Source organism: Eschrichtius robustus, chromosome 14, assembly GCF_028021215.1.
Source record: "Eschrichtius robustus isolate mEscRob2 chromosome 14, mEscRob2.pri, whole genome shotgun sequence".
In the NCBI taxonomy this organism is placed as follows: Eukaryota; Metazoa; Chordata; class Mammalia; order Artiodactyla; family Eschrichtiidae; genus Eschrichtius; species Eschrichtius robustus.
In genome coordinates, this window is record NC_090837.1 from 91,668,490 (window position 1) to 91,956,847 (window position 288,358).

The 288,358-nt window shown below is 35.7% G+C and overlaps 1 protein-coding gene across 1 annotated transcript; it reads left to right on the top strand.

The window, feature by feature from the left end:
• Positions 1-3,181: 3,181 nt before the first annotated feature.
• Positions 3,182-186,532, top strand: CCDC102B (coiled-coil domain containing 102B). The gene is made up of 6 exons (XM_068563554.1): positions 3,182-3,787; positions 5,346-5,566; positions 13,978-14,086; positions 54,833-55,042; positions 150,759-150,929; positions 186,425-186,532. Exons 1-6 carry the CDS (start codon positions 3,182-3,184, stop codon positions 186,530-186,532), a joined length of 1,425 nt encoding a protein of 474 aa, XP_068419655.1.
• The last annotated feature ends 101,826 nt before the right edge of the window (positions 186,533-288,358 follow it).

Sequence of the window (288,358 nt, forward strand, 5' to 3'; positions counted from 1 at the left end):
CTGTTGCTATCCCTATTTTTTAAGCACAGCATTTCTCTTTCAAAAGAGAGGAAAGAAACTGAAAAAAATTAAGTAGTACAATAGTCCAAGGTGACATACATAGTGACTTGTATAGCACTGAGAAGAATTGTCACCTTGCCTAAGAGACAGTCTGGGCTAGCCAATCTGTAGGCATTTTCCCACTTAATGGTCACAAGAACTCAGTGAGGTACATGATGATTCTGTTTTCCTTTACAAATAAGGACATGAGTCAAAGGCAATTTATGTGGTTTGTCTACTTTCAGCTACCTAGAAAGTGGCAGAGTCAGAACTTGGACCAATAGACTCTGGAGCCCAATGTCTCACACATTAAGCTCCTCTTTGGCAAGAAATAATACATTTAGTAATATAGTCTATACATTGTAGACCCATCAAATTTTATTAATATGGCTATATACTACATTCAAAAATACTTGCAGTAATCGTGGTAGCCTGGTTGTATGAACTTTTTAAAAACAGCTTTATTGAGGTGTAATTGGTTTAAAATACTGCATGTATTTAATATATACAATTTGATGAGCTTGGACATATGTGTGCACCCATGAAACCATCACCATGCTCAAGATAATAAACATGTCCATCACCTCCAAGAGTTTCCCTGTGCTCCCCACTCCTTTTTTTTGTGGTAAAAACAATCCAAAAATTAATATAAGAAACCAGAGTCAATAGCATTAAAATATTTTCCCATATATCAAAGGCTTTGTGCTACAACCACTGAAAAATACTTTCATCATCATCTGAAACAAAACGTGAAGATTAGGTACATATGTATAGAGAAAATTAATGCTTTAATAAATACACATGAGGATTAAATATCCCCATTTACACTTGCTTGAGAAACACTTTAGGACAGGAAATACTATTGAAATTCAAGGACTAAATAATTAAACCCAACTCAATTTTGTTTAGTCAGATGTGAAAAAATACATAGTTAATTGGTAGGCAAGATCTCAGTGTACCAGAGTCTAATTATAGAGTCTTCAAAACACTAGTGAAATAAAAGTTAGACATTTTAAAAGACATTACAATTTTAGGATACTGATTTATTTTGAAAAATGGCAAGGTTAAATTTAAGTTTAATATGCTGAAATAAATATTCTGTCTTCATTTTGGAATTTCTACCAAAAGAAATATATCATTAAATAGTGAAATATATATATATATAAATATAAAAATATATACATATACAGATATATACATATAATACTTGGTATGCTTCTAATTAAGAGTTCCTCTTGTTCTTTTTTTTTTAATATTGGTCTTGGTTTACTAATGGCCCAAGAAATTTGGTCAGTTATATTATCATTGCCCTCTGAGTTACAGTAAATGAAAGGAACAGTTGCTCCAAGTCAGCACTAATTCAAATATGATTGGACATATACTAATGCTAACAAAAATAATTACAACCACAAATCTATATTATTATAATAAGTATTATAATAAGGAGTGAATTGGTTTGACATCACTACAGAACACTTATTAAAATGTGTTTTTTTCTACAACTGCAAGTGATATGCATTTAATATTATATACTCTTGTTTTCGGTGAATAGAAGTGTATTTTGTAACTTAATTGGTATAATGAAACCCCTTCAGTTAATTAAATAGGTGGTTCATAAAAAGACAGTTTATGATCTGTAACTATATAAGAGGAAATAAAAAAAGGGAGTAGTTAATGTCATGAATACAAAATGTTATCTAAGCTTATTTACACCAGAAAATCTTCTTTGATAATAAAAATGGGTAATCTTATACAACAATAGAACTTTATTAATTTTAGATTAACCTGCATGATTTGAGCATTTATTTTAAAGAAAATGTTCCACTTGCTAAATCCTCAACGTGGTTATGTTGTTATATTGAATAAAGTAATGGGTGTACATACTGATAAGAAAGGTTTGCATTTACCAATTAATTTGTCTTTGCTATTTATATGGAAAGCTGTTTTTATTTCCTTTTTAAAGCTTTGAAATTACTGAGACTTTGCTCAGTGTTGTCTGTGAAGCCTCTTAATTTCTAGGAAACAGCTCACTACTTCTTTGGCAGTTCTCCCTAGAGTACCTTGTCCATACCCTAGGAAGCTAACATTGATTTGACACATAATACAATGCTAAAAAAATTTGATTAAATAAATGTATTTTTATAGGCATATTATGTATTTTAAATTTTATGTGCTTGTCTCATCTACTGGACTATAAAATCTTTAAGGACAAAGACCATGTCTTATTCATACTGTATTTTTTGAACTTACCATAATATTAACCATAGTAGGAAATTAATTCATGTATCAGTTAGATGTCATTTTGACTCCAAGTAACAGAAAACTCAACAATCATAGCTTAAATAAATATAGCTAATCATTCTCACATAGCAAGGAAACCAGAGGTATGGATTCTTTGTTTCATGCTGCAACTCCATTGTTACATCAAGCTCTTTTCATCCATCTGTTCCACCATTTTTAACATTACAGGGTGGCTGTTACACTTACCTTCTTCCAGAATCATGTCTTTGTTCAAGCAGGAAGAAAGCAGAGGAAAAAGGGTTTCTCATTTTGATGTTTTCACATTTTTCTAGATGGGAAACTTTTCTAGCAGACTTCCCCTCACATCTCATCAGCCAGAACCAGGTCATATGCTGCTTTAAGACCAGTGAATGGTAAATTAAATGGGGGTTGTCATGGAAGATTTAGACCACTCAAGATTTAGCCCCTGGGATTGGAATAGGGGCTTATCCTTCCAGAGATCAACAGCTTCTGCCTTCCACCTGAACAAATTGTGCTTTAGTTAGCAGGGGAAAAGGGGACCATTGAGCAGTTAATGGACAATGTGTGTTACAATAAATATTACGTGAAAAGAATTGGATTTGTTAAGATCACGTCCTGTGCTATCCCCAGTTGCATCTTTACATATTTATTTGTATTCGTTTGGCAAAATTAAGTGTGAGCGATTTCTGTTTCTTTGAGGATAATTACAAATGCATAAATTCCTCTCTATTTTTACAGTGGGAAGAAAAATATGCAATGTTGAGAAGATGCATTGTTTTTATCACTTTCTGTTTTAAATGTCGGTCTTGCTCTTATAATTGCAGAGGAAATTCAAATGCAATTATGTTCTCTGTCTTTTCTTAGGCCTGAAAAGATAAATATGAATTTAGATTCCATTCATCGGTTAATTGAAGAAACACAAATCTTCCAGATGCAGCAGTCATCAGTTAAACCGCCGTGTGACCTGGGGGCACCTGCCTCATCCCCCAGGGACACCTGTAACTCCTGTTTGCCCCTTCATGCGCTGCAATCTCATGCCGCTCACAACTCCCATGCTCATTCCTGCAGCATCAACGACTGGGGCATTTGTGAAGAACTTCGCCTGCGGGAACTGGAGGAGGTCAAGGCCAGAGCCGCTCAGATGGAGAAGACCATGCGATGGTGGTCAGACTGCACGGCCAACTGGAGAGAAAAGTGGAGTAAAGTTCGAGCTGAAAGGAACAGCGCCAGGGAGGAAGGAAGACAGCTCAGAATAAAATTAGAGATGACCATGAAGGAATTGAGCGCCTTGAAAAAGAAGCAAAGTTTGTCACATCAAAAAGAGGCCTTGGAAGCTAGAGTCACCCAGGACCGGAAGCTTCCTAGTTTCATAGAAGTGTCCTATGCACAGAGAGACCCCTTTCAAATTGGTTCCAAAACGTTTGAGTCCATCAGAGAGTGCTTGGGAAAGAGAGAATATCCTACCAAGGAGAACATAAATAGAAAGGTCAGAAAAAAATCCAGAGGAATCTAGAGGTTATGTGCATATTTGAATGCTGTATATAGTAATGGGGAGGGAAGAGAAAATAGCAAAACCAGTGGTGACTGTATTTGTTTGTTTAGGCTGCCAGAACTAAGTACCTCAGACTGAGTGGCTTTAGCGACAGAAGTTTATTTTCTCACCGTTCTAGAGGCTCGAAGTCTGAGATCCAGGTGTCAGCAGGGCTGGTTTCTGCTGAGGCCTTCCTCCTTGGCTTATAGATGGCGGTCTTCTCCCTGTGTCTTCACATCACCTTTTCTCTGTGTGTGTCTGTGTCCAAATTTCCTCTTCTTTTTTTTTTTTTTAATTTATTTTATTGAGGTATAGTTGATTTACAATGTTGTGTTAATTTCTACTGTACAGCAAAATGATTCAGTTATACATATAAATATATTGTTTTTCATATTGTTTTCTATTACAGGATATTGAATATAGTTCCCTGTGCTGTACAGTAGGACTTTGTTGTTTATCCATCCTATATATATGAGTTTACATCTCCTCTTCTTATAAGGATACCATCACTAGGCCCACCCTGATGACCCTCATTTTAACTTAATTACCTTTTAAAGACCCTGTCTCCAAATACAGTCACATTCTGAGGTACTGGGGGTTGGGGGGTGCAGACTTCAACATATGGGTTTTAGGGGAGACACGATTCAGTCCATATTACTGATATTACTAGTATTTTTAGCCAAAGAAGAACCCCAGCATTTTTTATGTTAAAAGAAGATATTTAGAGAGATTTCTCTCCATTTACCCTAATAAGCCACTCTTAATAAATTATCCATACAGTAGTTTAAAACATTTCCCAAGGTTTGGGACTCTGGCCTCACAATTAATTCCTGTAAAATGGGTACCATAGGGAAATACCTTTAGGGAATACTTCACACTACCCACTTCTGGAATTTCTTGGTATATTTGGAATCTTGAAATTTCTGAGAATTCTGCACATAACAGAAATTTGTAAACTTTAATCTAGCAGTTCATACACTTATCTATTGATGAACCACCCCCCATATATTTTTTTTTATCTGGTAAATATTATTAACAACTCATGGAACATACTTTGGGAAACTTTAGGAATTCATGTTATCTCTTTAAATAGTTTGTATTATTTACGCTTTATATTATTACCCCTTTCTATTTAATTCCATCTCTAAAAACATAAAATCAATTAATATCTTGTTTTTCTATAATTCCATCTAAAATGTTAAGCTTTTCATGATGTATGGAGTTTATGTTAGATATAACGTATTCCACTGTAAATGGAAAATTTTAAAAGACTGCAGGGAAACTTATTTTATTAGAATATGGTAGAACATTGAAAGGAAAAAAAAGCCTAAAAATATATAAGTTAAAGTTTGTCCATATAACACTATTAGAGAATGATAAATAAATGAAAATATGAATTTGATGCTGAATCATAACATTTTATTTCCTTTCAAAAATGTTTTCTTCATGATTTTTCTACATTGGATTTTAAAATTCAACAATAATAATTGTTTTGTATTTTTTTTTCTTTCAGGAAGAAGGTTTGATTATTGACCCATTAAAATTAAATGAAGAGGTGAAACTCAATCTAGATTGTCCTGATTTATTCAAGAATGGTGGTTCTGAAAACTGTACAGTGAGACCTGGATTAAGGCTGCAGGCAATAAATCTGCCTCTGGAGAATGGAGTTCCTGAAATTTCAGCTTTGCAGGTGCATTTGGATGAGTTCCAAAAAATCTTATGGAAAGAAAGAGAGTAAGTACTAATCATTGTCTTCCTTAACCAAGTCTGTTTTTCAAACTTCTTAAAATTGTTAAGTCTCTTAAACTAGCCATCTGCTAATATATTTTACCTATGATTAGTCATTAAGTACTAATATTTTAAAAATGAGTTTGAATTTTATATTCATTTTTTGAATTTTGAAAAGTAAATTATAACAGGTTCATTTTTATCATTTTTTTATCATAACCTTGTTCTCATCTTCTCTGGTAGATTCACCTTTATTATATTTGAATTATTAATGTTTATGATTAAAATAACCTGTGTATTATCTAACTTTTACAGCATTCATAGATTTCAGTGAGTCAATAAAAATGAATAGATATGTTAATATTCATAAGGGAAAACTCACAATTTGGTGAGGTACTGATTGCAGAAAAAGATGCTTTATTCATTGACCATTTATAGTGTAGAGGAAGGAGCACTAGACTTGATTAAATCACCTGGACATTCATCTTGGTTCTGACATACTCTAGCTATATGATATTGGGTTAGTCAAGGGTGTGCTATTGTCAACTTTGTAAAAATTTGGATAGTGATACCTGTGTTCCAACGATCTATTGTTTTATAACAACTTCGCAAATGATGATTATTATGGAGACAACAATCACCATGTATTCTGTTCATGAATCTTGAGCATGGATTTATATGGACAGCTTACCTCTTGCTACATGTGACCTCAGCTGGGATGGCTCAAAGGCCGAGGGTGGCTTTAGGCGCGGGGGGCGGTGTAGAATTATCTGAAGTCTCACTTACTCACATATCTGGCAGCTGACCTTTTTTCTCATCTGGGATCTCAGTTGGAACATCTGTATATAGCCTATCTGTGTGGCCACTTGGCTAACTCACAGCATAATGGCTTGGTTGAAAGTGAACATCTGACAAGCACAGAGATAAATAAATGGTATTTTAATGACCTGGCTTTAAAAGTCACATAGCATCACTTCTGCCCTCTTCACTGGATTCTTATGAGAATCAAACACAATGTCTGGGAAAGTGGCCACTAACATGAATTACTCAATATGGGTTTTTTTTGTTGTTGTTCCCTCATGATCACCCTAGAAACTAATAAGTGGAATATTTGATGTACTTTAAAATGTGTTCCCCAAATCTGAAAATAATTATTTTTCCATCTCTTTAGTTATGACTCTTAATGGGCAGAATAAAAAAAAAAAACTGGGAGTGATGTGTATTATCACTAAGTATGAATATAATTATATATTATATAATGGTTTTAATTTCCCTGGTTTACGTGGATTGAAACAGTGATAAGTATGCACACAAACCTCTCACCAGTACTATAAGCTCTTTATCTGCCAATCCTTTTCTGTCAGCCACAAGTCCCTCTGAAATTTATTCCTACCACTAATTCCCTTTTTCAGATTCTTTGCCTATACCTCACCCCATGCACAGATTGTGATAATACAAGTATCTGTGTAGAGAATAAATATTTATTATTCTACCATCAAGTGTAAATTCCTAATAGAGGCAATCAACATTAGTAGAAAAGAGAATAAAATTGAATGCCTGCACCCATATTAACAATTAATTTACTCTGGAACTACAGGTCTCAGTCAAGTTCTAACCTCTGGGCTTCATTTCTTGAAGGATTTAACTTTTTAGTGGTTATAGACTTCTCTCCAACCCACTCACAATGCTACTTCACCTACATAACATAATAGGAGCAATGTGAAAATGCTGTTTCCTGCATGTAAACTCCCAAAGGTACCAGTTTTAATGATACACATGTGTGTCTTTACACTCTCACTTGTACACATGTACATGTACATATATATCTAACTTCCTTGGAATAAATGAACAATCCCCATAGTAATAAGTAAATCCCCCAGTTCTCAGCAAATTCAGCATATAAACAAAAGACAGGCTGAAGAATAAGGGGGAAACGGGGCCTTTGATTCCATTTTGCTTTCTCACTCTCCTCTTTAAGAAGCAGTCCCATGAGTATGATATGTCCATGAATTAACACTAGCCTGCAATCCACGTGAGGCCATGGCAAAGCCTTTTTTTCTATCACAAGAGAATGTTTCCCAAGGATACAGTATATACTTTTACTATAAATCTGTCTAATCTTTTAAATTCTTCCTCCTGGAATCTCAGTGAGTGGGTGGCTGGAGTTGAGAAGATGTGAATGTAATTTTTTCTATGTTCCCAGCTAGTGGGAAACTTCTCTTGACTAGAGCACAGGAATCAACCTAGAGAACTCAGGGAATCATTTCCACCATTGACTGACTAGAACCCCCTCATCTAAAACACTAAAGTTTATCTATTATTTGTATTATTCGTACTGTTCAGTTTGATGAATAATTACCCAGTATCTGGAAGCTGCTCATGTACTGAGAATTTGTATATTTCTGATCTCTTAAATAAAACGACTTCCCAGGTAGAAAATTTGAGATGAGGGCGGGAAAACTGATCCTCGTACAGAGCTATGTGTACCTAAACATTTAGGAAGAGGAACTCTGGCAATATTACATCTTAAGTAAGAGAGATGATGAGGTAAAATATTTTGATGTGCTGTTTTAGCCTTTAGAATTAGTTCTAAAGTTAAACTGCAGATGGCACCTGCATCCCTTACAAAATGTTAGCTTTCTGTCAATTAATCTGAGCTTTAATCTCCCTTTCCATTTTATTTTCTTAATTTGTTTTCTATGTAAGAAGAGCAGTATGCTTCAATTATTTTTCTTTGCTTCATTAAATGTTATGTTTTTTTTCTCAATAAAATGAGATTTTAAATCTTGGTGAGATAGTACAGCAAACTGAAAATGCTCCAATGATTAGCATGAGAAAGAAATCTATATATATGGTTGTGAATATTCCTCAATTAAGACAATGAAAAAATTGCATGCAAGTCTGATTAATATTATTTAACGTAATATTGTTAAAGAATAGAAAGTCAGATCTACTTTACTTATTTATTCACTGTTACTAATGAGGTATACAGTAAGCTTATAACTGACAAATAAAATTTGTATATATTTAAGGTCTACAACATGATGTTTTGATGCATATACATACTTGGAAATGATTACCATAATCAAGCTAATTAATACACCCATCACTTCACATAGTTATTATTTTTGTGTGTGGTAAGAACACTTATGATCTACTCTCTTAGCAAATTTCAAGTATACAGTACCATGTTGTTCACTATAGTCACGACGCTGTACATTCATCTTTTTTTTTTTTTTTTTTGCTATTGAGTTGTATGAGTTCCTTTTATATATTTTGGATATTAACCCCAGTGTGGTGTGCAAATAATTCCTCCATTCCATAGGTTACCTTTTCATTTTGTTAATTGTTTCTTTTGCTGTGCAGAAGCTTTTTAGTTTGGTATAGTCCCACTTATTTATTTTTGCTTTTTTGGTACCTGTGCTTTTGATGTAGAATCAAAATAATCTTTGCCAATACTAATATTCAGGAGCTTTCCCCTTATGTTTTCTTCCAGGTGTTTTACATTTCAGGTCTTAAATTAAGGTCTTGAATCCATTTCAAGTTAATTTTTGTCTATTTTTGCAATTTCTTTTTTACCCTGAAGTATGTTTGTGTTTGGGCAGTCGTGTACCTAATGAGAGAGTCTATCTCTCTGTGTAGACTATAAAAGCACTAGTAATTCTCTACCTCAGTCTCCTTTGCAATTAGGGTGCAGACGGTTGACATAGGAACAGCTATTCAAATGTAGCCACCTAGTTGTTTTAGCATAAATTAATCCTCCAAGAAGATGACAGCACCAGCATCCACCCTGGTGAGGGGAGAAGGCAGTGGCAGTAGCTACATCTTGTTTTCAGAGGCAGCAGCAGCCTCAAGTCTCTGGTGACATCATCCCATGACTCGAGTTGAGGGGATGTTGAGGTCACGCTGTGATGTCTGTACCTAAATGGTGGCCCCAAGAAAGTGCTGATGGGAAGATTTCTACAGCTTTAACTTTGGTATTTCTGACTGCAGGTTCCCAATTTGCTTCACTGGTTCTCCCAGAGATTCTTTGTGCTATTAATGTCTCTTTCTATTTAAATTAGCTATTTTGAGTATATTTGTTTGTTGGACACATAATTGATATCAGGAGAGTGTACAGGCAACAGGCAGTGGGGTCTTCATTGGGCCAGTTCTGTGACATGAGATGGGTCTTGTTCCTGGCTGCATAGCCTTGTCCAAGCCTTGGTCTCTGGTCCTCCTGGGTGTCTCTGAGCTTAACAGTATTCTTTAAAGTCATCTCTTTTCTAATTAAATTAACTATATATGGCTTTGGCTATTTGCTGAAAATGCTGAAAGGTGATGAAAATGAAAGATATTGAAAGATGTTACTGCTGAAATATGTAGTTATAAATAGTGAAATCATGAAATGATAAATAGGTTGCTTATTAAAAGTATACTTGTAAAAAATTTTATTATTCATCATTTAATACTAACTCTAAATTTTAGACTAATGAAAAAATGGATATCTAGATGTTATTACAAATTAATTATTTTTGTCTGGCAAAAAAATTTGACACTAATAGACCTCTAAGAAAATACTGACTAGATATTTTACAGTGAAATTTCACACAGTTCAAAAATGATTAATATTTATTACCAGATAGTAATGTTTAGGAATTTTTATCTCTGAAAAAATTTTGATTAATCTTCCTGTCTAGATGTTTAAAATTTATGCCCATTTATTATGGGATCATTATGGGATGATTAACAAAGTATCAAAAGATTGCATAGAAATATAATCATATCTTTTTATAAAAATCATTTTGGTTCATATACTACTTTTTAGATCCTGCAAATATTATACATTTTAACAATCTGATTTTTAAAAGTTTGTATCATCATATTAAAATACTATATTTTTTTCTGAGCTTGGTCTTAGTAATTTTTTTTAAAGAATCTGTGCATAAAATATGCAATATCCTTTAGAGTAAATTAGTTGTTTTTTTTTTTGCCTTCTTGTAGTTCAAACAATATGGTGATAGTTTAAATTTCAATTATAAATGTAAGTACAATTAATCAATTTTGAAAATCTCTCTAAAATGTAGAATAAATTGATTAGGCCAGAAAATTAAGGATTTAAAGAGTGCCCTCTGCTGCATAAATTTAAGTGTGCACAGTCCTTATGTCCTAATGCTTGAAACAAATAGTCACTGTTTTTTTTTATAAAGCTATGCTGAAATATACCCAAGCATCACATTGCTATTAAATAAATTTTTATGAATTGTCTGTTCTCTCACTTCTCTAAATTGTACCATTTTACAGAATGAAATACATAATTTTCTTCCACTAAACTAATAAATATCAGTTATTTTATTTAAGATGTATACTTAAAGAGAGAAATAATGCTATATTTTAAATGTGACTAATCTGCCTTAAATAAAGAATACAAATGGTTAACTATTCATTTTAATATGCTTTTCAAAATTATTTTCATTTCATGAACTGGCCTTGAATACTTTGTCTAGATGTAATCTACATATAATTATATCTTTAGACTATATCTATATTTACATGTAACTAAAAGTTTAATATAATTTGCAGTGTTCTGTTTGAACTTCTTATAAAACCCCTGAGGGCATAGTTGCCACAGTAATTCTGATGACAATTTCGAGGATCAACATTTATTCTACAGTAATTATAAATCATTTTTATGTTAATATGAGCTTTTTTGCTAACATTATCATTTGATTTATTAGAGTGTAATGTTAAAAGCTGACACTGATTTCTCAACATGTATAATTTTGAATTTGTAAATTTAAAAATGTAGACTTTTCTCAAATTTTCAAGTATAATTTTTATATTAATCTGTTTATAAATGATTCTCAAAATTAATTTTGAGAAAATTTTCTCAATGTATGCTTCATTACACAAATGTATTTGATCAATATCCTTTAATAAAATTATTTTATTAATTTAAGATATTCCTTTCACTGATGAAAACATTGTCATGTTCTACTCGTGTAATTCTAATAAATTAAAATTATAAATATGGTGATTCTTAAGTATTTCAATGAAGTCACAAACAATACAATTTTATTATATTTTTCAACTTAAATTTACAGGTTAAAGTCAATACTCAATTTCTTTTAAATATTCAAACATACCTTATCATCCAAAACTTTAAAACCTGAATGCCAAATACATAACATATTTTAATATACAATGTCTTTTATGTATTTTTTCTATATTTAACACAAAATGTTACTATTTGGCAATTTGTTCCCAATTTCTATATTTAATCCTATTCTTAAAATCTCAAACACAGTCACTAAGAGCAAAAATTGTATCATGGTAAGCAACTGGGGTATCATCAGCTGGCTAAATTTACTTACCTATCAGAATTTTTGGCTGCGGTTGTTAATCTGGACCTGTGGACGTCCGTAGGAGTGTTCTGAAGAACCTATTGAGCCTTTTTCTTTGTTCATTGTAATATATGTACTGTGTTAATAAGGGATTCCAAATTATAGTCCTACAAATAGTGCTGGTGTCTTTTGCAACTTAAGTCTTTTGAGGTGAAGTTAAGCTGTAACAAATTCTTTTATTATCCTCTTTCAATTTTATGGCTTGATTCATGCAAATATTATTATGTAACTCTTTAATGGGCTGCTTATCCATTGATTGGATTAAACTAATATATTTATGGCCTAATTCTATTTTGAATTATTTTCATACTATTGCTACCTAGAAGATTCATATTTCTTATAAATATGGAAATGGCATTCAATTTTGATTCTGGATGCATCTTCTAGCTCTGTGAATATGTCCTAAGATCTTTCTAGCAGCATTATCACTGAAATAGATCCGTGTGTGTATTAGCTAATTATAAATACAGTAAGACTGTAACTAATAACTACAGAAACTTAGAGGCATGTAACAATCAGAATTTATTTGGCTGGAGTCTGTGAGCCACTGGAGGTTGGTTAATCTGGACAGGGCTCTGCAGGGAAAACTCAGTTGTGATTCACGGTTCTTATCTTCCCCTGGGAGCAGTGGGCCTGCACAGGTGTGTATTTCTCATAGTAATGGCCAAAATATAAGTGAGTAAGCCCAGTTACACAAACACTTTTTAAGTCTTTGGCCACATCGTGCCCAATAGCAACCCACTGGTAATGTCAGGCACATTTTCTATTTCCAAGGCACAGCAAGTGACAATTTCATCTTGTGTTTCACCACTAAATAACATGTATCACTATTTTTCTAGCTTCTTATGTTTTCTTTCCAGCCCCTGTCCACCATCTGACCCCTAAATTAGGTCTACATATTTTTCATTTTTGTTGTTGCAGCATCCCCTTTTAAGTGTCTTTTCCTGTATCAGCTATCTTTTGCTGCATAAAATAATAATAATAATTCAGTAGCTTAAGACAACAAAGTATTTTGCCTGGGTGGATGCAAGGTCAGCTGACCTCCACTGGACCAGCTGGGCTTGGCTCCTTGGTAAGGTTGAGCTCAGATCTGCTTCATATGTTTATTTGGGGACAGCAGTTCCCAGGGGAAACTCTTTTCACAGTGATGGCTGAGGGATAAAAGAAGCCTAACCACACAAATTGTTTTCAAATTTCTGTAATCTGTCACATCAGATAATATCCCATTGTCAAAGCCTAGAATCCAGGGACGGGGAAAGCAACTCTGTCCATGGAAGGAGAGGAAATAGAATGAGTATTTTTAACAATAATCTACCACATAGATGAGGAATGACCATTTGCAAAGGTCGATATATGCTAATTACCGCCAGAAATGAACAATTATTTTCAGTGACTCACTCTAATAGATGTGTGGGCATGGGAAAAAAATCAATGATGAAATATTAAAGGATTAAATATTTTCATCCAAGTTCTGTCACTTATTCTACAAATAGAGAAATTAATTTCAATTATTTTAAATAATTTAAATAAAGATCCCAGTGAAACTGCTTTATTAAAACAGAATTGCAGATATTTAAAAAGTATTTTTATATCTCCAATAAATGACTGATTTCTTAAATGGTTATGTGGGTTCCTTGGTATTCTCTGTCATATCAAAGAATTCTTCATTCATATACAGTCACGATATGAAGTTGGATAAAAACCATGTTAAAATTAGAAACATATATATATCCTCCCATATAAGGAAATGATATGAATAAGAAGCATTGAAAGAAATGAATGAATAATGCAGGAGACAGCAGACAGAAAGTCAATTATTTTAATACTGGCAAAGCCGAATTAAATGTGTTTAAACTACTGTAAACCAACTTTTATTCAATATTTTTAATTTTTAATAAGCTGAAAAAAGTTTTCTGTCATGACAATGATCATATACAAATATAAAAAATTAGGAAAACAGAAAATCTAAAATTGAATGCATTCCTAAAATTATTTTAAATTTTAAGTCTATTTTGCTTTTAATTCTCTATTTAGAATGCGCTTATCTTTGGAAAAAGAAATAGAACGGCTGGAGTCAGCTTTGTCTGTGTGGAAATGGAAGTATGAAGAACTGAAAGAATCAAAGACAAAAAGTCTGAAAGAGGTAGGGAGACGTATGATGGAAAGGAAGCAACTGACTGTTTTCTCTGTTCCAATGTGTAACCTGGTGGGCAGAAGACTGAGTAGGCAAGAGGAAAGGAGGTTAGAAGATTGAATTCCCTCTATAAAAGGAATATTTGAACTCACATATTAATAGTGGACTCAGTCAAACTCAAGCCATAAGAAATCTTGTTCTAAATAACACATTTTTAATGACTCAGTCAAACTCAAGCCATAAGAAATCTTGTTCTAAATAACACATTTTTAATGATCAACCACATGACACAATTAACTATCCATTCCAGGCACATGTGAGGGGACGGACAGCCTAAGATGCCATCATATCATAACATCTATAATAAACAACTTTATCTTACTCTTCTATAAAGCATTCTGAAAATATTAATTTATCTTAAGTATATTTAAGTTCTTTTCACATTGGCATTATAGTTACTCAGAATCAGACATTAGTCTTTATACATTTCCTTTGCATTTTTATCAATAAAATGCTGTCATGAACACTTTCCATGATTTATTAATATTCATTATTTAAGTAATATTAATTGTGTGTATTTTGTGTACTAAAGCACTATGCTAGGTAAGTATGTGGGATAGAATAATGAGCAAAGCAAATTAAAGAAAAATACTGAGCAAAAATAATGACAAGCTAAATGCTCTCCAATGAGTTAGCATTTAGTTCATCTGTGTGCTATATACATACATATATATATATACACACATACAAACTGTACATGTGTTGACAGCTGTCGTAAGAAGCTGCATATCGAAATCAGTTATGTAATCATGCCTTAATCTAAAGCACTCCTCCATCAGTTGTTTAAAAAGTGGGAAGCAGTATTCCTCTTTGTTTATGAAATTCCATACGAATGTTGTTTCAGCTTTGTTTCCAGCAAGTGATAAAGTGTAGAGTCATTGACTCAAGTTTGCCGAAATCCCATGAGGGAATATTCAAGAACCTTAGTTGCCAGCACTTGCCTTATTTATGGGCCACATGCAGGCATCCTGATGTCCATAGAGCATAGTAATCATCATGCAGAGGTTCAGAACTAGTCGACTATGTCAACCCTGTGGACCACTGAGATTTGAAAAGAGGGAGGGACTTCCCTGGCAGTCCAGTGGTTAAGACTCTATGCTTCCATTGCAGGAGGCATGGGTTGGATCCCTGGTTGAAGAACTAAGATTCTGCATGCCGCGTGGCACAGCCAAAATAAATAAATAAATAAAATAAAAATAAAAGAATATTTTCCAAAAAGGGGGTGGGGAACTTCCCTGGCAGTCCAGTGGTTAAGACTCCATGTTTACACTGCAGGGACATGGGTTTGATCCCTGGTCGGGGAACTAAGATCCTGCATGGCCCACAGCACAGGCCAAAAAAAAAGAAGCTGTCCCTCAGCTTTAGGAAACTGTTGAGTATTGCTCAAAGGTAACTGCTTCCCCTCTCCTTTCACCTTATATTCTCTCCATCCCACAGCTAGAATTGAAAAATTACCTCTACATTGAAAACATGCAAGAAACAAAGTCAGTAAATGAAAAGAGGGAGAGAGTTTCCTAATACCCTTAAACAAATATCTCCTGCCTAAAAATCATTTATTAACAAAAGATAATTTCAGTGAGAACCACAGAAGGTTAGTTTGGGAACATTTCTCAATGAGGGGTAATTTAAACAAAGCTAACAAGCTAGATAAAGTTTATTTCCGCTTTATAGATTCATGTTATATTGTCAGAGTGTTTTTGTTTCCAGCTTAAACTGTGGGCATGTATGTAGTGTATGCATGTACACACACATGCATTTGTGATGGATTCATCATATTTATATATTCGCAGGTACCTAACTGAACGTGGTCTCTGGGAGTGAGCACTGACAGTAAATTAATGTTCTACAGGAACAATATCTCATAACACAAAAACTGTGTTATGCTTAGAGTATAGGTGTGTTTGTCTTATAATATAACGAGTTTTAAATTTGATTGAGAAAACTAATATTTAAGATAGAACTGCTCTTCAATTTAATTAAAATCATGCATTTACAATCTCTTGCCACTAACGGGCAGTGCAGACTTGATAACATCAATTTAACATTTCCGAAGCAGCTGTTTTTGAAAAAAGTCATGGTTTTCAGTTGGTTTACAAAACGATATGTATATTTTAAAATGTTTAATGTTTTCTATTCAAAGATGATATTTTGGGGTATCAAATTGGAAAATGTCTACTTTAAATTTCTTAAGAAAGCTTTATAGATGAGAAAAAATAAAATCAACATAGCATTTTACAGTGTAAATTGGGTCTATATTTTGACGCCCATACAGAAGTATATATTAATACATATGTGACTCTTCTACTAGATAAGATGATAGGGCTTTTGGAACAAAGGAAACTTCAAAATTGTTACGGAAAATTTGTTTAAATATTTAAACTTTTGAATGCATGTTTCAGTTAGATGAACTACAACTTTGAACAATGAAGAAAAGTGACAATGAATGAAAGAGTTTTTATTGTAGATGATGGAAAGTTAATTTAACAGAGATTTTTAAAATATTGTTTGAATTATTTATATGGGATTATTTTTAAAAAAGATTTCTTTCCACTTCCTAAAGGGGGTTTATGATATTCATAGAGCCTTTGGAGGTCATGTGGCATACACATATATTTAAGTTATTTTTATAAAACATTATGGAATGTTTAAAAAATGTTTTAGACAATAAATAAAAATACTTAGTCATACTTAGTCACATGTAATTTTTATATATTCTTTGTTTAATTGTTTTATAATAGATTATAAGAGAACAATAATCTTACGGTACATTTAGAAAGGTCATTGTACAGTAATTAAAGTATAAAATATTTTACATTCCCATAAGTTGATTGACAATCAGAAAAAGTTATTATGATATATCCTCTGGACCTTCATATGAATTCTCCTTTCTTATTCCACTTCTCAACAATTCTGATAAATGACCTTTTCTTTCACTGTAGCTCTTCATCTATGAAAATTTTTGAATACCGTGTAATTCTTTTTTAGATGCATGAAACTTACAAACAAATACATGCCTGGCTAAAAACTGGCTGCTGGAAAATTTAGCAATTTTTAGAGCTGGAAACAGATGTGCTTAATAGACCAGAATTTTTAAAAATGTATTTGGAAGTCTGGCGTGCTTTAGAGGGAAATCTTTCTTAAATTACTGACATTTAGAGAAGAGTAAATATGAGAATTTAATTGTAAAATCGAATAGGTATTTAAAATGCAACCAAGACAATGAGTAGCAGAGATGGTTACATTCAAAATGCTGTTCCCATGCTGAATTTAATACTTAGTCAGCTTTTCCTCTGCACGTCTGTAAATATTGATTTGGAATTAGATTATGAATTCCAAGAGTGCTGTAATGACAATTTTTATGAAATCTCATAATCTAGAGAATCAAATATTCAGATAAGTAACATTGATTACAAATAAGTATGGTACCTTGCTTTAACAATAAATGACTGATTCTTTTCATAATGGAAGATTTTTTTTACCATATGTGGAGAAAACTGCTAGCATTTTAGAATTGGTCTCAAGCTAAAAAAATGAAATTGTAACTTTTTAATCTTTCTTTGAAAATTTTGTGTTTTTACCTGGTATCTTTTTAAGGATTTTATTTAGAAATCTTTTATCTTTTTGTGATAATAGCAACATTTCTAGTAGTTTATAATTTACAGTGTTCCTTTACAAATATTTTATAAATATTTTATAAATATTTGTATTGAGTACTTAGGGAGACACAGGCTTCATGGGGCCTCTTTATGGTACTAACAGCTGACACTGAAGCCTTATCTGAAACAACTCAAAACACCTTTCTCATTTGAGGGAAATAGAAGGTTAGAATTATGAGTTATCTGTAGCTAAAATTCTATACTGATACCTTCACTTTAAAAAAGGTTGTGTCATGTGGGAGCTACTCTGCCCACGTAAGAGAGGGTCTTTGAAGATACTTACTTGAAATAGGTATATGGTAGAGTATGAGTACAGTTGTTAGCTCGAAGCTAACTTCAAAGCTGTCTCATATTGCTATTTTTGTGGCTTAAAGAAAACACTCCCTAGAAATGACCCAGAACATTAATGTATCTTGTCAATTCTAACTCCACACTGTAGCTCCCACCCTTCCCTCACCCAGGCGGAGCCATGCTGTCTCCTACTCTGCCCTCTCCTCTAGGTCCCTTGCCCAGCACTGTGGACCTATTCACTTGTCCACCCAGCAAGCAGGGTGATAGTTCTCGAAACGTAAACTGGATCATAAAAACACTTCAGTGACTTCCCGCAATCCAGGTCCAGCTGGCTAAGCCACCTGATGTTGACAGTTTAGTGGGTGCCCGATAATAATACCCCTCTTTCCACCCCAACTGCTCTAAAAGGCAATGCCCCAAATTCCAGCAGACAGTACCCAGCAGTGAGCTATTTTTGACGCATATACATTCCCTACCTGTGTTTGGGGTCCAGCCTTCTCCTTCTGTCAGTGACTCCGCTGTGCCCTGAGCTCTCAGAGGTCATGTAGCTGGACACTCTGCATCAGACCAGAGATTAGACACAGGAGAGAATGGGGGTGGGGGTCACTTGAGGACGGTTTGTATGGACCCGGACAGGAGTGCTGTACCTTGTTTCACTTATTCACAGGCGAGTACTCATTGCCATATGTGTGTGTGTGTGTGTGTGTGTGTGTGTGTGTTTGTGTTTATGTTTATATTTTCTGTTTCAGGCTGTTTTTTTTTTTTCATCGAAACAGTCACACAACAACCCTTTCACCTCCCATCCACCATTCACATCTTGCCATTAACTTCAGTTTACATGTCACTTTATAAAAAGGAATGATATTATAATTTTTTTTAAAAAAGGAATGGTTTTATTCCCGAAAAAACTTCCTTTACTATTTTCCCTTAGAGAAATGTACAAGATTTTTAAAAGACCTTATCGACTGCAATTATTTTTTTGTTTACTTTCTGTTTGCCTTTCCCACTGAACTCTGAATTTCATGATAATATATGTCACGTCTGCTTTATTCATTTCCCTCTATGCAGTGCTGATCAAACATGGTTATGATTTGTGATGACCAAAGCTTTTTTATCTAGCTCTATATGCTTGTATTCCTGAATGGTGGCTATGGCTATAGTGTAAGGAGAGTAGTTGAGATCCTAATTTTGTCTTTTTTTGTTGTTGTTTTGCCAGTTATTTCTTTTTAATATTTTTTCATGGAAGGGCATTTGATTTTAAATAAAGCAGTGTGTACATGTCAAGTCTTTTATTACCTGGTGAGGTTACTGCTCTACATCCCTGAAGATTTTAGATTTTCCAGGGCGCCGGAGTGAACTTTTGCCCCTAATATCCTATCCATCATGAAAATCTGTTTAGCTTGTTCTTTGCCAGGTACAAATTAGCTTATCAGGACAAAGAGTGAGGCTGATAAAATACCATATTAGAATTCTATAAATGTATAAGAACAATGAAGCCTATGGGACACCACTTTGCTCATACAAGTGCCTTCAAGACCTTTTTAAACAAACGTAATTAAGAATAATGTAAGCACTAAATTACATAAGTCGGAATTAATTGAACTACTAGTGGATAATTCAGAGACATCACCAAGGTAACCCTCAGAACACCGAGATGACTTCCTTAACTCTAAGGCTATTGTAAGTATTACGAAAGAAAATTAGGCTCTTCAGAATCTACTTTACTTGTAGAAACATAAGATGATAAAGGAAAAGATAGGTTGAAATCAGATGTTTTAGCATCTGTTTAAGTTAACCAACACTATTTTAAAATTTAAAATACAGTACAAAGGAGTCAGCTGATATTTAATTAATCTATACAAATTAATAGTTTGAGAATGATGTTAAAAGTCAGTTGAAAAGAAGTAAAAGATAAGGCCCCTAAGGGAGTGACACAGTGACAATGGCCTCACATAGAGAGGAACATTCAGTCTGCAAAACATCTTTATTTTCTATTCCAGCTGACAGGACACTTTCCAGCGATGCATGCATGCCTTATAAATCCAAAGATTCTGGTTTTATCTTTTCCTATAAGAAATCCCTATGCAGGGACATTCAGTTAAGACCATTCTGGAGATAAGGATCTTCCTTTTAGTAAATAGCATGAGGATTTTTACCTGCAGGAGCAGTTTTCATGTTGAAAAGGAGATTGGATCAAGGCACCCTGCTCATCTTAGCCCTGCCGTGTACTGACACCAAAGGTGTTGATTGTATACACCTGAGTGAAAGAATCAGCTATAAAACAGGAATGTATAGCATGCCATTTAAAAATTCTCTATGATATAAAAGATCTGGAACAATAAAAATTGTTCATTCTTTTCACATACATTATGTATCATTTTGTAACTCTATAAACGTCCCTTTTTATTTTTTCAAATATATAGTTTAAAGACAAGGACACTGGAGTTAGGAGTGCATGATTGCGGGGGGTTTAGAGGGTGACATTTTTTTTTTGGTGGTGGGGTGTTCCAAGTGTTTCTAATGATTTTGTTTAGCTTTACTGAGGTATAAATGATATACAAAAAATTGAGCAGTGTATGCATTTTGATGAGTTTGGACATATGCATACATCTATGGTACCACCATCACACCGAGGCACTAAACATACACATCAACTCCAGCATTTTTCTTGTGTTCTTATGTGTCTGTGTGTGTGTGTGCTTGTTTGTGGTAAGAACACTTCACATGAGATCTATCCTCTTAATATTTTGGGTTGGCTAAAAAACTCGTTTTGTTTTTTTTTTTTCCATAAGCTGGCTCTAGTAGTGCTTAGTTGTCTTTAACTTCATTCGAAACAATTTTGTTAGATTGTACTGAGACAGCTGTCGTATCAGCGTTCATTTAAAAAAAAAAACTAATCAAAACTGGTGAATGTTTGTGTAGCCATTTTAATATTGAAGATGGAAGAAAACAGCAATATTTTCGGCATATTATGCTTTATTATTTCAAGAAAGGTAAAAACACAACTGATACGCAAAACTAGATTTGTGCAGTGTATGGAGAAGGTGCTGTGATTGAATGTGTCAAAAATGGTTTGTGAAGTTTCATACTGGAGATTTCTCACTGGATGATGCTCTGCGGTCCAGTAGACCAGTTGAAGTTGATGATGATCAAACCGAGACATTAATTGAGAACAGTCAACATTATACCATGCGGAGATAGCCAACATACTCAAAAGATCCAAGTCAAGTTTTGAAAATCATTTGCACCAGCTATTGGCGCAAATGGTTATTTTAATTGCTTTGATGTTTGGGTTCTACATAAGTTAAGTGAAAAAAACCTTCTTGACCGTATTTCCGCATGCAATCCTCTACCAAAATGTAATGAAAAAGTTCTGTTTTTAAAACAAATTGTGATGGGCGATGAAAAGTGGATACTGTACAACAATGTGGAACGGAAGAGATCGTGGGGCAAGTGAAATGAACCACCACCAACCACACCAAAGGCCGGTCTTCATCCAAAGAAGGTGATGTTGTGTATACGGTGGAATTGGAAGGGAGTCCTCTATTATGAGCTCCTTCTGGAAAATCAAATGATTAATTCCAACAAGTACTGCTGGCAGTTAGACCAACTGAAAGCAGCACTCGATGAAAAGCATCCAGAATTAGTCAACAGAAAATGCATAATCTTCCATCAGAATAATGCAAGACTGCGTGTTTCTTTGATGACCAGGCAAAAACTGTTACAGCTTGACTGGGAAGTTCTGATTCATCTGCCGTATTCACCACACATTGCACCTTTGGATTTCCGTTTATTTCGGTCTTTACAAAATTCTCTTAATATAAAACATTTCAATTCCCTGGAAGACTGTAAAAGGCACCTAGAACAGTTCTTTGCTCAAAATGATAAAAAGTTTTGGGAAGATGGAATTATGAAGTTGCCTGAAAAATGGCAGAAGGTAGTGGAAGAAAAGGGTGAATATGTTGTTCAATAAAGTTCTTGGTGAAAATGAAAAATATGTCTTTTATTTTTACTTAAAAACCAAAGGAACTTTTTGGCCGACCCAATACTTTAAAGGACACAATACCATATTGTTAACTAAAGTACTATGTTGTACAACAGATCTCTAAAACTTATTCATCTCGCACAACAGAAACTTTGTATTCATTTAAAAACAACTCCCCATTTTGCCCTCCCCCCGCCCCCAGCCCCTGGTAACCACCATTCTATTCTCTGCTTGTGTAAATTTGACTATTTTAGAAATACCTCATATAAGTGGCATCATGCCATATTTGTCTTTCTGTTACTGATTTATTTCACTTAGCATAATTTCCTCTAGGTTCATCCATGTTGTTGCAATTGGCAGGATTTCCTTACTTTTAAGGCTGAATGATATTCCATTGTACGTATATACCTCATTTTCTGTACTCATTCATCTGTCAATGGACATTTGGGTTGTTCCCATATCTTGGCTGTTGTGAAAAATGATGCAGTAAATGTGAGGATGCAGGTATCTCTTAGAGATCCTGATTTCAATTATTTTGGTTATATACCCAGAAGTGGGATTGCTGGATCACATGGTACTTATACTTTTAATTTTTGGAGGAACCTCTATACTGCTCTCCAAAGTGGAGATTTCCCATATACCTCCTGTCGCTACACATACAAGGCTTTCCAGTTGTCAACATCACTCAACAGAATGGTACATTTTTTACCAAGGATGAACCTACGCTGACACATCATAATCACCCAAAGTCCACCATTTACCTTAGGGTTCGCTCGGTGTGAATGTACCTTAGGGTACATTCTATGCGTTTAGACAAATGTATAATGATATATTTCCACCATTATGGTATCATACGTAGTGTTGTTTTTTTTAATTTATTTATTTATTTATTTATTTATTTATGGCTGTGTTGGGTCTTCATTTCTGTGTGAGGGCTTTCTCTAGTTGCGGCAAGTGGCGGCCACTCTTCATCGCGGTGTGCGGGCCTCTCACTATCGCGGCCTCTCTTGCTGTGGAGCACAGGCTCCAGACGTGCAGGCTCAGCAATTGTGGCTCACGGGCCTAGTTGCTACGCAGCATGTGGGATCTTCCCAGACCAGGGCTCGAACCCGTGTCCCCTGCATTGGCAGGCAGATTCTCAACCACTGCGCCACCAGGGAAGCCCCATATGTAGTGTTTTTACTGTCCCCAAAATCCTCTGTGTTCCACATATTCATCCTTCCTTGCCCCACCTCCTTCAACACCTGGCAACCACTGATATTTTCTTGTCTCCATAGATTTGCCTTTTCAGAATGTCATATAGTTGGAATCATACAGTATGTAACTTCTTAAGATTGACTTCTTTCACTTAGTGATATGCTTTCCTCCATGTCTTTTCACAACTTGATAGCTCCTTCCTTTTTAGTGCTAAGTAATATTCCATTGAATGGATGTACCACAGTTTATCCAGCTACCTGCTGAGGGACATCTTGGTTGCTTTCAAGTTTTAGCAGTTATGGATAAGGCTGCTGTGAACTTCTATGTGCAGGGCTTTATGTGGTTTTCAGTCTCTTTTCATTTAATTATTACCCCCTGGTGAAATGAGTTCCTGTCTTAGATTATTTTATGGGTCACTGACCACCTTCTAGACAGCAGCATTTGAATGAGGCATCCTAGGGATTGTGTCCAGGATCACATCTCAAGGTATGGCAAGTTATGTGGGAGGGACTGAGTGTAGCTGCTCTGATGAGAAAGGGCTATGGATGTGGTGTAGACTCAGGGCATCACTGTCTCCTCTTCAGGGCTGTGGTGCATCCTAATTAGTACCAGAAGTTTTAAAGAGAGTTAAGAAATCATAAAGACAGAAGGCTCCTTTAGCTAGTATTTTTATAGGTATCATATGGGAGAACTGAAAAGGCACAGGTGACACACAAGAACAAAGAGTATTCTTTGAAATGCACTTTAGAATGTTTATCACTTGAGGAAATTTTCCTTTGTAATATAGTTCTGAGGTTACGATCAAAGCCGGTCAAAGATATAATTCTATATTCACGTTAAATGTCTTCTGATATATACAAAATGAGTTGCTGATGAAATCTCATGAGAGTTCTCATATGGATAATCTGGATATTATGAAAAATGGTAAATAATCTTTTAATGCAATTGTACTGAATTAGCAGAATCCATTAGATTCAACTGAAAATAATTTTTAAAAATATATCTGTCCAGCTGTCTCTTGAAAGATTTTGATTTAATTGGTTAGGCGTACCAATTACATATCTGTATTTTTAGAAGCTCTTTATCCTGGTGTGCACCTTAAATTGATATCTGCTGCTCTAAAACATCACCTGGGGAGGGGAGCGGGGACTGTGGAAATCCCCACAACCAGTTGTGACCATTTTATGTTAAAGATCGACTTGACTTGGCCACCACCGAGTGCCCAGATATCTGGTCAAACATTATTCTGGGTGTGTCTGTGAGGGTGTTTTGGCATGAGATTAGCATTTGAATGAGTAGACTGAGTAAAGCACATTGCCCTTCCTAATGTGAGTGGGCCTCATCTAATCAACTGAAGGCCTGAATAAACAAAAAGTCCAACTCTCATGCAGGTAAGAGGAAATTCATTCTGCCCGACTGTCTCTGACCTGGGGCATCAGTTTTGCCCTGGTTTTGGACTTGAACTGAAACATCAGCTTTTTCCTGGATCTGGAACCTGTTGACTCAAGTGGGAGTTCTACCATGAGCGCTTCTGATTCTCAGGTCTTTTAACTTGGACTGGAGCTTTCACCACTGGCTCTCCTTGGTCTCCAGCTTGCCGACTGTAGATCTTGGGAATATGTGTGTGTGTGTATATATATATATATGTGTGTGTGTGTGTGTGTGTGTGTGTGTGTGTGTGTGTCTTAGTCTGTTTCTCTAAAGAACCTTAATACACCAACCTTACTGAAAAAGTCATAACTTGACCATATCTGCTCTCTGCAAGTCCTCGTTTATCTCGACTCAATGATTTTTCTCTCTTTTGCCAGTTGTAAAATTGGCATTGGAAGCACTACATGTACTCCTAGTTAGTAACATCAATTATAAAGTGAAATATATACTTTATATATTTTATGATTTCTTTGGCCTATTTTCCATTGTTCTGACTTTTTTTTCACTATTTAGATGGCTTTAGCTGATTCTAGACATTGCATTGTTTACACAAAAAAGCATAAAATCCCAAAGAAGAAAAGTGATTTTATCAACTATTTGGTTGTGGGAAAGATTTGTACAGGTCAGGCTCCAGTCTCCAATGATTTCAAAACGCCATATGTTAGGGGAAAGTAAGAATGTATTAACAAATTTCAAGTCACCAAATTAGTGAAAAATCATGTAAAATGGAATGTTTCCAAGAGTAACTTAATTACATTACCAACAGCATCATATGCATAAGTTCAAGTGCCATTTTAATATTGACAGAGAGAGTTTGTGTGAAATGTTCGAATTCATTTTGAATTACCTTCTCAATGTTTAATTATGAAATACACAGAGATGTGGGTGATGAGGCTTTTTGATTCTTCATAAAATAGGGGTGCCAATGAGACAAATTAAGAGGTTTTGAAAACTCGTATTGTGTTTCAGATAGTTTGATTAAGTATGCTTCTAACAGAAGCTCTTTGTGATTTTAAAATTAAATTAGAAGGCGTAATTTCTATAAATCTTTTGACTAAAATAATCTTTGCTTTTTGCATATTTTAATAGATTTATTGAGATATAATTCACATACCATACAATTGATTGTAAAACATATAATTTGGTGTTTTTTTAATATATTCACAGAGTTGTGCAACTGTCACCATAATCTACTTTAGAACATTTCATCAGTCCAGAAAGAAACCCTAGATCCATTAGCAGTGACTTCTTATTTCCCTCCAATCCCCACAGCTTTAGTTAATTACTAATCTAATTTAATACTGTAGATTTACCTATGCTGGGCATTTCATATAAATGGAAATTTATGACTGGCTTCTTTCAACTTACATAGGTTTTTGAATAGAGTTTCTATAATCTGCCTTCCTACCAATTCTTCCTGTTACAACTCAAGAACATAAACATGTTGATTTTTTTTTATGGCAACCTCATGTAGAAAAAAATATTAGGAGGCATAAGTTTCTGTTTCCCATAAGAAAATATATTAACATTTAGCTGTTTTATTCATGTCTGAAGCAAGAGGTAAACATTTTAAAATTATATTACTTTTCTTAAATGAAAACTTTGATTTTGACAGAAGTACAGGTCATCAAGAGCCCAAGACTAAGTAGGAAAACAAAGAAAACAAAGAAAAACATTTGACACATCTGATAAAGGACCATTATCCAAAGTATACAAAGAACACTTAAAGCTCAACAATAAGAAGATAAACAATTGGATTAAAGAATGGGCCAAAGACTTGAACAGACACTTCACCAAAGATGTGCAGATGGAGAATAAACACATCAAAAGATGCTCACACATCCTATGTCATCAGGAAAATGCAAACTAAAACAACAGTGAAATACCACTACATACCTATGAGAGTGTCCAAAATCCAGAACACTTGACACCAAATGCTGGCTAGGATGTGGAGCAACAGGAATTCTCATTCATTGCTGGTGAGAATGCAAAATGATACAGCCACTTTGGAAGACAGTGTGATGACTGTAGTTAATAATATTGTATTGAGTTACTACATAATATCTCAAGAGTTACTATGAGAGTAGAGCTTTAATGTTTTTGCCATAACAACAACAACAAAATGGTAATTATGTGAAGTGAAGGATGTGTTAACTAACCTTATTATTGTAAACATTTCACAATATGTAGGTGTATCACATCATCACATTGTACACCTTCAACTTACACAATGTTACATGTCAATTATGTCTCAGTAAACTGGAAAAACATACAAAAAATATTTTAAGGCACATTTGGTAGTTACAAATGGTGGAAAAAAAGAAGACTTTCTTCATTGCTGGCTTTGAGCAATTTGATTTTAATGTGTGTTGCTGTGATCTCTGTATATATCTTTGTTCTTGGGGGTGTGTTGAATTTCTTGGATCTGTGTGTTCATACTTTCTTATTAAATTTGGAAAATTTCTTGTCGTTATGTTTTTTAAATATTTGTCTTCATCCCTTCATCAGGGACGCCAATTGTAAGTACGTTAAGACTCTTGAAGTTGTCCCACTGTTTGCTAATTGACTCCCAGTGTAGTCCTACTGGGGTGAGCGAATGGTGAGTACTGGAAGGCTTGGGAGGGGAAGTTTGGTCAGTGACATATACCAAGCACCTTGGTTGTTCCTGAGTTTTCAAATGTTCTTCACTATGATTAGGTTATCACTGTTTGCTAACTGCCTTCCCATAGAGACCAGGCAATAGAGGTGCTGTCTCCTTCAATGTTTACATTTCAAAGAGATAGTTCCCAGGTCCTAGAGAAGGACCTCCCTGGGTTATAAAGCTGGCAAGAGGCTGGCAGATTTATGCCTCAAAGGGGCAGGGAAAGAATTTGCAATTACAAGTTGTTGTTGTTTTCAAAATAAACACTCTAAGACAATGAAAGCCAAGAACCTGTAGTCACAAATAAACCCCTCTAATTTTAGTCAGGCTGAGGGGAACATTAAGCCCTCTTGGTCACTTCTAATTCTATCATCTTTGTTCTTTCTGGACCAGTTTCAATTGATGAATTTTTCTCCTCATTATGGGTCATGCATTCCTATTTGTTTGCATGACATGCAATTTTTGACTGGACTTCTGTCATTAGCAATTTTATCTTGTTGGGTGGCACTGAATATTTTCATTTTTTAAAATTATTTTTGAGCTTTGTTCAGAGATGTAGTTTTATTACTTGGAGATAATTTAATCTTTTTTGTCTTGAAGCCTTTAAGCCTTGTTAGATAAGACCAGAGCAGCATTTAGTCTAAGGCTATATTTCCTACTGAGTGTGGAGGCAAAACCATTCTGAGTCCTTTTTGTAATGGAAATGTGAATTATGAGGTCTTCCATTTTGGCAACTGGGAATAGGAATTATTACTGGCCTTATGTGAGTCCTAGGCGGTGTTTCTTTTAATTCTCTTGGGAGTTAGTTTTCTTACAAGTATGTTCAGATCACCACCCTGGTGAGTACTCTGCAGACCTCCAGGGTTCCCCTCTGCTCTGTTCTCTCCTCTGTGGTACCTTTGCCTCAGCTACCCCTCATCCCATCACTCCCAGCTCCACCCAAACTCAGGGGGACCAACAGCTTCTTCCTTGCTTCCCCTCCCTACCCTGTGAACTGAAACTCCTTCCAGGTAATAAAATGGCTATTTTTAGGGCTCTTTTTGTTTTCTCAGGGATTGCCTGACAATCAATGTCTTTACAACAATTGTTTCTTCCATTTTTCTTGCTTTTTAGTGGTTTCAGGTTGGCAAATTTAGCGTCTTTGACTCCATCTTGTTTAGCAGTCAGTATCGTTTTGATTATGTATTAGAAGTATGTTTGTTTTTTTTATCTTGTTTCCCTTTAAATATTATTTTTTGAAAAAGCAGTCAATTTTTATACAGAATATGGGTTTATATATGTTATGTGAATGTTTTGATAAGTCATGATAACCTGTTTTAAAATAACACATATTTTTATTCAAGATATTTTTTACTGAATTAAAAGAACAAAGGTCATTGCCCTTTTTTATGTAACATTTTATGTCTTACATGGTTTCTAAGCTGTTAATCACCCTTCCTTTTACTAACTTATCAAGAGATAAATATTCACGTGAAGCTCAGACATTTTATTTGGATATATCTTTTTAAGTGTGTTTTAATATGTTGGTTTTTCTTTATATTTCTTTTTCCTTTTTTCCTTCTTATAATTTATTTAAAAAGCCAAGTCATTTGTCCTGTGAAGTTTTATTTTTGGATTTTAGAGATTGCATCCTAAGGTACGATTTGCTACGTTTCTCTGTTCTCTATATTTCTTATAAAATGGTAACTGGATCAATAGGTTTGATGTAATTCTCTTTCAGGATGTTCTCCTAGGTGGGGTATTCTTCCCTTAAGAAGCACATGGTATTTGGGTGTCCCTGAGGTGCTAGCAGACCGATGATCATTACCTAGAACCATTGATTAATTCAGGGCTGCAAAATTGTGATATTCTCTTATTTCTCCTTAAGCTATTAGTTGGAATATTTAAATGAAGAGAACTTCTCACATAATACTTTATGCATTTAGATATAGTCAGGATACATGAGAGATTATTTTCCCTTTCTTTACCAATATACAAAATAATAAATTAGTTCACTATCATTCCCCAGTGTTAATCAAACTAGTTTTTTTTTTTTTAAGAATCTTACAATCTATTTATTTATTTATTTTTGGTTGTGTTGGGTCTTCGTTTCTGTGCGAGGGCCTTCTCTAGTTGCGGCAAGTGGGGGCCACTCTTCATCGCGGTGCGTGGGCCTCTCACTATCACGACCTCTCTTGTTGCGGAGCACAGGCTCCAGACGCGCAGGCTCAGTAGTTGTGGCTCACGGGACTAGTTGCTCCGCGGCATGTGGGATCTTCCCAGACCAGGGCTCGAACCCGTGTCCCCTGCATTGGCAGGCAGACCCCCAACCACTGCGCCACCAGGGAAGCCCCATATCATAACTTTTTATGGTTGCATAAAAGTCATTGGGTGATTATACCATAATTTAATTAAAATATAATCTATTTTTAAAAGTCTGTTTAGTTTTATTGTTACATATATAATCAATATTGCAGTAAACATGCATGTCCACGTGTATCTTTAAACATTTAAAAATGGCTTAGGGTAAATTCCTAGAAATGGTATGGCTTTTTCAAGAGAATGTTTATTTTTTCAGTATTTTATACACACTGCCAGATTGTCCATTAGAAAAATTATATCAATTTACATTCTCACTCACCTGCAATGTATAAACATGCTCATTCTATAGCCAATAGTATATATTATTGTTTTTAAAATTTTCCTAGCTGATAGGCCAAAAAGATCATTGTAATTTGTATTTTATTGACCTAAACATACACTTCTAGTTGTTTGCTCATTTTTATTGGTATAAGGTTTATTATAATAGCTACCATTTACTGAGAACTTACTGTGTACATCACACATATATTGCCGAGCCATTGAAATATAAAATCTTATTTAATATTTTAACACTCTTATGATCTGTGTATTCTTAGCTACTTTTAATGGAAAGAATCTTAGAGAACTTACCTTGATCAAGGGTACAACAAACGTTGTGCTCAAGAGTACATCAAATGTTATCGAGATAAACTTTTACCTATGTTCTTATTTAGTTCCAATTTCTCAGAGGCACACACTCAGGTCATTTTGTTCAGCAGGTTAGGATCTTACCAAAGGCCACCAGCCCATGAGTTACATCCTGAAGCCACATGTTACCAGTAGTCAGTATCTGACATTGCTACCCCAGTCTGTCCTCATTCTGTGGGTTTACTGAAGCAACAACTCTGGAAATACAATAGATTTTAATTGTTGGAATTAAAAAATAGTATCTTCATATCAAACATCATGATTTTCTAACCATTGATGATCCCCATATGTCATGGGCACCTTTTTAAAACTGTTACTAACACCCACCAATTTGCTAATAGTATTGTTTGCACTTGAGGAGTGTGCTTTACTTATCTCTTAATCTGCCCAGTCTCTTTCAGAAACAGTTTGATGACGATCTTCCCATTTTGGAAATCTGATTGGTCAAAGAAATTCAAAATGCAGTCTTGATAAAAAGGCCCCAGAATATTTAAATAATTGACTCTTCTGGACATTGTGTAATGAGGTGAATTCTCTGAGCAGGAAGTCACTTGGTAAATGAATATATCTTAACATATGCATATATGCATATGCATAACGGATGCATTTGATCTTTTCTCCACATTTAAGATCAAGACCCCTTGAACTAGAAATGAGAGTTTATTTAGAATGGAAATGAACTGGCATTCTGAGTGAAGAAATTGTTACCTTTTTCTACAACCTGGCTGGTGCTTGAAAGCAAACTCATAATCAGGAAACACTCACATTACATTTTTTAGGCCAAACATTTTGGGATAAACATTTTCCAAGGGAAAATAATTAGTTTATCTTGTATTATTCCAAAAATATATCATTTACATTTCAGTTTCAAATTTTGGGGAATTTTGATTTCATATTTCTTTTCTGTGGTTTGTTCTTTTCTCTTCTCACCTATTCACACATGTATATCCTATTCCTATTCCACTTTGGAAAGATTAAGTAGACATACTTTTCCCTACTTAATTCAATAAATCAAATAAAAACTCTGAACATTATATGTAAAGCAAACATAAAAGACTCAAAGTTGAAGAGAAAAGGCATTCAGCTAGGTATCTTGGGACCTAAGAAATTACATGGAGGAGTTTCCTAGATTTTCTTTTCTCTGTATATATGCCAGAATTGGAGCTGAAGAAGCTAGCAGCCTGGAAATAACAACAGGCACAGATAAAAACAAAACCAAAAACAAAATGCAACCGAAGTCTGCTTGCTCTAGTTAAAGGACTAGGGAATGGTCAGCTTAGCAAGACAGGAAACCACTAGACAATAATTGTTCTAATCCACCAAATATTACAGAAAACAGTGGTGCCCCACTCAACTCCTGTTAGTAAAGCTGAATAGGGAACCTACACTTCCACCCTCACAAGACAGTAGAAAGTTGCCCAATCCTTCCTTCTGGAGTGTTGGCATAGAAGGCGGAGCTGGAACCAGGGTTTCATCCCTTCTGGGCAGCAGTGAGACCCCCAGAGCTTGTGGTGTCAGTGAAAACCAAGTAGGGGGCCCATACTTTCACCTCCACCCTCTCCCAGCTACGGAGGTCTAGTGGATAGCTGGAGCACCCATCCCCATCCAGCAGTAACTAGGAGCATCCCCAGTCGGGTACCAATGGAGGTTTGGTGGGGCCTGGACTTCTACCTTCACCTGGAAGTAATGAGTCCATGCTGCTGCTTTACCTTCCAGAATGGTGCATCAGAGGAACCTGTCTGACACAGAATGTTTAGATGAGAACCAGAGTCTCATAAGATAATACCCAAAATGTCCAGGACACAATTGACTATTACTCATCATATCAAGAACCAAAATATCTCAGAATGAATGAAAGAAGACAATCAACAAATGCCAACACTGCAAAGACAGAGATGTTTCCATTTCTTGGCGAGAATTTTGAAGTGGCCATCATAAAAATGCTTTAATCAGCAATCGTGACCATGCTTGAAACAAATGAAAAAAATAGAAATCCTCAGTAAAGAAATAGAAAGTCTCAGCAGAGAAATAGAAAATACAAAGAAGAAACAAATGGAAAAGTTAGAAGGGAAAAACACAATAACCAAAATTTTTAAAAATTATGAATGGAAGGGACAGAAGAAAGAATCAGTGAACTTGAAGACAGAGCAATAGAAATTACCCAGTCCGAATGACAAAAAGAAAATAGTCTGAAAGAAAACAAAGGCTTTGCTAACAGGGATTGAGGTAGGGGCCTGTGGGATGCTAAGAAAGATCAAACACTTATGTCACTGTAGGCCAGTTTGAGAGGAGAAATTATGAGGGGCCGAATATTACTCAAAGAAATAGAGTGAAAATTTTCCAAATTTAGGAGAAGGGTCAAACAAATCTATAGTCAAGATGCTTAGTAAACCCCAATCAGCATAACCTCAAATATATCCACATCCAGATACTTAGTCAAACTTATGGAGAACTAAGAAATAATCATCTTGACAGCCCCAAGAAGGAAATTACACCTGACCTACAGGGAAAAAAAAATCCAAATGACAGTGAAAATTTCGTCAGAAACCATGGAGACCAGAAAGAAGTGGCACACTTTTGTCCAAGTTCTGAAAGAACTGTCAACTCAAAATGCTATATCCAGTGAAAATACCTTTTAGGACATTCTCAGATGAAAGAAAACCAAGATAATTTGTCTCCAGTAGATAAGCACATGAAAACGTGTCAACACATTAGTCATCAAGGAAGTGCAACTTAAAACCACAGTGAGATAAAACTACACATTTATCAGAATGGCTAAAATAAAAATTAGTGACAACAGCAATGCTGGTGAGAATGCAGAGCTACTGGATCACCCAACTCGCTACAGGAGATGTGAATGATGACAATCACACTGGGCGACAGTTTGGTGTGTTCCCAAATAACAACTATCGTGACCAGGAAATTGTACTCCTGCACGTTTCTCTCAAAGAAATGAAAACTTACATCCACACAAAACTTATACGTGAATCTTTAAAGTAGTTTTGTTTATAAATGCCAAAACTTGGATACAACAATGATACCTTCAATGGGTAAATAATTAAAAGTCATTACAGCTATACCTTGGGATAAACTCCTCAGCAATAAAACGGAATGAGTTCTTGATCTATGCAGCAATCTGGGTGCATCTGCAGAGAAGCATGTTGAATGAAAAATATCAATCTCAAAAGACAGTATAGCCCATGATTCCATTTATATTACAGTATTGAAATGACAAAACTTTAGAAATGGAGAGATTAGTGGTTGCCGGGGATGAAGGCATAATGGGAGGGGAGTGTGTGTGTCTATTAGATGGCAACATAATGCATCCTTGTGATGGAAATGGTCTGTATTTTGACTATGTTATTGTTGACATCTAGTTATTATACTGTACTATAGAGTTACAAGATGTTATCATTAGGGAAAACCAGATAAAGTACACATGGGATTCATTTTGATCATTTCTTACAGCTGCTTAAGAATGTACAATTATCTCAAAATAAAAAATTCAATTAAAAAATCCCAGTCTCGGGCTTCCCTGGTGGCACAGTGGTTAAGAATCCGCCTGCCAATGCAGGGGACATGGGTTTGAGCCCTGGTCCCAGAAGATCCCACATGCCACGGAGTGGCTAAGCCCGTGAGCCACAATTGCTGAGCCTGCGCGTCTGGAGCCTGTGCTCCGCAACAAGAGAAGCCGCGATAGTGAGAGGCCCGTGCACCACAATGAAGAGTGGCCCCCGCTTGCCACAACTAGAGAAAGCCCTCGCACAGAAACGAAGACCCAACACAGCCATAAATAAAAAATAATAAATAAATTAAAAAATTAATAAAAAAAAATCCCAGTCTTCTCTCAATATGTATGACAAGTTCCACCCTTTCTACATACTCCTCTGAAAATATGTATCCCTCATTTTATTTCCATTTTTGGGATCTGAGAGACCTGGGTCCAAGTTCTTAACCTGGCACTGACTTGCTGTCTGACTTCCTACTAACTACATGGATTTTCTAAGTCTGTTTGATTATCTGCAAAATAGTATTTAAGTAACAACTCATCTAAAGGATTAATTCATCCATATATGTAAAGTACTAAAAATTGTACATTATGTGTATGTAGTAGGCATGCAAGAAATACGTTTTCTCCCTTGTCATTCAAATTTCATTTAGTACATCCTATATTGGAATGACAATCCAGATTTTTAGATATTAGTAACATTGTAGATAATTCTGTGATATCCCATAGAAAACTTCAGAATACTTCTATATGTGTGTGTTCTTCCTCTCCTCAACTGTAAGCTTTTTGGAGTTTAAGGGTACTGTCTTACAGCAACTGCACTGAGCACAGTTTCTGGTGCCAAATAGGTTTCCAATAAATGTTTGACAGGGGGAAATGCATCTTTTAATGTGAATAATCTAGCTCCAAAATTAGTCTGTAAATCTTCCAAAGGAGTAAAATACATTTTCCCATTCCTGAATCATCAAGTGTCTTGCATATATCTCTTCACTCATTGACAGTTAAGGCAAGTCTTTAATGATTATATGGACAAAGACCATGAAAGTCCTGAGCAGGGAAGAACCTAAAAGGTACAGTCTAGTCCTTCATTTCACAGATTCCCTTCCTCACGTTAGCGAATTACCCACAATGGGCTCTTCCAGCTCTAGATGTGTCCCCATCCCCATGCCGTTGACACTCATTGTCTTTGATACTTCATTAGGGTTAAAATCTTTCCACATAATATGAGAGAATGCTCTTTAAATGATTTCTTTTTCTTCCTAATCCTGACTGCAATATGATATAAATTGAAGGAACAAAGTATATTCATTTTTTCTCTCTTTCAGAATGTCTCTATTTATTTACTTTTAAAATGCTGCTTCCCAATTAAGGAAAAAAGACCCAGATGGGTAACATGTTAAATTTAACTTGTGATTATATAAGTAGTCCTCTTTATTTTGCTTATGGAAGATAAAACATAAACATTTTGTAACAAAATTTTTTCACACACAGAAATTGTATCATTGTTGAGGTTTAAGGGAACTTTCCTCCATGTGTGTACCAACTGGATTCTCTCTGCATAGGCAAAATGATAGTGAAGTGAAAAACAAAGCAAGGCAACAAAATAAGTAATTTGTATGCTCATTCATTCATTGTCAATCATTTATTCAACAAACACTTATCAACCATCTACAGAGTCCTTGGTACCGGAATTAAGCACGGAGGAGTTGATAGAATGATAGCCACAGTGGAAAACAAACAAACAAACCCAGCAGTTAAACACAGTGTGTTATGTACTTTGATGGGTAATGTATAGTGATCTATGTGAGTTCATAGAAAAGATATCGAGGATGAGATGTGAACGATGAACAGCATCTAACCCACGTAAAGGGGAAAGGTAGAAGTAAGGACTGTAAATGATAAAGGGAGTAGCAGGAGAGAAAGCTAAAGACCACAGTATTGCGCAGGAAATAAATGTAATAAAAAGAATGCTCTGACCTGTAAAAGATTTAGAGCATTTCTGTTGAGTAGGAGAATATATTGAGAAGTCTTTTTTAAATACTGGGATATTGACAGTAAAGCAAAAAATTCCTCCTTTCGCTCTTACGCAACTATAGAATTATGCTGACATGGGGGGAATATTTTGATCACTAGAAGAGTAACACAGTCTAGCGGGGAGCAATTCATTACCAGGTTTTTTATTTCGGGTAAGGTGGGGGAAAATACAGAGGGCAGAAAAATGTTCTGTTCTCTGTTTAAAAAGAGAAAATGTTTTCAACGTGTTTTCTTAAATTACAAATTCAATTTTTAGTTCTGCAAATATTTTATAGTACCTACTGTGCTAGGATCTAGTAATTCAGTGGTGTCCAAAGTAGAAATGGGCCTGTCCTCAGAGAACTGCCTTCAATGAGAGACACAGGAGTCATCAAAAATCCTACAGTTAATTGCATGTTTTCAGCTCTACGGGAGCTACATAACAGATGTGCATGATGGCGGGGGAGCTGACCTAGTTAGGAATTTTAGATTTAAAATTTTAAGTACCTGAGATTTATTTACTAACATAGTTAAATAGAATCTTCTTTATGAGAAGGCTGTTATATAACTAGAAATCCGGTGCCATAATAATTTAATTTTCTGAGATTGCCACAATAGGTGTTGATTTGAATTGATTTAAATCTCTTGTATCTCATACCTCTTATCGACTTTACATGTTCCAGCAAAGAGAGTTAGGTTACTGATAATACTGTGAATGTATCCGAAATGGTTATATAATTTTGAAAGAGGATACTGATGCTTGCAAGCAGGTTAGTTTAGAAGTCTGTTAGTGGTATGGATTTAAGCATTCTGGCACACTCTGAGTTCATATTGATGAAACTCAGGAAACAGAATCTATAAAAACATATTTGATATGAGTAAACCATTAGAGAGAATATTCTGGGAAAAGTGCAAATCAAACTGTCACACATGGATATGCATTCTGGTCATTTAGACAAATATAAGTCTAAATGGTCTAATTATCCAAGACGAAAACTGTCACTTGTCCTGGAGTTACGGAAAACTGATAAACACAAAATCAAATAATGGATGAAAGCTTGTGATCACTTTTGCAGGAAGTATTAAGTGCCGTGAGTAACAGGTTTTATTTTTTCAAAAAGGGTTTTAAATTATATGGAGTAGAATAAAGTATTTAAACATCTTTTCTCGGGTATCTCAACAGCAGTAGCTTTTCCCTGGTAACTAGGTCTTTGGAAAAGTTTTCTAGCTAAGTTAGATTGATGATTTAATTACAATCTGAGATTTAGTTTCTTTAACTGTAAATTTCTTACTAACTTCTGTTGGATAGAAAACAGTCTACCAAAGATTGGGATGTGGGCGGTAATAGAAGAAACTGTGTTAATCAAAACTCTTAAATGTTGGTTTGTCTCAGAATCAGCCCATGTCTTCAGAAATCCCTGCATGTTTTGGTGCCAACCTAAAACTAACCAACCTCAAGGCACCTAGTGTTTCCTCAGTGTCCTCAGGTGACCTAAGGTCTCCACTGTGATGCCCTCTATGTCTCGTCCTCTTTGGGTCACACACATGCATTTGGGACTTTTCCTGGTCCTTTGGCCCATAAGTTCTGTACAATTCTTTCAAGATCCTGTTTACTTCTTTCCATGGTGGCAACAAGTGAACTTAGCAAATTCATATTAATATGCTATTTACATTTTCGTGGCATCATATCAATTATTCCTCTCAATGTTTCAAATTCAAAACTGCTTTGCTAAAAGTGTTACTGTATAGTTGCACTGAATCAGGATTCAAATCTCCAGTAAAGAGAAATATTGTTTTATGCTAGAGGCATTAGATTTAGAACTTTCCTATTGCCATCCTTAAAGATGCTTCCCTTAGAAAACATGTTTCCATATGAACTTCTGGAAACGTGTGCTTTAAACTAAATGAGCAGTCACACTCTCTTCTTCCACCGAAATCCCAGGTTAATATGAACACGGCATAAAAGGTGAAGCAGAGGCCTGTCAGTTTAGATGGTGGAGATCTTAGCCTCATCCTGCAGTAGGGCTTGGTTCATGGTAGTTGCCCTCAACATGGCTGTTGGTTGAATGGATGAGGAGAAGGTAAGGTACATATCAAAAAGATGAGAGCCTTCTGTTTCAACCGTCTGTGAGGTTGAAAGAAAAAAAATCAAAATGGGAGGAAGGTATAACTGAGCATAACATACTCATTTGGAAAATGATTTGATGTGTTTTATATTTTACTACATTTGATGTGTTCAAAATACACTGGTTTCCTATGTGCCTATTAATACAGCTTGGTGGGTATAATATTTTTTTTAAAGATTTTTAAATTATTTATTTATTTTTGTCAGTGTCCGGTCTCAGTTGCAGCACGTGGGATCTTTCGTTGTGGCACTCAGGCTCTTCATTGTGGCGCATGGGCTTGTCTCTAGTTGTGGCACATGGGCTTCTCTCTAGTTGTGACATGTGGGTTTTCTCCTCTCTAGTTGTGGCACCCAGGCTTTAATTGCCCCGCAGCATGTGGGATCTAAGTTCCCTGACCAGGGATCAAACCTGTGTCCTCTGCATTGCAAGGTGGATTCTTTACCACTGGACCACCAGGGAAGTCCCGAGTATAACGTTTTTAAGGGCCAAAAATATCCAGAAACTAGTGACTAGTTCTGTTCCTCCAGGTCTCAAATCCGTTGTTAGTACTTCCCTCTGTAGGTGATGTGACTCCCCTTACAGGGAGTCCACCCTGATTGGTGTTCTCTCTTCTGCACAATTCCCATCTGACTCTGTGCCCACATGGTCTCCAGAGAATGCTCTGCTGCTCTTGGATATTTATTGTCCCTCTTGCATGTGAATCAAAGTTTCTATTACACTATCTATAAATTATATTTATGGAATAGATGATTTTATTTCTTTCCATTTTTGGGTTTTGGAGGCTGTGTTGAAAAAGAGAGATTTAGTCTGTGGTCGTGTTCTAAACTGTGATCCCCAAAGGATACTATTTTTTGACCACAGGTGGGCATCTATTATAGCATTGATTACAGAAGATAACTTTAAGAAACTCATTTATTTGGATATTGAAAAACAGACATCTAAGTAATATAGGTTAAAGAAAGAAATTTAATGAAATTTCAGACTGAAGGACAAAAACGCTGAAATCTTGAGGGATGCTGCAAAACGCAGGGATACTTATAACGTCAATGACTGTATTAGGAAACAGTTATGTCTGTGGTGGGATAGTGCTTCTCAGATCTCAATTACAGGGAATGCAATTAACCCAGGACCCCAGCTGCTGTACTCTGAAATCCAGGCAATGACACTGCACTTGCCATAGACTACTCCCAGCCAAAGACAGGCTTCCTTGTTTTGGGAGATGCAACCCTTCTCACTAGCGACTTTGACTCATAAAGCTCGTCTGTGGTCTCACCTACCTTTCCCTGGAAGGCACTGATGTCTGAGATGATTGGACCCAACCTTCCTTCTTTCCCTGTCTCTCTGTTACTCAGAGTCAATCCTGACCACAATCTGACTGTTCTCTGCCTTTCCTGACTCCCTTGCCCTTCATTATCTCTTATAGGCATTCCCCGTAATAAATTCATTTCATTTAAAATGCCAATTGTAAGAGTTGCTTCTTGAAGTACCCAGAATAACCCAATAACAAAGACAAAAAATTAGCAAGCTAAATTCTAGCAGAAAAAAAAGAAACAATGGATGTAGAAAGAGGGAAAGTCAATATTAGGAATTAATAAAATACAAATATATATATATATATATATATATAAAATAGAGTTAGCAAAGCTAGAAGTTGGTTCTTTGAAAAAAAATGAAATTCAGGCAGAATTAATTAAGAGCTATAATTAGAAAACACTAGTAATAAACAAGGGACACAGCTTTAGATAGAGCAGAGGATGCTAATAAAAATAAAATCTTACATGAGATGAATTATTGGCCAGAAAATATAACTTACCCAGTATGACTCTTGTAAAAATAGAACGTCTGAATTGATTTATAACATTAAATAAAGTAAATTAAAAATTAATGAATTAAAACTCTTTTTGTAATAAAACTCCAGCATCATAATGCTTTTTGGTTAAATTCTACCATTCAAAGTAGATCATTCCAGTTTTATAGAACATCTTCTAGAAAAGAGAAAAAAGAGGAAAAACTTCCCAATTCTTCCCACTGTGTTAGTTTAATCCTTATACTGTGTCTAAGCAAGGGTCATATCAGCAAGGAAGGTTATAATCAATTTCACACATAAGTATAATGGCAAAAATACTAACCAAATACGAGTAGTCTTAATCTTATGGTGAATAAAAAATTTGATTTGTCACAGGAATGCAAGGTACACTATAACATTAGATCACTTATTATATAAGTCAGCACATTGAACAGAGTACAAGAAAAAATCAATTATGTAGTTATCTACAAGTTCGCTTTCAGTTGCTACAACTCAATTCATGATTATAGGGAAAAACATTTTAGCGCACTAAGAATCAAAGTGAATTTTTAAACCTGATAGAGTAACAAAATTTTAGAGCAAATATTTTATTTAATGATGAACTATTAGAAGCATGGTATCACTTTTTATTGAACATTCTATATCAGATGCTAGGCAGTTCAACAAAAGAAGAAGTTACAAGAACTGGAAAGATACAAAACTGTAATGATCACAGATGGTGCAATTATCTATTTAGAAAACACCAAATAATCTAAAAAATATAATTCATAAGAGTTTAGAGATACCACTGGATATAAGACCAATTAATATGTATATACCAGCAAAAATTATATCTATAAATATATATGTATTATAAATAGAGTAGCATTTGTGTAACGATTGGTAGACCAAAGAAACAGCAGTGTAAGAGCCCAGACACAGAGCCACCCACATATGGACAGTTGATCTATCAACAGAGTTGTCATTGGAAGCCAGTGGTAAATAGAGTAGCCAGTAAAAAGCACTGACTTTAGATTAAAGATGAATGGAAGGAATTAACTTGCATTATAATATTCATCTTTTTAATGAACAATCTCAGTTTAATGCTTTAAAAGACTGTGTGATTCTGGCTTAATCAATAAGACAAACTAATTTTTTATTCTTTCACTATGTTTTTGAAAGAATTCATCAATATATCTCTTTTGTCAGATTTCCCTCCAAACATACTAAAAAAGCAACATTAAAACATAAAATTGTTACACTAAGTCATTTTTGATGTAAACTGGTGATTTAGGGGGTTCTCATTAATACTTTTGGCACTATTTCATTTTTATCATCATCCTCTAGATTTAATTCACTCTACCATCTCCTTTTCTACTATTTCCCCCCTGTAAATCATGTACTGTGTACTTTTTTCTTCTTTACAGCTCACTGATAATAATGAAAGTTAACTTTCTATTTTATCTGAACCATCAGAGTATAATTAGTCAATATAACTTCTAATTAAAATGGTTGTTAATCCTTTAGAAAAAATAAATACATGGATTAACATGAAGCATAATCTCAGTCGAGTGGAAAACCTTGCTTTAGGTGGTATCAGCAGTTTCATGTTATTTAGACACTGAGAGCTATCAGAATCTCTGAGAAGACCATCCCTGGGGCCAAGATAGTTTGTCTACTTTTAAAATTACTTTTAGGAGAGATTCTGGAAATAAAGAGGGTCTACCCTTTATGGTTTGCTTAATTTCCTGATGCAGATCTTATTAAGCATTTTACATTTACATAGTTTTTCCTAGTAGAAGAGCACACTTGAGGTTGTAGTTAGTGAGTGGCAAAATTAATTCCTATTATATATATCATATATAAACCTCTGGTTCCTATTATCTCTACAACAAGATCCACATTTTAAAACCTCTGTTGTGCTTCACTTCTCAAATTCTGTAAGTACTGCTTTTGTAAAGTTTCACGCCTTACTAAGTTTATAAGAAATCCACTGTAGCGTATAAAAGTTTGGCAGGAGAGTTGCAGGAAAGCATATTTTACTGTTCTTGTTTTATGTTAAAGCTTTTCTCTGACCGTTTTGGACACATTCATAAAACAGTTAAAATCATTTGGGATAATAGCAATGTGTTCATTCATATTTTTTATCTTAATAGTTGCTAGGCTATATATAGACAATTATTAACTTCTGCATGGAAATGAGGAAAATATTTGCTTACGAAATTTTGTAACACCACTAAGAATTTTTGAGACTACCTGGCTGTTGCAAAATCAAGGGTCCAAAATAACCATTTAGAGGTTTACTTGTGAAATTTATAAGTGTTCTCTACCAGGGCATCAGTAAAGCCTTTATGAATACATTTCTCTTGTCATTCTCTTGCTATAACATACACTGACTCATTTAGACATAGATGCACTGTCCTTTTTAAATTTGCATTGCTTTTGATTCATGTTCAATCTGAGATACAAGTTTTGGCCTCCTTTTTTATTAAAAAAAGTTAATTTGGACTTTATTAAAATTTACAACTTTTACTATGTGAAATATACTGCTAAGATAACTAAAATATAAGCCAAAAACTAGGAGGAAATATTTGCAAAACATATATCTGAGAAAAGATGAGTATCCAAAATATAAATAGTTTCTCTTTAAATTTTTTAAAATAAATTTGTTTATTTTATTTTATTTTTGGCTGCATTGGGTCTTCGTTGCTGTGCGCGGGCTTTCTCTAGTTGTGGCGAGCAGGGGCTATTCTTTGTTGCGGTGCGCGGGCTTCTCATTGCAGTGGCTTCTCTTGTTGCAGAGCATGGGCTCTAGGAGCATGGGCTTCAGTAGTTGAGGCACACAGGCTCAGTAGTTGTGGCTCATGGGCTCTAGAGCTCAAGCTCAGTAGTTGTGGCCCATGGGCTTAGTTGCTCCGCGGTATGTGGGATCTTCCCAGACCAGGGTTCAAACCTGTGTCCCCTGCATTGGCAGGCAAATTCTTAACCACTGCGCCACCAGGGAAGCCCTCTCTTTAAATTTTTTTTTAAACTTTATTTTTTAAAGAAGTTTTAGGTTTACCACAAAACTGAGGAGAAGATACAGAGATTTCCCATATGCCCTCCACCATAGACGCTCCCATTTTCAACATCCCCTACAGAGTGGTACATTTGTTACAAATGATGAACCTACATTGACACAACATTAATACCCAAAGTCCATAGTTTACATTAAGGTTCACTATTGGTGTTGTACATTATATGGATTTGGACAAATGTATAATGATATGTATCTATCACTATAGTATCATACAGAGTATTTTCACTGCCCTAAAAATCCTCTGTGCTCCACCTATATATTCTTCCCTACTCTCACCTTTCCCCTTTCCTCCCTGCAACTTCTGGCAACCTCTAATATTTTCAATGTCTCTCTAACTTTGCCTTTTCCAGGATGTTATATAGTTAGAATCATACAGAATATAGCCTTTTCAGATGGCTTATTTCACTTAGTAATATGCATTTAAGCTTCTTCCATATCTTTTCATGGCTTGATAGTTAATTTCCTTTTAGTGCTGAACAATATTCCATTGTGTGGACATACCACATTGTATCCATTCATCTACTGGAGGACATCTTGGTTGCTTCAAGTTTGGGCAATTATGAACAAAGCTGCCATAAACATCCGTGTGCAGGTTTTTATGTGGACATAAGTTTTCAACTCCTTTGGGTAAATAGCCAGGAGCACGATTACTAGATAGCATAGTAAGAATATGCTTAGTTTTGTAAGAAACCACTGAACTGTTTCAACATAGCTGTGCTATTTTGCCTTCCCACTAGCAATGACTCAGAGTTCCTGCTGTTCCACATCTTCACCAGCATTTGGTGTTGTCAATGTTCTGTATTTCAGCCATTCTAACAGCTGTGTAGTTGTATCTCATTGTTTTATTTATTTATTTATTTTTTAGTTTTTGCAGGAAATATTTAGTTTTTTAATTTTTAAAAATTTTTAATTTTTAATAGATTTTTATTGGAGTATAATTGCTTCACAATACTATGTTAGTTTCTGTTGCACAACAAAGCGAATCAGCCATATGCATACGCAGGTCCCCATATCCCCTTCCTCTTGAGCGTCCCTCAATCCTCCCTATCCCAGCCCTCTATGTCACTGCAAAGCACCGAGCCGATCTTCCTGTGCTATGCTGCTGCTTCCCACCAGCCAACTATTTTACATTTGGTAGTGGATGTATGTCGATGCTACTCTCACTTCGCCCCAGCTTTGCCCTCCCACCCATGTCCACAAGTCCATTCTCTATGGACTTTATTCCTCTTTATTCCTGCCCTGCAACTAGGTTCATCAGTACCTTTTTTTTTTTAGATTCCATATATACGCGTTAGCATACGGTATTTGTTTTTCTCTTTCTGACTTACTTCACTCTGTATGACAGACTCTAGGTCCATCCACCTCACTAAAAATAACTCAATTTTGTTTCTTTTTATGGCTGAGTAATATTCCATTGTATATAGGTGCCGCATCTTCCTTATCCATTCATCTGTTGATGGACATTTAGGTTGGTTCCATGTCCTGGCTATTGTAAATAGTGCTGCAATGAACATTGTGGTATGTGTCTCTTTTTAAATTATGCTTTTCTCAGGGTATATGCCCTGTAGTGGGAATGCTGGGTCATATGGTAGTGCTATTTTTATTTTTTTAAGGAACCTCCATACTGTTTTCTGTAATAGTTGTATCAATTCACGTTACCATCAACAGTGCAGGAGGGTTCCCTTTTCACCGCACCCTTCCCAGCATTTATTGTTTCTAGATTTTTTGATAATGGTCATTCTGACTGGTGTGAGGTGATACCTCATTGTAGTTTTGATTTCCATTTCTCTAATAATTAGTGATGTTGAGCATCTTTTCACGTGCCTCTTGGCTACCTGTATTTCTTCCATGGTGAAATGTCTATTTAGCCCTTCTGCCCATTTTTTAGCTTCATTGTTTGTTTTTTTGATATTGAGCTCCATGAGCTGTTTGTATATTTTGGAGATTAATCCTTTGTCTGTTGTTTCATTTGCAAATATTTTCTACCATTCTGAGTGTTGTCTTTTTGACTTGTTTCTGGTTTCCTTTGCTGTGCAAAAGCTTTTAAGTTTAATTAAGTCCCATTAAGTTTATTTTTGTTTTTATTTCTGTTACTCTAGGAGGTGGGTCAAAAAAGATCTTGCTGTGGTTTACGTCAAAGAGTGTTTTTCCTATGTTTTCCTCTAAGAGTTTTATAGTGTCTGGTCTTACATTTAAGTCTTTAATCCATTTGGAGTTTATTTTTGTGTATGGTGTTAGGGAGTGTTCTAATTTCATTCTTTTACATGTAGCTGTCCAGTTTTCCCAGCACCACTATCGAAGAGATTGTCTTTTCTCCACTGTCTATCCTTGTCTCCTTTGTCATAAATTAGGTTCCCATATGTGCGTGGGTTTACCTCTGGGCATTCTATTCTGTACCATTGATCTATACTTCTGTTTTTGTGCCAGTACCATACTGTCTTGATTACTGTAGCTTTGTAGTGTAGTGTGAAGTCAGGGAGCCTAATTCCTCCAGCTCCGTTTTTCTTTCTCAAGATTACTTTGGCTATTCGGGGTCTTTTTTGTTTCCATATGAATTGTAAAATTTTTTGTTCTAATTCAGTGAAAAATGCCATTGGTAGTTTGATAGGGAATGCATTAAATCTGTAGATTGCTTTGGGTAGTCTAGTCATTTTCACAATATTGATGCTTCCAATACAAGAACATGGTATATTTCTCCATCTGTTTATGTCATCTTTGATTTCTTTCATCAGTGTTGTATAGTTTTCTAAGTACAAGTCTTTCACCTCCTTAGGCAGGTTTATTCCTAGGTATTTTATTCTTTTTGTTGCAATGGTAAATGGGAGTGTTTCCTTAATTTCTCTTTCTGATTTTTCATTGTTGGTGTATAGGAATGCCAGAGATTTCTGTGCATTAATTTTGTATCCTGCAACCTTCCTAAATTCATTGATTAGTTCTAGTAGTTTTCTGGTAGCATCTTTAGGATTTTCTATGTATAGTATCATGTCATCAGCAAAGAGTGACAGTTTTACTTCTTCTTTTCCAATTTGTATTCCTTTTATTTCTTTTTCTTCTCTGATTGCTGTGACTAGGACTTCCAAAACTATGTTGAATAATAGTGGTGAGAGTGGACATCCTTGTCTTGTTCCTGATCTTAGAGGAAATGCTTTCAGTTTTTCACCATTGAGTATGATGCTTGCTGTGGGTTTGTCATATATGGCCTTTATTATGTTGAAGTAATTTCCCTCTATGCCCACTTTCTGGAGAGTTTTTATCATAAATGGGTGTTGAATTTTGTCAAAATCTTTTTCTGTGTCTATTGAGATGATCATATGGTTTTTATTCCTTAATTTGTTAATGTGGTGTATCCCACTGATTGATTTGCGTGTTGAAGAATCCTTGCGTCCCTAGGATAAATCCCACTTGATCATGGTGTATTATCCTTTTAATGTGCTGTTGGATTCTGTTTGCTAGTATTTTGTTCAGGATTTTTGCATCTATGTTCATCAGTGATACTGGTCTGTAATTTTCTATTCTTGTGATATCTTTTTCTGGTTTTGGTATCAGGGTGATTGTGGCTTCATAGAATGAATTTGGGAGTGTTTCTCCCTCTGCAATTTTTTGGAAGAGTTTGAAAAGGATAGGTGTTAGCTCTTGTCTAAATGTTTGATAGAATTCACCTGTGAAGCCATCTGGTCCTGGACTTCGGTTTGTTGGAAGATTTTAAATTACGGTTTCAATTTCATTACTTGTGGTAGGTCTGTTTATATTTTCTAATTCTTCCTGGTTCAGTCTCGGAAAATTGTACCTTTCCAAAAATTTGTCCATTTCTTCGTGGTTGTCCATTTTATTGGCATATATTTGTTTGTACTAGTCTCTTATAATCCTTTGTATTTCTGCAGTGTCAGTTGTGATTTCTCCTTTTTCATTTCTAATTCTATTGATTTGAGTTTTCTCCCTATTTTTTTTGATGAGTCTGGCTATGGGTTTATCAATTTTGTTTAACTTCTCAAAGAACCAGCTTTTAGTTTTATTGATCTTTGTTATTGTTTTCTTCATTTCTATTTCATTTATTTCTGCTCTGATCTTTATGATTTCTTTCCTTCTACTGACTTCGGGTTTTCTTTGTTCTTCTTTCTCTAGTTGTTTTAAGTGTAGGTTTAGATTGTTTATTTGAGATTTTTCTTGTTTCTTGAGGTGAGATTGAATTGCTCTAAAGTTCCCTCTTAGAACTGCTTTTGCTGTGTCCCATAGGTTTTGGGTCATCATGTTTTCGTTGTCATTTGTTTTTATGTATTTTTAAATTTCTTCTTTGATTTCTTCAGTGATCACTTGGTTATTTAGTAGTGTACTGTTTAACCTCCATATATTTGTGTTTTTTAGTTTTTTTCTGTAACTGGTTTCCAATCTCATAGCATTGTGGTCAGAAAAGATACTTGATATGATTTCAATTTTCTTAAATTTTCCGTGGCTTGATTTGTGACCCAAGATGTGATCTATACTGGAGAATGTTCTGTGTGCACTTGAGAAGAAAGGGTATTCTGCCACTTTTGGGTGGAATGTTCTATAAATATCAATTAGATCTATCTGGTCTATTGCGTCATTTAAAGCTTGTGTTTCCTTATTTATTTTCTGTTTGGATGATCTGTCCATTGGTGTAAGTGGGGTGTTAAAGTTTCCTACTATTAATGTGTTACTGTCGATTTCTCCTTTCATGGTTGTTAGAATTTGCCTTATGTATTGAGGTGCCCCTATGTTGGGTGCATTAACATTTATAATTGTTATGTCTTCTTCTTGGATTGATCCTTTGATCATTATGTAGTGTCCCTCCTTATCTCTTGTAACTGTCTTTATTTTATTGTAACAGTCTTTATTTTAAAATATATTTTATCTGATATGAGTATTGCTACTCATATCTCATACTCTTTTTATTTCCATTTACTTGGAATGTCTTTTTCCATCCCTTCACTTTCAGTCTGTATGTGTCCCTAGGTCTGAATTGGGTCTCTTGTAGACAGCATATATATGGGTCTTGTTTTTGTATCCATTCAGTCAGTCTGTGTCTTTTGGTTGGGGCATTTAATCCATTTACATTCAAGGTTATTATCGGTATGTGTGTTCCTATTACCATTTTCTTAATTGTTCTGGGTTTGTTTTTGTGCGTCTTTTTCTTCTCTTCTGTTTCCTGCTTAGATAAGGTTCTTTGGCATTTGTTTTAAAGCTGGTTTGGTGGTGCTGAATTCTCTTAGCTTTTGCTTGTCTGAAAAGCTTTTGACTTCTCCATCGAATCTGAATGAGATCCTTGCTGGGTAGAGTAATCTTGGTTGTAGGTTTTTCTCTTTCATCACTTTAAGTATATCCTGCCACTCCTTTCTGGCACCTAGAGTTTCTGCTGAAAAATCAGCTGATAACCTTATGGGGATTCATTTGTATGTTATTTTTTGTTTTTCCCTTGCTGCTTTTAATATTCTTTCTTTGACTTTAATTTTTCTTAGTTTGATTAATATGTGTCTTGGTGTATTTTTCCTAGGGTTTATCCTGTATGGGACTCTCTGTGCTTCCTGGACTTGGGAAACTATTTCCTTTCCCATGTTAGGGAAGTTTTCAACTATAATCCTTCAAATATTTTCTCAGACCATTTCTTTTCCTCTTCTTCTTCTGGGACCCCTATAATTCGAATGTTAGTGCATTTAGTGTTGTCCCAGAGGTCTCTGAGATTGTCTTCAGTTCTTTTCATTCTTTTTTCTTTATCCTGCTCCTCGGCAGTTATTTCCACCATTTTGTCTTCCAGCACACTTATTCGTTCTTCTGCCTCAGTTATTCTGTTATTGATTCCTTCTTGTGTATTTTTCATTTCAGTTATTGTGCTGCTCCTCTTTGTTTGTTCTTTAGTTCTTCTAGATCTTTGTTAAACATTTCTTGTATTTTCTCATTTGGTGCCTCCATTCTATTTCTGAGATTCTGGATCATCTTTACTCTCATTATTCTGCATTCTTTTTCAGTTAGATTGCCTATTTCCTCTTCATTTATTTGGTCTTGTAGGTTTTACCTTGCTTCTTCATCTGTGACATTTTTTTTGCCATCTCATTTTATTTTATTTTATTTTTTTATGAGTGGGATTGTGTTCCTGTCTTACTGGTTGTTTGGCTTGAGACTTCCAGCACTGAAGTTTGTTAGCTATTGGGTAGAGGTGGGTCTTGGTGCTGAGATGAGGAACTCCATGAGACCTCACTCCAGTGAATACTCCCTGGGGTCTGAGGTTCTCTGCTACTCCAGTGGTTCGGACTCAGAACTTCCACCACAGGAGCTTTGGCCCAACTCTGGGCTCATGAACCACGATCCCACAAGCCACGAGTGCAGCAAAATAAAAAAGAACAATAATAAAGTAAAAATAAAATTTGACTAGGAAACTAACAGATATGTTAAAAAGAATATAAAAATAAAAATATAGATGAATCAACAACTGGAAGGTACATCAGTACCACAATAGTAAAAAAGAGGAGGAGGGAAAAGAAAAAGAAATAAAAGGGGGAAAAGGCCTTGGCTGTGGAGGGCGGGGTCTAAGCAAGTAGAAGGTTTGGGCAGTGGGCAGAGCCAATGCTTAGGACCCCCAGGGCTGGAAAAGGCCCTGGGGTCTGTGGGGGTGAGGCTTAGGCTCAAGGTACAGAAGGGGCCCAGGCGTGCCTCCCACCCCTGCTCTCAGAGGGCAGCGGACCTCACCTGGGAGCCCAGCAGGCTTCCTGGGCTTGAATGGGTGGGGCAAACGCCCTCCTCTCCTCTCCTGCTCCTCCGGTCTGGGAGGGCCCCTCCCACCTGCCTCTACTGATCTCCCTGGCCTCCCTCCTATGCCTCCAGGACCAATGAGGCTGGGGGGTACAGGGGGGCCTTGGAGGGCAGAGACTTGCCTGGGAGCTCAGCAGGCTCCCATGACCAAGTGGGTGGGGCAATTGCCCTCCCTTCCTCTCCCGTTCCTCCCACAGGGCCCCTCCCATCTGCCTCTCCTAAACTCTCTGGGCTCAGGGATGCCAATCCTGTCTGGCCTCCACTTCTCCTCCCCCCTCAGTCCCCCTACGTCCTACCAGTTCACTTTGGGGTCCCTCCCGTCTCCTTGGGCATCAGAGTCCCCCACCAGCAGCCGGCAGGCACCCTAGTTGTGGGGAGACGCTAACTCTGCATCTTCCCACACCGCCATCTTGACTCCACCCCTCTCATTGTTTTAATTTGCATTTTCCTGATGACATATGATGTGGAACATCTTTTCATATGCTTATTTGATATCTGTATATCTTCTTTGGTGAGATGTCTGTTATCCATAAGTCTTGGGTCCATTTTTAGTTGGGTTGTTTGTTTTCTTATTGTTGAATTTATATAGTTATTGGTGTATTTTGGATAACAGTTCTTTATTAGATATATTTTGCAAATATTTTTTCTTTGTCTGTGGCTTGTTTTCTCTTTCTCTTGACACTGTCTTTCTAGAGTAGTTTTTAATTTTAATGAAGTCTAGCTTATCAATTATTTCGTTCATGGATCATGCCTTTGGTGATGTATCTAAAGAGTCATCACCAAATCGAAGGTCATCTAGATTTTCTCCTAGGCTATCTATCTTCTATGAGTTTTATAGTTTTGTACTTTACATTCAGGTCCGTGATCCATTTTGGGTTAATTTCTGTTCAGGTTTAGTGTCTGTATGTAGAGTAATTGTTTCTGCATGTGGATCCCTCTCCCTGTATTTAAGTTTGGCATACATTTAGTTTCAAATTAGTTCTGGGACTCCTTACTTTTAGAAATTCTCCAAGGATTTTAAATGAAATTAAAGCAACTAAAATACACATGACATTACCTATTACGAAAATTAGTCATTGCTCTGTTGACTTTTGGTAAAAGAGGGAGTGAGCTATCACTGAGCTATAGTTAACTGTGGACAGGAGGGAAGTAGACTGATTTAGGAAGACGTGTCCCCACTTCTTATTTGTGATTCTACGACACGGTTAGAGGAAGAGTGTTAAAAGATCCAGGGGAGGGGGAGGGGTGGCATCAGCCATATGCACACTGCATTTAGGTTTCAGTTTCCACACTTTTGAATGTGAGTCTACAGAATCACTTCTCCTGAGTTAATTTGCAACGAAGCAAGGATCAAAATCCCCAAAATGTATCAAAACAAAAGAAAAACATTAACAAAATCTTTGCTGCAGTGTAGTACAATGGATTCAGAGTGTGTTGGTTGCTACGGCAGGGGGATACGCATACATCAGTGGCTATCTGTTAGCGTGGTTTAGGTGGAGTGAACTCACGACTGGAATCACAGAGACACCTTAGGTGAACCATGGCTTGGACTCTTTGCCCACCTTGAGAAGTACTTCTAGTCTTAGAACTCCAGTTTCCTCCTGTATAGCACATACAAACTTACAGGATTATTGTAAGGATAAGAAATAACCTATATAGCTCTTTACCAGGAATATAGTAGGTCTTCAGTAAAAGGGTAATAATCTCCTACTAGGAGCTAGGAAATAATCTCCATTAAATCTCCAATAAATCTCCAGCTAGGAAATAACAAGCTTCCTGCTTTTTACCTCTTACTTCCAAAATCACAGTGCTTGTAATGAGGTTTTATAGCTGACTTGTCTGAAATGAAAATTCTGAATATTTGCAATCAATTACTGGAACATGCACATTGTTTTTAGGTGGCACTTCACTGGCCTGCAGAACGCCATATTGTGCATTCTGTTGGGGTTTTTCTCCGTTGAAAAGGTCCATTTACAAGATGTCATTTTGATAAAACATGATGAAAAATAATACAGTATTTCACCTGTCATTATTTGAATTGGCTGTTAGTATGTTTTGTTCTTTAGAAAACATATTTATGACAGGAAATATTTGTGTTGAGTTTGAAAGTTTAATAACTATTTTCCCTAAATAATTCCTGCCTCATAACGCTAAGCTGTAGGAAATATTGTTCATATTTTATAAATGAAAAATAGAGGCTCTCAGGATAAAAAGAATTGGGACTCAATTCTAGGTAATTTTACTGAAAATCCTCTTTTTACCTCGCTGTATTCACCTATCACAAAATGCAACGCAGCCATGACAGCATTAATAAGAGTTAAGAGTAAATGTACTGAGAAATTCTACTGGCATTAAGTAATAGTGAGTAAATAACTGGCTCTTCTAGGATGGTATCTTAATTTCACTTTGTGCCCAATTATTGTAATTGAAATACAGAGGAGCTTTTTCCTGGAGACTACCAGTATGTACTTTCTCCTTCCTTCAACAGGTCCTTATGAAGCACTGACATAGCACGTGTCAGGTGCCAGGGTGATGAGCAAAATGACACAGTTCTGGTTTCATAAAACTTACGTTCTAGTTATCGAGTTCACTGCAGTCTATTATTGATGTCCTTTCAGCAGTATCAAGCAATGACAATTCCTGAAGATCGAGCTTATACATGAATATGTTTAGAAATGACTGAATCGTTATACTGCACACCTTAAATGTGTACAGTGCTGTATGCCAATCATATCTCAGTAAAACTGGAAGGAAGGAAGGAAGCAAATACATAAACACATACATATATACATATATACCTATATAAATAAAATAAATGACCCAATATTTCATCCTTGGGAATAATCACAATATTACATTTTTTCACAAGAAACTCAAACGATTCTTAAATTCACCCTTGCTTTTAAGCATCAGGGACTACTTGTTTTCATACTTATTCTCCTGAACTCCTAATACTTCATGATTGGACTCTTGGATCTTATAATGTTCAAACCTATTTCCTACTTCCCTTTATTGAGATACTCTTAGCTTGATTCTGCCTCTCTGCCTTCTTAAACTTCAGGTTTCAGCTTAAATATTGTTTCTTCAAATAACCTCCTCTGATTACCTAATTTACTGCAGGTCTTTCCCATAACATCCAGGGGGTTTTCTCCTTTACAAGATGCTGCCCAATTTATACTTATATATATACTTGTATTTTGACAATAGTATATCCAGTGCCTGAAAGATACTCAATAAATATTTGTTAAACAGCTGAATAGTTGGATATTTATATATTTTTCTCAATGTTTAATATTCATAAAATTGGAGGTCATTAAATCAACAAATATTTTAGTGTTTACTCTGGTTAGAATATACTTCTACATTAAAAGTTTTTAGAAAATATTTTTCAATAAGTCCTGTATTACCTGAAATTCATTTAAGAGTAGTACCCACTATTAGTTAAAATTCATAGCATATTAGAGTTAGAATTAAAATGTTCTAGAATGTTTCTCTTGATCATTGGAAGCAAATCAATGGAATTCCATTTCAGTTTGATCAGTTATTAGAATTTCTTACAAAAAACCCTGAAAGTTTAAAATAGTACCTTATCTTTCTTTCATCATTTTAACTTGTATTTAATTGAATGGCTTTTAAGGTGGTAGATTTTCATATGATTCTTAGAAAAGAATAATCTTACAAGAAAGAATTTTGAAAAATGAAATCAAAAATAAAACTGCTAATAATATTTATGATCCAATTTTCACAAAACCTTTACTTTTTTTGATATGTGTTATATACCTAAATTTATCAGATAATTGGTATGTCATTAAAAATCTTCAAATAGTAAATAATCACACATCATTATGTAAGCTTTGTTGTTATTACTGTTAATATAATTCCTTTCTTCAATTATTTTTTTTTTTAATTTAGAGTTTACTCATTCAAACCATCTGTTACTTATTTAAAATCCTATTTGTACCTCTTATCTGTTATTAGCTATAAAACTGACTTCAGCAATTTCTTTTAAATGCCTACAATTTTACAAAGACTTGACATAGCATCATATTTGTCCTTGACCAAGAGTACATTTATTCTCCTAAAATTAATATTTCATCACTAAGTTGGTGACTTTTATTACAACTTTATTATTTTCATTCTGATAAATGATGTGATGTTAGTCAAAAAGTTTAAGCATTAATCTTAATAATTAAAGACATGTTATGTTCTAAATTGCATTTTGAAATACTGTTTTCACCTCATATCCCAAACAGGCATCCCAAATGTCAAATCACGTCATCTAAAATTTGATCCCTTAGTTTATTATATTTAATTGATAAACAAGGTCTAGTGCCAAGAATGTAATTTTAATTTCTTGTTTTTTAGAAGCTAGAGCCTCACTTAGATTTGGGAACAGAACATTTTCGACAATAATGGCACAATTATATGTGTATGAAAAAGCAGTTTTTAGACTTTTTTAATCAGAATTAAGTTCCAAAGCTATTATTGAAGTCTAACAGTTTCTTAATGTTGACGTCTCTTTTAGAATTTAAAATGTCATGAGAACTACTTTAAAATAGTATAATACTATTCAATACTTTGCCATCAAGCCATTTAAAACTAAGTGTAAAAAAAAGTAATTTTCAATCTTTATCCATAACAAATAGTTTTAAAATACCTCATATTTTAATCATGTTGCCAACCTCTATTCCCTGAAAATCAAATTGGTCATTCACTCGGGTGAGTTTGACTATATTGTATAGTACTTCAATCATGGCATTTATGATATTTTATTACATTCACTTGTGTTTCTTTGCAGTGCCTACAAGTTGAAAGCTATAGTAAATAACTGAATGAATGAGTAAATGAATACATGAACTATATCCATCCAACCAGAATTGCCCAAAAAATGATTTTGTGCCTTCTAAACTGATAAATGTTCATCAACTGAGTGGAGATTATTGACAAAATATTATCAGTTTTTCACTTAATGTGTTTATTTGACAATATGGTCTGTTTGGTTATAGAAATAGTGCCATAACCAAGAAGGCAGGTGTATTTATCTAGGGCATGATCTGGTCTTAGGATTTTTGTGTTGTCCTCAACTTTTCAGACAAATAGAGTTTTCTTTTTAAAAATTGTGTAAATGTACATATCCATGAACCTTTCTTAGTGGAGGCCTGTTTGCTGGGTGCCTGACCTTTTGGCAATTACAAATGCTGCATGTTGTTTCTCTGTGTTTTCTGTGTTTAGCTAGAGAGATTGCAGGCTGAAAATACATCCGAGTGGGACAAGAGGGAGATACTTGAAACAGAAAAACTAGGACTGGAGAGAGAAAATAGAAGGCTAAAGTTCCAGGTGAAAGACATGGAAGAGCTCCTGGATAGGAAAAATAGATTAATTGCAAACTCTCAAGGTCCTGATTTCAAGAAATCACAAATTGAACTACAGGAAAGAAACAAGGTATGGGTACTCTTTGGAAGCAAATGTTCTCACTTTCTGTATATTCCTGCCCTGATGTCTAGTGGATGCTGCTTTAACTTTCACATACCTCAAATCTGAATATTTTCTTTTGTACTATCTCATATCTGATAGTTTGATCTTTTCCCATTGTAATATAAAATATATATAAAATGTTGTTCATGATAGGAAAAGCGAGTGTGACAAATTTTGTATGAAGATGTTAGAATATGACAAATCTGAGAGTTTCAAGCTTTTCCAAAAGGAAGAAAAACATGAAGTAAAGGATGAACCTTTGTGTGTTTGGTTTCCTGTTATAGCTTTGTCTCAGTTTTCCACGCAACTGATCTTATTTTCAATGAGTATATTTCTCCATTAGTTTGGGCAACTATGTAATAAGCATTTGTCAGTAGCTATGGTAAGTATCTGTGTAAACATTTAAATGTAGCTGGTTCACTCCTATTTGATTTCTTTTTAGTTAGTCTCAGAAAAATTATTTTTGAGTCAATTAAACACATCGTGTTACAAATAGCCTTTATAGGCTATGACATAAATGTTGAAACCAGAATTAAATTCAAATTTTGACTTTGGGAAATTTAGGTTGTTTTGGAATTGTTTTGTCCTAAAGCCAACAGACATATTTACTGCTATGGATGGGATTTGTTTGATAAATGGTTTTTAGATTTTTAAAATATTCTCTTAGTGGCAGGTGTAATTTATGTGTTTTAGTGTCATTATGCTACAAAACATATACAGCTTGTTTCTATTTCTTCCGTGAAAGTATCTATAGTACCTTAATACACAATTCTATTTTTTTCACTCAATTCCTTTAACAGTGAGTTAAAAGTGAGTTTGAAAAGTTCATATTTTTGAGTTATGTAAGTAGTTCATACTCATATGAGCTCTAATAGCTAAATGGGCAGAAAAATTGAATTCCATATTATTTTTCCTTATTCTTTGTGATTTTAGGGATTTACTGCAAATGCAAGATTAAATTGGATTAGTGTTTCATGACTTGGCAATGCAAATATCTAAAGTTAACTGTTATAGTCAGTGATCATAATTTTCTATTATACGGATTCATAAACCATCCGTAATGGTGTATGGTTCTGACATGTACACAACTGATAAATCTGTAGAGAAATTTCTGCAGATTGCCAATTGTGAAAGCACAATTGTTTCAATTACGGAACAAGTTTTGGTCATCAAAATAACTGTTTCCCTTTGGTTCACTTGAACAGAACAAGCATTTATTTATATTATACTCTTTGTCAGTCACTGCTCTAGATGCTGGTGATGTAAAGATGAAGGAATCTTTTTTTTTCTTTTTCATTTATTTTTGGCTGCGTTGGGTCTTCTTTGCTGTGCGCAGGCTTTCTCTAGTTGCGGCGAGCGGGGGCTACTCTTCGTTGCGGTGCGCTGCGGTGGCTTCTCTTGTTGCAGAGCACGGGCGCTAGGCACATGGGCTTCAGTAGTTGTGGCACGCAGGCTCAGTAGTTGTGGCTTGTGGGCTCTAGAGTGCAGGCTCAGTAGTTGTGGTGCACAGGCTTAGTTGCTCCACAGAATGTGGGATCTTCCCGGACTAGGGTTCGAACTCGTGTCCCCTGCATTGGCAGGCAGATTCTTAACCACTGCACCACCAGGGAAGTCCCAAGATGAATGAACACTTACCCCTGCCTAGCATGGGCTTAGAGTCTATCTGGGGAGATATACACAATATATCTATGTGTAACAATATACACATAAATTGTTATCAATATTACATTGTGATGATTGCTAAGAGTAAAGTGGAATGGGAACTCAGATGAAGAAGTAATTCACTCTATTCCACTTTGATGCCTTTCTAGTTATATCAAACTGTTATAGCATAAAATGTGTCATTTAGGAAATATGAGGGCTGATTGGGGTCTGTTTGGAGCTAGTATGTATGCCAGTCGCTTGTCCTGTTAACAGGCCACCCTAAGTTTAGACCTGGGCTCTTCGGGACCAATGTAGTTCTTTGGCCTAGAACTGAACAGACCTTGGAAACTGGGAAGATTCTGGAAGGTCTGAACAACTCAGTGGGTGTGCTCATCAGTCAGAAGACTATTCCCTAAGTGTATATCATTTTGATGGCTGGGAGGAGGTGTTAGCAATTTTTTACAATCTTCGTTAAGAATTCAGACTCACCACTTAAACCAAAATAATTACTTGTCATGGAGCAGCTGCGGGTCAAAATCCTTGGTGCCACAGAGATCCCCATAGGTCAAAATATCAAGATTCAGATGTCCCCAAACGTCAAATGAATCAAAGCTGCATATGGAACATGCCAAAGGCCAGGGAATAGTATAGATGTCATTATAACACAAAGCTAAATTATGGTTTTAACATTTCAATAAAAACTAATCTATATGTATAAAATTATGTGCATAATCTATATGTATAAAATTATGTGCATAAAATTATGTGCATAAGTACCATAAAGGAGCAACATGTATATGTATGCATATAAGTACACTATAGAATTACCAGATATCTAAATGCATAAAAGTACTATATATGAGTGAGATGGGCAAATAGGTGCTGGCATATAAGAGATACAACTGTAAACATCACTCATCATCGGCCTCTCAAAGAGATGTAAGATATCTTACCACATTATATTTACATCTAATCACATTTAACAAATATTTGTGGCAGATACAAGTCTACTTGCTGCTCATAGAAATCTCCATATCAATAAATTTTGTTAATTTCTTGAGTTTTAACAATCTCATTATTCAATGAAATTTTTATAAATCCTACTTATTTGGGAGGGGAGGATTTTACAAAGTGTCTTTGGCTTTAGTATTATAGGGAATGCATTTTTAAAGAAAATGGCTTTCAATTTTAAATTGTACTATTAATTTAAAGACAAAGATTCTTTCTCACACGAGTGATTTCATCACATAAATCTCCATCTGGTAGTTGCTTTTATAGCTTATGTTTAAGGCTATGTGTGCATCAATTTTTTACAATTAATAAAAAACACTATACCTGAATTTTTAATGGCTAGATTGGAAAATTATTACTCTAGTAGTAGAAAATTATTTTTAAAGCATAAACCACTGCCACAGACTTTTCTAGAACAACTTCAGCATGTGTATCTTTTGGTTTGTCATTGCTTTGGGTAATAGTTGCACTGTTCCATGGCTTTAGTATAATCGACAGAACAACTGATATCTGATAATGGACCTTCGGCAGCAGTATTGAGTATACTCTTATCAGAATGAAGCTGCATTTTAAATGATGGCAAAGATGCTTGAGAATAGCTTTGGCAAACATAAAGGAATCAAAGTGTGTGGTTTAAAAGGAGAACAATGGAGCTACATTTGAAACTCTGACTCCACGGCCAATAGGTAAGTGTACTGGTGATGCCTGATATTAGTCTGTGTATCTCCATACAACATTAAAAAAAAATCCACTTATACTTATGAATATGCAGAAACACATATGTTGGGATCATTAATATTTCATATTTTTAAAAACATATTCCAGGCAGTCAGCAAATTTGAATTCAGTTACCCAAAATATTTGTTAAAAAATGTTCTTCATTTTCTTTTGCAAGATCAATGTCACTAAAAATTTGAAGTGTATTAAAAATTATGGTAATATCTAAAGTAGTGTGTTCATGTCACACTGTAATGTGGAAAGAAATTACTAATACTTTTTTTAGCTCCTACTTTTTGAGTTTCCATGTTATGAAGGATAATAAAATAAAATATTTTAAATTAGTAAAATAGCACTCCATATAACATAATCAGATTAACATATTATTCAATTAATAACCATTAAATATAATCATTTAAAAAATGCTAAACTCATAAATCTCATACAGGCATAAAATGAACACACGTGAAAGGTTTTATTTAATCCATTCATTCCTGAAGAAACCAGTAAGATGTTATAGCCAATTGAGAGAAGTATCTAAGTATCAGACAAGGGACAACCAGGAATGCTGAAATGAATTTGGTTAATAGATGCAAAACTGATTTTTTCCATGAGGGGTAAGGACATAAATTGCACTGCCACCAGGCAAAATTCATCTGCAGCTCTATGGATGAGAATAATATGCATTGCTGTGGGTTATCTAGAAATTACAGAGTTGTGTGTAAAATACCTTAAAGACACTGAAAGTTGCTGGTCCCTTTAGAGTGAGAAAACCCTACCTGGAGGACTGTGTTAGAAAGGACCATCTTCTCCAGGGCTTGGTGAAAAGAAAAAAATAAAAATAAACAGCTGTAAGTACTTTACTAATTCTAATCCCTTTCTGAGCTCTTAAGTGTCCCGTTTCTCCCTTTGTTCACTTCTTTGAACTTCAGGACAGAGAATAAGATAAGAAAAGATGAATGAGAGGAAAGGAAATGAAAAGTGGGGTTTGTGACCACCATAAAGTGATAAAACATAACAAAACAACCAAAGAGGAAACAGACACATATAACCTAATATTTATCAAAATATGTCATCATTTTGCTGTAATGGAGAAAAGTAGAACTGCAAATCCCAACGATTTTTTAAAAAATTATGATACCTATCCTGTAAAGGCTGATTTGCTTTCTTCAATGTATGACACAGATTTTTGTGCTTGTGAAGCCTTAATTCTGTTGATGTGCGGTATATGTATTTCCCATTGCAAACAATACTTTTTTGAGTGAAATGTTATTGGAAAAAGTGGTCAGTATTCGACCGAGCAAAGCCCCACGGACTAGTCGACATGGTCTCATGAAGCGCTTTGGAAGCTTGTTTTCTTAAATCATTCTGGTAACTGATTCCCTTCATTCAGGTCACATAATGGGTCATTCTCAGAAAGTTAATGTGACAGAATGGTAATTGATGTGTCTCAGGAAAATGATGAATTAATCTGAAAGTGGAAAGGCCATCAAAACATCAATTCCTAATGAATTTACTGACAGTGTCCATTCCTTCAACAGGAATGGCATTGTATTTATTTTGCTTGGCAACTTTGTCTTCAGAAATATTTTATTTCCGTTCAGTGGTGTAGCAGTCAAACCTATGGATCTGTTAATTTTTCCCCATTCATTGTTGTTCTTCCAAAGCCTGCTTCTACTCATAGAGTTATTGAACAATTTAAGAATAAACAATAATTTTATCTATTCTTTTACTGTTGTGAAATAGTAATAATTTAAATACAGAACATTATAATTTGATGTTATTAGATATTATCATTTTATGTCTTCCTTTAGCTGTTCTTAGCCAGCTTTTCTCTCTGAGATACATTAGAAATTTCAACTTTTAATATAGTTTTTAGTATAAACTTTTATTACTGTAGAGACTTTTAGATATATGGAAATTTTTAACCCTTTTGTATGTGAAGTATGTTATATTTTGTTTATAAAAAATGAAAATAATTTATTTTGAGGAATGGCATGTGTATCAAAACACTAGGCTACACACAAGACATTCTTCAAAATAAATTATTTCATGAAACTTAGAAACACACCCATGATTTTGTATACATTTTAACAAAGGTGAATGGGATTGTGTGGATTGGGCAGAACAATGTCCTTTTGCCCAAGAATTTCTGAAGTTAGCAGAGAGAAAAATGCTTAAGTACCATTTACTAATGTCATAAGGAAGGTATCTACTAAAAGTGCCCCACTGAACTGCAATAAATCGATATACTGCAAAATAGGGTGGCATTTAATTTAATATAATATGATTGCTTTCACCCCTTCTCAAATACACACACACGTGCAGGCACATACACATATGTGCATACACACACGTGATGAATTGATTTCTACAAGATTAATTCTAAAATAGGAGTATTAGTTTTCTTCCTGTTTTGTGATTCTCTACTGGAGCAAAGGTACACACATAAGATTTTGTATGTATGAAGCATTATTTCTAGGAATAAATTATTGCTGGGTGGAGTTTCACTTTCTCTTACTAAAACACCAAGTGTTGTCATGTCTTCTTAAATTAAAATTATGAATATTAAATCTCAGTCCACAGAGGTTGGCACATTCTCATAAATGTGTGGCGGATTAATAAATAAATGTATGTGTTTATACTTTGATTTTCATTATTTAAATTTTATTGTGTATTTTGATTTATCTTTAATTCTTGTAGTCTCCCTTTTATTCTATTACAGGGCAAATGTTAGAGGGCAACAAAGTCTGTAGGGTTAATGGAAACTTTTATCATCTTTTAAAACCTCCTTCTTGTGTATCAGATAAATTACATTTTGTCCCATAACCAGTTAAAATGAAGATGTAAATTTTGACACTTTAGGTCACTTATATTTTACAGAATTAGAACTTCATGAAATTTTATAAGTTGTGATATTCAGGTATGAAATTATATCTCATTTAGTATTTGATATGACTAGCATACTACTAATAATCCACTATTTTATTACAAAATGACTGGCAGTTCCCATAGCTGCTATCAGTTGATTTATATTAGCTTGATTTAAAGCAGTGATAAAAAAATAATATTTAGCTTCTTATTTAAAATGACAAAACACTATGGTTATAATATTTCTTTAAAATTAAAGCTAAAACTCAAATTAAAATAAAACTATAAGATTAATGGAAACTCAGATAACTTTAATAGGTCTGAAACATTCACTATTTTTTTTTCTTTATTTTTCTTTATCTTAAAGTGAAATCACATTACATGAAATTAACCATTTTAAAGTGAATAACTTAGTGGCATTTAATACATTGACAGTGTACAATCACCTCTAACTGATTCCAAACCATTTTCATCATCCCCAGAGGAAATCCTCTAAGCATTATACATTAACTCTTGCAAGTCCCCAGCAACCACAAATCTGCTTTCCATCTCCATGGATTTACCTATTCTGGCTATTTCATATGAATGGACTCATACATGTAACCTTTTGTGTCTGGCTTCTTTAACATAACATAAGGTTTTCGAGGTTCATGCCCTTTGCAGCAAGCATCTGTACTTTATTCCTTTGTTGGCTGTATAGTATTTGATTGTATGGATATACCACAATTTGTTCATCCATTCATGGGCTAATGGACACTTGGGTTGTTTCCATCTTTTGGTTCTTTTGAACAGACCTATTATGAACATGCATGTACATGTATTTATTTGGATACCAGTTTTCAATTCTTTTCAGTATATATCTAGGAGTAGAATTTCTGGGTCATATGGTAATTCTATATACAACTTTTGGAAAGACCAACAAAAAAATTTTTTTTTTTTATGACACAATGTAAGAGAATTCCTATCCTCAGCAACACTTGTTCTTTTTTGGTTTTGTTTTTGTCTTTTTAAAATTTTACCCACCCTAGTGGGTGTGAAGTGGTATATCATGTCGTGGTTTTGATTTGCATTTCCCTTGTGACTAACAGTGTTGAAAATCTTTCTGTGTGCTTCTTGGCTACTTGTGTATCTTCTTCAGAGAAATGTCTATTCAAGCCCTTAGCCCATTTTTAAATAGGGTTGTTTGCCTTTTTGTTGAGTTGTGAGAGTTCTTTGTATATTCTGAATACTAAACCCTTCTCAGATATATGATTTGCAAACATTTTCTACCACTCTTTAGGTTATCTTTTCGCTTGCTTGATAATGTCTTCCGATGCATGCAGTTTTTTTTTTTTGCATGCAGCTTTTAATTTTAATGAATTCCAATTTATTTTTTTTTCTCTTGTTGTTCATGCTTTTAAGGTGTCATTTCTAAGAATCCATTGCTAAATCCAAGGTTATGATGATTTACTCCTATGTTTTCTCCTAAGACTTTTATAATTTTACCTGTTACGTTTAGATCATTGATCCAATTTGAGTTAAATTTTGTATATGGTTGTAAGATAGGGGTCCAACTTCATTATTTTACATATGGATTTCCAGTTGCCCCAGCACCACTTGTTGAAGAGACTACTTTTTTCCCTATTGAATGGTCTTGGCACCTTTGTTGAAAATCAGTTGTTAATAGATGTATGGGTTTATTTTCTGGATTCTCAGTTCTATTCCATTGGTCTACATGTTTACTATTATGCCAGAGAATTCACCTACCTTTGTAGTAAGTTTCAAAATCAGAAAATGGGAGTCCTCCAACTTTGTTCTTCTTTTTCAATATCATTTTGGATATTCAGGGCCAATTGAAATTTCTTATCAATATGAGGATGAGCTTTCCCATTTCTGCAAAAAATGTCATAAGTATTTTGATATGGACTCTTTTGACTCTGTAGATGACTTCTGGGAATGTTGAGATCTGCTGAATATTTGTGTTTCTCCAAAATTCAGAGGTTAAAACCTAATCTCTAATGTGATGGTATTTGGAGGTGGGAGCCTTGGGAAGTGATTAGGTCTGAGGGCAGAGCCCTCATGAATGAAGTTAGTTCCTTTATAAAAGAGGCTCCAGAGAGCATGCCACATTTTTATTCAATGAAAGTGGTAACCGCTAAATGTGTGATTCACCTCATATATAACAGGAAAATAGGACCAGTGGTTAAAGAATGAAAGAAAAAAACTCTTATCCTGGGTCCATGCTCAATATTTGAGTAATTTTGGTGAAGTAATACTCTTTGTGCTTTAGTATTTTAATTTTTAAAAGAAGAGTTTGGAATAAATACCTGAGACTCTTCCGTCACCCAAATTCATGATCCTATTATGTTTTCCAAAATTTAGCTACTGGTTTAAATAAAGACACTCATTCAGGTTCATGAGGACAAGGTAATATTTCTTTGGAATTTGTTTATTTTCACTAAAATAGCTGTTGGCTCCTGATACAGCTTAGTGTACTCTTTCCACTTGCTGGATCTATTTCTTTTTAATTCACACAGTTAAATTTAATATGGTTGTTGACATAATTGAGAGATTTTTCATTTCATATTTCTCTGCTACTGGCCATCACTTTCTGTTTCCCTATCAATTTTATTATGCTCAATTTAATAGTATTTAAATCTCCACAGCATTTGGCAGCCTCTCTAATTCTCTCTAAATTCTAGGAAAATCGAGGAGAGGAAGCATCAATACATTAGTAACTAACAAGAATCATCTCTTTGCTTTTTAACCAATTTCTATTTAATTTTCTATTACGCAGTTTCTTTTTTTTTTCCTTTTGTGAGTGTGGTTCTGTTTTAGTGCAAAATGAATAGGAAATCAATCAAGAATAATAATTACATATAACATTCATATTTCACATTCTATTTTCTATTGCTCTGAAAGCATGTTACTTCACGTACATTTGGTAGAATTTACTTGGTGAAGAGAAGGAATTTAAAAAGAGATTAGATGTTCTGATCTCCTGGAGTAGTGCTTCTTAACATCGGATCCCGATCCTATCTGTCCCAGATAGGGTGCTGTCTGAAAATAGAAATTCTGAATTAGCAGGCATGTGACTTGGGAACTAGAAATGTATATATTTTAAAACAAATAGCTAGGTGACTTCTTTGTGCTCTAAGATTTGGAAAACCACCAGTTAACATCAACATTCTCAAAATATTTTATAATACCCTTTGTTATAACTGTAAATGGCTTCAGGTTGGTTCTGATTTGGCATTACTGAAGTCTGTGTGTGTGTGTGCGTGTGTGTGTGTATGTGTGTGTAACTTTAGGGAGGACGATGATTGGGGTAAATATCTTCTGTTAATGGTAATTTTTAATTATTTATTTTCAAGGGTGTTTTATACACTTTATAGTTAATTTAAATAAATATCACAAATGAAATTTATTTTCCAATCTGCTACACCAGTGCTTGAAAATCTGGTTCTCTTTGCACTGGAGGCATGTTGTTGGCTGTTTTAGTGGCATGTCCTTGACAGTGTGGAGAACAAGCAGTGAAATGTGAGAGGTCTGCCATGCCTGGGTGAGGCAGGTTTAGGGGAGCAGTAACGTATGGAGAAATAATTAGCTGGCTGAGTCTGTATTACAAGAATAATTTTACCTTTAGCCATTTGAACTTAATTATCTTACCTTAAGCCAGATAGAATTAATTCAGTTTCTCCCAAAGAAACTGTGTATTTGGCATGACGGGGGGTGGGGGGTGTAGCTGGAGTGTTTTTTACCCATATTAACAAGCATCTTATAATTACTACTATGTCCTTTGGCTCTATGTACAATACAGGAAAAAGAAAAAAAATTCAGATCTACACATTTTTAAAACCCAAATGTGTCCTTCTCTCCAGATAATTATCTGAGTTTTAATGTTTTCTAGTCTATATTTGAATGAGTCACTGCTTATTAGCCTAACCTGTGCCATATGAGAAATGTCCCTTTTATTCTTTCTTCTTGTTAGATTTGTCTTATCCACTTTTTGCTTATTAGCAGGTAATCCATTTTAAGAAAAAAAAATCAATTTCAGTCTGCTTTTAGTTTTAATAGCTGTATAAGAAGTATAAATGAAGAATTTTTTTTCAAAATGAGTTAAAAGGATTTTCAGGTTTTTTCCTGTGATGTAGGGAGCACGAGCTTTCAAATGTTGTAATCCATCTCACTACTTATTTCACGTGTTTGTAACATATAATTTACAAAGAATAAAAAAATAACATTAAGACATGATTTTATAAAAGGTTCAAATTATCTCATCTTATCTAGTGTAGGTATAAGAAATTTCATTTAAAGCCAGGTAGCACCTACTTTCATTAGTCTATTGATTTAATCAACAAACATTTACTGAATTCTGTATCACTCAGAGTTCGGTTGTAGGGATCAGAAAATAGATAAATAACAAAAGTATACAATGCAAGGAATCAGATGATTTCAAAGGATTGGGGGAGCAGACTCTGCTTTGGACGTACAGGAAAGACTCCTGGTAGGCCACCATGGAATGAGCCTCACTAGAGAATGGGTTCCCCCAGGAAGGTATCAGGAGGATACGGGGCTCGGATGTCCCTGTTTCATCCATACCTCCATGATCACTCCACCTTATCTACAAGCTGGGGGTAAGGAACTCACCCATAGCATTGGGCCTGCTAGCTCTGTAACTTCTTGTTGCCTCTCTTCTCACTAAAATCAGCTCCAAATCCAAGCCTCGCTTGAGAGCATCTCTTTTCCAGCATCTAAATCTTAATCTGAAACTCTAGCTACAAGAGACTCAGGAAAACACAAATGTTTAGCATTACAGAAGGGAGAACTAGAAAGAGTCTGGAAAAATGTTGATATAGTCAATCTATTGTATGTTTCAGACAGACACAGTGTAGATAGGGGATATAAGGGTGGCAAGACACACACTATTACGGCTGTCCTCCTGAAAAACTACAGTCAAATCAAGTCATCAGCATAGAGATCTACAATGGTGAATCTGTTAAATGCTGCCTCTGTTAAATGCTGCAAATTAGTAGATTCATGTTATTGCTTCTTCCTGGGAAATGATGATTCAGATTGAGATCAGAAAGATGGAAGGAAATAGTTACCTGGAAGAGTGATATAAGAGCATTGCACACCAAGTGAAGAAGGGCAAGAGCTCACTTGCTACTGGTGAAGCAAATTTGCTACTCATTTGCTACTATCTTTTGGGGGAAATCAAGCTCCTTGAAAACCACTAATTTTCTTTTCTTTTCTTTTCTTTTCTGAGATCATTTTAAGTGTCTCATGGCTTTGGGGAGAGATACTTGGAAGAAAGCTGAGGTTCTGAGACTCTGCAGTCTGTGTCCACTGTCTCCCAAGTCCCTGGGCTGGTGATAGAATTTCAAGGAATGCTGGTGAGTCTAGGGAGGAGACTTGCTCAGCCAGAGTTCGTGCCGTGGAAGTGGTAGGGCAAGCACAAAGAAAGGGTCATGGGATCTCGTAAATTAACCTCCTAACTACCCCCCTGGAAGGATCTGGCGGTTATACTTACTTAGTTGGTGCAGCTAAAGGAATTGTTACGTTATGATCTTTTCAAAGTTGCTTTATCCTTAGATCCTGTTGTTCTCTGTCCAAATGTATCAGCACTGAAATTAAAGTACCTTTGTATATTTTAGGGACTTCCTCCATGAATTCAGATTATTCTTGGTGTATGCTAATGACATAGTTTAGTTTCTTTAATTATCAAGCCTGTGTCAAATGGTTATTTTGGAAGTTTTCTGTTACCATCCTCTGCAAGATACTTGTTGATTACTTATTTACCTAAGAATGGCAATGTTTTGCTCTGAATCTTTATCTCTTTTTATTCCAAAAGCCTAAAGTACAATCAGTGTTTGCCTTACCATAGAAATACAGAGTTAGTTTTATTGGTATACAACCTGAAAATAAATCTCAAGTAGAAAATGGACAGGGTGATACTATGTCACTCCTGACATAAGCATATGCCCACTCCTTTCGTTTGCCATATGCATACTATAGAAACACATATTACATTTTCCCGTCTTTATACACACAGACATGCAGAGCTACATATACACAAGACATTGTCACATATACATATGACAATGTGGTAGGCCAAATAGTGATAAATCCAAGATGATAAAGACAGGTAAGAAGTTCCTAATTTTTTTTTTTTTTTAGAATAATGACATGATCACCTGAGATCAGAAGATATAAAATCTACACATAAATCTCTATTTTATCAAAGCAAAACTTAGAAAATTAAATACTTTTGGAGATTCAACACTCATTTTGCCTTCTAAATCCTCGTGGATGGTCGTCGTTTAGGGGCCCCTAACCTCTGTTCACCTGGCTTCTACTTAGCATGCATTGGTTTTCCTCTAGGTTCAACTCCATCCCCAAATTTCAGGCCCATCTTGTGGTTAGGGCTGACACCCCCTCTACCTCTAGGTTGGGTAAGTGATTCATCTTTAGCTAATTAAAATATTTAAGTTTTCTGGGCACACACACTAGTATGGGCAAGTAACCATATCAGAGACAATTTAGTGTAATGATGCTTAGACTTTTCAGAGACACATTTTCTTGTCTGTTAAAATTAAATCTGAGAAAATATAGCTTTAGAGCTGTAAAAGCCATCTTCCCATCACATGGAGCCACCTGGAAAAGCGAGAGCAGAAACCTGGAGAGGGACCTGACCAGGAGACACACTGAGCCTCTGCCTTCAACATGGCCTGGATTAAGATGCCCCTGGAATTATCAGTTGTTTGTGTCAAGGAATTTTCTTCTTCATTTAAGAAAATTTGAAATGAGTTCCCAATAAATTCCAATAAATCAAAATTTATTTTCTAATAAATTAAAAATTCATTGCAGTATTAATAGCAAATTCATTGCAGTATTAAATTCATTGCAGTATTAATAGCAAATAATACTGCAAATATATTCTTTATAATAAGCAGTTTTTAAAGGAAAATAGAGTTTAAGTAGGTTAAAAAAACCTCTTCTATTTCAAGAGAAAACAGGGAATTAGGATATGCAAGTGGTGTTTGGCTTCTAGCTATCAAGTATGTGTTATATATAAAAAGAAAAGGGAAAGGCATGATCACAATCACATACACAGGCGTGCTTAATAATACATGTGAAATATGGGTAGATTTCTTTTCATATCTGTGTTGGAGAAAAGTACTCCCTAATGTATTTTATATTTTTATATCTATTTGGAGAGGTGTATTCCATGATATAGATTATATTTTTATTACTTATAAATGGCATAACATTAAATAATTTCCCCAACTACTAGTTACCAACACAATATATTTAAAGTGACAATGAAACTAGGTTATTCAGTATCTATGTAAATATCTGGACAGTAGTAGAGGGATCGAAAAACTTATATTGACCACATTCTTATTAGCAGAAATCTAGGCTTCTCTATGGCAAAACCTGAGAGAGGTAAGTATAAATTTCTTACCTATGCTGAGCTGAAAAACATGGGCTTCCCCATAAACTCTACCAGGCATATTTCAGCAATTAAATTTTTTAAATTTGGACATTCAGAAGCAGCATTTCAGTGTCTGGAAAAACTATTCATCTTGTTAAGGTAGTGATCATACTGGAATATGGAGATTTAACGTACAGAACTGTGTTTCCCTGAAAGTCTTTTTATTCTTCTAGAGGTACACAATACGAAGTTGAACTCTGCTGCAAATTTAGTGCCAAAAAAAAATTTTCTCTTCCTATTTAAGTCCTGAATTCATTATGAAAATCCTCTTAGTATTTGTAGATGTGAGGGTGAGGTAGTTATACAGTTTCTCCAGTCAAAATTGTGTTGAGGTATTAGAGTTTATTCAGATGTGTGGTTCCAAGATTTGTAAGAGAGTAACTTCAGTGTTTTTTGTGGTGAATTTTGCATGTATTCTTGCATTCTTGTTTTATAACAAGGACTTAATTACCAAGATGCTATGCTATTTCAAAAATGTAGTTGAATTTTGGCAAGAATCTGAATGATGCTGTATCCTGAGGGACCATATTATTAAACATAAAAAAAAGCCAACAGGTCCTCTTGTAGGTACTGTGGGAAGAGAAGCAAACAGATAATAATAATAATGATAAAAATCCCTGCCCTCGTGAATGCTCCATTATAGCACGTAATACAGATAACAGCATACAATACATAATTCAGTGCATATTCTTTTTGAGGAAGAACCCCAACTTCATGAAGGGTAGCCAGAAGTAACAGGATTCCAAAGGAGATGACTGTATTCATTTTCTAGGGTTGTCATAACAAATCATCACAAACCTGGTTGCTTAAACATCAGAAATGTATTCTCTCATAGTTCTGGAGGATAGAAGTTCAAAGTGGAAGTTTTAGCCAAGTAAGACCCATGTCAGACTTCTGACCTCTAGAATTCTAAGGTAATATATTTGTGTTGTTTAAACCTCTAAGTGCATTATAATTTGTTACAGCAACAATAGGGAACTACACCGCGCTACTACACTGCACTTGGATTTGATGTTCTGACAGGGGCTGGGATACATACTTACATCTCTGTATAAAATACTTCTGCAAACTATACAAGGGGTACATGATGCTAACATAATATACAGAAAACAGCTTCCACGAATTGAGCACATAGTATGTACCATGCCTTGAGCTAGGTATGCTGCAAACATGGCATCGTATAAAATTTGCTGATAGGTATTTTTTTTTATCATTCCCCTTCTATAACTGAGAAACCTGACATCCTGTGAGGTTAAGTAACACAGCCAATAAATAGAGGAACCTGTATTCAAATGCAGGTTTCCGCTGAATGATGAAAAAAAAAATTATTTGAATCATGTTGCCTTCCTGTGAACTAGAAATTAAAGAGCTAGAAAGAACCTTGGTAACAGAATCGCATTAAGCTTGCTGCCTTTATATCACCTGGAAAATAATATCACACATGAGTAGCCACCAACACAGAGTACATGGCATCCTGGGACATGACTCGCCTGCATTTGGTGTGGGTGGAGTCATAATAATGAATATATGGATCCCAGGGGAGTGCTTTTAATTTACTATGACAAGGGCTCATCAGCAAAACTTGCTGTTTGTACAAAGCTACTTTCATGAAGTGCTTGTTTTGTCCCATGTTTACTGCTGTAGGTGGCATCAAAACCAACCAGGGAACTCTCCTGTGAGTGAAATGATTGAACTTCCTAGTTTACTAAAATTAGTCTTATAACTTCCGATACAGTCTCTGCCCCTCTCTCCCTCCTTCCCTCCAACACTTAGCAGATCTCTCTATTTCTACTGACGCATTCCTCACCTTTTCCTTAATACAGCAGATTTGGTTGGAAATATCAACAGTAGTACAACATCAAAACATGCTGGATCCACAGCATTTCAAATTGGAAAGAATATTTCCATGCGAAGGGAAGCAAGTAGATTCACTGACTCTTACCTGCCAGGGCCTCACTTTGGTCTCTGATATTTTTTTGGGGGGGGCGGGAATATTGTTGCTTTACAATGTTGTGTTAGTTTCTACTGTACAGCAAAGTGAATCAGCTACACGTATACATACATCCCCTCTTTTTTGGATTTCCTTCCCATTTAGGTCACCACAGAGTCCCACTGACATTATCTGTTAGCTCACGCTGGGCTTCATCGACCTGTGAACTCTGGTCAAGCCCTGAAGAAATGAATTCTTCTCTTGACCCCCCCCCATTAACCTAGCTGAGTTGTATCAACCTCTTACTTTCCGCCAGTAATTCTCAAGTTTTAGCGAGTTTCCAGAAACACCCAGACGACTTGTTAAAACACAGATTACTCGTCCCCATCCGCAGGTTTGCTGATTGGGAAGGTCCGTGGTAGGGCTTGAGTATTTGCATTTTTAACAAGCTCCCAGGTGAGGCTTATGGTGCTGGTCTGAAGACCGCACATTAGGAACCACTGCTACAGCTGAAGCACTCAGAGAGGAAGCATGGAAAAAGCAGGAAGAACAAATCCTCCCCCAAATGCCAGTTCTCTGATCCTGCTACAGATAAGCACTCTGTTAAATCCTCCCATCCTCCATGCATCCACAGCCTCTCCGAGAGAACAGTCTTGCAACCCATTGGTTCTCAGCCCTAGCTTCGTATTAAACTCACGTGGGGCAAGTTATTAAGAAGCACTCAGATACCACTCCCCAGATAGTCATGAAGTCAATCCGGCCTGTTGAGGTGATATCATTTTTTTTTTTAAAGCACCCCACCTCCACCAAGTGATTTTATGTGCAGCCAGGATGTAGACCCAAAAAGGGAGGCCTGAGTTTACAGGCAGGTGTCCAGCAACCAGTCCTCCCATTCCTTTATCCTGGATGCACTTTCATGGTCTCCTCCCATCACAATGGCCCAAAGATTCAAGGTTTCCCCAAGCTGAGGTTCTTTTCACTTATTTCTTTATTCTCTACCTAGAGATGCTTCTTTCCTAAAGGATGACACAATGAATGACTTCAAAAGGAGACTCTGCCCCTCTGCTCGGTGCAAAGCTCATCTGAGAAGGTGTAAGCACATATCAGGTCAAAAGTTTAGCCACAGCAGAAGAAAACCAATGCATCACCAAGGTAGTAATTAGTAAAAGCTTATTGTGCGTGCACCAAAGAGGCAGCTCACGAACCAGGAGCCCTCAAACCAAATATGGAAGGAGGCTCAGGGGTGTACTGAGATAAAGCAGCTTATATAGTGAGGGGGCAGTGACTGTTTATCCTTCACAGAAGTTGGTTAAAATATTAGAGTTTTCTTAAATGATAGGGATTGGTTAGTGGTTACCTCGTATCAATTTTGGGAAACAGTTTAAGGTTTGGCTTATGGTTTCCAGACACATAAGCAAGAAAGGATCCAGGTCATGCTAATCTGGCAAAATAAGCTGCATTAAACTTGTTTGTGTGACTAAATTGGTTTTGTCTGCTCAGGGAATTTTCGAGGCTGGCCTCCATTTGTTTTGGGTTTTCACAATCACCACACCACGCCCAGCGGACTACCCTCCAGTCATCTTGGAAGGGAGGTGAGGGAGGGAGTGGAGAAGAATCTAGGACGCGGGTCTGCGTTTTCGACCTCCCTTCAGCCCTCTCTGAGGTGAGCTCCTCCAGACGCTATTTCTCTTCGGGATTACTTTTCTCTCCTAGTCGCATCCTCTACCGGGGGATGGGGGTGTCATCAAACCAGACAATGAAATGCAGCTCCAAGTAGCCCATTTCCTCATTTCAGTTTCTCTTCGTGGTGTTCTTGACTACAAAGCCTCCTCCCTTACGTATGTGTGAGGAACGTCTCTCTATTCTTGTTTCATGAGTGTCTACAATGGGTCAGTGCTTTCCCAGGCTGTAACGTCAATTATTTCATCTTGTATTTATACTTATATGTGGTTACTAATGTTACCAAATTTCGGCCTCTGTACACCAGTGCTGGATTAAATCTCGACAGAATTTTGGGTGAAGTAGAAAGAAAGAGCTTTATTGCTTTGCCAGGCAAAGGGGGCCACAGCGGGCTCTTGCCCTCAGGACTGTGTGTCCCATCCTGGAGCGGGTAGTGAGGTGTCTTGTGTTCAAGGAGCGGGGCGCGGTCAGCTCGTGGACATGGTTCTGACTGGTCGGTCGTCAGGTCATGGGGAGTCAGCATTATCGGCCTTCTGGTTCCAACCGGTCTGGAGTCTCTGTGCTTGTGGGCAGCGTGCAGTTAACCTCTCCCACCTGGTGAGGGTTTCAGTATCTGCAAAACAGCTCAACGGATGTGGCTCAGATTATTATCTGTAGTCCTTGAGGAAGACCTAAAGGCCCTTGACTTTGTTTAATGGCTAAAGTATTATTTTGTCTTGCTTGATGGTTTTCCTTTCTTTCTGCATTTTCTCACTTCTCTCAGTTTATTCTTTGACTAAAATTTTTCTACAGACAAAAGGAAGGTGGAGGACATGGGTGAGGGGTCTATTCTGGGAAGGCCTCATAGGGTCCTGCTTGGTTACACTAATTCATATGAGCAGCACTGATTTTTAAAAAGTGGAAGGAAGATGTCACTCTGAGCCGGTGTTTATTTGGAAGATCTCACACCGGTCTATAAATATACCTACCGACGATCATCCCCCTACCGCAAAGCCCACTGCCAAACGGTTAAATTGGGGAGCACCATTACAGTGGACACGTGTGTGTTCTGATAATTCAGTTATTTTGGTAGCACGCTAGCTATACAAAAGCTATGAGACATATTTTAAAGACTGAATTAATAAAACACCGACGTCTTAACACATTGCTTTTTATAAACTGCTTAAAACAGAACTATTCTGATTGATATTACATTTATAAATTAAGAGTTTCTTCTGATGGGAATAATGAATTAGCCAAATATTGTTAAAATTGGATGAAAAATGAGGATGAAAAGAAAGAAAGCCAACGTGGACATATTATGGCTTTTGCTAACATTTCATGAGAAATGTAGTGCAGGAATATTTTATTAGACTTTCTTAAATATTTATAACACTAGTGGTAGTAATACAGATTATTTTTAAATATGTAAGGGCTAGAAAAGTTTCAAACTCTAACCTAGAAAGGTAACTAGGAGAAAATGTAAAATTTTTTTTCTGTTTAATCAATGTGGTCCCCAGATTTACAACTTTATATTAATCAGTGCTTCTGCCTATTAAAATGTCTATTATTTCTTTGCACCAGCAATAATGAATCAGATTATGAGATCAAATACGTATACTTATCTATAAAACATGCATTAGGGAAAAATAGATTTTAAACTCTTTATCTTTGACTTGCTCTTGGTATCTATCAATATAAATTAAAAAACAGTATAATTTTCAAGGAGACAGGAGCTAACGAGAATATAATTCTCCTTTAGAACAGCTACAATAGACATAATTGTTCAATTGATTTACAGTTAGTAAATGTCTGTTATTTTCACACACTAAAAGCCATAAATACCTGAGCTATTGTGAAAATATCTCCATAATGACAATGATTGCCCTCATTTCCATGAGTGACTTTTGTTATTATTAAACCTCCTTATGTAATGAATATCTTCGTGGCACTGCCTTCTTTCCATATCTACTTCAAGCTGTGTTTCACTTTTGAAATGCTTTTTCCTTCTGAGGTTTATTCAAGTTTGATTTGTGTTCATCATTCTTTATGGGGTATATTTATTATTAAAGTGCAGTATGGATACTTGTTTCTAAATTAAAAATTTCAAATTATTACCTGAAGCAAAATTTGGAAGATCAAGAATAAATAAATCCGGAAAACACTAAATTTTAAGTCATTCTTTAAGATTTTTACAGGTCAAACAATATTCACCTGCCAACGACTTATACGAAGTTCATACAATAAACAAGCCAAAGATTAGAGTTTGTTTGAAATTTCATGTGTTTCTACTACCTGGAAATATTTGAGTCTAAAATAAATGGAATCAGAATATGGAATGGGAAAGCAGTGCGGTGCACGAGAAAGTGTGGACATCAGAATCAGACATGCATTTGTTCCGGAATCGATCATTGGATAGATTTTTAAACCTCATCAAGTCTTAGATTCTTGATTAAAAATCCTCATAAAAATACTGTGAACATTAAATAAGATTATGTCTATTACACCCTGTTAATGCTTGACACATGAACGTTGTTTCATTCAGTTATGTAAGCATGTATTCATTTATTCAATAGCGTGAACACCTATAATGCAAGAGCACTCCGGCAGGCATGAAAGGCCCTGTGTTAATAAGAAACTTAGTTTCTGCTAATAGCGTTTAGATGTTAATGCTCAATGGTTTTTTTACCTCCCCTATTCCCTCTCCTCATGTAAGTGGTCTATTTTATCTAGTACATGATATATTGAATCGAAATTTTCCTAACTGAGAAGTGGCCTAATAGCTGTCAGAAATGACAAGAGGTTTGTAGTTCTAAATTTCTATAATTACACATGATATAACATCAATAGTAAATATAGTTAGTCCATCGGTTAGAGTTTTTTTTTTTTGAAAGTCAAATAATTCTAAATACTTCCCCTTCCTCTGGGGATACAATAGTGACGAAGACAGAAAATGCCCTAATGGTTTGTAAAGCCTGCTAGACAAACAGGGTCTTATATAATTGCAGATAATTTAAGGATTAGAAGTATGTCAGCAAGAACACGACATGCAATGGATTTTTCTTAGGGAATGGGAGAGGGGAACCAAGGCAGTCACCAGATCTCTCTCAGGTGTGTTTAGTTTGGAGCACAACAAACATCTCATTTGCAGACAGTAAGTGGGCAGTTAGGTAATGGTAACAAACTCAAACTTGGGACGCTGTTGAATTCTGATTTCTCCACCTGCTCACTGTGTGACCTGAGCACCTCTTTGATCTGAGACTGTTTTATCATTTATAAAGTGGTGATAATAATAAACATTTACCTTAAAGAGAATTTGTGAGGATTAAATGAGATACTTCAGAGAGCTTATCCTCATGGTCAGAGCAGAGTAAGGGCTCAAAACATTTCAGTTATGAAGTTACGATTGTATTATACGGGCTTAGACATCAGAGGTGTTGTCTGGATTATAAGTATGAATTTCAGAATTTTGGACTCACAGGTGACGATTGATTCTGTTGGGACGGTGAAAAGGTCAATAACTGTCGGTGGAGGAAGCAAAACTAAGACACTGGTATTGATCCCATAGAAATCATATATGATAAGTAGTTAGAGAAGGTGGAGTTGGCCAAGTAGGCTGCGAAGGAGCATCAGAAGAGGGAAGAGAAAAGTTGAAGGTGGTGTTGCTTGAAAAACACTGACTCCAGGAAAATGAAGCGGTCACCTCTGTCAAGTGCTGCTGAGAGCACACGGGGAATAAGTGACATCCTTTGCATTTAGGACGTGGGAGACCATGGTGATCTTGGTGAGAGCTTTTCAGAGATGTAATGGGGCAGAAGCCATTGGAACGGAATAGGAATAGACTGGAGTGAAAGGGGAAGAAATGGAAGAAGCTACTATAGACCACTATTTTAAGTTGTTTGATTGTGAAATTTTTGAAAAAGAGAAATAGAATAATAATTATATTGGGTAGTGGAGTAATTTTTCTTTTATTAGAGACATGAGCCTTTTTATTGCTGGTGAGTAGAGAGGTAGGGTTTGAAATTATGAGGCAGAAAGGAGATAACCAGTAATTTAAGTTTTCTGAACATAGATGGATGTACTGGCTGCAATGGGATGCTGTCACCTCTTCTATTTCGGTAAATCGGGAGGAAGACCAGACGTATGCTGATGCAGGGACCTTTTTCTGTCAAGAGCATGGACTGATGCCTTTTTGGGCAGGTGGAATAGAGGGGAATAACAGTTATTGTAGGGCAAGAAAGTAGTTGAAATGATGGCTCTTGGTACCTAAGCTTAATAATGTAAGTGGTGGAGAAATTACAGGGTGATGGGCTGGAGGTCGTGATGAAATGGCAGAATAGGTGTGTGCTCAGGTGGTGGTGATGAGAGCAATAAAGCAGATCAGCTAGAAGATTAGGGATTGGTGCTCAATGAGTTGTTTAGGATTTTAATCAAATGTATTGTAAATCATCACAGCTAAAGATTAGTATGTATAAAGTTATGTATTTTCCAAACCTATAAAAGGACATTGAAAAAGACATTGAAAACTCAATGTCAGTTTTATTGGATTGGAGCAGAAGTCTTAATTTGAGCAGAAAATATGGCCTACCAGAGGGCTTTTCTCTCTCAGAAATTCCACACAGCAGGTGTGTCAAAGCTAGTAAAGCCTTGATTTCACCCTTCAGTGTCTCATAAGACTAAAAACTTCAATTTTGACCAAATGGATGGAAAGGCTGTGTAAAGAGTTTTCTACCTGAAATGGAACCATTTAACCTTCTGCTAAGTTTTCCACTTTATAAAAGCATTGGTTTTCCATCAGCCTGCCTTTGCATTGGCTTCACTGAGGCAAGAATGTGGCTTTTATGGAAGCCCCTGCTGATGGAGTCTATGAAGCTTCAGTTCCTGCCTCAGCAAAGCAGAAACACCAGGAGACCTGAGTATTTTAAGCATTAAAAACAGTGCAAAATTTAAGTTGGTATTTCAACTTAAATTCTTCTTTCTGCCTTGTTTGAAAATTTCTGGGAGTTAATGGGTCAATTACATCGACTTAATTTGATTTTAAATTTCCAACCATGAACCATCTCAATAGCTTCTAAATATTTCAGAGAATGAGTTTCTGATAATTCGATAAAATTTTCTTGGGTCCTACCTTTCTTAGACCAAGTAGGGATGGAGTATACGGAGCAAAAAGTGAAGAAATTTTGTGTGTGTATAGTATAACTAGAATCACCAAATCTACCTGGTCTTTAATATTTTGTGACAAAATTGATTACTATAGTTGCACACAATTCTGAAAATCAAAAGAGTAATTGTGTTGCCTGCTATGCCAGCACTAGTTTTTTACTTGTTTGGTTTACGGTTTTCATTTAGCTCCTCTTTAATTTCTCTAACATCAGAAGTTTCCTAGGACTGAATTGTGATAACCGCACCAACCTCGCTGGAAAGATCTACAAGTAAACATAGGGCAATGCAAGCCATAAAGGACCCAGATATTTTGATTCATATTTACATGACAATTAAGTATGCAAGATGTAGATTCGTATTTTTACAGGCTATTTTTATTACAGGTGTTCTCAGGACACTAGTAAAGGCAAATCTCACTGACTGACTGCCCTAATAGTGACTGTTACCAATTTATCATATACTAAACTATCCCGAGGAAAATAATTCAGTGAGTGCCACTGTTTTAGAAGGGTGATGATGAGTGACATGCAGTCAGGTCTGCTGTGTGTCGCTGTGCTGACTGGATCCTGTGGAAGGTCACCTGGAACTGAGAGTGAAGGGGCTGAAACTAAGGATGTGCCACGTTCCTCAAGTCATGGGCTCTGGGCTTCTGCTCTGTGTCTGCTGAGGAATAACTTTTTTAATCTATTGGAAAGCAGCATGTCAGCTACCCACCCATAACTGTCAAATTGTATAAATGTAAGGGTCAAAATATTTTAGTAGTGACTAAGGAATTTCCTTTGAAAATTGTCAGAAATCGGCATTTTGATGGTTAACTTACTTTTCTATATCCCCAAAATGGCTCTTTGGTTACATTTAGGGATATTGTATTAGTAAAGCCTAGTTTAAAAGTGAATATTGATTAGGTACACTGTTAAGAAATCTATAGAAAACACAAATCACTATAGCAATTGTATGCACGCATACACACAGACTTTTTTCTCAAACGTGATGTATTTGAAAAGCCTATTTTATTTCACCTGCTAGAGAACCCTCCAATTATTCTGATTTTGCTTTACATCACATATCTCACTTAGAAGCATGATCAATCACTTTAGTTTTTTACATTCCAATAGTTAAGACATCTTACAATTTAAGGTAGGTTTTACAATTTGTTTTTGAGATTATCAGTTTTCTTAGTCATAATGCAAATTCTTGGTAGAGGTTTTTCTTACACTTATTCTAATCTGACACCACTTTTGTATACTTGGGAAATCAAAGGGTCACTTTTTATTCAATAAATTTAGTCCCTTAAGTGACACATGCTATTAAGCTGAATGTTTTTTTCACACTCATGAAGCCATAATGGATGAATTGGGAAATTTGCCACCCCTCTCTTCCAATTAAAAAAAATGACATAAATTATCATTAGTTGATAGAATTTCAGCTGAACCTTCAGTTGCCTATATATTTAAAAAATTAAAATGATTGGAGGAAAATGATAAGAGAAATTTAACTGTCAAAAGTAATAAGAATTAGAATATTTCATTACCTAATTAAATATATCAGAGGACAATTTGTATTCAGGAAGCATTCACTGTGCTTATATCATACAATTTAATTTAAATTTTTAAAATAATAAGTTAGCTTGTATTTATGTACTCTACATAAATGTTGCATTTATTTTATATTCCAGAACTAATGTAAATGTGAACTTAAAGGATTCTAAGTTTATTTCGTTTTGATAAGCTTCTATATTTTTGTGGAAACACAAAAGTGAACTATTTGGACTGTAGAATGTTTTTACTACTATGTTTACTATGTTTTTAAAGTGAGAAATATTGGGTTTGGGGATATTCTAAGAAATGATGATTAGTTTTCTATAGAGACAGCTCTGAGGACAGTGTGATTAAGGTTACTGGGTTGTAATTAGACCCTTCATTGCCCCACCCTCTACCCCAACCCACCCTCCCCTTACGTTTGTTTTGAAGGGAGTTCTGTGTTTGAAGGGATAAACTAGTAGCCTGATCACACTGTGGTCAGACTTTATCTTTTAAAGGGAAATATGATCTGTAAGTCTCTACTGTCTAGAGAAATTATTTTGTGTTTTGTGTATAGAGGCTTTACAGTTTGTTGTTTTTGGCCAACTGTTGGATTGTATAGCTAAACAGGCAAGGAATATTATTACATTTTATATAAATACATTTTAAAGACACTTGTACTAGCCTACTTAGGATAGCCTAAACTGCTATAACATATGGGCCTAAAAAGTATAATGCCTTGACATACTGGAATGTATTTCATGCTCATATAGCCATCTAACTTGGACCCTGACACCTTCCATTTTGTGGTTTCATGATCCCCTAAGGTATGCATTCTCAACATGGTGAAAATTGTTTTTTGGGTGGTTAGGGTGAAATATTTTAGATATTACAATAGTTTGTGCCCTTCTAAAGGGCCACAGTATGTTAACAGATATACAATATGTCCATAGTATTAAAATTTCATGAGGAGGGAGAATTAAGGAAAAAAGATGTCTAAAGAGCCTCCTTGGGGAAAGTAATAATGGGAAGAGGTGTTTGACAGTCTCCTAGGGCTTTGCTCTTGTTTGCTTGGGTTTTGTTTTGTTTTGTTTTGTTTTTTCCCGCCTGATAGAAGATAGTAGAGAGCAGAAGAGTATGTGTAGAAGGGCTTTATGACCAAGCATGCAAGTGGCCTGGAACACTCCCAACTGTAACCACTGGCTAAAATGGAGTGACTGTAGCTAACTGCAAGGGAAGCTAGGAAACATAGTCTAGCTGCGTGTCCAGGACAAGACAAAAACAGATTTTGGCGAGTAGCTAGTGGTCGTTAAATTCCAACTCATAGACACATTACCTATCACAGGGTGGATATTCAGTGAATGTTTCCTGAACTGTTTGCTGAGCTGACATACACATCTCTGTGTCAGCTTCTCTCAGATACCTCAGATCCCAGCTCTGTAGATCTTGTCGATGGGTTTTTGACCAACTATGGATAACTGAGTCCATTTTACCTTTTTGGGGTTCTTTCTTACTCAGTGTTGACACTATATAATCTATTAGTATTTCTGTGAGTTTAGTCCAGGTTTTTGCTGTGTCTCTTATTTCTGAATGATATTATTTTGATATTTAAATATGAATTTATCTTATATAAAGTGCCTCATTACTAATCTATAAACATCTTATTCTTTTTTAAAAATACTTTTTGAACAATTGTTTGTGTAGATATAGGATAAACCATTTTGAATGGAGAAGCAGCCCTTTTCTTTACAATAACCAGATGATAAAAATTTCTATACCACATTGTAGTTGTAGATTGCTTATATTGGAGAGGATTGTAGATAAAGACACCTAGATGCCTTAAACTGCAAACTGGAGCATACGATTACTTCCAGCGTATTCCTTGGGTTAATGTTTCTTTCTCCTTTATTCCATTTTATGTAACAATCTTCTGAAAAAAAAATTGAGACAAATTCTATCCATTTCAAAAAAAATGTTTAGTTCAGGATTAGATTTGAGGTAACGGGGTTTGGGGAGAAAAATAAATAACACTGTTATGAGAAGCAAGAAACCTTGGTTCTAGACCTGCCTTCACCATTAAACATACAGATCATTAAATCACTAGGTGTCTTAATTTCCTCAAGTAAATGGAGGGCCTTCCTCAGGTGAACTTTATAATCTCTTCTGCTTTATAGACAAGTGATACAGAAAGGCCCCTGTCTTTCTGAATCTCCTTTCTTCTCTTGGATGATAACACAAATAAATTTAATGCCCACTAGGCATCCTGAGAGCACACATTTAGTCTTATTTGTTCAGCTAGGTATTCATTTCAGTAGTTGCAGCTGAAAATGTAGTGCACATTCTTTTTTATTTTGTATTTCTGCCAGTGTATATGTTGAATGACTACAGTTTTCTCAGCTCTATGTTAAGAACTTAAAAAATATATTTTATTTACTCCTCACAAAATCTTATGAAGAGGTTGTTCTCTGAGCATCATAATTTTACAAAGAAAAGGGAGGAGGTGGCAGGAAGACCCGAAGCTTGTGAGGGGAGAGCGAGGTTTGGATCCAGAGCTGGCTGGAAGGCCACTCCACACAGAACTCTGAAGTGTTCCTCCATAACCTTTCCATAATCATTTAAAGGCAACTCTCATGTTTATTTTTGCTAATTTGTTCCCAATTTAAAGTTGAATTTTAAGGAGATAAATTCATTTTTACCCAGGGTTTTTGGAAACCAAATATTCTTAATTTTAAACATAATAATGTATACTATATACTTTTTATTTTTCTTAAGAAATTTCTAGAACTCTTAATATTTTAACTGGTAACATTTGACTTTCTTGGGAAAGTAGATAATTTTGAATGGGGTATGTAGCCAAATCCACAGGGCCTTAAGATTGGGGCAGTCATTCATGAATCTGAAGTGTCTCCTCATCCTATTTTTTTTTTTTTTTTTACATTTCCTTTTCAACAGATTAAAACTGTAATGAAATTAACCCAGGGCACTCAACATGCAGACTCTTAATATTCTATGATTAAGTGGCAATGTTGGATAATTCACTCCATTAGTGTACATAAACCCATGAGTAATCATGAATCATTTGAACATACGGGCATGCTAATTCTGATGTCTATTTTTGCCTACCACAAAATGTATTCAGTGATTATATTGATAACATTATCTGTGACATAATCTGATAAGTTTGGTTTCTGTTTTTTCCAGGTCAAAGTTCAAACACAAGTTTTTCAATATTCTATCTTTTAGATATTATGATCCTTCTGGAGAATAGAGAAATAAAGATTAGATGATACTAAGTAAGGGGATTTAGAAACATTGAAAAAAGTGAAATAAGAATTCTACAAAGAGGAATAATGTTTTCTTAAATACGTTTAATCGTGATTTATTAAATATCTGCTTGGCATATAAAATATGTAGATTTAGATATTAAGCCTTTATTATCATAAATATTTTCCCTTGAAATATATGTTTGTGAAATGCTTGAATTTTCAAATGTATTGCAAGTAAAGCAGAGAACAATACTTGTCATACTTGTTTCTTTCCTCTCTTTTCTGTCAATTTTTTTTTTAAACAGCCATAAGTATCCCACAGATGATTCTATCTTTCTGCACAGGCTGTTTCTTTGCATTAATGAATCACACTGCACACAGGGAAAGTCATCTTACGGGAGCTAACATTACAGTATTTCATGGTCCATTACAGGAAATGCTTACTAACTCTTTGTTTATATATAAATTTGCTCTGGAAAATCTCAAAAGAAGCTTGTGATATACAAGTTAATGAATTCTCTTTAGGAGTTGATCATTGCTCATTACATAAGAATTTTCTTTGCTTTTATAAACTTGGAGGAAAACTTATTCTTTCATTTAAGCATTTGAAAAGTATATGCACAGACCTTTATAATGACAAAAATATATATATGGGACTTAAAAAATAGAAGGCTGGAATCAAAGTACACAATTTAGTTTTATTACACTTATTATAAATTGGGAAATTTCTTTGGCATATAGTAGCTAATAAAGTATTAATACCTTTACAGAAAATAGAAAGCACACGTGACTGAATCAACAGGAGTAAACTAGAGGTCAGTATATTTCCCCAGGATGAACCTTATTTTTAAGGGATTAATGATTCATCCAGGTTGGATCAACTACTAAAAAAGTCAGCTCTCCTGACCAGAGAGCATTATAATCATATTAAATTTAACAAGTAAATTCTGAAACTTGGAGGAAACATCTTTTGCATCAAATTGTAGCACTAGTCACAGTGGCCTACACTTAGCATTGACTTTATGCATATTTATATATAATTTTTAATATAAAAAAATAAAAATATAGAGACATGGGTCTATTAACTAACCTCTATTTAGGAAAGCATATGACGTTTAAAGCCAGTGGTAGAGAGGTGAGCAAAACAAGGAAATTCATTTATAACCATGGTGAGCCAAAGAGTCAACTCAGACATTTTAAGTCATTGTTTTTAATTTTAAGTCAAATAATTTAAAATTCATTTGGCAGGTAAATCATGGCATAATATTTAGTAATTAATTAAATTAGAATTTATCTTATTAAAGATGTGAACCAAAGGTTAAATAGAGTACATAGTAAAAGCTAAATCTAAATTCATTCTTTCCAAACATATTTCTGTATAATAAAGTATGACAAATAATGTGTAAAATGTATCTGTTACCTCTAATGCAGTCAGTTCTGCTTCTACTGCTTGTTTCTTGCATGATTCCCAAGGTAGCAAAACTCCTTGGTACCCATAGTACTTGACAGTGAATGGGGACCTGTTGGATATTTCAGAAGTCACTCTTTTGAGTTAGTTTTAATTTATATAGATGCTCAGTATTGACATATTTACTTGTTGACTACTCAGTAGAAAGCATAAATATCGGGTTGGCCAAAATGTGCCTTTGGTTTTTAAGTAAAAATAAAAGACACATTTTTCTTTTCTTTTTTTAAACATCTTTATTGCAGTATAATTTCTTTACAATGGTGTGTTAGTTCCTGCTTTATAACAAACTGAATCAGCTATACATATACATATATCCCCATATCTCTTCCCTCTTGTGTCTCCCTCCCTCCCACCCTCCCTATCCCACCCCTCTAGGTGGTCACAAAGCACCGAGCTGGTCTCCCTGTGCTATGCGGCTGCTTCCAACTAGCTATCTATTTGACATTTGGTAGTGTATATATGTCCATGCCACTCCTTCACTTTGTCCCAGCTTACCCTTCCCCCTCCCCGTATCCTCAAGTCCATTCTCTAGTAGGTCTGCATCTTTATTCTCGTCTTGCGCCTAGGTTCTTCATGACCATTTTTTTGTTGTGTTTTAGATTCCATATATATGTGTTAGCATACTGTATTTGTTTTTCTCTTTCTGACTTACTTCACTCTGTATGACAGACTCTAGGTCCATCCACCTCACTACAAATGACTCAATTTCGTTTCTTTTTATAGCTGAGTAATATTCCATTGTATATATGTGCCACATCTTCTTTATCCATCCATCTGTTGATGGACACTTAGGTTGCTTCCATATCCTGGCTATGGTAAATAGAGCTGCAGTGAACATTCTGGTACATGCCTCTTTTTCAATTATGGTTTTCTCAGGGTATATGCCCAGTAGTGGGATTGCTGGGTCATATGGTAGTTCTATTTTTAGTTTTTTAAGGAACCTCCATACTGTTCTCCATAGTGGCTGTATCAATTTACATTCCCACCAACAGTGCAAGAGGGTTCCCTTTTCTCCACACCCTCTCCAGCATTTATTGTTTGTATATTTTTTGATGATGGCCCTTCTGACCGGTGTGAAGTGATACCTCATTGTAGTTTTGATTTGCATTTCTCTAATGATTAATGATGTTGAGCATTCTTTCATGTGTCTGTTGGCCATCTGTATATCGTCTTTGGAGAAATGTCTATTTAGGTCTTCTGCCCATTTTTGGATTGGGTTGTTTGTTTTTTGAAATTGAACTGCATGTGTTGCTTGTATGTTTTGGAGATTAATCCTTTGTCAGTTGCTTCATTTGCAAATATTTTCTCCCATTCTGAGTGTTGCTTTTTCGTCTTGTTTATGGTTTCCTTTGCTTTGCAAAAGCTTTTATTAGGTCCCATTTGTTTATTTGTGTTCTTATTTCCATTTCTCTAGGAGCTGGGTCAAAAAGGATCTTGCTGTGATTTATGTCGTAGAGTGTTCTGCCTATGTTTTCCTCTAAGAGTTTGATAGTGTCTGGCCTTACATTCAGGTCTTTAATCCATTTTGAGTTTATTTTTGTGTATGCTGTTGGGGAGTGTTCTAAATTCATTCTTTTACATGTAGCTGTCCAGTATTCCCAGCACCACTTATCGAAGAGGCTATCTTTTCTCCACTATATATTCTTGCCTCCTTTATCAAAGATAAGGTGACCATATGTGCGTGGGTTTATCTCTGGGCTTTCTATCCTGTTCCACTGATCTATATTCCTGTTTTTGTGCCGGTACCGTACTGTCTTGATTACTGTAGCTTTGTGGTATAGACTGAAGTCAGGGAGCCTGATTCCCCCAGCTCCGTTTTTCTTTCTTAAGATTGCTTTGGCTATTTGGGGTCTTTTGTGTTTCCATACAAATTGTGAAATTTTTTGTTCTAGTTCTGTGAAAAATGTACCTGGTAGTTTGATAGGGATTACACTGAATCTGTAGATTGCTTTGGGTACTAGAGTCATTTTCACAATGTTGATTCTTCCAATGCAAGAACATGGTATATCTCTCCATCTATTTGTATCATTTTTAATTTCTTTCATTAGTGTCTTATAATTTTCTGCATACAGGTCTTTTGTCTCCTTAGGTAGGTTTATTCCTAGGTATTTTATTCTTTTTATTGCAATGGTAAATGGGAGTGTTTCCTTAATTTCACTTTCAGATTTTTCATCATTACTGTATAGGAATGCAAGAGATGTCTGTGCATTAATTTTGTATCCTGCTACTTTACCAAATTCATTGATTAGCTCTACTAGTTTTCTGGTCGAGTCTTTAGGATTCTCTATGTATAGTATCATGTCATCTGCAAACAGTGACAGCTTTACTTCTTCCTTTCCAATTTGGATTCCTTTTATTTCTTTTTCTTCTCTGATTGCTGAGGCTAAAACTTCCAAAACTATGTTGAATTATAGTGGTGAGAGTTGGCAACCTTATCTTGTTCCTGATCTTAGTGGAAATGGTTTCAATTTTTCACTATTGAGGATGATGTGGGCTGTGGGTTTGTCATATGTGGCCTTTATTATGTTGAGGTAAATTCCCTCTATGCCTACTTTCTGGATATTTTTTTTATTATAAATGGGTGTTGAATTTTGTCGAAAGCTTTCTCTGCATCTGTTGAAATGATCATATGGTTTTTCTCCTTCAGTTTGTTAATATGGTGGATCACATTGATTGATTTGCATATATTGAAGAATCCTTGCATTCCTGGGATAAACCCCACTTGATCATGGTGTATGATCCTTTTAAGGTGCTGTTGGATTCTGTTTGCTAGTATGTTGTTGAGGATTTTTGCATCTATGTTCATCAGTGATATTGGCCTGTAGTTTTCTTTCTCTGTGACATCTCTGTCTGGTTTTGGTATCAGGGTGGTAGTGGCCTCGTAGAATGAGTTTGGGAGTGTTCCTCCCTCTGCTATATTTTGGAAGAGTTTGAGAAGGATAGGTGTTAGCTCTTCTCTAAATGTTTGATAGAATTCTCCTGTGAGGCCATCTGGTCCTGGGCTTTTGTTTGTTGGAAGATTTTAAATCACAGTTTCAATTTCATTACTGGTGATTGGTCTGCTCATATTTTCTATTTCTTCCTGGTTCAGTCTCTGAAGGTTATACCTTTCTAAGAATTTGTCCATTTTTCCAGGTTGTCCATCTTATTGGCATATACTTGCTTGCAGTAATCTCTCATGATCCTTTGTATTTCTGCAGTGTCAGTTGTTACTTCTCCTTTTTCATTTCTAATTCTATTGATTTGAGTCTTCTCCCTTTTTTCCTTGATGAGTCTGGTTAATGGTTTATCAATTTTGTTTATCTTCTCAAAGAACCAGCTTTTCATTTTATTAATCTTTGCTATAGTTTCCTTCATTTCTTTTTCATTTTTTTGTGATCTGATCTTTATGATTTCTTTCCTTCTGCTAACTTTGGGTTTTTTTTGTTCTTCTTTCTCTAATTGTTTTAGGTGTAACATTAGGTTGTTTATTTGAGATGTTTCTTGTTTCTTAATGTAGGATTCTATTGCTATAAACTTCCCTCTTAGAACTGCTTTTGCTGCATCCCATAGCTTTTGGGTTGTCATGTTTTCATTGTCATTGGTTTCTAGGTATTTTTTGATTCCCCCTTTGATTTCTTCAGTGATCTCTTGGTTATTAAGTAGTGTATTGTTTAGCCCTCATGTGTTTGTACATTTTACAGACTTGTTCCTGTAATTGATATCTAGTCTCATAGCGTTGTGGTCAGAAAAGATACTTGATACGATTTCAATTTTCTTAAATTTACCAAGGCTTGATTTGTGACCCAAGATATGATCTATCCTGGAGAATGTTCCATCAGCACTTGAGAAGAATGTGCATTCTGTTGTTTTTGGATGGAATGTCCTATAAATATCGATTAAGTCCATCTTGTTTAATGTATCATTTAAAGCTTGTGTTTCCTTATTTATTTTCATTTTGGATGATCTGTCCATTGGTGAAAGTGGGGTGTTAAAGTCCCATATTATGATTGTGTCACTGTCGTTTTCCCCTTTTATGGCTGTTAGTATTTGCCTTATGTATTGAGGTGCTCCTATGTTGGGTGCCTAAATATTTAGAATTGTTATATCTTCTTCTTGGATTGATCCCTTGATCATTATGTAGTGTCCTTCTTTGTCTCTTGTAATAGTCTTTATTTTAAAGTCTATTTTGTCTGATATGAGAATTGCTACTCCAGCTTTCTTTTGATTTCCATTTGCATGGAATATCTTTTTCCATCCCCTCACTTTCAGTCTGTATGTGTCCCTAGGTCTGAAGTGGGTCTCTTGTAGACAGCATATATATGGATCTTGTTTTTGTATCCATTCAGCCAGTGTATGTCTCTTGGTTGGAGCATTTAATCCATTTACCTTTAAGGTAATTATCGATATGTATGTTCCTATTACCATTTTCTTAATGGTTTTGGGTGTGTTACTGTAGGTCTTCTCCTTCTGTTGTGTTTCCTGCCTAGAGAAGTTCCTTTAGCATTTGTTGTAAAGCTGGTTTGGTGGTGCTGAATTCTCTTAGCTTTTGCTTGTCTGTAAAGGATTTAATTTCTCCATCAAATCTGAATGAGATCCTTGCTGGGTAGAGTAATCTTGGTTGTAGGTTTTTCCCTTTCATCACTTTAAATATGTCCTACCACTCCCTTCTGGCTTGCAGAGTTCCTGCTGAAAGATCAGCTGCTTACCTTACGGGGATTCCCTTGTATGTTATTTGTTGTTTTTCCCTTGCTGCTTTTAATATTTTTTCTTTGTATTTAATTTTTGATAGTTTGATTAATATGTGTCTTGGCGTGTTTCTCCTTGGATTTATCCTGTATGGGACTCTCTGTCCTTCCTGGACTTGATTAACTATTTCCTTTCCCATATTAGGGAAGTTTTCAACTATAATCTCTTCAAATATTTTCTCAGTCCCTTTCTTTTTCTCTTCTTCTTCTGGGACCCCTATAATTCGAATGCTGGTGCGTTTAATGTTGTCCCAGAGGTGTCTGAGACCGTCCTCAATTCTTTTCATTCTTTTTTGTTTATTCTGCTCTTCGGTTGTTATTTCCACTATTTTATCTTCCAGGTCACTTATCCCTTCTTTTGCCTCTATTATTATGCTATTGATTCCTTCTAGAGAATTTTAATTTCATTTATTGTATTGTTCATCATTGTCTGTTTGCTCTTTATTTCTTCTAGGTGCTTGTTAAACGTTTCTTGTATTTTCTCCATTCTCTTTCCAAGATTTTAAATCATCATCATTACTATCATTATTCTGAATTCTTTTTCAGGTAGACTGCCTATTTCCTCTTCATTTGTTAGGTCTGGTGCGTTTTTAGGTTGCTCCATCTGCTGTGTGTTTCTCTGTCTTCTCATTTTACTTAACTTACTGTGTCTGGGGTCTCCTTTGCACAGGCTGCAGGTTCATAATTCCCATTTTTTTTCCTCCTTCACAGCTCCTTCACCTTTCCTCCTTCACAGCTCCCTTCCAGAGGTGCATGTCCCACCCCTGTTCTTTTGTCTCTGTTTTTTCTTTTTTCTTTTGCCCTACCCAGGTACGTGGGGAGTTTCTTGCCTTCTGGGATGTCTGAGGTCTTCTGCCAGCGTTCAGTAGGTGTTCTGTAGGAGTTGTTCCACATGTAGATGTATTTCTGATGTGTTTGTGGGGAGGAAGGTTATCTCCACGTCTTACTCTTCTGCCATCTTGAAGCTCCCCCCACAGTTTTCATTTTCACCAAGAACTTTATTGAACAACATATTCACCCTTTGCTTCCACTACCTTCTGCCATTTTTCAGGCGACTTCATAATTCCATCTTCCCAAAACTTTTTATCTTTTTGAGCAAAGAACTGTTCTTGGTGCCTTTTACAGTCTTCCAGGGAATTGAAATTTTTTCAATTACGAGAATTTTGTAAAGACTGAAATAAATGGAAATCCGAAGGTGCAATGTCTGGTGAATACGGTGGATGAATCAGAATTTCCCAGCCAAGCTGTAACAGTTTTTGCCTGATCATTGAAGAAACAGGCGGTCTTGTGTTATCCTGATGGAAGATTAGGGTTTTTCTGTTGACTAATTCTGATGCTTTTCATCAAGTGCTGCTTTCAGTTGGTCTAATTGGGAGTGATACTTGTTCCAATTAATTGTTTGGTTTTCCTGAAGTAGCTCATAATAGAGGACTCCCTTCCAATCCCATCATATGCACAACATCACCTTCTTTGGATGAAGACCGGCCTTTGGTGTGGTTGGTGGTGGTTCATTTCGCTTGCCCCACAATCTCTTCCATTCCACATTATTGTACAGTATCCACTTTTCATTGCCTGTCACAATTTGTTTTAAAAACGGAATATTTTCATTATGTTTAAGTTGAGAATTGCATGTGGAAATAGGGTCAAAAAGGTTTTATTTGCTTAACTTATGTGGAACCCAAACATCAAAGGGATTAAAATAACTAAGCTTCTACAAATGATTTTCATCACTTGATATGGATATTTTAAGTATGTCAGCTATCTCCCACATGGTATAACATTGATCTCAATTAATGTCTTGATTTTATTGCTATCAACTTCAACTGGTCTACCTTACCGTGGAGTATCGTCCAGCAAGAAATCTCCAGCACGAAACTTCACAAACCACTTTTTTTTTTTTTTTTTAAATTTATTTATTTATTTATCTATGGCTGTGTTGGATCTTCGTTTCTGTGCGAGGGCTTTCTCTAGTTGCGGCAAGCGGGGGCCACTCTTCATCGCGGTGCGCGGGCCTCTCACCATCGTGGCCTCTCTTGTTGCGGAGCACAGGCTCCAGACGCGCAGGCTCAGTAATTGTGGCTCACGGGCCCAGTCGCTCCGCGGCACGTGGGATCTTCCCAGACCAGGGCTTGAACCCGTGTCCCCTGCATTAGCAGGCAGATTCTCAACCACTGCGCCACCAGGGAAGCCCCCACAAATCACTTTTGACACACTCGATCAGTCACAGCACCTTCTCCATATACTGCACAAATCTTTTTGTGCATTTCAGTTGCGTTTTTACCTTTCTTAAAATATATAAATCATAATATGCTGAAAATGTTGCTTTTTTCTTCCATCTTCAATATTAAAATGGCTATACAAAAATTCACCAATTTTGATTTTTTTTTAAGGCACGTTGATAATGACAGCTGTCACAATCTAACAAAATTGCTTTGAATGAATTAAGACAACTAAGTGCTTCTAGACCCGTCTTATGGAAAAAAGCGAATGAAACTTTTGGCCACTCAATATTTCTGAGGAATCATAGATTAGATACAAAAAATATCAAAATGCAATGTAATGTTATTATAACTGTGAAATACAGAGGAACTGCCCCATTTTCCCAGAATGCAGTATAACCAACATAACAGTTGTTTATCCTCAAGAGGATGATTCATGAAAGGAAAAAAATCATATTTCCTTTATGGAACATGTCTTGATTTTACCTATATTAGACATTAAGCAGTTTGTATATTTTCTTCCTTCCCACTGGTGTATGGGCTACTTAAGGCAAGGATAATGTCTTATTAATTTTTCTGCCTTTTACCATAAAAGAAAACCCCTAATCTTGCCAGCTTATACTGGAAAAAGTGACTGAAAAAAGTCACTTACTATTTGTTAAAATAACTATACAGTCATAGTGGAGTGAACTATGTAGGCATGAAATGGTTTTGTAGACATAAAATTTAAAAGCCAGAAAGCAATTTCAGTTTCCAGTGGAGATGTCTTGATTTTGTAGAGACATATTTTTTAAACCAAGTAATATGACTAACTAGTATTTCAACTTTAAGGGTCCATGTACTTCTTAATGACTTATAAAGTTTCTGATAGAATCAAAATACATATTAAGTTGGTTTTCGAGCATCCTGTTATATTACTGGGTAGATATTACCCATATCTTCGTGCAAACAATTCTGTTGTCACTTCTTAAACTTTTATTGAATGCTTCTTATGGCACTTTACTAGGCTCTAGGCTATTTCTACAGTGTCAGAGCACATTTTCCTGCTTACTTTATAGCTATTCATAAATAATTAAAATTTGGGGGGTAAATGTCTCTTTTATACCGTGACATGGATTTATTTAAAAATTTGAGACATTTTGAGTTATGTACAAAAATGTACAAAATGTACAAAAGTCATGTACAAAAATGAAAGCTGCCATACATCCAACTGTTTACTGAGCACAGCCATTGAATTAGTGCATTATGTAGATCCAATCATCTAAAATTAATCATTAATAACAGTGAGATCAGTATTAGTATCACGTTTCACAGATGTGAAATTGAGTTACCATGGGAAAAGTGTGATAAAATCACTTTCTTTTTGATAAAAAATTACTCTGTGAGTAGTCTGCATTGTAAGCTTTTGTTTAAGTTAAATCTAATAATCAATATAAATAGTCAAACACAAATTGCAAAATTAATACTTTCAAGGTCATGTATATGGTTTGCTTATCATGAGCAAATCAAAAATTTAAAAGTCATGTTCATTTAACCACCCACATCTATGGATATAGAACAAATCATTTATTCTGACAATTTTAATTCCACAATTAACAAGTACTCATAAAAGTTAGCCACCTAGTTTATTTGACCTGACTTTGTTTTGCTGCTTGGCAGAGTATTTTATAGTTTGTTGACTCTCAGTAGATAATGGATTGAAACTGTTTTTAATAGTGTTGGTTACTGAAGCATGCGGTTACAATGTAACCTCAAGGTATCCCTCATAAAGGTTGTGGAAAATCTCTTGTAGAATAACAGTAAAGCAATTTGTCCTTGTTTATTCCCCAGAGAACACATCCATACACTTTGCTCCTATGACAGGATCCTTTCAGAATTGTCCATTTTAATGTTGATATTGTAACTGGGGCCTGTTATTGCTGATACCACTACATTTTCTGCTCTAATTTATAGATATTAAAACGATTGACCTTGCGTACTACTGCCTTGGACAAAAGGCATTTTTAAATACAAGCTTCCCTAAAATGATCACTTTATTTTTTGCTTCTCTTGCATATATTGTGTGTATTCATTTTCCTATTTTTTTTTTCCAGTACATTTTATTGAATTTTTGGTTTAGTGGCTTAGTTGTTCTTAAATATCTTTGATTGCTAAGCACTTTGTAGCTTTTCTGTGGCTTTATTACTTTTCGTATTCCAAAATTATAGCAAAGGAAAAATCAGAATATATTGAAGCAAAACTGAAACTCATCCACAATTCTACCATCTAGACCAAACCATCATTAAACTTGTTATATATGCCATTAGGACTTTTTCTGTGTTTATGCGTACAAATTATCTCTCATGTACATCATATGCACATACTCAAAAAGAACTGTAGAGTTAAGCCTCTGATTTCCACTTAGCAACATATATTCCTGTAACCATGATTCATGTACTTGCTTTATACACACACATATAGATATATATACACATATAAGCATAAATTAATTTTCCATCTTAATACTGTTTAAAATAACTTTTTATCATCTCAATTTATAAATTTCAGATAGTTTATATCTAAGCACTTTAGAAGAATTTCTGAAATTTTCATATAATTGATCAAGACCAGATATTACTGATTATTTGAAACATGGCAGGGTTACATTTTGGGTATCCCAGTGGTAAGGTGTTCCCATCTGGTAAATTGTTATTTAGCCAAACGTTAGGAGCTCTGGAGGTGAAATAGTTGTTGAATTATATTTCAATATGGCTTCTTAAAACTAAAAATTTAACTACTAAGATAAAGATTTTCATTCCAAATTGGACCACCCAATCATACATGATTTACTTGTAAATTGCATTATTCTGTGACTGGAGTCATGCTTCAGTAATTTTGTGTCATATATGTAATTATTACAGTAATAATTCCCAGTGGATACACCAAAGGCCAGTGAAGTGCTTATAACATACAGGATGTAATATTTTTAGGGGAAATGAAGAATTGGATACATAATGTGTGTTGCAGGACAAAAAAAAAAAAAATCACAGTATTATGTAACAGTGTATGAACATGCCTTAGCATGGACGTTCGAAACAATTTGAGAAAAGGAGTGAGTATGGGTGTGGCATTTTTATGTGGAGTAAAGCATTTATTTCTCTGTGACCTTAGGGTAATCTGGTTTTGCATCCTCCTAGAGAAAGAGGAGCATCAGTGACCTACGATTTCTGAAACAGCCATCTCATCTAATGTTACCTATCATTTACATACAGTCATTGTTATAGGTGATCAAGTCATAGAATAATTGGAGTAAGTAAAGAGATTTAAGGTTAGAGACTTTGAATGGAATTTGAAGCTCCTGTTAACAATAATGCCCAGTGGGCTTCCCTGGTGGCACAGTGGTTGAGAATCTGCCTGCCAATGCAGGGGACACGGGTTCGAGCCCTGGCCTGGGAAGATCCCATATGCCGCGGAGCAACTGGGCCTGTGCGCCACAACTACTGAGCCTGTGTGTCTGGAGCCTGTCCTCCGCCACAAGAGAGGCCGCGATAGTGAGAGGCCCGCGCACTGCGATGAAGAGTGGCCCCCGCTTGCCACAACTAGAGAAAGCCCTCGCCCAGAAACGAAGACCCAACACAGCCATAAATAAATAAAATAAACAAATACTTTAAAAACAACAACAACAACAATAATGCCCAGTGCTTACTTATAGGGCCCAAAATATAATGGCTGCACGTGCGTTATAGGTACCTTAGGGAGCTTAAAAGTAAGGAAAAGGCGAGAGATGGTCACGTCTCTTTAGTTTATGGTGGATCCAGAAGTTTCCTTGCTCTGTTTATTCCACAGTTACCTATTGTTCATATGAAGTTCAGGAAATTAAGTGTGATATATTCGCTTAAGTGGTTTCCTCTTAATAGATAACCATTTTTCAGCCTTTCCTCTGCAAGCTCCCCTGCCCACCACCCGTAACTCCACACCTATTTATTTTTCTCATTCTGCAAGAAGAGGAGCTTGACATGTTTTAAGCTATTTTTGATTAATTAGAACATGTGTGTGTGTGTCTGTGTGTGTGTTTAAACTAATTAGAAATTTATGGCTTCTGAACTGTCACATGACAATATGAATGAAGTTAGCACATTTGTTTTCATGGTAACAATACTGAAAATAAATTGGAATTACAATAAAATCTCACTGTTGATGTACAAGGTAATTGTTTTGCACCTGTTTATTTTTTCTTTTTTCCTCCTTAAACCCGGGATACCAATCTCCTTCCTCTATTATAACTAAAACGCATAACTTCCTTTAAGGCACTGCTTAACTTCTACCCACTCTAAGCTTTATTGTTCAGTGATACTACCTTTTTCTTTTATTTGCTATCTAACATATGCTATCCGGTATTATCATTTTTATGTTATTTTCTTCAATTTCTGGCTTTATCCATGCTGAGCCAGATAATTGAGGTACATCTGGAGAAATCAGTGAAACATGGAAGATGGTACTACCATCAGTGCATGATCACTGCATCACCAGGAGCCTCAAATGGGTCCTCAAATTGCCTGGAAAACTGACCTTGGATCTCTTGCTTTTACACTCCCTACACACCTTTCCATTTCAAACCTTTTCAATTCTTCTGAAACTTCTGATAGGTCTACTCTCTCCTCCCTCCTCTCTGTATCCTCTCTACCACTAGCAGAATATTTATTGAACACCTGCTGGCCAGGCACTGGTGGTTCTGGGTGCTGAGTATATCTGTGACCCAAAGGTGGGGAGTTCATATTCTCATACAGATTATGGTCCATAAGTAAAGAAGTATTCATTCATATGCTAGATGGTGATCAGTCAGGGGAGATGAAGACAAGTCATGGGAGATAGAAAATGACAATAATGCATTTTGGATAGGAGGATTAGAGAAAGCATCTGTCACTTGAGCAATTTATGCCAATACCCAGGTCTGGATGGTTTCATATGGAAGAAGCAGCAAATACTGATACTGTGAGGTGGGAGCATGCTTGGTTTATCTGAGCAACAAGCAGAATACGTTGTTTTATATTTCTGTATTTCATAGAGAAAACAGAATCCCTTAGCTGAATATTTAATCATCTCTTCATCTCCCAAGTTCATGGTGGATGCCATCCAGTCTCTTCTCTTTACCTCCTGCTATGATGACAGAAGAACCCTTCTATCAGAAGCCAATCCCTCCATCAGGAATACTCTCTCTTTTTTACTAAGAAGTCTCACCCACAAGCAATTAATTCTCTCTGTCTTATATATTCTGTCCTCTTCCTCTACTTTATATTTCTTATTAACACGCTACTGTCCTAAAAATAAAATAAAACAAAGTGTTAAAAAGCTTATACCCCCTTCTCACTATTGCACTTCTGAGAAAGCATCCATTATGAATTTTTGTCTAATAAATAAATCATTTGACTAACCATATATGTTTTGCATTCAGCACTAACTCCAAGTGCCAGTTGAAGTAGAGGAAGGATTTCTAGTGTCAAAATCTAAGAGAAATGCCCTTAACCGGGATACTGTTTTTGTCATTGCTAAAATATTTTGATTTTTCTATCCATTTGTAATGACATGAATATACCTAAGAAGCTGACAACCTACAGATAGTTACATTAATTAAAGTACTTGATTTCTATGCAAGAGATATCACATAAAGTCCTACAATGCTTCCTTTCAGGGGTTGAATGTAACTAGAACTTGCTGAATGCTCTTGGCAGGGTTTTTATTCTAAAATATTTTTATCAAATGTAGATATAAGGAAGTTTTACAAACTCTAGAAGTACTTCAGCATGTACGCATCTAAATGTGCAGAGGTGTTAATATGTGAGAAGTAGTAAATTTCTTTTTTTCTGGTCCTTGGCCTTTTTCATTGTTTAATTATTTATTTATTTATTAGTATTATTTTTTACAGTAAGTCTTTGGTTATCTATTTTAAATGTAGCAGTGTATACATGTCAATCCCAAACTACCTAACTATCCCTCCCCCCACCCTTCCCCCAGTAACAATAAATTCATTCTCTAAGTCTGTGAGTCTGTTTCTGTTTTGTAAATATGTTCATTTGTATATATTTTTTTAGATTCTGCATATAAGGTATATCATATGATAATTGTCTTTCTTGTCTGACTTACTTCACTTAGTTTGATAATCTCCAGGTCCATCCATGTTGCTGCAAGTGGCATTATTTCATTCTTTTTAATGGCTGAGTAATATTCCATTGTTATATATATATTGTTATATATGTACCATACCTTCTTTATCCATCCATCTGTTGATGGACATTTAGGTTGCTTCTGTGTCTTGGCTCTTGTAAACGTTGCTGCAATGAACATCGGGGTGCATGTATCCCTTCAAACCATGTTTTCTCTGGATATATGCCCAGGAGTGAGATTGCTGGATCATATGGTAGCTCTACTTTTAGTTTTTTAAGGAACCTCCATACTGTTCTCCATAGTGGCTGTACCAATTTACATTCCCACCAACAGTGCAAGAGGGTTCCCTTTTCTCCACACCCTCTCCAGCATTTATTATTTGCAGATTTTTTGATGATGGCCATTCTGACTGGTGTGAGGTGATATCTCATTGTAGTTTTGGTTTGCATTTCTCTAATAATTAGTGATGTTGAGCACCTTTTCATTTGCCTCTTGGCCATCTGTATGTCTTCTTTGGAGAAATGTCCATTTCGGTCTTCTGCCCGTTTTCTGATTGGGCAGTTTGTTTTTTTGGATATTGAGCCACATGAGCTGTTTGTAAATTTTGGAGACTAATCCCTTGACAGTCGCATCATTTGTGAATATTTTCTCCCATTCTGTGGGTTGTCTTCTCATTTTATTTGTGGTTACCTTTGTTGTGCAAAAGCTTTTGAGTTTAATTAGGTCCCATTTGTTTATTTTTGTTTTTATTTCCATTACTCTGGGAGACAGATCGAAAAAGATACTACTGTGATTTGTGTCAAAGAGTGTTCTGCTTATGTTTTCCTCTAAAAGTTTTATAGTATCCAGTCCACAGGCTTTTATACATGGGCTTCTGTATGTTTTCACAGCATTTGAACCTCTTTCTACATTATACTTGAGGAACTAAGTTTTAGTAATATAACTTATATAAGTATTAAAAATGAAAATAAGCTGAAGAAAGTATAATATCATGTATACTATTAGGTAGATGCCAGATTTTTTTAAAAAAATGTATTTGAGCTATATAACTTTTTAAAATGTTTGCTTTTTAATTTTCTTTTCTGGAATTTCTGTTATATTTCTATATAATGGCATTTTTACTATTTATTCTAAATCAGTTTCCTATTTGACTCATTAGATTATGAGGACATTCATGATAATTTAAAAATTTTCTAATTGAAGTATAGTTGATTTACAATATTGTGTTTGTTTAAGGTGTACAGCAAAGTGATTCCATTATTTATATATATATAATTTTTAGATTATCTTCCATTATAGGTTAGATAGTTTTTGAATATATATGTATATTCTTTAGAAGATATATATGTGTGGGAGAAGTAAAAGAAGAAATATCCCCCTTGCAGCCTGTTCACTTATAAAAAATTATGCATAAACCTCATATGTTTATAAAGATAGCAACAAGTTTTAGGTTGATTTATTATAGAAGTGATGTGTTCATCACCCAAAAGAACAAACTCATTTTTTAACTAATATGTTTTTGTGTGAAAATTAAACATGCTAATGATAAATTATGGACATAAGGCATAAGCTAATTCAAGTTATTTATGTACTTTCACGTAATATAGAAAAACATCATCATCAACTACAGAAAGATACTCTTAGTATTGGAAATGTAAATGTACGTGTGGCAGGGTTGAAAATTTCCAAGAATGATTAGTCAGATGGAGAGGGATTGATAGTGCCGAGTTCAGACACGGTGGGAGGAATGGGCACACAGAGAGTTAGCTGCAAGATTTTGTTGAGGATGCCATTTTAGCTTTGCCTGGGGGATAGATAGAACTTGAATAAACACAGATGATGGGAAGAGGGTCCCAGAAGAAAAATGATAAGAAGCAGAAATGAGAAATTCAGACAAGGTGTTTGGGAAGCAGTTGACTGAGGATTTGGTCTTAGTTGAGAAATCAGAGTCCACCTTGGGAAGTGAAATTTGAGTGGTAAGCAGACCTCGGATTTTAATTTAACCACTTAATGAATACAGCACTTGAGAGCACTCAAAATATTTCACTTGTAAAATATTTCAAAACAAGGATGACTTTAAGTGCCCTGACACCCTATTTTGAAAAGATTAAATGGTTCTAAAATGAAATATCCAATGTTTTTTCCCTAACTGGAAATTAATCAAGTTTAATAAGAAAAAGAGGACATCGCTGTTTTTTCACTTAACAGCAATTTGTTTCATCCGAATTCATCTTTGAATTACGTTCATCAACATACAAACAAAACACTGATTATCAATCTTTTTCATAACTTGACTCCATTATTAAGAAATGTCAAACCACCATATAGATTAAAACAATTTTTTTTCAGAGTAATTTCTTAGTGGTTTTCATGTGTGTGTGTGTGTGTGTGTGTGTGTTTTTCTCTTTTCACAACTCTTTGGTGGAGTTTAAGATTGTATATAAACTTAAAATCTTTAAGTTTATATAAAATCTTATATAAACTTATAAGATTTATATAAAGTGCTTAAAGCACTTTATTTAATGTATTAGTTACCAGTTAAAACATCAGCAAGAATGAGCAGAAATATAGGAGTAGACATCTGTCTGGGATAGATGAACCAGGGAGGAAGAAAAAAAGTTCTTAGAATGAGTTGTTGTTGGGAGTGGAAGTCACGTATTATCTGCCACCTTCGTGATTCAGCGCTTGGACAAATTTGACGACAAGCCAAAGTTTAGGGGCCTGTGGTGAGGAGAGAAGCTAGACTAAAGTTTGCTCAAGCTGAAGTTCAGTGGGTAAAAAATGGGCAATTGTAATTCCCTGGTCAACTCCAGAGACACACAGTATTATCGCTACTTGGCCAAAATTATAAAGCTTGATAATGCCAAGTGCCATCAAGGATTTATATCAACAAAAACTTTTATACATTTTTGTTGGGAAGCTAAAATGGTACAATCACTTTGGAAGAAATTTTGCATTATCTTGCTTGAGTTTGCATTACTCATGAATCAACAATTTTAGCATTAAACATCAAGCCATACCAGTATCCTTGTACATGGAGACCAAAGATGTGGAAGTACTACATAAAGTATCAAAGCACAGAAACAACCCAAATGCTTATCAAAAATACAGTGGAAAAATAGTGATACAGACATACAATAAGATATTTTAGAAGAATGAGAACAAGAAAGCTAAAGCTGCATGCAGCAACATGGGTGAATCTTAGAAACATAATATTGAGTGAGAAAACAAGTCTCAGAATACTGCATCCAGGATAAATATAGTTTTATAAATATCAAAGACAAAAATCAAAACAGTATGTATTGTTAGTAACATATAATAGACACATGAGATAAACTGTTTAAAAACCTTAAGGATGATAAACATAAAATTGAATATCGTGTTTACTTTGGGGAGAAGGCAGGCAGATAAGATATGGGACAGACACGCAGGTAGAAACATAACAGTATTTGTAATGTTCCAGTTCTTAAGTCTATGGTTGGGTTCATGGGTATTCATTTCATTATATGCTTCATGTTTCATATATTGTGAAAGAATCGAATATCACCTTAAAAAGTTTAGATGAAAAATAACATGAATTTCATGACCACAATAAATGTAATGAGAGAGACTGTTTTATTTATGTATCATTATATATGGGAGAAAGAGAATTTCATTTACGGGGTAATTGTCTTTACTAAAGGGGAGTCATGTTTAAATTTAGGAATTGATTTTTGTTGAAATGACCGATTTTCCTGTCCTAGGAAAGAAATAGAATGAAATAAGTAATTAAAAAGCTTGTTCTGGGATCTATTACATGCTTTGCTTAGACCAATCGGATTCATTATTTTTGTCTGCAAAAATCTTGTTTTGTATTCCTTTATTTGCTGTTGTGGAATTAGTTACGTGAACATAAAAATGCTTCCTCGGGAGAACCAATTATGATATGAGAAGGGGAAGAATACCAGGTGACACCTGAAGAAATCTTACTTTCCTGTAAATATCTCCCACCATTAACACTGGCGATTTCATGAAGTTCTAAAGAGCAAACTGACTTTTAGGATAATTTCATAACTTCTGGAGCATTATTTGAATCTATTTACATGGCACTAAAATGCTTGAGTGATTTTCATTGAAGTGCCTCTTCCTTTAATGTCTGACTTATGACTGCATCACCTCATCACTGGCATTCTTTTTTTTTTTTTTAATTATTATTTATTTATTTATTTTTTGGCTGTGTTGGGTCTTCGTTGCTGTACGAGGGCTTTCTCTAGTTGCGACGAGCGGGGGCCACTCTTCATCACGGTGCGCGGGCCTCTCACTATCGCGGCCTCTCTTGTGGCGGAGGACAGGCTCCAGACGCACAGGCTCAGTAGTTGTGGCGCACGGGCCCAGTTGCTCCGCGGCATGTGGGATCCTCCCAGACCAGGGCTCGAACCCGTGTCCCCTGCATTGGCAGGCAGATTCTCAACCGCTGCGCCACCAGGGAAGCCCTCATTGGCATTCTTTACTCGAATATTTGCAAGGATACTTATGTACTTTTTCAGTATGGAAACTCCCTAACCCTGGAGTACACGTCCATCAGGGACACGGGGTTGACATGAAGTGCCGCTTTACAGCAATGGCACAGCATCCGCGCGAAATGCTGATCTAGGGAAATATCCTGTCAGCTCTTCTAACAAGGAATAGAGCTACTCTCATAGCTTTATTTCGCTTTTTTTTCATTTGTCTGAAAACTATCTAATGAAAAAGTACTGGACAATATCTACAGCACTAAACATCAAATATGATGACTTTCAAATGCATGAATTTACATTTAGCTTAAAAATTATTAAAATATTAACCTTAATTTATTCCTTTGGTAGACGTGAGGACTATAGCAAAGTTAAATTTACCTTTTGATAATACAAAATAGTATTTACATGGAAGAAGGGGGACAAATTAAAAGACATTTTCAGGCATCCATTATCTTCTGTATTTTGTGCTAGGCATTTTGCATATATTATATGATTCAATATTTATGAATCTGCAATAACCTTGTAGAACTATTAACAGTCTGACTTACAAAAGGAAAACTTGAGATTTAGAGACAGTAATGACCTATGCCAACAGCACTGACACAGTGGAAAAAGAATACTTGGAATGAAATCTTTCCTGCTAGAGCCAATTAGGATTCTGCTCACCACACCACTGAGGGGGAGAGATCCTTCCAGCACAGATAACAATCTGGGCCATTTCCATGAGCAGGATATGTAAGTTGCATGTGTAATTCCACAATTATGTAAGTTGCATATGCAAGTTGTAAGTTGCATACGTAAGTTACATGATATGTAACTTCTGATTAAGGAATTCAGAAACTTAAATTTCTTCAACTTTTTTTTTTAATGCTTTAGTTACCATCTGCCCTACCATGGTAACCGTTTATTAAAAGTTCAGCATTTCCAAATGCTGATAAAAGAAAGACTTTATCATTTATATGTGAAGATTTCAATATTGGTGACCAAAATTTGTATACCTTTTTTTTGAACATTGTAAGGATATCTTTGCTGCATAGAATAATTTTCCAGAATCTCTACTTGAGATTAGTTTATATTTACATAAGACAAGATGACTCCTGCAAAGACAAATAAACTTAAATGTCTCGAATAGCTTTCTCCTCCTGTTCATCAGAAAAGCAATGCCAATAGTATAAGGCTTTGAATTGAGAATTGGAAAAGTCACCTGTTTGTAAAGCAAATATTGATTTATAAACATTCTTAAAGTACATGTTGCTTCTGTATTAATTGTTTAAAATCAACCTTATTTTAAAATGATTTTACTTACTAGATGTACTCCAGCTAGATGGTCACACAGAGGTACCTGTCAATTTAGGAAAACATATTACTTAAAAATACATTCAGAAGATGGCATAGGGTGGCAGAGAAGTGATTATTTTCCATTTTAAAGCACATGTAGGAAAGTGGATGGACTGGAGAACTTAAAATACATTCATTCTTTTCCTGGTGGTGAAGTGTATTTCCTTTTTTTTTGCCTCCTCATCTCTATTAGTTGTTTTCTCCATTTATTCTGCTCCACTCTACCCCATCTATGCTGGGAGCAGCAGTATAAATTTTCTTTCTCTTATGTTTTATGGGACTAAGAAGGATGATGCGTGGCCCCTCAGAGACTTTGTGCTGAAGGTAAACCATTAGCTTCCATGCAGAGGGAGGACTATTTTTCTTGCTGCTGAATCTCTTAAGACATCTGTAACCCTGAGTCTCAGAAATCTGCTTCCTCTGAACATGTTACCTTTAACCACCTCGTACCTTCCTTCCATTGGCAGGTTGGAATTATTGTCTCTTATTTGAAAACAAGAAATTTATTTCTTTGGAAAAACAATCTTCAGTAAATTTGAGCTATTATATAATGGAGTTAAATGCATTTAACATTTTCCATACTGTCATAGATTCCAGAAGAGTGTGAATTCTGTATCTGTAATGCTTTCATGACTACTTGAGAAGCTGTCAAGGACAGCGGAGAGAAATGTGTCTAAACTCAATGCGAAATATGAAATATTCTTAAGGTTTGGACTCAAAGTCACTTTTTTATATTACTAAAATTTAAAAAAAACTTGGGGCACTTTGTGCATTTGTATTACATATTATCAGCTACCAATTTATTTTATACAATAGGTTGTACATATAAGTTTCGTGCAGAGAACATATGGATTCCAGTTGGCTACCTATGCAGGAAATTAATTCCTTCTTTCATGTCTCTACCCATAACATTCTATGTTTGAATATAATAAATAACAGAAATTTAATCATTTAGGAGTTTTGGGGGGTAATTTTTACAGTTTTATTTAAGTGGAAAATGTTCTTGTGAATTTCACTGAACGCTTGAAACATCTTTGGAGTGAAATGTTAATTAAGTTGCTTGGTCCTTTAGTGATGAATATTGCGACTGCCCCGGATCTTGGTAGAAATGGCTGACTTTGGATTTTATTGTCAATACTGATCCTCACCTGCCTCTCATCACGAGACCATATTTTCCGTTAGTGGAGGAAAATGTGATGACACAGCATTTTCCTTTTTTGAACTTCACCTCACTGAACTAAGCCCAAAAACAAACATTCCATTGCCTTTTAAGATGTGAAAGTTTTAATCTAAGTTTGAAATATTAGAAAACAAACAAATGAATTACTACCTTATTGATGTTATAAAACAAATGGATTTTAATGTTAACTCAAAAGGGATGTGTTAAATGCATTGCCACACATAGACATAAATGCAAATTTGGATTTTCTCAGAAGAGCTTTTAAAGTATGAGAGGATTATCTTTCGTACCGAATTGTTTTGTGTAACAAATAATTCACAGTAACATGGAAACAATGGTGAGCTTATATTTTCAAACAAAATTAGATATGGGATTATGAGAAAATTTTCATAGATATTATCAAATGTTCACACTTTGGTAATAAGACAAACATTACATTTTTTAAAAGGAATTTACAATAATTCTTTTACATAGTACTTTCTTAGTATATGATTAAATTTATAGGAATTTTTAGGATAGCATTTATTGTAAAAAGTTAGAATGTACCTATAAAATAATCAAGCTATTCTGCCAAGAAAATTCAAATGAGTTCTTGAAATGAAAAAGGAGTCTTTGAAATTCATCTTATACTTTCTCATTCTACAAATTGTATTGTAGCTTTTTTTTCATGTTGAATGTTTTATGCCTATGGTGTTATGTATATGCACATATAAAAATTGCATTTTTGAAGAAATACTATGGTAATTTAAGTTCTCCAAAAGGGTATAATTTGACACCAGCTAACATACCTCTTTATAGATTTTAGTAGAATTCTGCTTGCTTTTATGTATCTATCCTCTGTGGGACTCTATAAATTTATTTTTAAGTTTTATAAGATATAGGATCTCTGAATGTTTTACTGCAAACATTTTTGTATATTGAGTATATGACTTATAAACATTTCTTTCACTAGATGTTTTTGCTAATGTATCCTGGAGAATTGGTTCTTGCTTTTCCAAAGAGCAGCCAAATTGTTATTTAGAAATGTCATCCTAAGAATTGTCGTATTTTCTAATGTATTCCAGAATATATCCCATCCTTAGATTTGTTTTACTTTAGTTTCTTTTAATTATTTTGAGGTAATGTTTCCTTAGTTTTGTGATGTAGTTCTGAACAGCACATAAAGTTTTGTTCCATTTAGTCTGTGGAGTCTCCTTAGATTTAGCTCATGGGCAACTTGTAAATCCATGTCTTTGGTCTGGTTCTCTCATGCTCAGTTCAACCCTTTACCTCCAGCTATCCAAGAAGTGAATGTCTTGGGTGAATCACTAACACCTTAGTACAACATCTACTCTTTATTTCTATTTCCAGACAAAACATGCTTTTCAATGACAGTAATACTTTCCTTTATTCCATACTCAAAATATTTTAGTTATTATTATACCATAATTTTATATCATTGCCTATCTACAGAAATTGATTGAATTTTTATTGATTATTATTTTGTCCATCTTCCAGTCAATCTATCCATTCTTCCAGTCAGTGTTCAATAATTATATATATTGACCACTTATGTTTAGGTCCTGGGCTAGGCCTGGTATATACAATAAAGTCAAATCCAACAAAGTCATTGCCTTCATGGAGCTTGGAGTCAAATAGGGAAATGCAGTTCAAATCCTGTTGATATTTTCCTTATGAATGTGTCAGGTATCCTCACCAAAATTTTCATTATTTTCCCATCAGTAATTGAAGTCCATCTATGGTGGCAAGCTCTAGACTTGCTTCCAGTGATTCCTACACACTGGCCAAAGCAGTTGTTTTATTGTTTTTCCTCTAATCAAGGACCTAATCATGGTATTTCCTACCATGCCAAAAGATCTAAACTGTCTTTCCTATTTTTAAAGTCATTGTTTCATTGATTCACTCCTTTATTCATGTGTCCTTATATTGATTTGTTACATGTTTTTTTTAACACGTATACATGTATCAGGCACTACACTTTAGCAACATGCTGACTGACAGCATCTTCTTAGGGAGTTTGCAGTTTAACAGGGGAAAAGACTTGTAAACCCATAGTCCCAATCTAGTGAGAGATTGGCTGTGTTTGTAAGATCCAAAGAGAATGCTATGACTTAAACAAGTCAGGAGGTTATAGAGAGCTTCCAGGAGGCAAGCAGTTGTAAATATAGAGAAAATAGGTGTTAGTCTTACATACTAGAGTGGTTTAGAGGGAGAATGAGTTGGGGCACGGGAGGGGGTGATAGAGAGAGAGAGAGACTCCGACTTAATCTCATGTTACATGTAATCAAGCCAAGTCAAATATCAACACTTTAAGAAATTCAAAGAATACAGACTAAACAAAAGTTACCCTTGATAATACCCTTCATTCTATTCTCATTTTCAGAAGCCTTTGACCACTATTTTCAGTTCGTTCTGCATCTTTTCAGACCTTTTCTCTATGTGAATAAAAGTCGCATCTCATTGTTTTACTTGGGTTTTTCTGACGACTAGTAAATTTGAGTTTTCTTCTCTGATTGCTAGTAAATTTGGGTTTCTGCAGGTATGCATCAACCCTTCTTGCTTGTCACTTCCTTGAGAATTACCTTTTGTCCTTTGTCATATACTGTGGTACTGGCACATGACTGGAGAAAAAGACCAATGGAGAGAGAGACATATCATGTGTATGTGGAAACTTAATACATTATAAAAATGATAATTCAATTCATGTGAGGCAAGAAAGGATTCTTTTGTAGATGGCTTGGAGAAAAATAAGTCATACAATATGTAAAGATAAATATCCAGGTTTATTGTGGATCTGATTATGAATAGCAGAACCATAATGTTATAAAAATCTAGGTGAATATGTTCATGACATTGTCATGAGGAGGAAATTCTTAAAACTCCAAAGCAAAAATCGAAAGCAAAACATGGTCTATTTGTATGAATAAAAATGAAAGATTTCTGTTGGATGAAGCACACTTCACTGAGAGTTAAAACACAATCCATAGAATGGGACAAGGTATTTGCAATTTTAAAGTCAGTAAGAAAAAATCTATCTACAGATTATGTAGAGAATTCCTATAAAGTAACTAGATAGAAAGATAGGAATAGAATAGATTTTTTTTAAATAGGCAAAAATATATCCTATATCTATTATATAAGTGATCACCTTTAAATATTAAAAGGTATATTTTTATTACCCCAAGTTAATTAATATGTATATTCCCTGCCCACCAAGACAACTTTCACATCTGCCCATTTCCTCTCTCCATCTGTTCTGTGCTGCTTTCCATAATCAGTCATCTGGGATTCTACTTAGAGAATATTTTTTTATAATAAAAAAAAAATAGCAGATGTTGCATTAACATCTAACAGCTATATTTGGAGATACACACAGACTCACACACACACTTATTTTGGTAAATCTTCTACTGCTTTTTCTAGATAAACTTCATAGATGGTATCATCCCAGGTGGTACAATGTAGGTGTCTACAAAGCTCTTCCTTTTTCAACCTGAGAACTGAATGACAGCTCCAAGAACTTTCAGGTATTGCTGATGGCTCTCAGGCACTGAAGACCAGATATGTTGTGGCGGATATGTCAAATCAGGAACTTGGAAGGCCAAACAAGAGATAATGTCTGTCTTAAGTTACAGAAAGTTTCCATGTCTATTGCTTCACATTATATAACCACAGATGTTTCTTCTTTTGGAAATTCAATTAGGTAGATATTTAAAGTTCTTATATGCCCTCTGTTTCTTTTCAATTTTATCTCATGCTTTCTACAAGTTGTCATTTGCAGTACTTTCTAGGGTAGTTCCTTGACTTGATTTTTGAGCTAACAAATGTGCTCTTCAGCTGCACCTTTTTGTTATTCAGCTCACGTACTATATCATTTTAATCTCCATGACCAAATCCTAATTTCCAAAATCTCAGGTTAACTTTTTATTGATACAAAATTCTCTTGCATCTCTCTGAGGTTATTAATAATATCTAAATTTTTCTGCTTTTAACTCTGTTTCTTTGAAGGGAATACGTTGTGTTTAATATGGTGCTTCTTTTATGATTTGGCTTTTCTTAATTGATTATTGAATCTTGGTTGTGAATTTAGTTTTTGTTTAAGATTTCTGATTACATCATTGTCTTAACCAGCTCAGGCTGCCCTAACAAAATACCACAGACTGGGTGGCTCAAACAGTAGAAATTTGTTTCTCATAGTCCTGGAGGCTGGAAGTCTGAGACGAGAGTGCCAACATGATTGGGTTCTGGTGGGGACTCTTTTTCTGGCTTGCAGATAGCTGCCTTCCTTGTCCTCATGTGGCCTTTCCTCTATGCTTGGGGCAGGGGTAGGCGGGGAGATCTTCCTCTTCTTATAAGGCCACTGATCACATCATGACGCCTCACTCTGATGACCTAATTTAAGCCTAATTATCTCCCAAAGGCCTCATCTCCAACTACTCACATTAAGGGTTAATGTGTCAACATATGAACTTGGGAAGGTGGGGCACAGAAATATTCAGCTCATAACTATCTTATTTGGTTGAAATTAATATAGCTAACCCCAGTTTTCTTTTGCTCATGTTTTTCATGGCATTCTTTCTCCATCCTCTTTTTTCTTTTTATAACCTATCTGTGTCTTTATATTTAAAGTGAATTTCTTGTAGACAGCATATACTCGGGACATGGTTTTGTAACCAATTTAACAGTATTCCCCTTTTAACTGATAAGCTTAGACCATTTACCATGCCTGTTCTTTTCTTAGTGATAGCACCAGTTCAGGGTTCCTTCATTTTCTTCAAGATCACTAATCATATGTTGTACTATAATTTGCACAGGATTAAAATAATCCATTAACCAACAGGATCATGTAACCTTAAAGAAGCATTAGTTTCATCAGGAAATATGTGATGCTTCTGTGAATGCCAGTGTGAGGTACAGGGGCCTGCTGTTCAGGAATACAAGAACTTTATGCAAATTCTTAATGATCCCAAACTTATTTTTCAGATCCTAAAGCTACCAGTGCATTCATAGCACCCAGGCAATAAATACGCTTCCACCATATATTAGAAAGTGGGATGATTCAACAGGCATCCGCATGAGGAGAAACTATAATCAATCAACACATGAAAAGATGCCTAAATTTATGGTCATCCGGGATGTGCATCTTAAAATGATTAAGCAATATATTTTCACACTTATTAGACTAGCAAAAATTAAAAGTCTAACAGTACAAGTATGATGAGAATGTAAAGAAATGGGAACTATAATACCTCATTTAGAAAACAATTTGGCGCTATCAAATAGTAAAACCACACGTATACATAACATAGTCTACTGGTGTCGCCATTAAACCAATCCAATTGGTATAGAAACCCACCTTTACATCCCTGTTCTGTCATCTATTTATAACAGAGCTATCTAAATATTTTCTCTATGACACTTGAGAACCTCATTGGACAGTGTTATAATTTGTGCTTAAACTATCAAACATAATTTAGAAAACTCAGGAGAAGGAAAGTCTATGATACCCACATTTCCTCCCTTTCTTTGCTTCCTTCTTTCTTCATGTTCTAAGATTTATTTTTTAAAATTATTTTCTTTCTTTTTAGAGAACTTTTGTTAGCCTTTTAGCATAGGTCTACTGCTGACAAAATCTCTTAATTTTCTTTTATCTCAGAATGTCTTCATTTTTGCATCATTCTTGAAGGATAATTTTGCTTGAAATAGAATTCTAGACAAATCCTTTTTTTTCCCCAGCACTTGAAAAATGTTGAGCCATGTCCTATCAGTTTAATGGTTTCTTCTGAGAAATCTGTTTTTTCCCCCATAGGTAAAGTGTTATTTAACGTGACTGCTTCTAAGATTTTCTCTGTCTTCTGTTTTCAGAAGTTTCACTATGATGTATCTTGGCATGAATTGCTTTGAGTTTATCTTGTTTGGTGTTTGCTTACCTCCTTGAATCTGTAAGTTCATAACTGTTACCATTATTCCTTCTAGTGCCTTTTCAGCCTTCATCTCTTTCTCCTCTTATCTAGGACTCCAGTGACACACATGTTGGACCTTCCGTGCTCATCTCACAAGTCCCAGAGGCTCTGTTCATTTCTTTCCACCTATTTTCTTTCTGTTGTTCATTGGGTAATTTCTGTTGTTCTATCTTCAAGTGCAATGATTTTTTCCCCTCTGTCCCCTATATTCTGCCATCAAGCCCATGTACTGATTTTTTTTTAATTTTTACTTATTGTTCTTTTCACTTCTACAATTCTGTTAGATTATTTTGCATATATTTTCTTTCCTTATTGAGATTTTCTGTTTCTTATTGAGAATTTCTATTTTTTCCATTTGTTTCAAGTGTTTGTAATTGCTTGTTGAAATATTTTTATGATGGTATCTTTAAAATCCTTGTCAGATAATTCCAACATGTTTGTCATCTCAGTACTAATGTCTGTTAATGATTTTTTCTCATTCAAGTTGAGATTTTCCAGGTTCTTGGTATGATGGATGATTTTTTTTTTTATTGAAATTTGAACATCTGAGGCATTATGTTATAAGACTCTGGATCTCATTTAAAACTTTTGTTTTATCTGGCTGTCTCTGACACTACCTCAGGAGATGGAGGGGTATAACACCTCGGTACTTCCAAGTTTTGGTGAAAGTTTCCAGTTTCCCTGCTCAGCGTCTGTTATCAACCATAGGTGAGAGGTTCCTCATTACCGCTGGGCAGGGGTGTAAATTTAGGCTTCCCACGAGGCATCTTCTGTTACCATCCCACTGACCGGGTGGAGGGCTTCATTGTTACTACATACCCCGTGGTTTCCATTGACACTTTAGTGTGGTTTTACACTGTTTGATACTTTCCTGCAGCTCTTGGATACTGTTTTTCCACTTTTCTTTAATCTTACTCTTTCAGTTCAATTAGTTTCTAATGACCTGTCTCCAGTTTCATGATTCTTTCCATAGCTGCGCAGAGTCTACCAGTGATCCCTGTCTGATAGCCCCAACAACTCTGTCATACGTAGCTGTCTCATTCTGATGATTGCTTTATCTCTCCAGACTGTGTTTTCTTGCCATTTAAGCCATTCTATATAAGTCATAATCTTTCATTGAATGCTGGACAAGTTGAATAGCACAGTAAATACATACGTTTTTGTTTATGTCTGGAGATGAGCAAGCCTTTCCTTTGGTTAGTCCTATAGAGTGTGTTATGTTAATCTAATCGGAATTTTGGGTGTTTTGGATGCTGCTTAATATGTCAGAGGGTTCATCTCAATATCTGATCAACTCTTTACTTTGGTTTATCCCTCTACACTGCTCTCCAGAGAGCATCTCTGTCTTTCAGCTCTCCCTGCTATGTCTGACTGTTATTTTGTTATGTGTGGTATTGAGGGGATGGGAGAGTGAAATATCTCCTGAGGTTCTGACTGAACCTCAGTCTCAGGCAGGCACTGTGAACTCAGTATCAGGGAAGTGGCCTTTTTAAGTGTTCTTGCCCTTTCTCCAGATACAATGCTGAACATAGCGTGTATTCCTGCCTCTCCCATAGGAGTAGAGTTTTTGTTTTGTGTTGTTTTTCTTGATGCCCTATCAGCGACCATAAGCTCTATAAGGTCGATTCCTATATTTTGTTCATAACCACACAGGGCCTAGTACACAGTAGCTACCTAAATATTTGTTAACCCAGTTAATAAACAGTATGTGTTAATTACCATAATATACACAGTGATAAAATATGTGCCACAAAATTCATTTTTTTGATGTTATTTTTCAGGGTCTTATTTTTTTTTTCTCCAACATATAGATTGACAAAAAACTTAGTACTTTATAATTTTTCTTTTGTATTAATTTGTATAACAAGATTTTTTTGATGAATGATCTTTTTCATCTATCAATGTGAGAAGTATATAATCATCAAAAATATTAGCACCCTCACTATCAATGGGGGTATAAAAATTATTTAATTCAACAAGAGTAAAGATATTTTGTAACTTACATATACATATTCATTCTGGTAAGAGCAAATTATATAGCCTTGAAATACGATTTCATTACTTTTTAGCAAATCTTGTATCATGTAAATCTATCAGCTCTGGCTATTTCCCTTATTGAATTTGAGAATGAGAAATTTAGGTTCCTTTTAAGCTGTCAGAATGAGAGACTTTCATAAAATATATTAGCAAATGAGAAATATTTAGCATATTTATTGCTATGGTAATCATAGACTGACTGTATTTCAACAGCAAACAGAGATACAGTATTAGTAGTAAATCTTTAAAGAGCACTTACTTCTTTATCTTTCAAGTTTTTTGGATATCACATTTCTTACGAGAAAAATATAGCTAGGAGTTTATTTTTAGATTAAGTAAATCAAAACATAAAGAACAAGAACTTCTACCATAAATTAGAAGTAGCATAAATATTCATGATTTTTTTATCTAACATAATTTTTCTTTTAAAAATGTTTTTTCATACCTTGTAAGAAAAACAACTGATGCTTATGTTTGACACCAAACTTGGGAAAATGATGTGCTGAGATTCTTATATGTTATTCTTTAAAAATATGCACATTTAGACTTTATCATTTAAATTGTATTATTTACTGTTTTATTTTTTCTGCTGGTTTCTAATCCCATCTTTCCCATATATTTGCAGTGTGCCCTTGGGAATGTTTAACTTGTTTTTACCTCAGTTTCTTTCTTTCTTTTTTTTTTTTTTGTAAATGTCCTTTATTATGTTGAGATATATTCTCTCTATACCCACTTTGATGAGAGTTTTTATTATGAATGGATGTTCAATTTGTCAAATGCTTTTTCTGCATCTATTGAGATGATCATGGTTTTTGTCTTTTCTTTTGTTGATGTGGTACATCACATCGATTGATCTGCATATGTTGAGCTATGCTTGCAACCCTGGAATGAATCCAACTTGATCATGGTATATGATCCCTTTTATGTATTGTTGGATTCAGTTTGCTAATATTTTGTTGAGTATTTTTGCATCCATATTCATCAAAGACACTGGACTGTAATTTTCTTTTTTTGTAGTATCTTTGTCTGGTTTTGATATCAGGGTGATGGTGGCCTCGTAGAATGAATTTGGGAGTGTTCCCTCCTTTTCAGTCTTTTGGAATAGTTTGAGAAGGATAGGTATAAGTTCTTTATATGTTTGGTAGTATTCCCCAGTGAAGCCATCCAGTTCTGGACTTTTGTTTGCAAGGAATTTTAATCCTTGTTTTCCCAGTTGTTTTTGTAGTTCTTCTTTGTTCATTTCTTTTTGTTTGTTTTTCCTTTTGTGGTTTGATGATTTTCTTTTTTTTTTTTTTTTTTTTTTTTTACCATGATGAGGTAGGTTTTATTTCAAACATGGCTTAATATTAGAAAACCCAGTAATATAATTCATCACATTAAAAAAACCTATATGCTCTTTACAGTAATGCTCATCTTCATAAATTGGACGGTTCACTTGGCATCACTTCTCTACCCTTTTATTGAGGAGCAGAAGCCACGGACTACCACTCCTAGTCAGAATTTGCCAGTAAGAAGCACTGACATGAGGTTTATAGGGTTCAAGAGAAAGAGAGGCCATTATTCTCTGAGGCAGTTGCAAACATGGGATTCATAGTGGCTTTCACCAGAGTTCTCGTGAACCACCTACAATCATTATACATATCAAACTTAATAATAATATGTAGGAAGTGCTTAAAGAAATCAATAGAACTTTTCTCAGACAAATTTTGAATAAATGAGTGGATATACCTCATTCTTGGATGTCAAAGATTCGATATTATGAAAATATCCAGTCCCTTCAAATTAATTTACACACTTGATATTATTTAAATAAAATTCTAATGAAAATGTTTTTAAAACTTGGTAAAATTCTTGTAGAGCTTTCTTGAAAAAAATCATGAACAAGATTAATTAAACTATTTATGAGAGAAGAACAATATATAAATAATTCACCTACTAAACATTAAAGCAAATTATAAAATTACAATAATTAAAAATGTGATATGGTGCCATATCACCATAGATAAAGCTCAATAGAAATAGATGATCTTATTTGCAAAGCAGAAAGAGAGACACAGACGTAGAGAACAAAGGTATGGCCAACAAGGGGGGGAAAAGGGGGGGGGTGGTGGGATGAGTTGGGAGATTGGGATTGACATATATACACTATTGATACTCTGTAGAAAATAGATAACTAATGAGAACCTACCGTATAGCTCAGGGAACTCTACTCAGTTCTCTGTGGTGACCTAAGTGGGAAGGAAATCCAAAAAAGAGGGGATATATGTATATGTATAGCTGATTCACTTTGCTGTGCAGTAGAAACTAACACAACATTGTAAAGCAACTATATTCCAATAAAAATTAATTTAAAAAAGGATAAAAAATAAATAGAATAAAAATACATAAACAAAATCTAGTACACATGGAATAATAACAAAGTTGTGTTCTTAAATTTTTCTGCTGTCTCCTCTACTGGTTGTGTTTCAGTTTTTTAATAGATAACTCCAATCCTCACTCATCAATTTCTTGGAATTTGACATCATAAGTGCCTAGAATAAAATGTTCACAGTGCCATTCATCCAATAAATGAGATTTTAAAAACAGCCCTTGTTCTCTGCCTTAAAGATATATTGAAGATTGGAAGACTTAATATATAGTTAAGATGTTAATACTACCCAGAGTGATCTATTGATCCAATGCAATCAAAGTCCTATAAAAAATCCCAAAAACTTTTTTTTGGTAGAATTAGAAAAATTCAACCTAAAATTCATATAAATCTCAAGGGACCCTGAGTATCCAAAACAACTTTGAAAAGGAAGAACAAAGTTGGATGACTCACACTTCTTGATTCCAAAGCTTACTATAAAGCTACAGTAATTAAAACTGCATAGTGCATCCTCAAAAAATTAAAAATAGAATTATATGATCCAGCAATTCCACTTCTGAATATATACCCAAAAGAATGGAAAGAGCTTCCTGAAGAGATATTTATACACCCATGCTCACAGCAGCATTATTCACAATAGCTAAATGGTGGAAACAACCCAACTGCCAATGACAGATCACACACACACACACACACACACACACACACACAAACACAAGAATTATTCAGACTTAAAAAAGGAAGAAAATTCTGACACATGCTAAAACATGGATGAATCTTGAGGACATTATGCTAGGGGAAATAAGCCAGTTACAAAGAAACAAATACTTATTTCCACTTATGAGTTACCTTAAGTAATCTAATTCATAGAGATAGAAAGTAAAATGGTGGTTTCTAGGTGCTGGGGGAAGGAGGGAATGGAGATTTATTGTTAACTGATACAGAGCTTCAGTGTTGCAAGATGAAGAGTTCTGGAGATGGATGGTGGTGATGGGTGCACAACAATGTGAATGTATGTAATGTCACTGAATACACTTAAAAATGGTGAAGATGGTAAATTTTATACATATTTTACCAAAATATTAATTAATTATATACATACACAAATAAAGGTATTTTGCAGAGATAATCTATGAAAAGAAAGGCCAGAGATTTTTTATTCTTTTATGCTTTCTGATCCTTGGGTAATAACTATAATCTCTCTTCTGTGGTACCTCCCTTTTCTCCCTTTAGTGGAATACCAGCCAATATCATGGCCTTCCCCGCTGCCAGAAATCTTGTCACTCGCTGACATTTCCACTCCCTTCCTGTTTTCTTTTTGTACACAAGTCGATGAACTCAGAGGGCTTCTTAAATTAGACACCATCCTTCCCTCAGTTGGCTCACATTCCAGTAGGGGTACATAAACAAGAGAAGAGGTGATCACAGCACAATATGGTGGTGTTGATTTCTGAAGCTCACCTAAAGTCCTGATGGTGCTGAATTCAAGAGGGCTTCCTATAGTACCTTAGCCCATCTAGGAGACCAAGAAAAATAATATTAATGGTAGCATAAAGCCTGGCAGTTCTAATTTAGGACATACACTAAGAAGTATCATGTACAATAGCTTATCAAGATGAAAGGTTTATTTTGTTCTAAATAATTATATAAGTTTGAAGGCAGGGTGGAGAGGACATGATTAACATGTAGAAGAGTTTTACTGGTTTACACAGAAAAAAATTTCAAGCTATAGGTCCACAGGTATGGACAAACAGGTATTTCAAGGGTCAAGAGTGAAAGATAGGATTCTAAAACTCAGTTAAGCAAGGAAAATTTACTAATGGATTTCTTTTTTTAGTGGCCAAGAAAAGAGTCCATGCCACTTATGATGTCATTTATTTAATTTGAGTAGAAAAACTAACAGATGAACTCAAGGCAACTCCAAAAGTTCCTATATGATTGATTGAAAAATTTGCCACAAAAGCAGATGCTTTAACTGGAAAAGTTGCTTTCATAGCTTGATCGCTGGGTTTTGTAACTGTCAACCAAATTGGGGAAAAATATTACAATGTGTTTGAGCAACTGGGACTCCATCACAGTCTTTTCGGTTAATATAACAAACATGTTTGAAAATATTAAAGGAAGTTATATTTTTTCTTTTTGTTTCTTCAACAAGATTATTATTGATTCTTTTAAATATTCTATCATATATTCTATCATATATATTCTATATATATCATATTCTATATCATATTCTATCATATATATATCATAAAAGTGCTAACAAAAGATCAAGATGAAAAAAAATTAATTACATGGGACTGAGTGAACTGAGGAGGATGAGTATAATTTTTGTGACTTTCTGTCTGAATTAAAAAAAAAAAAAAAATCCCACAAGGACTCAGAGGCAAAGAATATACAAATCAATTTTCACTGCAAAGTAAAGGAGCTGTTACAGTGGAGGATTACTGGACTGAATGTCAATATTATGACATAGTATGAGTGTGTTTCATGTTTGGTAATTGCAATCATTGTTGCTTTTGTTGTGGTCATCCATGTACAATGCTTGGTGTCAGTCTATTTATCTCTTGTAAAAATAAAATACAGTGTGTGTGTGTGTTTGAAAAATAAAATAAATAAAAAAAAAATAAATAAAAAAAAAAAAAAAAAAAAAACTTAATTATTGTTAAAAAAAATTAAGAATACCTTAATTTTACCAAGTAGTGAATTTCTGCTTAATGAAAAGGAAAGAATTGCAACCTTTCATCCATGCAAAAACCATGTTTTATGCATTTTTTCTAATGATTTTCTTTTGTCGTATGTTTGAGTTCCTTTCTTTTTGGTTTGTGTGAGTCTGTTGTATGTTTTTGATTTGTGGTTACCATGGGGTTAAGTATGTTGACCCATAACTAAATCTACTTGCTTAAAACTGATAGTCGTTCAAGTTCAAACACATTCTAAAAGATCTACATTTTTATACTCCCCTTACCCACATTTTGTGATTTTGATGTCCTATTTTACATCTTCATACTTTTACTGTTTATTGTATTTTTTAATGTTTATTTATCTATTTATTTATTTTCTTATTAGTCATCCATTTTATACACATCAGTGTATACATGTCAATCCCAATCTTGCAATTCATCACTCCACCACCACCCCCCCCCACCGCTTTCCCCCCTTGGTGTCCATACATTCTTTTTTTGTTTTTTTGAGTATTTTTTTGTCAATAGATGTGAGATTTGCCCTTAGGTAAGGAGTATTACTACCTTTGTGGTTTGACTTGAGGAGCTTATGCACTACCCTAAAAAGTTGTTAAGATGCATGAAAATTTTTATTATTCTTTCCTTTTGAATATCAAAATTTAAATTTCCCTGGTAGAAGGTTGAATTGATAGCCCTTCAATGTGTAGATGTGGAGGAAGAGGGAAAAGGAAGAGCCTAAAATAATTTTCAGGTTTTTTGGTTTTGCAGACTAGTACTCAGTCATCCCATTCACCAAGTTAGCTAGTGCAAATTCACTAGGTTTTCAGGTAAACATATGAGTTTGCAGTGCCTGGGGGGATATCTAGGTAGAGAAACACCCCACGAAATGGAGTTCAGAAGGCCGTCTATGCTGGAAAAAATATTTGAGGGTTGTCATACTGGCAATTATTGAAGAGTTACATGAGAGTAAGAAGAGGAGAGGCTCAAAGTCAGGGAGTCCTGAAGAATATTATCTTGTAAGAGGAGGATAGAGGAAAAAGAGTCAGGAGTTTGAATGGGAGGAGAACCAGGAGTGAGTGGTTGCCTCAGAGAGTAGAGGGATGTCAAATTCAACATAGCTTTGAAGAAAAGCATTATGGAGTGTGTATTGGATTCCACAGTTAAGAGATTATTGGTGGCTTTAGCAAAGTAGTTCTAAAAAGAATGGGGAAGAAAGATGTTAAAAATACAAGTCCCCATTTTACTTTTAAATTGAATTCAACAGACTTAAAATCACTGACAAACTGCTATTAAAGTTTTTAAATGTTTACTCTTCGTTTTTGCACTTATCTGGCCAAGAACCTTTCAAACTTATTCTTAACTATATCTAAGGAATATCAGCATTTTCTTTGATTATTTTTACATTTCAGTATTATGTATTTTATTTTATTTTTCATTTAATTATTTATTTTTTACATCTTAATTGGAGTATAATTGCTCTACAATGGTGTGTTAGTTCCTGCTTTATAACAAAGTGAATCAGTTATACATATACATATATCCCCATATCTCTTCACTCTTGCATCTCCCTCCCTCCCACCCTCCCTATCCCACACCTCTAGGTGGTCACAAAGCACTGAGCTGATCTCCCTGTGCTATGCAGCTGCTTCCAACTACCTATCAGTTTTACATTTTGTACTGTATATATGTCCATGCCACTCTCTCACTTTGTCCCAGCTTCCCCTTCCCCCTCCCCGTGTCCTCAAGTCCATTCTCTGGTAGGTCTGTGTCTTTATTCCCATCATGCCCATAGGTTCTTCATGACTTTTTTTTTTTTTTGTAGATTCCATATATATGTGTTAGCATACGGTATTTGTTTTTCTCTTTCTGACTTACTTCACTGTGTGACAGACTCTAGGTCCATCCACCTCACTAAAATAACTCAATTTCGTTTCTTTTTATGGCTGAGTAATATTCCATTGTATATATGTGCCACATCTTCTTAATCCATCCATCTGTTGATGGACACTTAGGTTGCTTCCATGTCCTGGCTATGGTAAATAGAGCTGCAATGAACATTGTGGTATATGACTCTTTTTGAATTATGGTTTTCTCAGGGTATATGCCCAGTAGTGGGATTGCTGGGTCGTATGGTAGTTCTAATTTTAGTTTTTTAAGGAACCTCCATACTCTTCTCCATAGTGGCTGTATCAATTTACATTCGCACCCACAGTGCAAGAGGGTTCCCTTTTCTCCACACCCTCTCCAGCATTTATTGTTTGTAGAATTTTTGATGATGGCCATTCTGACCAGTGTGAGATGATATCTCACTGTAGTTTTGATTTAAATTTCTCTAATGATTAATGATGTTGAGCATTCTTTCATGTGTTTGTTGGCAATCTGTATATCTTCTTTGGAGAAATGTCTATTTAGGTCTTCTGCCCATTTTTGGATTGGGTTCTTTGTTTTTCTAAAATTGAGTTGCATGAGCTGCTTGTAAATTTTGGAGATTAATCCTTTGTCAGTTGCTTCATTGGCAAATATTTTCTTCTATTCTGAGGGTTATCTTTTCGTCTTGGTTTCCTTGGCTGTGCAAAAGCTTTTAAGTTTCATTAGGTCCCATTTGTTTATTTTTGTTTTTATTTCCATTTCTCTAGGAGGTGCGTCAAAAAGGGTCTTGCTGTGATTTATGTCATAGAGGGTTCTGCCTATGTTTTCCCCTAGGAGTTTGGTAGTGTCTGGCCTTACATTTAGGTCTTTAATTCATTTTGAGTTTATTCTTGTGAATGGTGTTAAGGAGTGTTCTAATTTCATTTTTTTACATGTAGCTGTCCAGTTTTCCCAGCATCACTTATTGAAGAGGCTGTCTTTTCTCCACTGTATATTCTTGCCTCCTTTATCAAAGATAAGGTGACCATATGTGTGTGGGTTTATCTCTGGGCTTTCTATCCTGAGCCATTGATCTATATTTCTGTATTTGTGCCAGTACCATACTGTCTTGATTACTGTAGCTTTGTAGTACAGTCTGAGGTAAGGGAGCCTGATTTCCCCAGCTCCGTTTTTCTTTCTCAAGGTTGCTTTAGTTATTCGGGGTCTTCCGTGTTTCCATACAAATTGTGAAATTTTTTGTTCTAGTTCTGTGAAAAATGCCAGTGGTAGTTTGATAGGGATTGCATTGAATCTGTAGATTGCTTTGGGTAGTAGAGTCATTTTCACAATGTTGATTCTTCCAATCCAAGAACATGGTATACCTCTCCATCTATTTCTATCAACTTTAATTTCTTTCATCAGTGTCTTATAATTTTCTGCATACAGGTCTTTTGTCTCCTTAGGTAGGTTTATTCCTAGGTATTTTATTCCTTTTGCTGCAATGGTAAATGGGAGTGCTTTCTTAATTTCACTTTCAGATTTTCATCATTAGTGTATAGGAATGCAAGAGATTTCTGTGCATTAATTTTGTATGCTGCTACTTTACCAAATTCATTGATTAGCTCTAGGAGTTTTCTGGTAGCATCTTTAGGATTCTCTATGCATAGTATCATGTCATCTGCAAACAGTGACAGCTTTACTTCTTCTTTTCCAATTTGGATTCCTTTTATTTCTTTGTCTTCTCTGATTGCTGTGGCTAACACTTCCAAAACTATGTTGAATAATAGTGGTGAGAGTGGGCAACCTTGTCTTGTTCCTGATCTTAGTGGAAATGGTTTCAGTTTTTCACCATTGAGGACAATGTTGGCTGTGAGTTTGTCATATATGGCCTTTATCATGTTGAGGTAAGTTCCCTCTATGCCTACTTTCTGGATGGTTTTTATCATAAATGGGTGTTGAATTTTGTTGAAAGCTTTCTCTGTATCTACTGAGATGATCATATGGTTTTTCTCCTTCAGTTTGTTAATATGGTGGATCACACTGATTGATTTGCATATATTGAAGAATCCTTGCATTCCTGGGATAAACCCCACTTGATCATGGTGTATGATCCTTTTAAGGTGCTGTTGGATTCTGTTTGCTAGTATTTTGTTGAGGATTTTTGCATCTATGTTCATCAGTGATATTGGCCTGTAGTTTTCTTTCTTTGTGACATCTCTGTCTGGTTTTGGTATCAGGGTGATGGTGGCCTCGTACAATGAGTTTGGGAGTGTTCCTCCCTCTGCTATATTTTGGAAGAGTTTGAGAAATATAGGTGTTAGCTCTTCTCTAAATGTTTGATAGAATTCACCTGTGAAGCCATCTTGTCCTGGGCTTTTGTTTGTTGGAAGATTTTTAATCACAGTTTCAATTTCAGTGCTTGTGATTGGTCTATTCATATTTTCTATTTCTTCCTTGTTCAGTCTCAGAAGGTTGTGCATTTCTAAGAATTTGTCCATTTCTTCTAGATTGTCCAGTTTATTGGCATATAGTTGCTTGTAGTAATTGTTCATGATCCTTTGTATCTCTGCAGTGTCAGTTGTTACTTCTCCTTTTTCATTTCTAATTCCATTGATTTGAGTCTTCTCCCTTTTTTTCTTGATGAGTCTGGCTAATGGTTTATCAATTTTGTTTATGTTCTCAAAGAACCAGCTTTTCAATTTATTGATCTTTGCTATTGTTTCCTTCATTTCTTTTTCATTTATTTCTGATCTTATCTTTATGATTTCTTTCCTTCTGCTAATTTTGGGGTTTTTCTGTTCTTCTTTCTCTAATTGCTTTAGGTGTAAGGTTAGGTTGTTTATTGGAGATGTTTCTTTTTTCTTGTGGTAGGATTGTATTGCTATAAACTTCCATCTTAGAACTGCCTTTGCTGTATCCCATAGGTTTTGTGTCCTTGTGTTTTCATTGTCATTTGTTTCTAGGTATTTTTTGATTTCCTCTTTGATTTGTTCAGTGATCTCTTGATTATTAAGTAGTGTATTGTTTAGCCTCCATGTGTTTGTATTTTTTACAGATTTTTTTCCTGTAATTGATATCTAGTCTCATAGCATTGTGGTCAGAAAAGATACTTGATACGATTTCAATTTTCTTAAATTTACCAAGGCTTGATTTGTGACCCAAGATATGATCTGTCCTGGAGAATGTTCCATGAGCACTTGAGAAAAATGTGTATTCTGTTGTTTTTGGATGGAATGTCCTATAAATATTGATTAAGTCCATCTTATTTAATGTATCATTTAAAGCTTGTGTTTCCTTATTTATTTTCATTTTGCATGATCTGTCCATTGGTGAAAGTGGGGTGTTAAAGTCTCATACTATGACTGTGTTACTGTCGATTTCCCCTTTTATGGCTGTTAGTATTTTCCTTAAGTATTGAGTACTCCTATGTTGGGTGCCTAAATATTTACAACTGTTATATTTTCTTCTTGGTTTGATCCCTTGATCATTATGTAGTGTCCTTCTTTGTCTCTTGTAATAGTCTTTGTTTTAAAGTCTATTTTGTCTGATATGAGAATTGCTACTCCAGCTTTCTTTTGATTTCCATTTGCATGGAATATCTTTTTCCATCCCCTCACTTTCAGTCTGTATGTGTCCCTAGGTCTGAAGTGGGTCTCCTGTAGACAGCATATATATGGGTCTTGTTTTTGTATCCATTCAGCCAGTGTATGTCTTTTGGTTGGAGCATTTAATCCATTTACATTCAAGGTAATTATCGATATGTATGTTCCTATTACCATTTTCTTAATTGTTTTGGGTTTGTTATTGTAGGTCTTCTCCTTCTCTTGTGTTTCCTGCCTAGAGAAGTTCCTTTAGCATTTGTTGCAAAGCTGGTTTGGTGATGCTGAATTCTCTTAGCTTTTGCTTGTCTGTAAAAGGTTTAATTTCTCCATCAAATATGAATGAGATCCTTGCTGGGTAGAGTAATCTTGGTTGTAGGTTTTTCCCTTTCATCACTTTAAATATGTCCTGCCACTCCTTTCTGGCTTGCAGAGTTCCTGCTGAAAGATCAGCTGTTAACCTTATGGGGATTCCCTTGTATGTTATTTGTTGTTTTTCCCTTGCTGCTTTTAATGTTTTTTCTTTGTATTCAATTTTTGATAGTTTGATTAATTTGTGTCTTGGTGTGTTTCTCCTTGGGTTTATCCTGTATGGGACTCTCTCTGATTCCTGGACTTGATTAACTATTTCCTTTTCCATATTAGGGAAGTTTTCAACTCTAATCTCTTCAAATATTTTCTCAGTCCCTTTCTCTTTGTCTTCTTCTTCTGGCACCCCTGTAATTTGAATGTTGGTGCATTTAATGTTGTCCCAGAGGTCTCTGAGCCTGTCCTCAACTCTTTTCATTGTTTTTTCTTTCTGCTCTTCAGTTGTTATTTCCACTATTTTATCTTCCAGGTCACTTATCCGTTCTTTTGCCTCAGTTATTCTGCTATTGAGTCCTTCTAGAGAATTTTTCATTTCATTTATTGTGTTGTTCATCATTCTTTGTTTGCTCTTTAATTCTTCTAGGTCCTTGTTAAACGTTTCTTGTATTTTCTCCATTCTATTTCCAAGATTTTGGATCATCGTTACTGTCATTATTCTGAATTCTTTTTCAGGGAGACTGCCTCTTTCCTCTTCATTTGTTAGGTCTGGTGGGTTTTTACCTTGCTCCTTCATCTGCTATGTGTTTCTATGTCTTCTCATTTTGCTTAACTTACTGTGTTTGGGATCTCCTTTTCACAGGCTGCAGGTTCGTAGTTCCCATTGTTTTTTTGTGTCTGCTCCCAGTGGCTATGTTTGGTTCAGTGGGTTGTGTAGGGTTCCTGGTGGAGGGGACTAGTGCCTGTGTTCTGGTGGATGAGGCTGGATCTTGTCTTTCTGGTGGGCAGGTCCACGTCTGGTGGTGTGTTTTGGGGTGTCTGTGACCTTATTATGACTTTAGGCAGCCTCTCTGCTAATGGATGGGGTTGTGTTCCTGTCTTGCTAGTTGTTTGACATAGGATGTCCAGCACTGTAGCTTGCTGGTCGTTGAGTGGAGCTGGGTCTTGGCGTTGAGATGCAGATCTCTGGGAGGTTTTCACTGTTTGATATTATGTGGAGCTGGGAGGTCTCTGGTGTACCAATGTCCTGAACTTGGGTCTCCCACCTCAGAGGCAGAGCCCTGACACCTGGCTGGAACACCAAGAGCCTGTCATCAACACAGCTCAGAATAAAAGAGAGAAAAAAAGAAAGAAAGAAGATAAAATAAAATAAAATAAGATAAAATAATGTTATTAAAATAAAAAATAATTATTAAAAAAAATTACAAACTAAATAAAAACAAAAAGAACAAAAGAAAGAAGAGAGCAACCAAACCAAAAAACAAATCCATCAATGATAAGAAGCACTAAAAACTATACTAAAAAAAAAAAAAAATGGACAGACAAAATCACACACAGAAGCATACACATACACACCCACAAAAAGAAAAAGGGAAAAATATATATCGTTGCTCCCAAAGTCCACCGCCTCGATTTTGGGATGATTCCTTGTCTATTCAGGTGCTCCACAGATGCAGGTACATCAAGGTGATTGTGGAGATTTAATCCGCTGCTCCCAAGGCTGCTGGGAGAAATTTCCCTTTCTCTTCTTTGTTCGCACAGCTCCCGGGGTTCAGCTTTGGATTTGGACCCGCCTCTGCATGTAGGTCACCTGAGGGCATCTGTTCTTCGCTCAGACAGGATGGGGTTAAAGGAGCAGCTGCTTCGGGGGCTCTGGCTCACTCAGGCCGGGGGGAGGGAAGGAGGGAGGGGTACAGATGCGGGGCGAGCCTGCGGCGTCAGAGGCGGCGTGACGTTGCACCAGCCTGAGGCGCTGCGCGTTCTCCCGGGGAAGTTGTCCCTGGATCACGGGACCCTGGCGGTGGCGGGCTGAACAGGCTCCCGGGAGGGGAGGCATGGAGAGTGACCTGTGCTCCCACACAGGCTTCTTGGTGGCGGCAGCAGCAGCCTTAGCATCCCATGCCCGTCTCTGGGGTCCGCGCTGATAGCCGCGGCTCACGCCCGTCTCTGGAGCTCGTTTAGGCGGCTCTCTGAATCCCCTCTCCTCGCGCACCAGGAAACAAAGAGGCAAGAAAAAGTCTCTTTCCTCTTCGGCAGCTGCAGACCTTTTCCCGGACTCCCTCCCGGCTAGCTGTGGCGCACTAGCCCCTTCATGCTGTGTTCACGCCGCCAACCCCAGTCCTCTCCCTGGGATCCGATTGAAGCCCGAGCCTCAGCTCCCAGCCCCGCCCGCCCCGGCGGGGGAGCAGACAAGCCTCTCGGGCTGGTGAGTGCTGCTCGGCGCCGAGCCTCTGTGCGGGAGTCTCTCCGCTTTGCCCTCCGCACCCCTGTGGCTGCGCTCTCCTCTGTGGCTCCGAGGCTTCCCCCCTCCTTCACCTGCAGTCTCTGCCTGCAAAGGGGCTTCTAGTGTGTGGGAACCTTTCCTCCTTCATGTCTCCCTCCCAGAGGTGAAGGTCCAGTCTCTTTCTTTTGTCTCTGTTTTTTCTTTTTTCTTTTGCCCTACCCAGGTATGTAGGGAGTTTCTTGCCTTTTGGGAGGTCTGAGGTCTTCTGCCAGCGTTCAGTACATGTTCTATAGGAGTTGTTCCACATGTAGATGTATTTCTGATGTATTTGTGGGGAGGAAGGTAATCTCCATGTCTTACTCTTCTGCCATCTTCCATACGTTTTTTCTCTACTTCTGTGTCTCAATTTCTGCTCTGCAAACCGGTTCATCTGTACCCATTTTCTAGGTTCCACATACATGCGTTAATATACGATATTTGTTTTTCTCTTTCTGACTTACTTCACTCTGTATGACAGTCTCTAGATGCATCCACATCTCTACAAATGACCCAATTTCGTTCCTTTTTATGGCTGAGTAATATTCCATTGTATATATGTACCACATCTTCTTTATCCATTCGTCTGTCGATGGACATTTAGGTTGCTTCCATGACCTGGCTATTGTAAATAGTGCTGCAATGAACATTGGGGTGCATGTGTCTTTTTGAATTATGGTTTTCTCTGGGTATATGCCCAGTAGTGGGTTTGCTGGGTCATATGGTAATTCTATTTTTAGCTTTTTAAGGAACCTCCATACTGTTCTCCATAGTGGCTGTATCAATTTACATTCCCACCAACAGTGCAAGAGGATTCCCTTTTCTCCACACCCTCTCCAGCATTTGTTGTTTGCAGATTTTTTGATGACGCCCATTCTAAGTGGTGTGAGGTGATACCTCATTGTAGTTTTGATTTGCATTTCTCTAATAATTAGTGATGTTGAGCAGCTTTTCATGTGCTTCTTGGCCATCTGTGTCTTCTTTGGAGAAATGTCTATTTAGGTCTTCTGCCCATTTTTGGATTGGGTTCTTTGTTTTTTTAATGTTGAGCTGCATGAGCTGTTTATATATTTTGGAGATTAATCCTTTGTCTGATGATTCATTTGCAAATATTTTTTCCCATTCTGAGGGTTTTCTTTCCATCTTGTTTATCGTTTCCTTTGCTGTGCAAAAGCTTTGAAGTTTCATTAGGTCCCATTTGTTTATTTTTGTTTTTATTTCCATTACTCTAGAAGGTGGATCAAAAAATATCTTGCTGTGATTTATGTCAGAGTGTTCTTCCTATGTTTTCCTCTAAGAGTTTTATAGTGTCTGGTCTTACATTTAGGTCTCTAATCCCTTTTGAGTTTATTTTTGTGTATGGTGTTAGGGAGTGTTCTATTTTCATTCTTTCACATGTAGCTGTCCAATTTTCCCAGCACCACTTATTGAAGAGACTGTCTTTTCTCCATTGTATATCCTTGCCTCCTTTGTCATAGAGTAGTTGACCATAGGTGCATGGGTTTATCTCTGGGCTTTCTATCCTGTTGCATTGATCTATATTTCTGTATTTGTGCCAGTACCGTACTGTCTTGATTACTGTAGCTTTGTAGTATAGTCTGAAGTCAGGGAGTCTGATTCCTCCAGCTCTGTTTTTTTCCCTCAAGACTGCTTTGGCTATTCGGGGTCTTTTGTGTCTCCATATAAATTTTAAGATTTTTTTTTTTTCTAGTTCTATAAAAAATGCCATTGGTAATTTGATAGGGATTGCATTGAATATGTAGATTGCTTTAGGTAGCATAGTCATTTTCACAGTATTGATTCTTCCAATCCAAAACATGGTATATCTCTCCATCTGCTGGTATCATCTTTAATTTCTTTCATCAGTGTCTTATTGTTTTCTGCATACAGTTCTTTTATCTCCCTAGGTTGGTTTATTCCTAGGTATTTTATTCTTTTTGTTGCAGTGGTAAATGGGAGTGTTTCCTTAATTTCTCTTTCAGATTTTTCATCATTAATGTATAGGAATGCAAGAGATTTCTGTGCATTAATTTTGTATCCTGCTACTTTACCAAATTCATTGATTAGCTCTAGTAGTTTTCTGGTGGCATCTTTAGGATTCTCTATGTATAGTATCATGTCATCTGCAAAGAGTGACAGTTTTACTTCTTCTTTTCCAATTTATATTCCTTTTATTTCCTTTTCTTCTCTGATTGCCATGGCTAGGACTTCAAAAACTATGTTGAATAATAGTGGTGAGATTGGACATCCTTGTCTTGTTCCTGATCTTAGAGGAAATGCTTTCAGTTTTTCACCATTGAGAATGATGTTTGCTGTTGGTTTGTCATATATGGACTTTATTATGTTGAAGTAGGTTCACTCTGTGCCCACTTTCTTGAGAGTTTTTATCATAAATGGATGTTGAATTTTGTCAAAAGCTTTTTCTGCATCTATTGAAATAATCATATGATTTTTATTCTTCAGGTTGTTAATATGGTGTATCACATTGATTGATTTGCATATATTGAAGAATCCTTGCATCCCTGGGATAAATCCCACTTGATCATGGTGTATGATCCTTTTAATGTGTTGTTGGATTCTATTTGCTAGTATTTTGTTGAGGATTTTTGCATCTATATTCATCAGTGGTATTTCAGTTTCTTCATCTGTAAAATTTTGATATAATAGTACCATGAGCTTTTTGAGAATTAGATTATTTCACATTTGTAATTAGCATAGAATAGCCTGTAGCACATAGTAATTAATAATATATTGATGTTAGTATTTTCTGAATGCAATATACTTTATTTTTTTAATAAAATTGCCCAACATGAAACACTACAGTAAGTTACGTACAACATGTGTGGAATTTGTAATAATTTCTGTAGTAGATACCTAGGGTAATCCTTGCATCCTGGATTAAAGATGCAATATGAAGAATGTTTTGTTATGTACATGAGTTTCATAATTTGACTCAAGGGGTAAGTAAACTAAATGTGATTTTAGTGTGCAGCAAATTATGTATATAAATCTGAACACAAATATTTGGTTACAGTCAAGGTAGCAGTATTCAAGAAAAACAATGTGAAATAAGTATATGGGATATAAAAACATTACTTTCAGAGAGAACACTGTCTGTAGTTATAGTAATAAATCATATTAAAGTATTTTTTTATCAAATTTTTCTCAGTGGGCTTTTAATCAAATTCATTTTGATTAGCTCCAATTTTTCCATACTTCTTTTTGTTACTGGTATGTGGACCTAAATGTGTGCTTGCAAAAGTATTTTCAAATTGTAAGTAATTAGAATCCCTTCTTCATCTGACCATTGCTTTGGCTAACTGGTTATCACTCATTGTTGCGTCTCATATTTACATTCCATCTTACTTCCTTACAATTCCTCTTTCACATCTTCATCTATTTGTCTCCCTGTCCCTCAGCAAATGTATATTTGTGTATATTTTCCTTTTATTTTTGCATAAATAGTGTATTTTTTCACAAAGAACATTTTTTTTTTTTTCAGAAAAAAGAACCTTCAAAATCATGGCAAAGATGCTTATTGTTTAGGAGCTAGGTTTTTAAGTGCTGACTAATTTTTTTTCTAACACAAAATAGTTACAGATTTGCTTTTGGCTGTTTTGCAAATTCTACAAACATTGAATTCATTGCATCTTTAAGTTCTGCAGCACCAATCTTTGCAAGGCCTGAGCCACTCTATATAAATTATATAAAAAATACTCAAGCTGATAAAAAGGAATTAACTATGAATCATTGGTGATTTTACAAATTTTATCAGCATTTTTATTGGCAATTTGATTTATATTTAACCATTTTATTAATAAGATTTAGAATAAAATTAAACTACTAAATACCTCTTTTTTTTTTTAAGAAAAATATTGCAGTTGTTGACCTGAAATAAACAGACTGTCAGATATTTTTCCAGAAATCATTATTAAAAGTAAAATTTACCAGAAATAATTTAAAACATTTAGATAGGCTTTTTTTTAATAGACAGATATATAATCTGTCAAAATTATCTCCTTCAACCTCACACTATGTTGAAAAACACTGTGCTAAAAGCTGTGAGAAATTTAAAGACTCCTAAGACATCGCAATCCCTCAAGGGGCATACAAATTAGTTGAGAATTTAAAACATGTCACATGGAAAGATTACAAGAAGCAATGCCCAAAGTCAAATGGGAAGTATAGGCATCTACCCAAGGCACCAATGCCAACTCTGTCTATACTTTTATACTGTGAGATTAATTTTTCATGATTAATTATTCTGGGAATTTTGCCTGCCCCTGTCTTCTTATGGCTAAAATTTCTAATCACTGTTTTCTCATGAGCATCCCATAGGTTAAGGGAAAGTAGAAGTTCGCTTATTAAATATTTCACTTATTATTTTTGTCTTAAGAAAACAGTAAGGAGATTATAGAGCAATTCATTGTATAGCGGGACTCTCACCAAATACTGGGAGGAGGGAAGCTGATACCTACTGTGCTGTCTACGATAATGTTTGAGAATTAAATTAATTCTCAAACATTAATTAAATTAATTAAATTAATCTCTGTGAATTAATTTTTCGAATTTAACCTCTAACAGTTGTTATCATAGATATTGTCAAACTGATTTTGAGTCTTTTGAAGTGTATCATTTGAATATTTTGGATATTTTTGAGGATTGAGAGGATACTAACATGATAAATTAAGGCTATGAACTCCAGGTCTGTTTCCAAGTTGATGTACGTGGTTTGAGAATTTTTCTGAGGTTGACGGGCTTTCAGTGTACCATCATTGTTACCTAATAATATGATATCATAAGCAGTTGCCTAGAAAGTTTGCACTCTCTTGGGCCATTCTACAAGTGATTTCTTTCATTCAGTAATTCACAAACCCCGTCCCTGTTATGTGCAGAGGAAAAGCACATCCCATCTCCTACAGTGGCTCATTAAAAAATAAAATTTCCCTCCATGAATCTGTGTAGACCAACCCCATGGGACCTCAGTTCTTCAGACTTTCTCATAATCAATATTTTTTGCTTTTCTTCCCTGGGATATTTAACAATAATTGAAGTTTTATGCCCATAGGATTCAATAGAAATCCAGATACCTTTCAGAGAAGTTTGCTCTGAGAAGAAACTGCCCACAGAAAATTCCCTCTTCTCAGTTAAATGACATTTTCTCTTTATTGCTAAAATTATACCAAATTTTATAAAGTATAAAATATTTTCTCTTAGGTTTGGTTTAGATTTCAAGTAATTGATACTTAGATTCCTATTTATTTGTACATAATCCATACAAAAACAGCCAACTATTTGATTAATGAAACTCAAAGTTGCACTAAAAATCTAACACATTTTCACAAATCTTAAAATTGTCAATGTAAAAAAAAAAGTTAAGTATGCTCCGAACAGTAATTATTTTAAAACAACTCTTAAACTGTCTTATTTTGATGACAAAAATGATGTGAATTCATGTAGAAATTTTGGAAAATACAGAAAATATCACAAACATTAAAAGGAATGTTTTATAAAATCATTACATTTTTTTCTGAAAATGATTTTAATGGAGGCATTATAATGCATTCAAAGTAATGCATTTAACTAAAGCCCAATAAGTGATATTTAGGTTATCTTTAACACATACCTGCTTATTACTTTTGCAAACACTGAGTCAAAAGTTGGGCCCATTTTCGTTATTAGCATTGCCAAGTTGTCTCTAAAAAAGTATTATCAATTTACTTTCATTAGCAATTGACAACTAACATAAATCCTAAGACTATTTAGACATAATTCTGGGTTTCTCCTTTAAACTCATCTGTTTGTCTATTTCTGTCATAATACCACCTGGTTTTAATATTGTGACTTTACTGTATTTTAACTCATAGAGTGAGGATTGCAGTGTATTTCTTTTTCAGGTCTTCTTGGTTCTTTTATCACACTCATATTGGCAGCTAACTTTTCATATTATTGTTCTGTGTTTCTAAAGAAAATTTCATTATGATCCCCTTGATGTGGGTGACATTAAATTTGTGAATTAATTTAGAGATTGGCTGTATACATCATTGATAACTGTTTACACTATTCAGGTCTTTTTTCCCCTTTAAAGAAGTTTCTTTATTTTCTTCATAAACTTCCTATGAATTTCCTATTCAGTCTATTCTTAGATATTTTATATCTTTTTTGGCTTGTATTCATTGGACCTTCTTTTAGAAATTATAGTTCCTCTCAGGTCAATTCTGGACTATAAGAGATGCTATGGTTTGTATATATTTTCTAACATATAATCAGATTGGCCCTAATGTGTTTTCATGTTATTCAGTTTATAATCTTGTGGTTCACTTGTTTATAATCGTATGCAAAGAATAGTGATTTTTGTCCCCATATTTTTAATATTTGTAACTTTTAAGTATGTTAAAATATTTACTTGGCCAAATTTTAAATGGCTTCACTAAAAACTAGGGTTGAAAACGGGCATCCTAGGTTTTTCCCTGATCTTATAGGCAAAGTGTAATGTTTTAACAAACATGATAATGATGATGATGGTGATCTGATGATTGATTATGGAGACTTTGAGTCTGAATATCCTGCTCTAATTTACTGAATTTTTATTTTTTGGAATACATTTTAAAAATTTAATCAAATTCTGTTGGGCTTATATTAAGACAATTTAGGATTTTTTCCTCACATTTTTTATTTGGCAGAATAAATTAAATAAATAACCTTATAGTAATAACATTTCTGCCATTCTAGAGTAAGCACTTCTTTGTCATGTTTTATTATTCATTTTAATTTACTGATGAATTCAATTTGTTACTATTTTAGTGTGGATTTATCAATTTATACTTAGTTTGCTTCCATATACAGTTGAAAAAGCTCATTTTTATTTGAAGATTTGTTGAATAGTTTAGAAAATGTACTTTATCATCACGTTAACAGTCAGATTTACACCCAATGTGACAGTACATAAGATGCTATTTATAGCAGTCCTTTAATGTACTTGATTACTGTTTTAAAAAATTAATTAATTTATTTATTTTTGGCTGCTTTGGGTCTTTGTTGCTGCGCGCGGACTTTCTCTTGTTGCCGCGAGCGGTGGCTACTCTTCGTTGCGGTGCACGGGCTTCTCATTGTTGTGGCTTCTCTTGTTGCGAAGCACGGGCTCTAGGACGCACGGGATTCAGTAGTTGTGGCACGTGGGCTCAGTGGTTGTGGCTCGCGGGCTCTAGAGCACAGGCTCAGTAGTTGTGGTGCACGGGCTTGGTTACTCTGCGGTATGTGGGATCTTCCCAGACCAGGGCTCAAACCGGTGTCCCCTGCGTTGGCAGGTGGATTCTTAACTACTCTGCCACCAGGGAAGCCCACTTGATTACTTTTTGAAAAGGAGAGTTATGATTTGATTTTCTGTAAATTAACAAATTAATGTGACATGATTTTCTTTAGGCTCTTATAATTAGCTACAGGCCTTTGGAACTTATAATTGCTTTGGATGAAAATACAGGTGCAGTTAAAGTCTTTAAAATAATGTAAAATTCAACATGGACATTGAGGGAAGGAGGGGAAGGGAAGAGGTGAAAGGAATGAACGAAGTTTATAATAACAGTAAAGTGCAATTACCACAAAACTTATCCATTTACATGGTAATGCTAGCCTCTGTGCTGGTAAATAATAATAATAATAACCACAACCACCTTAGAATCTCAGAGAGTAACCAGAACAAAAGAGCATTTCTTGTTCACTCCACGCTCAGTGTGCAGGTCAGCTCTGTTTCTCATGTTCACTCAGGGACCCTCTGAGAGAGGTCCCCATCCCATTCTGAGAAGAAGCCATCTCAATATATTCTTCAGCACTCCCTGCAGCAGACACCTGCCCCTGAACCATGCTGACAGAACATTAGACCAGGACAGTCAGGTGCCCAGACTAACTGCAAGGTAAGGTGGGAAATTTAGTGAGCATTGCAACTTTTATCTTAGGTAGAGAAAGAATAAAGAGAAAATGAGGAAGAGACATGGAGAACAGAGGAAAACAAGGCTGCCCCAGAAGTCAAAGGGAAAAGATCCTTTAAGAAGGACCAAGGCCATCATCAAGTTCTGCTACATGGATTAGAACACAGATAGATAACTACCCAGGGTCTTGGCTAGCTGTAACACTTGAGTGATCTGAATGAGACTTGTTTTGATGGAGACAGTAAACCCTGATTAATGTTGACTGAGAATAGAATTAGAGGTAAGACAATGCTAGCAGTGAATATATATTTTCTAGGAGTTTTGTTGTAATATGGATGGGAAAACCAGGATGATGCTTGGAAGGGCATTTTGATACTTTAAAATATTTAATGATATAAAGATCTTAGTATAATTAAATATATCAAATATATTTATGTATCCTTGAATATTTAAAGGTGTTAAAGATATTACATATGTCAAGGGGATTCGTCTACTGAGATATGAAAAAAATGATGTTGCAGGTGAAAAGAGGGTTGTTCTGAGAAGTGAAGTCCTTGCAAAGACCCTAAGGAGTAGGTGGAGAGGTTGGTCTTAAATAGCAAAGTACATGTTTCTTCCTTTGTCACAGGAGAGAAGACAGAAGGTGAAGATGTAGGTAGAGGTTGGATGTTGGATTTGGGTGCAGAAAGATGAGATACTTCTTGTCTGTTTCTGTTCTCCTGTGATGTTTCCAGTTAGGTGATTAGTGAGACTGAGGGTGAAGGAAAGTGGAGATTTCACGAGAAAATGTCTTAGAAATTGGGGAAGTGAATTTACCAGTAATGTGCTGTGGGCAGTGTTCATTACAGTTGATTTGACATTTGACCCAACAAATGGTGAGAAAGACTCAGGAAAAAAATCTTGTTTGCAAGGGAGAAGTTTTACTGAACTGATTTGCACTTTTGCTGGTTAAGAAGAGATATGAAGGCAACAGGGAAGTAAAGGAAAAAGTATAGATTATTGACAAATGGTTTGGAGGTCTTGATACAGCCAGAGAACTGCTGACATGGAAATACTGGAATAGTTGAACTCAACAGTTAGGACCTGTTGACCAGAGAGATTTGAAATCAAGATTTATTATGACTAAGCCATTAACTCATTAAGAAAACAAGCATATTTTAGTGCCTATAATAACTATTTCTGTGTTATGTGAAAGAACTTGGCAGCAAAAGAACTAGACAGTGAAAGAACACACGAGAACCTTGGCCTCATGAAACTTGCTGTTTCATTAGTGTATTAAGGAACCAATACAGAGATTTCTGAGATTATATCATAACCTATTCCTCCTGCCCAGGAGATGAGAAAGTGACATTTAAGCTGGAGCTCTAGAAGAAGTAGGATCTAGAATCATTTAGAAAATATAGTGGGGATATCAGAACTTTTCAAACAGAAAGGAGATTATTTTGAGGATGAAAAACAAAGTCAGTGAGCTAGAGGTAATGTGGTGTGAGATATCACCATTATCTGTTGATAAGATTATAGCCTATTCTAGAGAAAACTTCTTGCAAAATTTTCTCTGGTTGAAACATATGATGCTTAATTGCTATAGTCCAATATCTCAAAAATGTTATCCTCATTCATCGCCAACAGTGTAAGAAAACATTAAGTCCAATATATGAGTATTTTAATTTATGATGTATCAGAATTAATACATACATGTATGTGTGTGTGTGTGTATGTATGTATATGGTAACTTGAAGAATTACACACACAATACAGTTGTACGTATCTAAATGCATTCGTCGTGATGTTTTCTTCTTCCTACTATAACCAGACACATTCCCTTGGACTGTGTATCCCTCTTAAAAGACAACAGATGTATCTAAGTCCCTTGGACTGTGTATCCCTCTTAAAAGAAAACAGATGTATCTAAGTCTCTTCTCCATCTGCATCTCAATGCAATTTTTATTTTCTAGTACACTTAAACATTTTTACTTTTAGTAAATTAATGGTAGTTATATTTTAGGTTATATTAGTTTAATGGTAATTAATCTAATGGTTTAATTATGGTATATTATGGTTTAATAATAATAATAATTATGGTATATTATGGTTTAATAATAATAATATACGATATGGTATATTATGGTTTAATAATGGTATAACTATTAATGGTAGTTATATTTCTAGGTAGTTATATTTTAATTTTATATGGATAAGACTGGCAAATAGGTTGCTTTTTTTTTTTTTTTTGGTTACAAGGCCAATTTGCTTTCCTTGTATTTTAGCCATTAGAATATGTTATCTTTCCTTCTAGATTACAATTTCTTTCCATAAGGAATAGACAGTGTCTTGAGAATAGTACCAATGAATAACATTTTTTAAATGACTAAGAACCTAGTGAAAAATCACAGTAATGTATCTTATATATGTCTATTTTCTTTCAAAATTGTACATAACTATTCTATGGAAAGTTTAGAATGTATTCATGTCTTTTCTAGTCAGCATCACAAACCACAAAGATTTGCACCATAAATAAAATATAGTTTTTAAACTAAGTGCTTTTATCATCTGTTTGTGTCTAGATTATTCAATTTCCGTTTTTAGTATTTTTTCTTTATAATTGGAAGTATTAATTTGAGAGGAACTCTAAAGGGTGATTGTTATTTTTGAGTATAATTTATGTAATTAGGGTGAATATATAAATTCTTTCAGACATTTAGTAAATCATTCTCTCACTCCCATAGTCTTTATCTACGTGCCAAAGTGAAGTGGACATTTGGCAAGTGACCAGTTAATTTGATCAATGCAGATGCCAAACAATATTATGCAGGGGAAAATGTCACTTGGCAGCTAAAGTCAAGTCTTAATGGACCAAATGGTTTGATGCGACTGCAGGGATAGTTTATCCCTAACCTTAGATGAACTGACCCTATAAAATTCACAGAAAATGGGGGTAGCTGGACATTTGAACACAAGCGTTTTCAACTTTTCTTATTTTACAAACCTGTGACCAGATGGATTGGATCCATCTCAACTACATATGCAACAATATGCATATTTTTTCTCAACTACGCATGAAACAGCATAATAACCGAGTCTTCTTCTTTCATGATTTGAAGTGAAAAGTCTGAAAAAAATTTTTTATTATGATGTATCACCTTACATACTCAATTACCAGATGTTTACTAGAAGCTAACATTTATTATTGGTAAGAGGAAACTTGTTCACTGGTTTTTTTAGGCTTAAAATGAGCATTATTTCATATTTACAAGTTAAAGTTAATTTAACAAAATGCTAGATAATTAGTTGTCTGATTTTTGGATGATATGAAACTGATCTTGTACAATTAACTGGGGAATAATTACAGCTGTATTTTTGAAGGAGGGAAAATTATTCTGAATAATAACACAAAGTCATAATCAAATCAAAATGAATTCCAATGATATCGATTTTATAGCATTTCAAGAAAATTTTCCACATAAAGGAATTTAGAAGAAAATTGCCTTCTTGTATAACAGAATTGCATTTATCATTGCCTTACTTTTGCATCTGTAAGTGCATTTGTGCCTTTGGAAGAAATATACCATTTTCATGGTGGAAGGAACTCTTTCTTGCAATTGTGTTAGACTGTGTTAGTATCTGTGTGTGTAACACTAGGGCTTATACAGACTGAAATAACCACTAATATATTTCACTTATTTAAAAATTATGAACAGAATTCCATTGAAATTATAAATTATAAATATTGAGTCTATTGACAATATAGGTAGTTGACAAAGTATTTTCAGAGCATGTATATTTAAGATATGCCATATAAACAGCAGATTTAAGATATGCCATATAAACAGAGCAGTATCTAGAGCTCGGAATGCTTTGTATAATGTTTAGTATAGGACCTTTTAACCCTGTTCAATTTTGTATGTAAAGGGTTATATTTAAAATTTGTTACATAAGCTTTGCATGAGTGATTTTTATTGAATAGCTATAGCATGAAAATATAAAAACAGTATAAAAACAATGTCTGTGGCCTAATTTTCAATTATGAACTTGGGAGGATACTTAAAGTTGCAAAAAAAAAAAAATCAAAAACATATTTGTAGAATCACTTTTTCCCTCCTGAGACTTAGGCCTGTTCATAAGATGACAAGAACATGTACAAATAATGGACATTTATCAGGTAGTGATGGCAGATGTTAAAGTCTCTTAAATTCCTGTTTTGAGCATCAAAATTTAAAAAGAGCAAATGAGATGATAGCAACTACCAGTGACACAAGTAAATTTAACATGAATAACAGGAGTTAGAATCAGTTCTCCGTGTAGGAAAGTTATTCAGATTTTCTCCAGCTGTGTTTATAGCAACAATTCCCAGCCCTGACACAGCACTCACCATATTCTGTTTTCATGTATTTTAACTCATCTCAGTTTTCTAGTAGAATGTGAGCTCCCTTAGGCCAGGAATGTGTTACACATGTAACATAGGACTCACTACATTTTCAAAAGTTATCAATTGGCTCTCTGTGAGCCACCCAAACGTTCCAGGTTCTGGGCTACTGGCACTTACTATTTGTGTCGACAGCCAGCACCCAGGTTCCAATTGCCAGACACGGCTAAGTAGAGCAGGAGGAAGGGCCATCTCTTGACTGGAGGACACATCCAAACAGTGTTTCTAGCTCCGGCGGTTTTCCTTGACATGTGTGGGACCCATGCCTTTTTTTCTGTTGTGAATCCAACCTTTCCAACTTGCTGTTTCCCCAAGAAACTCCATTCCTTAACCCACGCAATACCACATTGTTGAATTCATGACTCATGATGGCAACCACAAAGGGACCCACTTTGTACAAGAGGCAACCCTTGGAAACTAGGTATGGGGATACTTACTTTTAGTTTTAGATGAACTAACTTATTTGTTATCCTAATTTGATTTTAATGTTTTACCTAACTTTGGCTTCTAATGCTTCTCTTTTGTAAACACCAGCACAATGAGAGGAGAGAAGCAATTCAATTATTCCACACTGAAGGGTTTTATTTGTGTGCCTTAATTTATCACTCATTAAACTGGTTTATATTTCCAGACTCCCTATGAGATCACCTTAATGTGCCAATTAATGTTAACCTATAGGGTAGTTTTGATAATTTCATATAGGTAACAGATGATGATTTATGGATATAGAGGCGATCTGGAGGATTAAACGTTAATAAATGCTATGAATAGGTGTTTAATTCCTGAGTTCTGAGACAATATGAGGTTGTGAATAAAATTTGCTCGATCTTTCTCAGATCAAATTGGAAAACTAAGTTAGCTTTGGGGTTCTAGATCTAAGTTTGGTTATTTCAACAGAAAGTAAAAGGCACACTCAATCTGTACACCTGTGATCTCTCATCTTGTTCCCAAAGCAAATACTCTGTCAAAAATGATGGTCCACTTGTATTCCAGTGAAGAGTAACATTTTAGAGGTTATATTTATTTAATAACAAGTTATACAATATTTTTAGGAATGCAATAGCAAAAAAACCCTTTTCAATCTTTTCTACATCAACAGTTCATCTTTCAACTTGATATACCCCTTTTGAAACATCATCCACATGTAATATATTGCAGGCGCTGAAGAAGATACAGAAATGAGTTAAGAGGAAACCACTTCCTTCTTACAGCATGCACTTTGTATCTCTGAGGGCATGGCCAGTAGATGGAAAACGCTCTGTTAAATCCCCTCCGTTTGTAGACCTCAGGGTCGAAGCTTCTGTGTTTCCGCAGTTTGGCATCAGGCCAGGCAGCGGGCAGTGAGGATGGGATCTGCTACTCCCTCCTCCCTACGTTGCGCCCCTCCACCCCCTGCCCTGACTCGATAGGCTTCCTTCTACTTCTCAGGGCTGGAAGAGAGGACAGAGGAGGGAGCAGTCCTATGAATTGGAGTGGTTTCAGGCACGGGTGCTCCAGGCCAGCTCTTTCTGCCGTAGCGCCTCTTCAGTCAGCCCCTGACCTACAATCACCCTGAGCTCTCCCACAGTCCACTCCATGTGGGATTTTCTGTTGGTGTCATCTTGCCCATCCGACTGGTCCTTTAAAGTGGGGGACTTTTTTTTAAATGATGCAAGTCCAGCTCCTCTCTGGAGGGGCCACTCAGACTCATCCCAAACATTTATGCCTTCCTGTTCCAAGAAATTCTGAAAGTGCAGGCAATTGCCAGGGAAGCACCACCTCCCTGCCCTATAGCAACAGGCTGCTTATACTTTTTCTAGTATGAATGAGGAATCAATCTGTCCCCCAAACACCAGGTGACACTTTTAAGATTTTTCTCTGGACCCCGTTGATTTGTCTTCATGTGGGGCAGGTAACTCCATTCCATTTCCCAGGACAGAGGAGAGAAACTGCCCCAGGGCTCAGATAACAGGCCTGCCCAGGGTCTCCCTCTCCACCTGTGATCGGCCCATTACACACCCTCCAGGTGGGCAGGGCCTAGTGGGTGCAGGACCAGGTTTCTCCCACACTTTTATTTTTCTTTCTGGTCATTTGTTTTAGAAGGAGAGGATCTTAAGGATCCTTTGTTCTCAGTGTCGAGGTTTTATGTAAAACTGGACAAAAGTAAAAACTCTATTTCATGTATGTCTTGTTACTGTGTGTTTGTGTGGTGTATACATACATACATACATAATTGGAATCATTTTGTACATAAAATTGTGCCTTGCGCTTTATTATTCCACATTATATAGCCTCATATTGTTGCATCATCAAAATTCTTCCCACATAATTTAAGGACTTATAATATTACCGTATAAGGATTAATTATAATTTATTCAATAAGGGTCCGATCATATAGATTACTTTTTAACATATTGTTGTTAGATGTAATGCAGAGTGACTATTTTGAATATAAAACTTTCATTCATATATATATTCATATATATATATACATATATGTATACATATATATATATAGTATTTTCCTAGAATAATTTTCTTGTTATAAAATCTAGGGCAGAGTTAAGAACTGTTGATATATTTTCATAAATTATCTTAATGTCATGAAAATTTACATTTCCCTTCAGTGGTACATGAGAGTGTCTTTCTTACCATTTCTATATCAATATCCTTATTAATATTTTTTCATTTCTTGGATTACTGTATTTCCTCTTCTGAGAATTTTCTCTGTCTTTATCTTAATCTCTGGATTATTTCCTATTAATTTTTTTTTTAAAGGAACTCCTTTATTTATTATTTATTTATTTATTTATATATATATTTTTGGCTGTGTTGGGTCTTCGTTTCTGTGCGAGGGCTTTCTCCAGTTGCAGCAAGCGGGGGCCACTCTTCATCGCGGTGCGCGGGCCTCTCACTATCGTGGCCTCTCTTGTTGCGGAGCACAGGCTCCAGACGCGCAGGCTCAGCAGTTGTGGCTCACGGGCCTAGTTGCTCCGCGGCATGTGGGATCCTCCCAGACCAGGGCTCGAACCCGTGTCCCCTGCATTGGCAGGCAGATTCTCAACCACTGCGCCACCAGGGAAGCCCCCTATTAATTTTTATGAACACTTACTGTGGTTTTATTTCTACTGGCCTTTCTGATCACTTCCTTTTTCTCGCCTTTATTGACCCGTCTGCCCTTTCTTTTCCACGAATGGAAGTAGGAATTGTTTGGCTATTGGGTCTGTCAAACTCAACACACAAGTCTATGTATTTTATTTAAATTATTTATTTCCCTAGAATTATGAGCAAAAGCAATACCCTTATCTATCAGGAGAGTTTGCTGTATGCAGAACCACTTTCATGTAAAAGGGCTGCACGGAGGACCTGGAGAAACCCTGATTTATCAAATGAAATGAAACATTTTCCACAGAAGAATATTTTCTGTGAACACCTGTAGCTTTGTACAATTACAGGGCTCTTCTCAGTGTGGGTAGAGAGAAGGTTGGAAAGTTTGGTTATGAAGCATTACTTAGCTAAGTGTGCATGGCTTTAAGAAAAAACTGTGTGGGAGTGATACGTTCCCCACTGAGTGTGAGTCAGTGATTTCTCTCTCTGTTCCCCCCTGGGGGCCTGGAAAATAGAAAAAGAACTTCTGATTCCATCTACAATTTTGGTGACTAACCATTCAGGGTTTAACTTAATATTTGTATGTTCTCTGGAGACAAAGGATGCTGTATGAGTACTAAACTGTACTTGCAACTTATGGTTTAGCCGTAGGGTTAATAGCCGTATTTGCAATTCTTTAGAAATCTTTAAATATCACACAGAGTCAGGATATGTATTATAATAAATATTTTTAATGTATTGCCAACTATTACAAAACTTTATTATGTGTAGATTGAATTGGTGATTAATGCTTGCTAGTAAAAGAAAATGAGTGTACAGAGACTGTTCCTTTTCCTGTGCACAGTACAATCCAGCCTGCATACAATCTAGAATCATAAACACATTTTGTTGTTTGCTTCACCAATCAGTAAGACATATTGTAAGTATATTCATTTATCCATACGTTCATTTATCATTTGTTGAGCACCTTCAGTGTTCCAGGCACTATTTAACACACTTCAGATAATTGATGAACTATACAGTTAAAAGAAAAAGACCAAAAAAAGCTCTGTCCCTATAACCCTGATGGTGTATCTGAGAGACAGACACCTTTTTGTAAAATGAGTCAATTTAAAAATGACTAAAAGCCTAGTAACCTTTGATATGCACTGAAACTGCCAGTGAATTAGTCAATCAAAATGTTTTTAAGCATGTCAATTGGTGTAACCTAATATTATTGTGCTAGCCTGTTAGTAAGGATAGAGCGCTACAACAAACTCCAGATCTCTGCAGCTGATACAAGTTTATTTTTTGCTCATTTCTTAATCCAGTGAAGCCAGGAGGCTCTCCTTGGTGTTTCTTCTCCATGTGGTGACTCAGGGATCTGTAACTGTCAGCTTTTAGCTTCGTCATCTTGTAGCTCTTCAGTTCCAGGTACTTAGGTAAGGAAGTGGGACAGCATGGAAGTTCCCATGGGATATCTCCTTGCTAGAGCTAGAAGAGATATAAACCAGTTCCTTCCACATTCCATCAGGCAGACTTTAGTCTCAGTGTCCCATTGAAAGGCAAGGCTTAACAAAACTACTCCTATTTTATTAATCTGATGTAAATACCAATTCATTTCCAATTTTGTGTATTTTCAAGGTGTTTTTTAAAAATTTTCTTTAGGCTAGCTCATAGTTTTTCTATAATATTCTGCTTGTTTACCAATAGACCAATTCTTCGTCAATTCATTTTTTTTGTATTTGTATCAATAAATTATTTTTATCCTTAATAATTCATTCCTTCAATTTTCCTCAGATAATGTTGGTATGCTTTATCCAACAGTTTGAACTGATTGCTTTCCATATACAAAGAGATATATATATCTTTATATATATCTTTTTGTAGTTAAATTGAGATCGTATCTTTTCTGCTAGTAACAGCTTTCTCTCTCTAAAGTTTGTATTGTATATTCATTATTTCCAAAATTTTACAATTAGAGCTCCAGTTTGCTATGGACCTGACAACTAAGTAATTTTCACATTTCCACATAACTCTAAATTGTTTCTACTCTACAGATATAGGTGCATTAAATATATATTGACTAGTAGGATAAAGGAATCTTAAGTAAATGCACAAACAGGTATAAATTTCAACATGCAATAAAGACTATAAAGGAAATGAACAGGTATCTGAATGATAATTAAAAACAATACTGTGAATCATTATTCACATTTGAGTAATCAAGAAAGCATCTCAGAGGAAATCATATTTAAACTGGGACCTGAATGTTAATTAGGAGCCAGATGAGTGTAGAGTGGCAAAAGCCCTTTGTAGGCGAAAGGAAAAGCATGTCCGAATACTTTGGGACAGGAAAGGATTTGATGAATTCAAAGAACTGTAGAAAGATAACTTCCTAGAGAACATCCTGAGTTCTTTCATCAAGAATATGTGGATGGAAAATCCTGCCTCTGCCTAAAACTAAAGTTGACTTTGGCCTGCCTCTCGCATATTAGTTTAGCTGGGCTTAGAATTCTAGGTTACTCAGCAACTGAAGACATTATTTTATTTAATAAGGCTTCTTGTTGTTGCTGATTATAAGTTTACTGTTAGTTCCTCTCTATATAAGTTTTTATTTCCCACAATCCGTCTGTGCTTTAATAATATCTCTTGGCCTTTGTTGTTTCTCAGTTTGTTTACAACACGTCTGACTTTTACTATATCTTTATATTTTTATTCTGCTCAATATTTTGTGCAATTTTTTTGCATTTTTTCCCCCGATAACATAGCACTGAGAGGTTGCCTTATCAACACAAAGGCAAAGTTTCACTTGGAGAAAACCACTTTTATCCTTGCTCGTTCCCTTCCTACTTCCTTCCCAGCAAGATTCAGCAGATATTTTGGGATTATAATACATCAAGCTTAAGGACAAAGACCACGTATGAGCTACGTGTGACAAAGCAGAAAGATACAAAGAGCCCAGCCCGTGGTGGCATTTGCTGAGGCGCTCTATCTCCTCTGGATTACTGACACTTCACCTTATTATTGCATTTGATAACTAACTAACCTCGCCTAGTCAGTGTTTCTACCTCTCCTGTTATGTTTAATTAAGGTATCACAAATGACTTACACATATTGTGTCTTTTAAAGGTTACAATTCTATGAAATTGCTATTGTATGCATTTTACAGATGAGGAAACTAGGACTTAAAGTTAATGAAGCTTTTTGATATTTTCTACAAAACTTGAATATTATTGGGAATATTGACATAACTGATTATATGAGAGATTAGTAGATGCTCAACAAACTTTTTTTTGGTCAATTGCTTATGTATCTATGGTACTGAATAAGCACAAATGGCATTGAATAAACACAAACTCCAATGTGTGATATTCAGTCTGGGCCTCACACACACATACATACACACACAATATAAGTGCCACCATGTAGCCACAATACTGTGGCTTTTCACCCTTTTTACATTATTTTCTCAGTAAAGTTTCCATCATCTATTTTCCATCCATGGTGTTTGTACTATGATATTTAATTCTATAGGATAGATCTCCCCAGGTGACAGCCATGGGACATGATGTTGGCGTTTGTGCTACCTGGGTAGCAGATTCTGAGACAGATATCAAAATGTAGGAAGTTTATTAGGGAGTACAACACCCATGGGGAAAGAGGCCAGGCAGCAAAGGGCAGAGGGAGAATTAGGACTGGGGAGAAGTGATAATAGTAATACCTCTGGATACCTCTGAACTTGGGATAGATCTTTGGAGCTGTCCCAAATTGAGGTGAGAAGAGCAGTTCCTTCATACTTCTAAAATAACCAGGCTGCCCCAGGAAGGGGGTGTGGAGTTAGAAAGGAGGCTGTTTTTTGTTTTTTGGGGTTTTTTAATATTTATTTATTTGGTCATGCAGGGTCTTAGTTGTGGCAGGTGGGCTCCTTAGTTGTGGCATGCGAACTCTTAGTTGCAGCATACGTGTGGGATCTAGTTCCCTGACCAGGGATCAAACCCGGGCCCTCAGCATTGGGAGTGCAGAGTCTTATCCACTGTGCCACCAGGGAAGTCCCAGGAAGGAGGCTCCTTATAGCCAAGGGGAAAGGGCTGTGATCAGACATTTCCAGCAACTGGTGAAATACATCCTCTCATCCTGAAGGAGAACCTGGAGGGCACAGGACAACAACCCCTCACAACATGTCCTCCCTGCTTATCACCTACCTTTCATAAATAGTTCCCTATCTTATTAGCTCATTGGATTATCTCTTAGTATTTGTCACAGTGGGAAAATTTGCCTGTTTAATTGTCTTCATCTACTACCTCTACTAGGTTCTAATGTCTGTGACGTTAAAAATTGTGTCTGCCTTGTTTGCTTTTATATATAGAAGGTAGAAGCCAGTCTACATGGCACCTGGTAGACACTCAGTAAATGCTCCTTGAATGAATCACTGATAATGTGTCAAGTCTACAACGAGCACTAAAATCACTCTATACTTAACATATAAGATATTAAATGAACCCTCTGAAGATGCCACTTAAGACCACAAAAATGTTCTCATTTTAAAGCTATTATCTGACACCAAGTATCATAAATGTTTATGAATAACACTGAATTCTGTAGAAATATACGTTCCTTTGATTTCTGTATTTCTTGAGGTAAGAATTAAAGATATAAATAGATACTGACATTTATCCTAATAAGTAGGTGGTACAAGATATTTTTCTAATGCACTTAATTTGGTTGAGCTTGTAAGTTCTTTATTCAAGTAGATGGATTTGATTGTAATAACCACCCAATGTGCCTGAGTCAACTTTTGAGAAGAGAAAATCTGCCCTTGTTGATAGCATTATTAATCACAGCTGGAGTCTAACAAGGCTATCAACAGACCATGAGCTAGTTATTTCCAATTTTGTGTGTTTCTCTTTATTAAATATAGTTGAATCATATATTATACTGAGAATTTCAGGTTCTCTACATAACAGTACAGTATTGTTATGCATGTTTGAAATTACAGATGCCGAAATTTCTAATTTTCTATGGATTTTTTAAAAAATTGAACAAACAAATAACATATATAATAATACTTTAATACTTTAAAATTTTCTGTATGTCATTTTGTTTTTCCTTCAAATCGATGCATATAAACTTATTTGATTCATTTTTAACCATTTCATTATGTCATTTAAAATTATAAGAAAATGTATTTTGGTTCTGGCAGCTTGGCACAATCAAAATCAGTTAAGCTTCAGTACTTCATGTATCGGCTACAATATTAATTCTAGGTAGAAAGAAATATCCTTACTTACAAGAGCATAAACAATTCATGATTTCATAAGCCATATACAGAATTTAAAACCTGCTATCAAATTCTTCACATCACTAGGAACAGAGTCAATCTATTTGAGGAACTAATGTTATTCTATCAGAACTATCTGTATACAAACACATTGTATATGCTTATTTTCTATATCGATTCAGCATTATTATTCATATAACTTATAAAAGGATTGTGAATTATATTTACTGTTCAGTTTTATAGCTTTGGATTTATAGAGGATTACATACTGACAAATACTCTCTAGTACTGTATATTTTTATATGTTTAATTTCTATTCAGATTTTTCTCTGCCAAAATAAAATATATCACATCATGGTTTTATGTATTTCTACCATTAAAAATATACTAGAATAAGCTTGCTCTAAAAATCCATATGGATCTTTATTATTGACTTATTCTCTTTTTATATGCAAATTATTAACGCTTTAAATGAACATCTATTTGGATGCCTTCCAACTGGAGGTCTGTAAGCAAGCTACAGGGGAAATTGAGATTTCAGATAAAAGCATCAAACAAAACATATACATGGGATTATAGTTTGTGATCCTAAGTGCCTTTACTCTAACATGCATTCAAAGAAAGAACTGGGGGTGGGGGGAATCTCATCACAAGAATAACAAAAAAAAAAAAAAAAAATGAGTCTATAGTAGCAAAGGTCATAGCTTTGAGAATTAAGGAAGAAATCCATCTCTCTCCTGAAAGTAAAATGGGGGTGTTGATGAACTAATGGATTAAAATGTCAAAGAACCTGTGAAGTCTTAGAAGATAAGGCCTGATAACAAGGTTTAAGCCAGCCGGGATACTGTTTTGAAACAATGAAAAAAGGAGGAGTAATTTACAGCTAGTTTGGCCATAAGCAATGTGTGTAGCCTCTCAGAGACTGAATGGGGAAAATAGAAAAGACAAGAGAGAGAAGGTATGTGAAGAGTTCAGTGATAGTAGGTACTTGGCTAATGCTAATCTCTTTCACCCTAAACTGATTTTTTAAAAATATCTTTACTAATGAAATAATTTTTTGTCTCCTATGTTGAAATCTAGTTTTCATCTTTTTAGAATAGAAAGTAAAAGGTATCCTATGAACATAATTAAAATACATTTGGCTATAGATACAGTTTGCTATATTTTCTCGTAACGAAATGTGCCCAAGGCCAGGCCGGGTCTGCGAACCTCAGTTGTAAGCATGATTCTCCTATTGTCCCAGACTGTTGTATCAGTACCTCCAGGTATACATCTTCCTTGTATATTTTTAAGTGCTTAAAAATCCTAGATCACCTCCTCCCACCCAAGAAGACGTCTCATATTTCATTGCTCGGTTAGGTTCCATCTACCCTCCTAAAACATTTACTGGCAAGAGTAAAGTTTACTACAGTTGGCATATACTAGTGGTCCTCAAACTTTATGTTGAATTATAAACATCTGGAGGGCTTGTTAAACCCAGGGTTGCTGGGCCTCAACTCCTGAGCTTCTGATTCAGTAGATCTTGGATGGAGTTCTCAGGGTATGCTGGTGCTGCAGGCTTGGGGACCACTCACAGAGAATAGACGTTGGCTAACACATATCCACCTCCTGGGCCTGAGAATAAGGTGACCTTCCCTGAGCAAATGGCCACGCAGTAGAGCATGAATGCTAGAGGTCTGCCTACAAAGATGACACATGCTTGGGGTGGAATTGGTACTGACAAGCAGCAATGTTTTTCCTTCCTTCCTTCCTCCCTCCCTCCCTCCCTCCCTCCCTTCCTTCCTTCCTTCCTTCCTTCTTTCCTTCCTTTCTTCCTCCCTCCCTCCCTTTCTTCCTCCCTCCCTCCCTTCTCTCCTTCCTTCCTCCCTCCCTTCCTCCCTCCCTCCCTCCCTCCCTCCCTCCCTCCCTCCTTCCCTCCTTCCCTCCTTCCCTCCTTCCCCCTCTTCCTATATGCACATCTCAAAGGTTCTTTTTGTTTACTTAGCTCCATTTAAACCAATCTAAGGGAATTGTACAAGCCTAAAGTCAAAGCACTGACTATCTGAGAAATAATTTTACTAAATCGCAAAGGTTTTTTAGGTAGTTGTAATTGGGTGCATAATTCCTGAGGAAAAGCCATCATTTTACAGATTTGCTATAACTCTTCCATTAAGCTCTGCATTACTTTTGTGGCAAATTCTTTGTTTGCCAGATCAAGAAAATCTTTCATTAAATGCTCCATTGTCATTCCAAATAATAAATTGTGTTCCCTACTGCATATCTTTCTGTGAAATCATAAGGTATATAATTTGGCATTGGAAAATTGTACTCTGATTTTTGTACTCAGAAGAAAAGAGAAATTTGTATTTTAAATGTGGTTTGTGATGTAATTTGATAAAACACTGCCATGAAGCCGTAAACTGCACTGTTACTGTGAGGTAAGGGAAGGGACCATGAGCCTGTCCCATCAACAGGGGTCTAGCTGCCTGTCCAAGCTTGCCTGTTCCCAGCTGCCCTTCGGCATTGCTCAGGTTTAAGTATCAATGGTTGTGATTCTGACTCTTATGGGGGCCAGGGTTTTCAGAACAGCAGCAAGATTCCAGGAATCTCTCAGTTTCCTGGAATTTGATAGATTGCCATGGAGGCGCGGTGGTTGGCTGGTGGGCGTGGGAGCCCTCCTCTGCCTTTTCCTCCTCCTGGCATCCTGAGAGTGGTGGTCAGCAATTTCTCTCCAGGTCCTTGTCTACACCCTCTTCTCACATCTGCAGGACATCTGCCTGTTTGGTTGGAGTTCTGTGTTTCATAGAGACCAAGAGGCTGCCAGTAATCAATGGTGTCATATCAAAATTCACTTTACATCAGCTTTTTTTTTTCCTGTAATAACATGTGCTTCACACTGTTTTGCATTTTGCTTTACTTAATAGAATATTGAGAGATATCATATCAATATACAAAAGGCTGCCATATTATATTTTAAGCATCAAAAAGCTTAACGGCTTTTTATTTAATCAGCTCCATATGATGATACTATGATGATGATCTTCATTTCCAATCATTCACTATTAACATAAAAATAACGCTGTGCTATATATCCACGTGCATACAGCATTTCACACAACTGTGTGTGTATCTGTAGAACACATTCCTGGAAGTAAAATGGCTGGGTTGGAGTTTTAATGCATTTTTCATGTTAAATAGTTTTGCCAACATTTTTCCATGAATGAATCTCAGTTTCTTCACATTTTACCAACAGATTATCTTATCACACATAATCTTGCCAGTCTGAAGACATGAGGAATAGCATCTTGATGTGTTTCTTTTCATTATACTTTTATTTTTGATAATTGTAGATTTATATGCAGCTGTAAGAAATAATACAGAGAGATCTATGTACCTTTTCCCCAATTTCCACCGGTGGTATCATCTTTCAAAACTATGGTAGGGTATCACAACCAGGATATTGACATCAATACAGTCAAAACACAGAACTTTTCATCAAGACAAGGATCCCTGATCTGCCCTTAGCCACACCCACTTCTCTCCCCTCCTCCCTACCCTTGATCCCTAGCAGCCATTTCTATAATTTTGTCATGTCAATATGTTACAGAAATTGGAAAGGTTTTTCCTGAGTTTTGGGTGAAGATAAATAGCTTTCAATGTTTAACAGATATTCTAAATGCTTTTCTGTGAACTCTCTCCTTCCATATTTTATATCAAGTCAATTTGTACAGACTTGATATAACTTCATATAGTAAGAGACTTGTCCCTTGTTACAACATTTTCTGTGTAGGACAAACTATTTGCTATACACCAACTGTATACTTACTGTGATTAAATTTATAATTCTATGATCTCATAATCATACTTAGAAAACCTTTCCCTATTTGGTAATTGAAAAGAGTATTTACATTTTTCTTCCAGTTTTTTCCAATGCTCTATGGCTTTTTTCTTTTTACTATTAAATCTGATTCTTTTTTTATTGTTCTTATTAGAAATGGTAGTAGTATAAGATGTGAGTAAAGATCCCATCTCCAATTGTCTACCTGGTTGTCCTAAAAAAATTTAACTTTGCATTTTTAACTAGTAAGTATTATGACAGTATTTTTCAGGAAATTAAAAAAATATCCTAAGACTTTCTTAAAGTATTATAACATCATGAGGAATTAGAGGTTATTTTTTTTCTTCATAGTTTTAATAAAGATGATTTCAACAATGACAGTATTGTTAATTTTGCACAGCAAATTTTAGCAAAAAATTAGAAACTACATTAATTATAATCTGAGGCCAATTAATGTGACCTGTCAATTCATGTCTTGTAGAATGTTGATTATAACAAGATTGATTGGAGATCCAATCACTTCATGGTGGATTCACTCTGGATATTCCCCAGGGTCAGCCCCTTCAGGTCTCTGAGCCAGATTCATGTGGTTTCAGGAGGGTGCCATTCATGGCATGAGTACAGCAGCACAAAACATTTATTTTTAAGAGAAATAATTAAAAGCAGATAGTCTGCTAACTTTTAATACTTAGGCTGATTTAGCAGATGAACAGTTCTTCTTGAACTTATTTTTATTATATTTTATTCTTCATTTATAGATATGAGAGTCCTCTTTTGGAAAGCATACATAAAAACTAAATTTGCATAACATGAAAAATGGGTCATTCCCTCAAGCACATAAAGAGTTGTACTGTATTTTAGCCACACAGAAATACACCTTCCACCTATAGTTCTATGCTAGTCATAATATTTAATTGCAGAAATGTAGAGTCCCAGGTGAAAAGATGCCTAATCTGAATTCTTCCTAAAGTGCTTTTCTATTTTTTCCAAACAAGTTGCCATTCTTCTGACTTTATCAGAGTAAACTATAAATAATGGAATCCCTGTTTTCTTTTAAAAGGAACTGTTGGACCTTCAACATGCCTACCATAAACTAAGCAGGCAGCACCAGGCAAAGACGGCAGAAATGACCCACGTCAACAACCTCATGGGTCAAAATGAGGCCGAAGTGAAGAAACTGAGATTTCAAGTAGAAGAACTAAAATGGGGACTCAACCAAAAAGAAAATAAGGTATCTTATAAGTGGAACATATGTTATGTAGATTCAAAATTGCATTTGATAGCATAGAAAAAGCATTTTCTTTTTTATTAACATATGGCATTACTTGAGGTAAAAACTTCACATTTTTAAAAATTAAAATCAACAAAAAAGTGTAAGTGTAAGGAGAGGAAACTATTATGTAAACAACATGCTCATTTTTGTAGTGTTAGTAGCGCATTTTTTATGTGTGCCCTATAACTTCAGATATGTTTTAGCTTGGTCGTGTGGGGAGGCATGGTACCATAGGTGTCATTAAAACTTGGTATCTTAAGCTTTAATTCTATATATTATAGAAACATGATGTATGTTGTGATTACGTGTTATGATATATATATTCTCCCCAGCGCTCTCTGATGTTTAAAGAATGTAGGCATCTTGTTTTGTCGTGAAAGGTCAGCTTGCTAATGGTTTATGGCATGTTTAAGAATGGGATACCTTGACAGTACAGCTGCAACAGGGAGGTGTGATTTCAGCTGCAGTTACAAACCACAAAGAGATTTTTCTTGAAAGAAGCGGTCTCCACTGTCAGTGTGATAGCGTCTGCCACCCCATGGCGGCAATTACTTCAGATGGGGTTCCAGGCACGGCATCTGCTTCTAGCGGACAACTTTTGAGGCAAAATAATTACTTCCCTGTGCTATGTGGTTGCTTCACTTTGTTATAAAGCAGAAAGTAACACACCATTGTAAAGCAATTATACTCCAATAAAGATGTTAAAAAAAAAAAATTAATTCCCTGGTTAGAGAGACTGTTTGCAGATAATGCCAAAGAGTTGGAAATTTAAAAAAGAAAACGGAATTGTTTTTCCAAGGGGCAATTCAGTAACAGGACACAGTCCACATTTTAAGATTTAATTTTTCATCAAAACTATTCCAGTCAAGCAAACCAGATTTTCTAATCTAATAACATCACATGGAAATAGAATTATTTGACCAGTGAGGCTCATACATCGTCCCTGATCTTACTAGGGCTGACTTGTCCATGGGCATTTCATCCTTGATGTCTCTTTTTATGAAGACATATATGTACTTTTTAATGGTGTTCATGGGTAGTGATGCTGGACTGTGGAAGAGTAAGTCAGGAGAGGAATGTAGTAGGAAGGCTCAAGAGAGTGGTTTTGGGTTTTTATTTTCATCATAGCCATTATTCCTGTGAATACTTTTGACATAAAAGCATTTGTTGCAAGTGGTGGTAAATAACCTCTGTGTTCACCAATATAGGCTTTAAGAAATTGCTTGGGACTGAATCATCAACAAGGAAATTGTGATAATACACAGTTTTCCGGGGCTAATAAAGCACTAGTTCCCAAAAATCTGATTCAACCATCTAATCATGTAATTTTAAAAACGGTTGTGATCTTAAGAAGGATTCTGTTAGTTGCCCCTCCCTGTAGGAGAATCATCCTTCTCACGTCATCAACGTCAGGCTTGGCACATGTGACATTTGCTTTGCCTGATGAGCAGAAGCTCCGTGTGCCGCTTACCATCAGGGGCTTTATGAGCCCAAACAGGGCTCTGCTGTGCCTCTTTTCCCATGTGTCTTTTCTGCCTTGTCTCATGTCATGAGGCCAGCAGGTGCAAAGTAGACATCACCCTCTCAGCGCGAATTCTGAAGTGGAAAGGATATGGAGCAGAGCCTTTGCTGACCCAAATGGATCCACATGGGTAAAAAAAACATCAGTATTTGTTGTGATAAGTCACTGACATTTTGGATTTGTTTGTTGCTATAGGAAGACTTAGCTAAAGCTGACTGGTATGGTCATTCAAACAAAAACAGCATTGTAAAATTATATTACATTGGCTCCAGTGCCAGAAGTAGGTGGTGAGAAAACTTATTGGAGGTTAGAATGATGGCAACGCATTTTATGGAGTCTTGAAAGGTTTGGTACATTATATCCTATAATAGCTTGGAAAGCTGATGATGGACAGAAGGAGCTTGTGGTTTTTAGATGAACAGGTATGTAGCTAGTATTTCTTGTTTGCTATTGGTGTGTTTGACAAGTGCCTAAGAGAGAGAGGAACTCAGAAAAGACTTGTCGAATTTTCAGAGATATGTAAAATAATACAGAAATTTAAGTAGTTCTGTGACTGCCAGGGCCTGATCTTCATTTGCAAATGGTAATACGTAAAACTGAGGATGGCTTTGAACAATAAACATCAATTAAGATTAGGCAAGAACCAATTCAACGGTGTGGCCTTCAAGCCTGTTTTTAAAAGCTCTTAATTAAGGTCATTTTGTGTAAATCCTTGAAGCTGAACACAATGGCACAGGGAGAAGAGAATGAGATTGTGCTTCTCTCAGAACATCCCACAGGTTCAAGGCAACTGCAGATAGTTCAGAGACAATAGAATGTCTCCCAGAGAACTGCAGATGGGACAGCTGACCTGTGGTATTTGCTGGAATCAAAAGAAAAAAGGACTTGTTTTTGTGAAAGATATGCTGGCAAATGAGCTTCCAGCCTGGGATAAAATAGACTGATTTCTCGGGATTTGAAAGAACTCTTCATTCCTCCAAACTTCTCGGACAAGGAGCTGGCTGAGTGTGCTGTCAACACCTGAGAAGGAGTAACGTCCAGAGCCATATTCAAATAAGGACATGGTGAATAATGCCAAAGGACCACCTAGAGAACAAGGACCATGGAGAACTACAGACTAGGCAACTATTTTCAGGGAGGAGAACCCGGGCCAGATAAAGGAGCATTCCCCATGAGCAGAATAGGAGCTCCTTGAAACATCTGCAAAGTTAGATTTCATAAGTATTTTCTATTTTCTTTTCTACATGGAAGTTTTTATTGCAGTTTTCTTGTCCTAGTTTCACTATAGTATATTGGGTGTGTGAGGGAAGAGGGTATAAATTACTTGCCTTTTGAGTACGTAGATTCTGGAGCAAGAGAACGTGTATTGAGATCTGACATAGATATGCGATCTTTGAGATCAAGGCTGTGATTGGAAGGTTGCTTGGGTAATTTCTCTTGGAGAAAGGGTGAAAATTTTTGAATGCTGAAGGGAGGAAAACAAACATTTGTGACCGGGAAGATGGGCTGTGTTGTACTGTATGTGAGAGCAGGAATGAGTGAAAAAGGGTATGTGTGTGTATTTTAATATTTGTTGCCCCATCTGTGGGAGGAATATAGTTCCCAAGCATAAATGGTGGGCATGGTCCTGTGAGGTCTTTGGCAAATGGAATTTGTGCAGCTTTGAAATAGAATCTTTTGGAACTATAATTCCATATGGATAAGTATTTGGACATATTTCATATCTGAAGCTTCAAAATAGATGCATTGAAATATATGTTCAAAACATAAAATAGTTCAGTGTTCTGCACCTCTACATCCAATCAGTTGATCACCGGAGAGGATTGATCCAAAGCACGATCAACTCATATGGGTATTGTAATCTGGGTTATTTAATTGCAGTTGTCAGTCTTCAGTTTTTCTTTGATTAAAGGTCATACACATTCTGGAGGCTGGGAATGAAAATATTTCTCATGGAAATAAGATTTTGCATTAGATAGCAGTCAACATTTCCATAATTTGACTTATCATAGAGAAGCAAAGGAAATTCTGTCAGTTTCACTGCTGAGCTTTTTAATTTCATAGTAACAAATTCTTCAAATTGCAATTAGTTGAAATTAATGTTTAATTGGAACTGTCAAATACAAAGTTCCCAACTCCCACAAGTCAACAAATTTTAAATAAATGAAAATGAGATATTAATCCTATATATTGAAAAGAGAAATAGACACTTGGGGGCCCATAAGAGAAAACCCAGGGTCTGATTAAAGAAATGAGCAAATTAAAAAATTCTTTTTGGATGAGTTGCTTTTCTTTAAACAAACTTACCAAAAAAAAAAAAAAAAAAAACTTCTAATTTGATGTGTATTAGTTAGAAGTCAAACATTCTTTTCTCATCATTTCATTGAAGCCATTATGTGATGGCAAAATTCAATTGAGACTTCATTATTGTATTGCAGAACTAATTACATATATATCCACATTAAAATACCAAAATAACTGAACACTTTAATAAATACGGTGGGAAAAACAGTCTAATGAATAATATAATGATGCAATAACCAAAGTTGGTAGAGATGGAACAGATAGTACCTAAGAAGCAAGGAGTATAATATAAACAATTACTAAGACACATGGGTGCTCCACACTGTACAACTAGTATCAAGAAGACTGGGGGGAGGAGAGAAGATGGCGGAAGAGTAAGACACGGAGATCACCTTTCTTCCCACAGATACAGTAGAAATACATATACACGTGGAACTGCTCCTACAGAACACCCACTGAACGCTGGCAGAAAACGTCAGACCTCCCAAAAGGCAAGAAACTCTCCCCGTACTTGGGTAGGGCAAAAGAAAAAAGAAATAACAGAGACAAAAGAATAGGGACGGCACCTGCACCAGTGGGAGGGAGTTGTCAAGGAGGAAAGGTTTCCACACACTAGGAGCCCCTTCGCGGGCAGAGACTGCGGGTGAGAGGGGGGAAGCTTTGGAGCCAAGGAGGAGAGCGCAGCCACAGGGGTGCGGAAGGCAAAGCGGAGAGATTCCCGCACAGAGGATCAGTGCCGACCAGCACTCACCAGCCCGAGAGGCTTGTCTGCTCACCCGCCGGGGCGGGCGGGGCTGGGAGCTGAGGCTCTGGCTTCGGTCAGATCGCAGGGAGAGGACTGGGGTTGGCGGCGTGAACACAGCCCGAAGGGGTTAGTGCACCACAGCTAGCCGGGAGGGAGACCGGGAAAAAGTCTGCAGCTGCCGAAGAGGCAAGAGACTTTTTCTTCCCTCTTTGTTTCCTGGTGCGCGAGGAGAGGGGATTCAGAGCGCCGCCTAAACGAACTTCAGAGACTGGCGCGAGCCGCGGCTATCAGCGTGGATCCCACAGCAACAGGGGCGCAGAGGAAAAAACGGAGAGATTCCCAGACAGAGGCTCGGCGCCGAGCAGCACTCAGCAGCCCGAGAGGCTCGTCTGCTCACCCGCCGGGGCGGGCGGGGCTGGGAGCTGAGGCTTGGGCTGCGGTCGGATCGCAGGGAGAGGACTGGGGTTGGCGGCGTGAACACAGCCTGAAGGGGTTAGTGCACCACAGCTGGCTAGGAGGGAGACCGGGAAAAAGTCTGCAGCTGCCGAAGAGGCAAGACACTTTTTCTTCCCTCTTTGTTTCCTGGCGCGCGAGGAGAGGGGATTCAGAGTGCCACCTAAACGAACTTCAGAGACGGGCGCAAACCGCGGCTATCAGCGTGGACCCCAGAGACGGGCGTGAGACACTGGGGCTGCTGCTGCCGCCTCCAAAAATCCTGTGTGCGAGCACAGGTCACTCTCCACACCGCCCCTCCCGGGAGCCCATGCAGCCCGCCACTGCCAGGGTCCCGTGATCCAGGGACAACTTCCCCAGGAGAACGCACTGCGCTCCTCAGGCTGGTGCAACGTCACGACGCCTCTGACGCCGCAGGCTGGCCCCGCCTCCTCTGTACCCCTCCCTCCCCGAGGCCTGAGTGAGCCAGAGCCCCTGAAGCAGCTGCTCCTTTAACCCCGTCCTGTCTGGGCGGGGAACAGATGCCCTCAGGAGACCTACACGCAGAGGCGGGTCCAAATCCAAAGCTGATCTCCAGGAGCTGTGCGAACAGAGAAGAGAAGGGGAAATCTCTCCCAGCAGCCTCAGAAGCAGCGGATTAAAACTCCACAAACAACTTGATGTACCTGCATCTGTTGAATACCTGAATAGACAACGAATCATCCCAAATTCAGGAGGTGGACTTTGGGAGCAGGATATATTAATTTTTCCCCTTTTCCTTCTTTTGTGAGTGTATATGTATATGCTTCTGGGTGAGATTTTGTCTGTATAGCTTTGCTTTATAATAGTTTTATTTTACTTCACTATATTATAGCCTCTTTCTTTCTTTCTTTCTTTCTATTTTTTCTCCCTTTTTCTCTGAGCCGTGTGGACGAAAGGCTCTTGGTGCTCCAGCCAGGCATCAGGGCCGTACCTCTGAGGTGGGAGAGCCAACTTCAGGACACTGGTCCACAAGAGACCTCCCAGCTCCACGTAATACCAAACGGCAAAAATCTCTCAGAGATCTCCATCTCAACATCAAGACCCAGCATCACTCAATGACCAGCAAGCTACAGTGCTGAACACCCTATGCCAAACAACTAGCAAGACAGGAACACAGCCCCATCCATTAGCAGAGAGGCTGCCTAAAATCATAATAAGGCCACAGACACCCCAAAATACACCACCAGACGTGGATGTGCCCACCAGAAAGACAAGATCCAGCCTCATCCACCAGAGCTCAGGCACTAGTTCCCTACACCAGGAAGCCTACACAACCCACTGAACCAACCTTAGCCACTGGGGACAGATACCAAAAACAACGGGAACTACGAACATGCAGCCTGTGAAAAGGAGGCCCCAAACACAGTAAGATAAGCAAAATGAGATGACAGAAAAACACACAGCAGATGAAGGAGCAGGGTCAAAACACACCAGACTTAACAAATGAAGAGGAAATAGGTAGTCTACCTGAAAAAGAATTCAGAATAATGATAGTAAGGATGATACAAAATCTTGGAAATAGAATAGACAAAATGCAAGAAACATTTAACAAGGACGTAGAAGAACTAAAGAGGAACCAAGCAACGATGAAAAACACAATAAATGAAATTAAAAATACTCTAGATGGGATCAATAGCAGAATAACTGAGGCAGAAGAAAGGATAAGTGACCTGGAAGATAAAATGGTGGAAATAACTACTGCAGAGCAGGATAAAGAAAAAAGAATGAAAAGAACTGAGGACAGTCTCAGAGACCTCTGGGACAACATTAAACGCACCAACATTCGAATTATAGGGGTCCCAGAAGAAGAAGAGAAAAAGAAAGGGACTGAGAAAATATTTGAAGAGATTATAGTTGAAAACTTCCCTAATATGGGAAAGGAAACAGTTAATCAAGTCCTGGAAGCACAGAGAATCCCATACAGGATAAACCCAAGGAGAAACACGCCAAGACACATATTAATCAAAATTGTCAAAAATTAAATATAAGGAAAACATATTAAAGGCAGCAAGGGAAAAACAACAAATAACACACAAGGGAATCCCCATAAGGTTAACATCTGATCTTTCAGCAGAAACTCTGCAAGCCAGAAGGGAGTGGCAGGATATACTTAAAGTGATGAAGGAGAAAAACCTACAACCAAGATTACTCTACCCAGCAAGGAGCTCATTCAGATGTGATGGAGAAATTAAAGCCTTTACAGACAAGCAAAAGCTGAGAAAGTTCAGCACCACCAAACCAGCTTTACAACAAATGCTAAAGGAACTTCTCTAGGCAGGAAACACAAGAGAAGGAAAACACCTACAATAACAAACCCAAAACATTTAAGAAAATGGGAATAGGAACATACATATGGATAATTACCTTGAATGTAAATGGATTAAATGCTCCCACCAAAAGACACAGGCTGGCTGAATGGATACAAAAACAAGACCCATATATATGCTGTCTACAGGAGACCCACTTCAGACCTAGAGACACATACAGACTGAAAGTGAGGGGATGGAAAAAGATATTCCATGCAAATGGAAATCAAAAGAAAGCTGGAGTAGCAATTCTCATATCAGACAAAATAGACTTTAAAATAAAGACTATTACAAGAGACAAAGAAGGACACTATATAATGATCAAGGGATCGATCCAAGAGGAAGCTATAACAATTGTAAATATTTATGCACCCAACATAGGAGCACCCCAATACATAAGGCAAATACTAACAGCCATAAAAGGGGAAATCGACAGCAACACAATCATAGTAGGGCACTTTAACACCCCACTTTCACCAATGGACAGATCATCCAAAATGAAAATAAATAAGGAAACACAAGCTTTAAATGATACATTAAACAAGATGGACTTAATTGATATTTATAGGACATTCCACCCAAAAACAACAGAATACACATTTTTCTCAAGTGCTCATGGAACATTCTCCAGGATAGATCATATCTTGGGTCACAAATCAAGCCTTGGTAAATTTAAGAAAATTGAAATCGCATCAAGTATCTTTTCCGACCACAACGTTATGAGACTAGATATCAATTACAGGAAAAGATCTGTAAAAAATACAAACACATGGAGGCTACACAATACACTACTTAATAACGAAGTGATCACTGAAGAAATCAAAGGGGAAATCAAAAAATACCTAGAAACAAATGACAATGGAGATACGACGACCCAAAACCTATGGGACGCAGCAAAAGCAGTGCTAAGAGGGAAGTTTATAGCAATACAAGCCTACCTCAAGAAACAGGAAACATCTCGAATAAACAACCTAACCTTGCACCTAAAGCAATTAGAGAAAGAAGAACAAAAAGCCCCCAAAGCCAGCAGAAGGAAAGAAATCATAAAGATTAGGTCAGAAATAAATGAAAAAGAAATGAAGGAAACAATAGCAAAAATCAATGAAACTAAAAGCTGGTTCTTGGAGAAGATAAACAAAATTGATAAACCATTAGCCAGACTCATCAAGAGAAAAAGGGAGAAGACTCAGATCAATAGAATTAGAAATGAAAAAGGAGAAGTAACCACTGACACTGCAGAAATACAAAAGATCATGAGAGATTACTACAAGCAACTCTATGCCAATAAAATGGACAACCTGGAAGAAATGGACAGATTCTTAGAAATGCACAAACTGCCGAGACTGAACCAGGGAGAAATAGAAAATATGAACAGACCAATCACAAGCACTGAAATTGAAACTGTGATTAAAAACCTTCCAACAAACAAAAGCCCAGGACCAGATGGCTTCACAGGCGAATTCTATCAAACATTTAGAGAAGAGCTAACACCTATCCTTCTCAAACTCTTCCAAAATATTGCAGAGGGAGGAACACTCCCCAACTCATTCTACGAGGCCACCATCACCCTGATACCAAAACCAGACAAAGATGTCACAAAGAAAGAAAACTACAGGCCAATATCACTGATGAACATAGATGCAAAAATCCTCAACAAAATACTAGCAAACAGAATCCAACAGCACATTAAAAGGATCATACACCATGATCAAGTGGGGTTTATCCCAGGAAAGCAAGGATTCTTCAACATACGCAAATCAATCAATGTGATACACCATATTAACAAATTGAAGGAGAAAAACCATATGATCATCTCAATAGATGCAGAGAAAGCTTTCGACAAGATTCAACACCCATTTATGATAAAAGCCCTGCAGAAAGTAGGCATAGAGGGAACTTTCCTCAACATAATAAAGGCCATATATGACAAACCCACAGCCAACATTGTCCTCAATGGTGAAAAACTGAAACCATTTCCACTAAGATCAGGAACAAGACAAGGTTGCCCACTCTCACCACTATTATTCAACATAGTTTTGGAAGTGTTAGCCACAGCAATCAGAGAAGACAAAGAAATAAAAGGAATCCAAATCGGAAAAGAAGAAGTAAAGCTGTCACTGTTTGCAGATGACATGATACTATGCATAGAGAATCCTAAAGATGCTACCAGAAAACTCCTAGAGCTAATCAATGAATTTGGTAAAGTAGCAGGATACAAAATTAATGCACAGAAATCTCTTGCATTTCTATACACTAATGACGAAAAATCTGAAAGTGAAATTAAGAAAACACTCCCGTTTACCATTGCAACAAAAAGAATAAAATATCTAGGAGTAAACCTACCTAAGGAGACAAAAGACCTGTATGCAGAAAATTATAAGACACTGATGAAAGAAATTAAAGATGATACAAATAGATGGAGAGATATACCATGTTCCTGGATTGGAAGAATCAACATTGTGAAAATGACTCTACTACCCAAAGCAATCTACAGATTCAATGCAATCCCTATCAAACTGCCACTGGCATTTTTCACAGAACTAGAACAAAAAATTTCACAATTTGTATGGAAACACAAAAGACCCCGAATAGCCAAAGCAATCTTGAGAACGAAAAATGGAGCTGGGGGAATCAGGCTCCCTGACTTCAGACTATATTACAAAGCTTCAGTAATCAAGACAGTCTGGTACTGGCACAAAAACAGAAATATAGATCAATGGAACAGGATAGAAAGCCCAGAGATAAACCCACACACATATGGTCACCTTATCTTTGATAAATGAGGCAAGCATATACAGTGGAGAAAAGACAGCCTCTTCAATAAGTGGTGCTGGGAAAATTGGACAGGTACATGTAAAAGTATGAAATTAGAACACTCCCTGACACCATGCACAAAAATAAACTCAAAATGGATTAAAGACCTAAGTGTAAGGGCAGACACTATCAAACTCTTAGAGGAAAACATAGGCAGAACACTCTATGACATACATCACAGCAAGATTCTTTTTGACCCAGCTCCCAGAGAAATGGAAATAACACAAATAAACAAATGGGACCTAATGAAACTTAAAAGCTTTTGCACAGCAAAGGAAACCATAAACAAGACCAAAAGACAACCATCAGAATGGGAGAAAATATTTGCAAATGAAGCAACTGACAAAGGATTAATCTCCAAGATTTACAAGCAGCTCATGCAGCTCAATAACAAAAAAACCAACAACCCAATCCAAAAATGGGCAGAAGACCTAAATAGACATTTCTCCAAAGAAGATATACAGATGGCCTACAGACACATGAAAGAATGCTCAATATCATTAATCATTAGAGAAATGCAAATCAAAACTACAATGAGGTATCATCTCACACCGGTCAGAATGGCCATCATCAAAAAATCTAGAAACAATAAATGCTGGAGAGGGTGTGGAGGAAAGGGAACACTCTTGCACTGTTGGTGGGAATGTAAATTGATACAGCCACTATGGAGAACAGTATGGAGGTTCCTTAAAAAAACTACAAATAGAACTACCATACGACCCAGCAATCCCACTACTGGGCATATACCCTGAGAAAACCATAGGTCAAAAAGAGTCATGTACCAAAGTGTTCATTGCAGCTCTATTTACAATAGCCAGGACATGGAAGCAACCTAAATGTCCATCGACAGATGAATGGATAAAGAAGATGTGGCACATATATACAATGGAATATTACTCAGCCATAAAAAGAAATGAAATGGAGGTATTTGTAATGAGGTGGATGGAGTTAGAGTCTGTCATACAGAGTGAAGTAAGTCAGAAAGAGAAAAACAAATACAGTATGCTAACACATATATACGGAATCTAAGGGAAAAAAAAAAAAAAAAAAAAGGCCATGAAGAACCTAGTGGCAAGACGGGAATAAAGACACAGACCTACTAGAGAATGGACTTGAGGATATGGGGAGGGGGTGGGGTGAGATGTGACAGGGTAAGAGAGTGTCATGGACATATATACACTACCAAATGTAAAATAGATAACTGGTGGGGGGTGGCCGCGTGGCGCAGGGAGATCAGCTCGGTGCTTTGTGACCTCATGGAGGGGTTGGATGGGGAGGGTGGGAGGGAGGGAAATGCAAGAGGGAAGAGAGATGGGAACATATTGTGTGTGTGTAGCTGATTCACTTTGTTGTGGAGCGGAAGCTGACACACCATTGTGGGGCAATTGTACTTCAATGAAGATGTTTAAAAAAAAAAAAAAAAAGAAGACTGAAGGACTGAATGAAATAAGACTTGCCAAGGAATATTTTAAATTTTGTAAAACAATACCATATAAAGAAGGAAAAATTTAAAAAATCAACTATCATAACACCATTGTATCATATTACTTCAGTGTATATTAACTTCTAATGCCTAGGCAATTTTATGCAGAATTGCAGTCATCATTTGAAATAATATACTCTGCTTTACCAGTTACCATAATCAGTTTTCCTGCTGCTATGTAGTTTTCATACTTGGTATTTCAAGGGGTGGGATAATATTTATTTCCTCGGATATAAATTTAATCAACCAGGCCTCCTTTACTGAAGGTTGTTTGGATTTTTTTCTCAACATAACTCTACCGTGACTACTTTCATGTACAGTCGACCCTTGAACAACATGGGATTGAACTCTGTGGGTCCACTTAATACGAAGATTTTTTGATAGTAAATACTACAGTACTACCCAGTCCGTGGTTGGTTGAATCCGCACACACGTAGGGCCAACTCTAAGTTTTAGGATGATGAACTTCTAAGCTGTTCAAGATTCAACTGTATAGACCTTTTTTCCCCATTGGAAAAAAAAGTTTTCTAAGTGGAATTATTGGGTTTAAAGGATATGAATATAATACGACTCTTGATATATTCAGAATTCTAATTTTCTTTGCTTCTCAGTGATAGGTCAAATTGTGGAAACGTTGGCTGTTAGGCAAAATCTTAACTGCACCTTAACTGATGCAAAAGTAAGTTAAATCTCAAATGATTTGTTTATAAAGCTAAGAGTTTAATCAGTCAGTTTGCTGACTTGTTAATTGGATTTACTCTCAATTTCAGTTTCTTCTTTTTGTTAAATTCTTTTCCCTTAGTGTAGCTCAATACTTACTCTTATTTTCTCTATTTATATTTTAGTAATAGGTTCTATTAGTAAGAGGACTTTAAAAATACTTAGTGACTATTTCGTTTTAAAAGAGTTGTAAATCAGGGCTCAAGTAGTTCTTAGCCCCTAGATTCCTACAATTCACAAACCAAGCAGCAGAGGGTGAGAGTTAGCCTATAGTAATTGACTAATAAAAGTCCTATGGTGAGGGAAAAAGAATCACCTAACTTTTAGATGACATTCCTGCTTTCAGAAATTCATGGATTTTTTTCATAAAACTGAAATTTGATATAAGTGCTCAGCACAATTGTTAGTCAAATATAGCTATAGATAAAATATATTCCCAGTGTAAAGGTCAAAGTCTAATATGATTTTCTAACCTGTCTGTGCAATAAATACCCTTTGGAATATTTATTTATTTTTTTTAGATATTTAAAAAAAATTTATTTTATATTGGAGTATAGTTGAATAACAGTGTTGTGTTCGTTTCAGGTGTACAGCAAAGTGATTCAGTTATACATGTATCTATTCTTTTTCAAATTCTTTTCCCATTTAGGTTATTACAGAATATTGAGTAGAGTTCCCTATGCTAAACAGTAGGTCCTTGTTGGTTATCTATTTTAAATACAGTGGTGTGTATATGTCAATCCAAAACCCCCAATTTATCCCTCCCCCCCACCTTTCCCCTTTGGTAACCATAAGTTTGTTTTCTGAGGCTGTGAATCTGTTTCTGTTTTGTAAATAAATTCATTTGTATCTTTTTTTTTAGATTCTGCATATATCTGTCTTTGTCGGTCTGACTTACCTCACTTAGTATGATAATTTCTAGGTCCATGCATGTTGCTGCAAATGGCATTATTTCATTCTTTTTAATGGCTGAGTAATATTCCAGTGTATAAATATACCACATCTTCTTTATCCATTCATCTGTCAATGGACATTTAGGTCTTCCATGTCTTGGCTATTGTAAATAACACTGCAGTAAACATTGGGGTGCATGTATCATTTTGAACAATGGTTTTTCTCTGGATATATGCCCAGGAGTGGGATTGCTGGATCATATGGCAGCTCTATTCTTAGTTTTTTAAGGAACCTCCATACTGTTCTCCATAGTGGTTGTACCAATTTACATTCCCACCAGCTGTGTAGGACGGTTCCCTTTTCTCCACACCCTCCCAGCACTTATTGTTTATAGACTTTTATGACGGCCATTCTGACTGGTGTGAGGTGATATCTCATTGTAGTTTTGATTAGCATTTCTCTAATAATTACTGATGTTGAGCATCTTTTCATGTGCCTTTTGGCCATCTCTATGTCTTCTTTGGAGAAATGTCTATTTAGGTCTTCTGAGCATCTTTTGATTGAGTTGTAAAAATACTAATACTCAAGCCTCATCTCCAGTAGCCGAGTCAATTTTTATGGGTGGGGCCTGTGCATGAGTATTTTTTAAAAGCTTCTCAAATGATTCTAATGTCTAGTGAAATATCAGAACCACTGGTCTAATAAGAAAAGACTGCCACCATTGAGACTGAAATTCATAACTTTGGTCCCCAATGAACACATGTGTTTACTGTAACAGATTTTACTAGTAGAGCATAAATGAAATGGCTTGCTACAGAAATGAGGCTCTTAGTTCATTGTAGTCTACCTGTAGCACTGTAATGTGCAAAACAAATTGATATGTCTTCTAGTTTTGAGAGAAATTCAAAAGATAAAAAATCACTTAAACAGATGGAAAGAATAGGTACTATTGAGCACTGTAAGTTCACTCTCAAAGTGCTAGTGTTTTGCTAAATGCATTGTCTGTGCAATTATCACCTTATTACTGCTTAGCTAATTCTGGCCTCACATTTTAATGCTTCTGGTGTCAAAAAGGTGAATCTTTTCAAAAGTCTGGTATCATCAGCAATGATGAATGTGAGAGACATTTTGTTTAAACCTACAGAACATTAATTATCTAAATTAACAGCTGATTTTTAAGCAAGCCTTTATTTGGAAGGACACAGGAATTCTTTCCCAGCCCGAAATATATTTTGGTGAAATCTCATTAATTTACACCCTGCTAATTTTAAGATTGTGAGAATAGCTATAGACTGAAATTCACATTTATCTATGGAAAAGATCTGGTAAGTGTTTCAGGTTAAGATTAAAAAAAAAATAATAAAGAGGCCAGCTTCAGGTTCACATGGGGACACAAGCGGTAACCACAGACCCAGTATCTGAACTGAACTGTGTAAAAACCAGCCCAGTTCATTTAATATTAATTACTTCCTAACCTAGGTGTTAGATGTTAGAATATACTTGAGTGAGTTCTTCCCAAGAGGAGGTTTACAGTGTGGCTGGGGATAGTCCAACATAAATGTCTGAAGTTAAATATAGCAAAATAAATATCAAGATGGTGGTATTTACAGGTTGCAGCGGAAACAAGTGGCCATGTTTCTTTTCTTTCCAGTGCTTAAGGGCTATTTGTAATTATGCGTTTAATTATTTGTTGTCTGACACCCCAACTGGAATATATGGGCAAGGACCAGCACAGTCTGTGCCTCTAACTGGGCCAGCATCAGTAGAATGGTCTCAGGTGCCCCTAATATCAAGACATCATAGCACTACAACATGAACAGAGTTCTTGCATCCTTGTCCCTGTATACAGCTAATTTAAATCCTTCTAATAATTTTGCTCCACTTTCTGTGGATAATTTGAAGGGTACCATTTCCTGCAATCATTCTTCATGATCTTGCTCTTCCTTCACTTTACCAACCACCTAAATTGTTTCTGATGGAGTTCAGGACAGGCCACCCTAGAATGTGCCACTCTGGCATGTGGATTATTTTGAGCTGAAAACAATCAAGGCCCCTAAGACTCAGGAAGAACCTCTGAACTCCACTTACAGTCTAAAAGAATTTACTGTCTAAAAGAATTTAAGATAGCTTCTTTCTGAGCCAGGCCTCCCAGCACCATAGATAACTATAGTAGAGTGTGGGGTGTGGTCGATGGGGAGGAACCTAGCCAAAGTCCCTTTGAACAAGGTCCTCTGTGTCCCATTGTCTTTGTATGGCCCAGCAAACATTTGTTTACCAAATATTAACTCTTTTTCTTCCAGTCAATTGCCTTACTTCCTCCTGAAGCCTTAGACCCCCTACCTCCTTCTCCTTAGTCCAGAATAATATATGCCTCACCTTGCCTTGCTGTCTTTGAAATTCTTCATACTTAGTGGATTCTCACTGTGCATGTAATAAATTGCTTTTTCTCCTGTTAACTACTTTATATTATTTTAATTGCCAACCAAAAGAACTAGAAGGGAAAAGAGGGGAAATTCTACTCCCCTTCAGAACCTGATAAACTAAACCCTTCATGTGTGCTATATTCTAAGCTAAAAACCTTTATGAATTGTGTGTGGGTAGAAAGTGTAGCCTGAGATAGGAGCTCAGTAAAATCAAGATGTTTTAAGGACAGGTTATATGGTAGGGTTTAGAGCGTGGTCATTTGTTAGTTTTTTCCTCTCCTCTTAACTCTAGGCAAAATTTTTGGACCACCATCCCTAACCTTTATATATATATATTTTTTTTTTTTTCTTCTTTTGAACAATTTCAAAATTGTTGATACTGATACTTTATTACTTTTCCTGATCCAGTTCTACTGTTTCCACTCATATTTATGCTCTGAAAAATGGAAGTGATATAAACCTCATTAGAAAAAAATGCCAATGAACAACACAGGAAAGAATAATCTCTTTTTCTCTTGGTGTTGAGAGCTGAGTTAATCGCACTTTTCTCTTTGGTGCTGAGAGTTGAGTTAATCACACTTCTCAGCACCATTCATTCTTCAGGCAAATCTATTCTCTTTATTTATTTATTCCCTTTTAAACTGGCATCCCACTCCCATCCCCCTCTCTCTCCATGGGCAACCATTTGAATGAGATTTTTGTGTATCCTTTTGTTCAACTGTGTTTTTGCATATTAATCTCCTTTGTGCTGTATGTATGTGTTTTAATTTGTTAACCTTGTTCCTGGTCCATCTCCCAGGGAGATTCTCACACAGATCCACGAGGGGATAGGTGCAGGATATTGGTTGCAGGATTGTTCCTGGGGTCTTAGAGATGGAACATCTGGGCCTTTGGTCATGGGGTGAGTGGATGGGTCACATCTGTGTATGGGCACCACGGGTACCTGCTCTACAGCAGATTACAGAAACCCGTCATAATGTGAGGGACCTTAAAAGTCATGTTAAGTGAAAGAAGACATGCAGGTGATTTTATAAAAAGTAATATCTTTCTGATCTGTGACTATGATTGAACAGTGTTAGAAAAGGCAAGTGAAAAGTATAAATTCAATCTAGTTTCTGAGTATTTGACACAATGTATAGTATAGTGGGCAACACAAAGGATTGGAGTCAGAACTGGAAATAAACTCTGATGTATGCATTTATGAGTGGTGCGATCTTGGGCTAATCATTTAGCCTCTTTGGAATACCCTTTCCTCATCTGTAAAATGAACAATAATGTGTGGGATTAAATAAATTCAACCACTGAAATGTGTGTAGTTGATTTAATGAAACCTTTGAGGAAAGTAAAGAAACACCTTATCTTAAAGTGTGAAAAATTATGAATAATTAATCTACCTAGGTCTCAGATCAAATATTCAGGGTTTAATTTAATCTTATGTAACAGTGTTTAATTGAATGTTCCAGTATTAAATATATTATGTTATAATATTTAGTCTTTATTATAAACTTCTAAACATCAGTTAGTGTAGTAATTTATTAACATAAATATTCTCATATAAGTCTTCCTATAACCCTGAAATTAGATACTGTAATTATAGCAATTACAGGAACTTGAGGTTTGAGTCAGTAAATGACATGACCATGGTCACACATGAGAGAGGAAGAGATAAGATACCAACTCAGACACTGAAATATATGTGAAAAATATATCTTCTGGTTTTATACACTATTGTCTTCTTTGCATAGTGATGACAATACTTACATGGATTCAACTGTTGTTCTCTGCAAATGAACATTTAAAGAAAAAGTTTTATTTAGGATCCTGGTTTCCATATTGGATTACAAAGCATTTTGATAAAAGATTAGTGTTTTAAGTTCCTGGTGGGTCATTTCAAAGGGAACATTTAGGGACAATTATTTTTGTTCTGCTCTAATCGGAATATTCTTTTCATGAAAAAAATCATAATTGAGCTTAATGGTAAAGCATTTCAAATAATATTCCAGCAAGATAAAAATAAAACAAGGGACATTTTATTGTGTTAAAGGAAATAAAAATCTTTCTCAAAATTTTCTTATATGGAATATATAATGAGAAAGAGTGACATCTTTAGGGTATTAATATTGTGTTGTAAAAAAAAAATGTCAAGAGTGGAATTATACTTTTAGATTTACATGCTTTTTAACTTTCTAAAATAATAATCATGATATTTGAACTTTTGTCTTTTTTGAAGATTTGTCAGGTAGGTCATTTATATAAGACATTTCAGTTACCTAACTAATATGAAAAATTAAATTTTTTTAGGGTTGCTCAACTGGAATTATTAAAAAAGGTATGACTACTTGTATTTAAACACTCAGAACTCTAAGGCTATGAAATTCTTATGAGTCATTTTCCCTTCATGCTATAATAAATTAAGAACTTTTGAAGTTTAAAAAGATATATATGCAAGATCTATAACTATTCATTTGTGTGGGTCTGCTGTATTTGGAAAATCAGATGATAAAATATAAACTGCACACAATTAGACATATTTAAATTTGTAATTTGATGCATTTCACACTCAATGAGTATAAATGCAAGACTAAAATTTATGTTGGCACAAATCATGAAGAAATATTTAACAAACAGTTCTGTTTTTCCTTTCATGGAGGAAAAATGAGTGTTTTCTTTGATTGGAGATGAATAAATATAGTCATCTCCTAAAGATATAAGATTTATGTTCTTACTATATCTTCACATATTATTGCTTTAATTAGCAGAAAATATTTTATTTTTGGTTAAAGTTATAGATTAAAAAAACCCACCAGATTCTGGTGGGCTTTTTTGTGTTGTTGTTGTTGTTTGTTTCAAGTATTTACCTGATTAGTTTAAGAAAGCAAAAAGTATAGTTCTGTCACTTCTTGGTAATTGCACATTTGATTGGAAGCAATCACTTTTTGAGAGTTAAATTAGTGCATTCAATGACTGAATTGTATGTTCCAGAGGTGATAATCATATTTCAGAATACAGTGGGACAGGACTCTATTAAGAGTAGAAGGGTAGAGCAGAGTAAGAGAGTTGAGATCCAGAAGTTGATCTAGAGGCTGGGATGGAGGGAAGCCAGAGTCAGGATGTCAACTCTAGATTGAAACCCTTTTGGTAGAGAGTCTACATCAGAGAAATCCAAAATGGGTGTTCTAGGCATGATTCTGAAGAATCCAGGGGTAGTCTTTGAAGGTGGTGTATTGTACAATCATCAGCATCCATCATAAAATGCACTTGCAGTCATTCGGATGGAGTTCTAAAGCAGAACTCTTGTTCTGAAGGAGAAGACTGTAGTGATTCAATCAGGGTCTCAGGTGACAGGATCTTGGTGCTGCCCCAGCCTGGGGGAGGGGCAATGCAGTCAGTGTGTAGCTGTTCCTCTCACCTTCCACCTCAGTCTGTCTTGGTCTCTGGGGTGCAGGGGACTGCCTCAGCCTCCTTCCTGTGTTCTAGGATTCTCCCAGTGATGCCTTGTCCATGAGTAGTTGCTAGCTGTTCTTCCTGTGATGGGGAGTGAAGTCAAAAACCACCTCTGTCACCATCTTGGCAATGTCACTGCTCTAGTCTTTGGGACTCTATTACTGAGTACAGTATCCCAAATGAAACCGTTCAGCACTTTGCACTCTCAGTTCCTCAGATTCTTCTTTTCCAATTATCTTGTCCTTCACTCGACTTTACCAACCAACTCCCAAGGTCACAGTGCAGATATTGTCTTCACCAATTACTAGACTTTCTTCAGGGTCTCAAACTCTCCAAACATACTCTTATCTTTCCGGTTTACTTTCTTCAGTACCAAGTACTTCAAAACTTCAACCCCCTGGGGCATATAATCTGTTGATGATATTGCTTTTTCACTGTCACTTATCCACTTCCATTTCTGATTTCACTCCTTGTCCAAAAATGTGATGTCTCTACATTCCCTTCACTGCATATACCTTAATTTCCTTGCCCCCATATCCTTTGTAGACATTCACTTGTAAAACTCGAGCTCTGCTTCATCATTAAATGCAACGTTCTGCTTCATCAGCTGTGCATGTGGCACTAAAGAACCTAGCGCTATGGTAACAGGTCTTGGTTTATATTCATGATCACTAGTCTCAAGCAGCACCTTAGTATTCCAGCATTAACTTTTCTAAATGACTGTTTCACTTCCTATCTCTATTCTAATCCCTCCTCACTCCTCCATATTCTCAGATGATAATCTTTCTTCTGAATTTACTGAGAAACAAAAACAAACAGGAATGTGGAATACAGAATATTTACACACTCTCACCATCACATCTACCAAATTAGCTATATCAGTTGGAACCATTACATTCTGCTTACATATCTGATACTATGGATGAAATTTCTCAGTTCCTATCTGTGGTCAGCCTATATATATAAAACATACACAAGTATATATATATTCATGTGTATATACACATACATGTATATTTAAAGATTTTATATATAAAATATTGTAAATGAACTTCCTTTAAGTACACATTCCATTTTTGCTATTATTAAACTCCCTTTACAGTAAAAAAAAAAAAAAAAAAAACCTGAAAGAAATATATTAACTTCTTATCTTCACAACCTTCATTCTGTCTCTAATCACAGCAGTGATACTTCTGACCACTGCCTCTTTACCAATGGAAAAGTCTCAAGGCCACAAATGTGCTACATACTTCTAAAGCCAGTGCTCCATTCTTGGGCTTCATCTTTCTCAAAATATCAATAATTTGACACAATCAGTCCCATTCTTAAAGTAACGTACTCTCTAGGCGTCTAGAAAAATCAGTGTTTCTTGGGTTTCACCTTCTTCTGCCCTTCTTGAGCTCAATCTTGATTTCTCTTCATGTCTTCAGTTCTACATGTGAGTGTCTTATCCTTTCATTTATTCTGTGCCTACCTACACTCACTCCAAAGGTGATATCTTCAAACCTCAGGGCTTTAGATGCCATCTATAGGCTGACAACTCTCAACTTTATATCTTTAAACCCACTTCTCTAGCTGTTCCATTACTCAGGCAAAACAATTAATCATTTTTAACTCCTCTCTTTCTCACTTATTCCATATTAAATCAATCCTCACATTCTTTAAGTCCTATATTCCTAATATATCACAAACTGACCACTTATCACCACCCTCATAACTGCCAGCCTTGCTCAAGATGACATTATCTTTTGTCTGTTTGACACTAATGCAAGATGTTAATAATAGGGGAAACTGGGGTGGGGATGTGTGTGGGGCAGGCATAGGGCCTACATGAGGACTATTTATTTTCCTCTCAATTTTTATGTAAATCTAAAACTTCTCTAGAAAATAAAATCTATTAAAATCCTTAAAAATCTTACATGCTAAAAGTCTATTAAGTCTGTAGTCAGTTAAACATTTCTAGTGGTATAACATTTAACTTCAGTGTCTATACTACTGAACAAATTGCATTTCCTTTTAATTACTAAGTAAAGAAAATTAAATACTTTATAGCATATTGTCTGTTAGCAGAATATGGTCTTCTTTGGTAAAAACCCTCAGTTTAAATACAGTGTCTTCAAAAGGAGAAATATAATTGCCTTCCTAAATTTAGGAGAAGTAGGGCTGTTTTTAATGCAAGTACAGTAACTATAGTGGTATCCTATATTGATGGCAATTTTCCACAAAATTCCCTGAATAACAAAAAGTAAACAAATAGCCCAGGACATTCTGAATTGTAGTCTTTAGCTAATGCAATATTTCTTTGATGTTTACAGTTTATTTTTAAAACTAGAAGTCTCTATTACATAAAATATCTGTTGTCATTTTAATGTAGAATATTTAAGGTATTAATAGTTAAATCAGTTTATGTTTATCCAAACTGTGGAAAAATTGGAATTCCAAGGAGTTGCATGATCTTTATTTCACGAAGTAGCTGTAAAAAGTCTTACATTGGCCTATCTACATGGGATGTATTCACTTGATGACCTAGGTATGAAGGGCAAAATGGACATGTTGAGGGGAAAAAAAAAAAAGGCAGTAAATAGCCTGTTGGATGACCAATAGATTCAGGAATTTTTCCAGTACATTTCCCACTTCATTAATTTATATGCATTCAGGGAATGTCAGTTTGCTTTCATTTATTTGCTTACCTAATAGTTCTTTATCAGGAGGCTAAATGTGCTAGAACTTGCACACTATTAGTGGAAGAAATCTCCATTATTTACAGACATTCTTAGATGAATTGGACAGCAGCATTCCAAGCTGGTAGCTTTTAAAGCATGTATTGCTGTGTGATATTCTAAATATGAGAAGCCTTCATTCTCCACCAGGTTGGATAATGTGCTTCCTCATTTATATATATAACCTATACGCAAGGAGGTTTGAGTCAGATATTTGAGAATATTTTTCATACTGTTTCTAGAAACTTCTAGCCAAATGCAAAGTAAACCAATCATGTTTGAACTCATCCAACTTAGAATGTACTTCATTGGGAAAACATTATTTAAACCAGCAGTTCTCAACTCTGAAGGTCCTAGACAATTTTTCTGGAGGTCTGTGAGATCAAAACTGCTTTCATAATGACTTAAAGATGTGTTTCACCCTTTTTACTATATTGGCTTTGTTTTGATAGTACAAAATAAATGGCAGGTAAATCTGTTGACAGTTGGTTCTAGTGACTCAGATGGTTGGCAGTGATTATGTTCAAAGAAAGGTGCAAGGAAATATTTTGAAATTTTGGAATCTGAACGTTACTCTAGTGAAAGAATGCTTACTACCGTCTCATTGGTTTTCATATGTACAGAATTAGAATTCTGTTTTAAGAAATGTGCTCTACATATCTGTTTTCCATCTTTATTCCATCAGCACTAAGTCTCCTTTGACTTTCGTAATGTTACTAAAGCTATGATGGCAGGGATGCATTGAAATTAAAGTGTGCCAGCTTTATTCTACTTACTATTTAGGGGAAGAAATATTTTCTTCAAATTTTCATACTGTATACATTTTGTAAATCATGACTACATTTCCATTTACTTATTCCTTGCTGTTATTTAAAATAGATTTTTCCCTATCATCACTGTTAAGCTAAGTTGATCATAAACATTTTCTACTAGGAAATATGTAAAACAAAATATTTAAATATTTTTCTATATTTTAAAACACTTATCCTACTGTATCATTAACTTTTTTTCTTATATTAAGCAATCCAGCTACTGCTATAACCGTAGATTATTTTCGATAACAGTCATCAAAATTATTCAGAGGAAATTAATCAAAGTTTCTTGGTGAAGAGATTTCTGGAATGATATGGCTGTTGGTTCAGTTACAAAATAACCAAAATTATAATAGACAGTTGCAGAAGTTTGGAACTCAGAAGCTTAAATATAATTCAACAAATAACGAGGTGTCCATTTCTGTTTCAGAAACATTTTTAGAAACATTGCACTTTTGGAATCTCTTCTGGTTCTTTGAAACTTCCATAAGAAGTGGCCGATACCATGTTTATAGGTTATGTATGCAGAAGTTCATTCCCAAGTCAGTTTGCATCTTCTCTTTAAAGGAGGAGTATAATATTTGAATTATAAAGTTTTCTATTTGAATCTTATTCAATGAAAGAAGGACTTTGTTCCGTCTTAACTTTCCACCGCAGGAAAGCAACCCATATAAATGCAGTTAGGTGCCTATAAGTGAAACAGTTTCATTCATGGAGAAGTTGCAGGGTAAGTAACTTCCACTCCATATGTTTTTGTCATTTTGGAAAATTGTAATCTGGAAAGATATTTGTATGATAGAGGCAAACATTTCTTCCTTTTATCATTATAATTATCCCTCTTATCATTATAGTCCTTTTCAAACACTTAGAGGTTTTCTTCTGAATAAAAACTGATTATTAGATTATGATGTCCTCCCTATCCTCTGTGGGAAATTAAGCATTAGTCCTTCGATTTGTCAATCAAAAAATATCACTTGTTTCCCCTTCTCTTAACATACATATCTTACTGTATTTTTGTAGTCTGTTTATTTATAAAACATATTTTTGAAGACTTTTTCTTTTCTACTTATTCTTCTCATGAATTTTATTTTGAAATAACATTGTATCTCTTTCTAACTTTGGATATCTAATTCTTGTTTTAATAAGAGCTTGAGCCTTAGTTGTAATCAATTAACTAAGAGTAATTACTGGTTTTTAAATATTCCTTTAGTTTCTAACTTGTTTTTCTTTGTGGCTTTTTAGATACAAGTCATGTGGCTTTTAATAAGATTGCCATTTTCTATGTTTTATAAAGGTTTCACCACATATTTGTAGAAACAGATTTTTCTGACTCACTAGCAGGTTGTCACCTGTGTAGATGGCCTATAGGGTGGCAGGCACTGTCTTAATACCTAGGCTGAATTGCTAGAGTACAGAGCCATGAGGAAGAGTTTCCAAATCCTGTTATAATAAGTAAAATTGAGTAGTTTTGTACTGAATATTCTTGTTCTTAATGTTTACATTCCTTTAAGAGTTTTACAATTCTCATCACGTTTCATCTTTGCATTTCTGTAACTGATGTTTCTGCAATTTCCTTTTCTTTTGGTTGAAATAACAAGGAATAACAGTATTTTTATACCCATGTTCAACGTTAGTTGGCGATTAAGCCTGGTGATTCAAGACCTGTGATAAAAGATTAAAACTTGGGACAAAAATGGCAATTTCATTTCTTTCATTAAGTTTCATGGTGCTGGAATTCACTCCAATACCCAAAGGCAAAGAGGCACATAGCCCAGTGCGCTTAAAAAGCTTCCTTCTGAAAGCAGACATCTGTTGTGTGTTGAGTAAAATAAAACAGGGAAGGAAGGATTGTTTGTTCCCTGGGTACTTTATTAGTGTTCTCTACTATTCAGATTCTCAAAGAGGAAAGTGGGAAATATATACATCATGGTGCTGATCAAATACAAGTGCTGTTGTCATGAAAATTAATATTATTTGACAATGTTTTGTCTTCCTTTGATGTTAGACAAGATATTATTATTCTCTGCGCAAACACTTTAGCATATTGGTCAGGTTAATGCAACTTGAAGTCAGTTTTAATAAAGATCAATATCAAAACCTTTGTGAGATACCAGTTACAAATTAAATACACTTAGTGTTTTCTCACACATCTTGATGAGACTTTTCTACTCTATGGAAATAGATGCCCTACAGTTGTCTGTAATTTGGATAAAATTAACACCAATTAAGTGTCCCTTATCAAGAAACCACACCATAAACACTTGTAATATTGCTGCCCCAGGTGATCCAATGGAATCCTGAAGTGTTCTCTCAACTACAAATTTGTCACATAATATCATAGCTTTGATTCTACAGTTGCTATGGTACCCTGAACAAATACTCAGTATTAGTCTCTCAGGACATAAATTAAGAATCATCAGTATTGTAGAATGTCAATGCTTAGTTCCCACTGACCATGATGCTGGTTTAATTTATTGAAAAGAAAAGAAAAATAACTCTGAGCTGAAATAAACTGTTTAATAGAATGCTTTGTATATAAATAAATAAGATTATCTAGGTCAATACATGTTAAAGCAATGCCAATAATTGTTAGACTTATTAAGGCATCAAGTCATCCAATTCTTGAATATTTCAAAAGTTCATTATATAGCGACAAAGCAATGAAATATTCTAGATTCAAGCGATACTGTTATTTAAGATAACATTCTTAAGAGCTCTGGAATCTTTGGATATATTCAATTGGCTTAATTCTATTGTAGATACCCTAGAATTAATTTTGATTTGGCTTAATATATAAATATTATAGCAACTGAAATATATGCCATATTTACTCTTATTGTGTTTAACGTCTTTATTGAGATCTAATTCATATACACTTTTTTTTTTAAAACATCTTTATTGGAGTATAATTGCTTTACAATGGTGTGTTAGTTTCTGCTTTATAACAAAGTGAATCAGTTATACATATACATATGTTCCCATATCTCTTCCCTCTTGCATCTCCCTCCCTCCCACCCTCCATATCCCACCCCTCTAGGTGGTCACAAAGCACCAAGCTGATCTCCCTGTGCTATGCGGCTGCTTCCCACTAGCTATCTATTTTACATTTGGTAGTGTATATATGTCCATGCCACTCTCTCACCCTGTCACATCTTAGCCCTCCCCCTCCCCATATCCTCAAGTCCATTCTCTAGTAGGTCTGTGTCTTTATTCCCGTCTTGCCACTAGGTTCTTCATGACCTTTTTTCTTTTTTCTTAGATTCCATATATATGTGTTAGCATACTGTATTTGTTTTTCATGTACACTTTTAAAGTGTTCAATTCATTGGTTTCTAGTAAAATAGAGTTGTCCCACAATTACTACAATCTAAGTTTAAAACATTTTTGTTATCTCAAAAAAGAAAACACAAACCCATTATCAGTCATTCCTCATTCTCCCTATACCCCCAGCCCTTGGCAACCACTAGCCTACTTTCTACCTCTGTGGAGTTACCTATTTTAGAATAGGTAACTCCTATTCTATAGATTCTATATTCTATAGAATCATAGAATATATGACCTTTTGTGACTGGCTTCTTTCACTTAGTATAGTGTCTTCAAGATTCATCCATATTGTAGCATGGATCAATACTTCATTCTTTGTATGGCTGAATAATAGTGCATTGCATGGATATACCACATTTTTTCTTCATTTTTCAGTTGATGAGTATTTGGGTTGTTACACTCCTTGTCTACTATGAATAATGCTGTTATGAACATTCATTTACAAGCTTTGTGTAGATGTATGTTTTTATTTCCCTTGGATTGCTGGATCATAAGGTAACTCTATGTTAACTTTTTTTTTATTGGGGTATAGGTGTTTTACAATGTTGTGTAAGTTTCTTTTGTACAGTGAAGTGGAATTCCCTGTGCTATATAGCAGGTTCTCATTAGTTATCTATTTTATACATATTGGTGTATATATATCAATCCCAATCTTCCAATTCATCCCACGCCCCCCTTCCCCCCTTGGTGTCCAAATGTTCATTGTCTATGTCTGTGTCTCTATTTCTGCCTTGCACCAAACTCTTTTCCACAGTGGCTGTACCATTTTACATTCTCACAAGCAATGTTTGAGGGTTCCAGTTTCTCTGCATTCTCACCACCACTTGTCAGAGTTCATCTTTTTTATTAAAGCCAACCTCGTGGAGGTGAAGTGGTACCTTATTGTGGTTTTGATTTGAATTTCCTTATTGTGGTTTTGATTTGAATTTCCTTAATGACTAACAATGCTAATCCTGTTTTCATGTACTAATTGGCTATTTGTATATTTTCTTGGGAACAACTTATTCAGATTCTTTGTCCATTTTTAAAAAAATATTGAGTTGTGTTTTTTGTATATTCTGGATATAAATCCCTACTCAAATACATGATTTGCAAATATTTTCTCTCATTACATATATTGTCTTTTCAACCTCTTGATAGTTTCATGTGAAGCATAAAACTTTTAGAAATAATTTTAAACAAGTCCAATTTGTTTATTTTTTCTTTTGTTGCTTGTGCTCTGCTGTTCTGTGTAAAAAACATTGACTATTTCAATGTCATGAAGATTTACTCCCATGTTTTCTTAGAGTTTTATAGTTTTAGATATATTTAGGTCTATGATTCATTTTGAGTTAATTTTTATAAATGAGGTGAGCATAATTCAAAATTATGCTTGTGGATATCTAATTGTCCTGGAACTATTTGTTGAAAAGATAATTCTTTGCCTCACTGAAGTATCTTGACACCCATATCAAAACCCAGCTGACCCTGGACTCTTGATAGACATTTAGGTCAATGGAATAAAAGTGTATCCTTCTGCCAGTAAAGCATTGGCTTGATTACTACAGTTTTAGTTAAGTATTGAAATCAGGAAATGTAAGTTCTCCAGATTTATTCTTCTCTTCTAATTCTTCTGTTCCTGTTTTCATACTTTTGTTGTTGCCAAGAATGTTGAGCTCTATCACAGATTTAGCTACATGTGTTCCCAAAGAGAAGGAAATACTGGCACTAAAGTACAGCTACTTGGACAATTATTCTGGGTTGGTTTTTTTGTTTTGTTTTGTTTTTGTTTTGTTTTGGTCACTAAGATGACAATAAAACCTTTGGGAATGTAATTTTTATCATTCATTCACTGTAAGGTCCACTTAGAGAAAACTGTCTCCAGGTTTCCCAAAATATAGTTTCCTTAAAATGGGAATCTCTCAAATCTGAACCATGTGTCATTCTTTATCGAATTACTCAGTTGAACCATTCACTTAAAAGCAAACTTATTCCTTTTGCTCTGAAGAATTTAATTCTGTCATTCAGCTGAGATATAGTAGTTTCATTAACCCTGTATCTATATAATAATTGCATTATTATTAGCTTATAATAATGTTACCTTAGCTCATTAGAAAATTTATAGTTTAGTAAATTATTTCAGCAATTACATTTATGCCCTGCTTATTACTTGTTTAACATTTCTTAAACATTTTAACAATTGTCTGGTAGGCAATAAATCTACTCACTTTACGTGGAAAGTACTTGGAAGAAATTTAGTAGCCAGTTTCATGAAAGGCCTGTGAAATTCAGTGACATATGTATTTAAAAAGAAGGCCAGTAAGGAAACTAATAAATAATTCTGGTAAATCACACCTATTATCATGGATTATAAGACCACAGAACATTTAGTATTCTGTTAAAATGAGATCACATTTTAATTTTGAATACCTTAGTAAGAATTAGCTGGTGTCACTGAATATAAATCATCCAATAATTTCCATATAGATAGCAATAAGATATTATATTTAATAACTTGAAGTTAATTCTGACATTGAAATATATGTAGAATCATGTAACACATGCTATATACTTAGCAAACTTCTCAAAAGGCAACCACTTTCCATCAGAGATCACCAGGAAGTTTTAGTAAAATGTTCCTGTTGATTTTAATGATTTTTTTTTTTTTTTTGGTGAAGAGTATATTGTGGTATAATCCTTAATGAAATGGTTCCAAATATTTCAGTTCCAATTAAAAATATCTGGAAAATTAGTCTGTACTAATTATTTAAAGTCAGCAAGTTGTCATGCTCACTTATTCCTTACAAAGGCTCTACATTACATGAGTTGGGTTTAGGGAATTTGTGAGCAGGACACTTATCTGAATTTGTGCCATCTTTCCTCATTACCTTAATCAAATTCCAAACTGCAGAGATTATAAAGACACCCCACTGTGGATGCCCTAGAGCAGAGTTGGAGCAGGTTGGCCAGAAAGAGTTGCCAGAATACCCAATGCTAAACATGTCACTTCAATTTCTGTGACATGGGTCCCGCTCAATTGCTAATGGAAAGATGTATCAAAACTGATTATCAATGGTTTCCAGCTAGATTTAGGTAAGGATGTATGTAATAAAAATAAAAATGGGTTTACGTGCTATTGTCTGCATCACCTAACAGGCTTTCTTTTTCTAGTCTTTCCTTTATGTCATTTTATTTTCCTTTCTTTTCAATGATGGAGATTAACATTTTCCAGGAATTGCAAGTCCTTTTTAGCTGAAGTCATTGTCTCCATACTACCAAGTCGTAGATGATAGCTGGACCTTATTATACTGCCAGTTTGATCAGATTATAATACATGGTGTAAACATTTTTCTTGAATCATAAATTTTTGGGAATCTACCCAGATTTCAGCCAGACTGGCCAGGGCCTGACCAGAGTAGCAGTAGGAACAAAGCAATTATTCTGTGCTCAACAGTAAGTATTGAACTGAATTTATCTGGCATATGAAAGTTTTAGGATACTATGGATATAGAATTTGCAAATTATGGTCTTCTTTCTTGGCAAGGATATTTAACAAAAGTGGAAGGGCATCTGTTGCTTTAGCCTACCCAACATTAATTTATTCTTTTTTTTAAACATGCAAAGACTATTCTAAGCACTTGAAATCTATACATGAATAAAATGAATATCCCTTCTGCATGGAATTCGCATTCCAGTGGAGAGAGACGGAGACAATTTATATATAAATCATACGACTGCTGGAAAAAAAATTGATGTTCTCGCTTTGGGTACAGGTTGCAATGTTAAATATGGTGTCAGATTTGAATAAATACATGGAAGATGTTAATGAAAGTTAATCATTCAGATAACTGTTGAAAGAAGGTTCCAGGCAGAAGGAACAGTCAATACAAAGCCCCTGATGGGAAGGATCAAGTAGAGAAAGAAACAGGAAGATATATGAGAGAGCACCGTGTACTTTTTAAAAATTTTATTTATTTTTGGCTGTGTTGGGTCTTTGTTGCTGCGTGTGGGCTTTTCTCTAATTGCAGTGAGCGGGGGCTACTCTTCGTTGCGGTGCGTGGGCTTCTCATTGTGGTGGCTTCTCTTGTTGCAGAGCATGTGCTCTAGGCACGCGGGCTTCAGTAGTTGTGGCTCGCGGGCTCTGGAGCGCAGGCTCAGTAGTTGTGGCGCACGGGCTTAGTTGCTCCATGGCATGTGGGATCTTCCTGTACCAGGGCTCGAACCCGTGTCCCCTGCATTGGCAGGTGGATTCCTAACCACTTCGCCGCCTGGGAAGTCCCAGCACCGTGTATTGATGAAACTGTGTGTGTCCTTGAGTAGGTGAACGAGCATGGGATCATGGTGCACAAGTGGGAACAGGGAAAGTTAAAGTGTGTGTGTGTATGTGTGTGTATCTGCAGCACTTTCAAGAAGCTCACAACCTGTGAGAGAGAGAGAGACGATGACTATTATAATTTAGTTCGATAACTTTAAGATCAAGGGTAAAGGTAAACAACAGAGATAGAGTATTTGTTTTGAATGTGAAGAGGCTTTTATTTGCTTTTCACAACCTAAATGCCTAAGAATACACTAAATGTCACAAGACCTTCATCAACAGTTCATTCCTTACTTAATATCAGAATTTATAACTGTGAATGAGGAAAATAAAAACTTTTCTTCACTTTTATTTTTTTATTTGGTAAAGATTTTGGTTTCTTAAATTAAAAAAATTTTTTTTTCCTTTTTAAAAAAATTTATATTGGAGTATATTTGACTTAAATGTTGTGTTTCTGGTGTACAGCAAAGTGATTCAGTTATACATATATCTATTCTTTTTCAGATTCTTTTCCCATATAGGTTATTACAGAGTACTGAGTAGAGTTCCCTGTGCTATACAGTAGGTCCTTGTTGATTATCTATTTTATATGTAATAGTGTGTATATGTTAATCCCAACCTCCTAATTTATCCCTACTTCTGATGTTAGACCCCCAGACTGGGGAGCCTGACATGGGGCTCAGACCTCTCACTCCTGTGGGAGAATCTGTGTGATATAATTATTTTCCAGCCTGTGGGTCACCCACCCGGCGGGTATGGGATTTGATTGTATCATGAATGCACGCCTCCTGCCATCTCGTTGTGGCTTCTTCTCTGCCTGTAGAAGTAGAGTATCTTTTCTGGCAGGTTCCAGTCCTTTTTTGTCAACGGTTATTCAGCAGTTAGTTGTGATTTGGGTGTTTTTGTGAGAGGAGGTGAGCTCAGGTCCTTCTACTCCACCATTTTGTCTGGGGATTGGAAAATAAAAACTTACTTTGTTCCAGATCAGCCTTGACCAGTGCATGTGGCCTTGGGTCCCTCTTAGGGAAGGATGGACCTTTGCCTTTACTCCAGTCCTATTTGTTCTTAAAGGTTTTAAGGAAAGAGAGGCACTTTTGAAGGCACTGGGTCAACACCAATCCAAACAGCACAGACCTCTAAGAGAGGATCCAGATTCTCTTGGTCCCTTTCCTATTTGTCCAAATTAATGCTAGAGCTGGTGGAGTATCTTCCCACCAGTAGTAAAGGGTCACTCTCCCTATGCCCTTCTTCTCCACAGACCTGGCTGCAGTTAGGGCCTGCAGATTCCTCTCCTTCACCCTCCTCAGAATCTATTGTATCTTCCCCTCCACCTGCCAGGACCTTCCGACTCCATGGCTCTGTGGCTGCATCCACTGCAGCCCGGCCTAAGCTCAATAGCAGAGAATTTAAGAAAAGCTACATCATTTGGGCCAGGGTAATTGCACTGACCTCTACTCAGTGTGTTCCAAGGGCCAGCAGCATCAGTACCACCTGGCAACTTGAGAAATGGAAAAATCATGAACCCTGCTTGACACCCACTGAATCATTATTGGCATTTTAACAAGATCCTAAGGTGATTCATAGAGTATTAAAGTTTAAGAAGCCTGTTTTAAAGGATTTTAGGAGTAGAGTCGTGGTCCATTCCATAGAGAAGAGAGAATGTGAGCAAAGGCATGGGGAAAGAAAGAAAATGAGCACCATGACTGCCACCAAACCCACCCTGTTGTGGGCTAAAAATTACAAAGAGTTCAGGGCTCCTGGAGAACAAAATAAAACCTGGGATTACCCTGGTAGGTAATATGAGAGAGAAAATGAGAGGAGGGTTTATGTGCTCATCTTGGCACTGGGAGCTCTTGAGGGGTCTGTCAAATGGGGAGATAAGATCAGAATTGGATGTTAGCCAAGTCTTCGAGGTGAGGTCTGAATTACACCTTGGGCATTTTCCATTGCATTTTCAACATCCTTAACACAAATTTAGAAAATATAACACTTCCACCAGTATTTTGTATCACTTTGGTTTTTTCTTTGTATGCTATTTTACATAACAAATGTCATGCATTACTCACAATATTGTGAGTCTTTTTTCCAAAGTTAAATATCATAAAATAGCATTATGAATTCTAATTAAACATTTTAATGTCTTCAGAATGTTCTGTCAGAGTGATGGACTATAATTAAACATAAAACTTTCAGTAATCAGGTCAGTTTGACTTTTTCATGAACATAATGAAAAATATTTGTGCAAAAAGAGCTTTTAGGTGTCTGATATTATTTTTCAGACATTTCAATACATGAATTTTTAAAAATATGAATGTTAAAACTTTTGGTATACATTTCCAAAATGCATTACAAAATTTATTTACTCCAGTTATTCCAATTTCAAATATAATAAAAAGTATCATATTCTACTTAAAACTCTGTTGTTCTTATAGTTGTACCAAAATATTCCTTAAATATCTAATAATACCCGTCTGTAATTAAGCTTTCCAAGTAGTTACCATATATCCCATATTGGTATTCCTATATTAAAATCCCAAGTGATAGAAAAGCTGAAAATTTATAAATTGAAGAAAAAGTACAAAAAGATAACATTTCTCATTCATTAAATAAATGATTTGGGAACTGCCCTTGGTAATGCCAAATAGGTGGGTTTTTTCCAAGTAGATATTTGAAAGAAAATGAAAATGTGAAATAATCTGACATTCCAGAATAATTAGTCAATCATTATTAGCCTATTACCTTATTCTTCTAATTTTTATCCTGATAGAAAATTAATCTTTAATGAGGCATGAACGTTGAGCATCCTGATTTCTCCCCAAATAATGAAATTGGATGCAAGACTGTATCTGAGGAAGCAAAATTAGTCTGGATGCCTGGCCTACAAGGCAGGCATTTTATAAGCACATTTAAGTAATATATATAGACATGTTTGTACTTTAATAAATATTTTTGTAACATTTATCTAGCAAAATAGACAACACTTGATTTGAATAACTTGATGTAAAATATAATGATTAAATCCAACATAAGCTTAATATATTAACAAATACATGTAGAATACCTGTAAAAAAATTTCTGGTTCAACATTTATCTATAAACTAGGAAAAGTGAGGTCCACAAAAACCTGCACAGGTTAGATAAGGGAGAACTTTGATGGTAAGAAAGTAAACTTGGATTATGTATATAAAAGTAATTCTGTTAGGTGTATATATAAACTTAAGAATTGTGGATGTCAAAAAATGTGTGTATTAATAAAAATGTCTGGAAGTTTGACATCCAGAAATAAAAATAATATTTGAGAGTTAATTTTGATACACCTTAACAATGTTTACTTCATGGGCACAAATAATTGATGAAAAGCGTTTATAGAATGGTGAGGGTATGAAGAGAAATAGCTTTTTTCACCTGGAAAATAATAATGCCAACTCAACTCTATATAATTCTTTCTAATGTTTAAAATTATTTAACTTGAATAACACTGGCCAAGGGATCAGAGAATTGGGATTCGTTTTCACATTTAGCAGTAATTTGACTTTGCACAAGGTGAGGAAGATTTGATTATCCTTACAATTTTATTAAATACTGAAATTATTAACCTTATTTTACTATAGTGCCATAGCTCAGCAGTCTGCTTGGAGAGGCAAGATTTTTGTCTTGAAGCTGCATATGCATGGTAATTTCCACAAGATTTTGAAATATTCAATTGGAGGAATATGGTTGCTAGATATTGTTGTGAGGAAGAGAAAGACACTAAAACCTACCCCATGGAACCTCCACTCAGGCTAAACAACTTGGCAACTTAATTAAACACCTATTGAAATGTGTTTATATATAGAAAAAATAAAATTGAAGATCTACCTCACATCATGTACAAAAATTAACTCCATCTTGATCTAGGACTTAAATGACAAATACAAATCTTTAACAAATTTTAGTTGAAAATAAATACTTCTCTAAGCTTTGAATGGGGAAGTACTTTTATTAAATACATCCTAACTGTAAAAAAAGTTGATAAATTTTGCTTAATAAAATGACTATTATTCATCCAAAGAGCTCTTAAATAAAATGGAAAAAATAAGTTATAAACTTGATAACACTTGGTGAAGATACTTGGAACACTTATAACTGACAAAGGGTTAGTATCGAGTTTATAACATAAACATGTACAGATAAAAAAGAAAAGAGCGAGCTCCAAATAGAGTAATGAGCAGAAGACCTGAACAGGAACAAAAGAAGAAAATCATTGAGCCAATAAAAATATAAAGAGATATCAACCATAATTTATTGATCAAGGACTGGCAAAAGTTTTAATATCTCACACCACCAAGTGTTGGCGAAGATATGCTCAAACAGGATCCCATCTAACTGCCTTTGGGAGGTAAGTTAGTTAGTAAATCATTTTTGGGAGACATTTTAGCATTATCTTGAAAAATTAAACATTAAAAAATATAACTTGGCAATTCTCCTCCTACGTATGTCTCCAGAGACTACTTTGCACATATGCATCAGGAGATCTACACAAGAGTGTTCAGAGCAGCTCAAGCCTGCAAACAGTCTAATACTTACGGACAGGAGGGTGGTGTACTGTCATGGCACCATCATACAGTACGATCTGGTAAACCAGAACAAAGAGGCTAGAGTGAGTCACCAATACGGATGAGTCTTAGCAGTTGAATTAAAAAAGAAAGTATCAGAAGATTACATAGAGCATAATACCCATTTTTTTAATGTTTAAGTTAAAAACAAATAAAAGAATACATTTTAAAGAATATTTCTATTTGTACCATTATGTGTGTGTCTATATAAGTGTACACATATACACTTAGCATATGTATATGCAAACATATACACTATACTTAAATATATATATAAATACACACATGCAAATATGTAAAACTATTTTCAAAATCTTGAGAATAATAAGGTAGGAGAGCCCAGGTTAGAAATGGGGGAGGAGTGCCTACATAGAAAAGATTTTGTCAAATTCTAGACTCCATGTAGATGTTTATTTTATTATTGAGTATATGAACTAATTCTATAATTAAAAATAAGTATTCCTACACATTCATGTATATATACCAAAAAAGAATGTGTCATGCAAAAAAGAGCTTGCTTTTAAAAGGATTTTCTTATTTCAATCATCTTACCTGAAGCATTTGCTATTTTGCTTTCAGCTTGATGATTTCCTGAATCAGATCCATAAGCTCCAGAGATCTTTGGATGAACAGAAAGAAACAAATGAAAACTTGGAAATTAAACTCAGGCACTTACAAAACTGGTAATTATTTCACAAAATATGTCAAATTCAAGATCAAGATCTTAGATAGGGAAATCTTGATGTCCTTTTTTTCTCATATTTTCTTAACAAAAATAATGTTATAGATATTTAACTAGAAATATTAAAAGAAACTTACAGGTACTCAGTACTTAAATTTATGGGCTTCTTGGCTCTTATTGTTTTTTCCCCCCAATAAATGTTACGTGTTATGATAAAGACAATTTAAATATCATTTAAAAGCAACTCTAGTTCTAAAGGTGTAAAATTTCTGAAAGGCAAAAGGAGCTTTCAGAATACATTTCACATAAACTGAAAGAGTTATAATACCTGCAAGAAAATAGAAGTTGTAAACAATACAGTTTGCTGGGTAGTTGATAAGAGAATCACTGTACTTAAGAAAAAGTAACGGTTTAAGTAATTGATAGACATTAAACACATATTCACAATCTATGTGGTAAGGGTGGCATGTTGTGTGAAAAATGTTTTCACCCCAGAGAGGTAACAATAAATTTGGTATAATTCTTCATACAAGGCAAAAGTGGACAGAGGTGTCAAACAAACACTATGATTTGCATTATAAAGAGACTGAAGGAGCAAGCTAAGATTTGCACTCCAATTGATATGAATACTCTCAAAGTAATAGATCACCTGTGACTGAAGTTAAGGAAAAGCAACAAGCACCTCAGAAACTAAGAGGGCTTTTGACTTTTATCTGGGTAGACATTTTGCAGTAAAGTCATAGAAAAGCCCTCCCGCACTGGCAAGTACAATAGTATCTAGATATAAATCAGGTGGAAATAAAGCTATGATTTCCTCTGAGTTGGATGAAACAAAAGCAAAGTATAAAATTGTACGTAGAGGAATATTTGAGACCTTTTTATATAGTATAGTTTACTGCTTCATATTTACGTTTAGTTTTTTGAGATAAAGAAATTTACCTTAAGAAAAGACCCTATATAATCCTACATAGCTATTTCCAAATGAAGCCTACTTGTAAAATTTAACTCAGTCAATAATATTCCTGGTCTTCCTCCTTTCCCATTAGTGGGAATGAAAATTTACTAATCGATTTGTAAGTAAAACTTCCTCTCATCTGATCATCCAGCTTGTCTCTTTGTAAAAGGCTTCATCATTCACCCAGCCTTCCCTTCCATGCCTGTGTCTTTCTCTGACTGGTGGGAACTCTAAGGCCTGGGGACAAAGAGGCCCACCAGTGGCCTTCCACTGACCATTGCATATGCACTGGTGAAGGGTGTGGGCCCCAGGATGGGCTTTCATCTCAGCCACACCCTTCAAACTTCTATTAAGCCCTGTCTTAAGTCTTGCTTAGTTCTTAAAAGCAAATTGGCCATAACACTTTTCGTTATCTTTACCTGGAGACAGTTTCTTACTTTGAAACTGCTTTCTCTATTTCCTCTAAAATCTGCTTGAAAAATGAATAATTAATCTCTTTCACTTATTTTTCTCTTAAAAGAAGACATTTCTCAATTTCACATTCTGCCTGGGAATCTTGTTTTTTCGACCCACAGGTTTATTACATGCTTGTTATAGGTTCCATGTTCTCACAGGTGACACTAATGCTAATTGTTGCACCAACGCATAAATGTCTCCCTTTCTCCAGCCTCCAGTGACCATCCTTTCACACCAACAGCTTCCTCACCATCTTTCCATTCTCTAATTGTTGATGTCCCTAAACCAATGCCACCTATTTTGTTATGGCCGCCCCTCACTTCCAGATACCAGTGTCTGAGATCTCTATTGCTGCAAAGTGAATTACCCAAATACTTAATTGCCTAAAACATTTATTGTTTATCACAGTTCTGTGGATTTTCTAGGTTCAGCTGGGTGGTTCTTCTCCTTCACATAGAGGTGGCAGGGTTACTCATGCATCTGCATTCCACAGAGAGCTCTCTGGGGCTAGAATGTCCAAAATGACCTCACTCCTATATCTGATACTTTGGCTGGAGTGAGAAATGGCTGTTGCTTGTTGGGCTTCTCCCTTGCCCTGAGGAATCACCCTGGGGAGTCACACAGTGCCCCTTCCTTCAGATTCTATTGGTCAGAGTCTATGGCAGGTCACTAGGCCATCCCAGGTTCAAGAGTTGAGGAGATTGACCCCATGGCTTTATGGAAAGAACCATATGTGCACATAGGGACATCCTAGACGTTGTTGCCATCATTTTTGCAGACAAGGCAGATACCACGAATGCAGCAACTTTTGATTAGACTTCACTCCTACCTATATTCCTCAGGCTAAATCAGAAGATAAGCTTTGCTATTTATTATTTCTGTGACCTTGAGCATGTTACTTATAGTAGAACTATATAACACCCCCTTAAAGACTGAATAAAATAATGTCATGTGCTGTGTCAGATGTTTCTTATACATTAATAAATATGCAGCAAATATTAGTTTATTCATCTCACTCTACTTTTTAAGAGGCAATTTCCTTCAGAGAAAATATTTAGAAAGAAAATTTTTTTGCAAAAAAGAAAATATATCTTAAAGAAGTCTTGGAAATGCCTCCCAGAAAAATTTTAAAAAGTAATACTACTTGCCCTTGACTTCAACTACATAAACCTATAACCTCCTATTGGGTATGTTTTCTTACCTTTTTTGAAATCTCTCTGTAAGATTATTCACATTTTTACTAAACAGCATTTTATAATAATAATCCTGACAGTACACACCTTAAACTCCTGTATGTTAGACTAAAAAAATGTCAGGAACACAATACTGTGATATAAAAAGATAGGCACTAACCCGTAAAATAAACGTCAGAAATTTTTTGCTTTAAACATTGTTATCTGTCATTTTAACGAAAATATTGTAAATATTAGAAAACTCTAATAAACTGAAATCTAAATATTTTCATAAATTAGAATACTCATAACCACATTAATGAAGAAACCCCAATGCTGTCTTAAAAATACCCCTTTGCACTAATTGTAATATCAACCAGTTTCAAATATAAACATTTTAAAATAGAACTATAGTCACTTAAGCATAGTTTATATTGAACACCCTAAAGAAATGATATCACAGTGGGGAATGTTTAGTATTATATTGCAAAGTGCCACATATTTATGCCAAATATGAAATGATATATACAGAAAATATAATTCCTATCTTATGGCACTGCTCTTACAGAGGTTTATAAAAAATGCATGGAAGAAATGAGCTGTTAGCTGATTTTAAATCAAACTAATGAAGATATGGTATTGTCTACATATCCCAAGAGCAGCTGTTACACAGACTTCAAAGATTAGTGTCGAGCTAACATATACATTGTGCACGTTTCCCTCCAAAATGCAAAGACCTTCTGTGTGCCCCCTGGCCTGGCCCTCACTTACTCCTACGAATAAAACTGTAGTCTGTGATTGGTGTGGGGAATTAAATGACCTCCAAAGCATTCTCACCTTGGTAGGCGTACTGCTGTCTTCACTGTGGCTGAACTTCGGGTACATCATACCCAATGCAGTGGAAAGCATGAGAATGGTTATTTTTAATCTTAATATATTTTCATCTTGTTGGCATGATCCATTTCTAAAGACGTACACATCATATTTTTCTCCCTTTTATATATTGTTGTGAAGACAGTAATGTTTTCTGAAATCACCTCCAAGTATCTGGTTTCTGTATCTTCAGATGAAGGTTAAAATTTATATTCATCTGGGAACATAACTAATGAAGGAACATTTGAAAATTTCTGCTCTCATTGAGGATGATTCTGCTGGCTAGAAAAGAGTAATTTTTAAAGATGTGTTCATACATCTATATGCACTGTATCCACCAAAGAAACTAAAACACTACAAAGACTTAATTTTTTCTGCAACAACAGCTTTGGCAAGTTTAACTAGGAAGACAGTTTGTATACTGAATGTAATATTGTTCTTATTTGAACATATCTCATCTTTGAATGAATGTATTCTACTGGGAAAAAATCCTCCTGAGTCCATCTTCAACCATAATTATTAGAGTGAGGTATCAATCTTTGGCAACAAGTAATGTGCAAGAGATTTGTCCTCTTCAGTAACCACACTGATGCCTCAGATAAAGAAACAGAGAAACAGCAAATATGAAATTCTACATTATTTTCTGTTAGAAGTAGAAATAAACACTTGTTCTAAAGAGAATGTAATCAGGAAAAATTTTAAAGAATAACTCACATAATAAAACACAGTGATATAAGAAAGGGCTGCTGGGAATGGCCATCATCAAAAAATCTACAAACAATAAATGCTGGAGAGGGTGTGGAGAAAAGGGAACCCTCTTGCATTCCCTCTTGGTGGGAATGTAAATTGATACAGCCACTATGGAGAACAGTATGGAGGTTCCTTAAACAACTAAAAATAGAACTACCATACGACCCAGCAATCCCACTACTGGGCATATACCCAGAGAAAACCATAATTCAAAAAGTCATGTACCACAATGTTCACTGCAGCTCTATTTACAATAGCCGGGACAAGGAAGCAACCTAAGTGTCCATCGACAAATGAATGGATAAAGAAGATGTGGCACATATATAGAATGGAATATTACTCAGCCATAAAAAGAAACGAAATTGAGTTATTTGTAGTGAGGTGGATGGACCTAGAGTCTGTCATACAGAGTGAAGTAAGTCAGAAAGAGAAAAACAAATACCGTATGCTAACACGTACATATGGAATCTAAAAACAAAAAAGGCTCTGAAGAACCTAGGGCAGGACAGGAATAAAGACACAGACTCAGAGAATGGGCTTGAGGACACAGGGAGGGGGAAAGGTAAGCTGGGACGAAGTGAGAGAGTAGCATTGACATATATATACTACCAAATAGATAGATAGATAGTGGGAAGCAGCTGTATGGCACAGGGAGATCAGCTAGGTGCTTTGCGACTACCTAGAGGGGTGGGATAAGGAAGGTGGGAGGGAGACGCAAGAGGGAGGGGATATGGGGATATGAATAGCTGATTCATTTTGTCATACAGCAGAAACTAACACAACACTGTAAAGCAATTATACTCCAATAAAGATGTTAAAAAAAAAAGAAACATCAGTAATAAAAGTAAAAATTTCAAAGAAAAAAAAAGAAAGGGCTGCTGGAATGCAAATGTAATATTAACATTGGATTTCATTTTTTTGGCCTATAGGCACTATCTTACCTGCTTTATGAGATAGAAATTAGAATCTCCACTTCACAGGTGAGAAACAGTGGCTTCAATGAATACATGACTTACTTAAGTGTCATATGCAAGTCTGTGGATTGGAAAAGACCTTTCACTTTAGACCTGCCAGAATTACAGGGGAGAGGGTTGGAAACTGTCAGACATGCATAAGACATTTAAGCAATTCATTTGATCCTGTGAAGTGTCTGTTTTCTCATCTGTAAAATGGAGTTAACAATGCCTGTTTAACCTAACCTATCACTTAAAAGAATTAGAAAAAGAACAAACAAAACCTAAAGTCAGCAGAATGAAGGAAATAATAAAGATCAGAGAGGAAATAGAGATTTAAAAATAGAAAAAAAATTAATAAAACCAAGGGCTGTTTCTTTGAAAGGAGAAACAAGATTGACAAACCTCTGGCCAGACTCACCGAGGAGAAAAGAGAGAGAGAACCCAAATAAACAACATAAGAAATAAAAAAGGAGACATAACAACTGATACTGCAGAAATACAAAAAACCATAAGGGAATACTATGAACAAAATTCAACAACCTAGAAGAAATGGACAAGTTTCTAGAAACATACAGCCCACCAAAATTGAATCAAGAAGAAATAAGTAATTTGAACAGACCAATCACTAAAAGTAAAAGAGAATCTGTAGGGCTTCCCTGGTGGCGCAGTGGTTGAGAATCTGCCTGCCAATGCAGGGGACACGGGTTCGAGCCCTGGTCTGGGAGGATCCCACATGCCGCAGAGCAACTAGGCCCGTGAGCCACAATTACTGAGCCTGCGCATCTGGAGCCTGTGCTCCGCAACAAGAGAGGCCGCGATAATGAGAGGCCCGCGCACCGCGATGAAGAGTGGCCCCCACTTGCCGCAACTAGAGAAGGCCCTCGCACAGAAACGAAGACCCAACACAGCCATAAATAAATAAATAAATAAAAATTAAAAAAAAAAAAAAGAGAGAACCTGTAATTAAAAAACTCCCTACAAACAAAAGTCCAGGACCAGACTTCACAGGTGAATTCTACCAGACATACAAAGAACTTACACCGATCCTTCTCAAACTCTTCCAAAAAATTGAAGAGGAAGGAACATTCCCAAAGACATTCTGTGAAGCCACCATCACCCTGATACCAAAACCAGACAAAAACATCACCAAGAAAGAAAATTGCAGGGCAATATCTTTGATGAATATAGATGCAAAAATTCTTAACAAAATATTAGCAAACTGAATCAACAACACATAAGAAAGATCATACACCATGACCAAGTGGGATTCATCTCAAGTTCACAAGGATGGTTCAACACAGGCAAATTAATCAATATGATACACCACATAAACAAAAGACAAAAACCACATGATCATCAATAGAGGCAGAAAAAGCATTTGACAAAATTCAACACCCATTCATGATAAAAACCCTTACCAAAGTGGGTAGAGAGGGAGCATATCTCAAGATAATAAAAGCTATTTACAACAAACCCACAGCCAATATAATACTCAATGGTGACAAGCTGAAAGCCTTCCCACTAAAATCTGGAACAAGACAAGGATGCCCCTCTCACCTCTTCTATTCCACACAGTATTGGAGGTCCTAGCCACAGCAATCCGACAAAAAAAGAAATAAAATGTATCCAGATTGGAAGGGAAGAGGTAAAATTGTCATTATACACAGATGATATGATACTATATATAGAAAACCCTAAAGACTCCACACAAAAACTACTAGAACTGATAAACGAGTTCAGCAAGGTAGCTGGATACAAGATTAACATGCAGAAATCAGTTGCATTTCTTTATACCAACAATGAAATGTCAGAAAGGAAATGTAAAAAAACAAAAACGTTTTAAAATCACACCCCCAAAAATAAAATACTTACGAATAAACCTGACCAGGGAGATAAGACTTACATACTGAGAACTGTAAAACATTAATAAAGGAAATTGAAAATGATTCAAAGAAATGGAAAGATATTCCATACTCTTGGATTAGAAGAATTAATATTGTTAAAATGGCCACACTACCCAAAGCAGTCTACAGATTTAATGTGATCCCTATCAAATTACCACTGACATTTTTCACAGAACAGAATAATCCTAAAATTCACGTGGAACCATAAAAGACTCAATTGCCAAAGAAATCGTGAAGAAAAAGAACAAAGCAGGAGGCATAACCCTCCCAGACTTCAAACAATATTACAAAGCTAAATTAATCAAAGCAGCATGGTATTGGCACAAAAAGACATATGGATCAATGGAACAGAATACAGAGGACAGAAATAAACCCACACACCTATGGTCAATTAATCTTCAACAAAGGAGGCAAGAATATACAATGGGAAAAAGTCCCTTCAGCAAGTGATGTTGGGAAAGTTGGACAGCCACATGTAAATCAATAAAGTTGGAGCACACCCTCTCACCATACGCAAAAATAAACTCAAAATGGCTTAAAGACTTAAACATAAGACATGACACCATAAAACTCCTAGAAGAGAACATAGGCAAAACATTCTCTGACATAAATCATACCAGTGTTTTGTTCGGTCAGTCTCCCAAGGCCATAGAAATAAAAACAAAAATAAACAAATGGGACCTAATCAAACTTACAAGCTTTTGCACAACAAAGGAAACCATAAACAAAATGAAAATACAACCCACAGAATGGGAGAAAATATTTTCAAATGATGTGACCAACAGAGGCTTAATTTCCAAAATATAAAAACAGCTCATACAACTCAGCAACAACAAAAAAACCCTATCCAAAAATGGGCAGAAGACCTAAATAGACATTTCTCCAAAGAAGACATACAGATGGTCAATAGGCACATGGAAAGATGCTCAACATTGCTAATTATTAGAGAAATGAAAATCAAAATGACAGGTATCATCTCACACCAGTCAGAATGGCTATCATCAAAAAGTCTACAAATAATAAATGCTGGAGAGGGTGTGGAGAAAAGGGAACCCTGCTACACTGTTGGTGGGAATGTAAGTTGGTGCAGCCACTGTGGAAAACAGTATGGAGGTTCCTCAGAAAACTAAAAATAGAATTACCATATGATCCAGCAATCCCATTCCTGGGCATATATCCAGACAAAACTCTAATCCAAAAAGATACATGCACCCCCTATGTTCATAGCAGCACTATTCACAATAGCCAAGACATGGAAGCAACCTGAATGTCCATCGACAGATGAATGGATAAAGATGTGGTACATATATACAATGAAATACTACTCAGCCACAAAAAAGAATGAAATAATGCCATTTGCAGCAACATGGATGCAACTGGAGATTATCATACTAAGTGAAGTAAGTCAGAAAAAGACAAATACCATATGATATCACTTATATGTGGACTCTAAAATATGACACAAATGAACCTACCTATGAAACAAACAATCACAGATATAGAGAACAGACTGGTGGTTGCCAAGGGGGAGGGGGTTGGGGGAGGGATGGAGTAGGAGGTTGGGATTAGCAGATGTAAGCTTTTATATGTAGACTGGATAGACAACAAAGTCCTACTGTATAGCACAGGCAACTATATTCAGTATCCTATAAAAAACCATAATGGAAAAGAATATATTAAAAAAGTATGTAACTGAGTCACTTTGCTGTATAGCAGTAATTAATACAACATTGTAAATCAGCTATACTTCAATTTAAAAAAAGTTGTGAAAAAAATACATTAAAAAAGTCATGTGAGGGCTTCCCTGGTGGTGCAGTGGTTGAGAATCTGCCTGCCAATGCAGGGGACACGGGTTCGAGCCCTGGTACTGGGAGGATCCCACATGCCGCGGAGCAACTAGGCCCGTGAGCCACAACTACTGAGCCTGCGCGTCTGGAGCCTGTGCTCTGCAACAAGAGAGGCTGCGATAGTGAGAGGCCCGCACACCGCGATGAAGAGTGGCCCCCTCTCGCCGCAACTAGTGAAAGCCCTTGTACAGAAACAAAGACCCAACACAGCCAAAAATAAATAAATAAAAGTAAATTAAAAAAAAAAGTCATGTGAAATTATAATACCCCCCCCCAAAAAAACCCCAACAATGCCTATTTAATTATGAGTTTGCAACCATAATTTAGTGTATGTTAACCGTGCCATTTCAAAGAAGGCCAAGATGTTTAAAGATTATGTTATATGAGGCTTAAAGATAGATTAAGATGAGAACTACACCAATAAAATGTTTCTCATTGGCCAGGATTTCACTAATAATTTTTTAATTTATTCATTTAATACATTTTTCTTTAATATTTAAATCTGACCATACTTTTCAGTTCTAGTCACCACAAATAAATATAAGAGGATCTTGGGAAGAACGGCAAGGATGAGTAGGTTTCAGAATATTGCCCATAAAGGGATAGTAGAAGGAATTAAGTTTCTGTTACTTTTAACAGTTGCTCCAATTTGACTGTTACCATCAAACAAATTAAATTTTTTTCAGAGAAGGATGCTGGGCAATCCTCTGTAGCAAGAGATGACTAAATAGAAAAATGTGAACTTTAAAAAGACATTTTAACATTAAGCTATAATTTAGGATAAAGAGATTATAGTATTCATATCTGTAAATTAGAATTTTGTGAATGAACATTTTACTGAACTCTTAGAGGTATGATTAATTCAGTTATGTAAAATCACATTATATAAGTTCTCTTTAGCTTGCTTTTAGGTCTATTTGTTCTCTGTGAATGATTAAGTAATAACTCAGAATATTATGGTTGAGTGGAAATACTGCTTTTATACAAAATCTTTAACTTAATTTCTCTAAGTATGAAATATATTTTGGAGCTAAATTCTCTGATATTAAATGTGACATCTAAGAAGTGACTCTTTCAGTTTAACTGTTGAATGGAATTTAGTACTTTTATATCTTATTTTAATAGAGATTCCTGCAGTGCTATGATGGGATTAAGTTTTCCAGAATCTGACCCATTATTTAGAAAAGGAAAAAAATAATATTTATTTGGAGGCTACAAAATACCCACAGGCATTCACACGTCACAATCCCCCTACTTTGAACCTACACGTTGTACAGACGTTAGTAAGAAAAAATGAGGTAATTTTTGAAAATGTAAGAATGACAATACAATTGACCCTTGAACAACTCTGGGGTTAACCCATGTAATTTATAGCCAGCCCTCTGTATCTGGAGTTCAGCAGCAGCAGTAGCTTCAACCAACCACTGACCCTGTCGTTCTATAGTATTTACTACTGAAAAATATCTTTGCACAAGTGGACCCACATAGTTCAAACCTGAGTTGTTCAAGGATCAGTTGTACTTATTCCACACCAAAGGTAGGAATGAGGATAATATCTGTGGCTCTGATAACTCAGTGATTCCAATTATAAGCTGGTGTTTTATCTTAGTAAAACCACCAAAAGGGGCAATAGTTACTACAAGTATTTGGGAACTGGGAGATAGGTCAACAAATGTTGATGACTGCCAGGTAACTTGGTGTTTTTTCATTCCAGAAATTCATCAGAACCTTAAAATAAGTGTGATGTAATACTTAACAGCAGGAATTTCAGAATTGAAAAGCATGAATGCTTTCATAATAGCAGTCTGCATTCCCTGTTGCCAAGACTCACCAACGATAGGATTGCTCTTAGTACACCTGTGCTGAGATTATCAATGGCTGTGACCTGATAGCTTGGCAATGCTGTCAGTGCCCCAATCTCAGAGACTGGAGGAGATCTAGAGGGAAAGTATGAATAACACGGCTTTCAGTAAGATTATATTATTCTACTGACACTTGACCAATGTCAGAAACTTTTACAGTAATCCACTCAAAACTATAGTTAGCCTCTGACGAAGGATTACTAACTCCTCTTGTATGAAATTCCCTTTATGTTTTAAAAATTCAAAGTCTATAATAACTACAAAAAGTAGAAAAGTAATATGCCTTAATTTGACTAAATTCTATTAGGGGATGACAGTGTCATTTGTGATACGTAAGACATCTATAAAATAATGTTGAAAAATTACAAAATATATTTTTTTCTCATTACAACATAATGGAGTTATGATTTTGAACAGAGAGAATGAGTCCATTAGCCCTCTACCTAAGTTTATTTAAATTAGTAACATTAAAAATAAATCTGAAAGTAGATACAGAGTTAGATAAAAGTTTTTTAAAAAAGCATCAATAACAAACCATATAAAATTATGCTTACAAGTAGATTTTAAAGAGAGAACAAAAGTAAATGGTGAAAGTGTTATAAGAAGATGAGAGATTGTTAACATTTGGGGAAGGCCTTTTTAAGCAAACGTGTATCTCAGAAGTTATAAATTATGACATATTTGATTTCATGAAATTTTAAGATTTATTTTAATCAAAGGCTCATTCCCCAGACCAACTACTTTTAAGTATCTTAGGTGCTTTTCCTGTTACTTATCCTCATGTATCTATATTATATGTTTTTCCTACTATTCTTTTTATATTATCTCTTGAGAACTCATTACTGGATCAAGACTAAACTCTCACATCACCACAACTTCAACCACTCTTTACCTATCTCATCATGCCAATATAGTTTATGCCAAATTTTGCGTCAAATAGAGATACATTTTTCAGGAGAATGTTAAGTTTGTTTACTGCAGAGCCCAGTGGTGTACTATAATGAAGTGTTCTGTCTGAACCTGTTCCTTCTTCTTAAATATTTAATCATTGCCTAGTTTTACTTACTTGTGTAATTTTCGATGTACCCATCTTTAATTTTTTTCCTGCAGACTACCTTTATTATTACTCAATAAGTTAATTTCAAGTGAACAGTGATATCTGGTAAACTAATAGGGAGTGATTCCTATTTAAGCACAGCTCTGTCATCTTGGAATTTCCATTTCCCAGCATTCTTAAATTCCCCATCTTTATCTTTTGTGCTTCATTACACATTTATTATAGTATGTTACTCATAATTTAATAAAAAAGGCATTATCAAGGTAAAATATTTAATCCTTTAAGCTTTTTCTTATTCTCTTTTTTAAAATATCATCTTTGTTTTATGGATGCATTGTCCTTTTGGACCTTTCTGAAGATCATAGGTAAATATTTACTTTTATTTTATTCTCTTTTTCTTTTTTCCTCCTAATTACAATTTTCTTGCTTGTTGGTTTCAACCTTTGCTATTCTGAAGTTTCTATCTTCACCCAGGACTGGTAGGTGCCCCCGGGTGAATCTCTGCTTTCCCTGAGGCTCTCATCTCTCACTTGCTGTATTTCCAGGTCCTTTTCTTTAGTGGAATGTAAGAGACTTTTTTCTTTTTTTCCAGAAGCTTTTGGCTTAATTTGTTAGCCTCCCAAACAGCCTCAGAATTCACAAATATCTAGAGAAAGCTGGCCTTCAAGTCTTGGATTCGTCATTCCAGCCCCTTGTGGCCCCTAAAAGCATTGTTTGTTTCCTCCCCCATCACAGTGCCCCCAGCAGCCGTTCTCTGCCTGAGCTAAGCCATCAGAACTGGCATGCTCTCCTGGGAAATAAAATAATAAAAAACAACCGGCGGTCATCAGCTCACATCCAAATAGTTCTTGCCTCTCTGAAGTTTTTAGTCCACCTAGTTCTGTTGTGTCTACACATTTCAGATGACCTTAAAATTATGATTTTTGAAATTTGGCCACTTTCTTTTTTTAAAAAAATTAATTAATTAATTAATTAATTTTTGGCTGTGTTGGGTCTTCGTTTCTGCGCGAGGGCTGTCTCTAGTTGTGGCAAGCGGGGGCCACTCTTCATCGCGGTGTGCGGGCCTCTCACTATCACCGCCTCTCTTGTTACAGAGCACAGGCTCCAGACGCGCAGGCTCAGTAGTTGTGGCTCACGGGCCTAGTTGCTCCGCGGCATGTGGGATCCTCCCAGACCAGGGCTCGAACCCGTGTCCCCTGCATTGGCAGGCAGCTTCTCAACCACTGCGCCACCAGGGAAGCCCGGCCATTTTCTTTTTAATTGTTGGCAGTAGGATTGGCCTGGGGTGATATATTATCTCTTATTTTGAAGCAGAGGTCCCATCAATTAAATTAAAAATTATTATGTGACTTTTTTTAGTTACAAAAGGTAATTTTTATAGTCTGATTTCATCCCCATGGGATTATTCTGTCTCCTGGTCAAAGTACTATTCTGGATCATCATTTTGGATTTGATTTCTTTGTCCCTCAGTAGCTATACATTTGAGGATGTTAGAGTCCCTCAGCTGGAGCACAGCCCATGGACGTGGAATGCCCCACAGTTTGCGCTCTTACTGTGACATGGAGATACTGGAGGACTCACCCTCGTGAGTGGCAGGAGAAAGCTCTTCTGCTCTCAGGCCCCTATATACTCACATGTATCTCACTCCCAACCCAGGGACTTTGAGACCGTTCTCCAAAAATTCACCAGACCCTCTGGATCAGATTACAAGGGCCCTTTAGGAATAAGCCACAGTAAGGCACACCGTTTCCACTAAGGGATTCCTAGGGGCTGAGCTAGGACTTTCTTCAGGGACCGAAATCCCCTCAGGAAGGCAAGGCTGCATTTTTTTTCCAACTGCATCTACCCAGTTCCATCAACCATGTGATCCCACACAGCTGTTCCCTCCCACGATTCTAGTAGAAATCAAAACATAAGAAGCATCCTCTAGGGGCTGCACATCTGGGTCTACAATTCTGTGTTTTTACAGAGAGCAGTGAGGGAGGGTCTGGAGAAGAAGAAAAGCAGGTGCAGGTCAGGGACAAGGACCAGCACTGGGTCTGTGCTCAAATTGCCATCTTTCGTTTTCCCAGATTCACTCTTGTGCCTCTTTTATACAGAATATAAGTGGGTGTTACTTTAAGTCAATGTTTCATCATTTGTAAAAGGGTTTAAAATATTAACAAAAATGTCATAAATTAAAAATGAGCATGTTTTCTTTATTGCTTTTGCATGCTTGAAATTGTCTATGCATTCTGTATTTTCCTACAGGGATTATGCTGTGTAGTACTCCTTTTATCTTTTATTCTCTGTACTCGGTTTGAGAGTTATAGATCTTGATTTCATTTCTATGAGAAGTCATTTAAGTTATTTTTAACATCTTGAACCTCTTGATTACATCTCTGTAATTAAAGTTAATAATAAAATTACATTTTGGGGCTTCCCTCGTGGCGCAGTGGTTGGGAGTCTGCCTGCCAATGCAGGGAACACGGGTTCGAGCCCTGGTCTGGGAAGATCCCACATGCCGCGGAGCAACTGGGCCCGTGAGCCACAACTGCTGAGCCTGCGCGTCTGGAGCCTGTGCTCCGCAACAAGAGAGGCCGCGATAGTGAGAGGCCCGCGCACCGCGATGAAGAGTGGCCCCCACTTGCCGCAACTAGAGAAAGCCCTCGCACAGAAACGAAGACCCAACACAGCCATAAATAAATAAATAAAATTAAAAATAAAATAAAAATAAAATTAAAGTGAACTAAAATTAAATAAATTTAAAAAAAAACATTTTAAATAATCCCTATATGAAGAATTGTTCATCTTAATATTTGCCTTTGTTCTTCCCGTCCTTCTAGAAATTACATGAGTAAAAATACATAAACTGGAGCTATAAATTTATAGTTTTATTAAATAAGTTTCATTTACCCTGATTTTCAGTTTGTAACTGTTAGCTTTAGATTTAAATCCATGACTTATCATTTTTTGTTTGTAGTCAACCTACACCACATTTTCCATATTGCTGAATCCCTAAATTTATGTCACTTTTCAGGTGATTGAGGTCTGTTTGTGTGCGGGGGAGAGTTCCTTGAGTACTTTATCTTTTCCATCCAGCCAAACAAAGTCATAATTTCATATGTTGATACATTTAAACTTACAATAAAGGTCATGCTCCCAATTAATATTTATTAACTTATTTAGCATGGATTAGACTCAGATTCATATTTTCTTTGTTGACCATACTTTTAAGAATTTTTGGTATTTGCATTTTTTAAATGAAACCATATTTAAGTATTTTTATTTGTACTCTTGATTAGTTATAAAGTTTGACATTTTGATCTAGTTCTTGCTATTACTGACCTCTTTATTTTGGTTCCTCACTCAGTAATCTGGGATATACATTTCAGTAATTTTGTCCCAGAACAATAAGCAGCTCCTGTTGTTTTCACACATGAAGAACAACTTGGATTGCATATAATTCTAGATTCACAAAATATTGCCATCAATAGACACTGTTTTACTATGTGTTGGTGTTATAGAAGAGATATCTGTCATCAATTTAATGCTTGCCTATTCAAAGTATACTTTTTTTTTTCCTACAAAAGTACTAAAATTAGTCTTATTCTTTCACTTTGAATGTGAACAGACAATATTCCAAAGTAAATACACAGTTAATAAGTTAGATGTAATTGTTTTTATTGAAGTATAGTTGATTTAAGTTAGATGTAAGTGCGAAGAGTACACTTAATCTATATGCTCAAGTCTTTAAATATCACTTAAGAGTTTAGATGCAATATTATTTCTTTTGTGTTTTTATTTTTCTGTGTTTTCTTTCCACCTCAGGATCATCAGTTATTCCTTCAGCAATGTCAATAGATGTTTGCTTTGCCTTTTTTTTTTTTTAATTTTTTTTTACTGTATCAATTACATTCTCTCCATGCATTTTAAACTCTTAGGTATTTTTTCCCTCTGAATTCTGAGAGGGATTCTCAAATTTGTTAAATTTTCATTGCTGCTAGTACTCTGCATTCAAGACAATTTTAAGATCTGTTTTATGGGTTTCCTTTTGTCTTTCTCTTATGTTAGACAGCTCTTTTTTCATGGTAGTCATTAACTAAGCATAGCTTCTCCTTATGTCTTATGCTTCCATCATAAAGGCCATTTCTCATTACATCTTGTAGGAGATGCCCAACAGAATTAAACACACACAATTTCAAATTTAAGGTTTCTTTGAACGTTTCCTTTATTTTGACTTCTAACAATACTATTTCCTTTCCTTTTTTAATATAATATTTTTTCTTGGATAAAATGTCCTGGCTGTTCACTCTTTTTCTGTTAAGTGTTTTGTACACTTAATTTTTCTTATATGAGGAGATACTTATTCAGGTCAAAGCACCTACATTATTATCAATTCATTTTCTAAAAGCTTTGTAGCATTCATAATATGTGATCCTAACAGGATAGAGAAAACATCAGTAGCTCAAACTTATCACAGAATGACAGTTACCTTGACAATTTAGACAGTGAGTCATAGGGACTAAGGGTAAGAATAAAATTTGTTCCAGCTGTTGTTTTGTTTTGTTTTTTTTTTTCAGCTGTTGGTTTTTAAGCAATAAGATCTATAGCAATTCGGTAGTACCGTGTTAGTCATAGTTGAAATGCTCTGACACCTTACTTTTAAAATACCTATTAAACAGTGCAAAATCTTAAACATTTCAGCAGCACTGGAAAAGAGTATACTGTAACTTTTTGGTATGGAGAGAAAATAGGGTTTATGTCAAGAAGTGGCAGGACCCGAATGCCCAACCCAAGCACCATCTGGATCTTTGGTTTCCTTCTCTGTTCTGTCTCACACACGTCCCCTGCTTTACTCTGACTGCTTTCTGTCCTAATTTTAATTTTTCTTCACCCTTTGTAACAGAAGAGCATGCCTCATTTAGTTTGGCAGCTCTTCTGTCGCCACATGAATGCCTTCCACTCCTCACCCTTACTCTCTATCCTTTTCTGCCAGAATAATTCTCTCCTCCTGTTTTGACAGGAACTCTTGGCAAGGAAGAAAAAAGGCTATGAATGACTTCAGGATATATGGCATAATTAGTTGATTCAGACCCTATGTGTTTAAGGTTTTCTACTTGGCCCTCATCGTGGTATGCTTTATACCACAACAGCTATACTATCGTATCATAATCCCAGTTGGTACTTGAAGTCTTTCAGTCATAAATGTCTAATGTTATTCAAAAGAGTCAACTGCTGACATGTTTTCTTCAATGGTTTATGGTCTAGTATTGCACTGTGATTGCTGTCAGTCAATTAAATGTTACTTGGGATTTAATGCAGTGCATTGTCCATACCAAATAATTCACAATAAAACAGTGTAATAAATTACCTTAAAAACAGGTACAGCAAATTGTTTGATGTACAGCATAAGCTCTTATTTCTAGGACTTTCCCTGTGGCATCCACAGTGGATTAGATCAGCATTCCTAAAGAATATTAAGAGTTTTCTGAAAAGGAGCTGACCAGAAAAATACCTATTTTCTCTCCTCATTTTCAGTATTAAAAATTAATGTTTCAAATGGCACTGTGCAACAGAAATACAATGTGAGCCAGATACGAGCCACATTTAAAAAAGGAAAAAGGAGTTTCTGAAAATAACTATAATACTATGTTTTACTTATAGCCTAACATATCCAGCATATCACCATTATCAATGTACAATGAATATAAAAATGAGATAAACAAATGGAAAGATGTTCCATAATCATGGATTAGAAGAATAGTTAAAATATCCATACTACTCAAAGCAATCTACAGTCAATTCAATCTCTATCAAAATTCCAGTGACGTTTTCCACAGAAATACACACTGAAAAACTAAAATTTGTATGGAACCACAAAAGACCTTGAATAGCCAAAATAACCTTGAGAAAGAAGAACCAAGCTGGAGGCATCACACTCCCTGATTTCAAATCGTATTACAAAGTTATTAGTAAGCAAATCATTTATGGTTTTGACATAAAAACAGACACATAGGTCAACGGAACTGAATACAGAGCCCAGAAATAGACCTACACATATATGGTCAATTAATTTACAACAAAAAAGCCAAGAATATATGTTGGGAAAAGAACAGTCCCTTCAATAGATGGTGTTGTGAAAACTGGAAAGTCACATGCAAAAAAATGAAACTGGACCACTATCTTACACCATACACAAAAAATTAAAATGGATGAAAGACTTGAATGGAAGATCTGAAACCATAAAACTCTTAGAAGAAAACATAGGCAGTAAGTTCCTTGACATTGCTCTTGGCGATGATTTTTTGGATCTGACACCAAAAGCAAAGGTAACAAAAGCAAAAATAAACAACTGAGATTACATCAAACTAAAAACTTCTGCACAGCAAAGGAAACCATCAACAAAATATCAATAAAAAGGCAACCTCCGAATGGGAGAAGATATTAGTAAATCATTAATCTGTTAAGGGGTAGTAACCAAAACATATAAGTAACTCATAAAACTCTATAGCAAAAAACCAAACAATCCAATTAAAAAATGGGCAGAGGATCTTGATAGACATATTTTCCAAAGAAGACATACAGATGCCCAACAGGTACATGAAAAAATATTCCACATAGCTAATCATCAGGGAAATGCAAATCAAAACCACAGTGAGGTATCACCTCACACCTGTTAGAGTAGCTGTGATCAAAAAGACAAGAAACATCAAATGCCAGGAAGGATGTGGAGAAAAGGGAACCCTGTGCACTGTTGGTAGGATGTAAATTGGTGCAGCCACTATGGAAAACAGTATGAGGTTCCTCAAAAAATTAAAAACAGAACTACCATATGATCCAGCAATTCCACTATTAGTTATTTATCTGAAGAAAATGAAGATAGTAACAAGAAAATATCTGCACCCTCATGTTTATTGCAACATTATTTTCAATAGCCAAGACATGGATACAGCCTAAGTGTCCACCAATGGATGAATGAATAAAGAAAATGTGGTATATATAAATATACACTGGAATATTATTCAGCCATAAAAAAGATCTTGCCATTTTGGACCTTGCCATATTGGACCTTGTGCTCAAGGTCCAATACAGATGGACCTTAAGGGCATTATGCCACATAAGTCAGAGAATGACAAAAACCATATAATCTTACTTAAATGTGGATCTAAACAAACAAATGAAGCTCACAGATACTGAGGACAGATTGGTGGTTGCCAGATGCAAAGGGTGAGAACAGGGGGTCAAATGGGTTAAGGGGGTCAAAAGGTACAAACTTCCAGTTATAAAATAAGTCATGGGGATGTAGTGTGCAGCATGGTGACTATAGTTAATAACACTGTATTGAATTTTTTTTTTTTTGACCGTGCCACACGGCATGCGGGATCTCAGTTCCCAACCAGGGATCAAACCTATGCCCCCTGCAGTGGAAGCACGGAGTCCCAACTGCTGGACCGCCAGGAAGTCCTGTACTGAATATTTAAAGTTACTAAGAGAGTTTTCATCAAAAGAAAAAAAAGATAACTATATGTGGTAATGGATGTTAACTTACTGTGGTGATCACTTTATAATATACACAAATATTGAATCATTATGTTGTACACGTGAAACTAATATGTCAATTATACCTTAATAAAAAAGGGTATTTGCAAGTTTTTTATATTTATTTTATACTTAGAGCAACACATCTCTATTTGTACTACCACATTACTGTTGCTTGATAGCCAAATGGCGTTAGTGGCTACCACTTTGGAAAGTGCAGAAGCAAGCTGTGAGGCAGAGTATTTGAATTCTTTGTTTCTAGAAATCATAATAAACATTTGAGAAACAGCAAAATTTATTTTTGTACTAACTCTATATATTCCAAATAAGGTTATTTAAACATTACAATTTAAAAAAGAGAAAAGCAAACAGCAGTGTCTATCCTAGATAAACTAAATTAACTAAATGGTTTTCTGAATTACTATAGTACTTCTAAGCATTTGTAATAGGAAAACACACACACACATTTTAAAATCTCGTATAGATGTAATTAATTCTAATTATAACTGAGGAAGTAATAGCTACCACTTATTGTCTGCTCTGTATTGAGCCAGTGAACCAATGTCTTTACATGAATAATAATCTTTACATGTTAATAATCTTTGGAACATCTTAAAAATAATTCTTTGTTTAATGAATGCATTTATGAAAAATATTGTCTATGCTTCCTTCTTTTATGTTTTAATTATATGGAATAGAAGTCACTGGGTCAATAATTATTGAACATAATTGAAATATGTCTTTGGATATCATGTTATTATAGGTTTTTCCCTTATTTTCTGTTGACAATGTATTTTCACCAATACTAATTGCCTCATTTAAGGACTGAAGGAGTGAGAGATGAAGACTTTCTGATCCTTCATGGCTGGGACTAACTTTTTACATTTTATGTTCCTTAATTATTATTATTTTTGGCTTCCACCTGGACAACTTACAATGGTCGTTTTCTAGCCCAAGCCACAAGTTAAAAACATCTGCCATTGTTTTGCCAAAGTTTGTCTGTAATGCCTTTCCTCCAAAATGTGGGCATGTAAATAAATTCTGTAGAGATTACTTATATTTCTATTGAAAATATCAGTCATAACACTGTTCTAATTGTTTGATTGTAACCAGTGAATTTCTGGAATGTCTGTTTTCTGAAAAACAGAAATACATTGTGTGGAAAAGGAAGTTATGCATGTCAATAGCAGTTTACAGTCCATTGCTCGCAAATACTTATTTAAATGCAGAATTATCATTTAAATTGTGAGTTACTAAAATTTAAGTGTATTTTCCATTTCATGATTTTATTGCATACCCCTCCAATACTGTATGAACATTGTATAATGTTCATACAGTGTAAGCTATCTCAGTAAGTTTGTTGTTTGTAAGCTACCCAGTCCATGGCATTTTGTTATGGCAGCCTCAACAGACTAAGACACTGTTGGTGCTTGCTGTTAATTCATTTTAGCACAGGCGTATTTTAACTTATCCCCACATTAGAGCAGAGCTCTTACTACAAAGGCATGTAGGGAATAGTGTTTCTGGTGTCTCAACTGCAAGCCTTATGTGTATATCAAGTTTTCTCCATTACAACTGGGAAGGAACCTCAACATTCCCCCACTATTGTGAGACGGCTAAAGCTCCTAGCTTCTCAGTATCTATTCTCCGCTGGACCTTCTGGAATCGTGTCTTGCACATGGTCAGCTTAGGACCTGTCACAGGACCTAGGGCATATTCTATGCAAATGTTTGGAATGCTTCTCTCTCCTTTTCTCCTGATTTATTACCATCTAAATCCCATCCACTTCCAGAGCCCCAGACCCTGATCTCTGTTTCCTCCATTCACTGAGACCAGTGTTCTCTGTCTGGCTCTATTTTTCTGTGCAACATTTTAAAAAATGTCCCCAGTGAGAAATGCAGGTTTAATGTGGGTCCCACTTCATATGCTTCCTTCTATTAATATTCATAGCCTAGTCTATTGCTTTCAAACATGTTTTTATACATTTTGGGCCATTTTTATAATTGTTTACAGCAGTTAAATAAGTTTGATACCAGCTATTTTGTCTTGCTCAGAAACTAATTAGTTCTTCATATCTACTTCAGCCACTCCTTAAAAATCAGAAAATTTGATTAAATTTTTTAAACATCTTTCTTGGAGTATAATTGCTTTACAATGGTGTGTTAATTTCTACTGTATAACAGTGATTCAGCTATACATATACATATATGCCCATATCTCTTCCCTCTTGCATCTCCCCCCTCCCACCCTCCATATCCCACCCCTCTAGGTGGCCACAAAGCACCGAGCTGATCTCCCCTGTGCTATGCGGCTACTTCCCACTAGCTATCTATTTTACATTTGGCAGTGTATGTATGTCCATGCCACTCTCTCACTTCATCCCAGCTTACCCTTCCCCCTCCCCGTGTCTTCAAGTCCATTCTCTACATCATTATTCCTGTCCTGCCCCTAGGTTCTTCAGAACCTTTTTTTCCTTTTTAGATTGCATATATATGTGTTAGCGTACAGTATTTGTTTTCCTCTTTCTGACTTACTTCACTCTGTATGACAGACTCTAGGTCCTCCACCTCACTACAAATAACTCAATTTTGTTTCTTTTTATGGCTGAGTAATATTCCACTGTATATATGTGTCACATCTTCTTTATCCATTCATCTGTCGATGGACACTTAGGTTGCTTCCATGTCCTGGCCATTATAAATAGAGCTGCAATGAACACTGTGGTACCTGACTCTTTTTGAATTATGGTTTTCTCAGGGTATATGCCCAGTAGTGGGATTGCTGGGTCATATGGTAATTTTATTTTTAGTTTTTTAAGGAACGTCCATACAGTTCTCCATAGTGCCTGTATCAATTTACATTCCCACCAACAGTGCAAGAGGGTTTCCTTTTCTCCACACCCTCTCCAGCACTTATTGTTTGTAGATTTTTTGATGATGGCCATTCTGACCAGTGTGAAGTGATACCTCATTGTAGTTTTGAGTTACATTTCTCTAATGATTAGTGATGTTGAGCATCCTTTCATGTGTTTGTTGGCAATCTACATATCTTCTTTGGAGAAATGTCTATTTAGGTCTTCTGCCCATTTTTGGATTGGGTTCTTTGTTTTTTTGATACTGAGCTGCATAAGCTGCTTGTATATTTTGGAGATTAATCCTTTGTCAGTTGCTTCGCTTGCAAATATTTTCTCCCATTCTGATGGTTGTCTTTTCGTCTTGTTTATGGTTTCTTTGCTGTGCAAAAGATTTTAAGTTTCATTACGTCCCATTTGTTTATTTTTGTTTTTATTTCCATTTCTCTAGGAGGTGGGTCAAAAAGGATCTTGCTGTGATTTATGTCAGGGAGTGATCTGCCTATGTTTTCCTCTAAGAGTTTCATAGTGTCTGGCCTTACATTTAGATCTTTAATCCATTTTTAAATTTTTGTTTATGGTATTAGGGAGTGTTCTAATTTCAGTCTTTTACATGTAACTGTCCAGTTTTCCCAGCACCACTTATTGAAGAGGCTGTCTTTTCTCCATTGTATATTCTTGCCTCCTTTGTCAAAGATAAAACCCATGCACCAATGGGCATCTTATCTCTGTGCTTTCTATCTGTTCCATTGATCTATATTTGTTTTTGTGCCAGTACCATACTGTCTTGATTACTGTAGCTTTGTGGTATAGACTGAAGTCAGGGAGCCTGATTCCTCCAGCTCCATTTTTCTTTCTCAAGATTGGTTTGGCTATTTGGGGTCTTTTGTGTTTCCATACAAATTGTGAAGTTTTCTGTACTAGTTCTGTGAAAAATGCCAGTGGTAGTTTGATAGGGATTGCATTGAATCTGTAGATTGCTTTGGGTTAGTAGAGTCATTTTCACAATGTTGATTCTTCCAATCCAAGAACATGGTATGTCTCTCCATCTATTTGTATCATCTTTAGTTTCTTTCATCAGTGTCTTATAGTTTTCTGCATACAGGTCTTTTGTCTCCTTAGGTAGGTTTATTCCTAGGTATTTTATTTTTTTTGTTGCGATGGTAAATGGGAGTGTTTCCTTAATTTCACTTTCAGATTTTTCATCATTACTGTATAGGAATGCAAGAGATTTCTGTGCATTAATTTTGTATCGTGCAACTTTACCAAATTCATTGATTAGCTCTAGTAGTTTCCTCCTGGCATCTTTAGGATTCTCTATGTATAGTATCATGTCTTCTGCAAACAGTGACAGTTTTACTTCTTCTTTTCCAATTTCTATTCCTTTTATTTCTTTTTCTCCTCCGACTGCCGTGGCTAGGACTTCCAAAACTATGTTGAATAATAGTGGTGAGAGTGGGCAACCTTGTCTTGTTCCTGATCTTAGTGGAAATGGTTTCAGTTTTTCACCATTGAGGATGATGTTGGCTGTGGTTTGTCATATATGGCCTTTATTATGTTGAGGTAAGTTCCTTCTATGCCTACTTTCTGGAGGGTTTTTATCATAAATAGGTGTTGAATTTGTTGATAGCTTTTTCTGCATCTATTGAGATGATCATATGGTTTTTCTCCTTCAATTTGTTAATATGGCTTATCACATTGATTAATTTGTGTATATTGAAGAATCCTTGCATTCCTGGGATAAACCCCACTTGATCATGGTGTATGACCCTTTAATGTGCTGTTGGATTCTATTTGCTAGTATTGTGTTGAGGATTTTTGCATCTATGTTCATCAGTGATATTGGCCTGTAGTTTTCTTTCTTTGTGACATCTTTGTCTGGTTTTGGTATCAGGGAGATGGTGGCCTCGTAGAATGAGTTTGGAAGTGGTCCTCCCTCTGCCAAATTTTGGAGGAGTTTGAGAAGGATACGAGTTAGCACTTCTCTAAATGTTTGATAGAATTTGCCTGTGAAGCCATGTGGTCCTGGGCTTTTGTTTGTTGGAAGATTTTTAATCACAGTTTCAATTTCAGTGCTTGTGATTGGTCTGTTTATATTTTCTATTTCTTCCTGGTTCAGTCTCCGAAGATTGTGCTTTTCTACTAATTTGTCCATTTCTTCCAGGTTGTCCATTTTATTTACATAGAGTTGCTTGTAGTAATCTCTCATGATCCTTTGTATTTCTTCAGTGTCAGTTGTTACTTCTTTTTCATTTCTAATTTGATTGATTTGAGTCTTCTCCCTTTTTTTTCTTGATGAGGCTGGCTAATGGTTTATCAATTTTGTTTATCTTCTCAAAGAACCAGCTTTTAGTTTTATTGATCTTTGCTATCGTTTCCTCATTTCTTTTTCATTTATTTCTGATCTGATCTTTATGAGTTCTTTCCTCTGCTAACTTTTGGGTTTTCTTGTTCTTCTTCCTCTAATTGCTTTAGGTGTAAGGTTAGGTTGTTTATTTGAGATGTTTCTTGTTTCTTAAGGTAGGATTGTATTGCTATAAACGTCCCTCTTACAACTGCTATTGCTGCACCCCATAGGTTTTTGGTCATTGTGTTTTCATTGTCATTTGTTTCTAGGTATTTTTTAATTTCCTCTTTGATTTCTTCAATGATCTCTTGCTTATTTAGTAGTGTATTGTTTAGCCTCCATGTGCTTGTATTTTTTACAGATTTTTTCCTGTAATTGATATCTAGTCTCATAGTGTTATGGTCAGAAAAGATACTTTATACAATTCCAATTTTCTTAAGTTTACCAAGGCTTGATTTGTGACCCAAGATATGATCTATCCTGGAGAGTGTTCCATGAGCACTTGAGAAGGAAGTGTATTCTGTTGTTTTTGGATGGAATGTCCTATAAATAACAATTAAGTCCATCTTGTTTAATGTATCATTTAAAGCTTGTGTTTCCTTATTTATTTTCATTTTAGATGATCTGTCCATTGGTGAAAGTGGGGTGTTAAAGTCCCCTACTATAATTGTGTTACTGTCGATTTCCTCTTTTATAGTTGTTACCATTTGCCTTATGTATTGAGGTGCACTTATGTTGGGGTGCCTAAATATTTACAATTTTTATATCTTCTTCTTGGATTGATCCCTTGATCATTATGTAGTGTCCTTCTTTGTCTCTTGTAATAGTCTTTATTTTAAAGTCTATTTTTTCTGATATGAGAATTGTTACTCCAGCTTTCTTTTGATTTCCATCTTCATGGAATATCTTTTTCCATCCCCTCACTTTCAGTCTGTATGTTTTCCTAGGTCTGAAGTGGGTCTCTTGTAGACAGCATATATACTGGTCTTGTTTTTGTATCCATTCAGCCAGTCTATATCTTTTGGTGGGAGCATTTAATCCATTTACATTTAAGGTAATTATCGATATGTATGTTCTTATGACCATTTTCTTAATTGTTTTGGGTTTGTTATTGTAGGTCTTTTCCTTCTCTGGTGTTTCTCACTTAGAGAAGTTCCTTTAGCATTTGTTGTAGAGCTGGTTTGGTGGTGCTGAATTCTCTTAGCTTTTGCTTGTCTGTAAAGGTTTTAATTTCTCCATCAAATCTGAATGAGATCCTTGCTGGGTAGAGTAGTCTTGCTTGTAGGTTTTTCCCTTTAAATATGTCCTGCCACTCCCTTCTGGCTTTCAGAGTTTCTGCTGGAAGATCAGCTTTTAACATTATGGGAAGTCCCTTGTATGTTATTTTTTGCTTTTCCCTTGCTGCTTTTAATATTTTTTCTTTGTATTTAATTTTTGATAGTTTGATTTGTATGTGTCTTGGTGTATTTCTCCTTGGATTTATCCTGTATGGGGTCTCTGCACTTCCTGGTCTTGATTGACTATTTCTCTTCCCATATTAGGGAACTTTTCAACTGTAATCTCTTCAAATATTTTCAGTACCTTTTTTTTTTTTTGTCTTCTTCTGGGACCCCTATAATTTGAATGTTGATGCATTGAATGTTGTCCCAGTGGTCTCTGAGAGTGTTTTCCATTCTTTACATTCTTTTTTCTTTAATCTGCTCTGCAGTAGTTATTTCCACTCTTTTATTTTCCAGGTCACTTTTCTGCTCTTCTGCCTCAGTTATTCTGCTATTGAGTCCTTCTAGAGAATTTTTCATTTCCTTTATTGTGTTGTTCATCATAGTTTGTTTGCTCTTTAGTTCTTCTCGGTCTGTTAAACGTCTCTTGTATTTTCTCCATTCTATTTCCAAGATTTCGGATCATCGTTACTATCATTACTCTGAATTCTTTTTTAGGTAGACTGCCTATTTCCTCTTCATTTGTTTGGTCTGGTGGGTTTTTACCTTGCTCCTTCATCTGCTGTGTATTTCTCTATCTTCCCATTTTGCTTAACTTACTGTGTTTGGGGGTCTCTGTTTCACAGGCTGAATGTTCGTAGTTCCCGTTGTTTTTGGTGTCTGCCCCCAGTGAGTAAGGTTGGTTCAGTGGGTTTTGTAGGCTTCCTGGTGGAGGGGACTGGTGCCTGTGTTCTGGTGGATGAGGCTGGATCTTGTCTTTCTGGTGGGCAGGGCCTCATCTGGTGGTGTTTTTTGTGCATCTGTGAACTTATTATGATTCTAGGCAGCCTCTCTGTGAATGGATAGGGTTATGTTCCTGTCTTGCTAGTTGTTTGGCATAGGGTGTCCAGCACTGTAGCTTGCTGGTCGTTGAGTGGAACTGGTTCTTAGCATTGAGATAGAGATCTCTGGGAAAGCTTTTGCCATTTGATATTATGTGGGGCCAGGAGGTCTCTGGTGGACTAATATCCTGAACTTGGCTCTCCCACTCAGAGGCTCAGGTCTGACACCCGGCTGGAGCACCACAACCCTGTCAGCCACATGACCCTATCAGCCACACGACCCTGTCAGCCACACGGCTTAGTTCTGTGATCTTGGACCAGGCAGTTAACTTCTCTGTGCCTCAGATTTCCTCTCGTGCCACACCTCCTCACCCCAGAGGCCCAGTCAGGTGTGAGAGAAGGGCTGTTGCTCATAGGCTGTGCAGGGAGGAAGCCTGCGAGGCTGGTGCAGGACCAAACTCTCGATTAAATCTGTTATTGTCACGTTTTCTGTCTACCTTTCTGCTACTACTCTGGTCTAGATTATCATAATCTCTTCCCTGGATTCTTACACTAGCTTTCAACTCATGTCTCCAGTTCCAGCACATACTCTACATTATAGAGTGGAATTCTAGAAAGAAAACTTATATTATGTCCCTCTCTGGGTGTAATTTCTCAATAGCTTCTTATTAAACTTACAGTTAATATTTGAACTCCTTACAGTGAGTTCACATATTAACTACTCAAAGATGTAATGAAAAATGAAATTTATGAAAATTATTCTTACATTTCATTGAATGTTAAAAAAATGACATTTCGTTTTGGATGCTTTATCATTACTGGCATTCTTTAAGCTATATATTAGATCTATTTCTTTATCGCTATGCACAGTTAATGACTCATATTTGTGTGTACTACAAGAATTTTTGAATGTCAGTCAAAATTTAATATAGATTTTTAAAAAATGAATTTATGGAAAGAAAGAAGTCTTCTCTTTTAGCTAACATTAACAAGGATAAGTCAAAAATTTTAAATGTAGTGTTCATATCTTCCCATTAATTACTTATCGTCAAAAAAAGAAATGAAAATGTTTTTGTGTATGTATGCATTACAGTAAATAGAGTAACTGTTTTGAATGAGAAGACTCGACTCATACGTAACATAGAAAATCTACTTACCCACTCAGTATGTATGTGTGTGGTTTAGAAGCATATCTATACTCTATCTCACAGAATTGTAATATGGTCAAATGAGAAAATACTTTTGAAAGCATTTTCAAAGTTTTTAAATGAAATGTTCTAATACTGTCCACTGTAATCATAAATAATTTTAAAGAACAGGTATACATTTTTAAAAATAAGTAAAATGAAACATTAGTCACAGACACAGTTGTTTGCTTTTATATGCATGAAGCAATTTGCAAAATTGAATTATTTTGTTATTTTGGCCCCTGTTTCTGAATCATTTTTATCACCACTATTCTTTGGGATGTAGAGGTTTGCTTACAGAGTGACCCACTTTCTCCTAGCTCTTCTTTGGGACTATATTAGACCGTTCTAAAATTGGAAGGGTCACTCAGATACCACTATACAAGTTATTGTTTCAGCACAATAAATTACATTTTCCAAATTGCTGCCAATAGACCATCATTAACCTGGGAAAATGGGAAATGTTTGGTGGTCTAACTACATATCTGATCCTTCTAAGATTCTGGGTGAATAAAAATATAAACTATATGTGATATATGGGTGTTTTAGGTATCAAACTAAAATCTAACAACACAAATCATTTATACATTCACATGTAAAATGCTGACATGAGAATATGTAAGCAATCCTTTTCAAGATGATGTGGTAAGATTATGCATTGATTGTACTTTCTACTCTAAACATAGCAGTAAGAAATAAGACCTGTTTTTAAAAAGTCATTAAGAAACCTAGGCATGTTTAGTGGTACAAATAAAACACTCCATTGGCCAGAAACAACACAGAAACCCCAAACAGCAGTGTAGCTGCAGGCAAGAGTTTGCTTGTATCTGGATCCAAATGTGGGCCATGATGACTGGGAGTATGACTCAGAGGGGCAAGAACCAAACTCACCCCTTATAAAACAGAGTGGAGGGAGAGAGAAAGGAAAAAACATTCATGACAACCGAAGAATCCCCCAAATTTCTCATCATATCAAAAGCCTGTTACCAAAATTAATCAAGAAAAAGGAGGAAACATCCAACTAACTTAAAGACTGAAAAACAGAATATAACTACAGTTATAGTTGACATTTATAAAATACAACTAAAGATTCTGAAAAACCTTAATACATTAAAATTATAAATTGAGATATTTGAAATTTTTTGGAAAATAATTTCCAGTGCTCCACAAAAAGTAAAAAAGAAACCTGATAGAGTAATTATTATTATTAAATACTTTGCTCATGCATCAAATTTCTTATTCCTCCTTGAAACAAATAAACCAAGTTTTATAGCTGATTTTTACAGGTGAGTTTTATCAAAACTGTAAGAAACAGATAAAAAATGTTTTAGAGAAATTCAAAAGAGTGCATTTCCTAACATATGTTATGAGACAGGAAATTATTGAAACTTAAACTTGATGAAAATAGTATAAGAGAAGAGAATTATAGATTTATCTATGATTATGGGTGAAAAAGTTCTAGGTGATAATCTTGGCAAATGGAGTATAGAAGGGTTATAAAATATTCATCATGACCATATGGTGTTTATTCTTAGAATTCAAGAAAGGTTCTCTATCAAAAATGTATTAATGTATTCCACTACTCCAATTGATTAAAATGGGATGATTATTACATAAAATAAAATCATTAAAAAATATTAACCCATATTCATGGTTAAAACTAAGAATATAAAAGAAGTTCCACTATCCACTTAGGACTTCTACTTTAAAGTATCAAACATTGTTCTTCACAGGGAATCGTTTAACCTCTCGAGTTCAGAAACAAACAAAAAAACACAAAAATAACCAGTAAATCTGCTATTCAATGTTGTACCACAGTAGGTCATAAATAAACAAGAAAAAAATGGTGTAAATACTGGAAAAAAGAGTCAATTTTTCTATTATATACAGATGAAATACACATCCAAGACAAGGTACAGACCAGTTATATAAAAAGTTAAATAACTTTTCTTGATAAAAGTTCAACTAAAAACTTAAGAAAAAAAATCCAATAATAATCCAAAATTTATGAACCAATAATTTAAAAGATGTCTTTGAATAAATCAAAACAACTTCTCCTTTTGAGAAGTTTACAAAATTTTTTTAGGTGCTGAACGGGGCCCTGAATAAATAAGGAGCTCTGTTACATTCATAGATAATATGTTATAATAATGATGCCGTTTCTCTCCAGACTAATCTTTAAGTTTACGCATTTCCAATCAGAATATCAACAGAAATCTGCATGGAACTTGTCAAATTGTACTGATGTTCACATTGAAGAGAGTAAAGTTTCAAGAATAGCTATTTCTGACAGCAAATAAAAAAAGAGGTGCCTTCAATCATCATCAGATATTAATAATCACTTAAAGCTATGATAAGGTAATGGATGTTGGTTTCATAGATATTATGACGTTTACTGACCTTGTGAAAAATTGTATAGCAAGCAAGTAGAATGTGTTCAACTTATTCATAGATAAACATTGTCTGAATAGTATTTCCTATTAAAGTCAAATATATCATAAGAATGTCCATAACATTTTCCTAGGAACATTTCTTTTAGCTATCTTAGAAATCACAAATTTAAAAACAAGATCAGATGGTGAGTGTTATGTCTTCTGATAATTTATATTACTTTAAAAATGAACTAACACAGTGAACATAACCAAATTCCAAGTCTTTTTTTTTTGTGGATGCAATGTTTTCACTGTTTTGATAAAACAGTTATACATACATATATGTTATAGATAAATGGGTATGGATGGATGGATGGATGGATGGATGGATGGATGGATGGATGGATGAATGGATAGACACATACATAGATACACAGATAGAAAGAAAGGTAGGCTCCATGATTCCAAGGATATTGCTTGTCTCGCTCATTACTTTATAACAAACACTTAGAACAATGTCTGGAACACACGACATGTATAAGAAATATTTTCTTTGCTAAAAAATCCTAGTTTCCCATTAAAGAAATAAATTACATACTGTTCTTAACTGTATCCCCTTTATTTAAAAACACTATCGTGGCAGCTGGATTAGATAATTTTGTGTTAAAAATACATAAAAAGGGGTCATTTTGTGTATTTCCAATTTGCAAAAGGTAATTTTTTTGGTCGGGAAACTGAATAAGACATTTTATGGAGTAGAAACAAGGAAATGTTATCCTAATGTCAGTTTGCCAATTTTTCTAGACTTGTAAGTTAATGAATCTTTGAAACATATACTATTCAGGTTGAAAATGTAATAGTATCTACAAGACCTATAGAAATAGAAGCACAATTTCTGTTCTTTTGTTTCTGAGTCCAGAATCCAAATGCTGTTAGTAAAGCCTTATATTTAAGTCTTGGAGGCAAGGTGAATATTGTAATAGGAAAGCTTTGACATTTTAAAAGATGGAATTCCAAGACAGCAAACAAACATTCCAATTTTTCTTGGGGGGTGGTGTATGTATGCACGTGCTTGCATTATTTACAAAAAAATGAGCTGGTAATCACCTTACATATTTATTCGCACTTAATATTGATTTATATTGTTTCTCAATAGACTTTCTTCAGCTTCCTCTTATTTTGGTTTAGAGAAGAAAAATTTCAATGTGAATGAACAAATCTGCTCTTTTCTATGTAGGTTATGTATTTCTAAATCCTTTCTTATTTTCATGAATGAGAAGATTATAAAATATGACACCATCCTGTGATTATTTCTTCATTGTACAGTGGGAAAAGGATATTAAAACCAAATTTCACCAACCTCATGAATGAAAAACCACATTTTACGTTAAATCTTATCTAACTGCTATTTTATAGTATAGCTAAGTAACTCACAATCAGAGTTACAGTGGAGCTACACTTTTAAGAGCATTCTTAATGCAGCTGCCTGGAACACTTTTAAATGTTCTGTTTTCAGACATATAGAAATATACACACACATGTGGTCATTACTTCTATTCTTTTAACATATAAAAGTTAAGTAGAATTTGGTGAAAAGAACTGAGGGAGAGGAAGCAAGTAAAAGATATAGACTTAACGAAAGATCTTTATGTATGTAGTTTATATATAACTTAAGATGGATTAATATAATTTATCATTCATATTTTGCCTTACATGGTATTCTGATTTACTTATATCCTCTAAATACTACTCTATATATTATCCTCATCAATTTTTTTTTAGAATATCTTAGTTCACTGCTACATCTTTACATAGAAATATGCTTCAGAATGTGAAAGCAAGGCATTGTATCTGTTTAAGGGAATATCTCCCCATTTTTGCACCCACAGTGATTTCTAAAGACAAGAGGAATGGCCTTGATTTCAAGGGTAAGTGTCTAACTCTTCACAATGAAATATTGGCTATATTCCCTGTGCTGTATATTACATCCTTTTAACTTATTTTATACCTAGTACTTTGTACCTCTTAATCCCCTTCACCTATCTTGCTCACCCCTTGCACTCATTCTCATCTTTGGTAACCACCAGTTCTCTGTATCTGTGAGTCTGTTTCTGTTTTGTTATATTCATTTGTATTATTTTTTAGATTCCACATATAAGTGAAAATATACAGCATCTGTCTTTCTCTGTCTGACTTATTTCACTAAGCATACTACCCTCCAGATCCATCCATGTTGTCATAAATGGCAAAGTGTCATTCTTTTTCTATGGTTGAGTAATACTGTGTGTGTGTGTGTGTATCACATCTTTATCCATTTATCTGTCGATGGACACTTAGGTTACTTCCATATCTTGGCCATTGCAAATAATGCTGCTATGAACATTGGGGCGCATATATCTTTTTGAATGACTGTTTTCATTTTCTTTGGATAGATACCCAGGAATAGAATTGCTGGATTATCAAGGAAACACAAATCAGAACCACAATGAGATATCATATCATACGTGTCAGAATGCCTACTGTCAAAGAAATAATAAGTGTTGGCAAGGATGTGGAGAAAAAGAAACCTAATACACTGTTGCTGGGAATGTAAATTGGTGAAGCCCCCATGGAAAACAGTATGGAGTTTCCTCAAAAAATTAAAAATGGATTTTTTTTTTGCTTTTTAAAACACAAACTTTTACATACTGACACCCAGCCCTACATTCCTTATTCCAGGATCATGTAAAAGTTTTTCCTCTTTAAAACAAATTTATCCCATTTGCTCTGATTTTCCCTAGCTTATCTGGAGTCTAAATTTGGCAATGAAGCTTATTTTCTCTCTTCATAGATTTTCTAAGTTTCTTTTTGTACTGTCTTCTTCAATGCTGCCTAGAAAATATATACTTAAGTCTTAGAATTATAAAACCCAAACTTTGCTAGACAGATATTGCCTTCTTCTACAATTTCACTTTTTTTTTTTTTATCTTCCTTTCTTGCAAATCTCTTGGGCTAAATATTCTCTAGTTACTAATTACTATGTCCAATTCCTCAATTACCATTTATATTAATTTAATAAATGTTTCTGTAAGTCATCCTACGTGCTGAGCACTGCTTTAAGCAGTACTGTATTTTTAATACAGTATTGTACTTTAAGCATATTATATGTGTGTGTAACTCAAGCCATCTGTTCTTAAATACCATGCAAAAATTTATCTCTGATTATAAAAGTATTATTTGCTCATTCCAGAAAAACTTGGAAAATAGAAAAAAACATGTAAACACAAAAGTTATCCACAATCTCAAACGTCAGAAATACTGATAACATTTTGCTCGATTTTGCATAGTTTTGCAATTGTCTGTGTGTATGCATAGGTTCATTTTGTGTACTTATAATGTGTGTATATATTTAGATGATCATAAGAGCTAAGAATTATATACTCTCTGTTATGCATTTTTCTAAGTAGAATTCACCCATTTAATCTCAACATCAACCATATATTTATTTTCACCATTTCACAAAGGAGGAAATTGAAGAAAAGAGAGGTTAAGTAATTTGCTTATTAAGTGGCAAAACTGGGATTCATATTCAGGCAGCATGACTCTGGAGTCCAAACTCATGTATATAATGTCTCTTCTACACAACCTCTCTCTGGGGGTACACACACACACACACACACACACACACACACACACACACTCTCTCTCTCTCTCTCTCTCAGTCTCATACATATGCTAAATATATACCTATGTTAATTACATGATTATGTATATAGTATAACCACAATTATGATGTCTATGCGGATTTGACCCTGCTTTTTATTCAAAATTATGTTTTAAATATTTTGCTATTTAAAATTATTAAAATACCATTTTAATGGATTCATAATATTCTAAGGCATGATTATATTATTTGAAGTTATTTTCTATTATTAAACATTTTTCTCCTTTCAAATCTTTAAATATTGTACATATTATTGCAATAAACATCTATGCATATAAATTTCTGCTAATTTTTCATTATTAAGAATAGGGACAGAGGAGACAGATACAGTCACTGATGTTTGGGTGTGTTAGTGAGTCAATATGTGTGTGGGGGGGTGGCAAGGCATCCAAAAATAGATGAAATGTGACTAAGATTCCATACTTTTTTTTTTTTTTTTTTTCAGGTAATAGTTACTTTATTCTTTCTACTTTTTTCTGTATTGCCTGAATTTCTTACAATGAGCACAGGCCATTTTTACAATGAGAATAAAATAATCTTCATTTTGAAAATGTAATACATGTCCCCTCACCAAGGGCCTGAAAGATTAAGATCAGAGCCAAGGTCAGATGACTGAAGAAATGACAAAATGAAGCACTGCTGCTCCCTCAGTCACTGGTCTCAAATCAACTTTCTGCTGTCAGTTCCTGGGAGTAAAAACAGACAGTTCTCCAGACCACAAACCCTTCTCCTGCTACAACCTAGCTCCCTACTAGTCACAGAGTTCAAGTGCCCAGACCAATCTCCACAACAGTGTGTAAGGAAACTTCACTTAAATGCACATCATAATAAAGGGTGATGATATAAACCAAAAGCAGCTTCAGCCTGACACAAGTTCAAAGCAGTTATCATTCCCCTTTTAGTCAGGAAACTCTTCCCCTAGGACACTCTTAGGCTGTTTCTTAAATTTCTCTATTCCCATATCCTGAATACCTAGGAAAAAACCAATTTCCTCCTGCCTGAGCTCTGGGTTCTGACTTCAACTTAAAGCTACCCCTCCTGGGGGTCACCTGTCTCACCAGCTGGGTAGACAGACCACCAAGTAATCCCCTGGCTGCCTTTCTTTGGGTTTCAGGCACTTATTTTCTTGAACACTGATCTCATACCTTGAATCCTAATCTTCAAGCCTGCCTAATCTGGCCTTTTCTGTTGAGCTGCTCTCCGAACCCTCCACTCAAAAGAACTCATCCTGGGTTTACCTTTGGCCTCTAAACCTGAGGTAGAAAAACAGTGAGCTAATGCAGAATCCAGTTCACAAATGTGTTTTGTTTAGCTACAGAGCATGTTCAATTTCATTTAGTTCCCAACATTAAAAACCAGGATATTTTAAATTGAAACCCTTGTGCACTGTCGGCGGGAATGCAAAATGGCACAGCCTCCATGGAAAACAGCATGGCGGCCCCCCAAAAAATGAAAAATAGAGCTACAATGTGATCCAGCAATTCCACCATGGGTACACAACCAAAAGAACTGAAAGCTGGGGCTCGAAGAGATATCTGTACAACCGCGTTCACAGCAGCACTATTCACAAAAGCCAAAAGGTGGAAGCAACCCAAATGTCCATCAACAGACGAATGGATAAACAAAATGTGACACATACATACAGTGGAACACCACCCAGCCCCAAAAGGGAAGAAAATCCCGACACGTGCTGCAACATGGGTAAAACCTGAGGACACTGTGCTAAGTGAAATAAGCCTGTCACAAAAGGACAAATACTGTCTGATTCCACGTGTATGAGATACTTAGTCAAAATCATAGAGACAGAAAGCAGAATGTGGTTGCCAGGGTCTGGAGGGAAGGAGGAATGGGGAATTAAATGCTACAGAACATGAGAGAAGGAAGAACCTCTTGTGAATTAGAGTCAATAGAGGTTTCATGGATGAGTGAGGAGTGAGGAAGAACAATATTTAGAGAAATGGAGAGAAAAGGAGGAAAGGCAGAGTGTGTTTGGGGCAAGGTTTGGTATAGAGCTTTTTAGGGATGGTCTTAATTGTGCTAGTGTTTGTCATCAGTCGCTGAGGGGTGAGGGTATTGGCCCCTCCACCAAAGACAAGACCCTTAGCTTGCCCAGCTGGGGACTGAGGTTGGAGGGCTATACTGTGAAAGGTGATGCTCTGGGTTTAGAGCAGGAGCCACAATCACATGCCTAAAGAAGCCAGACAGATAAAAGAATGATGTAAGACAGTCGTTAGTGGTAAATTGGAGATGGTTGACAGGTGAGAATCTAGGTCCTGAGGTATCAGATCTGATATTTTCAAATGAAGACTGAAATGTTCTGACTTTTAAAAATTGTAATGAAACACACAAAATTTACCATCTTAACCATTTTTAAGTGTACAGCTCAGTGGCTTTAAGTACATTTACATTCTTGTGTAACCAGTCTCCAGAACTTTTTCATCTTGAAAAACTGAAACTCTGTATCCATACTATTTTGACAGGAAGTGTCAGGATACCGTATAGACAATAGTGAGAGAGTAGAAGCTACTTTATGGTTTCTATTATTTGTAATAATATAAAAATGTCATGGCTAAGAACTATAGTTTGGCCAGGAAATCTAAAGGGCTTCTAAAAATTCCTTCCGGGGATCTTTGTTTGGAAAGGAAAAATGACCATCCATAAGAATAATCTGATAGATGTAGACTATTCATTCAAATAATCCTAGCCTCACTGCTAATTTTGTTTTCTTCCGCAAATCACTTGGCTTCACTGAAGGCCGAGGCCAGATTAGCTGCATATTATTCAACCTCTCTTGCTTTTAATGTAGTGAATTTCTTCCCTTTCATTTTCTTACTCTGTGCTTGGGTTTTTGGTAAAATATTCTACTGCTTTTCACTTTAAATCGTTTCAACACCATGGATAGTTTATGCACTTTGGTCTGACTCCAAATCGTCACTGAAGTAAGATTTCCGGGGACGAGTAGACCTTGAGGCTAACCTGATTTTTGCGGCTTACTGCATCCTTATTTCTTCCCAGGCATTGCCTCAAGGCCAACTGGATTTGTAGTGACATACTTACATAATTCTGATTTAATTTTTCTTATGGGAAATTATGCAAGTTCAGGAGCTCTACACCCTTTTCCTGAAATAATTATTTTCAAATTCCATGAGAGTGTTTTCACAATTCAAGGGAAGCAAAACATTCATTGCAAGACTAATGTCCACCACTAAAAACTTTTTTGAAAAGGGATGTTTAATTTTTTTCTTCATATGCCTCTTTTTTTGTAAAGGGAAATGGTGTTTATGTTCAGAATCAGGAAGCAAGAAACTATTCCCGATTCTTACACACTAAGCTTGAAAAAGAAATGATGCTTTATCTATTTCCTTAAGTATATTACTGCAGTTAGACCTTCTGATAGCTTTTTATTATGGGTGAGAATCTGCTCAATGTGTTTTAGTGTCTTCAGAAGAGAAGCTCCCATCTGTAAGGAAATTACATTGTGTCATGACTGAGCATACAGAAATTATTTTTCAGAGACAAATACAACTACGGAACTACAAAAAGAATTCATGTATTCTGGATCAAACCAAAGGAAGGAGTAACTTGTGGATGTCCCACTAGAACAGAGGATCTCATTGCTAATCTTTATAAACCCACTTGCTCAGCCTTCCAGAATCAGACTAATTACTACTCATCCCTTTCCTAGTTTTATTTTCTTTGTCCAAAATATATAGCCTTAACATCAGAAATACTTAAATATTTCTTGTATCAAAAGATACTATTTACTTAGTGTTAAAACAAATTCTAGTGACGAGTTCTCTTCAATCTAAAGTGAAAATTAGTAAAGAATCAAGATAAAATTGAAATTGATAAAACATTAGTATCATTAAAAATGTATCATTTTTCCCCTTGTTTGTTTCTGTCCTGGGGGGCTGGGAAGACCAGCTAGCATGAATTATATCCCATCCCATTTTCCTTCTGCTTTCATTCCTGAAAATACGTTCAACAGTCCCACCTCCATATCTGTCTTAATCTGTTCAGGCTGCTATAACAAATTACCACAGACTGGGTGGCTTATAAACCAAAAAAAAAAAAAAAAAAAATTGTCACAGTTCTGGAGGCTGGAAGTCAAAGATGAAGGTGCCCACATGGTCAGGGGAAGGCTGTCTTTCAATGACAGACTTCCTTTTATATCCTCATGGGGTGGATGGGCCTGGGAGCAATGTGGAGTCTCTTTTTACGAGGGCACTAATCCCACTCATGAGGGCTCCACCCTCCTTCCCTAATCACCTCCCAAAGGCCCTATCTTCTAATACTCACAATGGGCCTTAGAATTCCAGCATGTGAGTTTTGGGGGCCACAAACATTCAGACCATAGCAATATCCTCCCTAAATCCAACATTCCTTGTTCTACTCCTGTCTTACCTCTCAGCACCAGCATTAAACAGAGTGGTATCAAAGAGGCTGCAAAATGCCAATTAAGGTTTGAGTTCAATATAACCATCATTTGAGGTCCAAAAGAGAGATGCCAAAAGTGTAGGTGAACAAACTCCTGCCATGTTCTGACACCACTGCCTCTGCATTTATGCATTTCTTCTCTCAATGCAGCTAGAACTCACAGCAACTCTGTTGCAGGGTCCCAGGCGCATCTTCTGACTAATAGCTTTACTCTTGCCCGTATGACGTATTCAGAAGTTCAAGTAGTCTGTTGTATGTACGCATAAGATTATGTTTTGTTCTGATACATGATTTTAGAGAGAGCTAAAATCCAAAGATAAATATATTTATCTACAAAATAGATAATTATAAGCTAATCTATGCAGCAGTGTCCTGTAGGTTATTTGTGCCAGATTCCCTGTGGGAGAATGTTTTCTAGATGGGATATTAATTGTTCCTGTGAGTGCAAACATGCTAAAGCTATAGCAAAATTTAGTTTTACCTTGACTCATGAAGGCAATAAAGGAAAGAAATTATATTTCTGTCTACTTGTTATTATTATTTTGGCTTCTTATGTGCATTACCAATCATTTTTCTTTTATTTTAGGTGATGCCTTTGGCTATAAGACTGTCATCTTGCAAAGTTTAAAAGTGGAATAGAAAAGCTTAAATACTGTCCATTTCATGATTGTTACCCTGGTTCTGTTATTGTCTCTGCCCTATGGAATTGCTACCTTTCCAACTTCACTATTTGTAGATCATGAGTGTCAAATAATGTTCCCCTATGCAAAGATTTTTCTCTTTTAAGATAACCTAAGAACTCAGGTGAAGTTATGTTCAATTGTTGAGAGTTTTTCTGTGTGTTTAATGATTTATATTAGTATCTCAATAATTAACTTTATTGTTATTATCTCATTTTCTATCCTGCTTTATGAAGGGTACCATGGCTCTATCCTATTGAATTATTTTAATCATCTTATTCTGCTTGAAAAAGCAGATATTATGTCCTATATCATGTGGCATATCACATTTATATATTTAAATGACTTTAAGACTGTTCATATATTGCTTTGAAAGCAGAATACGGTTGACTTGGTATTTGATTATATATGTGTATATTGTTTACCCAATGGATAATCATGGCTTCCATTTCTCTGCCTTCTCACTAGATCACTTAATGATGAGTTGAGGTGACCCCAGAGGTGTTTCTGGAAGTTGTCTCCAGCTACACATGCCAAATACAAGCATAAAGCTCACTGTATATTTATAAGTATTCTACTAGAAAGACTCACAAAAATTTTATTTATGTGGCAAGGCTTGGGAACAAGGTTTCATACTAAGAATTCGCCTGGTGACCCAGTTAGTCCTCTGTATGCTTTTCACACCTGCCATAGGCATGAAATGCCTATGCAGCAAGGTGACCTCATTATATAACAATACCACTTTGCAACAGACTTTAAAAATAGGCATCCTTATTTAACTCCATCTGTGTGCTGTCCACTGCACTTGATGAGTTTCCTGGGGTAGGGTTATTATCTGTGTTATGTAGACAAACAAATCTAGGTTCACACATGTACTGGAACTTGTCCAGTTACAGATGGGTAGAACATCGTGGGCCTGACTTTCAAGCACATGTCTACCAGACCCTATGGCTCATTTTCTACTCATTTTGTTGCACTACAACCCTGGGCCCTAGTATAAAGACTCTGTCACATGAGGAAGAATAGGGGGAAATCTGATGCTCAGTTTTATTTTTATGAGAGGTATCCCTGTGACACTGTAGCCACTGAATTAAGGAAATCTACTTTTGATTCCGAATATTTTCTCATTGTTGCAAACAACCTGTCATCCCTCAATTAAAATTAGACTTAGCTTCTCACCTATGATTTTGTTTACCTTGCTTGTAAACCTACAAAATACATTTAATATTTAAAAATACAAAAATGTATACAGTCTTTTGGGCTTCCCTGGCGGTGCAGTGGTTAAGAATCTGCCTGCCAATGCAAGGGACACAGGTTCGAGCCCTGGCCCGGGAAGATCCCACATGCCGCGGAGCAACTAAGCCCGTGAGCCACAACTACTGAGCCTGAGCTCTAGAGCCCGCAAGCCACAACTACTGAGCCCACGTGCCACAACTACTGAAGCCTGCGCGCCTAGAGCCCGTGCTCCGCAACAAGAGAAGCCACGACAATGAGAAGCCCTCGCACCGCAACGAAGAGCGCCCTGCTCACCGCAACTAGAGAAAGCCCGCGCACAGCAACGAAGACCCAACACAGCCAAAAATAAATAAATAAATGATTTATTTAAAAAAAAAAAAGTATACAGTCTTTCAACATTAAGGTTGCATAATGATTTTCTTCCTTGAAATTTTAACTGTTAAAATATAAACAGTTTATATTTTAAAACTGTTAAAATATAAACAGTGTTATGATTAGTAATTTTAAGAGATGGTATTTTATCCTTTACATTGTTAATATTTGGTGGTTTGCATTAATTTATGCATTTAATTTTTATTTTTGAAATTTCACGTATTTTTATATATGATCTACTTAAAAGCATAAAGTTTTATCAATGAAGTTACACTACAGATTTTTAAAAATAAAACAGCAAAATAATTAAATTATATTCAGTTTATATGCAGTTTAAGTTTTTCTTACAAAAGGAATTTTGGAAATCAATGGGTTTTGTCCAGAGAAGTTTTGAATTATTATTGATAAAAATTATGAATAACTTTATTAGTTATGGTATTATTGAGCACTTTTTAAGGACCATAAACCAAAGATTGGCTTGCTTATTCAAAATTTGACCAGCTGACATTTTTTCTTCAGTAGTATAATACCAAAATATATATCAACATTCTTTTCCATTGGCCAAATATAAATCCTCCCTTCCTTGCGGCAAAGAGTGACCTGCTATTTTCGATGCCAACATGAAGTCCCTTTCAATGTTATCAACACACGCACACAACATTTTAAAACAAAGAAAAAAAAAACTAACCTTGAAAGGTTTAATTTTATAAGCCACCATTCCATACTCACTTCTGTTTGGAAATGTTAAGAACTCTTAACAATTAAGTCATTTGTATTGTTGAGACTGTGATTTCATCAGTCTTGTTCTGTGACATACATATTGTCATTTTCAGCACTATTGGTGGTATTGCTAACCAAGAGTTTTTAATCGCATTCGTACTTCCTCCAGCAAAGAAACAATGGGGCTTTGAGGGATAGTGTTTATTTTAATGTGACCATTTTAAGGGTCATATTTCCAAAAAAAGAACCTCAGAGTCACAGTCTTTATGCTCATGAAACAAATAAAAATTTTTCTAATAGTCTCACAACTGTATCACATTTTCTCTAATAAACTGAGGACATAAAGCAAGCATAGATTTGGGAGTCCAACACACCTGATTTATTACTTAGAAGATGTATGATTTTGAGAAGTTATTCTTAGCTCCTGCTTCTGTATCTGTAATATGAATATTATATCTATTATATTGAATTATTTTGACAGTGAAATGTGTAAAAATATATAAAATTTAGCATAATTGTTAGGACACTGAAGGAACCCAGTACATTTTAGTTTGCTATTGATTACTTTGAGGACAAGAATTGCTCTTATATCTCAGCCAAGAGCTGGTGAAAATATTTGAAATATTCTGTACAGTTATGATAGATAATATTCTTTAGGGTTTTGACTTTTAGAATATGCCTGTATAGACAGGAATAAAGACACAGACGTAGAGAATGGACTTGAGGACAGGGGGAGGGGGAAGGGGAAGCTGGGACGAAGAGAGAGAGTGGCATTGACATATATACACTACCAAATGTAAAACAGATAGCTAGTGGGAAGCAGCTGCATAGCACAGGGAGATCAGCTCAGTGCTTTGTGACCACCTAGAGGGGTGGGATAGGGAGGGTGGGAGGGAGATGCAAGAGGGAGGGGATATGGGGATATATGTATGCATATAGCTGATCCACTTTGTTATATAGCAGAAACTAACACAACATTGTAAAGCAATTATACTCCAATAAAGATGTTAAAAAAAAAAAAAGAATATGCCTGTATAAATGTATTTTAAAGCATGGTCTCTTATTGAATTTAATCCTTTAAACAGTGTTTCTATATTTAAAATATTTCTATATTTAAAATATTTAAAATGTATTTTATATTTATATTTCTATATTTAATATATTTAAAATATATATTTATCCTATATTTAAAATATTTCTATATTTATAAACAGTGTTTCTATATTTAAAATCAGCTACTGATAATGATCTGGCCAAACCATTGACTCATATGTGCAGGCTTAATTTTTAATTCTACAAAAGGGAGGAACGTATACAGGGAGATAATTAAAATAAAATAGGAGTCTTGCTTACATGACTCATATAGCCAAGAGATACATAAGTCTTCTATATCGACAAAAGAATCAACATAGTTGATATAAGACAGTTAAGAATTAAAATCAAATTTGCATGATCGTTCTCTCTCTAGCTACTATGTGACCTATTATAGCTTTTCACAGCAGAAAATCTAAAAGTATAAAACAAAATTATTTGAGTTTGCCAGGTGCATTCTTGCTGAATCAGCCTATTTGGTATGATGCCAATTTCTACTGTTTCTCACTGAGGAAAAATATGCGTAAATAAAATGTTAGTAATGTTTAAAAGGAAAAAACAGCCCTCATCTAAACTCAAAAGTTATGACTAAGAAAAGATTTTACCACAAAAATAAATAAAAATAAGAAAAAAGAAATGTTAACTTTAAATAAGTATACAACATTGAAATTACAGGATCATTTTTAACCCAAAGAGCTTATTATGGAATTGCTGTATGCTGACAATACAAAAAAAAATAAAACACATTCTTTGTAGAGAAAGTGTTCAGGAAAAACTACATAATGAAAGTGACAACTGGCTAGTCTTTGGGGATGAAGAGGCAATCACCAGGTAAGCAGGGTTGGGAAAGGCCTTTGAAGTACAGGAAGTACATCAATTTGTTGGAAAAAGTGCATAGAACCATGGAAAGATCTTAGACTGAGAAGTCAGAGTAGGCATATGCTTTGGCGATTAGATCAGTTTCCTCATCTACAAAACTGGGTTAATAATAGTTGTCCACGCAGCCACTCGTAAGTAATAGCCAATAGTGTAAAAATCATCTTGGATTTTAGACAGATCTAGTGGATTGAAATGTTAGCAGGAGATTTGGTGCCCTGTGTCCTATCAATCAACACATGTATTCCCTATTAGATAACTATTTTTAAGGAGAAGAAAATATTTTGGAGAAAGTCTGACCTGAGTTTGAGACCTGCCCCTGCCTCCTCCTTGGCTTGTATGACCTCGAGCCCTCACCCTAAAAATGGGAAATAGTTTGGCCCATTGTCCCTTTTCAATAAATGTTAGTTCTTGTTGTTAGTATTTAAAGAATTATATTATCCTAGTGTATAATTGACAGACATGCATCAATTCTGTTCCTAGTTGACTCTGAGAGCTTGTGCCCCATTCTCACACATGTGACATAAATAGTGAAGGTGGCTTATCCAAAAAACTTGGAAACATGCCGTCTGGAATCACGAATTCAAAATTATCATCAATAGTGTCACGGTGCCATGGAACTATATTCAAGACACTCACTTGAAGCACTCAAGGGGCTTCTTTGCTGGTAGAAAAGAGGAGTTATACAGGTGTATAAATTTCATTCACATTCCAGCAACTCTGCCACAAGGCAGAATGAGAAGAGATATCACAGAGAAATAGGTTATTGTGTGGCAAATATATGGAATAGGTGTTATGGGAATTCAGAGACAGGATAATCTAGGTGGAATGGATAGTTTTGGAAAGGATCTGTGGAGAAGGTGAGATGGGGCTGGGCACTTAAGTGTCAAAAAGTTTTGGGTAAATGAAAAGATGGGACCTTTAGCAAAGACAAGAGGAGAGAATGTAGAAGAATGACAAGGGGACAAGAGATAGTTTCAATGTGATGTTGGAGGAATAGTAGGGCATGCAGTTGGATGGATAGAAAATTAAAGGCATATGGTGGAGGTCATAGATCATTCTGCTTCTACGTTTGGGCTGGGCATCTCTCCAGAGGCTTCTGGGAAAAGAAAAAGGGATGCTTCCTCCCCAAATAGGCAGGCTGGAATGGTTTACAGTTCTAAGCTACCCTAATGGTAATATGTTAGAATGTTCATCAGTTCTGGAAGTTGCCGCCAACTCCTTTCAGATTTGGGAGCTGTTCTGTACAAGACTCTGAGGTGTTCTTCTAGGTATCTCCAGAAGATACTTTCCTGTTTGTTCAAGTCTAAAGCTGTTCAGCCGCAAAAATACAGACCCCATTATCTCTCTTAGAGAAAATGAAAGTATTGTATCAATCCGAAATTAGATTTGAAGAGGAAAACATAATATAAAATGATTTTAGAATAAAATGTATCTCAAACTAATGCTTAGAAATGTTGCCCATTTAATTTTTATGGCTTGAGAAAACTACCAATTTCAAGTGTAAACTATTTATTAAGGTATTTCTTCAGTTTTGTTAATTTCACCCAAGATAAGGATTCTCAGATTTGTTTTTCATGGTCTGGCCCATCAAGAGTAAACAGAGCATATGATGAATCAGTGGCCTTCACCTTTTGTTACTGAGTGGAATGGAGAGAAGAAAGATTAATGCCAGGTCTGTCCCAGAGAAACAGTTCAGGGGTCAATTAACCAATCTGGCTGTAAGAGAGAGAGAGACACAGAGACCCCAAGACCATGAGAACAAAGACCACATCTCTTGCTCATCACATTTCATCCAATGCTAAGCAGGATGCCTGGTCATAAGAAAGCAACAATAAAGAGAGGGAGCGGCACAAGTGGAAGAGTAATCATAATCTCAACTGATCTCTGAAAGTATAGTGTGTCTACTGAATATGGAGTTTGCCCGACAAGCTGGTCAGATTAAGTTCCCTGTTCCATGGGGAAAAAAACAAGTGCAAAGAGGAAGAAGCACGTTGAGTACGACTCAGAATGTCTCCCCTAACGTATATATTACACATGTTTACAAAAGAAGAAACTCATACTTAGAAAGATCACCTAAATTCATGATATAATATTTATTATGTGTTTAGAAAAGTGCCTGTCACAGAGGAATCCCTCAAAACTTTTAAAAAGTCATTCCGTAGAGCTAATGGTCTGGGCTTAGGTGTTACCAGAGTCAGTGTCCTTCCATCAATGTCTGCTGCCTCCCTCTCAGGAATCAAAATATAAATGATGTCTCTGAACGCAAAATGCTCTGGATTCTAGACTTCAAAATTAGATATCTGACTTCTAAAGCCAAAGACACTTTCAATGTTCTAATTAGTATGTTTCATTACTAGGAACGCTTAGAACACACACACACACACACACACACACACACTTTATTTTATTGGCATCATCTGAATTGTTTGAGCAGATTCACCGGGGTAAGGGGCAAATGATTTTGTGGATATATATTCTACACAGCATTTGAGGCTCTGGCATGTTTAGCTACCTCATGCCTTTTGGCACTTGGGGACACACACAAAAAAGATATTAAGTTCTTTCATTTTTAAACAATACTAAAGTAGGACTTTGGTATTCTAAAAATGGTATGTACTATTTTATGCAAGTGTCACCTTTTTGTTAAAAGTGTCCGTGAATAATTTTCCCACTTGCTTTAAATGTGGTGTCCTAATTGATAGCTTTTTGAAGTTAAATAAGTGTCAAATAGAGAATCTGTTATCACCAGGCAATTACATTCGGTTAATAACCTGGCTGTATTTTTTGTTCACATAGGACATCTTTGTAAAAGCCCAAGCATTAATGGATTTTATTCAAAGTGACAAAGGAAATATTAAAATTGCAATACAATTTCCTTTATCTTCTCTTATCTAAATGGGGAAGGTATCCACATCATGGCATTAACTCACCCAGAGAAGAGAAAGTTAAGGTACTATTATTTCTGCAGAATGACTTTTCCACTGCAGTATTTGCTTGGCTCAGAAGCATAATTTGGCTACAGACATGTTGTTTAAACTATATGGAGCTGGAAATCAGCAGGAAACCCAATTTTTGAATATATACAATGAACTTGCACAATCTCCCTCTACTCATTATTTTTATCTTCCAATATTGGAATCAAAATGTTGCCAGTGCTTTTTATATATCTTTTCCTAATTTCCCAAATATATATTATCTATTCTCCCAGCTAGAGTAAATAGTATTTAAAAAGTTGGTAAAGTTCACACTAAATATATATATAAATTCTTTCAACACCTAAAATCTAGTTCTTATAAAACATTTGTAAGATGTCAATTTTAATAGTTACTCATTCCAATTTAGAGGTTAAAACAGATGAATTGATGGCACTAAGAAAATAAGTAATAGATATCTAATTCAACAGCATCTCTTAAAATAAAAAAACACATTATATGCCGCAGAATTTTCCTGAGAAATACAAATTAACCATTAAGTAAGTAAACAAACTCAATTAACTCTGTGCTTTAATATCCTGCTCAATACATATTTGGTAAACAACCTGGGATTCTGCAGTTTGGATAAAAGAGACAGAATCAGCTCAAAAAACATCTATTAGACACTTACTAATAGATGTGGGAAGCATCTGGTTTAAGAGTAATTCATAATACATTCCATTCATTCATTCATTCATCCTTCTATAACTGTTGTGAGACTGCAATAAGCCAAGATTTTTTCTAGACACTAAGGAAGGAACAGTGAACAAATAGTGACAAATTTTGATGCTTTTGGAACTCATATTCTAGAGGAAGAAGAAGATATATAATCTTACACTTTCAGTAAAATGTGATAGAAATCTGCACACAACATTGGGCCTGAACTTGTGTGTTTGCGGTTATAATCAGGATGTTTGTAAATACAGTTGACCCTTGAACAACGCAGAGTTTAGGGACAACAACCATCCACTGAGTTAAATCGTGTATAACTTAGAATTGGCCCTCTGCATCAGCAGATTCAGCCAACTACGGATCATGCAGTACTGGAGCACTTACTACTGAAAAAAACTTCTGTATAAGTGGAGTCATGTAGTTCAAACCCATGTCGTTCAAGGGTCAACTGTGTAACACCGTACCTTTTCTATTACTAAACCCTCTCTTCCAAACCCAGGTCTGTAAACTGCTTAGCTGCAAAGAACATTTTTCCCAGAGATTTAATTAAACAAAATCATTATCATTTTGTAAGAATCACCATGTATTTGGATGTAAGTTGAATCAACAAATGAAGTATAACGTTAGGGAAGTTTATATTATCCTTTGTATTTCAATATCTTCTATCTTACATAAATATGTTTAAAATAAATCAAATTAAGGAATAGAAGCCAAGAAGAGGAGTTTACAAAATACACACCTATGGGTGCACATGACAGAAGATAGAATTAATGATTTGGGGGTTATCTTCCTCAGGTTATATCCTTTTTTAATAACAAGTACAAATTAATAATAATCATAATATTAATCATCCTTCTCTTTTTAAGACGTTTCCTTCCTTTTCTTGTAATAGATATCAGATCCTTTAAAGGTCACTACTGTTTCAACATGTCCAATAATATATAAATTAATGTGAAATTAAATCATGTTGCTCAAATTTTAATTAGAGTTTAAACAATGTTATTTTAGCATTTAAGGTATCTGATACTTGGCAAAAAAATGTTGAATTTAATAGAACCTGATTTTTATATCTAGAGATAAACTTTATGAATTCACCTTACATTCTTTTGGGAATAAAACTATATACATGAAAAACTGGAAGAATACTGTAAATATTTCAATTATTTACACTTATTACCATGTTTCTATATATCCTCATGTAGGAGAATATATTTTCCCTCAGTTCTCCAGTTTCCAGATTAAATAAGTGACCAACACCAAAATCCAAACTTATATTGCAATGCCCACTAAGCCACATACGTGCCTTTGATTCTGAATATAAATAATGCTCCTAAATCAACATTTTCCTACTTGACTCTGTTACATCCTTAATAATAACAAAGTATCTCCACATAATTGATGTGATTTGGTTATAAAAAGCTATCCAGAAAAAGGAGAGGAGGAGCTTCAAGATGGCAGAAGAGTAAGACGTGGAGATCACCTTCCTCCTCACAAGTACATCAGAAATACATCTACATGTGGAACAACTCCTACAGAACACCTACTGAACGCTGGCAGAAGACCTCAGACCTCCCAAAAGGCAAGAAACTCCCCACGTACCTGGGTAGGGCAAAAGAAAAAACAAAAAACAGAGACAAGAGAATAGGGACGGGACCTGCACCAGTGGGAGGGAGCTGTGAAGGAGGAAAGGTGTCCATACACTAGGAGCCCCTTCGCGGGCGGAGACTGCGGGTAGCAGAGGGGGGAAGCTTTGGAGCCGTGGAGAGCGCAGCCACAGTGGTGCGGAGGGCAAAGCAGAGAGATTCCTGCACAGAGGATCAGTGCCGACCAGCACTCACCAGCCCAAGAGCCTTGTCTGCTCACCTGCCGGGGCGGGGGGGGGGCTGGGAGCTGGGGCTCGGGCTTCGGTTGGATCGCAGGGAGAGGACTGGGGTTGGCGGTGTGAACACAGCCTGAAGGGGTTAGCGTGCCACAGCTGGCCGGGAGGGAGTCCGGGGAAAAGTCTGCAGCTGCCAAAGAGGTAAGAGACCATTGTTTCAGGGTGCGTGAGGAGAGGGGATTCAGAGCGCCGCTTAAAGGAGCTCCAGAGACGGGCGCGAGCCGCAGCTATCAGCGCAGACCCCAGAGACGGGCATGGGACACTAAGGCTGCTGCTGCCGCCACCAAGAAGCCTGTGTGCGAGCACAGGTCACTCTCCACACCGCCCCTCCTGGGAGCCGGTGCAGCCCGCCACTGCCAGGGTCCCGTGATCCAGGTACAACTTCCGCGGGAGAACGCACAGCGCGACTCGGGCTGGTGCAACGTCACGCCGGCCTCTGCCGCCACAGGCTCGCCCCGCATCCGTACCCCTCCCTCCCCCCAGCCTGAGTGAGCCAGAGCCCCCGAAGCAGCTGCTCCTTTAACCCCGTTCTGTCTGGGCGGGGAACAGACGCCCTCAGGCGAACTACATGCAGAGGCGGGTCCAAATCCAAAGCTGAACCCTGGGAGCTGTACGAACAAAGAAGAGAAAGGGAAATCTCTCCCAGCAGCCTCAGAAGCAGCGGATTAAAGCTCCACAAACAACTTGATGTACCTGCATCTGTTGAATACCTGAATAGACAACGAATCATCCCAAATTGAGGAGGTGGACTTTGGGAGCAATGTTATATGTATATTCTTTCCTTTTTCTTTTTGTGAATGTGTATGTGTATGCTTCTGTGTGTGATTTTGTCTGTATAAATTTGCTTTTACCATTTGTCTTAGGGTTCTGTCTGTCTATTTTTCGTTTTTTTTTTTTAGTATAGTTTTTAGTCCTTGTTATCATTGGTGGATTTGTTTTTGGTTTGGTTGCTCTCTTCTTTCTTTTTTTTTTTTAATTTTTAAATTATTTTAATAATTATTTTTATTTTAATAACTTTGTTATTTTATTTTCTTTATTTTCTTTCTTTCTTTCTTTTTTCTTTCTTTCTCACTTTTATTCTGAGCCATCTGGATGACAGGGTCTTGGTGCTCCGGCTGGCCGTCAGGCCTGTGCCTCTGACGTGGGAGAGCCAAGATCAGGACATTGGTCCACCAGAGACATCCCAGCTCCACGTAATATCAAACAGCAAAAATCTCCCGGAGATCTACATCTCCACTCAACGACCAGCTCCACTCAACGACCAGCAAGCTACAGTGCTGGACACCCTATGTCAAACAACTAGCAAGACAGGAACACAACAACACCCATTAGCAGAGAGGCTGCCTAAAATCATAATAAGGTCACAGACACCCCAAAACACACCACCAGACGTGGACCTGCCCACCAGAAAGACAAGATCCAGCCTCATCCACCAGAACACAGGCACTACTCCCCACCAACAGGAAGCCTAAACAACCCACTGAACCAAACTTAGCCCCTGGGGGCAGACACCAAAAGCAACAGGAATTACGAACCTGCAGCCTGTGAAAAGGAGACCCCAAACACAGCAAATTAAGCAAAATGAGAAGACAGAGAAACACATAGCAGATGAAGGAGCAAGGTAAAAACCCACCAGACCTAACAAATGAAGAGGAAATAGGCAGTCTCCCTGAAAAAGAATTCAGAATAATGATAGTAAAGATGATCCAAAATCTTGGAAATAGAATGGAGAAAATACAACAAACGTTTAACAAGGACCTAGAAGAACTAAAGAGCAAACAAACAATGATGAACAACACAATAAATGAAATGAAAAATTCTCTAGAAGGAATCAATAGCAGAATATCTGAGGCAGAAGAACGGATAAGTGACCTGGAAGATAAAAGAGTGGAAATAACTACTGCAGAGCAGAATAAAGAAAAAAGAATGAAAAGAACTGAGGACAGGCTCACAGACCTCTGGGACAATATTAAACGCACCAACATTCAAATTATAGGGGTCCCAGAAGAAGAAGAGAAAAAGAAAGGGACTGAGAAAATATTTGAAGAGATTATAGTTGAAAACTTCCCTAATATGGGAAAGGAAATAGTTAATCAAGTCCAGGAAGGACAGAGAGTCCCATACAGGATAAATCCAAGGAGAAACATGCCAAGACACATATTAATCAAGCTATCAAAAATTAAATAGAAAGAAAAAATATTAAAAGCACCAAGGGGAAAACAACAAATAACACACAAGGAATCCTCACAAGGTTAACAGCTGATCTTTCAGCAGAAACTCTGCAAGCCAGAAGGGATTGGCAGGACATATTTAAAGTGATGAAGGAGGAAAACCTACAACCAAGATTACTCTACCCAGCAAGGATCTCATTCAGATTTGATGGAGAAATTAAACCCTTTACAGACAAGCAAAAGCTAAGAGAATTCAGCACCACCAAACCAGCTTTACAACAAATGCTAAAGGAACTTCTCTAGGCAGGAAACACAAGAGAAGGAAAAGACCTACAATAACAAACCCAAAACATTTAAGAAAATGGTAATAGGAACATACATATTGATAACTACCTTAAATGTAAATGGATTAAATGCTCTAACCAAAAGACACAGACTGGCTGAATCGATAAAAATACAAGACCTGTATATATGCTGTCTACAAGAAACTCACTTCAGACCTAGGGACACACACAGACTGAAAGTGAGGGGATGGAAAAAGATAATCCATGCAAATGGAAATCAAAAGAAAGCTGGAGTAGCAATTCTCATATCAGAAAAAATAGACTTTAAAACAAAGACTATTATAAGAGACAAAGAAGGACACTACATAATGATCAAGGGATCAATCCAAGAAGATATAACAATTGTAAATATTTATGCACCCAACAGAGGAGCACCTCAACACATAAGGCAAATACTAACAGCCATACAAGGGAAAATTGACAGTAACGCAATCATAGTAGGGGACTTTAACACCCGACTTTCACCAATGGACAGATCATCCAAAATGAAAATAAATAAGGAAACACAAGCTTTAAATGATACATTAAACAAGATGGACTTAATTGCTATTTATAGGTTATTCCACCCATAAACAACAGAACACACTTTCTTCTCAAGTGCTCATGCAACATTCTCCAGGATAGATCAAATCTTGGGTCACAAATCAAGCCTTGGTAAATTTAAGAAAATTGAAATCATATCAAGTATCTTTTCCAACCATAATGCTATGTGACTAGGTATCAATTACAGAAAAAAATCTGTAAAATATACAAACACATGGAGGCTAAACAATATACTACTAAATAACCAAGAGATCACTGAAGAAATCAAAGAGGAAATCAAAAAATACCTAGAAACAAATGACAATGAAAACACGATGACCCAAAACCTATGGGATGAAGCAAAAGCAGTTCTAAGAGGGAAGTTTATAGCAATTCAATCCTACCTTAAGAAACAAGAAACATCTCTAATAAACAACCTAACATTCACCTAAAGCAATTAGAGAAAGAAGAACAAAAACACCCCAAAGTTAGCAGAAGGAAAGAAATCAAAGTTCAGATCAGAAATAAATGAAAAAGAAATGAAGGAAACAATAGCAAAGATCAATAAAACTAAAAGCTGGTTCTTTGAGAAGATAAACAAAATTGATAAACCATTAGCCAGATGCAACAAGAAAAAAAGGGAGAGCCTCAGATAAATAGAATTAGAAATGAAAAGGAGAAGTAACAACTGACCTTTGCAGAAATACAAAGGATCATGAGAGATTACTACAAGCAGCTCTATGCCAATAAAATGGACAACCTGGAAGCAATGGACAAATGCTTAGAAAAGCACAACCTTCTGAGACTGAACCAGGAAGAAATAGAAAATATAAACAGACCAATCACAAGCACTGAAATTGAAACTGTGGTTAAAAATCTTCCAACAAACAAAAGCCCAGGACCAGATGGCTTCACAGGCGAATTATATCAAACATTTACAGAAGAGTTAACACCTATCCTTCTCAAACTCTTACAAAATATAACAGAGGGAGGAACACTCCCACACTCATTCTACAAGGCCACCATCACTCTGATACCAAAACCAGACAAAAATGTCACAAAGAAAGAAAACTACAGGCCAATATCACAATGAACATAGATGCAAAAAATCCCCAACACAATACTAGCAAACAGAATCCAACAGCACATGAAAAGGATCATACACCATGGTCAAGTGGGGTTTATCCCAGAAATGCAAGGATTCTTCAATATACACAAATCAATCAATGTGATCCACCATATTAACAAATTAAAGAATAAAAACCATATGATCATCTCAATAGATGCAGGAAAAGCTTTTGATAAAATTCAACACCCATTTATGATAAAAACTCTCCAGAAAGTAGGCATATATGTAACTTACCTCAACATAATAACGGCCATATATGACAAACCCACAGCCAACATTGTCCTCAATGGTGAGAAACTGAAACCATTTCCACTAAGATCAGGAACAAGACAAGGTTGCCCACTCTCACCACTATTATTCAACATTCTTTTCGAAGTTATAGCCACAGCAATCAGAGAAGAAAAAGAAATAAAAGGAATCCGAATCAGAAAAGAAGAAGTAAAGCTGTCACTGTTTGCAGATGATATGAGACAGAGAATGAGACATATCTATGACAGGATACATAGAGAATCCTAAAGATGTTACCAAAAAACTACCAGAACTAATCAATAAATTTGGCAAAGTAGCAGGATACAAAATTAATGCACAGAAATCTCTTGCATTCCTATACACTAATGATGAAAAATCTGAAAGTGAAATTAATGAAACACTTCCATTTACCATTGCACAAAAAGAATAAAATACCTAGGAATAAACCTACCTAAGGAGACAGAAGACCTGTATGCAGAAAATTATAAGACACTGATGAAAGAAATTAAAGATGATACAAATAGATGGAGAGACATACTATGTTTTTGGATTGGAAGAATCAACATTGTGAAAATGATTATACTACCCAAAGCAATGTACAGATTCAATGCAATTCCTATCAAACTACCACTGGCATTTTTCAGAGAAATAGAACAGAAAATTTCATAATTTGTATGGAGACACAAAAGACGCTGAATAGCCAAAGCAATTTTGAGAAAGAAAAATGGAGCTGGAGGAATCAGGCTCTGAGACTTCAGACTATACTACAAAGCTACAGTAATCAAGACAGTATGGTACTGGCACAAAAACAGAAATTTAGATCAATGGAACAGGATAGAAATGCCAGAGATAAACCAATGCATATATGGTCACCTTATTTTTGATAAAGAAGGCAAGAATATACAATGGAGAAAAGACAGTCTCTTCAATAAGTGGTGCTGGGAAAACTGGCAGCTACATGTAAAAGAATGAAATTAGAACACTCCTTAACACCATACACAAGAATAAACTCAAAATGGATTAAAGACCTAAATGTAAGGCCAGACACTATCAAACTATTAGAGGAAAAAATAGGCAGAACCCTCTATGACATAAATCACAGCAAGATCCTTTTTGACCCACATCCTAGAGAAATGGAAATAAAAACAAAAACAAACTAATGGAACCTAATGAAACTTAAAAGCTTTTGCACAGCAAAGGAAACCATAAACAAAATGAAAAGACAACCCTCAGAATGGGAGAAAATATTTGCAAATGAAGCAACGGACAAACAATCTCCAAAATTTACAAGCAGCTCATGCAGCTCAATATCAAAAAAGCAAACAACCCAAACTAAAAACGGGCAGAAGACCTAAACAGACATTTCTCCAAAGAAGATATACAGATTGCAAACAAACACATGAAAGAATGCTTAACATCATTAATCATTAGAGAAATGCAAATCAAAACTACAATGAGATGATATCTCACACCAGTCAGAAAGGTCATCATCAAAAAATCTACAAACAATAAATGCTGGAGAGAGTGTGGAGAAAAGGGAACCCTATTGCAGTGTTGGTGGGAATGTAAATTGATAGTCATTATGGAGAATAGTATGGGGGTTCCTTAAAAAACTAAAAATAGAACTACCATACGACCCAGCAATCCCACTACTGGCCATGTACCCTGAGAAAACCATAATTCAAAAAGAGTCATGTACCACAATGTTCACTGCAGCTTTATTTATAATAGCCAGGACATGGAAGCAACCTAAGTGTCCATTGACAGATGAATGGATAAAGAAGATGTGGCACATATATACAATGGAATATTACTCAGCCATGAAAAGAAACAAAATTGAGTTATTTGTAGTGAGGTGGATGGGCGTAGAGTCTGTCATACAGAGTGAAGTAAGTTAGAAAGAGAAAAACAAATACCATATGCTAACACATATATATGGAATCTAAAAAAAAAAAAAAAAAAAAGGTCATGAAGAACCTAGGGGCAGGACAGGAATAAAGACGCAGACCTAGTAGAGAATGGATTTGAGGACATGGGGAGCTGGAACAAAGTGAGAGAGTGGCATGGACATATATACACTACCAAATATAAAGTAGATAGCTAATGGGAAGCAGCCACATAGCACAGGGAGATCAGCTCGGTGCTTTGTGACCACCTAGAGGGGTGGGATAGGGAGGGTGGGAGGGAGGGAGATGCAAGAGGGAAGAGATATGGGGATGTATGTATATGTATAGCTGATTCATTTTGTTATAAAGCAGAAACTAACACACCATTGTAAAGAAATTATACTCCAATAAAGATGTCAAAAAAAAAAAAAAAAAAAAAGCCTATTCAGTCCCAAGGCTTTGGTCCCAGGAGTACAAGATAAAGATCACTAAAGGAAAAACAGATGATGATACTTATGTTGCTAGAAGTCTTCCCTGCTACAATTAATTTAGGTGGTTTAATGGGAAAAAAAAAAACTACATTTTTTTTGTGTTTGTTCCCTCCATCAATAAATTGTGACTCAAATTATTTTAAAATACTTTAACATGACAGAATTAAGCAATATACCAAGCTTACATTAGTAACCTATATTTTAGGTCAGTTAAACCTCTGAGACATGTTTTTTTGTTTGTTTTAACCTTGTTGTACCCTAGAAATCGGGAAAAATATGACACAGCTATTCCCTGCTTTTCAAAAGTTCCTTTTATGCCACTTTGGTTTTATGAAAGACCTACATTAGTACCTGTTTTCGCTAACTGAAAGAAATCCAAAGACGATTTTTGTGTGTACAAAAAAAAGGCAAAAAGCAAATATAACATTCAGCATTTATTTTACAGGGAGCTGTTATAGAGGCAGTGAAAGTGGCACCACCAAGCTCCTTTCCAGCATCTCAGCATCAAGCCGCCAGAGCTGTAACTGTGTCTGTGAGCATCTCTGTTTATTTCCATTTATCTTGTGCTTCCATTAACTGGGGAAACTTGTGGTCTAGGTGGTACCAGGTTTAGGATTGAAGTTGAGCACTATGAGAACTCCACCGAATTTGGAGAATTTAGGGTAGGAATAGGGCTCTAGGTGAAAAAAATGTCAGTTTTTGGAAATTGGATTCAGAATATATTTAGATCTAAAACTCTATTATCATTGAATTAGAAGAAAGTGGGGAGAAAAATGAGACAGAAGTCTCTGCATTAGGAATAATTCACTCATCTCACAATTGCACTAAGAATGTGTGTGATTATGTATGTATATATTACCTACACAAATATTTGGATATGGATAGACATAGATATAAGAAGTAAAGGAATTTTTATGTGGAGAATGGACAAATGTACAACTTTATATTAGAAATGTCCATTTGTGCTATGAATATTGCCAGCATGCAGCTGGAAATGTAATACCCAAGAGCAGAGGGGAGATTATTTGGGGATGAGATATAGTCTATTTTATGCAATACATACCTTCCTCAGGCATGCCACAGACATCTTCCCAGAATGGAGGAGAGGTATCAAGTTGTTTTTAATGTTTTTATTTCTTATAAGACCACACTATGCAGTGATGGACTTTGTCACTATAAACAGTACAGGGACTGAAGCTGCATAGCTTAAACTGGAGATCACTGCTGTTTTCTGATCCTCAAGTATTTCTTTAATGAAAAAGAGACCAGAGGTTGATAGAGTCTTTTCCAAGTTTCCAAACCCGTAACAGCAGGATTCAGATGTGCCAGGTAATTCAGTTACTGCTGTGGCTACAGTTAAAGCGCAGTGCATTCTGACACTGGAAGTTTGCTTGGTAAATGGGCATCCATGCTATGACGGGTGCCAGTAAATATTTTAGGTTTGCTTTGTTGGTTGGTTGGTTGAGGTGTCCCATATCTTATATCAATAAATTTGCCTTGTGTCTTTTTTTAATAATAAGAATAACACACTGCTTTCATCTTCTTGTTTATATAGCACCTAATACGTATCAAAAAAACACTTCAAAATATTCCTCTAAATTCTGTTGTGTTTAGAAAAGCTAATAGATTTTTATATAAAGGAATGTTTTGAGGGAATCTCTATGCTATGAGAATGTTCTGGGAATGATTTAACTGCTCAGAACTTATTACTTAATACAGAAGCACTTTGCCTTGATTACACAGAGATAATTACCTCTATTTACTGTCTTTTTCTACTGCTATTCTTCAAGTGCATGTAATAAAATGATAACTAGCGATACACTACAGGTTCTCTTGCTTTGTACTGTGCTTACAATGGCTGTGGCAGTGGCTACATATAATCACTATGGGTAAAAACAAAAAATATCCACTTGTCTATGATGAGTATAGTATCTCCCATCACACAATGTCGCTCAGTGTCAGTATGGAAATCTAAGCGTCTATTGGTTCTGAGTTTGAGCTTAGCAGGGAATAGTCTGTCTAAGGCTTTGCCCTGTGATGGTTACTATATATGAACTACATAGGACACAGGTTCTTGGGGGACAATGCGACATATAACATTATTCCTAGCCTTAAAAGCCTCTTGATCTATTCTGATAAGTAGGGTACAAACATTTCAGGAAGTTATAAAAATTTTTAAGAAGTGTGAGGGGATGGTTAATTGTCAAGGACTGATGTACAAAGATTGACAGGGTATAATTTAACTGGGGCTTGAACAAAGAGTGAGCCTTGGGCAAATGGATTGGAGCAAGGAAGTTATCCCATGTGTTCCTATTTTTATTATGAAACTGTGGACACCACTCTTTTGTGGTTTAGATGAGACCATGAAAATGAGTTACATATTTGTATATTACTTTAGTAACTGATTTGAAAAGAAAACCTAGTGATCCAAGTCTATACATATCTTAGTTAAGGAATAGGTATTACACATACAGGGTGATAATTAATGATTGCATAATTAAAATGATTGCTTTCTGCACCATTTGACATGCATAACTTTTACTTGGTAACTTCTAATCTAAGAGGGTCAATTAAATATAATGGATATTTCTGTCAAAAAATCCTGTCACAGAAAACTCATTTTGTGTGGCTTGATGATGGTTTATAATAAATATGCAGAAGGTTGTCTGTTTATGAATAAATTATCTGCTCCAGTACAAAATCTGAGGTAGTTAAAAAGTATAAGGACTGAGTTACAATGGCATGGATTGTTTTTGAATAGATGGTGAGTTCATATAATGAATGCCTTGATGGATCTAGAATGATCAGCCTGGTCTATTGTCATTGACTTTATGTATTAGGATTTTCCCACTAAAGCAAACTGCAGATGGAGAATAATTGCAAGGTTGGGAGATACTACATATTAAACGTGAATCTCAGTGTATGGCATGTAGAAGATCTCAAAAAATCGTCAATCACATAGCTACTAAATTTTACTTGGGAGGTAGTACTGAAAATGGTGTCACTCTTGTTTTCTCTGAGAAATTGAATATTTATTCTACAGTGATGCTTACCTTTGGAGTTAAAAGTATCAGAAACACTGATAACTTTATGGTCAATTTTTTCTTATAAAATTAAATTTATTAGATATCATAATTATTTTCTTTGTAGTTGCCTGAAGGGCAGTTATTCTTATTTCTATACTTCATGAAAGTTTAGAATTTCTATATTCCTTGTTCAGATACTGGTGGTGTTTTTGTTTCTTGACTGGATTCTAACTGATACACATATTCAATAAATGTTATCTCTAACCACTCATCTTGTTTGTTTACAGCACATAACGGGGCTTTTGAAATTAATCCTTATAGTGACAAAAGCTACAATATCTAAAGTATTAATGAGCTATCTAAAAATAAAGACTATATTTTAGGGAACATTATATTTCAGTATTATTACTGTCATAACAAAGCAAAGTGAATTCTAGAGGTACTACTAAGATAACTGCTTAAACGTTGTCTGCAGCAAGATAGAGATCTTCTAAGATGTAAATCAACACACTAATTTCCTCATTAATAAAGTCTTACTATATATATTTTTTAAGTGAAGTAAACACCATGCTTAGCTGCTTTACCTGCAGTTGCTTCATATTCTGGCACTAATTCCTCATCTTATTGAAGGACCAGCATCAATCTGCAAACCATGATTTGAAGAGCACAGTTTCAGTGAATCTAATTGAGAATTGCATCTATATTTATTGAAGACTCTAAACTTCTTTGTGTGATTCTCTTGAAGTCTCTCTCTTCCCAGTGCTCTTCTAAAGCCTTCGGATGACCTCATTTAATGCTTATGGAATTCTAGCTATAATTAGTGTTATTTTTTAATCTTCAATTTTTTTTCTGTAACGAATATAGTTTTTTCTTAGAAAGAATTTCCCACCCGTAGACTGCTGCTCAATCCCTTTCACTGAGTTATAAAGGTATGGCTCTCTCTCCCATTCTCCTGTATATACAGTATCTTTGGCTACTTCTCTGTCAGATGGAGTCCATTTTTTGGCGGTTGTTATCCTACAGAATCAGATTTTTTTTTTTTTTTTTGTCACTGCTCTTTTCTATTCCAGTTTTAATTAGCACCGTTTGGTTCGATTAGTGTCTGCAGCTGTTACTGAAAATGAAGGTGCTCTGTCCCACTGCACCTTCTCCCATTGTAACGGGCAGGCATTTTGGGAATTAGATTACTGTTTACTTCAGAACCTGAAACTGAGCAGTCATTGTCAACCTTTGAAAGCATCAGTATGAATTCACCTGCCATCTGTTCCTTTCATGGGGTCATAACAGATCATTTCGGAAATTTAACTGTGTTTCCATCATTTCACTGAATGGTGTATAAAAACATCCAGTAACAGTCATCAAGCAATACACCTACATTTTCTTCTTTTATATACCTGTCTAATCAAATGCTAAAATGCTTGAAGCCTGTAAACATTGTCGGCCTCATAAACAATCAAGTAGAAATGATTTCCCTATGTTAGGAAACAGGAGGGCTGTTTCCATGCAGAGCTCTCTCTGCACTGTTCTTTCTATACTCTCTTTGGATTTTCAAAGAGAAAACCGAACCTTAAGGAATACAATCTCCTTCTCAGTTCTCCTTATATGTTTATCCAGTTCACATTTTAATAGAGGGGTGTCTAAACAACCAATGTTATGCATTGACAGATTTATAAATTCAAATTTAGAAGGTGTAGTATTTATCTTTCATGCAGTTATTTAGAGCATAAGAAACCATTTTCTTGGTGGACAAACTGTGCTATGAACCATAAATGCACACATTTTACTCATAGAAACTTGCTTGGTTAGGTTCAGCTGGTAAAGGTAGTCTCTTGGAAATATTTTCTCTGCTTTGATTTTCAATCAAGTTATTCCACCTTTCCATTCTTAGGAATATATAGTCCTTCAAGGGTGCTCTCCACCATGTGTTCAGACAATCAGGCCAGCCCCTATGCTGTTTCATTTATCGAGCCTTTCCTGTGCCCTGACATCTTTTTTCCAGGTTATCCAGTCTAGGTCAACTAGCCCGTATTTTTCTCAAGACACCCAGTCTTGCTTCTCAGGATTTTCTCTGTGGCTCAACCTATACCACAAGCAATTTATTTTGTGTTTCCTATTATTACCTACACTTTTAATTCTTTTCGAGATTTTCCTACCCAGTCGAGCCAAGGTTGCACATATTTTCCAGTTCTATTTACAAATCACATTCCAATGAACACAAATGTATTCATAATGTTTAAGAATTAACATCTACAGGAAAAATGTCCACGTACAATTAAGAGGCTGCTCATAACATCCTATTTAAATTCCTATATGATTCTTCGGCTCATGTTTTATGCAAGATGTTAAAATAGAGGTATCTAAATAATATAGGACACACTTGACAGAGTCTGTAAATTCAAAGTTAGAAGTTGAAATGTTAATTTACTTTTATCTAGTTTGTTATAAAGAGAATAAATGACAAGCAGAAAAGCTGGGCAAGTGTGGAGGTGTCAGAATTCTGTGAATCAGCTTGTTTTAATAACTAGTGTTTGGAGGCAGTTGCTTGTCAATTGATATTCTTGAAGATTCACACTATTTAAATGTTGCTTAGAATTTCACCAGGTGCACGAATCCCTCTCAAGTAGAATCGGTTAAAAGTGCACGAGTGCCATTTAATTTATCGACATCCACGGGGTCTCACTGAAACCAGAAACCAGAATAGTAACTGCTCAGTAAAACACTTGTTCACCTCTATTTTAATGTGATAATTTAAAAGCACTCTCATTATTAAATTACCATTGTTCACTATTTTGAGGTTTTCCAGTTTGACATTTTTATGTAAAATTAAATTTACCTTTATGAAATGGGAATATATTAAATACACAGAAGATCAGTATTTTCCTATTTTTGTCTAGGCAAGTTCTTTATGGTTTATGAGCTATGTGTAGTTATTTTTCTTTTAATTTCTATTATTTTTATTATTTTGGCATTTATCCTGCTTGGCATTCACTGATCTTCCTGAATCTGCGGTTTGATACCTGACAATTTTGGGAAATTCTCAGGCATTATCGTTCCATATACTTCTTCTGTTCGTTCCTTTCTTTCTTCTCCTTCTGTATTCCCATGACTAGTATGGTAAACGTTTTGCGATTGTCCCACAGTCCTTACATAGTCTGTTCTGCCTTTTATAGTTTTGTTCTTTTTGCTTTCTGGTTTGAGGATTCCGCTGATACAGTCTCCAGATCAGAGATTCCTTGTTGTGTCCAACCCATCAAACACATTCATCATTTGTTATTTTTAAAATCTCTAACATTGTTTTGGTTCTTTCTTAGAATTCTGACCTCTCTTACACTGCCCACCTGTTTTTGTGTGCTGTCTACTTTATCCATGAGAGCCCTCACTGTATTAATCATAGTTGTTTGAAATTTCTGGTCTGATAACTCCTAGCATCCCTGCCCTATATGTTTCTGATGCTTGCTCTGTCATTTCAAATTGTGCTTTTTTCTTTTGGTATGCCTTGTAATTTTTTATTGAGAGCCGGACATGATGCACTGGTAAAGGAACTACTGTAAATAAGCCTTTAGTCACGTGGTGGTGAGGTGTCGGGGGAGGGGACGCATTCCATAGTCCTGTGAGCAGTCTTCAGTGAGCCTGAGCCTCTGCACTGTGAAACTCAGTGTTTCTCTGTTTTCTCTCCCCGCTCAGGTGGCACAGGATGACTGGAGTTGTGTGTTGCCCTTCCCCGGGGCAGTGAGGCTCAGACAATACCCACAGGTCCGGATCTAGTTCACTAGTTTCTCCTTACGGCAGGACTCCTTAGGAAAAACAGAGTGCCCAGGTGTATCTCGAGCGTTTCTTTTTCCCTCTCCCTGCAGGAAGTCTGAGGCGAATCTGGCCAAGCTCCGGAGGTAGATCTCACAATACTATTGGGACCCTCCTGTGACTGGGTCTCTCGGAGTTTAAAACTCCTGAGTTGCCAGCACTGAGCCTCCAGCAATTCATCAACTACAATCCCCGCAAACCTGGTTCCCAGAATGTTTCTGCTTGTGAGTCTCTGTTCTGAGAAGCCTTGACTCACTGCAGTCACCTGTCTCTGCCATCTTGGGGGCAGTGATTTGACCTCTGTCTTCCTTTTCTTACAGATCCAAAAAGAGTTGTTGATTTCCCAGTCTGTTCAGCTTATTGTTAGGATAAAGCAGCACCTTCCAAGCTTGTTACATGAGGAACTGGAAAGCGGAAGTCTACCATTTTATTTGGTTTTTTAGATTTTAACCTTTAAATGAGACTTGGTCATTACATTTTATAATGAAAACTTTAAGTTGGCATCATTAACTGAAGTAAAACTTCTGATTAGTTAGATATGTTGATTTATCAAGGGAGAAGTATTTCCCATCTCTCCAGGACTACACTTTGCTTTTGCATGGATTTCTACCACCTGGTTCCTTCACCAGGTTATTACTTGTATCTCTGTGTTGGTAAATAAAACCAGATTGTGAAAATGGTTGCATGACTCAATAAATTTACGAAATATCATTGAATCTGAATTGTTATTCCTCAAATGGGAGAATTTATGGCATGTAAATTATACCTCAATAAAGTTGTTTTAAAAAGTCAGAACCGAAAAATTTAGTTGGATACACAATCAGTGTATTTGTTATTCTCTTTAAATATTGTTCTCACTAGCTTGAAAAATCAGTGTTTAATTTTACATAAAAACTATTTTTTTCCTAAACGTAATATGCATTAGGAATCACTGGAATAACCAGAAATAAATCTTCGAATGGTAAGGAATTTAGATTTTAATTTGACAAAAATGTAAAAATTAACTATTTTTAAAGCTATAGAACAAATTTCATGCCTATTAATCCACCACAGTTTTTCCAGAAATCTTACTTTAGTACAACTAGTAAACATAATTGTTCAGTAAAGATAAGGAGATAAAATGTGTGCCTTTAAGTAGTTTTACATTCTTTGAATTAGTATTAGGGAGGGATTAAAAAAACAATCTAATTTTAGAATGGAAATTACAATAAAACTAACACATAACATGAAAAGTATTCAGCTATCTTTTATTAAGACATAACAACTTTAAAGTTAATGTTAGGAGGAACAGCTAACATTTTGCTGATCGCCATGATTTTCCATTTAATAATTAACTTTGACGAAAGTCACATTTTATTAAAATGACTAACTAATTACTTTCCTAATAGCACAGGAACCACGGTAATTGAAAGGAGGTAAGAGTTTTTAGCAAAAGGAATACTTGAGTAGTGATAGGGTCTTTGAATTCCACAGTGTCAATTTAAATGTAAATATGCATCACAATATTGATCTTCTTTGTTGAACCAGAAAAGATGGAAATTTTTTGCTCTACTTATGAAAAACAACCTTAATGATAATGGTAAATATACTATAAGAAGATTTAAGATTGAATTCAAATCTCAAGCAAAATATTTCTCTAATAGGAGCGGGCAAATTGCATATGAGACAACCTCATCTTAGCACTCTGCTAATCCCATTAATATGGAAGCTAATTTCTTTTACATTATATCTTATGTCTCATGATTATATTGAATTTGTACCCATAAACATCCTAGGGTCTTGACACAAGATTCAGCATTTGTTTTTTAATCCCAGTTATATAAATAAATAGTATTTTGTTCTATATGATGGCCTAATTCATCTGTATCCACAAGGAAATGGCAATTCCTTCCACTTATAGGGATTTGCAACTATACTGACAATTAAAGGGTATTATCAACAGCATAGAGATTGGGTATTTTTAGTACATTCAAGAAAAAGAAGTCTTAGTTGTGATAATTGAGGTTTATCTGCTAGAATGAATCCACTTGATACTACAAAGAGGAAATCATTCAGGTTCGACTTGAGTTCCCCTTCTGAGGGGTGTTTTTGTCAGGGAAACAGAGTCTGTAAAATCTTATTGCATTTTCATAAATTCATGTAATCACTAATTCCCCATGGTGACTGAATATGGAATTTAAAGGTATCAGGTATATCCTAACTCTAAAATTCTGAAGCTCCATGAAAATATCAATTCTTATATTATCATTATGTTATATGAAATGGTTAGAGAATTATCAATACTCTCTTCTAAGTGCTGTTGTATCTTTTGAGATATCAACAGTTAACACCTAACTAGGATAGGCGTGCCTTCAAGGGGGGAAAAAAACCCTCAAATAAGCAAACAAGAAAGAACATTCTACACTAAAAATGAGTCTCTGGCAGAATGGCAGTCCAGTCCTGGCAAAGTAGTTTCATGTTGTTGCCAGGAACTCAGGCTTCCAAGTTTCTGCATCTTTATACTCTTTGATGACTGCTAGACACTGAGCTGTCTGTCGTGTGTCTGTTTCACAGAGAAGGGACGTGCAAAAAGAAGGTGCCCTGTTCTAAGGTAACTTCCCAGAAGCGCCCCTGACAATGGCGCAGACTTCTCACGGGCCAGGTTTTGGTCACAGGGCCACACGGAACAGCAAGGTGGTCTGGAAATTCTGCCTTCATTACAGTGGCAATGCACAGGAATAACAACTGGGGTATTATTACTAAAGAAAGTGAAAATGGATATTGAGGCAACAGCAGTCTCTGACAAAACCAAAGTGTATCTCCGTTTATTATATAGTAGTGTTAACCTTAATCAAACCCCCAAAGGAATTATTTCTTCCATTTTGGCATGTTTAAAATCAATATGAAAATACAAACTAACATTTTTGAGATGGTTCCAAATTTTCCATATCAGTTATAAACCCCTCACATTTTGTTATCAAAGAATTTCACTACCTCCACTTAAATAATAACTTCCCCACCTTCCGACTCAGCAAGCAAATGCCATCTCTCACAAACAATGTCTATAAATACCTTTCTCTACCAGCCAGAATATGCCCTCTATGCTTTTCTAGGTCTCTTTCTCTCTCTAGATGTTTTAACAAGAGAGCTTTTTCTATTTAGGGGAAATATCAAAGCCACAACTTTCAAGGCTGCGATTTTCTTGCCCTTTCCTCTGAAAATTAATGTATTCTGAACAATCGTGCCCATTTGTTTGCATAGCAGGGAATGGGTTTCCTGATTCTTTCAAGTCTGTTTGGTTATCTTTGTCTTTATAACTTAGTCATAGAACAGATAGTATTTTGCATGCCTGTGCTCAGTTTTTATAGAATAAAATGGAAAAAATGAACAGGGTCTGAACTTTTTTCATTATCCTCCCTCAGCACTAAAGTCCAGTAAATCCAACATGTGGCTTTTCTTGTGTACTTAAGACAGTACCTCAGGGTCTGTGAATGTCCAAGCAGGCAAAGTAAACCCAAGTAATCCAAGTAAAATCCTAAGAGCTGGTTAGCTCTGCAGTGCTGCTACAGGGTAAGTCAACAGAAAATAGATACTGTAAATATCTGTGTGAATTAAATTTAAGAATATATACCTTGATATAGAGAGTCACTTGGCTTAATTAGCATTTTTATTACTCTTCTTGATAGCCAGTTCATCACTGTGAATGCATTTGTGCGTATATGTGTATACCCAATATGTATAGACACATCATATATACTGCATATTTAATATGTATTAATCTTAAGAGTATATTATGTCGGCCTATATTTGCAGGTGGCTTAAATGTTACCCTCAAGGATACTTCTTGATAAAATTTAACATATAAGTAAATGCATCTTTTAGAAAATAAGTTGGTGAGTATTTAGAAGTAGATAAATACATAAGTATGTAAATATGTTTAGTAAATTTAATATATTCATATAAGAATATACATATTATATTTGATAGATAGGTAAGTATAGATGGAGGTAAAATATGCATGAGAAGAAGAAATATATGGAAGAGATGCCCAAGGACAGTGTCTCACGTATACGAGTATTTGTGTGTATGCTGGGGGGTGGGAGAGGGGAGCATACTAGCAAGGTCTCTGGACAGGTTTGGGTTCTTGCCCACATTCTAGGAACAAGCCATATAAAAATGTTACAAAGTTGTATCTTAGGTCCTCATTTTCAGTTTGCAAAATGAGGGGGATTGGCTTAGTCTGGATGATTTCTAAATTTTTTGTAATATCTACGACCTTTAAGAAATAACATAATCACACAAAAGCAAAACCAAGGAAATATGCCATTTCTGAATCAGTTTTGGAGCTAACAATGTCTTAACTAAGATAGCCATCTAGGATTTTAATTGAGAACCTGCTATTTCTTATAAAATAAGTCTTCATTATACATATTGAACTCAGGCTAAGTCAATTTACATTTGCAACTATGTAACGAGATGGAATCATAGCATGTCTTCAGCACCTACTTCCTCCAAGGATGTGTCAACTCTTAAATGCTTCATCATTTTAATTAAACAAAAAAGTAATTCTTATGATTTTCTTATTCCTGCAAATACATTTGGATTGATATATAAAATTTAACTAAATTGTACTTTCTTTTTGGAGGATCATTTTTATACTTCTTTGAATCTTGCACATAACAGGTCCTTGAAGAAGATGAACCAATAATAAGAATACTTTTCAACCAGTGACACGGACACAATATGGAATGTGGATTGTCTGAAAATTATGTATTCAAGTATGAAGATTTATGTAAGAAAATAGCCCTATCCAGACATGTGAATATTGCTATTCTAATTCAGAGATTAGATCGATAGAGTTCTATCAACTCCATGCCCTCACGTCCCATAATAACAAGCAGTCTTTTGAAAGCAATAAAAAGAAGGCCTGGATATTTTCAGGCAGCATCACTGAGGTGCTGACTCTGATCAAAAAGATCACAAGGAAGTAAGAGCAGCCAAAGAATTCAGGGAACTTTCCCGGAGACCAGAAGCTGAGGTTTAGGGAAGACACATCTCAGCTGGCATCAACGGCATGGTCATTTTCAGTGCAATCAGGGACTTGGGGGTATCCTCGCTGAACGGGACCTTAGAGACCATTTGTTCCTCACCATTTAAGGTTTATCAATAAGAAAACAAAGGCCCAGAGAAACTAAATGTTCCATGCAAATTTCAAGCATTTTGTGGGTTTGCCACTTCACTTAAACTGGACTCTTCTCTTTCACTCTTTCTCCAATTATCCACCTTAGAAACCATCTACCTTCTCGTTGCATTAGAGAGCACAGTAAAGCTTTTAAACTTTTCAATGTTTCTCATGTGTGTTTGTGTTTTGTTGCTCTAGTTCAGTCATTTGAATTACTGGAATGAGGATTTTTGAAGAGTGTTAGTCAAAAATAAAAAGTGAAAATTAAGCTCTATGTGTATGTGTGTGTGTGTACTTGTATGCATCAGTCCTTGAACTGACCCTGTGAAATTTAACTTCTTGAAGAAAATTGTGTTCTTTCCAGTGTCAGTCTGCACGTTCTTGCACATGAGTGTGAGCAGATGTGTATGTGTCAGCATGTGTGTTGAGAGGCAAATAAATGGAAAAAGTGTCTACTTTTCACTCATAAACTGACATTTTTTCTTACTCCTTGATACATACCTTTATAACACACAACAGGTGAACAACCTTAAAGTCGCATGACATTTTCTATTAAGGTTTTCTAACTTACTTTGATTTTTCCATTTTAGTGCTTCATTTTTATCTCCATGTAATGGTGCTAACTTGGTTGAACATACAACTACCAGTCCCCAAACGCCTTGCAAGACAAAGGAGAAGCTGCTTCCATGTCCTGGCTATTGTAAATAGTGCTAAAATGAACATTAGGGTGCATGTATCTTTTTGAATTATGGTTTTCTCTGGGTATACGCCCAGTAGTGGGATTGCTGGGTCACATGGTAGTTCTATTTTTAGTTTTTTAAGGAACCTCCGTACTCTTCTCCATAGTGGCGGTATCATGGAATATTACTCAGCCATAAAAAGGAACGAAATTGGGTTATTTGTAGAGATGTGGATGGACCTAGAGACTGTCATAGAGTGAAGTAAGTCAGAAAGAGAAAAACAAATATTGTATATTAATGCATATATGTGGAATCTGAAAAAATTGATATAGATGATCTTATTTTCAAAGCAGAAATAGAGACACAGATGTAGAGAATAAATATATGGATACCAAGGGAGAAAGGGAGGTGGGATGAATTGGGAGACTGGGATTGACATATATACACTATTGATAATATGTATAAAATAGATAACTAATGAGACCTACTGTATAGCACAGGGAACTCTACTCAATGCTCTGTGGTGACCTAAATGGGAAGGAAATCCAAAAAACAGGGGATATATGTATAGCTAATTCACTTTGCTGTACAGTAGAAACTAACACATTGTAAAGCAACTATACTCCAATAAATTTTTTTTTAAAAAAAGACAAAGGAGAAGCATAGTAGAGGCCACATTAGTTCTAGTGGGCACTGATTTCATTCTTGTATTCTCTCAATAAATCATTGGCAATGCAACGTTTTCTTGGGGAAGTTCTTAGAACCAGGTCACCATTCACGGCTTTAAACTAACTTTCAACATTCTGCAAATGGGAAAAATACTTAATATGAATCAAAAGTGAATTAATGTGCATAATGAACTTTTCTGTTCATCCATGGACAAGGTAAGGGAATTCTCTGAAAGTTGTTAAATTATGTTTCTGCTTCGTTTCAATGCAACTGAAAAGTACAAAGTAATAAATCTCATTTGACGGAAAGGATACTAGCTATTCAACCTTGTTTAAGATCCTTACATCTTTGGATAAAATTATTCTGTCAAACCTAGCTACATTACTGCCAAAATTGACAAAAGCAAAAGCAAGCGTAGAGACAAAATTTATCTCTTACTCAGAGAGAAATGAGGAGCTACTGTGTCAGGGTTTTGAGCAGAGCAGTGACATGACCTACATATTTTAGAAGGACCAGTCTGAGAACAGAGTGTGGAGGATGAATGCAGATGTAGAGGGACCAGTTGGGAGGCCTCTGTGACAAGGCAGGAGAGAGTGCCTGGGAGCAGTGCAGAGACAAGAAATGATATATTGCTAATTTATGTATATTGTACATACGATCGGATTATAACTATGCAGAAATTATGGAGTATAGGTAGCATCCTTAATTATTTTTTTAGACATTCATAGGTTTTTATTGTCAAATAAGCCTGAATATATTACATTTATATATGTTGGCCTTCCAATAACATTAATTACACAACTCCAAGAACATGCCTTATTCTGAAATACCTTATAGCTTTAAATTAAGAAAAAATAGTCATTGCTATAAGGTGAACTAATCTTTCATCACCTATTAGAGTTGATTTTTTTCTTAATGTAATTATAGCCTATCATGTAGCTATGAAACTGTTTTATTTCAATACTTTGGTCTGTCCAGGAGAATAATATTTTATGACATTCTTCTGCCCACTGCAAAATCCAACACACACAAAAGTAATATGCAATAGGGAATAAAGTTACCATTAGGCTATTTCAAAAATACTAAAGAGTTGCTCTAAAAATGATGTACCAGTCTATGTTAAATATTGGTGAGTGAAATAAGTCAGGCAAATTAGAGTACATACCATATTATTCCATTTTTATAAAATTCTAGAAGAAACAAACGAATCTATGAAGAAATAAAGCAGATGAGTGGTTGCCTGGGGGTAGAAAGGTGGGGGCCTTTGGAGGAAGGAGCATGATGATATTTTGGGGGATGATGGATAAGTTCATCAAGAAGATTACTGTGATGTCTTATAAGTGTACACATATGACAAAACTTGGGTTTTACGATCCAAATATGAGCAGTTTATTATATGTCAATTATATCTCAAAGATGATAAAAATATGTTTAGTTAGATTTGCAAGATTTCTACTGACCAAAGGTATCGAGCCATGTTTATTTCATTGAAAGCCAAGCACAGTGAAAGTTCCACAGATTTCTAAAACTATCATCATTATCCTGTTTAGTATGTGCTGTTCTTGTCCATGAATTTTGTGTTAATTTTATGAAAACTTTTAGAGAATAGTACCATGAAAATTAGTACACAATAATGGGTAACAAACTTTTTAAATGAAAATTTTAAGATTAATAAAATTATACAATTTTAGAGTAATATATTCTTATAATACAGTTCTCAGTGGTATTATAACCAACGTATTTTAAAATGCTGAGGCACACCAAACACAAATTAAAACCCAAATTCTGTCATCAAGAAATAATCTTTAGGGGCTTCCCTGGTGGCGCAGTGGTTGAGAATCTGCCTGCCAATGCAGGGCACACGGGTTCGAGCCCTGGGCTGGGAAGATCCCACATGCCACGGAGCAACTAGGCCCGTGAGCCACAATTACTGAGCCTGCGCGACTGGAGTCTGTGCTCCGCAACAAGAGAGGCCGCGATAGTGAGAGGCCCGCGCACCGCGATGAAGAGTGGCCCCCGCTTGCCACAACTAGAGAAAGTCCCCGCACAGAAACGAAGACCCAACACAGCCAAAAATAAATAATTAATTAAAAAAAAAAAAAAGAAATAATCTTTATAAATATCAGGTGAATACCATTCCAGATTGTGTGTGTGTGTGTGTGTGTGTGTTTGTGTGTGTGTGTACACAGACATGGATGGATGAAGAAGAAGAAAGCATTTGAATAGATTTATATGTGTTGAACATTGGGAAGTCCTTTTAATCTATCAGCACTTCCAATCTTTCTTTTCGATTATGTTCTCCCTTAATAGCTGCTTGTTTATCCCGCCATGCCTTCACACCCATGACATCAGAGCACTTATTATTTTGTGAGTGAAATGTATTCATACAACATGTGCATTTTCTTTGACAGATACTTGTCAAGTTATCTCTATAATCAAGGAATTTATTGCTTTCTTTCCCTTTAAAGGAATTTTTGTCAAGAGATAACAGGCGTGAACATTCCCCTGTGAGAAAGTTAAAATGATACTATGTCAAATCCAGCCATGTAATTTAGGAAAGCTGTCAAAAGGAACCATAAGATGCTCTTTAATATTTTACCCTTTATACTATAAATATGATGAGTTTGAGATATTTTCCCAACTATGAGTGTCTGTAAACAGCTCACACAAAAACTTGATCTTCATACTTTATTTCCTATCTAGAAGCCTCTGGTCATTTAGCACCCTGCTTCATCACCTGGTAAAGAAAAGAGATGAAGAAATGTCTGTATCTAAAGTAAACAGTTCCACAGTGGAGTAATGATAAGTAAAGGTGTTATTTGCTTTTGAATTACCACTAAAAGAACCAAAATTAACAAGAATGTGAAATGAATGCCTGTGTCTAAAACGATGTCATGCTTAGACCAAAAATGAAGCTGTCTAAACATTTTATTATCAGGAAACATCCCTGGTCTTTATCACATGTGAACATCTCTGCCCAAATCTGATGAAGCAGTTTTGAGCTATCTCTGCATGAAGCATAAGGGAGACAACATATGAGAGACAGTTTTCTCTAATCATCTATTCTAATTCTAGAAACAGTCCTTTGGGTTCCCCTTGTGTGAATTAAGTGACCTGCATGGTGACAGGGCCACTCGGTGCACAGTGGCCTTCAGCCTACACTGTGCTATGGGCTTTGCTGTTTGTTTTTATTAAAGACATATTTAAGAATAATTGATTCCACTAGAAAAACGATCTAGATGAACTTATTTGCGAAGCAGAAATAGAGACACAGATGTAGAGAATGGACATGTGGATACCAGGGCGGGAAGTGGGGGATGGGAGGAATTGGGAGATTGGGATTGACATATATACACTATTGATACTACGTATAAAATAGATAACTAATGAGAACCTACTGTATAACACAGGGAACTCTACTCAGTGCTCTGTGGTGACCTAAATGGGAAGGAAATCCACAAGAGTGGATATATGTATACATATAGCTCATTCACTTTGCTGTACAGCAGAAACACAACATTGTAAAGCAACTATACCCCAATAAAAATTAATTTTAAAAAAGAATAATCGATTCCATATTATGTAAAGGCAAAAAATGGATAGGTTTAAGGAACATAATTTTTAGGTAAATTTTATTGATAGCTCAACTTCTGATCTTTTGAAAAAAATCACTGTTTTAATTACAAGCATCATTAACGACTACCTGAGGCTACCCCCTTGACACAGACACGCCTTCTCTGCTCCAAATGCATATCTAGAATTTTTCAGCTCAAGTTCTTATTAAACAATTGACTTTGTATAGCATCTAGAAACGTACAACCTTCCAAGACTGAATCAGGAAAAAATAAGACAATATGAACAGACCAATCACTAGCAGTGAAACTGAATTTGTAATTAAAAAAAAAAACTCCAAGCAAACAGAAGTCCAGGACCAGACAGCTTCACAGGGGAATTCTACCAAACATATAAAGAAAAGCTAATACCTATCCTTCCCAAAGTATTCCAAAAAACCGAAGAGGAGGGAACACTCCCAAATTCATTCTATGAGGCCACCATTACCCTGATACCAAAACCAGACAAAGACATTGCAATAAAAGAAAATTACAGGCCAATATCTCTGATGAATATACTCACACATTATTTTAAATAAATCAAACTCTGTTCAGAAAGCTAGTAATAATTTGCAATACACTAAATGTTAAATATATTTGTGTAGTCATTGTAAGTACTTATTAGCAATAATTCTACCTCAAAAGGGGGTTTTAATGTTGTCAATTTAATTTTTTCCAGGAAAACTGGAAGTGCTCCATTAAGCTGAAGAATAGGGGTCACTGCACTGAAGATAATACAGGGAGAGATGGGTGCATAAGAGTGAGAGAAGTTACTCACCACCAGGTAGTCTAACATTAAAGAGATTATACTTTCTATGGTTACTTTCATCTCTCTCAACTCATTGAAGGAGGGAACTATATGTAAAAATACAGCATGTGGGTTCTGAGTGAACATTCAGTTTACATTTGTGTAAAAGTAAGCCACATGGGTTGTGTCAGTTCACTTTCAATTATCCTGAAAATTCTCTTTAAATGTTGAGTTTTCCAGTCGTTTTCATCATAAGGGATATTACTATCTAATATTTTGATCATTATAAATAGACTTTGTATCCTTATATAAAATTAAAGTATTCCAATTTTTAAAAATTTTTGATTCCAATTTTATTTTTGTTTCCTGTATACTTAACACTTTGTGGGGGAAAAATGCCGCAATTTTTGGTCTGTGTTTCCACAATTTACTGTCAAATGTACTAACGTACTCTCTTCTTATAGGGGTATCATTTAAAAATATGACTTCTTGTAAAATTATTTTAAACTATTATGTTTGTTAACTTTCACTTAACTAAAAGTTGATAGATAAGAAAAAATACAGTACTGTTTATAAATCTAAAACTCAGTTAAAAAAACGCAGTTTAAAATAAGTTGACATATATATGCATATTTGGCCACTGTTTGTATATACAGATATTCTTTTAGCAAAACTAAATGACCCAAATTACCTAAGTTTGTGATATTTAGTTTAGTATGTCAAAGGCCATATGACACATTAGAAATACAACCGATATGGGAATTTTAAAAAACTGCATTTATGTAATAACTCTGACATTTTGATAATTTGTATTAAAATTCTTTAAGCATCCCTTTTTTTTTTAATTGTAATATTTGTGTAATAGAATTTCACTTTGAGGGTATCATATTCTCTTCTTAATAAATTGCTTAAAGAAATGATTTATTTAACCTTACCTTTTATTCTACTATCAGGAGGGCATATAATTGAACTTGTTATCACTTTTCAAATTGTGTAAATGCCTATGTAACTATATTTAACTTTTTTTTTTTTTTTAACATGCAAAGCTCTTACAACTCTTGAAGTTTTAAGCTACTGCTTATTTTGAGATACAAATTAACCAAATAATATTAGTATATGCACTTAGAAATGACCAGGATGTAGATCTACATTTTCCTATTTTGAAAGGCACATGTAGTTATGATCATTTACTACACAGCACAGGAGGCGGAGGCGAAGTCTGGGACATCTAAACATGACTCACAGGAATGTCCAACAATGGGGACAAATTCTTGATACTTATATTAGTCAAACTCTCTCATGTTCTATGGGAATTTACCACCAAATATCAGGAGAACTCCAGTCTAGTTTCCAAGTTACAAATTAATTGATGGGTGTATTTTAAAGGCAATGAATAAAAAAGTCAAAGTCAGGAGTTACATTTGTCAGGAGGTTTTTTGAATAAATTCCCTTTATTTTTTGTTTAGGGTAACAGAAAATAAGGATCAGATATTACTTCTGATTTCTTAAGTCTCTGCTTTCCTTACTTTTTTTTTTTTTTTTTTTTTGGATTTCTAGCCGAACTTGGAGAGTCCCATCCTCCCACCCAAGTCATATTCGGAAGGAGCGACAGAAATGCATCCCTCTCCCTGAGCATGATCTAATCACAGCTTTCGGCTCTCAAAATAACTTGCCTCTCGCTTTTATCTCAAGAAGATTGTCAGTAATGTCATACGATTACTTTTGCTTTTTCAGTGGAGTGGAAAAGAGCACACGTTACAAACATTGAAAGCCATCTCATGTCTTTGTTCCTATTTTTTATTATTATTTTGTGAATACGGGAGGGCTAGCCTTAATGCCAGGTTAGAAAAGGTGAGACATGTTCCTCCTGACCTGCCCTCTCTTTTGGGATATGACTTTAGAGCCCTGAGTCACTATGTAAGAAATCTGACGACCTTGAAGCCGTCTTGTTGGAGAGATACAGAGACTACCACCGGTACAGACAGATGCCCCAGCAGCCCAGCCTTCAGCTGTTTGAGTCTTAGAGCACCAGACACATGAGTGAGTCTTTGTAAGATTCCACACCTCAGTCTTCACACCTTATGATGAAGCTTCAGGCATCACGGAGCAGAGACAATCCCCCCTCCTGTGCCCTCCTTGAATTCCTAACCAGTGGAACCTGAGTAAAATAAACAGTTCTTTAATGGCACTAATTTGGCAGTAATTTGTTTTATAGCCACTAGAACACAACGGACTAGCTCGAGCCATAATACCGTGTTTTAGGGAGAGTGAAACTCATTGGGATGTGTTAACTAACTTTCTTGCGGTAATCATTTCGAGATGTATAAATGTATCAGGTCATCACGTTGTACACCTTAAAATTACACAATGGTTTGTGTCAGTTACGTATCAGTAAGGGTTGAAAAATGAAATAAAAATAAATGAATAAATTAGCCCACTGTTTCTAGATGGAGGAGGATTGTTACATGACAAGAGTTACCATCTACTATACACCCAGTGTCCCAGGATTCCCGGGCACTTCCAGCATTACCATTGAGGTATCCGTATCTTTTCTGGAGGTGTTATGTAATATATCACTTTTTGATATGTTACCAAAAAAAGTAACATATCACTTTTTGAACTTTTGTGCCCCAAATTTGTTCACTTCCTCATTAGAAATAATACTTTAATATTAATTGAAAGTTTTCATTGCTAAGACTAGTGCTTCCTTGCAGTAGGACAAGAGAATCAAGATTTTTGGAAATCATTTATAACAGTTCTTTTTTGCTATTGAGAAGTATAAAAATGATATGGCAGTATAAAATAAAATGTTCGCAACTTGTACTCGTTTATTTTTCAAGAAATACGAACTTTGTTAATATTCTGAGTAAAAATATCTTGACTGTAAACAACAGATGCTTAAATTCCTGTGTGAAGACTCAAACCACAGGTAGGAACACTCATTTGAGTTGAATTCTTAGCACCACTGATGACAAATGTGAAATATATTTTGCATATTTTTTATACTATTCTTTGCTAAATTGATTTAAAGGAATTTTCTCTTCCACTCATTTCAAATTGATAGTCACACAAAATATCTGAATTTAAATTGTCAATCATCTTCATTCTTAGGTATGTATTACTGTCTTTAATTAAATATCAAAATGGATGAATTTGAGTTTTTTCTCTCTTTTTTCTGTGTATTGGCTTTTAGAACTTGCTCTCCAGTTTCTGCACCCCCCTACACACAACAGGCATGGGAAGCAGCAAAAAGTGGCCAACTGGAGGAAACCTAGGAGTTAAAAAGGTCCTGGGATACAGACAAAGCAGATAATTAGTCTCCCAGTAATTAAGGACTACTCCTAACACAAAATTTATTACACATAAGAAACTTAAAGTAACCTTTGCATAGGAATAATTTTGTCTGTTTGGTAATATTTTCCTGATTAAGAATTTTATCTTAATTAGAAGGCAGAAGTGTATTTGTTTCAAATTACTTGCCTCTATAATTGCATTGAAACACCAAGATTACCATTCTTCTATGATTGTTATTCTTTACTTCAACACTGTACAGCTAATAAATATAATTATTGCAGCTTCCTCCAAAATTGCCTTTAAAACTTACTGCTTCTCAAATATTCCCAATCATTTTTCAAATTTTTACATGTTATTAGCACCATGCTCTAACCGACTGAGCTAACTGACCACCTTTACGTGTTCAATCTTGTGGAAGAAATTGAGTCATAGCATTTGTAGACAATAAAAACACTATAAACGAATGCTAGCCATTTATGGAAATTGAGTTTAATTTTTTGTTCCTACACTTTTGCCAAGTACTTTTCCATATTATTCTTTTTGCATCATGCATACAGCCCCCTGGTAAAAGCTTCCCTCAACACTTTTAAACTAGTGCACCTTTAAATGTTAGAGAGGAAACTAGTAGAAATAGGGCAGCGTTGGTCTGAGTCTAGGACTGCACACTGATAACAAGGCACCCCCAAGGCCCTTGCTTCATAGCCCCTATGTTATCGATACATCTTATCTCAGGATATGGCACAGTGGCACAGAAGCACCTTTCTGAGGACAGCTCCCTGGACTCTCTCACCACGTTGGCTGACAGCTGGGTACCCAGGGAACTCTGACAAGCCTCCTGATGACTTCTCCTTAAATACCTATTCTAGATATCTTGGGCATGAATGGAAACCCTCAACAGGGTCATCTGAAAATCTTTAACCAAGCAGCATACACATTCTAATTAGACAAAATATATCTGTAATATGTGTATATTTGGGGATGAGTGTCCTTTGGGAATTTACAGACTGAGAATTCCCTCTACATGGACCCAATTACCACACTACCACCCTGGTAAAAATACCTATCAAATATTATTCAACTGTCACATTGGGAAAGCCAACAAAGCTTAATATAAACCAACAAATAAATAAGCAAATACACAGCAAGCAAACAAATGATTGAATGAATGAATGAATGCTACATTTAAAGAATCACTAGCACTTGTTATGTGAAACATTTAGTCAGAAAATCAAGTTCTAACTCTAAATTCTTGGTATGCTGTTTGGACAAGTAACTTAATCTTGCTGACTCTGGACTTTTCATACAAAAAAAAAAAAATATCCATATGTCTGTTATAAGTATTAAATGGGAACATCCACAGTCAAAGACACCACACTGAATCTCTAGCATAAATAAATTAGATAACTTGGTTCCCCATGAGACTGTACTAATAAGTCTCTAAGATCTTGAGCTACCAGGGGTCCCAGACTTAGGTTCACTCCAAAAATTAGGAGGTCACCTCTCTATCTTTAGCCTGCTAGGGCTTAAACCAAGAGATCATTTTTAGGTTTTCTAATGAAGTGCCATGAACACCTGGATTTGAGTCTTGCCAAAACTGAGCATCTGCCATACAAATCTGCAGAGGTTATACTTGACTGTGATAAGCTCAAAGGCTGCATTCTTTCAAATATCATTAAGCTGGAAGATACTACTTAAGCCTGATGTCTCAAGTATCCCTAGTTCTTTAGGGATACGGGCAGGTTGGTATTTATCTCAGTGGGTTTTTAATCTATGCACCACTGAGTCCTACCAAATAAGTGAAAACCACCTATGGGGCATTTGCTAGACATGCTGAGCCCAACCATTTCTTCCTGAAAATTCAGCAAATTCAACTCATTTGCATGCACAAACTTCCTTCTGTAAGCCAGATTACCTAGATTGAACTTCCATGTTTCATACTCTGCCATGTGTGCCAATTTATCACATTGTTTATAGTTTATAACAAAATGAGGAACAATCACTATACTTTTGCATTGACTTTTGTAGTCATATTGCATCTATAAAACCGTAACTGTGGACACTTTTGATTGATTATCCACTAACCTAAGAAGTGCTGAGCGTGACAGGCCTATCCAGGGCCCACTCAACAGGACTTCCTTGCTCCATCTTGTTATATAAAATGTGGTCCTAGAATCAGCAGCAACAGTAGTACCTGAGAGCTTCTTAGAAATGCAATCCCACTGCAGACCTACTGAATCAAAATCTACACTCTAATAAAATCACTGGGTGATCTATATGTTTAAGAAGCATGGCTCTAGAACTTGCTACAGTTTCATACCAGGTCTTCCTCGTTTCTGTGATTATAGAGATGCCAGTGTTCCTTCAAACTTACCATTAGATAAATAGGCACTAGTGAATCATCAAGAAATGCATTCAAATTGTTTCAACTACTGATGATCATCACTGTGTGTGTGCATGAGTTTAAGTGTGTTTGTATTTATCCAGCCATTAAAAATATTGAATTTCAAGAATTCTGAAAGTCAAAGTGAATATTCCAAAGAATGAAAGTGAAAGAAAATAAATGATCTTCTAAAGATATGTAATTATTGATAGTGTGTTCAATATCTCTAGTCTTGGGCTTTGTTAAGCGAACATTTTCTGTTAGCCCCATAAATAAATGTTTTTGAAGCAATCAGAAGAGTCCTGAATTATTTACATATAGACAGACATACAGATACGTGTGTGTACAATTAAACACTATTCTAGAAGATTCATAGAGGTTAATGTTGGATGGTGCTGTTCAGGATGATTTTTACCTATATCATTTGCATTTCTGAAGTTACATTTTGTAATGAGGAAAAACATTGTAACTAAGTAAAAAATAATAAAAATATTTTATCTTTTGAAACATACTTTTGATCCTTGATATACATTAGTATCCATACAGTGAAATACCTCAAATCTGAGAAAGCTCAAATAGTATTTTACTTGGAAAATGGTTACAATATAAAACTCATAAAAAGATAAACTCTGATTTTATTACCTATAATTGAATAAGGGCATCTTCAAAAATTTTTTAAATTTTTAAAATGAAAAATAAGTTACATGTAACATTTTTATAAGCAATTTAGTTATTGAAATCCTTAAAGTTTCTGCAAAAAATATTGGAATATGGCTTGATTCTATTACCAATTCAATGGACAAAGGTGAAAAGGATAATAAGCAAAAATAAAATCATTAATGTATGTTATAAAATATCCCAAACTGCAACTTATGAAACTGAATAGCTGATTAATGTTTTAAAATTTAATGATAAAATTTTTTAAGTATTGGGAATATTCTGAACATTATCCATCCCATATATTTTGATACAATAAGAAAATAACCAAAGATCAAAGACTTCAGTTTGCCATTCATACACATCAACAATCTAAACTAAGATCTGTACAATCCCAACTCAGAAGTAAAGATTTTGAAACAAATCCTTCTTTGATAGCTAAAAAATATTTAGCATTTGCTAAGAAATGACTTCCATTATGCCATAAATATGAACTGTTAAATTTATCCTAACAGTGTATTCCTAGTTGACTGCCTCCTTCAAGTCCTCTGGGTTTTATGCTTTTTCACATGCTCCAGGGTAGTTTGGTAATTGCAGTTTACCAGTGAGATAGACATGGGTCCTCACACATCCTATGGATCCAATCCCATGCATTGCTCTTGAGGGCTTCCTACCATTATGAAGACAGGGAACAAATCTCCAAATGGTTGAAGAAGAGAAGACAGATTATTCAAAACTTCCAGCTACTAAAAAGACAGGCTGTTCTATTATGAGTTCTGTGAAGGATTTGAACACCAGATGGAGTGTCAAAATGCATAACCTAAGAATGAAGTAGAAAACCATATGAAAGCAAGGTAGGACAGACTATCAGAGCAAGTGACATTAAACCACAGATTCATCCGGCGGGTGGATCACAAGTCAGTCCTAAAATAAGCCTCCAGGGAGATGCTTGTAACAAAGACTATTTATTACATAAACGCAGACACATCCATCCATCTACAACCACTGCCCCCAGTTTCTCTTCTTAATTTGAAGATCCTTTATAAGAGGTTAATGTAGTAAGAGAACATATCATGAATCTCAAACAGAAAAAATGAAAAAAAAAAAAAGAAAAACCATGAAGGAACACCATCTGGTAGTTAATAGAGATGCACATTCACCCTTTATATTTCTGTGTCTGAACATGCCATGTGTCGGAGAACCAGCTGCTTGTACCAAGGGCAATGCGAAGTCGAAGTCATGTGGCTTTGATTTGCCTTGCCCTTCCATATCCACATATTTTAAGAGTATTGTGATTTTTTTAGATGATTTTTTTTTTATTCTTTATAGATTCTAACAAATATGCAAAAGAAAGGGCAAATACTACTTTGCATTTCTTTTTCCAACTATGACCCATAATTACCAATCAATTTGAATGAGTATTTATGGTAAGCTTGCGCAGTACAAACCATTATATTCACCAAGATATTCAAAGGCTTGTCTTAATCTTGACTCCATGATGTTCACAGGCTAAGAGTAGTTTCTTGTAACTAGAAAAGTCCTTTAAGAATTTATTTTATGACAAACTTTTTCATGCTATCCCTTCAGACTTTATCATATCACTTGTTAAGACTGAATGGATTTCTTTTAAGATCTGCTTTACAAAACAGATAGGGGTGTGAGTGTGTGTGCATGCATGCATTTGTAATGATTGAGTTACATCCCTTAATATGTGACTGTAAACATTTCAGTCCTTTATATTGCAAGTATTCTGAGAAAAAGAAGATTTAGGGTATAGGCAATGTGCTCTTTCAAGTATTTTAAAAGCTCTAATGTTAATGGATGGTAAATTTATGCTCTGTAGCTCGATAACTCAGAACAAGAACAAATCGGTGCAAATATCAGAAAATCTACCTAACACAAAACATATTCTCATAGCATTGCTCAAACCATGGTGAGCTTAGAATCATAAGCACTCAAGATGGGGCTGAAGGAGCAACAATGATTTCCTCTATGGAATTATGGCCGGTCAAGAGACTGAAGGGATACATCCATCCATCACAATTCTGTTAGGTCTTTTTTACTCCCAGAAAAGATATTCTCATATATGTTGTATTAGTTTCCTGTGGCAACTCTGTCAGTTTCATATGACACAGAATGAGGAGGAAACAGTCAAAGCATCAAAACCTGGATGGTTTAAAACAACAGAATTGTATTACCCCACAATTCTGGAAGCTCTAAGTCCAAAATAAAGAGCATCAGCAGGGTTGATTCCTTCTCTGAAAGATCTAGGGCAGGAACGTTCCTTGCTTTGCCCTAGCTTCTCATAGCTACTGGCCATCCTTGTGGTTCATCATCTTGGCTTGTAGATGCATCCCTCTAATCTATCTCCATCTTCACGTGACCATCTTCCCTGTGTCTGTCTCTTCTTACAAGGTTACCAGTCATATAGGGTTAAGAGTATCAGTCAAAGGCTTGAGGAAATTATTGAAGTCAATACAAAACAATAGGATAAAAATGGACACCATATCAATTCTACTATATTAAAAACTCTTCTTTAGTACAAGGTATTTGAAGCTATTACCTAATTAGCATCATTGTCATGATTGAAAGAATAGGCAAGCATTTTAAAAAATAAGCAACTCCATGTTTGGGGGCTATTTTGTTTTGTTTTTTTGTCTGTTTGTTGTTTCAGTTACTCACTGCTTACTCACTCTAGACTGAGGTAAGCATCGCTCTTACCAGCAATTCTACTGCCCCTGGGACGTTTGATTCAGATAATGAGGTAGCTATATCCTCTAAGTGTGACGTCTCAGAGAGGGAGATATCTTCATCTCTGCTGAAGTGTTTCAGAAGTGACTCAAGGCAATTTTTTTCCTAATAAAATTAGCTTTTAGCATTTTTTGTTGCATTAGGCAGTCTCAAAGATACACTGAAATTTATCCCTTTTTTTTTCTCTTAATTTTTGTAATAAAGATAGACCTGGGGATTCATTTTCCAAGTGAAAGTATAAATGCTATTTTTATTTTTGGAAAAATCATCATTAAATACAGGGAAAACATTTTCATTTATTCCAGATATTTTCTTGTTATGTTTGTAGATGAAACTGGAAAGTACAGGGTCTCATGTGAACCTTTCTCAAAATGTGTGCAGAGTTCGTTTTTATTTTTATAGTTGTCAAAATAGTTAAATGGACTTAACTGGCCTCTATTTAGTCATTAATGTGTTTTTGATTTCCATACAAATTATATAATTAAATACCTTTAAAACGAATTAATATTTTGAATTTGGATTCTTCATTTCACTTAAAATTCTTGCTCAGAAATCCTACCTAAATGAATATGGAGTAAAATATACAGCCTGGAGGAATAACCCAAAATGCTTAAGTATGAACACTATGTTTACCTCACTGTCTTTTACAAATCCTATAGGCGTTAATTGGGGCTTTCTATCAAGGAGCAATTACATGAATCAGTGTCAGCCAAGGAAAATGTGTCCTACCCTTTAAACATAAGATAAGCATTAACTTTCAAAATATTTAATGTCTAAATTGTCACAAGTCACTGAGTCTACATTTTCCTTTTAAAATACTGTGCTATTTGATATCAATAATATGTTATAACATAAAAAATAAATATCAATCGAAACAACTAATTCAGATGCACCAAGAACTTCCACTCTAAATTCTATCTGTAAAGTATGTGTACATTTGGAAATGTTTGCTACAGTGTTTTTTATTAATCATGTGATCTCTAGTATTCTGTCTGTTAAGAGCTATAGTTATGAAAAAACATTTGAAGATATAAAATGCTTGAGGAATTCCAGTTTAGTTCCTAGAGACCTGATGTTTAATCAACTTACTTAATCAAGCTTTAATAAGTATTGATCAATATTTGTCTAAATTTAAGCTTCTGTATTTTGACTTGGGGTTCAAATTATAATAAGAGATACTTATCTGGTAAAAATCATTTATATTGTTGCCCATAATTCCAGTCTAGACATATAATCTCACATGTATTGCTGAGGTTGACAATAATAATTCTGTTTTCTTATCAATTCTTTATCTATAATTCTGACTTTTCAAATCCATTTTAGGGGCTCGCCAGGATTGGAGAAATAAAGGGCATTACTTTTCCTGCTCTTTAAAATTAAATAAGGCTGGAAATTTTATTCTATTTTATATTTATTTTTAACCAATAAAGTACTTAAAATTTCAATCAAATTTATCCTTCTTTTGCTTCTGAATGCATTAGAATTTTTCTGCTAAGGTAATCTTTTGTTACTATTAAAATTTTAATTGGGAGAAAACAGAGGAAATCATAAAATAAAAATGTACAGCTTAACAAATTAGTACACAGAGAACACCATTATCACACCACTTAAGTCAAGAAGTATCAATAGATATAGCTTTCATTCCAGAACATTATAGCCTGCCCCTACTGAATACAACCACTAAATTAATGTCACTCCCTTAACCTTTCTAGAGATCCCTTCCTTGCCTTTATCACTTATATATCCTTAACCACTTTAATCTGTTTTGAACTTTATATAAACAGGAATAAAAATGTGTATAGACTCACTTATTTGGATCTCTTAAATAACAACTTACAGGTGAAAATACAAAATGGTGTCGATAGGAATACAAGAAAATTATCTTCAAGTATAATGATGTTAAAAAGAGGACAGACTTCTTCCCCCAGTTTTCTGGAAGCCCAGATCCATGCTCCTCACCTGTAACTGTGACTATTTCCCTTGAACCTGCAACTGCCTGGTGAGACAGCTGAAACATATGTGACTACACTGAACCTTATTAGGCCAATCAAGAACATCACTGATTTCTACAATTAAGAGGCTAGAAAGAGGCTCCTTAATGTCACTATGACTAGCTCTAAGAGGAGTTAAAACAAAAGCTTATGTTAAAACACAAGTGTATCTTCTAAAGAGAACAAATGCTGTAGTTTATGAACTGAGAGAGGTGATAGTGATTTTTTGTTTTAGAGTCTTAAAGGAAATCACTTATTTTGTTTCAAATGGGCATCTAAAGATCAACTGTAGAGCAAAGAGCAGGGTGAGCCCCCAAAGTTACGTTCCTTGTCCAGCCTGAGGAGAATTTCACTCAAAGGGATTTCGATGCACAATTTTATAGCTCAAGGAGCTTTTTTGGGTAATGAAGTGACTTTGGCTCCTGCAGTTCTGTCAGATGCTATGTTTTTTGCTGTTCTGACAACTCCATTTTTAGGGCTGAGAATAAAGAAAGGGCCCCAATATTCAAGAACTGCAGAAATAATACTGAAGTCTAGACACAGATGAAAATGAGCTTTGGTGAAACACTTGGTGAAAGACCTGATAAGATAATATACCCTGTAAGAACTGAAGTGACGAAGCCTCTCTTTTTTCATTTTTGAAACAGATTTCTTTTTCTGTAACCACTGGCCTATCACAGAAAGTTTTGACTATTTTCCTATGTAAAAGGAGTTTTTGTCTTTATTCTAAGTATCTCTATATTTCAGTTGTTTCACTGACCTTTACCATTAAGTGGAAATTTCTAGAGTTTGTATACATGAGCTAAAACTATTTTTAATTCAGAGAAGAGACAATTGAAGATAATTATACCTTACTCTGAAAATGCCAAATGAAGGCAAGGTATTTTCATGTGGTGTATTTCTCTTCCTAGGATGAAATACTTGTAGGATGAGCCTTAGGATGAGTTTTGTAAAGACGTTAGTTACAGGGACGTACCCTGGGAGCCAGAAACGCCCTGTCATCGTGACAGTTCTCTGTTTAGAAGTATGATATCAGATAAAAAGGGTATTGTTATTGTGACTGACAACACATGTGTGCATATTCAATTGTAAACGTAGCAATTAGTTACTAGGAAATAAACATATCCTTTTCCATATATATTAGGTACAAGTTTCATCTGCACCTTTCATCAGACCTAGCCATTTTTAATGAGAAACTGATGTAAAACTTAGTATTTTACATACACACCTTTAATTAGGTTTGGTGTATATGTTTGTGCACCTCCTGGGAATTATTCCTGGTAGATGAGCTTTGTGCACGTTTTAATCCTAAAATCGAACTGACAGAATTGACAGCAGCTTCTCTAATCCCTCGTCAGAGAGCTACACCGAGATGAAGAATCTTAACGCATCTCACGATGCCCTCCCCTAATTCAGAAAGAAACAAAATGGAGTAAGAGCAGAGACTCAGCCTTGGTGGAAAGATGTAGGCTCTCTCTCCAAACGAGCCCTCGCTCACCAGAGCCAAAGATTAATTGTGAACACTCAGAAGCCTCAAGAATGGCCGGGACACTTTCACTGCGTCTTTGAGGGAGAAAAAGTGAGAAAGAGTAGGGGAGGATAACCACCCAGAACTAATGGCATCATGAACAAATTATGGCGGAAAGGAGGGGAAAGCACTGTATAAGAAAGAAATGATTTAACCTCTAAAATACGTAGGAAGTCAAAAAACAAGCCAGAAAGCAACTCATCTCAGTACAAGAAATAATCTATACTAGGTATATACCTACAGAACTTGACGTGTAGATAAAAAGCCGTGCATGTGAACTTGTCTTCCAGTTAGGATTCTAGAAAGTGGTGCTGGCAGCCTCAGGTGGGAGGCAAGGGAGATGAAAAGGAACCCACGCATCTTCTTTATTAGTTATCTAGCAACCTGTATGCAGTACTCACTCTGTGCTAAAAACTACTTTAAGTGCGTTGCAAATATGAACTCATTTAATCCACTTTGCAAACCTATGAGCTGGCTACAACAACCTGGCATGTTTTACAGTTTAGGAACCTGAGGCACACAGGTATAAAGGCTCCCCAAGATCACACAGCTAGTAAGTGGCAGAGACAGGATTTGAAATCAGACAGGATGGCTCCACCATCCGTGGTCTTACCTTCTGCCATGCTCCTTCTACCGAGTCACTTGGTAAGATGTATCAGGTTTAGCTTTACTTGCTCTTTTAAGAACGAACAAATAAACAAGAAAAGCTCACCGGGAATGATTTTAACTAATTTTTCTTGCTTTGTTATCAGAAAGCACCCACTCACACACAGATGGTATGTGAATTGCAGAAGGTGGCACAGCTAGAAAATAACAAAGCTAGAATTTGTATCTAATGAGTTAGAATGTTTCTTATCATATAGGCTTAACTGTTTAACTTCAGTGCCTTAAAAACAAAACTATTCCACATGGGAAAATAAGTTATTTTCTTAAAGTATAGAAGGAAACCTTTCTGGAGTTAAAAAAATTAAATATGCATTAAAATAAACCTGAACAAAAGCAACACCACACATAAACACAGAAAATTATTGACAAACATCACTTCAGAATAATGGATGCAAGTGTACTAAATATTAGCAAATTGAATTTAGCTGTACATTGAAATAATAATATGACAGACACAGAAGGCTTATTCAAAGAACACATGGATAGTTCAATTTTAAAATGTTAGACTCCATTGAGATTTGAGGGGGGAAAACATTGTAATCAACACAACAAATGCTCCTGTCTCCACAAAATTGATAAAGTTTAAAATTTGGAAAGGGAGGGCATTTAACAACCTAAGAATAGGGAAGAACTCTGATAGCCAGATAAAAATGCATAAATATCAAAAGATATTCAATAAAATACAAATATTTTCTACCAAATCAAAGATAGAAAAATAAACCTATACAATTTCAAGCAGAAAACTGAAAAGAATTTTTACAGATGAAAAAACAGAAATGGCCCACATAAAAGTTAAAACAAACGTTCAACCTCATAAGCAACTAAGGGAGACACAAAGTAAAACCCCATGTAAATGCTATTTCTCATCTACCAGCTTGGCAAAGTTTTTTAAATCGGATAATATAAAACTTTGTTGAAGATATAGAATACCAGAAACACTCACCCACTGCCGCTGGAGTTGAAGAATGGAATATGACTGATTTGAAAAGCATTTTTGGCATCACCTTGTAAAATTCACCCTTAGCCTTGTGGCTCCCAAAGTGGGGCAGGAGGGAAGCATCCTGGGATGTTTATAAGCTTCTGGTTCCTGGCTCCACCTCTAGCCAGTCTGATTTAATTGATGAGACGTGGGCGTTGGGAGCTTTGGAAGCTCCCCAGGTGATTCTAAGGTGCAATGTTGTTTGGGAAGCACAGCCATTCTCTACAATGCAGGACCTACACTATCGAGCGTGTAACTTAGAAAATCTCTCACACATGTGTACCAGGACATTTACAAGAGTTAAGAGTAACAATGCTCATGATAGCAAAATACTGAAAACAATCAGAATGTATATCAATCTAGAATGGATAAATCATAGTAGAATATTCAATAAAACAGAAAAAAATAAAATCAAACCTCATGCATTAATAGCATTGATTCCCAGAAGCATAATTTGGAGTGAAGGAAGTCTGTCTTAGAAGACAAACACAACATGATTCCCAGTTATATGGTGTCTAAAGTATACAACACTTGATAGAGTTTTAATTATGGATGCATAATTGGATAATGAAGGAGATAGAAAATGTGGGAGGAATGGGTATAGGTTTCGAGATGGTGGTTGATTTGAGGAGGAGGGAAAAAAGGAAGTGGTCAGGGAGTGGATGCTGTAAGCTGCATTTAACGTTCTACACCGTGACTTGGTTGTAGGTACACAGCTGTTTATTTTATTGTTGCTCTTTACCTCTATTTCAGGTTTTAGACACTTTAATATGCTAGCTGTATTCCACAATAATTTAAAAATAAATTAATGTAGAGATTTTAAACAGGAGAGTGAATTACAGATTGTTCATGTAATAACCATCACTCAGGCTACTGAGAGAAGAATATGTGGGTGATGTGTCAAGTGTGAATACAAATAATGAATAGAGTCCTGTTGCAGAAGCTGATAAGGGATTGTGTCCTTAAGACGAGGACAATTACAGCGAGATCTAAGAGTCATAGATGGATTAGGAGGTTCTCAGGATTTAGTGATTCAGAAAATGGGGCAGGAGGGGAAGGCAGGGAGGGAGAATGGAAAGTCAAGGTGTCTCTCAGGTTTCTAAGTTGAATCACAAGGACACTGATGTTCTTTGTTAAGGTGGGAAACCACGCAGGTGGAGTAAAGATCTTCACCACTAAGTGCAAAGGTCATGCTCTTGTGGGCACGTTCAGTTAGACCCGACTGACTCTCACCTACGTGCAGGTGTGAAAAGAGAGATATAAAGGCTTGTTCTCAGGAGAAAGGGCTGAGTCAGGTGCATTTTTGAGGGTCACCAGTGTATAAATACTAAATGTATTTGTGGCTAAAAGAGAGATTTCACAGGATAATGTAAAGTGAGAAGACAAATTCTGAGGAAGAAGTATGTAGAAGTCTGGGCAACGAACACTGAAAAGACATGCTAGAGAACTAAAAAGAAATAACCCCAATGAAGTGTTTGGATAATAAGGAGACAATAAATACTGCCATGTATCATCAGAAATCACTTTTACCTATTACATATCAAGCTGGTTTAAAAAAATTAAAACGTATGTTATCCTAGGGCTGATACAAGTCAGTGGTTAAAAAACGAGAAGCATTTTGTCATGCTTTTTTTAAAAAAAATACAGAACCCTGTCACTGACAATATGAAAATCTATAAACGTACTTTATCAATGTATAAAACTAAGCATCAGCTATTTCTTTACTAGTCAAGAATTTTAAGGAAATAAGAAAACATAGTGATTGTATAGCCCTTTTATGAATCCTTTAAGTGTTTCCATGGCACATTTTTTTAAATTATCGAGTTTTATTGAAAGCACTAAAATTTCAACATACCTAGTCTTCGCTGACATTGTGGAATAAAAGCAGGACAGCTATAGTTGTTTTCCTTTCAAATAAGAATTCCCTAAATATTTGAAAGTGAAATGAAGGTAGCCAGGAGAATCAGAGAAAGCAGTAATTAGAAAACTGAACCATCAACTAATGTGATAATATTATATTGTGCCAGACATCCCTTCTTTAAAAATGCAAACATTTCTGTAACATAGGCATATTCTCATATTACAAATAGTACTGATGAGTCTTATGTGGTTTAAATAATTTTTTGAAGGTCATAGACCTATATATGGCTATTGAGAGCTGAATCCTTGGTGGTCTAACTCTATAGGTTCATGACATTAGAACGAGAAAATGTTGTTTCTGGAAGCAGGACTGGTCTAAATGTTCTTAAAATGTAAAATTCCACCATTTTCATAATTTTACTCTAGTGCCTTAAACTCAGTTTTCCTTTTTGTATACAGACTGATTTCTTAGTGAAATAATTTGTGCAGCTTATTCAAAATCTGTCTACCATTTTATTCATAGAATGAATATGAATTCCTTTGTGTTTTATCTCCCATTATTCATTCACGATATTAGAGCTCATCTCTGTACAATGAATCATGGATTTCAATTTTGAAACAATATTAATCATTAATGGGATCTAAATCTGTCTACTTTATGGGCATGCACAGATTTCTACAAGATAGAAATGTCACATGGAGCAAAAATAAGCAAAATAAATCTAACATTTCAGGAACATAAAATGTGTTCTTTATTCCCTAGAAATTATATCAGGTTCCAATTATTATAATTATTTTTATACTCGGTGTTATTTACAACTACATCAAAGTTCACACATTTATTTATTTCCTAAATAATAGAGCCCCATCTCCTTACTAAGGACATTCAAGCCCCTTTGCCAATCTAGCCCAAATCTTCTTTCATAATCTTTTCTTTCATTACTGCTCATGTTTATCTTATGCTCAAGATACCTTGGACCATCAGTAGTCCTTGGGTAACAACATATTTTGTGGTATCACTACTCTGAACCACCTGATGTCTAAGCTCCTCCTCTCTCCAGCTCAATATCATTTTTGTCTCCCAAACTGTCATATGTGCCCTTCCTCAGTCAACTCATACATGCAGCTTTCCTTGAAGCACCTCCCTCAAATTTCTATGACCCACCGTCCTGCTTGAATTAAATACTCTTTGCTCAGTTCTCCTAAATAAGCATATGAAAAGATATTCAAACTCAGCTATCAGGTGAGTTAATAACAAAATACTACTATGCAACCAAAACACAGAATGTATGTGTCAACTGGGGCTTGGGGTAACTGGAAATCTTATGCACTGAGGTTGAAACGTACATTGTTATTTCCACTTTAGGAAGCCATCAGCAATATATACTAAACCTAAACTAACATATACCCTGTGACTCAGCAATTGTACTCCTGGTTTTTTATGCACAGAAATATGTATTATATGTACCAACAGACATATATGAGTGAACGGATTATAAAGCAAGAGCTAAGACCAGAACTCACCACCAATGCCTATCAAAATAGAAGGGGTGAATACATTTTGGTATATTCATAAAATGAAATAACAATAAAAATGAAATTAAAAACTTCTTTTACAAGCAACCACATAATGTCTCAAGTAGTATCCATTTAAGATGACAGATATGAAAGAAGACACATGTATGATATATACCAAATTCAAAAATCAGCAAAATCATTCTCTGGTGTTAGAAATCAGATAGTGGGTACCTTTCTGGAGAGGAAAAAGAATAAAGTGAAGGTATGGAAGATGGTCAGTGATGCTAAAAATATTCCATCCCTTGATCCAGATGGTGTTTTGCAGTTAAAATTCTTTGAGCTATACAACCATGATGTCTGCTTGTGTCTATATATAACCTACTTCCAAAAAAAGATTATTAAAATATGAATCTATGAAGTGCTTGACATTCTGAATATCAGAGGAATATAGAATTGGTCTCCAGGACTTATATATAAAAGTGCTTTCAAAATTCTTTTTAATTCAATTAACTGTAAAAGACAATCAAACTAATGGCATAATTAAGCCAAATAGTAAGAGGGAAAATGTCAGAGTTGCTGTATGGAAACCTCTGTGGGTTCAAAAATATTATTTATTCCAAAGTTGTGAATGTTGGTTTGAAACATTAAACTGTACAGTTGTTAGAGTGGGAAAAACATGTAGGTAATACTCTTTTGGTCTATTTCACTAAATTTCTATGGATTTATTCTGAGTTATAATGAAGTGAGGCTGTGTTAAATGGAATTTGATCTCTCAAATTCTATAGTTTATATTAAGGATGGCGCTGACCTGTCAATATCTCATCTATCTGTTAACCTTCCTTTGACAAGGAAAAGTCCACAACTTCAGTATGCGTATTTTTCCTGTGTGTTTTCTCTGAGTTTGAGAAATGAGTGGATTACTAGGAATTTATAAAACTACATTAAAACAGCATGGGAATTAATGGACTCAAGTGTTAGTAACACCACTGTGTAGGATTACGTTAAGTTGAACCCATTCACAACATTTTACATTATCAGGGACTGACAGGAAGGAATAATTGTCTACATTTTATCTTCTTTGAACAGTGAAGTGATCAATTTATGACATAAGTTTAGTATGGGGAAGTACTGGAAACAAATTATCATTAAGCTTCCTACCAGCTCTAGGATTTGTTAAATGCATTATGCACTAATATTTCTTTGTTTAGCTTTTAGAGAATTACTTCTAACCCAAATGGCCTGTCTTGTATAGTGTGTAACTTGAAATGCAGCATGCACCCTGAGGTGGAGATTTCCACTCAATTTTATTTTATTTTTTCATTATTTATTTTTACTAAAGTATAGTTGATTTACAATGTTGTGTAGGTTTTGGGTGTACAGCAAAGTGATTCAGTTATACATACGTATATACCTATTCTTTTTCAGATTCTTTCCCCTTAATTTTACATGCTTGAAAATCTTACATAAGGGACGACGTAAGCTTTATAGGATTAGATAGCTAGAACATTGAAAATCTAGCTTCAATTACAGATAAGTCTTTTGTCTGCATGTTTTGTTTTCAAGTAAAACCAATAGCACACTCTGCATAATAACAATTCTCTTCTCTTGGTGTTAACATTTACATTAATCCTTAGGAATTTTGAATTTTTAATAAGCAACTTCAAAAAATGTATATTTCTGAAAATCTTTCTAATGATGTGTAATTCTCAAAACTGATAATTTCACAATAATAATATCCAGTATGAGGGTGTTATTATTTTACCCTTGCAAATTTGTTTTAAGCTACTAGGAGAACCAGATCGCTTTAGCTGCTTATACCTCAATTTCATTTATGTTACTGAGTAAGTCTCCACTCTTCCTGAGTCTCACCTGGTCCAGCTGTAAAACAAAGACTTGTTATATGTGTACTCACAGGAGAACAATTGTGTTATGCTCTGTTGCTGCCATAACAAATTACCACAGTAAAAAATTACCACAAACTTAAAAATGTTTACCTCACAGTTCTGAAGGTCAGAAGTTCAATGGGTCTCACTGGGCTTAAATCAAGGTATTTGGCAAGGCTGTGTTCTTTCCTGGATGCTCTAGGGAGAATCCTTTTCCTTGTCTTTTCCAGCTTCTAGAGGCTGGTCAAATTCCTTGGCTTGTGTCTTCCTTTCTTCACCTTCAAAGCCAGTAATGTTTCATCTGTCTGATCTCATTTCTGTCATTAAATCTCCCTCTGACTATAGCTGGGAAAGGATCTCTGCTTTTCAAGGATTCATCTGATTAGATTTGACCCAGCCAGGTAATCCAGGGTACACCCCATATCAAGTCGTTAACATCGATCCCATCAGCAAAGTCCCTTTTGCAAGTAAGGTAAAATAATCACTGGTCATGGAAGTTTCCTTGGGAGTAGGGGTGTGGCATTATTCTGCCTACCAAGGCAGAAAGCCTTTTAATGTGTTATTTTAGGATTAGAGTTTTTTGAAGATGAATAAACAAATTTATTCTGCAAATATTTTCAAATACTCATTGGATGGCGTGACCTAGGGAGTCATACTCTAAGGTGTCACAGATGATGACCAGTCCTCTCTTAATTCGGTGTACAGTGAACAGGACAACACATAATGGGTGTTATGGTGTCCATTATTTGGTGGACGGGAAAGGCCCTGGAGATTTCCATTGCTTAGTATGTGTTCACTGGTTGTGATTTATTTTGTTTGCCTCCCATAATGTAAACTCCTTTCATATACGTAGGTATTTGACATCAGGCAGACTTTTGCTGGAAGGGTTTTCCACCTTCTGTTATGGACTTTAACTCCCTCTCTCTATGTTCTGGTGGCCAGGCTGGGTCCATATAATCTAAACTCTGCGAGTCAGATGTGTTCACTGGTAGTGCCACTGCCCCCGCCCCCCTGCGTGTCAGCATCAGTGCCCTCAGGTGCTTCCTGGAGCATGAGTTGAACGTGGTTTCTGTAGCCCAGGGTCCCTTGGTTTTTCTTTTGTTCCCCCCCACCCCAGTTTCTGAGAACTGTTTGTCAGCTGTATGTTGATTCTGTGAGCATCTTGACAGCCTTCATAAATTTCATCTCTGCTCACAACAGCCAAAACAGGGATCTGGTATTTACAACCAAGAATGCACAGCCGAGTCTGTTAATTCTTAACCCTAAATCTAAGGAAGTAAGTAATTTAACAGGAAAAAAAGACTAGTATCTACTAACATATTATAGCCAGTCTTGAGTATATATTCCATTATGGAAATAACCAAAAATCTGGTAAGGAAATTTTCTATAATACACAACGAGAATTGAAAAATAGCTGGGATTTGGAGGTCATGTATGCATGATTTTTTAAAAAGACTAAATTATAAGTCCAGATATTAAAACACTTTGTATCATCGTGCATTTAATGAAAGGAAAGGATGTGTGCTGATTTCACTTTCCTATCTCTTGATGAAAGTAACTCCATTTGAGAGTCAGATTGCCATATTTTAGGCAGCCAAAAGAATGGAGCCACTGATCATATTGATTTTCTTAGCACAGTATAGCATGAAGAACTCTCTTGGTGAGGGATTAAATTTATACAATAGAGTTTTCAAATATTGTTCTAGAAAGGCATTGTAGATGGGTGCTCCTTTTGTTCCCCCATCCCCCCCAACCTGCACACAGCTGAGCCTACCTCACCTGCACCCCACCCTGGTGTGTCCCCTATCACACGAGGTCTCTTGCTCTACAAAAGGCTTTTAAAGCAAAATGATGGAGAAGAGAGTGGGGGGAGGAAGTGGTAGAACACCATGTTTGGGACTATAAGATATGACAAGTTTGGAAAAAGAAAACTTCCTTTGTACGTTTACTCTGTGAGTGCAAATGGGAAACACATCTATAGTTAGAACCATCTGCACTGGTCATATCAAAGCAGCGTAAACCTCTTCTCTAGACTTTTAGATGTGCCGTCAAATGGTTGGATCCAAATGACAGAATTACAGCCTGTGGGTCAAAGTGTGGTCTTTCTCCTTAGGTATGCCAACAGATGAAAACGCTAGAAGGAAACAGATGTGCAAAGGTGGAGAGGAACCAAATTAGAAAGATTTACACACAGGGAGCGATGTGTTTAACATGGCAGTGGATGGGACCCAGCAAGATGTGCCTACGTGAGAGTGAACAGCACAAGGGGGTTGGTTTTAAAATATAGAGGAGTTAATATTTCAAACAGAGATGGGGTGGACAAGCATCTGGAAAGCACACACTTTAGAATTATGTGTTAAAAGAAACTTTCTATTTTAAAAGGTGGGAAGGAGGCAATTGACCATTGTGTGGTCAATAGTACTGATAGACGTTGGCTTGTTTTCAGTGAGTTTCCCCGTTAATCGTTGATCATTAACCCATTTAAAAGTGGGTCGTTTTCTGCATCACAGTACAATGACTCTCAAGCTGTCACCAGCCACTTAATGAAAATCAACTTTCATTAGACCAGCCTTTCAACCAGACAGTTTAGATAGACTGAATTGAAATACAGCCTGAGGAGGGTAACCTGACTTTAAAAAATAGACTTGCCTATATTATTTCATCAGTTTAATAGCACAGGAGTACCTCTCAGAAACATAATCTCTGTGAAGTCTCAGAATGCTCCAAGTTTCTTCTTAGAGAACCAACAAAAACAGACCAATTTTGTGCCTAGTTTCCATGCCTAATGAATACAACTGTTTATGTTTTTCTCTTAGTAGAAACAAGGAGATTTCAGTATGCTTGCATCCATTAAGCATTTCAAATAGTTACTGATAGCTAGCGTTTCAGCAGGGCTATCCTTAGTTGCCTTTCTTTTAAGATATATTACGCAGTTGCTCTTTAGGACTGAAAGCTTCCACCAGGAACAGTTTTCTAGGTTCTCATGACTGTGGAGATAATGTCTTAGAGCTGCTTTTCGCTGTACATTAGGTAAGACACTGATGGAAATCTGATTGGATTTAATACCTTCCTCTGCTAATGGATTGTACTGTACCTTATAGATTTGTGCTGCTTAAAACTAGTTCTGAAAAGTGTGTCCAGGCTTCCTCTCCACTTCTGTCTGCCCAACAACTCATGAGGTAGCAGCTGATATTATAGTCACCTCTTCTCAAAATAGATCAAGACAATGCATTTTCTATTGGAGTTGAGTTAAAAAGCAGGGTAAAAGTGGACTTGGCAAAGGTAGTGCTTTGTGTTTGTGAATTTCCAATTAGGTTTTAGGATCACTTCCTTGAGGGTTCATTTTAGTGGAACGGTGCATACTCTGACTTTCAAAAAACATGTAACCCAATATTGAAGTACCTAATGACTAAGAACTCATCAAAAAGAACCTATGATCTGCATGAAAATTAATATGTCACTTACCATCCTACATCTCCATGTTGTTATGCAATTGCCTTTAGAGAAGAAAGAAAAAAAAGTGCCTTTAGTCCCAACCAAGCCATTCAGCTACATTATTTACTTATTCAATTTTGGAGTTATACGAGGTCCTTATATTATTCTTCCTTGATTAAACGAGAATTCAGATGTTTTATCATGTCACAGTTCCTTGAATGTTTTTATGAAATACTGATGAGTTTAAATGTGCTTGTACATTTTACCTCATCAGTATTTTTATGTTTATTTTTAACCATTGGTCTTTATTTCTCTCTTAATCCTGTACGGTGTAAATTAAAGGACTCAAGAAAACTAATGTTACAGGTTGTTGCTGTTTTTCTATCCTAACATCTAAGTCATTCCAAGTTTATGAAATTTCCATTTAGGTAAACTAAGATGAATATAAAGATCCTTCCTTTGGTGCGATTTTATCATCAGGAAAAAAAAGCCCCTCAATTTTCAGTAGATACACATAGGAATATATCATTAAATAAGATACCTGAAATAATGAGATGATATTTGCCAGACAGGCATGCAGTTTTCTTGTCAGAAAGACCTTATTTTAGTAAGAGATCCAAGATTTTATTTATAATAAAATAACGTGCAGATGCCCACACTAAGGAGAGAGAAAGAGGCAACCTCACCGCAAGGAAAACTGTCGGCATATTTGAATTCTAATTAAGAAAGGAAGCATGTGAGCTGGAAAAATAGCTAAGCCAGGTGGGAGGGTGAGTGGCATCTAGCCCACAGAGCACATTTCTATGCAAAGAATATGGCAACCGTTGTCTGTCCTGTTCTAATTACCATATATCAAATAAAGGGCTTGACTCTATGATGAGATGTGGAAGAATGTAAAGAAGGCCCTGCTTACTTTTTTCAAATGCAATTACATTTATCAGGACATGAACCTGACCTGCAAGTCAGTGATTTCTTCAAAAAAAAAAAAAGATTCACCAAGTTAGTTGGTACATCTCAGAAGTGCCAAACCCAATGGTAATTCCATGGTGGCTCCAAGGCTACAATCACAAGCAGGGCAGGCTCTGCCAATGAGACAGATGCTATCCTTGGAAGTCCTTTCTCATTTTGTGGGGTAGCATCTGAGCCTTCTTCATTACCAAATGATGACAAATAAAAGATGATAGTATTTGTAGTTTCCATGAACATTTAAATTGAGTCCTGCACAAGAAAAATATGCATGGCAACACATACCTGTACTGAAGGCCTGCACGTACATAATAAAAATACAAACACATTGGTTTTCTCTTATTTCTCAAAAGCATGCTCATTTCATTGACTGTGCAGATAAAGCAGCAGCATTACATCATCTTTACCTCCTGCTCTTAGAGATAATGCTTCTTGGAATCTTACTGGGTGACATGTGGTGAAAGAGTTTGATATTTGTTCATTTAAATCAAATCCAGGACTGTGTATTCAAAACACATTACAAGTCTAATGTCTGTAGAGCTTGTGTTCTATAAATGGTAATGCCTTCTATAATGTCGATTTTGAATTTTCCTCTAGTGATAGATTTAGAAGCATTTACTTCTCATTGTCCTCTTATAAAAAAGTTAATGGGAGAAAAGAGAAAATAGTTCCTCCCAATATTTCTACATGTATAGGTATCCATGTACATACTGATGTAAGAAAAAACGTACAAGAATTCTGCTTGTCCACACTCATAAATTCAGAGAACCAAATGCACAGTAAATAGAATGATGTATGTGTGTGTGTGCATGCACTTGTATGCATACTTTTTCATAATACTGAAAATTAAAGATTAAATTAAAATATCAATATAAGCAAATTATTGGGTAAAATGGAAGTAAATACCAAATGAAAAAGCTAAGCAATTAAAATAGTTGTTTCTGGAAAGTGAGGCTTGGAAGGAGATAGCTTTTCAATATGAAAACATGAATTAAATTTTAAAATTTAGTTAGGAATGAAAATAAGTGACCACCAAATGGAAATATTAACTAAATGAATATATGTCCACAAAATGCAGAACCATTAAAAATGAATGAAGTAGATCTAGGTTGTTCTGAATTTTAAAGATGTTCCAAATGTTGTTAACTCAAAAAGTGTTAACGCATGCCACGCATATTCTAGGTGTTGAGGCAACAGCAGTGAACAAAAGAGAAACAGTTTTAATTCTCCAAGGCTTACATATTAGCAAGGGATGACATAAAATATACACACATAAATGTAATATTTTAAATGGACATCAGTCCTATAGAGAAAAACAAAACAAATGAAGGGGTATAAGGTGTGTACATGATTGGGGTGGGGGGCTGTGTGTATTTTCTCTCCTGAGCCTTCTCTGAAATATTATATATAAGCAGAGATTAGAAGGAAGGGAGGACCAAGTCAGGCGGATATATGGCATCATGGAAATGTGTTTATCAGCAGAGTTAGGAAACCTGGAATAAAACTGAGAGACAGGTAGGGAATATAACTTATTTGACATCTATTTTTCTGCCAGAATTCATTCTATTAGTGGAGGATGATATAAAAATAAGAATGATACTATTACTACCATTAATTCTACTACCAATACTAATACTGTTAATAACAACAATGGTTAACATCACTTGAACTACTTACTATGTGTCCCTGATTGTGCCTTGAATATCTTAGTCAGCTCAGGCTGCCATAGTAAAATACCATAGACTGGGTGGCTTAAACAACAGCAATTTATTGCCTCACAATTTTGAAGCCTGGAAGTCCGAGATCGGGGTCCCAGCATGGTTGGCTTCTGGTGAGGACTCTTTTCCTAGCTTGCAGAAGGCCACCTTCTCAATTTTTTCCTCATGCACCTGAGGCAGGGGTTGGGGGAGAGAGACACACAGAGAGAGAAAGAGTACTTTTGCTCTTGTTTCTCTTCTAATAAGGGCATTAATCCCATCAAGAGAGCCCCACCCTCATTACCTCAACTAAACCTAATTATCTCCCAAAGGTCCCATCTCCAGAAACCATCGCAGTGGGAGTTAGGGCTTCAACATAAGAATTTTAAGGAAATACTGCACCAGAAAAAAAAAAAAAAAAGAAAGAAAGAATTTTAAGGAAATGCAATTTAGTCCATAGCACAGAACTTTACATGGATTAACTTATTTACTAGTTTATATCATCAATAAGTTAGCCAACTAAGTTACATCATCAGTAAGTCAGTTAGTCATACTCACTAGTCAAAACTAAATACAGAACAAGAGTTTTCCAAATTCCTTCTTATGTCTTCTAAGATATAAAAATATAACTGGTGTCTTGGCGAATCAATGGATGCTATTTTTTTAACAAAATTGAAAGACCGTCTGAATTAAAGAAATTCAGTTTTATTCTTTTCAAATATATATGCTAATGTAAACCATGCTAAGAAGAATTGCCTAGACTTTGGGGATAATCTGACATATATATATAAATGTATATATAAAATATAAAATAAAGGTATATATATAGAATTTATTCAAATTTATTTTATATATACAAATGTGTTTTAAATAAATATATACATAGAATGTACTTAAATTTATTTTATATCTATATAGTTTTTTCACGTACTCATAAAGAGAATGCATTCTTTTTTTTTTTTTTTAAACATCTTTATTGAAGTATAATTGCCTTACAATGGTGTGTTAGCTTCTGCTTTATAACAAAGTGAATCAGTTATACATATACAATATGTTCCCATTTCTCTTCCCTCTTGCATCTCCCTCCCTCCCAACCTCCCCATCTCACCCCTCTAGGTGGTCACAAAGCACCGAGCTGATCTCCCTGTGCTATGCGGCTGCTTCCCACTAGTTATCTATTTTACATTTGGTAGTGTATATATGTCCATGACACTCTCTTACCCTGTCACATCTCACCCCACCCCCTCCCCATATCCTCAAGTCCATTCTCTAGTAGGTCTGTGTCTTTATTCCCGTCTTGCCACTAGGTTCTTCATGGCCATTTTTTTTATTTTCCTTAGATTCCGTATATATGTGTTAGCATACTGTATTTGTTTTTCTCTTTCTGACTTACTTCACTCTGTATGACAGACTCTAACTCCATCCACCTCATTACAAATACCTCCATTTCATTTCTTTTTATGGCTGAGTAATATTCCATTGTATATATGTGCCACATCTTCTTTATCCATTCATCTGTCGATGGACATTTAGGTTGCTTCCATGTCCTGGCTATTGTAAATAGAGCTGCAATGAACACTTTGGTACATGACTCTTTTTGACCTATGGTTTTCTCAGGGTATATGCCCAGTATTGGGATTGCTGGGTTGTATGGTAGTTCTATTTGTAGTTTTTTCAGGAACCTCCATACTGTTCTCCATAGTGGCTGTATCAATTTACATTCCCACCAACAGTGCAAGAGTGTTCCCTTTCCTCCACACCCTCTCCAGCATTTATTGTTTCTAGATTTTTTGATGATGGCCATTCTGACCGGTGTGAGATGATATCTCATTGTAGTTTTGATTTGCATTTCTCTAATGATTAATGATGTTGAGCATTCTTTCATGTGTCTGTAGGCCATCTGCATATCTTCTTTGGAGAAATGTCTATTTAGGTCTTCTGCCCATTTTTGGATTGGGTTGTTGGTTTTTTTGTTATTGAGCTGCATGAGCTGCTTGTAAATCTTGGAGATTAATCCTTTGTCAGTTGCTTCATTTGCAAATATTTTCTCCCATTCTGATGGGTGTCTTTTGGTCTTGTTTATGGTTTCCTTTGCTGTGCAAAAGCTTTTAAGTTTCATTAGGTCCCATTTGTTTATTTGTGTTATTTCCATTTCTCTGGGAGCTGGGTCAAAAAGAATCTTGCTGTGATGTATGTCATAGAGTGTTCTGCCTATGTTTTCCTCTAAGAGTTTGATAGTGTCTGCCCTTACACTGAGGTCTTTAATCCATTTTGAGTTTATTTTTGTGCATGGTGTCAGGGAGTGTTCTAATTTCATACTTTTACATGTACCTGTCCAATTTTCCCAGCACCACTTATTGAAGAGGCTGTCTTTTCTCCACTGTATATTCTTGCCTCCTTTATCAAAGATAAGGTGACCATATGTGTGTGGGTTTATCTCTGGGCTTTCTATCCTGTTCCATTGATCTATATTTCTGTTTTTGTGCCAGTACCAAACTGTCTTGATTACTGAAGCTTTGTAATATAGTCTGAAGTCAGGGAGCCTGATTCCCCCAGCTCCATTTTTCGTTCTCAAGATTGCTTTGGCTATTCGGGGTCTTTGGTGTTTCCATACAAATTGTGAAATTTTTGTTCTAGTTCTGTGAAAAATGCCAGTGGTAGTTTGATAGGGATTGCATTGAATCTCTAGATTGCTTTGGGTAGTAGAGTCATTTTCACAATGTTGA

Bases quoted from the DNA above. Each gene is read 5' to 3' on its own strand.
- CCDC102B (XM_068563554.1), top strand. From the start codon at position 3,182: ATGAATTTAGATTCCATTCATCGGTTAATTGAAGAAACACAAATCTTC. The intron at 3,788-5,345 runs GTCAGAAAAAAA...TTTTTCTTTCAG, and splicing joins AGGAGAACATAAATAGAAAG to GAAGAAGGTTTGATTATTGA. The intron at 14,087-54,832 runs GTAGGGAGACGT...TTCTGTGTTTAG, and splicing joins AGACAAAAAGTCTGAAAGAG to CTAGAGAGATTGCAGGCTGA.